The sequence below is a fragment of the Crassostrea angulata genome, chromosome 6 (genome assembly GCF_025612915.1).
Source record: "Crassostrea angulata isolate pt1a10 chromosome 6, ASM2561291v2, whole genome shotgun sequence".
NCBI lineage: Eukaryota > Metazoa > Mollusca > Bivalvia > Ostreida > Ostreidae > Magallana > Magallana angulata.
The window spans coordinates 20,401,410-20,665,314 of NC_069116.1; the positions used below are offsets into that span (position 1 = coordinate 20,401,410).

The 263,905-nt window shown below is 33.8% G+C and overlaps 24 protein-coding genes and 1 long non-coding RNA gene across 51 annotated transcripts; 8 read left to right on the top strand and 17 right to left on the bottom strand.

Moving 5' to 3' along the window:
* Positions 1-2,696: 2,696 nt before the first annotated feature.
* Positions 2,697-10,485, bottom strand: LOC128187333 (alkaline phosphatase-like). Its single transcript, XM_052857737.1, has 10 exons — positions 10,207-10,485; positions 9,693-9,913; positions 9,268-9,442; positions 8,847-9,022; positions 7,275-7,376; positions 7,077-7,179; positions 4,259-4,399; positions 3,853-4,041; positions 3,339-3,470; positions 2,697-3,133 (listed from the first exon to the last, which is right to left on the bottom strand). The coding sequence occupies exons 1-10, from the start codon at positions 10,271-10,273 to the stop codon at positions 2,850-2,852; spliced, it is 1,590 nt and encodes a 529-aa protein (XP_052713697.1). The 5' UTR covers positions 10,274-10,485; the 3' UTR covers positions 2,697-2,849.
* A 2,787-nt stretch (positions 10,486-13,272) lies between these two features.
* Positions 13,273-17,580, top strand: LOC128190494 (allantoinase, mitochondrial-like). The gene is made up of 10 exons (XM_052862567.1): positions 13,273-13,568; positions 13,708-13,859; positions 14,120-14,234; positions 14,328-14,474; positions 14,755-14,794; positions 14,875-14,971; positions 15,419-15,605; positions 15,844-15,982; positions 16,151-16,323; positions 16,754-17,580. Exons 1-10 carry the CDS (start codon positions 13,431-13,433, stop codon positions 16,937-16,939), a joined length of 1,374 nt encoding a protein of 457 aa, XP_052718527.1. The 5' UTR covers positions 13,273-13,430; the 3' UTR covers positions 16,940-17,580.
* A 3,196-nt stretch (positions 17,581-20,776) lies between these two features.
* On the top strand, positions 20,777-34,186 carry LOC128189453 (protein SSXT-like). Of its 2 annotated transcripts, XM_052861076.1 has the most exons (7): positions 20,777-20,947; positions 24,279-24,355; positions 25,432-25,516; positions 25,605-25,707; positions 26,114-26,293; positions 29,962-30,447; positions 31,444-34,186. In XM_052861076.1, exons 1-7 carry the CDS (start codon positions 20,879-20,881, stop codon positions 31,956-31,958), a joined length of 1,515 nt encoding a protein of 504 aa, XP_052717036.1. In that variant the 5' UTR covers positions 20,777-20,878; the 3' UTR covers positions 31,959-34,186. The 2 variants fall into 2 exon arrangements, with proteins under 2 accessions (XP_052717036.1, XP_052717037.1); XM_052861077.1 differs by lacking the exon at positions 26,114-26,293.
* Positions 34,187-34,244: 58 nt separating this feature from the next.
* On the bottom strand, positions 34,245-52,527 carry LOC128189451 (myosin-11-like). Of its 2 annotated transcripts, XM_052861066.1 has the most exons (21): positions 52,116-52,526; positions 51,371-51,498; positions 50,993-51,124; positions 50,440-50,586; positions 49,983-50,129; positions 49,633-49,779; positions 49,160-49,306; positions 48,314-48,460; positions 48,055-48,201; positions 45,981-46,127; positions 45,658-45,804; positions 42,750-42,896; positions 42,488-42,634; positions 40,006-40,122; positions 39,284-39,424; positions 39,029-39,169; positions 38,515-38,661; positions 37,135-37,275; positions 36,908-37,024; positions 36,477-36,623; positions 34,245-36,289 (listed from the first exon to the last, which is right to left on the bottom strand). In XM_052861066.1, the coding sequence occupies exons 1-21, from the start codon at positions 52,168-52,170 to the stop codon at positions 36,113-36,115; spliced, it is 2,913 nt and encodes a 970-aa protein (XP_052717026.1). In that variant the 5' UTR covers positions 52,171-52,526; the 3' UTR covers positions 34,245-36,112. The 2 variants fall into 2 exon arrangements, with proteins under 2 accessions (XP_052717026.1, XP_052717027.1); XM_052861067.1 differs by lacking the exon at positions 39,284-39,424 and having other exon boundaries at positions 52,116-52,527.
* Positions 52,528-58,831: 6,304 nt separating this feature from the next.
* LOC128189455 (uncharacterized) lies at positions 58,832-59,460 on the top strand. The gene is made up of 2 exons (XM_052861079.1): positions 58,832-59,050; positions 59,134-59,460. Exons 1-2 carry the CDS (start codon positions 58,996-58,998, stop codon positions 59,379-59,381), a joined length of 303 nt encoding a protein of 100 aa, XP_052717039.1. The 5' UTR covers positions 58,832-58,995; the 3' UTR covers positions 59,382-59,460.
* A 473-nt stretch (positions 59,461-59,933) lies between these two features.
* LOC128189456 (uncharacterized) lies at positions 59,934-60,833 on the bottom strand. Its single transcript, XR_008244239.1, has 2 exons — positions 60,567-60,833; positions 59,934-60,341 (listed from the first exon to the last, which is right to left on the bottom strand). It is a non-coding gene; the product is annotated as an uncharacterized LOC128189456 (long non-coding RNA).
* Positions 60,834-61,190: 357 nt separating this feature from the next.
* LOC128189454 (uncharacterized) lies at positions 61,191-65,320 on the top strand. Its single transcript, XM_052861078.1, has 2 exons — positions 61,191-61,429; positions 63,817-65,320. The coding sequence occupies exons 1-2, from the start codon at positions 61,367-61,369 to the stop codon at positions 65,227-65,229; spliced, it is 1,476 nt and encodes a 491-aa protein (XP_052717038.1). The 5' UTR covers positions 61,191-61,366; the 3' UTR covers positions 65,230-65,320.
* A 1,010-nt stretch (positions 65,321-66,330) lies between these two features.
* Positions 66,331-95,520, bottom strand: LOC128189452 (anoctamin-7-like). Of its 7 annotated transcripts, XM_052861071.1 has the most exons (25): positions 95,339-95,520; positions 95,120-95,208; positions 90,590-90,724; positions 88,763-88,859; positions 86,863-86,993; positions 83,615-83,722; positions 82,776-82,793; positions 79,975-80,111; positions 76,720-76,888; positions 76,199-76,364; positions 75,870-75,960; positions 75,321-75,487; positions 75,104-75,186; positions 74,653-74,790; positions 73,417-73,612; positions 72,842-72,953; positions 72,668-72,722; positions 72,349-72,446; positions 71,998-72,122; positions 70,651-70,856; positions 70,299-70,432; positions 70,081-70,171; positions 69,773-69,904; positions 69,461-69,481; positions 66,331-68,348 (listed from the first exon to the last, which is right to left on the bottom strand). In XM_052861071.1, exons 3-25 carry the CDS (start codon positions 90,698-90,700, stop codon positions 68,244-68,246), a joined length of 2,691 nt encoding a protein of 896 aa, XP_052717031.1. In that variant the 5' UTR covers positions 90,701-90,724; positions 95,120-95,208; positions 95,339-95,520; the 3' UTR covers positions 66,331-68,243. The 7 variants fall into 7 exon arrangements, with proteins under 7 accessions (XP_052717031.1, XP_052717029.1, XP_052717030.1 ...); XM_052861069.1 differs by lacking the exon at positions 95,120-95,208; XM_052861070.1 differs by lacking the exons at positions 95,120-95,208; positions 95,339-95,520 and adding an exon at positions 94,138-94,380.
* A 3,772-nt stretch (positions 95,521-99,292) lies between these two features.
* On the bottom strand, positions 99,293-101,398 carry LOC128188512 (leucine-rich repeat-containing protein 4C-like). The gene is made up of 3 exons (XM_052859609.1): positions 100,394-101,398; positions 100,226-100,297; positions 99,293-100,042 (listed from the first exon to the last, which is right to left on the bottom strand). Exons 1-3 carry the CDS (start codon positions 101,262-101,264, stop codon positions 99,810-99,812), a joined length of 1,176 nt encoding a protein of 391 aa, XP_052715569.1. The 5' UTR covers positions 101,265-101,398; the 3' UTR covers positions 99,293-99,809.
* A 2,382-nt stretch (positions 101,399-103,780) lies between these two features.
* On the bottom strand, positions 103,781-105,442 carry LOC128188752 (reticulon-4 receptor-like 2). Its single transcript, XM_052860000.1, has 3 exons — positions 104,479-105,442; positions 104,296-104,361; positions 103,781-104,166 (listed from the first exon to the last, which is right to left on the bottom strand). Exons 1-3 carry the CDS (start codon positions 105,344-105,346, stop codon positions 103,904-103,906), a joined length of 1,197 nt encoding a protein of 398 aa, XP_052715960.1. The 5' UTR covers positions 105,347-105,442; the 3' UTR covers positions 103,781-103,903.
* Positions 105,443-106,722: 1,280 nt separating this feature from the next.
* Positions 106,723-108,647, bottom strand: LOC128188819 (toll-like receptor 4). The gene is made up of 3 exons (XM_052860097.1): positions 107,724-108,647; positions 107,537-107,602; positions 106,723-107,199 (listed from the first exon to the last, which is right to left on the bottom strand). Exons 1-3 carry the CDS (start codon positions 108,586-108,588, stop codon positions 106,955-106,957), a joined length of 1,176 nt encoding a protein of 391 aa, XP_052716057.1. The 5' UTR covers positions 108,589-108,647; the 3' UTR covers positions 106,723-106,954.
* Positions 108,648-110,214: 1,567 nt separating this feature from the next.
* Positions 110,215-112,056, bottom strand: LOC128188762 (uncharacterized). The gene is made up of 3 exons (XM_052860012.1): positions 110,983-112,056; positions 110,819-110,884; positions 110,215-110,698 (listed from the first exon to the last, which is right to left on the bottom strand). The coding sequence occupies exons 1-3, from the start codon at positions 111,854-111,856 to the stop codon at positions 110,445-110,447; spliced, it is 1,194 nt and encodes a 397-aa protein (XP_052715972.1). The 5' UTR covers positions 111,857-112,056; the 3' UTR covers positions 110,215-110,444.
* Positions 112,057-114,303: 2,247 nt separating this feature from the next.
* Positions 114,304-116,808, bottom strand: LOC128189537 (uncharacterized). Its single transcript, XM_052861187.1, has 3 exons — positions 115,768-116,808; positions 115,447-115,512; positions 114,304-114,919 (listed from the first exon to the last, which is right to left on the bottom strand). Exons 1-3 carry the CDS (start codon positions 116,660-116,662, stop codon positions 114,669-114,671), a joined length of 1,212 nt encoding a protein of 403 aa, XP_052717147.1. The 5' UTR covers positions 116,663-116,808; the 3' UTR covers positions 114,304-114,668.
* Positions 116,809-117,836: 1,028 nt separating this feature from the next.
* On the bottom strand, positions 117,837-119,397 carry LOC128189535 (uncharacterized). Its single transcript, XM_052861184.1, has 2 exons — positions 118,358-119,397; positions 117,837-118,216 (listed from the first exon to the last, which is right to left on the bottom strand). The coding sequence occupies exons 1-2, from the start codon at positions 119,283-119,285 to the stop codon at positions 117,927-117,929; spliced, it is 1,218 nt and encodes a 405-aa protein (XP_052717144.1). The 5' UTR covers positions 119,286-119,397; the 3' UTR covers positions 117,837-117,926.
* Positions 119,398-120,018: 621 nt separating this feature from the next.
* On the top strand, positions 120,019-121,960 carry LOC128189536 (uncharacterized). The gene is made up of 3 exons (XM_052861185.1): positions 120,019-121,021; positions 121,170-121,235; positions 121,442-121,960. The coding sequence occupies exons 1-3, from the start codon at positions 120,148-120,150 to the stop codon at positions 121,717-121,719; spliced, it is 1,218 nt and encodes a 405-aa protein (XP_052717145.1). The 5' UTR covers positions 120,019-120,147; the 3' UTR covers positions 121,720-121,960.
* Positions 121,961-122,687: 727 nt separating this feature from the next.
* LOC128188672 (uncharacterized) lies at positions 122,688-130,953 on the bottom strand. Of its 4 annotated transcripts, none has more exons than XM_052859873.1 (6): positions 130,477-130,953; positions 130,312-130,384; positions 128,639-128,827; positions 128,378-128,481; positions 124,354-124,423; positions 122,688-124,153 (listed from the first exon to the last, which is right to left on the bottom strand). In XM_052859873.1, exons 3-6 carry the CDS (start codon positions 128,817-128,819, stop codon positions 124,005-124,007), a joined length of 504 nt encoding a protein of 167 aa, XP_052715833.1. In that variant the 5' UTR covers positions 128,820-128,827; positions 130,312-130,384; positions 130,477-130,953; the 3' UTR covers positions 122,688-124,004. The 4 variants fall into 4 exon arrangements, with proteins under 4 accessions (XP_052715833.1, XP_052715831.1, XP_052715832.1 ...); XM_052859871.1 differs by having other exon boundaries at positions 122,689-124,153; positions 130,312-130,332; XM_052859872.1 differs by lacking the exon at positions 130,312-130,384 and having other exon boundaries at positions 122,689-124,153; positions 130,463-130,953.
* A 4,879-nt stretch (positions 130,954-135,832) lies between these two features.
* LOC128190516 (acyl-coenzyme A thioesterase 8-like) lies at positions 135,833-143,258 on the bottom strand. Its single transcript, XM_052862595.1, has 6 exons — positions 142,952-143,258; positions 140,606-140,751; positions 140,039-140,264; positions 139,786-139,943; positions 139,032-139,223; positions 135,833-136,733 (listed from the first exon to the last, which is right to left on the bottom strand). The coding sequence occupies exons 1-6, from the start codon at positions 143,125-143,127 to the stop codon at positions 136,636-136,638; spliced, it is 996 nt and encodes a 331-aa protein (XP_052718555.1). The 5' UTR covers positions 143,128-143,258; the 3' UTR covers positions 135,833-136,635.
* Positions 143,259-143,297: 39 nt separating this feature from the next.
* LOC128190517 (serine protease inhibitor dipetalogastin-like) lies at positions 143,298-144,354 on the bottom strand. Its single transcript, XM_052862596.1, has 5 exons — positions 144,261-144,354; positions 143,982-144,132; positions 143,698-143,820; positions 143,538-143,577; positions 143,298-143,437 (listed from the first exon to the last, which is right to left on the bottom strand). Exons 1-5 carry the CDS (start codon positions 144,274-144,276, stop codon positions 143,426-143,428), a joined length of 342 nt encoding a protein of 113 aa, XP_052718556.1. The 5' UTR covers positions 144,277-144,354; the 3' UTR covers positions 143,298-143,425.
* A 1,275-nt stretch (positions 144,355-145,629) lies between these two features.
* LOC128187258 (voltage-gated potassium channel subunit beta-2-like) lies at positions 145,630-171,676 on the bottom strand. Of its 7 annotated transcripts, XM_052857561.1 has the most exons (17): positions 171,540-171,676; positions 169,469-169,558; positions 163,768-163,874; positions 163,101-163,144; positions 158,516-158,553; positions 153,832-153,911; positions 153,200-153,262; positions 152,380-152,469; positions 152,136-152,179; positions 151,700-151,786; positions 151,342-151,427; positions 150,743-150,863; positions 150,036-150,130; positions 149,087-149,207; positions 148,737-148,825; positions 148,464-148,552; positions 145,630-147,310 (listed from the first exon to the last, which is right to left on the bottom strand). In XM_052857561.1, exons 3-17 carry the CDS (start codon positions 163,818-163,820, stop codon positions 147,271-147,273), a joined length of 1,140 nt encoding a protein of 379 aa, XP_052713521.1. In that variant the 5' UTR covers positions 163,821-163,874; positions 169,469-169,558; positions 171,540-171,676; the 3' UTR covers positions 145,630-147,270. The 7 variants fall into 7 exon arrangements, with proteins under 7 accessions (XP_052713521.1, XP_052713520.1, XP_052713523.1 ...); XM_052857560.1 differs by lacking the exon at positions 171,540-171,676 and having other exon boundaries at positions 169,469-169,636; XM_052857563.1 differs by lacking the exons at positions 169,469-169,558; positions 171,540-171,676 and adding an exon at positions 168,832-169,363.
* Positions 171,677-172,143: 467 nt separating this feature from the next.
* On the bottom strand, positions 172,144-176,509 carry LOC128187260 (uncharacterized). 3 transcript variants are annotated; one of them, XM_052857566.1, is made up of 2 exons: positions 176,428-176,509; positions 172,144-173,497 (listed from the first exon to the last, which is right to left on the bottom strand). In XM_052857566.1, the coding sequence occupies exons 1-2, from the start codon at positions 176,469-176,471 to the stop codon at positions 172,651-172,653; spliced, it is 891 nt and encodes a 296-aa protein (XP_052713526.1). In that variant the 5' UTR covers positions 176,472-176,509; the 3' UTR covers positions 172,144-172,650. The 3 variants fall into 3 exon arrangements, with proteins under 3 accessions (XP_052713526.1, XP_052713527.1, XP_052713525.1); XM_052857567.1 differs by lacking the exon at positions 176,428-176,509 and adding an exon at positions 174,357-174,608; XM_052857565.1 differs by lacking the exon at positions 176,428-176,509 and adding an exon at positions 173,614-173,802.
* A 117-nt stretch (positions 176,510-176,626) lies between these two features.
* Positions 176,627-179,205, top strand: LOC128187257 (pantetheinase-like). The gene is made up of 2 exons (XM_052857556.1): positions 176,627-176,903; positions 177,691-179,205. The coding sequence occupies exons 1-2, from the start codon at positions 176,685-176,687 to the stop codon at positions 179,044-179,046; spliced, it is 1,575 nt and encodes a 524-aa protein (XP_052713516.1). The 5' UTR covers positions 176,627-176,684; the 3' UTR covers positions 179,047-179,205.
* Positions 179,206-184,621: 5,416 nt separating this feature from the next.
* Positions 184,622-206,213, bottom strand: LOC128186795 (eukaryotic translation initiation factor 4 gamma 1-like). 3 transcript variants are annotated; one of them, XM_052856688.1, is made up of 33 exons: positions 206,079-206,213; positions 203,917-204,095; positions 201,225-201,373; positions 199,551-199,591; positions 199,318-199,370; positions 199,070-199,231; positions 198,770-198,940; positions 198,304-198,648; positions 197,583-198,207; positions 195,247-195,332; positions 194,904-195,117; positions 194,683-194,816; positions 193,333-193,440; positions 192,965-193,147; positions 192,620-192,757; positions 192,394-192,453; positions 192,121-192,264; positions 191,929-192,011; positions 191,678-191,834; positions 191,219-191,266; positions 189,945-190,049; positions 189,674-189,827; positions 189,321-189,439; positions 188,386-188,522; positions 188,062-188,235; positions 187,762-187,957; positions 187,496-187,668; positions 187,179-187,383; positions 186,772-186,867; positions 186,500-186,640; positions 186,331-186,412; positions 186,078-186,224; positions 184,622-185,963 (listed from the first exon to the last, which is right to left on the bottom strand). In XM_052856688.1, exons 2-33 carry the CDS (start codon positions 203,941-203,943, stop codon positions 185,782-185,784), a joined length of 4,839 nt encoding a protein of 1,612 aa, XP_052712648.1. In that variant the 5' UTR covers positions 203,944-204,095; positions 206,079-206,213; the 3' UTR covers positions 184,622-185,781. The 3 variants fall into 3 exon arrangements, with proteins under 3 accessions (XP_052712648.1, XP_052712649.1, XP_052712650.1); XM_052856689.1 differs by lacking the exon at positions 191,219-191,266; XM_052856690.1 differs by lacking the exons at positions 191,219-191,266; positions 199,551-199,591; positions 201,225-201,373; positions 203,917-204,095; positions 206,079-206,213 and adding an exon at positions 200,594-201,176.
* On the top strand, positions 201,538-218,170 carry LOC128186796 (lysosomal amino acid transporter 1 homolog). Of its 6 annotated transcripts, XM_052856694.1 has the most exons (11): positions 201,554-201,654; positions 201,751-201,960; positions 203,384-203,479; positions 207,170-207,264; positions 207,377-207,591; positions 208,179-208,308; positions 208,930-209,020; positions 212,218-212,423; positions 215,453-215,539; positions 216,135-216,305; positions 217,452-218,170. In XM_052856694.1, the coding sequence occupies exons 5-11, from the start codon at positions 207,389-207,391 to the stop codon at positions 217,578-217,580; spliced, it is 1,017 nt and encodes a 338-aa protein (XP_052712654.1). In that variant the 5' UTR covers positions 201,554-201,654; positions 201,751-201,960; positions 203,384-203,479; positions 207,170-207,264; positions 207,377-207,388; the 3' UTR covers positions 217,581-218,170. The 6 variants fall into 6 exon arrangements, with proteins under 6 accessions (XP_052712653.1, XP_052712652.1, XP_052712655.1 ...); XM_052856693.1 differs by lacking the exon at positions 203,384-203,479 and having other exon boundaries at positions 201,538-201,697; positions 201,874-201,960; XM_052856692.1 differs by lacking the exon at positions 203,384-203,479 and having other exon boundaries at positions 201,541-201,697; positions 201,810-201,960.
* A 23,348-nt stretch (positions 218,171-241,518) lies between these two features.
* Positions 241,519-255,704, top strand: LOC128189962 (uncharacterized). The gene is made up of 10 exons (XM_052861801.1): positions 241,519-241,584; positions 247,760-247,910; positions 248,517-248,876; positions 250,128-250,236; positions 250,517-250,666; positions 251,123-251,284; positions 252,312-252,394; positions 253,522-253,642; positions 254,311-254,460; positions 255,531-255,704. The coding sequence occupies exons 3-10, from the start codon at positions 248,530-248,532 to the stop codon at positions 255,630-255,632; spliced, it is 1,224 nt and encodes a 407-aa protein (XP_052717761.1). The 5' UTR covers positions 241,519-241,584; positions 247,760-247,910; positions 248,517-248,529; the 3' UTR covers positions 255,633-255,704.
* A 616-nt stretch (positions 255,705-256,320) lies between these two features.
* Positions 256,321-262,367, bottom strand: LOC128190677 (D-2-hydroxyglutarate dehydrogenase, mitochondrial-like). The gene is made up of 7 exons (XM_052862809.1): positions 262,018-262,367; positions 261,575-261,772; positions 261,242-261,435; positions 260,022-260,190; positions 259,289-259,575; positions 257,294-257,465; positions 256,321-256,967 (listed from the first exon to the last, which is right to left on the bottom strand). Exons 1-7 carry the CDS (start codon positions 262,250-262,252, stop codon positions 256,717-256,719), a joined length of 1,506 nt encoding a protein of 501 aa, XP_052718769.1. The 5' UTR covers positions 262,253-262,367; the 3' UTR covers positions 256,321-256,716.
* Between the last annotated feature and the right edge of the window lie 1,538 nt (positions 262,368-263,905).

Here is a 263,905-nt window from a genome sequence, read left to right on the forward strand (position 1 = left end):
GTTTTGGGGAATATATACAGTACCATTGGATTTTAGAAACTTAAACCTATATTGTTGAACAAATTAATCGACAATTTTACTGCTTAAAGTATAAAAAAAAATATTATTTGTTATGAGATTTCAGTGAATTTATGTTGTCATTAAATTTTTCCAACGTCTTTACCCTACAATATCTTCAATAATATTGATGTTTTATTCCAAAAATCACCGTTAATTTTCAAAACAACATTCATATTTTAATTTCTGCTATGCTCCTTAACAAGTTCTCTTTTAAAAACAATGAATTTGATGAGATGTATGCTTGTACAAAAAATTTTTGTCATTGGTGTTACAAGGCAAATTATATAAAAATATCTTAAAATACATCAAGTAAATAATATTGTACTACAGTTGGAATCCCCCAGATCATAGTGATATCATTCCCTGCTACTAAAAAGATAAATGTATCAGTGATGACATCATTGTGATAGAAAATATGACAGAAAATGTTAGTATGCTCCGAAAAATACAATGTAAACTGTGTCAGTGGGATAACGTGCTATTTAAGGTTTTCTAATATGAAAGAACAAAAAAGTTTTTCACATAAATGATGAATGTTTATCACATTATAACATAGGCTATGTAGCTTTGTGTAGTATCTGTTCTCTTGGGTCATACTGCTACATTTACTATGGATACATCAGTGGTATAACGGTCAGTGGCGTAACCAAAAATTGTTGTTACACCACTGAAAAAACTGTTACACCACATGACATTATTTAATTATTTTACTTTTCCTTCCATTTCATTTATATTTTGAGCATTTTGAACAATTGTTATTTATCAATTTTACAAGTTAGACACTGTCACAATAAAGAAAGCTTGACTATTTAATTGCAATTGTGTTTTCTTAATCTGGAAAATGAGACCTGTTACACCATTGACATTATTTGAAACACCATTGACATTTTGTATGCTCTAATTATGTTTTACTCATTTAAATACTTGATTAAAAGATAAAAGTAAAAACAAATTTATTCTAATAAAGAATTGAAATTATCCACATTTTATTTTTATTAAAAAATCAAACTTTTTAATGACTTATAGTGTATTATAAGATATGTTATTCCACTGACATTTCACATTCCCTATTATGTTATACTAAAATCTTTCAAATTCTTAAAGGTAACAAATGCTAGCTGAGCTTCAAAAAACATATACAAACAAAGAGGAAGTTTATACGAGTTGTATGTATAGATTTTGGAGAAAATTGGAGAAAATTCAATTTTATTGTCCAAAATGTATGATTGATATGAGCTGGTATAGTATTGACGATGTTGTTTGTGAGATTGATGAGCCAAAGAAAGTTCGAACTCGATACAAGGTAGATAAAAGTGTGTGGATGCCAATAGTATATAAATAGTGCCTGTTTGGGAGGGTAACAGTTGAAATTGACACCCCGAGAAAACCATTGTCAACCGACGCGAAGCGGAGGTTGACAATGGTTTTCGAGGGGTGTCAATTTCAACTGTTATCCTCCCAAACAGGCACTATTTATTTTGTTATACTGAATGTCTTTTTTAAAATTTTTAAGAAAATTTCACTGCTTTTATATAGGAATAACGTGAATTCTACAGCGAACCGTACGCGCATAATTTTCGCGCATGTAACATTTTTTAATGTTACCCGTTGCCAAGTGCGTTGCTAACGCTGAGGGTAATAGTAAATATTATTAACTGCGTCTTAACCAATCAGATTTCAGTATTTAACATGAAAGTATAACAATATGAAATATAACATCAAAGAATGAGTGAATTCGTGTAAAAAACATCTACATGCCGTTTTTGTGTCAGTGGTGTAACACTGATTATAAGTGGTGTAACAGTGTATCTCTCTTCAGATTATGAAAGAATGAGGTACGAAAACTTTTATTTAAGATCAAATTTATCATGTTTTAAATGCAATCAAAAATAGAGATTAGTTTATTTTACAAAATTTAATGCGCTTATCTCTTATTTATTATCGCTAGGTCATTGGTGTAACTTTAAGTCAGTGGTAAAACATAATAATCAGTGGTGTAACATGTACATTTTTCTCCAAATAAATTTAACTGGCAATGATACATGTATATTTGAAAACACCAGTGCATTTATAGTAATGTCTTTTTTATGCTCCATAAAAAGAAAAATCCAGTTGTGTTCTTTTTAATGCTCAAATTAAAAATTTGTTGAGTAACATCAAGACTTTGTCTCAAATGTTATGTTGGTTAATATGTAAATGTGTCAAATATTTTCTGTTATCTAATTCTGATAACTTTAAATGAAGTTTGTTGATATAAACTTTATGTCCATCATTTTAAAAGAATTATTTTATTTTATTTAAGAATTTTTTCCTATACTATATGCCTGTTACACCACTGACCAAATTTTTACAGTTCATTACATTTTAGTCTAATTATCAGCTAAATGGTAGATTCCAATGTTTGCAAATTTTTAGATGTTATACTTCATTGTTTGTTAAATGTGTTTTTTGCAATCAAAGTAATTTTTTCAGCAATAATTTTCTCATGTTTTACATTTTTCAAAAGTCTGCATATTTTGATAATGACCCATTTATGTTCCTCAAAACATGCAGTTTTGTATCATGTTATAAATATGAAAGCTTTTGGTAAATACAAAATTTATTCTGCCAAACTGAAAGCATATAATTTTTTTAAATTAACGAATGAAAATTAAAGAACATGCAAACATAATTATTTTGGTGTATATTGACATAATTGAAAATGAAAATATATGCATACATGAACTTAACACCTACTGATGTCGATGCTAGTTGATTTATACTGGCGTTTTCGTTAGGCCATGCTCTTGCTATAAATAAACAGCCATCATCACTAAAATTGAAAAAGCAGCTATTTTTATATTGGAGTAATGAACGTTTATCTGTCCCTGTCCATTGTTTATGAGAACGGAACACTTATTCTTCTGGGTCCCAACACAGGAAGCTAAAGACATCACGTGATATATGTAGTGCTGTTCGTGCACGCCGTGTATTAGATGCGCCCAGGGGCCGCGTGCATAGATCGCCACATCCTCGCCTCCGTGGGTTTCCGATTTCAAGGGAATGGCGCTTGTTTGCTGATAGTCGTCAGCGGCTGCAAAAAGACATGCATTGGGTAGTTACTCGACATTGAATTAACTATAATTAAGTGTCTACTTTTCAATTGCGCCACTTCGATTCGGACATGTTTAGTGCTTTTGTAAGTTTAATAAAAAATAATTCATCTAAAGAAAAAGATATGATACAGAGTTTAAGTCCATATAAAAAATACAATTTAAAACAGCGCATGCTCTACTGACTTGTGTCCACTTCCCTTGGGTCTTGTCTCGGTTTATCGGGCGTTACCCCGCCTGGTCCATTGCCGTACAACAGGGTGGTATACGCTTTGTCATCCTCGGGGAACCAGTCTTTTGGGATAGGGTTCACTACTCCTACAAAACGTACGACCAATTCTAAGATGTCCTTATTGTTGTATTTTATGATATATAGTACATGTATAAGAAACATCTCTGATGCAAGTATATGTACTCGGCTTGGGATGTGACATCCTCACAATGTCAGGGGTCCTGAGTCCACTCGTGTCCGTGGGACCACGAGTGGACTCAGGACCCCTGACATTGTGAGGATGGGGATGTGATGGCAAACACCTTTAAATTTCTTTGAATTTCTCCTTTGCAAAAAAGCTATTTCGGAACTTTTTCATATTTTGTTGTACGAAGTGGTCCCTTTACCAATTTACTTGCAACTAACGCTAAAGGAAACTTAAATTCAGATTGGTACGTAGCAAAGCTCAGTAACTTAAAAAAAATTAACCTAATATATCGTTGCCTCGTTTTGGATACCCGGCGATGTTAAACACGTGTGAGTGGTCGGCCGTAACGATCATAAGCGTGTCGTCATCCGTCATCTCCGTGGCTACTCGGACCGCATCGTCCAGCATCAATGTCTCCGATAACGCAACTTTGGCTTTGCTGTCGTGATGACCATGATCAATCCTTGCACCTGTACACCAAATTAATCATAAAAACTTGAAATACTGTCTTTACAATTCGTGTTGGTTCAATTTTTGTGAATTTCGTGAGTACCTCTCGCTCACGAATTATTATTAAATGAAACAGTATATATATATCCTATCATGCCATACACTTAACTACGTTTCATTCATTAGACTTTTTTAAAAGATAACGTAAACGGTTATTAGAGAATGCCTAGAGGTTACCTTCTACCAACAAGAAGTACCCTTTGCTATTCTTCTGCAGGATTTGTATAGCTTTTTTCGTCATTTCTGAAAGAGAGGGTTCTCCCTTCGGCCCTTTGTCCCGCTGTAATTCGTATGCCATGTTACTACTGCCAAACAGTCCTAGAACATGAATGAAAAATATGTATACTTACTCAAATAAAACTTTTTTTGGACTAATGTCCTTCAAATATTTTATTAAATACGTATCTATATTAGATTTATATCCGCGATGTATAATTCCTTTATTTATAAAAAGCATCGTTTCATGAAATTCAGCTAGCAGATTTTAGTCTTGCCAGTTTAGAGCAGCTCTGTGAATTACAATCGATTTTCTTAAATAGAGGGGAAAACATCGTGGATTTATGTATACACTTTAAAAATTCTATTTTTTTTATCGTATGGATATGAATCACCTTCGTTTTTTTTTGTTTTTTTTTAGCTCATCTGAACCGAAGGTTCAAGTGAGCTTTTCTGATCACCCGTTGTCCGTCCGTCCGTCCGTCTGTCCGTCCGTCTGTAAACTTTTCACATTTTTTACTTCTTTTCAAAAACCTCTGGGCCAAATTTAACCAAACTTGGTACAATGCATCCTTATGAAAAGGGGATTCTAAATTAATAAAATAAAGGGTACAACCCTTTTCAAAGGGGAGATAATTACGAAACAGTGAAAATAGGGTGCATGTCTTTAAAAAACTTCTTCTCAAGAACCGCTGCACCAGATATGTCAACATTTACACAAAAGCTTGTATATATAGTGAAGATTCTAAATTGTAAAAATCGTGACCCCCGGACCAAAACTGGGGCCCCAGGCGGGGTTCAAAATTTAACATGGAAATACATTTGAAAAATGTTTAAAAATCTTCTTCTCAAGAACCACTGCACAAGAAATGCCAATATTTACACAAAAGCTTGTATCTTTAGTGAAGATTCTAAATTGTAAAAATTGTGACCCCCGGACCAAAACTGGGGCCACAGGCGGGGTTCAAAGTTTAACATTGAAATACATTGGAAAAATGTTTAAAAATCTTCTTCTCAAGAACCACTGCACCAGAAATGCCAACATTTACACAAAAGCTTGTATATATAGTGAAGATTCTAAATTGTAAAAATCGTGACCCCCGGACCAAAACTGGGGCCCCAGGCGGGGTTCAAAATTTAACATGGAAATACATTGGAAAAATCTTTAAAAATCATCTTCACAAGACCCACTGCACCAGGAATGCCAACATTTACACAAAAGCTTGTATATATAGTGAAGATTCTAAATTATAAAAATCGTGACTCCCGGACAAAAACTGGGGCCCCAGGCGGGGTTCAAAGTTTAACATAGAACTCCATAGGATAAATGTTTAAAAATCTTCATATCAAGAACCACTGCACCAGAAAGGCAAATATTCAAACAAAAGCTTTTATACATGTATATAGTGAAAATTCTAAATTGTAAAAATTGTGACCCCCGGACCAAAACTAGGGCCCCAGGCAGGGTTCAAAGTTTAACATAAAAATCCATAGGATAAACGTTTAAAAATTTCCTTCTCAAAAACCACTGCACCAGAAATGCCAACATTTACACAAAAACTTGTATAAATAGTGAAGATTCTAAATTATAAAAATCGTGACTCTCAGACCAAAACTGAGGCTCCAGGCGGGGTTCAAATTTTAACATAAAAATCCATAGGATAAATGTTTAAAAATCTTTATATCAAGAAAAAGCAAATGTTCAAACAAAAGCTTTTATATATAGTGAAAATTCTAAATTGTAAAAATTGTGACCCCCGGACCAAAACTAGGGCCCCAGGCGGGGTTCAAAGTTTTACATATATAAGAAAAATGTTTAAAAATCTTCTTCTCAAGAACTACAATGCAACAGTTTGGGATATCACTATGCATACATCCTTGGCAATTGTAGATTCTAAAATGTTAAAATCATGAAACATAAAAAAAATCTTTTCGAGAACTACAATGTCATACTTTGTGAGATTACTTTACTTCGATCCTCAAATAGTGAAAACTTTAAATCATAGAAGCGATCTAATACTGGAGCCCCAGGAGAAGGGGTTCAATGTTTCACATAGAAAGATAGGAGAGAACATGTTTAAAAATCTTATGGAGGAGAACTACAATGCTTCAATTTGTGAGATTACTATGCAAGCATTCTCAAATTGTAAAGTTTCTAAATTGTGGAAGCCGTGACCCCAAGACTAATATTGGGGCCCAAGAAGGGGATCAAAATTAACATAGATATATATAGGGAACATGTTTAAAAATCTTCTTCTTAAGAACTACAGTGCAACAGTTTGTGAGATTACTATGCAAACATCATTGGCTATTGTAGATTCTAAATTGGTAGAATCGTGACCCCCGGACTAATACTGGGGCCCCAAGACCCCCAGACCAATACTGAGGCCCCAAGAGGGGTTCAAAGTTTAACATAGAAATATATATGGAAAATGTTTAAAAATTTTCTTCTTGAGAACTACAATGCTACAGTTTGTGAGATTACAATGCAAGGATCCTCAAATAGTGTAGTTGTTAAAGCCAACCATAAGCCCAGAAAGGGGTTCAAAGTTTAAAATAGAAATAATATACATGTATGCTACGAAATAGAATGTTACAAGGAACTGTTGTTCAGGTGAGCGATGTGGCCCATGGGCCTCTTGTTTTTTTTTTGGGGGGGGGGGGGGGGGGGGGACACTCCCTAGATCAGTGCATGTTATGAGGTAAAATATACTTGGTAATATTCTTGGTAATATTGAATGATTAATAAATCGACAGCCAATCTAGTGGAGCTTCTGACCTAGAACTTTGTCGGTGGTGGCTGGATCCACAGAGCGCAGCTGCTCAGTGTTCTCCACGTACTTGTAGTTTTGTCCCGAATCCTCCATCATCACCTTCCATTCCTGTTAAAACATCACAGGTCTTGAGTGTTAGTTAGACAAGACATCGGACAAGAGCCTTCAGCTTTCAATGTCTGAATGATTATTATTTACGTCACCTGAATTAGATTTATCCCGTCTTGTCGTAAGTAGCTGGAGTTGGTTACTGGGTCTCGTGTGGTGTTCGGATAGAATCCTCGTCTGCCACCCCCCAAAATGACCTATAAAAGAAGAACTCCTATGCAGTTACTAGAAACTTATTATTACATTGCCTCTCATAATAAAACCTCTCTCATCACCCCGTTATATCCCGTAAAAGTTTTGTGAAGTATTGCAGTTTTTCATGTTTCATTTTACTTACTTTTCAGAGAAGAAACAAAGACCTGATTCTTTGACAATAACACTCAATTTGACAGACTTTCTTTACAACCAGTCTCATGTTAAAAGTAGTATATACACTAAAAAAAGAGAATTGGTTTTCACTCGCTGCTTACTTACATCAATGTCACTGGGGTTTTTTTTTTTGGGTAGAACAGTAATTATTGCCCCACCAACTATTAACTTTCGCCACTATCACTTGTAGGTCAGCGGTTATCACACATTGTTAACTTACATGAATGTCACTGTTAACTTACATCGTTGTCACTGTTGACTTACATCAATGTCGCTGTTAACTTACATCAATGTCTCTGTAAACCTACACTAATGTCACTGTTAACTTACACGAATATCACTGTTAACTTACATCGATGTCACTGTTAACTTACATCGATGTCACTGTTAACTTACATCAATGTCACTGTTAACTTACATCGATGTCACTGTTCACTTACTTCAATGTCACTGTTAACTTACATCGATGTCACTGTTAACTTACATCAATGTCGTTGTTAACCTACACTAATGTCATTATTAACTTACACTAATGCCACTGTTACCTTGCACGAATATCACTGTTAACTTACATCGATGTCACTGTTAACTTACATCGATGTCACTGTTCACTTACATCGATGTCACTGTTCACTTACATCAATGTCACTGTTAACTTACATCGATGTCACTGTTCACTTACTTCAATGTCACTGTTAACTTACATCGATGTCACTGTTAACTTACATCAATGTCGTTGTTAACCTACACTAATGTCATTATTAACTTACACTAATGCCACTGTTAACTTACACGAATATCACTGTTAACTTACATCGATGTCACTGTTAACTTACATCGATGTCACTGTTCACTAACATCAATGTCACTGTTAACTTACATCGATGTCACTGTTCACTTACTTCAATGTCACTGTTAACTTACATCGATGTCACTGTTCACTTACATCAATGTCGTTGTTAACCTACAATAATGTCATTGTTAACTTACACTAATGCCACTGCTAACTTACATGAATGTCACTGTTAACTTACATCAATGTCACTGTTCACTTACATCGATGTCACTTTTCACTTACATCAATGTCACTGTTAACTTATATCAATGTTACTGTTCACTTACTTCAATGTCACTGTTAACTTGCATCGATGTCACTGTTGACTTACATCAATGTTGCTGTTAACTTACACCGATGTCTCTGTAAACCTACACTAATGTCACTGTTAACTTACACGAATATCACTGATAACTTACATCAATGTCACTGTTCACTTACATCAATGTCACTGTTAACTTACATCGATGTCACTGTTTTTGTAGATTAACTGTTGGGCGATGTCCTGGCCACACCCAGCACCGCCGTACTTCTTTTGATCGGTGTCTGTTTCCCAGTAGCGGTGAGAAACCTTGGCGTAGGCAGTAGCGGGGGTGGCGTGGGTGATCCGGGAGGTCGTCACAATACCTGTAGATTTACCTAAAACGCCGAAGAAATGAGTTATGAATTAGAAGAACATGCAATCTATTAATTTTTTATCTGTCTATTGATTTGCAGTGATAATGACTTTTTTGCATTGGGTGTCCAAATTTTATTCATTTCTGAAGTAAAATTAAATTAAAATAACCATTTTTTTCAATAAGGGTAAAAATTCAGTATTTGGGGGGGGGGGTATAAAAATACATGTTAAATGACAATATACATTTTTGTTCGTATCAGCTTACCCTCCTTTTCCGATTGTTGGAGTATTGTGTCTATCTCGGAGTCTTTGGGAAATTGACACTCCCCCATTCGTGCCTTGCTTGTCAGTCCTACGTTATACCAGTTCGTTTTCACCCCCGTTAGCATCGCCGTGGCGGTGGCAGCTGAATCCGCCACTTGTCTGTCGCAGAGATACGTCTATAAATTATCAAAGAAATGAAAAGGTTTTATATTTGGCGTACATGCAGAGGTCAATTTTTTTTTTTATTTTACCAGGTACGGGGGATGAATTAAAGATAGGAATGGAAGTACAATCTCAACGAAATTATTTAACTTGATTTAAGAGCCTTAACTTATAAAAAATTAATGAGGGGGGGGGGGAATATATTATTTTTTCTGTATTTTTATAGCTTTTTTTCAATACTGACTTTTCTAATACTTGACCCACTTTTGATAGACCAACATTCGGGAACTTTTCAAACTCCAAAACGCTCTCCTCTCCGTGTCTCCCTTTGAGCTGGCCCCCGTAAATCCGGGCGGCCGTCACTGTGGACACGCCCATTCCATCCCCGATAAACAAGATCACATTTTTAGCTTTGTTGGTGTTTAAGGTTCGTTTAAGCGCAGTTTCTAATTCATTCTCGGCCAGTTGAAGCCAATGATCTGGTTCTATAATGTAATAGATATAACGGTTAATTGGTTGCAGAACAATTAATATGTATCGCAGAAATTATAGATGTAGTTCGAATAGGAGGGAGGGGGTTCAGACAAAATAATCCCTCATAATTTCAACTTCATATATTTTTATTTTGTTTATTGAAAAACTAATACTGCATGTGAAGGGCCTTTTAAATATATAATTTAGCTCGGCACAGGACTGAGGTCATCCGATAAAATCTGAAATGTTTCGTGGGAAAATTTAAAGCGAATGTGAAATGAAGTGTTGCAGAACCAGTACATACCTTCTTCCTGTGGTTTCCCAGCCTGAATAAAAGTAAATAACAACAACAGTTTAGTAACAAGTTCCATGTCGGAGATTAATTTCTGGGACGCCAAAGGTTGTTGTCCTTCTGAGATAGGAAATCTAAGCGACACTACTTTGTAGATAATGATGGCTTCTTTCGCAAAGTACTTCTTTTTAATCTTTTTATCAATGACTTAGGTAAACTTCCATTTTTTGTTTGATTTTTTAGTTTGCTTGCAGTTGTTCCACACTCCACTGATCGAAAGCGCTCTACTTTTAATCTAAATTTATACGACCCATTGGCTCTAATCCTATCCACGTGAGGTCTTTAGAAAAGAGAAAAAAATTGCTATTTTTTATTAAACAATTCTAAAGAAGGAATAATGACGGTTTTCAAAATTGGTGTTTAACACAAATATATCTGAATGGCTTATGTTAACAGCCTTTTCACTTAGTTACAGTGTCTGCAAGGTTGGGGGTAGTTACAAACGGCATATTCATGCCAGAAGAACCCGAAATAATGAAATAATAGTAAAATACTTTATACATTGTTTTTGCTTTATTATTGCTCATAAACATACTTGTTCTATCATTGATTATTTATAATAAAGTTTCCCACCAAAATATCTCAGTTTTTGCATTCTCTCCTTATCTTTTGAGATTCAATGCAAAAACATGAGAAACTCTCCTTTTATTATTTATAAATACTGTTCATATTTCTTTAAAGCAAAATCTAGTATATTTAGATTTTGTAACAGTTTTTCAAGTTACAAATAAAATCGTCTAATAATTAACTAGTTTGCGTAGTTGTCCTTCTTAGGAAACAAGTGCACTGAGGCTTACAACTGTCAACATAACACGCAGTTTTATAATATTTGCCCAGTCCTAGTTTGGCTATAAGACAACGAAACAAAATCAACCTTTAACCAACTAATTCTCGGCTTTGGATTTAAACAAACAATTCTGTTTGTTACCATAGTGCAATGACAGCCAACAATCAAAATGCCAATAAACGGTCAGTCTAGAGTCGACAAGACACAGTCGGAGGCACCAACACATAGCGTTTTGGTGGTGTATCCCACTTCCTTCAGGTTCCAACGAGGATTGTTATGTAACCTGTAATTCAGTTGATGCCAAAGCCAGAAACTACATGAAATGCGGAATTGAATTAGAACGAAGAAATTTCGTTCATCGAAGTAGTGAAGAAAACAGTGGTACCGTACTCACATCTTTGTCATTTATCAACATATCAACATATCAACAGGGTTCTGACAAAGAATATCAAAACAAGTTAACACATACAAGTTGTGTTAATTTAATGTTGCATTATGACGCCAGGCGTCAGTGTGTTCGCTCCCCTTTACGAAAAAATCCCGCGGCTAGCTTTGTCCGGGGGGGGGGGGTGCTTCGCACTGCTTCCACATAACTCTTGATGCGGCGGATTTACAGCTAAATAAAAGAAGTTTATTTTTTTTTTAAATTGTAAAACGTTTAGTCCATTGATACAAGCGGTGTACATGTACTTGTCTGATGGGAGCTACTTTACGAAACGCTTATCCCACAAGGTCAGTCAGATCCATGATGCGAATGACATTTTTTATGACAAATTGATTGATTAGTATTGATTTTAGCAAAATTTCACTTTCTCTAGTGACCTTTTAATTTTTTTTTTACAAATTGATATATCTTCCAATGTTATTTGGAAGAACATTCTAAAAGGACTATATATGGTATGGGCCTAAATTGGCCCCCTAAAGGGAATATCTTTATTTTACTGTAATTCTTTGTTTTCTTTGTACAGATATATATGTGATGTTTTTACTTAATATTCATTTTGATTCAAGTGCCCACAATTTAGAAATACGGCATTGTGAAGACAACCTTTTCCCGCCATTTTTGCATTTTAGCATAAAAAAACTTGTTTTCAAGCAGTTTTTCTTTCAGGAAACATAGAGCGCATGCTTGAAACAACAAAATATTTTAATCAGAGATGTATCTAGTTAAGTCTAGTAAGTGACAAAAAATTTGTCCTGGTTCAAGCATGCGCTCTATATTTCCCATTCGTAAAAAGATGCGAAAAATGTCAATTTCCGTCTGATTTTGATTGAATTATAGAAATAGCGTCACTTCTGACGTCATATACAGCAAGTGAGTGCAAATAAATCAAACAAATATGTGAAAAAAATATTTTATATCAACTCTTCTAAATTATAACATAACATTTTATTGTACCCGAAACACTTTTAAAAATAGTGAATTATGGGGGCCAAATTTAACTCTTATCATATATAGTTCTTTAAGTACGTACTACTGGCATACACTAAAGGAAGCGGAAATGAAAAGAAATAATGTTTCACCAAAAGAAAGAGCAAGTGTATGAAAACGCGCATCGTGATTCGAACACCATCTTTGTCGATATAAAAAGTCTCTGCGTGGTGGTTGGGAGGTTTAAGGAAGAAGCGTACGGATTTATATATTTTAAATACAATATTTTTATATATTCCGACCAGGGCGTTTTAGTATTATACTGTCAATGCGCGGCTCCAGGTTATTTTCAAAGGAGGTCCGAAGGATATTTAAGGTGATATGGCACACCTCAATGTTGTGATATTTTCTTTATCGAAAGAAATAAACAATAAAATTTAGTGTTAATTAATTAATTTATAAACAGTCTCTTACCCAAAGTCACCTAACAGCGTAGCGCGGTGGATTAGAGGATTTTCAACAAATCTATATAAGTCATGAGTTCGAAACCCGTGGGAATTTGAAATTGTTTACTTTTCCAAGTTTTTTTTTAAATGTATTTTTGATTAGATATTGTAAAATTTGAAAATTCTAAACCGGTGAAAGTATTTTAATTATAATGTCACTTATCTTTCATCCACATCAATATTGACAGATGTTCCATAACGTTACCACCTGTGGAGTGGGGGTCCGAGGTATATCCTATCGGTAATTTTAGTATGTAAATTTAAGAAATGTTAATTTTCCAGAGCCCGATCGGACCCCCCCCCCTTTCTAGATAACTGTCTCAAACGATTTATAATAAGAAACACGACATATCCGTGGTCGACTTGGAATTTACATTCACTTTGACCCAGTTTTATGCATAAGCCTAGTTTTGGTTTTACCTTGAGTTCATTCAACCTGGCAACTATCTGTAGGTGAGAAGTGTACTAAAAGTGCAAGATAGTTAATGTTCGCTTACTAGTACTGAGAGAAATGGCCACACACAAAAAAGCATTCATAAGCAAGAGAGTGTTGTTGGATGGAGAAATCAAACCTGCATGCATTGAGGTACAGAATGGCCAGGTGTGTCGAGTGCTGACAGACGGATTTAACGTGACAGATTACAACCAGGTTACCCCCCTCATTACTGACATTATATAGTACTTAAAATGATTATAGTATTATGTTCAACTGTTCAGCAATACAAAATGAAATTTAAAAAAAAAACTATAATTTTAAATATGCAACATTGTGCATTATATGATTATAGGTTCAGGATGTTGGAAATCTGCTGATTATGCCTGGGGTGGTGGATGCCCACGTTCACGTGAATGAGCCGGGGAGGACAAGCTGGGAGGGGTATACCACAGCCACTAGGGCAGCCGCCGCAGGAGGAATAACTACCATTGTGGATATGCCACTGTTAGCTTTTTGTTGATTTGTTAATTTTGAGTAAAATCAACATTCATTTCTGTGAAATAGAATTCATGCCTATACCAAATACAGGTAGGAATAGGAAATGCTTTGAGGCATATTCCATGGAAATTATGGTGACCAAATTTAGGCACAGTATGTTGCAAATGTTTTTCAAAGTTTCAAACAAATAATATTGGTAGAATTATTTTTTTTTACTTTGTGTAGTGAATTAAAGCAAGTAATTGTGGAGAAAATGGTTATTGTAGGAATTCCATTCCCTCAACAACAACTTTAGATGCCTTTAGAACTAAACTTGATGCTGCCAAAAATCAGTGCTTTGTTGATGTAGCCTTTTGGGGAGGGATTGTCCCGGGAAATGCGGTAAGTTCTTATTTTTTAGCTTGAATAATGATAATTTGACTCTATTGGTATATAAAGATAATTGTTGGGAAATGTTTTTCATTTTTTTTCCAGGAAGAGCTGAAACCAATGTTAAATGCAGGAGTTGTTGGTTTTAAGTGTTTCTTGATTCATAGTGGTGTGGACGATTTTCCCCACGTAGAGCAAGCTGACTTAGAAACTGCTCTCAAGACACTCCAAGGAACAGATGCCACTGTATTGGTGAGAGTTATTCAGAAAGGATAGAATCATGAGGATTTCAAACTCAAGTCTAACAAAAAGCTTAATAAATTTATCATTTACATGTAGTCTGTGAAGTTTACACGTTTTCTCTCAGTGCTGCTTTGTGCGTACTAAACATATCCAAATACTGGCACATTTTACAGTCCAATACATGTATCATAGATTTGTTTCATGATTGTAGTTTACATTAGTTTTTGATATTATAAATTTTTAAGATATTTGATTTATGTCTGAATAATGAGTCTATTTTTCTTTATAGTTTCATGCAGAGATGGACTGTGCCTGCAATGGATCAAAAGGTAACTTTTTTTCTCCAAAACGAGGGCTCTTCAAAAGTTATGTGTGACATGTCTTATGAGAGTAATGCTCTCAACTGTAGGTAATCCGGAGGAGTACCGGACTTTCCTGGAGTCCAGACCAGCAGTGATGGAGGAGAAGGCTATAGACCTGGTGTGTGAGATGTGCCTCAAATACAAGTAAGATTATTATTGATTCAGTGCATAACTGTTTTCCCGTCTTCAGTCTAAAGCTAATTGTAAAAAGAAAATGTTATAAAAGATTGATGCAGATGACAAAAAATGTTCAGTATTGCAAGTGACCTTTACTCATTGGTAAGTACATAGGGCAACACTGGACTTTTATTTGCAAGTGAAAATTTTTGCGAAGTAAGCTAGAGTCTCCTTGTCGGGAATATTCTTGCAGCAAATCAGTCTCTGCCATTCTGATGTAAATACAGACTGAAAATTAGTTGTCTCAAACCAATATATATCTGATAAATCGCGTAATAAAGTTGTCATAAATTGAAGTAGGTTTACATAAATTTATGGTATCATAGGTTTACATTTACAGTATCTCATTACCTCCAGTAAAACATTAACGGAATCGCATGTGCAGCAAAATTATCTTTTTACCCTCTATTGCAGAGTGAAATGTCACATAGTACATCTTTCTGCGGCCTCAGCTTTGCCAAGCATTGTGGCTGCCAAGGAGAAGGGGGCCCCCCTTACTGTGGAGACCTGCCATCATTACCTATCCCTCAATGCAGAGACTGTCCCCAATGGTAATACCCTGTACAAATGCTGCCCGCCTATCAGGGAAAAGAAAAACCAGGTACACCGTACACTGCTAATCATCTTTTATTGCGTGCAAGAAAGTTTTTATGAAGTTTGCAAGGTTTACTTTTACACCCAACTGCTTTAATTGTTCCACTGTATTGCACAAATATGTTCATGTATAATTTTTCCATTTTACTATGGAGAGTTAATGATTGAGCCCTATACTGAATATGTGTACCAATGCTTAATGGTATAACCTTTCAAAGATGGCTCAATGATATAGTGTTTAACAGGACCTGCTGTGGGACGGTCTTAAGAAGGGTTACATAGATATGGTGGTCTCTGACCACTCCCCCTGTACGCCTGACCTCAAACTTCTGGACAAGGGCGACTTCATGGCTGCCTGGGGAGGAGTAGCCTCGGTTCAGTTTGGTGGGTAATGTATATGGAACAATAATAATGAAAATCAAATTTGGTCAAAATGAATGTATTGATATTGATTTAATGACCCAAATTTAGTGCATAATTCTCACATTATCAATTCAAAAGATTTATATAAATTTATTTTTATTAAATTTGTTTTGTCCTCATGTCGTTTAGGGCTGTCTCTCTTTTGGACCAATTGTCGAAACTATGGGATGAATTTATTTGATATGGTGAAGTTGATGTGCGAGAACACTGCGAAATTGGCTAGCCTGAGTCACAGAAAAGGTGCCATTAGGGCGGGATATGATGCAGACTTTGTCATCTGGGATCCTGATGTTCCTTTTGAGGTAAGCAAATGTTTTATTACTCACAATGTACTATTATATATATACACCTGACAGTCTTGTATTCATGAGAGATGTGTCATAAAAAATTGGTGCAATTCATATGTACTGATTTCTATTGCCAGAACTGGCCAGTAAGCCTAGAATTGTAGTGATAATTTCGGTTTGAAAAATATATCTTGTGAAAACTATTGATTACTGTATTTATTGGATTGAAGATGTTATGAATTCATTTATGAAAATTTGCTGCAGTGATTTAAATATCATACATGTAAATTATATATTATTATGCTATTTGCATATTGAATTGCAATTTCATTAGAATTTAATGTAGATTGATAGAATGGTGCTTTGAAATGCAAGTCTTTAATCAATGAAACCTCAGTTATGTATAAACTAAATTTATGAACTACACCTTTTGCATTTTATTTAGGTGACAGAAGACAGAATATATTACAAGAACAAGGTGTCCCCATACATGGGCAGAACGCTTCAGGGACGAGTATACCAAACCGTTGTCCGGGGCAACACAGTGTATGCAGATGAGGCAGGCTTGACTAGTTCTCCTCAGGGTGGATTCCAACTAAAGAACCAGCAAGACGAAAAGTCTAAATTGTAGAGACCTAGCTGACATTCCAGTATTTTACTTTTTGCCTCTTTCAGCTTTATCCAATGATCTGTGATAAAAGGTTTTAAAATTACATATGTTAATAGAGTATACCTGTGATAAACAGACAGTTTATTAATCATTCCAAATGTATGTTACTGGTTAAATTTCAAAAGTAAATTGGTTACATGGTAGTGGGACATGTTGTAGATTGAATGCTAGTTGTTTTCTCATGTTAAGTATACTGTAAATGGATATATACTGTAGAAGCACATATTTTCGTTGGGTCAAATTTCTTTGATTTTAGACCAAATAAGATTTCGTTGGCATTTAATTTTGTCATATCCTGATCTCTTTGTATTCATTAATACTTGGATTAAAAAATTTGTCATAGATTTAATTTCTTTGATTTATACTGCCAACGAAAATAACGAAATTATATCCTCAACGAATATTTCTGCTTCTACAGTACCTAAATGATTATTTATGTATACAGACTACATATTAACAGTACATTCCTTTCTTGGCCCAGATCTGTTTTTATATTAATTTATGCAATCAGGTAATTAATTGGTTAATTGTGACATTTAATTTCATGTATGTACACATTGATATCAATATACATATATGTTATGAATTGTTATACTGGTATAGCTATAAAATAAGTACGAGGCTTATATCAATAATATTTGTTTTTATACTTGATGAACTTTAAATATGTATTACTATACATAAGTATTGTGTATTTTTTTTTTATAAAGATGTTCAAATAAATCAAAATTTGAATATAAGAAGATTTTTCTTAATGATAAAACAAATAAGGCCAGAACATATGGCATAATGGAAAACTTAATTCAACTCAAAACATTCATATTTGTATCCTGTCTACGGTAATAAAAAAGGATCTTTTATAAAACGAAATTAAAAAAAAAACTACTACAGTCGTTTACCAACAGGAATATTTTTCCTCATTTTACAGTAATGTGAAATAATCCAATAAGTTTAGTAAATGGGATTGGAAAATGACATGAAGTCTATCAATACGCAGGCAAATTGGGTTGATAAACCCTTGCTTTTTCATTCATTTATTTCAATCTTGATCAACACCATTGTACAATGGTAGACAGAGACTATAGTTACACTATTTATGATAATTACTAACAAATAAACCCCACATGCGTGAGACAAAAAGTATAAAAGATCAACTCTGGCTCGTTAATACAAATTTAGAATAAATACTGAAACGGGGAACATTTCTTATTTATGTTCCTAAGAAAAGATCATAATTTTCTTTAAAAAAAAAAAAAAAACAAGACTACAGTGTTTTGCACTAGACACTTTTAATTTTCTTTACTTAAAATGTACTTTGTGTAATTTAATTTAAACATATTTAATTAAAAATTTAAATAGAATGGGTAGCAGGAAAAGACTATGTAAAACCTCTCAAAAATATAAAGTCAAGTAGTGGTGTTATTAAATAATTTTATAGAATATTCATGTAGTATTACCTGTTTACTTTTGGCTGTGACTATTAATATTTCAGTTAAAATAGCCGATAATTATTTTGAAACCATTATATTTTGAGACTTTACCACCTGTATAAGGTATTAATTATATTTTTACTATTAACATAGATTTTTACTGGAGGATAAAAATAAACAGACAATCTTATAGTTAATTGTTTATTCAAATCGTAATGCATTACTGTGTAAAGAATGTATATATATTTACTTATCTGTTTATATATTTTTGGGTAAAAATCATCTTTTTATTAACCAAGAAAGAACCTCGCGCCTTTATATTACTCGGACACAATTTTAACAAATGATTTAAATAACTGACCTGTTCTCCATATTCAGGGAATCTTAAGTTAGATGGAATAGGACAATTGAGTTTTTCATGTTGCAAATTGGTAAGCGAAACATGCAACATAAAAATGTAATTATCAGATTTTTCATCCCTTGTATGAATATGCATTTTTTATAATGGGGAAGAGGTAAAGCCATATTGTGCACTATAATTATTATATTAACAATTATCCTTTACTGTCTGTAAATCTAGTTGAAAGCATGTATTATTAATGATATCTCCCCTTCTACCATCTTTATAATGTCAGGATTTGTTATTACGGAGCAAAGAGTCCCTTAATCTCAAACCCGTAATTAGTTAATATCGTGAAGATGCCCTTCTGCATAATATTGCACTACATCGATATTTGACAAAGATTAGCATGTAAGCTCAGTCTAAATATTTGATTAAAGAAGAAGTTATAAGTTGTGCACACGAGATATTAATTATGTAGTGTCCACGAACACAGGCACCCGACGTTATATAAATATTTTGCTTATTAATTAGGTATAGGGGCATATATACCGATCAATTTTATTCTGAAAATGAGAAAAATATAATTATACCGTCAGGTGCTTGCGACCAGGAGATGTTATCTCGTGCGCATGAGATATGCCGCATTTCGTAAACACAGCATAATGTCTCATGCACACGAGATATGTGGTGCACATCATATTATAAAGTTATGGTGCACACGAGATTTTATGTTGTGCGCACGACATAATTTTTGCCAAGTATCTTTGAAAACAAGTGTCATGAATGTAGTACTGAAAGTATTTGAACCTTTATATAAAAAATTCAGAGAAGTCTTACATACTAGTATTCCCTTTAATTCATATTGTATGAACCTCACTACCCCCCCCCCCCTCCCAACCCCCAACCCAACCCCACCACCATTGCCGCTGATCTCGGAAAACGCATATCTTCAATTTTAAATCATATTGTGCATGTAAAAAAAAAATGGATTCCTATATTTTTCATTCTCTTTTAGAATTTTATATTCGTGAACTTTTAGAGTATTCCAATATTTTTTATATTTATATATTGGGGGGGGGTACGAAAGACGAATAGGGCCACAAATAAAAATATTTTTATCTCGTAATTACGAGAAAAGATCTCGTCATGATGAAATACATAATAGAAAACTGTAGTGTATTGTACAACCCCACTCCAAAGTAAATATCAAGTTGCCATAGTCATAAAGAACTCAATTCCATTAGTTACTGATAACTATATATATAAATTGTTTCAATCATGATTTACCCCGGATTAAGTTTTAAATATTCATACACAACCTTTATTGAAAATACTTGTTTTTGTATATCAACATTTTGGAGTCTGAAAACAAATTATCCTTCATATAACTATAAGTTGGTCAATTACATGTAATTCATTAATCAATCTCCTCCTCCTTCAGATGAATTTTTTTTCACTAATTTAATGTATATGTATTTCGAAATATATCTTCGTCCATTTTACATAAAGAGACTCAGAGAAAACACGTAGAACAATGAAACGTACCATTTTATAAATATCTTTTTTTTTTTTTATAACGAGATCATTTCTTGTATTATCGATAAATAACGAAATAATAAACTTGTAAAAACGAGATCTTTTCTTGTAATTACGAGATCTTTTCTCGTAATAACGAGATAATTAGCTCGTAATTATGAGATAAAAATATTTTTTATGTGGCCCTAATCGTCTTTCGTAGGGAGGGGGTTAAATCCGGAAAATTGTTGATTCGATTTTGTTTGGGTAATAGACTCTATTAATGGTGTGTATAAAACACTTGTAAAAAAGATACGAACCGCGATTATAAATCAAAAATATGGGTATATTCAGTTCTGATATTTAATGTAGATAATTATTAATGTTTATATAATAGCTTATTTGAGCCGAATGAAAAGATTTGCATGAAGAAATTAGCAAATTCTAGTTTATAATTTGTGAAAACCCGGCTAGTTTATCATTACCCATTTTACCCAAAATTCATTTTCATTCGCTGCGGGGCAGTCGCATATTGACGCGGACTTTTGAGCCAAGCACCTGCCAAACGACATCGATATTTGGAATCATTTCCACCACGGCACCATAAAAGCAATGTCTTTAGCCTTCGTCCAACCACCACAGAAGAAGGGACCACCCCCAAATCAAGCATCAATCCAAAAGGTTTGACGAAATTTATCTTTTTCATTCTTTATCTAGGTCACCGCATTCACAACCACAAGAATCAACTAAGTCTAAGGTTTTAAAATATTGATTGCTAGGAAGAAAAAGAATTTGATTTAAAGACTTGTTCTGTATTGTCATTTTCATAGCAGTTTTTCAACACTGGTGAAAGATTAAATGCGCATGTAACGCGAGTCGTGACTGAATAATAGTGTGAAATAGTCACATACAGGTACATGTGTAGTACATGTCATGTGTTTTCATTATTCTGTACGAGATTTTCTCATCACATGGAAGAACTCGAGAGGTGTTAATTTAATATCTCCATCGCATATACGATTTTAGCTTTTCGAATCAATATAATGTAATAATGACGTCATTAACTTTCTTAGAAAACCCCCAATGGAAAGGTTATACATAGTAAGGCCTAAAAAAAATAATTGTGTGTTTAGGGTAACACTGATGAAAAAATTAGGTTAGGTAGGTAGGGATTTTTTTTTATTTTATCATATTTTTTTTTGCATGAATCCTAAGAATGTTTGTTTGTTTCATATTTAAAAACGTATTTTTTATTGGAAATTTTTGTAGGTTAGGTCGGGTTACCCAAAACACACAACTTTTTTTTTAGGCCTAATCAATATATATTCAGTCTGGAATTTGTCTTGAAAAGACATTTAAGATACATTGTTACAAATGAATGATTCACTATTCTTTGTTTCTGATGTCTATTTCGATCACTGTTTTATTATCTTACTATTCTCTTTTGAGAAGTGGACAGGCATAGCCTACATCCACTATGGATGTAGGCTATGCCTGTCCACTTCTCAAAAGAGAATATTATCTTACAAACACACTAAGGTTAGGACGATACTGTACTTCGCCGATTCAATTTGTATCGCTATGTAGATAAATTCTTTTCATGTGTAATTAATGTGTTTTATATTTGGAGGGTGGGGAAGGTTTCATAAGGGGCATTTTTTTCACCAATGTTACCAGTAACCATTGTAACCAGTCACAAATATGAAAAATAAATATTGTCACCAGTAACCGTCTGAAAAGCCCCTAGAAACTTTAACTTTTAGCATTGTAACCAATGTTACTTGTTACAAATGGAGTGGGGTAAAAGTCAGGACTAATTTCTGGCCATATATGTCACTATGCCTAAGAGTCTCAGTGATTCAATACAGATCACAATATTGCAACTCAATAAAAACATGAAAATGTGTTTAGAAGTTACTCCATTTGTTGATGAGTTTACACATGTCTAAAGTGATTTCATTTTTTTTAAAATGGGCATTGCACAATTTGAATTTACAAATAACTTAAGTGTAATCTGTGGTGTGTACACTTTTTTGGTCATAAACAGGTATTCAGAAAGTTTTCCTCATAGGTCCATTACAATCTCTTGAATAAGCTAAGTAGCTTTAGCTATTTAGAGAAGCTTTATTTAGCTATTTTCTTATACATTTTTCTTAAATGTGTAATTTTTTTCAGCTTATATATAAATCACACTTTATTGCAGTGATAGTTTTCTAACTTAAACTGTAAACCATTCTTATCTATGTCTCAATGCACACAGAGTGTTGAACTGTTACCCAAACAATGGAAATATATTTTTTGCTTTAAAATGTTCAAAAGCTGCAATTTTAAAAGTTTCTGTAATTAGTGTTACTTTTTTAATAGTACATGGTGAAAATATGAGTTATAAGAAAATTGCAATTTTTTTGTATATTTCTTGTAATAGCCTTAACATTTTCGTGAAAAACTGCATATAAATAGCTTTATCAAGCTTCTCTGAATAGCTTATTAAAGTTACAGATATATATAGCTTATTTCAAGATAAACCAAGAGTTTTTACTGGACCAGCTCCAGATAGCTTCATAACAGTTTTGACAACTTTACATAGTCTTTGGGCAAATTTTTACTTTCTTATGAGGTGCGCAAATTAAAATAACCAATAAATGAAGATTGGACTTTTTGGAAAATTAAAAAAAGACATTTGCTCAGATATCATTGTATTAAAGGTAAGTATATCGATCCATAGATCGTCAAAATTAATACTGCGAATGCACTGGTGCATAGGTGGATTGTCCCATCCCTAGAACACACATACCTATCAGGTAAAAAAACAACTGTATAAAAAATTTCTTACAGTGAATTGCAGAGATTTCGAAACTGATATCTTTTGGTACTTTGACTTTTTGATACCAGTAGAAATGTTTAGGCACGGGCAAAATTGTTGATTTTTGTATTAAAAATCTGAGAAAATAAGCACCACCTACAAATTTACATTGTTTCTGTTCCTCTGTCAATTATTTGAATTGAGGACCCAAATTGGATGTTCATTTATTCATTCTGTGTATACCATATATGATGCTCATGAGGTTTGTACAGTGGTGTCATGAGAAAATGTATCCAACCTGGCAAGAAAAAATGTACCCTGGAGAAAATGTACCGAAGACTAAGGGTATGTTTTCTCTTGGAGAAAATGTACCCAAGAGAAATTATAACCAGAAACTGAATAATTAAAAATTTGATAATTTAAAAACTATTTCACATTCTGTTAATGATTTCTCAAGGGTAATTTTTCTCCTGAGTACATTTTCTCCTGGGTACATTTTCTCCAGCATTCTGTGTAGTACCTTGGTCTGGCGCTCATGAAGATTGTGCAATTAACTTTGGTCCTTTGTAACATTCTGTAACTATGCAACATCTACTAGTTAATAAATGAAAGAAACTTCTGTTATTTTCCATTCTTATAATTATGAATTATTTACTAGTACAATTTGTACATTCAGTTGTTTGTATCTGCAAATCTGTAGCTCTACAGAAAAAATTTGGGTTTAAAAAGTGAAGCTGGTAAAATAAATATGTTTTATGGTGTAACCATTGGGGTAAGCACAGCAGGAAGTACACATATATCGCATCATTGTCAACTATATTCCATGGACTTGCCCCACCATAAAATAACATGGCTTTACTCCACTTGAAAACTTTTACCCCCACCCAGAAACTAAAGTTAGCAATTGTAATCTTTATTACAAATGAAAAGGTTATATACCGGGTATGTACCAACTTGCCCAAAATATATAAAAGAAACTGATAGAGATGTTTTTGATAAATAAAAAATCATTTGTTATGATGCATATTATATTCCCAGTCCTTTACTTATGGAGACACCTGTAGGTTTAGCTCATTTTTTATACGCATACTGTTAGTATAGCTCTTTTCCTTTTATGACAACTGTGTTTGCTATTAACTAGGAAACTTATCATCAATAATAATCAAGATCAATCTTTCCAAATAATATAATGAATAACATACATTTTAGATGCTTGATGAAAATAATCAGCTGATACAGACCATTGTGGATTATCAAACAAAGGGAAAGACATCAGAATGTGTGCAGTAAGTGACTGTTGAAAACTATTTGATCAGTGTTTACATAAAATAGAATTATTAAGATTGCTGAAAATATACAGTATCAATATTCAGGGTTGCAAATAACCAACCGCCCACTCGCAAATGCGAGTAATTTTTACAGTGGGCGACTATTTCTTAAAGATTTAGTTGCCCACATGGCGAGTATAAATTCTTTTGAAAATCAAGGACCAACTTAAACGAAATGGTGACCGGCAACTTCGTTGGAATTTCCTCCATAAGAGAAGATAAAGTCGCCCTGTATTATGAGTTTACAATCGTTTAAATTAACCCCAAAGACAATGAAATGATAATTATCTAATTCTGAAGACGTTTTCACAGCATAAGTTAACCCCTGTTGTAATCAATAACTGGAGATTGTCTTATCTTTAGGGGTTATAAATACCTGTGATGCAACCACATACTGTGCAACTGATGTTTATTACTTTTAGTGTTGAAATTATTATTAGTTGGTAATTTGTAATTAGTTAATAATTCTGCCAAATTAAAGCTAAAATAATCATAAAACCGTTTGTTAACAGTTATCTTTAAAAAAAATAAGATCCTTTATATAACGGTTGTAACTGGGTCAAAGGGTTGGACTAATACCTACAAAGTACACAGAAATACAGAGACTAATTTTATTTGTCATTTAAAATGTATGAATACACAGAGAATTAAATTTAATAAATTGGATCTAATTCAAATTAATAATGGCACTTTACAATTTTTATTCTACATGAATATATTTTAATATTATAAACTAACTTCATTGTGAATATCATTGGGCCCCTATAAATTATTGTGGGCTTGTATAACTTGAAAAGTTGGGAGTTCACATGGCCTCTGGGTTTGAAAATGTTATTTGCAACCCTGAATATTTCTTGAGATTTTCTTATTAGTATAACTACAATCAATTGATCATTGAATTAAGTATAAGTGATAAAAATAGATTCACAGTAATGTTTAAATCCGAAAAAAATCCTTTAAAACATTTGTTCTTTACATGACAACTGGTAGAAAGCTAACATAGTTTCTTAAATTGGGCTGGGTTTTTTTTCCAGATATCAGCATATGTTGCACAGGAATTTGGTTTACCTAGCTACCTTGGCAGACTCAAATCAGAATCTCTCAAATCAACTTTTGCCTGTAAGTAACATCGATTTCCTTGTTTAGAAAGAGGCGCTCATTAAAGAAAGATGACGCTCAATGGATAATTTAAAACTATTCGTTTTAGGCCTTAGGACAATCTGGGCAAGGAAACATGGCCCCTCAGCAGCCAAACCCTCAGATGAATCAGATGAGGCCTCCCGGGAATATGCCAAACCAGATGCCTCCAGGTAACTGTCAGTCTAGGCATTGCAGCATCCAGTTTATGTCTCAGCTGTTGGTGTTAATTTTTGTAATTTGTTGTGTACACAAGACATTCAGAAAGGAGGGTTTCAAAAAGGTTTTGTATACGGTATTTGGAGCAGAAATAGAAGGTAAACTCTGGTGACAAGTCATTAAACTTAGAGTATTTTATGGAGAAAATGTAATTAAACAGAGTAAAATACTTATAGTATTTTCAAAGTACAAGCTGTATTTCAAAGTACAAGCCTAATGTGTGTGGTACAGAAAAAAAAACTCCACAAGAAAATGGTTTTAAACTGAATGAAGTCTTGATTAAAGAATGTTTGATTATATTTTTGGTGTAATTATTTTAAGCTAATTATGAAAGGAACATTCCTGTTTATGTACACAAAGGTGGAGCTCAAGGATCTGTCAATCATTACATGGGCGGAAATGCCATGTCTCCGCCCAACAGTATGTACTCTCAGCAAGGTCCTGTGGGACCCCCAGGGCAGTCTAGCTCAGGGGGCTTCCCACAGGGGCCAATGCAGCCACAGATGAACCAGTCAAACATGGTGGCCCCCGGGAGCTTCAGTGAGTGGCCGTGGATCTGTGCTAGACTTGCGTTACTCTGCTTGTTTGTGTGTTGGTGTACTGAGTGACTTTATATCTGTATACTGGCAAAGATACTGATCATACTGTACTACTAGTTCACCTGTGTATCAACACTAGTTCCTATTTATCACTAAACAAGGAGTTGAAAGTCGCTTGATGAAAGGTGTTCTTCTGCTCAAGAACCATACATCTCTATGTATAGAAAAAAAAAAAATTCAGACAAGTTTGTTTGAACAATAAGTCCTTATTACTGAATTTTGAAAAACAGGCAAATACAGTTCCTTGTTTTCTGCCGAAATGGCTGTAAACTGGTATGGTAGTCGATTAAAATTAATACACCTATCACATTATAAAAGCTGAGATGGGTACTGTGTGATGCTTTATTTCAGAAATGCATTTATTAACATTGGCATCTATATTTTTAAAACATGTATTATAATATCTTAATATACCAATATCTTAGTTATGGTAGCATTTTATTTTATTTTTTATAGTTGAAAACATTTTAAAACTAACAGCTAAGCATAAATTTAGTACATGTATCAGAATATTTTTGAATATTGAAAACTAATATTTTGGTTATTTACTTTATATTTCACTTTTTATACACCTTACTTATAGACTCAGACTTATAGCTTGTATATGGGCACAAAGTTTACCCATAACTTAGCAAAAATAATTTCTATTCCTTTCTCTCATTCTGTAAACATCACAGAAATTAAGATAACATTTAATTAATTAGGCACAATTTTCAAATCACAGGTTCACATGCTAGTATTGTCAAATAAATAATTTATTATTGGCATATATGAAGAAATTTGGTGTGAATTTTGAGTGCAGATATGTAGTATATGTTCTGTTCCTTAGAATAAAACTTAACACTTAATGTTAAAAATTGTTCAAATTTGAATGGCTGTACATGCGGACCTCTGTTGCCGTATGTGAAAAATCATATTTCGTGTGAATATTCGAATTAGCTAGAACTCTTTCAATACTTTTGCATTTGCCTTCAGGAAAAGCATCAAGTATGTACACAATCCATTGTTGGCTTATCAAAATTTGTTATTCGTTGATTACTTTAATTCTTCTAACATCTTTCTGCCTTTTTGTTCGGATTTAAGATCTTTAACATTGCTGACATGGATTTCTGTCTCGCCATTGTCGTTGAATATGTCAATAGGTGTATTCAAATTGTTTAAAATTTTCAATCAGCTTGAAAATTCAAATAAGTACCGTATTTTTCGAAAATTAGGTCAATACGGTTTATTGGGCGAAGGAGGCTGTTTTTAGCCAAAAAATTTTTAAAAAAGTATCAATAGGTCGACTTCGAAGAATTGGTCGAAAAATTACCGCTAGTTCTAATGAATAAATGGTACAAACCAATAACGTTATCATATAGTAGCCTTTAATCTTATTTCACAGTTTTAAACAAAAGGGAAATAAAATGTATTTCTTGAAAACATCGTAAGAAAATGTCTGAAATTGCATCAAAATTAATTCAGTACGGCCGGTTTTAATTTAAGATCGTTTTTTATTACTTCCCTGCCGTGTGTACAAACTGGTGTTAACCGGGGGATAGTAACCTAGCCTTGAGGCATCGATGACTACGGTAGCACATGCCACCCTGTGTCTCTGTGTGACTTTTTACCGTGTATATACATACGAGTCAACCTCTGATCTTATTGAAGCCTGCGGGCATGAGTAGCACGTGCCGAGAGTTCAACTGTGTATAAACAAAGTAAGCGCTACCCAGACTGATTTCAGAGACACCTGGCTAAAATTTCATCGAAAGTTTTATGTTGAATATACAGGAAAAAAACTTGTTCATGTATTCTATTATGAAAACAATTTTTTTTAATTTCTACCCGACGATACCCCCCCCCCCCCCCCCCCCCCCCCCCCCCCCCCCCCCCGTAATTACCCTTTGTACGGTTCTCATTTTACTTTTACCACGCGAAATCGATTTCCTATTTATCGTGAGCACACGATCAAAATACATGGCAGCATATAATAATGATCGAAAGATGATTCGGTCAGTGATCTAAGTAAGAAATGTAAGATGAAATAAATCTATTTACATTTAATTTTGTTTAAATGATAAATTACTACAGTATATTGATTAAAATACATACGATTTTTACACAGAAATTCAAGCAGTATTATAGTAAACACTTATGATTTGATTGGAGGCTTGCATAAATTTTTGCAAAATTTCATATCAAATTTTCCAACCAAAAAAAAAACATAAATTGGGCGAAACGATGAATAGGGCGAGGTCCACGTGTCAGGGGAAAAAGTATCGACCTAATTCCCGAAAAATACAGTATTTGATACTTTCAGAATCTTGACTGCATTTTAATCAGAATTTATTTTTTGAAAGTTATGGAAAAAAACTACTCTTGTTTGTTTCATTGATTTCCTGAGCATGAATTGCAGCACTCTTTTCAATGTATTGGTGATAGGGGTGCTAAATATTGCTTCTCTGCAGGAGGATCAATTGTTTTATGCAAAGCACTGACAAGATTTTCATGTAACACATGTATAAGAATACTAATAGATGAGGTAATGGGCAAACTTGATTATCTAGGTCCCATCAGCTTACATGTTTATCATCTGTCATATAAGTATTCGACAAGACTATTGAAAAATTGCACCCTCAAATATGACAGCTGATCATAATTTATGGACATGACACACTTTATCATTGTGTGACGTTCAAATTATATAACATTTATTTAATATCTTCCAGTCCATTTAGAGCCATTTTAACAAGGCCTTGGACTTTCAGTACAATGGAACTACCATCTATTTTTTGCGTCAAAACAAGTTAAAATGACGCTGGTATCAAGCGAAATATACACCAATTGCATAGTCTTGCTCAAAAGCCAGACAGATCTTGTTGATTTCAAATTGCCATGACTGAGTGGCCAGCAATGAAATAGACAGGCCTACGTCACATTGCCAATTGACACAACTACCCAAAGTCCAAGCTCTTGTTAGAATGGTTCTAGTTTATATACACAAGTTCCTTTCCTTGATGAATTTTCCTATACATTGGTAGAAACTGCAGTGGCATTTCTCTTGTTCTTTGTTTTATATTATACAGTAGATGAAGTGTACTGATATGATAGTTTTATTTATTTTTTTTATCATTTTTTCATCCTCTGAGTGATCTTTTCTTTTTGAACTGATTAATATAAAGCTAATTTTGTTTTACTATATTTGAAGATAACTTCTAAGAAAAATTATTACAGAATAATGTTCATCAAAACACTTACTTATTCTATGTGGAAATAGGATGAATTCTTCAGCAGAGGCAAACAATTTAACCATTAATGTGTTACATTTTGAATGATTTGAATGTAGTACTCAATGAAATATGTATTGTACCCTAAAGTTGAAAAATATTTAACTATTCAATCATTTGATTGCATTAATTAAATGGACAGAGATGTCAGCTAAAAAGTCACTTTTGTAAAGAAATCAAAGGGTATCAGCTGAATTATATTTTTTTTTTGTTTTGGATATTTATGTATTTTAAGATCATATTAATTATGGTAGTTAATATTTCAAAAAGGTGATTTGATTTTTTTCATATACAAGTAAATTAATTACTTTCCTTCAGTTAATTATTTCATATTTCATAGGTCAAGGACAACAGAATTTCAACATGCAACATGGTAACTTTGGAAATCAGCAAAGCAGTCATCCAATGATGCCTCAACAACAGCCAGGAATGTCACAGCAACAGCCAATGATGTCACAAGGTCAACAGCCAATGATGTCGCAGAGCCAGCAACAACCGATGATGTCACAAAATCAACAACCAATGATGTCCCAGACCCAGCAACAGCCACCAATGGGTACCCAGAATCAACAACAGCCAATGGGATCCCAGAACCAGCAACAGCCAATGATGTCACAGAATCAGCAGCCAATGATGTCACAGAATCAGCAACCAGTTGGAACACAGAGCCAGCCACAAGCCATGATGTCACAAAATCAGCAACAGCCAATGATGCCTAATCAAGGGATGATGTCTACTGGGAACAGAATGGCTAACCAAGGAGGTCAAATGATGAATCAGCAAATGCCCATGCAGGGAGGATACAATCGCCAGCGCCCACAGCAAGGTAGGCCTGAACCTTAAAAAGCTTCAGTTGTGTTTCATATGTGGCTATAAAAAACCCTAATATTTCCATCATTTATTTAGAATGCAAAGAGCTCTGCTATCATTTAGCATTTTTAAAGACCAATATTGTACTTTAGGAAATCCAGCCCTTTGTAGTCAGATGCTGTATATTTAATTGTTTGTGTGATGATTTTTTTTCCCCACATTTGTTTTGCAAAAGAAATTTTGCTATTAGAAATTTTCTTTATCGCAAAACATGATTAATGCAAGTACAAAATGTTACAAACATCCAATTTTCACTAATTTTGTGACACATGAAAAATGCTTTATATACGGTTTGTAAAATGATAATCTGATTCATTAAGACATTAGTTACACACAATTTCTGTGCCTCTGTCATTGCAGAAATGGTCAAAACATGAAAAGTAAATAAAATTGATGGTGGGTGTGGGTGAAGAAAAAAAAATTGAGTTTGGAGATTGTTTCCATTTCCATGCAAGTTTTCAGAGGCTATAAAATTGACTATCACTTCGCTACATGAACATAAAATATAAGAAAGGATGATTCCACTAAGTATGAATTTGGGTCTTAGATTATTCATTTGTTGTCTTTTTGAGCTAAATTTCTGGAAATTTTTTAAAGTATTATTCATCCTATTCAGCACAGATGTCTTAATTTTGTCATAGATATCCAAACAGTTTCTAAAGTTTCAGTAAGACAGTAGTAATTAGACTAGTGGTCAATTATCCAGGTATAGCTGGTCAAACAGGTATCGGCAAATAAGTGGGGGTTTTTACGACTGTTGAGAAGTGAAAGGCTTTGTAGGCTTAGAATGCTGCAATTTTATTTAATTCGTACAATAAAAAAAAAATATGACTTTTCAGTAGAAAATTTTCATATTGATACAAGAGATACAACCTTTAGGTAGAATCATCCTTAATATGCTCTTGATGATTATGCATGTCGGAGGTCATTTGGATTGACTTCTCATTCACAGGCCAGTATCCCCAGAATTACCAAGGCCAGCCTCCATACAACAGTCAGTCACAGTACCAGCAAGGTCAAGGCCAACAGAACTTCCCCCAAGGCCATGGGTACAATCAAAACATGCAACAGAATCAGTATGGAGGGTACCAAGGTCAAAACACACCTCAAAGATATAGCCCATTCAGAGGTCAAATAAACCAAGGTCAAATGCCTAATCAAATGCCTGGTCAAGGACAGATGCCAAACCAAAGCCAAATGGGTGGGCCAGGTCCAATGCCACCTCAACAAAATGCCATTGGAAACCAGGGTCAAATGCCCAACCAGGGAGGTCAAACATCCATACCAGGGCCTGGGGGAATGCCAAATCAAGGTCAGGGTCCAATACAGTCCCAAGGGCCCCCTGGTCAGTCTCCAATGGCTAATCCTGGACAGCAGGGAGGCCCTATGCCCGGGCAAAGCCCAGGGGCTCCAATGCAGGGACAAGGACAGATGAACAACTACGGATATCAACAAAATCAATATTAACTTTAGTTAGAGAAAATGGATAACAAAATTATTTTTTCTTTTTGTTTTTCAATGATGTTTTCTATTTTGAATAGAGTTGTTTCTGTTGAGCAGCTATAAAAAAAATCAATACAACAAATATTAAGAATATATTTTACTCACTTTTTTAGGAACAAAGATCTCATTTACATTGTATATCTTGTTTGAATATTTGTCCACATGTGTACATTACCGGTATTCCACATATTTTGTGCTATTTGGCTTTCATGTGCGTATTGTATTTTCAAACAAGTGTACTACAAATAATTTTGTAGGTCAACATCCATTTTTCCATTATTAGCAACTTAGGTAGCTTTTGTACTTTCAAACATGAAATCCTTAGTATGCATTTCATTGTTTGAGGCCTGAAAATTAAGAAAGCTTATAGAATCGGTTTACTGTTAATCAATTGGTGCTATACAATTTTGTTCCTTTTTGCATACATGTACTATCAAAACATTACCAAAAAATTGTTACTTTTCATCAGTCAAGATTTTTCATAAATCTGTTGAATGCAACAGTTTTATTCATTTACATCCATGATAAAAACAATGCCTAAAATTTTGAAAAGCATGTTGTATGTTATATAAAAAGCTTTCACAAACATGCTTCAAGAATCTCTCCACTTGGTACACTTGCTTAATAATCAATATGCCATTAGAACAATGCTATAGCAGAGAAGTAAACTGAAGGTGTTTGTTTTGTATTTTTTTTTTTCATTTTGTGAAATTTAAATACTGTTTATGTTTTTAATGTAATCAGATTTTGCTTTGGTAGAGGTGCTTTTAGTTAACCTGAATCTTGGTGTAATCCCCAGAGAATCTCATTGTAACTTACTTTAAAATCCTTGCATCATATTGATGTAAAACTGAACAGGATTAATTATGATTCAAACTGAATCGATGTTTTCTTCATGTACATTGCTGAGGCGTTTTGAATGGATTCTTGTGTGACAAGTGTTAAATCTATTTAAAAGAAGTGGACAATTTAGAAATATGTAGTGTTAGTTCTATATAAATGAGAGAAAAGTATGGTACAAGATGATAGTGTTATATTAAAATAGACATATTCATTTATATATATATACATGTATGTAATTAGTCAGTAGGTTACGCAAGTTTTTCCTTTCATATGTGTGTGAGTGTGTGTAAAATATCAGTCGTCCAAATGTTTATTTTAAAGGATATAGTTTATACATGTACAGGTATGAAACTGAAAGCATGCTTCAACAAAGTTGCAAGACAGGCTCAGTGGATGTTCGATTTTGTTTCCATGGTTCTTAAACGGTTTCCTTTTTTGGACCAAAGCAGCTTTAATGTTGCATTGAAGAGTATTATACAGCACAAAAATTGATCATGATATATAGGTCTCCAGTCAAGTATTTTTCCAAAATGACTGAATACCATATCTTGAAATGATGAAGATATCTTGCTTGTAAATCAAGTGATCTGAATGCAGAGTGTAGCTCTGAACTTTGATTCTTTGAATTCTGATTTTGGATGAGTACTCAAGTTGTATAATACATTTGTTAGATCTATTGGTTCATGCTTTGATTTTTGCATTGGTGGTGGTCATTTTTAAAAAGATCCTTGAGAATGGCACACGTTTTCTCAATATTTTAATTTTCTAAGCATTTCAAAAGGATGACTTGCATCAATATATCTGGTATACAAGATTTGCAGTCCTGTACTACAAATAGAGAGGTTGTTCAGTGATCTATGATTAAATTTATTCACATGTACCTTCATAATAGGATTTTAATGAAGTTTGTTTTCATCCAGATTTGTCATTAAAAAATGATTCCATACAGGTTTAGAAATTTTATGTAGTATTTATCAATTTATTTACATATATATTTACTTTACAAGAAACCTAAGTTTTTAAAAATTGTTAAAACTTATTTGTGTAAATGATGTTGCTGTCAATATTTTTTATACATATGACATCGAAGTGTATTGATCAAAATTTACTGTATCAATGAGAACTTTAAGCTTTATGTAAACTGTGAAAAAAATATGTGCCAAGGCTGAAGGGAGAGTGGACGTGTTAATATTTTGTGTTGCAAAGTAGAGCTTTGCTGAAATAGCCTAGCACTGGCTGTGGTTGAGTGCAAGTACATGTAACTAGAATGTATATTATACTTATTACTGTGTTGTTACCAGAAGTTTGTACAGTATCGATAAAAAGAAAATAAATTTGTGGTAGACTTACACTGGCATAATGTTTTTATTTTTGTAATCCTAGACAAATCTGCCAAAAGATGAAATGATGAACTTGAAATCTACCTCTCCAATGCAAGAAGGGAAAATGGATGCAATTTTTCGATTTGGGATCTTCATCTCAATTGTGTGGCTCAACTGGGCTGCACATTAGATTTTGACAATTTATGGAAATTTCATACAATGTAATTTTAAAAATGAATATTTTGTTTCCAATTGGAAATGAATGGAAAAAAGAAAAGTATTTAGTAAAACTTGGTCAATAAAATAGGTGACATTGAAGACTAATAAATATAGATATCATATATGTATGCAATCACCATCTAGTCATCTACCCGAAAATCAAGGGTAATCCACTATTCATCACTATATATGAATGACATTAGGTATTTGTTTACTTTATACATTTTTTGTCAAGAGATTTTTTCTTTTAAAGAAAAAAACTTGATTGCAACAAACTGTGAATTGATATAAAGTGATAAACTGATGTGGAGATGATAAAAAGCCAATAAAAGCTTCAAAGAATTGTCTATAGAACTTATGTGCTGTAAAAAAAAATAATCATATTTTTTGGTAAAAGAAAAGGGTCAAGGTCAAATGTTGATGTCTGTTGAAGGTCAATGTCATTATCAAAGGTCAAAAATGTTTCAACTGAAGATTGTTGTTATCAAAGTCAGGGAAACTATTCTTCCTGTTTTAATGTTGTTTGTTGTTTGAACTTGTATAATTTCCTGACATAAATGGATGAACTTGATTTGGTTTCAATATTTATTCACAAATTTTCTGCAAACTTGTTACAAATAGTTCTGTCTTTTTTTTGGTGAAGAGATGGCAATACAAAAATTCTTAAAATTGGATCAAACTGAAATAGACATATCAAATGACATCTTTTTTCATATACCGGTAGTCTTTTCAAAGTGAAATGAATATTCAATGAAGATATATTTCAATAGTATGATTACATAACTTACAGGAAACAACATACTTTTCTAAAACACACTGTAGTAATCAACAAAACAATAATTATAATCAATTATATTGCATATCTTTGAACTAACAGGTATGCACAGTAGCATATGTATTGCACTAAATTTATTTGATGATAGATCTTATCACAATAGAATAAATATTATTCAACACAAACATGAGTCAAGTATCACAGACCAATATAAATATACTGGAATATATTTATACAAAACAATTCTATCACCAATTATGCAGATAACTGTTCAGCAACTGTTATGTTTATAAATGCATGATAATTCACAACTATAACCTACATATTTTCAGGAACATCAAAGCATTTATGGATCCCTGAAAACTTTAACATTGCTTACTAATAATCTAAGTTAATATTTTTACCTAAGTCAAACAGAAAATAAATGTGCATCAAGATGTCAGTTGCTTGGTGAGGGATATTCGGCATCCTATCCCAAAACATTTCAATATACCAAAATGGAGCAGAAAGTTATTATCCTCTTTAAAAAGTAACCCAATGTACTGCTTAAATGGAGTGGTGGTGGTGGGGGGGGGTAATAGGAGCCATAAGCTAGCTAGAATATGTGGTACATGTATGCTAGCTGAACGTTACATTTTCTGACAGGAAGTGATTACGAAGGTCATGAATTCCCATGATACACACATCGTATATCGTATGTCAGGTTAGTGATACTGGAAGATTTTCAAGGTTATTTACAATATTACTGTATCAGTCTTTGCAGGTTTTAACTTAATCCTTGTAATGTACAGTCTAAAAATAGCTCATATGGCCTTGGTGTCTTCCCAATAGCTGTCTTTTTTCGAATTGGCACCAACAACATTTTTTGCTTAACTGCAATCATTGTCCATTCTTACGCAGTCACTTGATTCACTTGTACAGGATGAGCTATTCCATGATGAATCTCCTTTGATTATGTGTCATGTACGGCATCCATAGGTAGCAAACAGATGGTCATATCTCTTTGAGAATTCTTCGTATATCTTCCTATTTGTGGTCTTCTGTATAGTTAGTTCTGTTACAACATCTCGGTATTTGGTTTTTATCACAATGATATCCCTTTTAAGAGTCTCTATTAATTCATTTTTTGATGCAATCTGCAATAATAAAACTGGGATGTACAGTAACATTACAAAGGCCTATAGACAACATTGCTAACCTGACTAACAGTAAGTTGATTTTTGATACCTAAAAAATTATAGCATATTAGATACATGATTAATTTAGGAAAATCCAAAGAAAATAATTTTTTTTGCAATGAAAGTAAAAACACATGGCTCTCACCTTCGCATTTAAAACAGTAATTTCCTTTCGCAACCTACAAACTGTCTCTTCTAGATTCTGAATCATTTTTACATCATCATCATTCCTAGCAATGGACTCCTGACACCCAGTGTGTATCTCTCTGATTGTTTCTTCCTTCTTTAACACCTGTAATTTGTTATGATGCCTGCTTTTTATGTACATCCCTGGATTTATTGCACTTTTTAATCAAAGATAACCCTTTTTGTATTTAAACATACAGTATATTCAGAGTAAACACCATTTATATAATATTAATCAATTTTATTCTTCATATATGTTATAAATACACATTTTAAGGGTATGTAGGTTATTATATACAACATAATTCAAAATTAAAACACTTTTGAATACTCTCATCAAAAATATGTGAATTCACCATACCCATAATTCATGAAAATAATAAAACCAACCTTAACATTAAGAACGTTGATCTCCTCATGTAACCTGCTGACAGTCTCTTCTAGATTGTGAATTGTTGTCACGTCATCTTCACTCTGTGCTGTGGGCTGTTTCTCTTCATTTTGCATCTGTAGAAATACAGTGGTCTGGATTTAGTGGAAGCTGCTTTTTGTGAAAAATGCTAAAAAGAATAGTCACAGCTAAATGTGATATGTTTCCAGTATGTTATAAAACTAACCTTCAGATTAAGAACTCTGATTTCCTCCTGTAACCTGCCCATAGTTTCTTTTATATTGTGAATCGTTTTGATATCATCTTCACTTCTTGTGGGCTGTTTTTCTTCATTTTGCATCTGTGGAAATGTTTCTTCTTTTCTTTTCTTCAATAAAGAAATAATTAACTTTATTTAAAGCGGATGCTTCTTTTAGTGAAAAATGCTAAATAATAAAACTGGGATGTACATTAACACTACAAAAGGCCTTTAGACAACACTGCTAACCTGACTAACAGTAAGTTGATTTTTGATACCTAAAAAATTATAGCATATTAGATACATGATGAATTTAGGAAAATCCAAAGAAAATAATTTTTTTTGCAATGAAAGTAAAAACACATGGCTCTCACCTTCGCATTTAAAACAGTAATTTCCTTTCGCAACCTACAAACTGTCTCTTCTAGATTCTGAATCATTTTTACATCATCTTCATTCCTAGCAATGGACTCCTGACACCCAGTGTGTATCTCTCTGATTGTTTCTTCCTTCTTTAACACCTGTAATTTGTTATGATGCCTGCTTTTTATGTACATCCCTGGATTTATTGCACTTTTTAATCAAAGATAACCCTTTTTGTATTTAAACATACAGTATATTCAGAGTAAACACCATTTATATAATATTAATCAATTTATTCTTCATATATGTTATAAATACACATTTAAAGGGTATGTAGGCTATTATATACAACATAATTCAAAATTAAAACTCTTCTGAATACTCTTATCAAAAATATGTGAATTCACCATACCCATAATTCATGAAAATAATAAAACCAACCTTAACATTAAGAACGTTGATCTCCTCATGTAACCTGCTGACAGTCTCTTCTAGATTGTGAATTGTTGTCACGTCATCTTCACTCTGTGCTGTGGGCTGTTTCTCTTCATTTTGCATCTGTAGAAATACAGTGGTCTGGATTTAGTGGAAGCTGCTTTTTGTGAAAAATGCTAAAAAGAATAGTCACAGCTAAATGTGATATATGTTTCCAGTATGTTACAAAAACTGACCTTCAGATTAAGAACTCTGATTTCCTCCTGTAACCTGCCGATAGTTTTTTTTATATTGTGAATCGTTTTGATATCATCTTCACTTCTTGTGGGCTGTTTTTCTTCATTTTGCATCTGTGGAAATGTTTAATTTTCTGTTGAAAAATGCTAAATAATAAAACTGGGATGTACATTAACACTACAAAAGGCCTATAGACAACACTGCTAACCTGACTAACAGTAAGTTGATTTTTGATACCAAAAAAATTATAGCATATTAGATACATGATTATTTTAGGAAAATCCAAAGAAAATAATTTTTTTTGCAATGAAAGTAAAAACACATGGCTCTCACCTTCGCATTTAAAACAGTAATTTCCTTTTGCAACCTACAAACTGTCTCTTCTAGATTCTGAATCATTTTTACATCATCATCATTCCTAGCAATGGACTCCTGACACCCAGTGTGCATCTCTCTGATTGTTTCTTCCTTCTTTAACACCTGTAATTTGTTATGATGCCTGCTTTTTATGTACATCCCTGGATTTATTGCACTTTTTAAACAAAGATAACCCTTTTTGTATTTAAACATACAGTATATTCAGAGTAAACACCATTTATAATCAATTTTAATCATATTAATCAATTTTATTCTTGATGTATGTTATAAATACACATTTAAAGGGTATGTAGGCTATTATATACAACATAATTCAAAATTAAAACTCTTCTGAATACTCTTATCAAAAATATGTGAATTCACCATACCCATAATTCATGCATTTAGTGGAAACTGCTTTTTGTGAAAAATGCTAAAAAGAATAGTCACAGCCAAATGTGATATGTTTCCAGTATGTTATAAAACTAACCTTCAGATTAAGAACTCTGATTTCCTCCTGTAACCTGTCGATAGTTTCTTCTAGATTGTGAATCGTTTTGATATCATCTTCACTTCTTGTGGGCTGTTTCTCTTCATTTTGCATCTGTTGAAATGTTTCTTCTTTTCTTTTCTTCAATAAAGAAATAATTAACTTTATTTAAAGCGGATGCTTCTTTTGGTGAAAAATTCTAAAAGAATCATCAAGGCTAACTGTGATAAGTTCACAGTATAAAATGTCAGTAACCTTCAGATTAAGAACTCTGATTTCCTCCTGTAACCTACTAACAGTTTCTTCTAGATCGTGAATTGTTTTGATATCATCTTCACTTCTTGTGGGCTGTTTCTCTTCATTTTGCATCTGTTTAAATGTTTCTTCTTTTCTTTTCTTTAATATTGATACAAGTTATGAATTTAACTATATCAACACTTTACTTATATGCAGTATAAAATGTTAATCCTTTTAAATTAATATTATTTGTGTTACATTTCAATTATCCTTTGACCTTGGGTTTATGATAACATAATACCCGCAACCAACAATGTTATAACTGTTAACATAATACTGTAAACATGTTACATATAGCTGTGTATTCTAATTAGAACTTTTTGACGGAATGTGGCTTTCATCAAATTTTATATTGACAAATTTAAAACTTATATATATTGATAAGTATGTTCAGGAATGCACTAAATCCAATCCACACTTACCTGTTGACAAACCAATTTCTCTGCCAAATATCGTACGCATTAAATATAATATGTTTATAATATGCAATACTAAGTGGATATGATTTTTTTTCTCTCTCGCAAAAGTCGGCATGGATTTGTTTTAGCATGTTCCTGATAATATCTATCAAAATTACATGTGAATGATATTTAACAGTGAGCTTGATTTAGCAGAACCTTCTCGTTATGAAAAATGTCACAGCCAACTGTAATTCATTTACAGTATAAAATGCCACTAACCTTCAGGTTAAGAACTCTGATCTCCTCCTGTAATCTGCTAACAGTTTCTTCTAGATCATGAATTGTTTTTACATCCTCTTCGTCCCTAGCTGTGGATTGTTGCTGTTCCTTTTGTAGCTGTGGAAATGTTTGATATAAGCATATCAGCACATATTAACTTGAACAGGAACTCAAATCCTCTGTTATTCATAACATGTAAAATTTCAGTGAACTGCAAGAATTATTTGTCTGTCATTCATTTAACTTCTATTCTGTACTAAACAAGAGATGTTTGTGAAACACTTATGCCCCCTCCCTTGAAAACATCCACGAAGAAAATGAAACTGCATATAATTGGAATTTTTCTAAGTCAAAGGGGCATAAATCTGTCAAAAATTGCTCAAACGTACCCAAAATCAAATTTAACCTAGACATTATTATAATAAATGTGTATACCAAATTTCAATTTAATACGTGCATCCTCTGCGAAGAAAATTAATGGAAACTGCAAATGAGTGGAATTTCACAAAGTCCATGGGGCATAACTCGGTCGAAAATTGCTTGATCATACCCAAAATCGAAGTTGACCTAGATATAGTTATAATAAATGTGCATACCAAATTTCATTTCAATACCTGCAACCTTTGCGATGAAAATGAGAGGAAACTATTGGTGGACCGACCGACAGACAGACAGAACAGCAGCAAAGCAATATGCCCTCCCTTCTTCAAAGGGAGGCATAAAAATTCTGTGAATGTATACAGGTATCAGAATGTTCTTCTTTGTCTTTTTAAGGTCTTCCGTTTCCAACGGAAGACCTTATAGTGATTGTAAGGTTTTTTATTATAATTATTTTTTTTTTTCCTTTTTTTGTCCACAAGATTTCTCGGAGATGGCTGGATAGATATTTTTGAAATTTTCTGGAATGAAAGACAATGATAATATCTCTAGGCGTTTTTTTCATTTTTTCAAAATTCATTTCCGGTCGTGCGTTTCCTGTCCCGCGTTGAAAAAGCTTGTCACCTCGAGATCTCAAAACGGTAAGTTTTGAACACCCAAACTTTGTGGGATGATAGACCTATAGCTGTAGATGTGTTTAAACTAATTTTTTTTGTTCGTCGTAACTTCCGGTCGTCACCGGAAGCACTTCAAAAATTATTATTTCTACGCATTAAATTTCTTTTCCATAGAATAAACATAAAACTATAATTCTACACATAAGTTACCTATGCGATGTTATTTCAACAAAAAAATTCTACTTCCGGTGAGATATCTCAATTATCTCAGGTAGCTTTTTAAAAACACAATTTGTACCCGCGAGATCTCGGAAACTATAAGCGATCAAGACACGAAACTTTCATGGATGATAGACATTTGATTGAAGATGTGTTTAACCGGTTTCATTTTGTCTTCCGTCACTTCCGGTCCATACCGGAAGAGTTAAAAAAATCGAGCTGTTTATCAGTTTAACTGTTTTCCTTTGATATTTTTTAGTTAGATAAATGAAAAATAATGTACAAATGGCAAGTATACAAGAAATATTGAATACAATTCAGATTGAACACTTCCGTTTGCCCGTTTCCTGTCCAGAAACCATAAACCTTATTTCGACGAGATCTCAAAAACAGTAACGACTTGAACAACCAAACTTTGTGGGATGATAGACCTATGTATGTACATGTGTTAACACTATTTTGTTTTATCCGGCGTAACTTCCGGTCGTCACAGGAAGTACACCCAATTTTGATTTTTTAAAAATATTTTGGTTATTTAGCATTGAAGTAACATTTAGCTATAGAAATACAAAAAGTCATCTACGCATGGTAAAAAAAAGTTCTACTTCCGGTGAGACATCTCAAATATCTCAGGTAGCCTTCTTTTTTAAAAACAAAGTACCCACAAGATCTCAGAAACTGTGATAGATCAAGACTTATATAGATAATGGACATTGATTAAACATGTGTTTAACGGGTTTCATTGGGTCCTACGTCACTTCCGGATAATACTTGAAACGTTCAAAAGCAATAGAACTTTTTTTAAAACTTTTAACTTTTTCAAAAACATTTTACTCAATGTGATGAACAGTAACGTACGTAGGTAAATGAACTAAAATATCTACTTTCTGTTTCTTAAATCACTTCCGTTTGTTCGTTTCCGGTCCCTTGATAAAAACCTTTTTTCAACGAGATATTATAACTACCGGTAACGAAAACTTGAACATCCAAACTTTGAGGAAAGACAAACTGTACATGTATCCATTTTCTGATTACAAGATAACTGGATTTTTTGTGCAGATTAATACATGAGGAACGGAAGACCTTTTTGTTGCTATAGCAACAAGAGTCTAGTTAAATTTTAGTATTGCTGAAGACAAAGCATGTAATTAAACTTGAAATTTAGATATTTGAGTAGTCACAAGTAAAAGGTCTGACAGCTGGTCTGTACATCGCTTTGGTCTTAACCTCGTCATAAGTACATGTATCTCTACTTTACATTCACATACCTTCTCATTCAGATCTGTAATTTTTTTCTTTAGCTCTTTAACTGTATCTTCAAGACACTGGATCACTTTTACTTTATCTTCCTGTTTAGCAGAAGACTCTCTTTGCTCTGTGAGCAATTTGTGAATTGTTTCGTCTTTCTTCAATACCTATTATTTTCAAAAGTAATTATCTGTACATTTTTTTTTAAATAGATTAATTCTTTAAAAATCCACAATTAGTCATGAATTTGTTTATTTTAAAAATATATGCTGTTTTATTAACCTGCTCATTTAGGCCCTTGATCTCCTTATTCAACTTTTGAATAGTGTTCTCTAGGGCTTGAATCACTTTGAAAGTCTCTTCGTGTTTAGCAAAGATCTCCTGACACTCAGCATGCATTTTCTGAATCATTTCCTCCTTCATCACTGCCTGAAATATAAAAAATAAATGACAGGGTTAGGAAACATAATTATGCCTTTAATGAACACTGTAAACAGGGAAATATTCACCCCCATTGTCAGTGGGGGAATTTAAAGACTGGGTGAATACAAATTTCTCAAATTATCTTTCTTTTATCACAATTGTGTCTGGGCAAATTTAAGACGGGCAAAACCAGAATCTAAATAACTTAATTAACTTGACAGCTACATTTCTTATTTTACCCCTAAATTTATGTCCTTAATCAATCAGTCGCTGCTTATACAAAACAAGAGGCCCAGGGGCCACATCGCTCACCTGAGCAACAATTGCCTTAATTCTGATCAAATTAGCATTACAGTATCAAAATATCTTGACAACTAAGTACAGTAGATCTTGCTAAAAAAAATAGAAAATCTGTCAATTTTTATCCACCTCTTTTTTTGGGTAAATACCAAGCCCCTTTTGTTGTTGTACCTGTAAGAAGATTTTTCTCTATTCCAATTTACCCCCCCCCCCCCTCCATTTCGTGGCCCCCCTTTTCTCTAGGGAATCATGGTTTCATCAAACTTAAATCTGCATAACCTGTGCTTTCACACTAAGTACTGAGTTTTGGACCGAAAACTTTCCCAGAATATTTTTAAAGATTTTTCTCTATATATTCCTATGTAAAAATTCAAACTGCCGTCACGGCCCAGCCCTATCACTAGGGACTGTGATTTTGCAAACTTGAATTTACACTATCCGAGGATGCCTCTACACAAGTTTAGGCTTTTCTGGCCAAATAGTCTTTAAAAAGAAGATAATAAAGATTTTTTCTATATATTCCTATGTAAAAATTCATCCCCCATTGTGGCCTCACCATACCCCATGACTATTATTTAAACAAACTTGAATCTTTACGATCTTGGGATGCTTCCACTTAAATTTGGGCTTTCCTGGCCTTATAGTTTTGAGAAGAAGATTTTTAAAGATTTTCTCTATATATAAAAATTTATCCCCCATTGTGGCCCCGCCCTACCCCCAGGGACCATGATTTGAACAAACTTGAATCTACATTATCTGAGGATGGTTACAATTTGAGCTTTCTTGGCCATAAAGTTTTGAAAAGAAATTTTTTTTTAAAGATTTTCTCTATATATTCCTATATAAAAATTCATCCCCTAATTGTGGCCCCACCCTACCCCTGGGGACCATGATTTGAACAAACTTGAATCTACACTATCTGAGGATGCTTCCACTGAAGTTTAAGCTTTTCTGGCCTTATAGTTTTTGAGAAGAAGATTTTTAAAAAAAATTTCGATATATTCCTATGTAAAACATGACCCCCCTCTTGTGGCCCCACCCTACCCCCGGGGGAGCATAATTTGAACAAACTTGAATCTACACTACCTGAGGATGCTTCCATTTTAATTTGAGCTTTTCTGGCCTGATAGTTTTTTAGAAGAAGATTTTTAAAGATTTTGTCTATATATTTCTATGTAAAACTTGATCCCCTAATTGTGGCCCCACCCTACCCCTGGGGACCATGATTTGAACAAACTTGAATCTACACTATCTGGGGATGCTTCCACTCAAATTTAAGCTTTTCTGACCTTATAGTTTTTGAGAAGAAGATTTTTAAAAAAAAATTCTGTATATTCCTATGTAAAACATGACCCCCCTCTTGTGGCCCCACCCTACCCCCGGGGACTATAATTTGAACAAACTTGAATCTACACTACCTGGGGATGCTTCCATTTTAATTTGAGCTTTTCTGGCCTGATAGTTTTTTAGAAGAAGATTTTTAAAGATTTTGTCTATATATTTCTATGTAAAACTTGATCCCCTAATTGTGGCCCCACCCTAGCCCCGGAGACCATGATTTGAACAAACTTGAATCTACACTACCTGAGGAAGCTTCCACTTTTATTTGAGCTTTTCTGGCCTAATAATTTTTTAGAAAAAGATTTTTAAAGATTTTCTCTATATATTCCTATGTAAAACTTGATCCCCCCATTGTGGCCCCACCCTACCCCTGGGGACCATGATTTGAACAAACTTGAATCTACACTACCTGAGGAAGCTTCCACTTTGATTTGAGCTTCTCTGGCCTAATAATGTTTTAGAAGAAGATTTTTAAAGATTTTCTCTATATATTCCTATGTAAAACTTGATCCCCCCCATTGAGGCCCCACCCTACCCCCGGGGACCATGATTTGAACAAACTTGAATCTACACTATCTGAGGAGGCTCCCATTTTAATTTGAGCTTTTCTGGCCTGATAGTTTTTTAGAAGAAGATTTTTAAGGATTTTGTCTATATATTTCTATGTAAAACTTGATCCCCCCATTGTGGCCCCTCCCTACCCCTGGGGACCATAATTTGAACAAACTTGAATCTACACTACCTGAGGATGCCGCCACACAAGTTTGAGCTTTTCAGGCCGAATAGTTTTTGAGAAGAAGATTTTTGAAAAATACCAACAAATTTTCAATAATTCTCAATTATCTCCCCTTTAAAGAGGGCGTGGCCCTTCATTTGAACAAACTTGAATCCCCTTCACCTAGTGGTGCTTTGTGCCAAATTTGGTTGAAATCTGCCCAGTGGTTCTTGAGAAGAAGATGAAAATGTGAAAAGTTTACAACGCCAACGCCGACGACGACGACAACGACGACAGACAACGGACAAATTGTGATCAGAAAAGCTCACTTGAGCCTTTGGCTCAGGTGAGCTAAAAAGGAGTCTTTCATTGTAGAGTCCTTACATTTGATAAATAAAATAAAGCACTTACCCGCTCATTAACGATTCTGATTTCTTTCTGCAACCTACCAACTGTCTCTTCTAGACTCTGAATCATTTTGACATCATCTTCATTCCTAGGAATAGGCTTACGACACTCAGCTTGCAACCTTTGGATTGTTTCTTCTTTCTTCATCACCTTTAATTACAAAAGAATTTATTCAAAGATCTCTAGACCATCCAACACCATATGCATGGATAGATTATTAATAAATGGTAAGAATACATGCAGCAATAATCCCTTATGTCAAATGTTAAATTTAATTCATTTTTACATTTGCCATACATCGATGTTTTTAACTTTCATTCACTAACCTTTCTATTTAAAACTGCATTGTCATTCTTTAAATCTTGTAAATTATCTTCCAGATTTTGAATCACTCTTAAATTCTCTTCATGTTTAGCAAAGAACTCCTGATGCTTGGCGTTCATCTCCTTGATTGTTTTTTCTTTCAATGACACCTTGATGTTAAATTGAAATAGTACAGAGGTATTTAAGGTACCATGTCTCTCTCATAAGTGATGAAGGAACATTTTCAATTGTTGAAAGGTATTAAGATTAAAGGGAATGTGATTTGCTCTTAATTTCTTACTTGGCAAGTATTGCTATAGGTCATTGCAAGTGATAGATTTATGCAAAGGTGCTCTTAAGATGAAGCATAAAGCAGATTTGACAAAAAGAGAGAAAAACTATGCTCATGACAATGATTTTGCACAGAGATCTGCTATGACCTTTTGTTAACCTGTCACTCTGTAGGTGAACAATAAGCAGGAATGGGTTAAGGAAATCTGAAGAGAAAATTTGCTCAGTACCATGATATTACACATGCAGAAATCTAAGATTAACGTACATCGCCCTTAAACCAAAAAACTTGGTCTGAAGTCACTATACAGTGGAGCCTCACTTATCCGGACACTTTTGTCCCCAGGCCAAATCGTCCGGATAGGTGAAGCGTCCGGATATCTGAATTGTGATATTTACCTTTAATATTTATGGAAACATAACTCATAAATTAATTATACAATTAAATATTTTATTTTGATAGCCATAAGCACTACAAAAAAAGTTTAGATTTTTTTTAAATTAACAAAACAAAATATTGTTAAAAATATTATTTAAGGTATGTTTTTTCCACAGAAAACTTAGCACTACATTCTTCAATGCAACACATGTACATGTACATGTACATAACAATCACTGTATTAAACCGATGATTTAATTACATTCGCATAACAAAGCGAAAAAGAAGAAAGTCGGTGTTCCACTTTACGCTGACAAATCTTTTTCTTCAAGCTAGCGGTGATCGCAACTCTCGCTCTCTTGGCCGGTGGTGTTCACATGTTTGAAGCTGCTCAACATTTGATGATTGAAAATGGGTGAAAATCTGTAGATATTCCCTTATTGATAATTGTCCAAGCTATTTTTTCATTGACAGAACTTACCCAAGCTAATTTTACGTATCCATCTTTCTATAGAGTTAATTGCACCCAAGCGATTTTTACAATAGCGTGAACACTCATCCACGCCATGTTTGGCATAAATTATTATTACACTGTTTATTGAACACACGCTATAAACTTAATGTCGATACCCTGAACATCCCAAGCGGTCTTGATAACTATCGTAAACAGAACTCAAATTATCAAATATTTCATTTCAATTACGTTTTAAAATGAATAGGCGTACGAACGATCTAATCACACTACGATTAATAGAATTTTAATTCAATTAATAGATGACTTTTTTAAACACAAATTAAACAATTTTCATGACATTTTAATCAAACAATAACAGTTCATAAGTTAAATGGCGACAATTAAACATGTCGCATCCATGGTTATCGTAATATCCTCGGGCGAGTACATAGCGTGACACAGGTGACCCGGATTACCGGACGAAGGCATTGTTTAAAACCAACAACCAGTGTCAGATGTTTTTACACCAATTTGCACTTGCGCATAAAAAACTTTTGTGCCCCCGAACACTTAAATGTGACCGTCCGGTTAAATGAGGTAAAATTTAAAGGAAAACTGTATTATGTGGTAAAATTTGACCGTCCGGATCCGGAACGCGGAATTCCGGATAAACGAGACAAATTATTGTGTAAAAATTCCGTTCCCAATAAAAATCGACCGGTAAGTGAAGCGTCCGGTTATCTGGCGTCCGGATATCTGAGGCTCCACTGTATATCATTCAGTAATCTCAGTGAAATTCATTGAAAAATTTTGTCTAACGTCAACTTCTCTTCTTTTCAGAAGAGACGTCCAGACAAAATTGTTCAGTCTCAACGAATCTCGCTGAGATTAATCATTTCAGGTGCTACATGACAACCTTAGATAATTAAGTGAATTGAAATGATACTTTAATTTACACATGTACAGAACTTACCTTCCCATTAATGACTTTGATCTCATTCTGCAACCTGCTAACATTATCTTCCAATATCTGGATTATTTTGACATCATCTTCATTTCTAGCATTGGGCTCTGGGCAGACAGTTTGCAACTTTCGTATTGATTCTTCTTTCTTCAGTATCTTTCATTTCCCAAAATACAAATTAATGTATCAATAAATATTTAATCATATAACTTTGTTAAAATTAACTTAGTTGTACATGTATAGCCATTATAAATCACTGTGTTCCAACCTCGTTACTTAAAACTGTGATCTCGTTCTTCATCTTTCTGGCCGCATCTTCTAGGCTTTGAATCATTTTTATGTTTTCTTCATTTTTAGCAAACAACTCCTGACGCTCTGCATATATTTTCTGAATTGTTTCTTCCTTTTTAATCACCTAAAATTTAAAAATGATTAGCTGATAATCGGGGTATATACCTGAAGATAAAAAAAATCATGTCCCTCATGAAAAATAGTTCTGTAAACCTAGTATTATGTACATCATATTTTATTTGGAAATTAATTTGAAGAATCTGAATGCAAGATGATCTGCATTAATTTATTTCCATAGCCTTTTTTAGACTAAAATACTGAACTGTGAAGATAAATATTGTGGAATCATTAGATTTCGTGGTGGCTCAATTTTCATGGAATTCATGTGTACCTCTCATCCACAAATTAACATCCTCGATGAATTAATAAATTTAGGATGAAGTCATACTTCCTTTGTAGGTTTAAGAGAATACACAAAATTATGTCCCCACAAACCTTTAAAATCAAGCAATCCAATTGACCTGATTTTTATTATAGCACTCATGACACTTACAATAGTAAAGTCCTATTTTACATGTAGCATTACTTTATTCTTCAACAAAAATATTCCTAAGATATTCTTCATTGCATGCTGTCTCTGTATAATTATACAGAAGTACTGACTCAATTTAAACTTTGATATAAAGCATTTTTGATATTGTATATTTGGCTTTACTATATAAAATATTGGCAGCTGAGAGAAGCCTTTCTGAATGCCACCTCACAAAGTTGTAAATATTTTTCATATAAAAAATTACCAGGTCTTACAAAGTGACTTACATACCCTTCCATTAGCCATTTTATTTTCGCGCTGTAGCCCGCTAACAGTCTCCTCTAGATTATGCACCAGTTTTACATTCTCTTCATTCTTAGACATGGACTTCTGGTGCTCTTGTTGCAAAGACTGAATAGCTTCTTCTTTTTTTGCCATCTAATTTGATTAAATTTAATTTGAATAAAACAAGTGATTACCAAGTTGATTTGAGATAATCTTCTCTTAGTGTTAACTCAACACATCAACTTTATCCTTCCATGGTATTTAAGCACCATAGTTGCCATCATGATGTTAACTTAGCATCTTTTCCCACTTAAATTTGAATTTCAAAACTAAACATATTTTCTAGGAAAACTCAAGGAAATTAAAAAATGTCCAAGAGTTATAATTTTGAGGCAATGCAAGTATAGATTATTTCAAGTCAAAAAATTCTTATTTAATTCATTTTATTTAAGATTTGTATATAAACTTTAGTACTTTACCTTTGTATTCAAAATTGCAATTCCATCCTTCAACTCTCGAATGGTGTCTTCCTGATCTTGAATTACTTTTACACTGGCCTCATGTTTAGCAAAGGATTCTTGATGTTCAGTATGCATCTTCTGAATTGTTTCTCCCTTCAACATTACCTGTATTTTTGAAAAGAAATAACACATTCATTGATCAATTTATACATCTAATAAGAGAGACAACTAAAAAATTAATCCTTATAAATGTTGATGATTAAGACTTCATTAAAATGCAATTAAAATATGAATATTTAAGACCTTTAGAAAATTTCTGATAAATAATAGTTAGATTTGAAGAACAGAAAAAGATGTAAATTTGTAACCTCTTTGTGTGCAATAGCTACACTGTCCTGCAACTTTCTGATAGTTTCCTCTAGACCCAGTGCTATTTCAATTTTTTCTTCAAATTTCGTAATAAATTCCTGATGCTCAGCTTCCATCATTTCCATTGTTTTTTCTTTGATTGACAACTGAGTGGAAAAAGTAGTAAAAATTTCGATTTTTTTTTTTATTAAAAATGATATAGACTATCATAGGTATTGCATTGGCATTGTCCCAGTTTTCCCCTTAAGTTTTCTTTAAGTCTAAGCAATTTGAACAAGTACAGTATATCAAAACTTGTCTATAATACAACTGAAGTTTCATCAAACAGATAATAATCTTTAGGAGTTTTTAGGATTTTGAAATGTATAGAGAGAGAGAGAGAGAGAGAGAGAGAGAGAGAGAGAGAGAGAGAGAGAGAGAGAGAGAGAGAGAGAGAGGGACAGAGGGAACACCTACCTTCTTGTGAACTGCTTGGTTTTCTTGCTCCAGTCTCCTTATCGTCTCCATCTGAGTTTCCACCTCTGTCTCCTCCTCTTTATGTCTGGCCACAGACTGGTGATATTCAGTGTGCAGCTTCTTTATAGTTCCATCTCTTATCACTATCTAGATGTCACAATGTCAGTATAATGTTTTCTGTACGATTTAAATGTTCATTTAAAGTGTTTGTTAATACTAAATAATTCTATATCTTCTTATCGAAACCATTTCAATACTAGTATTCAAACCAGCTTTCAAAGGGAACAAAAATAATTAGCTTACATTAATTTCATAACTCAAAAATTAACTTAAGTGCTTTTAGGATATTTTATTTTCAAAATGGCTCTCATTCATTTCAAAATACATGTACCTCACTAGTTATAAACATTACCATTCTTGTAGTTTTGAAGAGTGTCAAACTTACTTTCTTACCCAGTTATATACACATACATTTATGAAAAAACATGTAATTTAATTACTCAATTTTTATTACTGTTAGGTATATATTAATGATAATTTACATAAAATTTACCTCATTTTTAAGACAACCCATCATTTTCTTGGCCATGTTAACTTCCTTAAACTTGGCATCCAAGATATTGAACAAGTACTTATTCTGGTCGTTCAGATCCTCTCCATATTGGGATAAAATTTGAATTCGACTCTAAGAATGAAAATAATGTGAATAAAACATGACTACAAAAAGGACAGTGCCATTTTTTTGCATTTGGCTCAGATGAGCTAAAAACACCTCTAAGTTAATTAATACATCTTTACATAGTTAGACAAATGGGGTTTTGTCATCAATAATTTCAGTTTTCTGGTATTTTCATGCATGCTAGTAGAATTAATCACATAGTTAAAATCAGAAAAAAATTCTTTGATTTAATTAGTCAAAGAGTCGCCTAACCTGTAAAATCTTCACTTTATCCTGTGGTTTTTCACAACTCAGGTCCACTTCATTGATTTCTCTGGCTTTCCTCTCACAAGCAGCATTGAATGACCGACGCAGCGATCTTAATTCATTTAGGTCGGCCACTTAAAAAATAGAGAGTAATTGAGTTTAATGATACCATAGCATGAAAAGATATAATATATATATAATACGAAAACAAAGGACACATGAGATGTTTCTTTCCTTTAGTTCATTTTTTTGTTTTGTTATTTCATAAACTGAATTCAAACTGAATATACCTAAAATATTTACTGTTATTATACTTTCATGTTAAATACTGAGATCTGATTGGTTTAGACGCAGTTGTTAATCCGTTCTATTACCCTCAGCGTTAGCAACACACTTGGCAGTGGGTAACACAACGAATTGTTACATGCGCGTAAATTATGCGCGTACGGTTCGTTGTAGAATTCACTTCATTTCTATATAAAAGCAGAAAAATTCTCTTTAAAATTAAGACATTCAGTATAATAAAATAAATAGTGCCTGTTTGGGAGGGTAACTGTTGAAATTTACACCCCTCGAAAACCATTGTCAACCGACGCGAAGCGGAGGTTGACAATGGTTTTCGAGGGGTGTCAATTTCAAGTTACCCTTCCAAACAGGCACTATTTATATAATGTTATATTACAGGTCAAATTTTATCATTTGATGGATTAAATTTGATTTGAATGTTAAAGTAAATAAGAAATAATAATACTCTGTAAAGGTAATGGTCGCTGTTCCTCCCAACTGCACATGCTACAATTCTCCATGTTTTCACCATGATCAGATGTATCTAAAACTGTCAAGTACAGCAGTGAAAATTAATCATCTTATAAAAAAGTAATCGGCCTAAAGGTTTGTTCTCTGTTGAGAGGTGTCTGATTATTTTGATTGACTATATCCTATCGTTTTTTAAAAGATATTTATTTGGCGGAAACATGCTGTAAAAGGTATATTGGTACATTATGCTTAAATCTAACAAGGATAATGGAAACTTAGATTCAAGGTTTATTAATGAACTTAACATTTTGAAGTTAAAGTGAAATATCAGGTCCACAAACCATAAATTATATGATTTGTATATAATGAATAAAATTTATAGAATATGGTTGAGTTTCTTTTTGACCCTTTACTTGTTGTATGTTTACTCCAATTTCATCATACCAAGAAGATGATGTAAAAAAAAAAAATACAGAAAAATCTGTAGTTCAAGATACGTTATGCAAAAACCTTTGCGGAGTCAGAGGTAACGTTAGTCTTAACTTTTCTTCCTGTGCCACACACTTTTGCTACGATTACCTAGTTACCTAACAAGGCATGTAAATGAATTTTAACTTAAGGTTAATGACAAAGTTACAAATCCAAATCAATGTAACAGGTATGAGAGTCCTATGGATGGAGGCCATATTGGATGGCACCTGTCAAAGGACCTTGTGGAAATATACAATTACATATCAGCTTGATGCACTTGTTGCACATTAGAATCATCATAATGAACTCAAGGATCTCCAAAGAAATCTAATAATACAGATATTTCTCTAATTTAAGCAAATACAAAATATACTCACACATTTTGTACTCGGCATTGTAGGATATGACGTCATAATCATTCGTCATAAATTCGGTTACCAGTGCTCTCGTCCTTAGGCCATTCAGATTATTCATAATTTTTTAATGTTTAAATTCCACACAAAAACCAAAAAACCAGATAAAAAAAAAAAGTTTTTAACAACAGATAAACACACTTTAGTATTTCCTTAAATGAAATTTATAATCATTATTTTAGTAATTTCTTCACGCAGGATAAAAAATAATCTTTAAAATTCCAAATCTTCGGCAGATATGGTACTGTAAAACAAAGCAAATTTAAACTTCTAGTATATGTATTTCAAAAGATGAAGAGTACATGTACATTTTTGTGCAAATGTATGTTTTATTTGATATTCATGCTTAAAACAAAACTTTCCGTAGACAAAAAAACTTTAAAAAAAAAACAAAACAAAAAACTTGGGATGGCCTTACTATGCAAAAAAATTACAAAAAAACAACAAAACAAAACAAACAAACACAACATAGCTGGCTATGTATTTTTAATTTGTTTGCAATGATTACTACGTCAATTCCTCAAACCTTCATAGCTCAATGAATCTTGCACATATTTTATTGTTTATATTCACATCCTTTTTAAATCAGCATAGTAAACCTCCGAAAAGTCTTAACCCCCCCCCCCCCCCCCCCCGCTCAGGACTCCAGATCCAGAAAACATTTTTCCCTCATAATTCCAACCCCCCCCCCCCCCGGGAAAAAAAATTCTGGAAGCGCGTCCATACTTTCATAGCCCATATGAATCTTTAGAAAAATTACATAAACGGATTTGCATGTAAAAACATATTCAACTGTAAACGATCCTTTGCGATTGATTAAAGACTGATAAACCTACACCGATTTCGTATTAGTTTACATAGAAAGTTTGAAATAAACATCATTTACCAAAACCAATATTATTGTTTTTTTATGTTGACATAACTGTTCGCAACCAAATTCGTAAAACAATTTTTACACCCGAGTTTATTCTTCTTCTCCATCAACTCAACTCAGATGTCGTCGAACTATTCACAACTTTGCTTTGAATATTCCTTTCTGTCAGCATTGTACAATACATCATTGACCTAGAAATAATCAACGATTATCTGTCGACTTAAAACTTTAAAATACATAGTGTCGACAAAACTATTACTCACATCTTTATGAATTTCTAGCAAGTGTAGTAATGTTGATCTATTATGCTAGTCCGAATGCCCTTCATTGTTAGTAAAGTTGTCTACATCCCCCCCCCCCTCCCCCGTATTATTTAGATTTTTCCACTTTTTTCTACATATACAATTGATTTCAAACAGGTGGTAAAATTTCTCTTCTGGATGGAAAGTTTTACGCCTGTCATTGAACAATAGCATTGCAAAAGGTAACGCCCACCGATCCCGAAAAAAGCAAAAACGATTGACTGTGTTCACCCACCGGAACGTGTTCAATACACAAACTCATTATTTTTTCCCTCGTTTCACTCCTCCGAAAATAAATCTTTTCTTGTCCAATTCAAAAAACAACAACAAAATGAAATAGGTTAGGTGCGTTCGTTACAAGATCGCATTTAATAACAATTAGACACAAATAATATAAAATAATTGCATACCATATAAACAAACATGTAAATTGTGCAATACAGTGTACAGGGCGGGCAGGGAGGGATACTATCAACTCCTTACAATCTTGTAACGAACGTCGCAATGACCAAAATCACGCATGAAAAACTATTTATACTACGCGCCAAGTCACTCGTGCGTGACGAAACTACTAATAATAGAATAAAGATTTCCGTATTGTCGTAAAATCAAAAACGTTAAGGTGGATCTCTACATCAAATAAGTGTAGGAGATTTTTGTTGCATGCATTTGTTACTAATACTCGCCACAATATTCAACAATAATAGACCTCAAAATACAATACTCTATTTTCTAGAGAAATTTTAAAATATCAGTCTGGTTCCATATAACCCCTTATTTATCAAATTTTTAAACATTTCTGTTTTAAAATTCTTATGAAAGTGAAATGTCATTAAGTTTAGAAATAAAAGACAAAATCATCATGAATGAAGTTTGTATGATTTTTATTGGAATCCACATAAATATGAAACTTAAATATAAAAAAATTCTTTTAAGGCAAACTGCTGGACAAAATCCCTCAAAAATCTGAAAATATAAACATTATTCGTTGGTTAATAGGATGAAAAAAAGAAATTGAATGAAATTGAATGAAATTGAAAAATTAAAGAAAATACTGAATTATTATGAAAGATCCTGTTTAAGAGTTGTTTTTCTTTATTTTACATGGTCTCAAATATCTTGGGACCATTTTTTAATTATTAAAATTAACGAAGAAAAAAAAAGGGGGGGGGGCAAGTCTATGCTGAATATGTATATATAAGATTTGTAGTGCTTATGATAATATTTGAAGATGAAAAGTTATATTTTTGATGAACACCTTATATAATTATATTTAACTATTCAAAACAAAATATTAGTAGTGAAATTGCTTTTTACTTTTTTATATACAATAGCAATTATAAACAACAACCATACGCATATTAATACATACATTAGATGTCCATAATGATAAACATGTATGTGTGGAAATGAAAAACATGCTCCTGTTAAGAATTCTGTCCCTATCTCAATTGGCTTGCAAATACGGGCTTCCACTGCTATTGCTACATGTACCTAGCTTTTTCTATTTAAATAAAAATACATAAGTTTAATGTCTAAGTTTCAAAGCAAGTCGTTTACTGCAAATGTTTTACATTTGGGAAACTGGGATCAATTCAAGAGATCGTACTTACGGTACTTTCGTTTTATATTCATCATACATACATGTATATAGTTTAAGTGAAAATATGATATCTGCTTACCTATATCGATAATCCGTTACAAATGTATGATCGTCTGTTGCAGATGACATGACTAAAATGTATTGCCAATAGCGGTGAAACAGTAAATTATTTAAATTCCACGTTTTCCGTACAAAACAGCTGATAATCAATGTTAGTTGAAAGCTTTAAACAAGAAGAAAATTGACATACTTATAAGCGTTTTGGTGACTTTATTTCTATATCATCTCCCTCGTTAGAAGAGTTCAATTTAACGGTGTATAGCTATTTTGTACCACGACACAATATTAATAATCCGGAACAAAATGGCGTTTCGAACGGATGTCAGACATGTTGTGACGATGTAGCCTTCCACCTTAAGAAATTCATATACAAAATTCGATTTACGTCTCAATGTCATAATTGCACCCAAAATCCCGTCAGCCACGTGACCGATCTAGATGATCTCCCCCTGAAGAAAAGAAAACTTAATTTAAGACTTCGATATTTTCCGTTATTACTTTATGGTTGATTAAAAATAAAAAATGACGTGTGTGAATCATATAAGACACTTAGTGTAGATATTTAGTTTCAATAAACTAACAGGTAGTTACTTATTTATTATACGAATTTTGTTTTATTCAGTTTTCCTTTAAAATGTTAACTTATACAATATATGTAAAATGAATTGGATTAAAAGAAGAATCCGTTGATTCGAGTTATATTTCATTTCAAAATTCTCTCTCTCTCTTCTCTCTCTCTCTCTCTCTCTCTCTCTCTCTCTCTCTCTCTCTCTCTCTCGTAATGGCTACAAAAGATTGCTTTTAAAATTGCAAGTTGCAAGTTTTACGTTAATCACCTATTTTACTTAAATGTAAAATATTTGCTTTGTTCAAAATGCAATGTCTATAAATAAAATGTACGACTTTGAATTTTACTTTTGCCAAGATTTTTCATTATTTTAAGGGGATTCCGTTTTTTTCTTAATTTTATCAAATTGAATAATTTATCAGCAACAAATTAAGGAAGCGCAATTACATATTAATTTAAAAATGACTTATGGGAAAAGATATAATGTCCGGGTAGTGCTGTGGTAAGCGCATTCACATCTCACCGCTGCGATCCGAGTACGATCCCCGTGATCAGTAGTGGTTGTACGTGATAGGGTATGGTGGTCGCCCGCTCGGACACGTGGGTTTTCTCCGGGCACTCTGGCTTCCTCTCAATGTGGACTAGAAAACGTCTTCAGTTTCTTATACGTTCTAGTGGGTGAACACAGTCAATCGTTTTTGCTTTCTTCGGGATCGGTGGGCGTTACCTTTTGCAATGCTATTGTTCAATGACAGGCGTTAAACTTTTCATCCAGAATAGAAATTTTACCACCTGTTTGAAATCGATTGTATCTATTGTAGAATGTTCCAGCTCTTTCGTTAAAACAATATGCGCCGAATTTTTTTTTTTTTTTTTTGGAGAACTGTGATGAATGTGCATGTAACTTTATAGTAAATGATAAATAAGACTACTGCCTACAGCCAATTAGAGCATCTTGTTTTGGTCAAATATCTCTTTACTGTGTATTTTTTCCAAAACAACGAAATAAGTCTCAAAATTGTTTTTCCTTAAAAAAGGTACCTTTGTGTACAAGGGTACACAAAAATTGTTAATCATGAATAAATTAATATCATTTATTGGTCATTGATGTATTGATTGAAAATTTACAATAAAGGTTTAATTTTGTTTTTCTTCCACTGTGTAATAATATGTTACCTTAAATGTCAAGATATATTTTCAAATAATTTTGGAATTTAATGATGACCATGCGTTTAATGGTCTTCAAGTTGCCTTCCAAACACTCACCTGAGTTTCAATGTGTTTCCTATCATATTGCAAGTACTCTTCAAATAAGTTAGATACTGTTAGACTATCAAGATTTTTCAGAAGTATCGGTACTGTAAACGTATATCGCTTTAGCCACTTGTTTTAGCTACGATGATCTGGTCAAGATGTCTTTGCTTTAGCAGTCAAGTCATGGAAAAGATAATAAACCTCTGTAAATATATATAACTGTAAATCAATAGCATAATAATTACATAGAAGAATTTTCTAGCAATTTATATATTATGAAATTACTTGTCCTCATTTGTTTTGGGGTTTTTTTTTGTAGTTAAATGGATGCTTTTTGTTGCACGTTAAATTGAGCATTGTTGACCGACAAAACTAGGTACTGGAGTGAGGTTATTCAGAAGGCCAGGATGAGAGCAGGGACAGATGGAGTAGGTTTCGGGGGAAGAGCAACAGGTGTATACACGTGGTTACTTAATCAAATTTATGGCAGATTTCAGTGACTATTAGCATTTTTATTAATTATTGAACAGTCAACTGCCATAGTCTCTCTGTTTTTATGAAAATACATTTCATTAGTTTTGAAAATAGAGATGTATAATTGCGTTAACAATATGTTAAAGAACATCAATACTTTGCTTATAAATTATAAATGCAGCTTATGTTTTCTTTAGAGTATGCTTTCTAAATTATATTTATATGGACATGCATAAAATATTTAAAGAAAATACTCTGGCTTAAGAACAGTACCCTGTAGTCAAGTGGAATTAGCACGTAAATGGATTTCTCTGATTAAATAAGATGTCGAAAACGTATGCTCTTAGTGCCATGAATGTTTTATAGTGTCGCTAGGGTATCTGTTCATAAAAAGTGTAAATGTTAGAAATGGTTTTTGAAACCTGACATATATTTGTCATAAATCTCAAGTTAATAAAATGTCATTCGCCATGATTGATTTTAAATTGTTGAATAAAAACAAATCTTGCTAATTTCTGTCACCATTTGTTTTTCGATAATGAATTACAAATATCTACACTTGTAAGGATGATTTTGATGTGTGATTTTTTTCTATTTTTTTTTTTTACTAGTATGTGTTTAAACATTGTTGGACATTAAATTCTAGAATTTGCTATTATGTCAAGGTTACAACGTAATAACAAAACCCCCTGTTGCGTAGAAGTGATACGGTATACACGGAATACCTGAATGGCATGCTGTAGTCTTCAGTGTTACCGGAGCACGTACATATATATGGACATCCGGAAGGAACAGCTTGTGGCAAGTTTTACGTAACCACGTTAACTGCGACGTCTCTTTCAGGCATTTGATATAAATGGAGACAAGCATCCAAGGGAATTATCAAACCCTGGGACACCACAACTCAACAAGTAAGTAGTAAAGTTTGTATATTTTAGTGAATCACGTAACGATGAGTTGTTTCTAAATTGTTTGGGTATTCTCTAATTTGCAGACTTTATTTTGACAATCATGCATAACGGTACGAGTGTTCGATTGGTTTTTCTTGTACTGATTTTGGCGGTGATTGGAGAAGCCTACAATACCAGGAGAGGTCACTCCATTCAGAAGCGTTCCCCGGTATGTACGGACGAGAATGGGTATCTGTGGTTTGAAAACGAGTGCTATTGTGTGGACTTGGAGCACAAGTGTTGTTGTGGATCAGGAGAAATACACTGCATTGACAGCCGGTCATGTGATTGAGACGGCACCACTGAGACATTCAAATTAGACTGGACAGTGAAACTAGCCTTTGAGTCAAATAAACAAGTTTCCAAAGAAATATATCTATTGAGTTATTACTTGCTAGTTTTAGATGACTTCTAGGTGACTTTAACTAGATATGTACCCAAAAACCCAAAATTTATCTATTTAAGATTTTTCATATTTGATTATGTGATATTTTCAACGTTTTTTTAATTAAAAAAATACGTTTCTCAGAAAAAGAATAACATTAATATTTGTTGCCCAAAGCAGATTGTATATTCTTTGCGTCCGCATGTTTCTTTTTCAGCTGCAGAGACAAACAGCACATGCATCGGACCGTTTTTATTAAATATAAAAAGTTTAATTAAATTCGATAAAAATTAAAAACTTAACCAAAGCAGAACCAACACAGTACCGACTATTCGACGGGTGTTTTTTTTTTTTCGCTTATACTTCAAGTATAGCTTATCTATAGCCAAGGAAAAACGATCTTTTTTGTTGGCTTAAACAATATTACACATGTATATCGATACGCTTGAACCAACAAAATTCAAAATTTCTAAAATGGTTTTATTATATGATAAAAAGATAGTGTCATTTCCTATCTTTACTTTGTACGAGAGACAAAACAACTAATCGTTTATAAATGATTTCATGTTTCCGTGTTTGTTATTTAAACGTATACACGTGCACATCTGTCATAACAATGTCAATTCACTGATATATCACCAACACGAGATGAGCCGGGTACATCGTATTCCCTCGGATCCACAGCAACACTTGGTTCTTCCGTCCACGCAGACGCACTCGTTCTCGTACCACAAGTGTCCGTCCTCCTCTCTACAGACAGCAGCTCGCTTTATGATTGGATGATATCGCCCTGTATTGTAGGCGTGTCCAATTGTTGTCGTCACCAGCAGGAGAAAAACAAATCGAACGCGACCGAGCATTTTGAAGCTGTAAATAAATTTATGGATAAATAGATAAGTAATCTTAAGTTTACTGTTAGCACTTGGTATGATGTCCGCCATTTGTTCGGTGTATATGAAAAGTATCTACATGTTATATCAAATCTACAATATAAATTTTCGTAAATCTAGATAACCTAAACAGGGAAAGTAAAGTAAAGTAGCAAAGTAAAGAAATAAATAAAAGTGGAGTTTTCTGTGGTGATGTACTTACATGTACATATACACGAAGTCCTTCCAATGGATCCAATGGTCATCACTGGCAGCTGGGCACCTGCTGCTCTAGTACTCGTAAATATACATATACTAAGGATAGCCCAAGGGGTAATAGGACATTAGTAGCTGACCAGTATGGCTTTATGGACTAATAATTATAATTCGGTATTATACGATGGACAGTCAATAGAGCAAAATGACCCGTAATTGAATAAATATTCACATCGTTTAATACGGTCCAATTTCGAAACCTCGGATATTGGTATTAATCAACCATCGATCATTGGTCGTGATATTATGTAACAATTGAAATCTGGTTACATCGTTTTGTAATTGATTTTGTATCTCTCCTTCCAATGATATATTTACATTGTTGCTATACAAAACTATTATTGGTGTAGCTCTATGCAAAAAAATTACATTTAAAATTTCAGAAACGCAGAAAACGTGCGTTCCAATACTATATGAATGTTCTCAAACCAACTCTCGTCAACTGCTCTATCGCAAGAGACAAGTGAAGTATTTAAAAAAAATCAATTTTGTTGGGTATTTTAAGGTTCGTTGACATGCCGGTGATCGAGGATATACCTGTACATACGTAGATCAGATAAAGCGATCAATCGGCGGTGATCGGCGCAAGCACTGAACACTGAGGGCGTCCGACAGGTACCCACGTCCACAGAAATCCACAACACTTTTACGGGCACCGCAGTTTTATGTGTTAATATGTGTTACCCATTCTAATAAAATGGATTCATAGAGATTCATTCTATTGCTATGGAGACTTAGACTACAAGAATGATGGAAGGAGCAGATGGATTGAACAATAATTTTATCAACCAGTCCAAGGTTAACGTTAAGGTATGTTGATTTCGTTGTAATTTCTACTAATACATTTCTATTGAGAGAGAGAGAGAGAGAGAGAGAGAGAGAGAGAGAGAGAGAGAGAGAGAGAGAGAGAGAGAGAGAGACAGATACACAGAGAGAGAGACCGAGAGAGAAAGAGAGTGGGAGTTCGATGGTTGTAGTTAGAAAACCCAATGTTGTGTATACACCATATACAAGTTTCCTTATTAGAAACAAGATTATATGAATACAATTCGCATGCCAAATCGTTAGCTTCATCTAATTCAAAATTCAAATTCTCTTTACATAAATATTAATAAATGGAAACCTTGAAAAGCAGAAATTCAACGAACAAGAAGTAATTCAATACTGTATGTCATTGGACCCGTAAATTTATTTAAACCATACAGTAAACAAATTTTGTCATTAAGCTTTTAAATTTATTCAGGTTTTTAGAGTTTGCAAGATCGGGCAAATATTCTTAAATCATTAGCGCTGTGGACGAATTTAACGCCGTAATGAACAATCGTGCAAAAAACTCATATCTAATTGTAAGAAGAAATTAGGGTTTACCCAAGCAAAGGTTTGAATGATTTATGTGTTTGAATCTGATGAATTTCGGCGACATTAAACTTTAAATAAAAAGACGCAAAACAATTTAAAAGTCCTCGAGATTTTCAAGTAGTTTCAAATTTTGTTTAACAGGAATACTTAGGAGCCGGTATCTACGTAATGTCGGTTGATCAGCTTAGCTCGGTCATTTTAACATTGGCTATGTGATACCATAAAACACCATTGTCGGTAAATAGATTGGTAAACACCCAATTCTTCCATCAACAAGGTGCTAAAAGTCCCAGAGAGAGAGAGAGAGAGAGAGAGAGAGAGAGAGAGAGAGAGAGAGAGAGAGAGAGAGAGAGAGAGAGAGAGAGAGAGAGAGAGCATAAACTGTATATTGTGTTTATATTAAAAATCAATATATTGCATTCAGCCATATTTTAACGAAAAAGTATTTATTTGCTATCAGACTTGGCTATTAAATTCCATACAAAATACGGTAAATTACGTGATTTTATTGCGGTCCAGGGGACTTGAGCGATACCCACAATATCTCGGCATGTAAATGTTGGGTTTTCTTTGTAAATTTGACTTTCTTCCTCTAAGACGTTGTCTAAACTTCGAGATAAGAAGTGTGTAGGGTTTGATCAGGGATTTAACATACAGGTTCATAAACCTCTCGGGACATACAGAACCCGAGTTCACGGGCATGTTATGTGAATTAATGGTTCAATTTTATATCTAAAGTACTCGGTTCTTTATTCATTGACCAAATGATTAAATCAATTTCCACACCATTTTATATAATATATTGCCTTGTCGCCCACCACGACATTTTATTTTATCGATCGAGACTTCAGAAATCGCACAGTTAACCAATATTAGGCATCCCAACATAAAACAATTCTTTCCACACTTCAGAGTTATGTGTTAGCATTTATTTGTGGTACCTAATCTTACATGCTGACAGAATATCGATCGATAACCCAATTTCAACTGAATCTTCGATGAATGTCATGTTTTTGTTAAACTGAAAAGTATTTTTGCAAAATGATTAAAACTTTAGCTGTAGATTCGTTAAGAATCACATTATAAACCAATCAATCAATAAGATATTAACTCATTTGCAATCGCTTAATTGTAAATAACGGTTTTGACCGTCAATCAATTTTGATAAAAATCTGTTCGTTCAACAAGATGTCGTTCCAGATTTGAGCCGAGTCAAACAAACTGATCGAACAAGGATGTTTAATGGACTATTTAACACCAAGAATCTGTGGACAAGATTATGTGTATTGGAATCCTGAAGACAAGATTATAAGTGCTGGAATCCTCTCAACTATTTAGTCTATCACAGATCAATCACAGAGATGTACACCCCGACCTGTCAGCTCTCAATACCTGCATATCAACGCACTTATCTTCATTCTTAAATCTCAATCAATACACATATTTTGAGAACAAAGCCTTAATCATCAGTCACTTAATTAATGAGAAATCCTTTGTTGTTGAATTATTGGAGTGGAGATTCAATTGACCATACATAACACTTATGTAGCTAAATAAATAGGGAATCGTCTTCATACAAAACAAGAATGATATTTAGTTTAAAATATGAAGTCCTTGCATGTACGATACTGAATTAAAGGTACAAAAATCCACCTACATTCTACCCCAATTTTAGTGGGCGAAACTTGAGAATGAAAGGTAAATTTAACACATAATGGTAGATTTGCAGTTGATATGCAGGTATTTATGAAAAGCAAACTCTTTAATTGCGTCCCTTAAATCATTATTGTGTCAATAAAACACAAGTATTTTTTATTCATTTATTTATTTTTTGGTAGACATCCTTGCCGCCGACAAAGATTACAGATGTGTTTCTAGAGGAAGAAACCTTAACGCTATGGCGACCAGCTACAGACACTAAACAATACTACCTCATTCCAGAGACTCTCCGCGGAGATGAATGGCCCATGCTTCTTCAACTGTATTACACAAAATTCGATTGCGTCAGTTGTGTACTGCCTTTTGATGACGCAATTCCGGTCATTACCCACCAAGCCACGACCTTGCTGCCTACACAGGACTATTCCATCCTTCGGAATTATCCTAGAATTAAAGGACTTTGGTTCCGCCCGGATCGATCCGACTCCGTCGGACTTGACGATGAATCCATGGTCGGCAATATCAAATTCTCGTTCACGTTTCCGGAAGAGGAGAGAGAAAATCTTTTAAGCAGCATGAATATCTACTTATTGGAGGTTTTAGACTATGAATCGGATGATAAATCGGTCTCTCGATTTCTCATAACGAAGGAGGAATACAAAGAACTTCCTAAATATAACATTTTTAAACCAGGTGGACCGATTTTTATTCAAAAGGAGAAGAGCGAGGAAGGGGTGGAATCAGAGACGTATTATTTTCTGAAAATCTGCCAAAGTTACAAAGGCAAAGCAATGGAGCACGTCGTAGAACTGATTCTGGAAGAGGACCCCTGGCCAATGTGCAAAATATCGTCAGTGACACACAAGCCACTCTGCAGTCGATCGATGGTCCACGACCACACAGAAGACTTGACCAGAGAACACCACTTCAACATGCGATATTTTGGAGCCGCTTGGGACCAAGCATTGGCCGGCCTGTTTGCTTGGTCCCTTCGGACCAATATCCCATGGTTAGTGTACGAGAGACTTCATGACAATATCAAGGGGTCGGTTAATCTGGCAGCTCTGACTACACCCTTTCAGCAGGTTTTCACTGCAAACGTTCCTGCTATCTGCAGCAAGAAAATCGATCTACTCTTTCAGTTGGCACCGTTTGTTGACAAGTGTGAGAACCAGCAAGATCTGGTCCAACTCAAAGACCTCCACAACTCCCTCCATACCTGTAGCGCCTCTTGTACGTTTAAAAGTTTGAAAAATATAGAAATGAACAAAATTCTGACTCCCTATTTGTCTTTGTTGGAGAGAGTTATTGCCTGTGTCTCGGTCACCGTCAGGCGAGAGCTAATGAACGCACTTATTCCTTGGTCAGTGATGGCGTACCACTTTCACAATCACCAGATTGAAAGTTGTATGAAAATGGTTGGATTTATTTACCAACTAGAGGGAATTCGGGATACAAGTAGACCCCAGGAATCTTCGTTGAACAGTTCGTTTTTCTTCCCCTCCACATCCGGAGACTACACCACAGATGTCACATCCGGAATTCACTCGTTGTGTACGTCTCCGGTCACATGGGAGGACATGAGTCCATGAACTCAATGCTCGTCTTTGTTTTAGATAATTAATCAGTTTGATATTATTAAACGTTGTCTCCAAACTTTTGGAGACAGGGATTACAGCTTAATTCTTCTTCCTTATGACCAATATCTAGTTTGTTTGGTTGTGGGATTTTTTTTATGTTTGTTTGTTTGATTTTTGCCTTGATATGGTAACGTATAATGAATGTCTTACTGGAGACTGGTCTTTTGTAAACTATTCTAATGCCTTTGCATATACATGCATGCAGAAGTCTTGAAATCTAGTCATGCTTACAATCGTTTGGCTCTAATACGCCAAAAAAATGTGCAATTTTGGATGAAAAATTACATTTTCGAAAATTTAATTCAGTAAACATGAGCAAAAGCTCCAGTCGGATTCGAACTCATGATTTTTGGTTCCAGAAGCCCAATACTTTAACCACTTAGCTACGACGATATACAACCGAATCGAAAGATATAAACAATTTAAAAAAAAACATTTAAATCGCCATCTTGTGGCGTAGTGTCTTAAAAAGTAAGAGTCTGTGTGTAGTGAGGTACCTTAATACTAAAGAATGACTACAAAGAAACGAATACGCAAAAAGCACTCGCCATCCTCTCATTTTGTCGTTTATTCCAGGCGCAAGGATCGAGTTTTGCGTTTCCGAAAGTAAAGAGACGTCATTACGATGTTGATTTATCAAAAAATTGCACTTCAGCGACTCCTTTAAAATTGCTAATAAGGATTTGTTTCTGTTATATTGAATTTGATTTTAAAATTTGTAACAATATTCACATCTATGTACCCCGTGTACACCATACCTGCAATCCAGCAATCAATGCTACAGAGGGTGCCATTACAACAGTTATTGCCCTTCAGGGGAGGGGGAATAAAGGGTTAGTCTACGAGGGTATACAAATACAAGACAGATTACATCTTTTACTGTCTTTAACCTCCGCGTACATCTTCTATAACATACACATCGATTGATTATCTCCACTTAATACGTGGAGATAACTGTTTTTAAGACATTCGTCTGTTTTGGACAGGGATCAAACATGTACATTTTCATGGATTGAAACATTTTCTTTATAACTGAACAAAACAACTTTGAAATTGGCTACAGTGCGTTTAATTGGTTCAGAAGTATATAAAATAAAAATCTGAGATTCAATCATAGCATTATGCGTATTCCACGTCATAGAATAAGAGTATGAAAATAATAATAACAAAGAGTATAACAAAACATACAAATCGATTGCAGAGAAAAATTCTAACAAATATAAAAAATAAAAACTGGAAGATTTAACATGGAAACAATATGTTCCATAAACAGTTTCAAGTTGACAATGTTTATGACAAGCAACAGTCCCATTCTGAGTAAGTTCATTCTCCAAGACAAACAAAATAAGACAACAAAGCTTTCATTGAGTGAGTAATAGGGTGATTGTTAAGTCAACAGCCATCTATAAGAACTACAGGATTGTCCAGTGTGTATATCCCAGAAAAGTGTAGCATTCATCAATTCTGGTATGGAAGCTGTATACAAAGCTCATTGCACTTCTACATGTAGATAAAGTTTTTTTTCTTTGGGCAAACAATTGCACATTTTGGATCAATCTATGAGCATATTAATATTAAAAGCCATGAATCAAACCACTCATCCAACAAAGTGTTCAATGAAGGGAATAATGAAAAAAACTGTACTATAAACAACAGAGGATGGCCAGACTAAAAACAGTATCTCGGTAAACTACCATCAATTTATTTAACATCTTTTGCACAACACAAGAAAAGGTCAGTTTCTTTTAGATAAGAAAAATTATATTTCATTGCAGCTAGTCATCAAATTTACTTAAAGATACATTTTTGTCTATAATCTCTCTTTTCTTGATAAAAATTTAACTATTGTTCAAGATGAGGTCAAGCTGAAGATTGTATTATGCTTAATATTGTACATATTGATGAACAATAAATGAGACAGACTTAAAGAAAAAAATCACTGATACACTGTCACCTACAATGCACTGCTACAATTAGTACATATGTATTACATGTACTACAATTGCTGCATTAATCAAAGTCCTTTGCAACTATATACTGTAACCAAGGTAGAAAGCTTTAAGAAGAAAGTGTCTGCAACATTTCCTTTACAATTAATGCATAAAATCTAAATGCGTTTTTTACCTCAAACTTTTATGAAATATATAATATATAACCCTGGACTTAAAAAAATCCCCATTGGCCAACAACACATTCACAATAAATATTGGAAGAATGATGTATTAAACTGATTGTACGAAATCAAATCAACATAAAATAATGATGTAAAAGATCATCATGCATAACTTATTTATAATCCAAAGTACCTGTATACCTAAGTACTGTGAAAAATACTGGAAATGTTTATATGTGCTACATACATGTGTACAATAAAACTGTTAAAGGAAACTTGATTACTTTTAATATCAGTATATATGTACTTCTATAGGAAAAAACGCATTTCGTTTACTAGTAAAAACCTAAGGAAAAAAAATTAAAATCAACTAGACTATACCCATAGAATAAATATATTGAGTTATGATTAAATTTATGAACATTATCATAGAAGATAAAATCTAAAAAGTGACAAAACAATCATGTCAACATGATGTAACAATATCATTGGTATATATCATACATAAATACACCGAGCAGTCTCAATCAATCAACAAGTAACAAATCCTCCAAACAGATTAGAGTATAACTATATATAGTCATTACAGGAGTTACCATCCTTTACATTCCTCCCCCTCCCCCCTTTTCCTTTATTAAATTAGCACTATATATCTCTCCCAACATACAAAAGTCACGTTAAGTGAAGATGACAAAATTGACTGTAAAATTTCCAGTAAACCATAAGATACACAGTCACTTACATGCACATACAATATATTTTGAGAAAAGCTTTCATGTGTCAATCACTCCAATAAAATCTGCTCTCTCTTAATACAGTAAGTGCATGGGGGCGTGTGTGTGGGAGGGGGTGTCTAGACTCTGTCCTCCTCCGCTGTCTTGGTGCCTGAGCTGGCTTTCGGTGCAGTGGACACCATCACATCATCTTCATCACCCGATTCATCGTCCCCTCGGGCAATCTACACAAATAAGATTAAAGTCAATGCTTGTTTATGTTTAGCTGCTCCTAAAGGAAAATCAAATATTTGTTGCATGATTGATGATAAAAACCTGTTAATTTGAGAATTCTTGTTATAAATTTCCTTTAAGAAGTAAATTTTAACCCCTCTTTCAACTTTTTTTTCAAAAATTACACAAATCAAATACTTTTAGAAAGATGGTACAATGCCATTTGTTTTTTGGAAATGAGAGTAAGTTTCTTAAATTACAAGAGAAAAAATAACTACTGGTATGTACAAAATGTTGAATATAAAATAGATCAAGGAAATGAGAAAATCTTTATAGAATTTCAATGAAGATAATTCCAAGTCAATAACTGAACAGTAATAGCTTGATTTTTTCCCACAACAACAAATACAGAGGAAGACAAATCTATGTATGCATTACATCACAATTTAGGGCATGCACCCATTGATTTTTTTCAAATTATTTTGTATTATCATGACCAGAATTCTACAAAATGTTAATATCCAAATTTTTTCAATAATCTAGAATTAAGAAGACTCAATGGTCATGGCCATTTTCAGACTGTATTGATCTCTTTTAGAAGAAGAGCTCTATATAAAAGTATAGAAGAATACCCAATTTAAAAACTATAGGTGAAATACATGTTTTTTTTCTTTTTTAAACAACAGTTTATAGATAAACAAATCATAATTTAAAATGTTTGGCAAATCTAATGTCTAATTTGTTGACCATCCAGCCTCCTTAAAATCTTTTACATTAACAATATGTATACTAAATGACAAAACATGTATTACAAATAGGAGGGGTGGGGTGGGGTGAGTGGAACCATTAGCAGTTTCTTAATGTGAAATGGTAAAACAAAACACTTTATATATATGGTATATATTTCAAAATTCAAACTGCAGTGGAATGAAAGAACAAAGGTGACACTGACATCCTAAAATCTTTTATTGTCAAATTATTTCTGAGTTCAATGACTGTCACTTTACTGATAATCAAAACAAGACGCCTTAATAAACTTCATGCTTTGGTAGGGGAATTAATCACTTTTAATCTTAGAATTTTATACATTGACAAGTAGCTCTTCAGACAACACTGAACGTACCTCCTCTTCGGGTTGTATAGTCTAATACATAAATCATAGCAGTATATTTAATCAGAAAACAAAGATTGTAGTTCCTGAGGAAAAAGGACAGGACTTGCTTTATTTAGACAGATTTCAGCAATAGTTTTCACTCATTTAATTATATCATATCTAACATAATCACATCATATCTTTCTTTAAAGTTTTTGTTTATTTCATTTCATGCATAGCTGCCATGGACAGACTATGACATCAACTGAAATGTTAACAAATACTGGTACCAGTACATTTAATAGGAATGAGTTCTATATTTGATTTTATTCAGACACATACCTTCATAATAGCATCAGTGTCTGCCAGGGCCTGCTTGGCTAAGTATCTCTCCCTTTTGATTTTCAGTTCTAAAGCTTCAGGAACATCTGGTACCAGGAAGTCAATTAACTTGCATATCCCAAACACTACATGCTGAAATTTGTATGGAGCATGAAAATTGTTGCAATGTTATGTATTAATCAAAATGCAAAAAATTGCATGTATGAGTCTGAAAACTTGTATAGAAAATAATCAATGAATTAAGTTATTCTTTTAAAGTGAAATACTTACATATCCAGATATTGGTGAGATTTATTTATGTCACTTACCTCAAATAAGATAACAAATGCTAATCTGACTGCCAGCAAATGCCAGTAAAACAGAGTGTATTCTCCTTTTTCATCTCGAAATTCTTTGTACCTGCAGAAAGTTGGAACATTGCAAACATTATTTGTGGATATAAGCTACACAAATGAATTTGAACAATATGAATAAAAATTCTTATGGAGAGAGAGAGAGAGAGAGAGAGAGAGAGAGAGAGACTAACCTGCAGGTTTGGTTTAATGTGCCTGATGGAGATACAGCTAAAGTAAAATTGATGTATCCTTGAAGGTCCCAGTCATACTGGTATTGATAAAGTAATCGGGGCAAAAACTCTGATGTGAATGCTATCAGGAAAGCCTGAAAATATATAATATTGACATCAAATTATTATAATAATAATGAAAAATTCATAGATTGTTAAACCACATCAAAGTATTGTGACCTGCATCATTGACAAATTTCTTGTTTAACATGTCAATACATGTACAATGAAAGACACTTTATTCAGAAAATAAATACATAGCATTCCTGTTAAAATTCGAAAACTTTGTTTACACTAAGATGGAAAACATTACATTGCTTATGACAGCCAGTTGTGCAAGTGCATCTAGGATTTTGAACCAGACTCCTATATCCTGGGCCCTCTCTGCCACAGGGCGTCGAGTCTCACACACAAACTTGTGGGCATCCAGTCGAATTTCAACCCAGTTGTTCAGCAGAGCAAACAGAGGGGCTAGTGGAAAGGCGGCCACAAATATTGTGATAAAACCAAACTGTAGCACTGCAAGCAAATTCAGTAACTTTAAGTGAAGGAACAAAAAACTACCGTAACTTTATCTTTATACATGTAGCTATAAAGTGCATATCAAAATAATCTTAATTTATAACTGTAAATTCCTCATTAAAAGCGAGGAATTAATATCCGCGTAAAATTGCGAGAAGAACATCTCATGAATTTTGAAATCTCGCCTTTATTTTTCAGACATATGTAGAGAACATGCAATTATGATTAAAAATTTGGCATTTGCAATTTCATGTTTTCGCAATTTGATGGAAAACGGTTGAATCGTGGAATTAAGTACTCACGTAAAATAAGGAATCTACAGTACATGCGATTTCAATATCATTCTGATATCAAATATCATTCTGATAAGAAAAGCGCTTCATATGAGCAGCATTTGTGGCCAAGATGCCTATGTTCATATTGTAAGTATCAATAACATTTATATTATATGCTGATTTATATGATATTGTTTCACTTCATCAATACAGATTAAAAAGTATTTTTCATTGAAATATACCATCAAACCAAAGTATAACAAAAAATTATGCAACAGGAAGACATTTACTTTTTTAAGAGCATTGGTTGTTTCCCCTGTCCCCAGGCTTACACTCAACAAAAAGATCATTTTCTAGCAGATGGTAGACTTCCTCCCATTTACCAATTGCTTAATATTCCTCTAACAGGCCCCCATTTGCTACCAGCCAGTAGTCCTCTTTCCACTTTAGTCCCCATTTAACTAACCCATCTTGAAATACTACTAAAAGAGGCTCTCATCTCTCTCAGCTGGAAGTTCTCCTCCCACTTACCCACCTCTAAAATTACTCCTCAAAAAGGTTTTCATTCTCTATCAGCTGGTAGTTTCCTTACCATTTACCTATCTCTTAATACCCCGTAAACGTGCCTTCATTCTCAGTCAGCTGGTAGTCCTCTCACTCATCTCTAAATACTCCTCATATAATCCCTCATTCTCTATCAGTTTGAAGTCCTCCTCCCACTCACTCATCTTTAAATACTACTCAAAGAGGCTCTCATCTCTCTCAGCTGGCACCCCCACTTACCTATCTATATCTCTATCAGCTGTATTCTTCTTTTCACTTACTAAACCAAATATCTTTAGTTGCTCCAATAAATTACTTACCCATCTCTAAATACTCCTCGAATAGACCCTCGTTCTCTATCAGCTGGTAGTCCTCCTCCCACCTACTTCTCACTGCATTCTTATCTAGGCTCACCTTACACCTATGCATGAAGGCTTTCACCTTTCTGTTAGAAAAAGAACATTTTATTTATACTCAATATTCAGAAATGGCCTTAATTTTAGCTAGTATGAGTATCTGTTAGCTAAATTTTGGCAAGTAAAAATAAATCAACCCTTTAATAAAATTACAACAGTCGTAATTTAACATGCAATCAGAATACACATTGAAACTGTAATTTTATGATGGTTTCTTCACTCATTACTGTGCCAGAGTTCATCATCTAAACTTACGGGATCAGGATCTCTTGCGCGTTGTTTATCATCTGTTTCCCTATCATGATGACAGCTAGCTGCTGTGTCAACTCAATGAGGCAGCCTCCATTATTACACTGAAATATTGTATCTACATATGCATACATTTCTTTTAAATATCCTATGGTCATTTTCATAACTGTTAAACATTTCATATTATCTTTTTTGCTTCATTTCTACATTACTCATGCTACTGAATATAACCACCTTAATGCTTTATACTTTTTTATTAACAATCAAGTTTCATAATGATAAATTACATTATGTAGATGCATATACTAGTAGCAAAAAATTTTACCTCTTCATTTCTCAATCCAAATAATTTTGTGTAATGACCAGGGTATCCATTGAACCTGAAAAATTAACAGCAATTCATGTGAAAAATCAATAGCAATGTGTACTGAATCAGCAGTGTGATAATATGACTTGTTTAAAAATGCATTTAAAAAATCTTGGTTCTCAAAAGACTTACTTTCCCTTGAAAAATGCAACATATATAATTGAAGAGTAGAAGTTGACAAACTGGAAAATGAACACTTTAAAAGTCAACTGATCTTCAAATTCTGTTTGGGTTCGATGCATCTCTGAAAATAAAAAATCAATTATTGGTTTCTATACTTTTCATTAGTTCATATTTATACATTTTTTTTCAAATCTTCTGAGAAGCAGAATAGTTGTCACTTAATAAATTGATTTCTCAAAGAAAAGTTTTCAATTTATCTAAAAACCATTTCTAATATTGCTGCTTTAAATGATGATCAATATAGTTTTCCAAATTTTGTCAATGTTAATTTGGTATACTGTAGATTCCTTATTTCAGCGAGCATTCAATTCTGCGATTGAACCATTTTGCATCAAATCGCAAGAATATAAAATCGCGAATGCAATATTTCATCATATGGTAGTTACATTTAGGTTACATCTCTTCGAAAAATAAAAGCGAGATTTTAAAATCCACAAGATGTGCTTCTTGCGATTTTACACAGATACTGATTCCTCGAATTAAATTAGGAATCTACAGTATCATAATGGTTTGATGGAACATACCCCACTGTGTAAGTTTTAGTGCTAGCTTTTCATAAACTTTTCCAAGTGCCATAATCAGTATTAAGTTGACTACGGCTGAGCTGGTGCTGGCAATAAGGTTGGCCTGGCCTCGTAACGTTTTGTTTTGAAACAAAGGAATACTAACTAAAATTCTGTACATGATCACAGCAACGATGAAAATGAGGACCAGTGACATCTGAAAATGTGAAACATTCAATCAAAAACAATTACATGCTAGTAATCATGTGTCTATTAAGTGTTAAACAGTGAAATCAACACTTGTAGCAGAAGTTTTTTGATCAAATCATTATTTAATGATTCAAGATTTCAACACTGTGTGCCGCTTCACAAAAAAAGATGCAAATTAACTTTGTCAACTGCATTAACACTAATAAAAAAAAATTTGTGTATCATGTATAGATCAAGTGAAAATTAAAACTGTGCATATAATAAACTTAATTTCAATATTTTCCTAATTTGCATGGATTTTGCAATGCTTACAACTAATCACAACCTAACACATTTATATTAACAACAACAGAACAATGGACTGTCTTTAATTGTGCACTATCACATCCTTTATCCCCAAATAAAACACAGTGTATATTGTCAAACACCCAGTTAATGACAAGACTTGGCCATAATTTTCTCTCTCCTTTCTATCAACTTTGTAGGAGCTTTTTCTGCCTTCAATTATAAGCCCGTCACCCACAAATTATTGTGGAGATTGACTTGCTTCATATCCAAAGATTACTGGGCTTTCAATCAATAAGCTTCTTGAAAACATCAGCTTTTTTCTGGTATTTTAGGACAACAGATAATTTGCTTAAATCAATTGTGAGAATATTATTTTTCCTCATGAGATATTGGTTTCCTGTGAAAGAAAGTACATCTTGAATTCAGATAAATGTTTTTCTGGTAGTTCCCAGTTAGAGGAGTAAATTAAAATTCTGTATCTTTTGTTTGAGTTACATATATCAGTTAGCTTTTCTGAAATTGTCTTGTTCTTGTACACAATTGAGAAGTGTGCAGAAATGACAGGTTTTTATATAAAATATTTCATGAACAATTGTTCATAGGCACACCTATAATCAAAAAATTGTTACATGTATATGAATATGGTTTTAAAATCAAGATATCTAATCAAGCATACTTGTTTGATTTATATTTCATTAGAATCATGTTGTACACGGGATGCACAGAGCATCTACTTTTGTTAACTCTCGCACATGTTACCATAATAATGATGACTGCAAATCCAGACAAAATCCTGGGTATCCTATCTCTGGGAGGAAAGTGTGGCTCTTTGACTCCTGTGATGGGATTCTTCTCATAGGTTGGAGCCTTGGCGGCATACTCAGGCCTAGGTCTCTCCTAATACGGATATCGAGATAAGCATAGGACATAAGAGTCATTAAAATTTCACTTTCACTACTAAAAACCTTTGTAATAATTATTCCTCTATAAACTCTCACCAAATAAAGCATACACATTTTATATAGCAATCACATTATCTTTATCAATTAACAATTGCAAAATAAATGAATAATAAAAAAATTACACAGAAATTCTTTTCATGTGCACACTCTTATATAACTTTGTTCAATATGCAAGATGAAGTCGTTGTTTAACTTTTTTAGATGGCTATCTCTGCAAGTAGGAAATAAGGGCATAAAAAACAAGAGACCTCTTCATCTTCAAAGTCCAAGACATCCCAGTGATGAGCGAGACTGGCATTCTTTCTTTTCCAGTACTCCAAAAACGTCACAGCTTTTATGTAACAATAATGAGAATGACAATAAATCAAACTTTATTGATTTTAAAATCAATAATTATGATTTTTTAATGTCCATGTATCAAAATAAAATGCAAATTAAACTTTGCTGTCATAAATTTTACAATACCCCAAAAAGAGACAAATACGGCATAGGCGACTGTGGCTGGGTGATCGAACAGGTAGGCGATTTTGACGTAGGTACAGACATCAGACAGGTACCAGTAGGCACAACCAATCTTCTCATCACACAGCGGGCACATCTTGTAGTCCTTATCACTTGAGCACACATCATTACTGCAATAAGGTATTAATTAAAACCAATAAAAGATGAAGGATGCTCATTTACCCGGTAAAATCAGTGCAAACTGCGGATTACAGAAATCTACTATTCATATATGCCATTAAATGTATTAATGGAAAACAGTTGAACTTCGACATCTTGAACACTTGAATATGTTGAAGTGATTTTTAAGTCCCAACCCCTCGATATCTCGAATACTCCGATATCTTAAAGTTTTTAAACAGTCCCATCTAGTTCGAGATAACGAAGTTTGGCTGTACTCATTATATTTTTAACAGATATGACAAATTTAATTCAATTTAAGAACAATTTTTCTAAATCAATAGGTTTTGAACAGAAAGAGTTCTAATTTGTATTTGAATATGGTTTACTTACACTGCTACATTGTTAACCATAGAGACAATTCCATACACAAACACAATGATCCCAACCACTGCCGCCGGTAACAGCCAGGCTGTGTAGAACCCTGTAAAACAACACAACCACACTTGTACTCTTACTTCAGGACCACATTACACCATTCTAACATTTAATTCTGTGCTGGAAGTCTTAGTGATTTTAACTGGTTCAGTTTATTTACTTTATATATAAATAATTATCAAATTATTACAATGAATAACTATCTAAAATCACTGTATAAACTAAATTTAACAATTGCTGTTGTTTTTATCCATTTTAGATATCTTTCAAATAACTTAACTTACCCAGCCAGGCAAAATAGATGCCAATTTTCTCTCCGAAGTATTCTCTTATATGATCCAGAGGCTGATACTTGTACCACTTCCCCCATCTAGCCCAGTACTCATACAAAATCTGACGGAGGTTCATGTCTTCAGGACTAATGCCATGAACTGGCTTCTCATATTGACCCTACATCAGAATTCAAATGGAAAAAAAAATGCAGGACTTGACAGTCAAGAAGATCTCCACTGACTTTGAAGATATCGGACCTAGAACTTGTTTCTTATATGTATATGCACATCCTTTACCCAAAGGCTCTTTCTAGATGAATTATTGGGCCAGATTGGGCCCCGGGAAGAAAAAATATGCTTCTGTCAGATAAATGATATATGGTGAACAGATGGATGGATAGAAGGATAGAGGGACAAAATGATGGCACCAGCAGAGTAGAGACCTAATAATCAGATGAATCAGTTTTGAGAATTTGGAGAGAGAGAGAAAAATCCCTGGTTTAAGTTAAAGTAATAGGGATAAAATAACTTACATCATGAAGTGGAAATGCTGCTTTGAATACATCCTCCTCCAAGAGCCTTTCTATTCCTATTTCTGCTCTCTTCTTTTTGCCATAACCCGTGGTGGATAAGATTTCCCACACAACTCGATGTCTCTGGGTGTTGGTAAAGTATGTGTCCTTATTATCACTTCCCAAAAACCTACAGAGATTTGAAGAACAAAACCTTTTTGGACTGCTATGTTAGGCTATGTACATGTATTTAAATTATAGTACCTTCATATTTTTTTCTTTTTAAATTTTTGTGTGTCACAAAATTTGCATAAATGATGAAAATGTGCTACTTTTTCATATTTGTGTTGTTTTAAAAGTTTCTAATAACAAACAATACCAGATACGACTTCTGCATATTGTATTTTTGCACATTGAAAAAGATTGCAAAAACATAGGTAATCACAGATTACAAAGCTCACCGAGACGATACATCACCCTTATGAGACTTCACCTTTATGAGACCACCTTTATCATATTAAATGAAAATCATACTTTATGATCTTGGATATTCATGGATTCTGTTTTGACACAATATTGTATATCATCTGTTAAAAAATTGTATGATAATCATATGTTCAAACGTTAATCAATACAATAATATAAAATTAAGTATTGCATCCTATCATATTTACAACAAATATCATATAATACAATAACATACCATAATAAACAATGATGAGATATGATATTGTAACGTATGATATGACATTGTTTTGTTATACATTATTGTATTTGATCACATAATACAATATCATAATATATAAAACAATATAGTATTATATAACAATATCATATTACATAATACATCATAACATTGAAACATATGATATTATATTGTATAATATAGTATGATATTGTATGCCATACTGTATCATTTTTGATACATAATATGATATTGTATCATATGATACAATATAATTTGATACAACATTGTATCATATCAAATGATACAATATTATGTAATAAAGTAAAATATTATATCATACAATATTATATTATACATATTGTATCATATGATACAATAATATATTTTACAATATCATACAATACAATTTCATGTGATAATATATCATATTATAAACCAATATCATATTATACAATATCGTATGATACGATATTATATAATATTATAGTATCATATCATACAATTTCATGTGATATAATTCTATATAACAGAAACTTAATATCATATTATACAATATCGTATGATACAATATTATAGAATATACAATATTGTATCATAGAATACAATATTATATTTTGCAATATCTTATGTAATAGTATCATGTGATAAAATAATAAATTAATAATACAATATAATATTATACAATATTGTATCATAATATACAATATTATATATAACGATATCATGATACAATATCATAACATAAAATATCAAAAAATTAATACAATATCATATCGTATCATATAACTTTTTATAATATTACATATGATATTATATTGTATCATATTAAACAATATTGTTTCATACCATACAATACTATATCATAGGAATCATGTTATATCATTTATCAAAAAACACATCTATCTATTGGGCAAGTTTGAGTGAGGTAGGAGATTTCTTTAGCATCCTTGATAATTGAGATCAGGCTCTGCATCTGAAGCAACCTCTGCGTTTCATTTATAATATAGTTAAATCAACTATGCAAGCTATCATCTATAAAACATGTGACCTGTTCCAAAAAAACTAAACCTCATCCAGCATCCGAAACATATGGCTTAGATTCAGCATTCAAGCCTGTCAGGTGCATCAGTATACATAAGACGCATCTCCATGCAAGTTTGGTGAAGTTCAGACTAGTAATAACTAAGATATCATCATCAGAGGGCACTAGCAATTAAAACCTTAACCTGCTCCAGCATCCGCAACCTTTGGCTCAGATTCAACATCCATGCCTGTCAGGTGCATCTGTATCATAAGACACACCATCCATTCAAGTTTGGTGAAGTTAGGACCTGTAATAACTAAGATATATTTTTTAGCATCCTTGATAATGGAGATCAAGCTCTGCATCTGAAGCTTCCTCTGTGATTCATTCATATTACAGTTTAATCAACTATGCAAGTTTGAAAAAGTACTATTATCTATTAAACATGTGACCTATTCCAAAAAACTTAACCATATCCAGCATCTGAAACCTATGGCTCAGACTCAGCATTCAAGCCTGTCAGGTGCATCAATATCATAAGACGCACCATCCATGGAAGTCTGGTGAAGTTAGGACAAGTAATAACTAAGATATAAACATCAGAGGGCACCTGTTTCAAAAACTTTAACCAGCTCTAAAAACCTTAACCTCCTTCAGTATCTGCAGCTTATAGCTCAGATTCAGCACCCAAGCCTGCCTGGTGCATCAGTATCATAAGACACACCATCAATGCAAGTTTGGTGAAGTATGGACCAGCAGTAACTTAGATATTGCTATCAAAGGGCACCTGCAACAAAAACTTTAACCTGCTCCAAAAACCTTAACCTCCTCCAGCATCCAAAACCTGTAGCTCAGATTCAGCACTCAAGCATGTCTGGTGCATCAGTATCATAAGACACACCATCCATGCAAGTTTGGTAAAGTACGGACCTGCAGTAACTTAGATATTGCTATCAAAGGGCACCTGCAACAAAAACTTTAACCTGGTCCAACAACCTTAACCTCCTCCAGCATCTGAAATTTAGGACTCAGATTCAGCATCCAAGTCTTTCAAGTCCATAAGTAGGTCCAGATGCATCATTCATGCAAGTTTGGTGAAGATAGGACAAGTAATAGCTTAGATACAGGACCTGCAACAAAAACTTTAACCAGGTCCGGACGCCGACGCCGACGCCGACGCCGAGGGTATAGCATAAGCTCCCCCTGACTTCGTCTCGGTGAGCTAAAAAGGCAAAAATATTAATAGATCATTGCAACTCGATATACAGTAATTTTTTAATTTACAGCTTTTGTTGAATTAACTCTCTTTAATAAGATCAATTCATGCTATCACATAGTGATCGATAAGACACTGTAAAAAAAAAACGCTCCCACAAGGGAGATATATACCAGAATTACACCAGAATCTATGGAACAATTATGTGGAAGGTAGTGTACCAATATAACACAGTCTAGCAATTCTAGAAGTTGTCAGTAATTACAAAAAAAAAGTATGCTAGCTCTGACATTTTTAAGTTTACTGATTCCTTTGAAACAGCTTGTAATGAATGCACTTATGATTAACCTTTCTAGTTTGGAGGTTTTGAACTGGCAGGTATAGAAGTCCATTGGCTGTCGGGGGACATCATCAGACATCAAGTTAGGGATATGGAGGAATTTGAGCACATTTTCTGACCAGTTGTCTGCTGGATTTGGATGTGCCTAAACAAATACATAATTATATACATGTATATATTAAAAATACAAATGAAAAACAAATATAAAAGACCCTGATTTGATATACAACAGGATTGCAAAATAAAAACATTAAAATGAGCAAGTACTGAGAGTATAATGTTTGAAAAATGAATTGTTTTGTTTTGTTTCCACTATAGTCCTCATGCACTTATGCACATGTACTAGCTGTAACATGCATTCGTGCAGATGCAGTAATGTTATACAAATGTTTTTTCTTGTGGAATATATATCCTAACATTCAGTCCGTTTCCTTTCCATTTGATCCTCATAAATGTCATATTGCGATTTCAATATTATAAGGATATTTGACAGAACAAATCTAAGAGAATTATGTGATTTTCTAGAATTACAACCTGATTAAGTCCCTAGCCCTCACAGAGTTTGAACTGTAACCCTAGTCTTCAATATAACAGAATCCACGGGAAATCTCTGTTGTTACATTCAGCAACAAGTAACAATCATATCACAGAAGTCAAGGCATCAAGACAACAGTGTATAATGACTGTGCAGAGGGAAAATAAATGGCAGAAAGCCTGTTTTATTGTCCTTCCATCCACAGAATATGGGCAGCTCTTAGCATGCAATGCCATCATTTCTTCTGATAATTTGAGAAACAGTATAACCAGATTGTCACTGTAGATAAATTGATGTATTCCTCCTTTCTGGTGATATTGAGAATTTGAATTCTAACTAGCATGATAGCATCCAATAGACATTATCATGAAATTTTTTGTGAAATTATTTTTGGAATTAGAATTATTTTTTTAAGTTAATTATAATAGTAACAGTAAATAGCTGAGCAATTTCCTCAAATTCTTTTTTCTGAGCAAACAATTTTTTTCACACCCGGATAGACAAATTAATGCTCCCTCCTTGCAATGCACAATCAAATGACTTTCCCTTGAAAAAAAATAAACCCAACTATTACAATTTCATGCACCCAACCTTATTTCTACCATATAAGGAAAGTTTAAGCATGTTATGGAAATATTGCTCTACTCAAGATAAATGTAAAATCAAACCGCAATTTTGCAGCAACATAAAAAAGCTTATTTTATATGCAAAACATGGGAAGAGGTCCGTGGGCTATATCGCTCACCTGAGCAACAGTAGTCATAACTGAAAAGAAAATCTTTCGATAGTCTTTGGAGTATCAAATACAAAATACCTAGCCAACTTAGTAGAGTACATCTTTTTTTATAAAAATTCTTAAATTTTTTCTCCACATATTCTTTAGTTTATAAGCATTGATCTCCTTTTGATGTTTCAATTTTTTAGAATAAGATTTCTAGAAGTTTTTCTTCTTTCATTCTAATGTACAAATTCCATCATCACCCATTGTAGCCCCCACCCCTACCTCAGTAGATCATAATGTTCACAAATTTGAATCTACACTACCTGAGGATGCTTCAACACAAGTTTTGGCTTTTCTGCACAAAAGATTTTTTGGAGGACGATTTAAAAGAAATACCAACTATACCCTATAAAAAGAGACATGACCCTTCACTTAAACAAACTTGTATCCCCTTCACCCCATTATTCTTTGTGCCAAGTTTGGATGAAATTGGCCAGTGGTTTTGGAGAAGATAAAAATGTGAAAAGTTTACGACAGCAACAACAGCGTCACCGACACTGACAGACAATGGACAAATTTTGATTAGAACCTTTGGCTCAGGTGAGCTAATCATTAACACACCGTACAAATTTAATACATGTACACTAAAACTTTTATATGTAAGATGCACTTTGAAATTATAGTTATTACTTTATAAAAATAGAAACCTAAATGCTAAATGCTTCTATAGATAGGTGTATTTCTATACTGAAATGATATTTAGTTATCCCAAAATATTCCCCTTACTTAACAAATCTAGACTGATATTATTCCTCTTTATGTAGCTTACAATGTACTTAATTGTCAGAGCTTTCTTTGATCCACATACAATTTAGCTTCCTAAGCAATAAAGACACACAAATCCCTAATACTGTAGCAAAGTTATTTGATTTTTTTGAAATAATTCAATTAATATTGCCTAGTTCTGGTTCCTCAGCACCACTTTATGAGTCAATATGGAATATAAATGGATCATAGTCAGTGTTAATAATATCCCTCCTTCAGGTAACTACTAGCTAGTAATTATTATCACCAGACTTAGAACATTCTTTACAGAGTTATCCAATTATTTTTTTCACCTATGAATACTAAATGTATTTGGGTACAAAACTGAACAAAAAAAGACTTTAAATTTGATCTATCTTTAAGAAAATTATGGACAATTTATTATAATTAGAGGGTAAACAGTCCCATCACATTCATCAAAATCTGTCATTCAATATGGAATGCTTTGAAATAATGCCCCAGTCTAAAGATTAGTTGGTACACATACATAGTATTACTGATAATTACTCTTACAGACATTAGCATATATTGCCCCTGTGTAGTTGACATGTACAGATTTAGCAACCTCTCCATGGCAAGACATTACAAATAGACACAATTTCATAATACATGTATGCGTAACTATTCGCTTTTTCTGAAAATTGAGACATGCATTAGAAAATATATTTTACTGATTCACAGATGGGGAAAATTGCATCAGGCAAACATAAAACAAAAAATAAACCAACCTTACTGTGTATGATTTCCTAGAAAAAAATTAATAATACCAAAGAAAAGAAAAAAAAATAATTTGAAATTCATGCTTCATGTGAATAACTTAATTTGTAACAAACTAATACATGTACATGTATTGAAACAGATTACGTACATTAATAGAAGTGATAATGCATTTCTCTCGTAATAAAAGTGCTATAACATAAACACCAAGTGTGCAAATTGAGTAATCTAACTGTGTCAAAGAAGATTCCCTAATTATAGCTGGAAATTGAATTGATTTAATTACACCATTGGCTTGCTTATTTGAGTGAAGTACAAAATACCGTTAATTCTTCTTCTAAGCTATCCTAACATCATCTTTAGTTTTCTTCTTAAAATAGCTACCCTATAACTCCATCTTTAATTTTCTAACATGAATAAATGATGAGCATTGTACAGTACCGATCTGTTCTAGTCTTTGGCTGTGTTATTTATTTTTGATCCTCACATACACACACCAAGCCCTTTATCTCTGTTTTTAAATATGTTAACTGACTCAGTAAGTTTCTTTAATGTTCATGTCATCAAAAATGCATATAAAACACTTCCCATCATGTATTTTCTAGAAATAAATTGATACACAAACAGATAACTTTGTCTTTATATGCTAAAATTAAAATAACTATATTCAGTATATTGTTACATTGTTCAATTGATGTCACAATGATGTATATCAGATTTGTGTACAATTTATATTTAATGCCATAGAGGATTATTCTCCTTTTTGGCTTTTGATACTTAGATAAATGACACCTCCTCCAATATATAGGTAGAGCTTCAATGAAGCCCTTCAGAATGAACTGGTCCCTACCTGAAGTGGAGCCCTGAAGCATAGGTCTTCAGCATAGAAGCATAGCACATCCCATGGTGCGTGGATTTTAATAAAGAAGGTGATCTTCTTCTGACTCTGTATGCGTTCCTATTAAAGTAAGAATGAAAATTACAGTATGGACAGTTCAGCATGGGCTTCTATAGCTCTATTTAAAATTGAAAGGGTGTGGGCCGCAAAGACAGTGGATAGATATAGAAAGAAACTACAAATTATTTATTTGCCTTTCACTTCCATTTTGTTCTTTCAAAGCGCATCTCATTGACACCAGTACCAATTGCTAACATTCTACAGCTGGTACATCTTATAATTTCTGATTTAAGATTAAATAATTTTAAAGTATTCCAATGCAGTATGTCAGAACAACAAACATTTTTTTTTCACTGAAAACAGCTGTGACAGATGGGGCCTTATTCAGACAGGTTAAATTGATAAAGAGTGGACATGCATACATGATTATACTCCTACATCAGTTGTCAAGCACTTGTGACCATTCTAAACCTAACTGATTTTTCACCAGGCATGTACTAAACATCATATGTAAATATAATTTCATGGGTTGCATTTTCTAATGTAACAATTGATTCATATGCAAAAGCACAATCCATAAAATCTTGATGTTAACCCTAACTATAGAAAGACTATTCCATGGAGACAATTACTATTCATACCAATTTGATCAATTCCACTAACCAACAAATGCAAATAAAGCAATTAAGTCTCTAAAACATTAACCTGCATGCAAGCTATGCTCTTAGAATCAATTGTGGAGAATGACTTTGCCATATATAGCAACTAGACTTCTGCTAGTCACCACTGATAATAATACATGTATTTTGGTACACTGTATGCCCTACAATTCTCTCAAGGCAACAATTTGTTAAAAAGAATATATAAAACCCTGTTTGAGCCCTGAACAACACAATGGGGATTGATCGAGGAGTTCTGAACTATCACTATGGCATTAATTGGGATAAAGTGTAACCTGAATCATCCTTTGGTAGTAGTATATAAAAATATAAAACAGAGCCAAGTAAAAAAAAAATCCTCCAGATGACAACCTATTGAAATGTTAAGCAGACCCAAAGGGACTGTATTTATAATGCGGGGTAACAAGCTGTGATGGAGTTCTATTGACTGCTTGGCTGCTTACTGAATTCATTGATTGTGTTGGAGCCACTGGACAAATCTTCATCATACTCAACCAGGTGTGAGATATGTTTACCGTAACCTGGTTATATACAGACTGCATAATATGATATTTAACATGCTGAATCTGTAAAATCGGTATTTGTATATTAAGAGGATACTAGAACACTGTAAGGCATCTTTAATTCTTGTGCAAGAAAATTCTCAGAAATTGTGAGAAATTTTCACACAGAGTTGCACAGTTGCCACAAATATATGTCTCAATGGAACGAGTGCTTAATTTAAGTTTCTAGAATTTGATTGTCTTCTTTTTATGGTTTAGCAGCAAATATCAGTTGCCACAAACCAGCTTTCATCACTGGCAGAATGAAGTCATCACAAGAAAAGTAAAATACAGAGTTCATGTATATCAGCTAGTCCAAATCCGATGAAAGATCTTTTAATTGTAAGGATTTTGTGTGATCCTGTATGACCTTGAAACTTGACCTACAAACATTATTCAAGGTCACTGCATACCCTTTGATCAAAGGCACCATGTGGGTCAAGTAAGAGCCAGATTGGAGCAAATGGAGAGAATATATGCTACAGACATGGAATTTTCATATAATTCTGCTCAGCTATGACCTTTACATGTGATGTGACCTTGAAAATGGGTTCAAGGTCACAACATATTCCTTATTCAAAAGCCCTGTTTATGTAAAGTATATATTCTATGAAAAAAAGGATTTTTGCATGGTTTGATATGACCCTCAAGGGGAGAAACATATATCCTTCACAACGATTTTATATCTAATTCTGCAATGACCTTAACCTTAGACCTAAAAACATGGTTCAAGGTCACTGCACACCTTTTTGTCAAAGACACTCTTTGGGTGAAGTATGAGCCAGATTGGGTCAAGGGGAGATAAGAAATGCTCTGGACAAGTGATCTCAGATGGACAGATGGATGAAAGGACAGACAGATGGACAGATGGATGAAAGGACAGACAGATGGACAGACTGACTGATCACTATAAGGCACCCACAGAGCTTGTACTTAGTACTTATGATAATAAATGTTGACGTAATTTTTTTTCCTAAAACATCTATCAACATTTTCGCTTTTTTAAAGATGAAATGATTGAATAACAAAATGTGATCCTGAAAGTGAGGACAATTTAAGAGCTTTTACAAATTTAATCAATAAAACAAAAGTATGCACTTAACGATACAGCTAGAACTTCCTGATAACTGCTGGATATAAGAGAAATTTAGTCTGCGAAATGTTTCTTCCTCAAAATACCACTATATTTCTTTTTGATGTAAAGGTCAAATACAAAGAACCTTGTGTAACATTATGTAGTATGGGAATCAAATTACATGTATAAAAGATAAAAAGTCAATCTACATAAAAGGTTTGGTTTTCACTTGATGTATTATTTCAGTAATTACAAATATATGGCTGGAAAATTAACACAACATATAGAAGAAATTCCCTGCCTCCCGGGTCTTAGAGACAACCCTGATAAGTACAAGAAATTATACAAAGTGTTCAGTTACGGTAGAATCTACATGTAGGAGACAGCACTGTAATAATTGAGAAAACAATGTATATATGGTACCATGTCTAAAACATGTATATATCCATAACTTTGCAGTACATCTACATCACCCTCAACTGATAACCTATATACCAAGGAATATTTCAAATTTTACAATGACTACAATCTTTAACATACAGTAAGTTGAAAATAGTCTTTTAACATCAACTCAAATTATGAAAAATATTAAGACACTGAATGACACTAATAAATATGCTTGGAACATGAGTTTACTTAAAATGTCTTTGAAGAAAAACAAATTCACCTCGACCATTAAATTACCTAGCTGGTATATATGGTATGCTTAAGACTGTTAGACAATGACCACAAATACCAGTCTATTACATTCATGGAGAGTCAAACACAGCACGAATTATTACCATATTTAACTACCAGTAAAGTGCAAAACGTAGAGGATGAAATCAACTGTACTAATAAAACACTGTTCTCATCACTGATAGGAAAAATAATTACTTTTGGGGTAATGTGAATACACCTTACCTCTTCCAACTCCAAGCCATTTTTCCTTAAATTGACCATAAACTTTGCCCTCCATTTATCATAGATGGATGACTCCGCTGGGGATTTTTTCTTGGCATTGTCCAATTCCTCTTCATAGACTAGCACAAAATCTGTGGAATAGTCAGTAGATATGCATATACTGTATTTACTGTAAATATCTTATTGTAAATGCAAGGAATTAACTATCCACGTAAAATCACGAGAAGCATCCCTTACTGATTAAACAAGAGGCCCAGGGACCACATCATTTGCCTGAATTGGTCATAACTCTAATCAGCTAGCCACAGTGTTTAAAATCTAAGTCTAATACAAACAATGGAATCTCAGTGCACATTGTCAGTCTATTTGTTTCAGCTGATTACAAGCCATCAACAACTAATGGTCCTTCATTTAAACAAACTTGAAAGCCCTTCTCCCAATGATGCTTTGTCATAAATTTAGTTGAAGGAAGAAAATTTTTAAAACATCAAACCATACTTTCCCTCTTTAATAGTTATCTCCTCTTAAAAGCTGAACTAGACCTTCATTTGAACAAATTTGAAAGCCATTTCCCCATGTTTGGTTGAAATTAGCCCAGGAATTCTGGAGAGGAAGATTTTTCAAATACCCAACTATATTATCATTTTTTTTTTTATTATCTCCCATTTGAAGAGAAATTGGTCCTTCATTTGAACAAACTTGAAACCCCTTTCCTCAAGGATGCTTTGTGCCAAGTTTGGTTAAAATTGGTCCAATGGTTCTGGAGAAGAAGATGAAAATATCAAAAGTTTATGATGACAACAACAATGGGGACAATGACAACCAATAGACTAATTTTTATCAGAAAAGCTGAGCTGAGCCTTTGGCTCAGAAGAGCTAAAATCTTGCCTTCGTTATTCTGATATACATTTATATGAAGTTATAATTAAACTTGAGTACAATAAATTTGATTCATAGCAGCAGAAACGCTGAATTAAGTACTTGCATAAACTAAGGACTCTTCAGTATTTCTCATGGAAGAAGATAAAAATTATGGAGAGTATTGATATGAGGTGATACATATATAATTATAATATATATTCTTACATACACTGCAATATAAAAAACTTCAATTGTATCAATCAAACAACAATATGTGTATCTGCAAGCTGCAATCACTTTCATTTTGGTAGTTTATGTGGGATTATATAAGGGCTTTAGTTCTGACTTTTAAAAAATTTACCAATTATAATGATTACAATTTGCAGCAAATATACTAGTCTATTAGAAATTTAAAAATTGTTATAAAAGTATTATGAAAGTTCAACATAACAAAATGCTTTCAATACAAAAAACACTTATAATTGCAAACTGCATGCAAAAATTGTAAATTTTGAATACTTATTTAAACAACTCAAATATTAATGGTTCAATACTAAGAATATGGAATGCCTTACATTACAATACATATACCGGGGGACCGGTATATAGATAGATCTTCAAATGATAAATAGGATTTATTGGTTTGGAGTATGCACTTGAAACTTGTTTCCTTGTGAATTTTTTTTCTGAAAGAACAAACAAATTTGTCCAGCAAACCCTAGCATCCAAGTTCTTTTTATTTTGTACTAAAATGCTCATCATACATGGTTTCTTAACTAAGCTGACGTACTTATCCATGTTTTTATGATATGTTCAAGGGCTATGTAATAATTTCAATAAAGCAATGTCAAACAAAAATATGGGTTTTTTTACCCAGAAAGATTGGGATATTTATAATAATGAAATAATTTCAGATTGGCCTCTGACTTAAGTAAGCTGTAAAGAAAAATCTGAAAGAAAAACTTTTAAAAATAACTGATATTTATTCTAGAGTTATATTTGTAGAAAATGCTATATTTTATTACAATTTTAAGTATACCTGTTTGTCTTTTGCCATCACTGAAGAAACATGAGAAGTTGTACTGGTCACCCCTATCTCCATCTAATCCTTTTAAATGGATGCCTCTATCAGAGTTCTGGAAAAAAAATCAACATCTGGCATTTTATGCTTGGTTAATAAATTAAAAGTTAATCTTCAATAGAAAAATTAAAATATATCAGTTTCAACTTGCTTCAACATAAAGGGCAATATCATAAAAACCACATACAAATGTACATACATAAGAGTACTTCTCTTTACCATAAAACTCATAATTATGAGTTTAAACAATATTTAAATAATGATTTAACAAGAAAACTAACATACTCCGGCCATATACAAACTCCACAGCAAAAGTATCTAACAAAGTTTAGACCACGACAAAGCCATTTTAAGACACTTTCTATTGAATATTATTGAACTATTGACAGTTTCTTAATAATTTGCAACCACATAAAATTGAAAACAGCGTTCTTGTTCAATTTTGAATCGTAATAATTAACTCCATTGTATCACTCAAGTATGAAGTTCCTGCTATTACTGAGAGAACAGGAAATTTATGGCAGGGCATCATGCACATAAAAAGAAAACATACTTAAAAAACTAACATAAAGTATTCTGTGTACATGTATTCTGTGAACATTAAATTGATCTATTAAGCTTTGAAAAAGTAACAATGCTGTGAATGTAGCATTCACAGGGCAAACTTAAAATACATCATTCTGTAAAACATGCATATTTACATTATTTACCGAATATCTTATTCCTTATTTCGAAAGAAATCTGGATGTGTTCATATATATAGCCACTGATAAAACTTATAACTGATGATCTAACCAGTTAATTAATTAAATCAATTTGTTCATGTATGAATATATTCATTCTATTCATAAAAAGATATTGATGGTTCATACAGTTACACCTATGATAAATAACACTTACATTTTTAAATTCTGTCTTATTTTTTTAAGAAACTGATGACTACGGTTATCTTTTGCCTGATCAAAGCTACACTTCTCGGACTAAAGTCAGAATCTTCAATCATTCAGAAAATTTGTCCTCATCATAAGGATACATCTTAATGTGAATATGAAACATTTCAAGAAAAAATCAAAATCAGTTTTAATAATGAAGTAATGAAAATTAGTAATTATCACATGTAGAGTAAATGTTACATTGCTGAAACATAAATTGCAGGAGAATAGAGAAAAAAAAATGAAACAGATTTATTTCAGAAATTTACGGGGGAAAAAACCTGTAATGGATAAAATATCTATTTTTTGATAAAATATTGAAAGAAACTCCGTCTGGTTACTGGCCAAAAATGTTACTCTATTTCAGATTCAGAAAAACTTCCATACACTAGCACTCTGCATTGATTGAAGGCATAGTGTCTTTCCATACTGTTTGTGTCATCTGAACTGTCTGCTTGCATTAAGCTCTGCATGATTGATTGCCATCGGATAAGCTGGAGTTTTCATAGCATTATAATTCTCTAATGTCAAAACCATCTTTCATAGTCCTGACAAAGACTTTTTGGCGCAGGTATGATTGCATTCATACATGGTACATATGTAATTTACTTCAAATCATATACTGGTAAATGTAATCATATACCAGATGAATATTCAGTATAATGATCGAAGCAAAGCTGACTGCCTTCAGTGGCTTGAGAACAAGTGTTACAAGTGATTTCCTGAACTAAGAACAGTTACATGTAATATACAATTCTCTACTTGCTTCCAGACACCTTAATTGACACATTTATGTAATGGATATTCCTGAATTAAGAAGAACTCATTAAGTGTCAACTAATTTCTCTCTCACCTCCTCATCCTCCTCCTGCAAAATACGAATTTTATCCTCGGCATTTCGATTAACACTTCCGTAGCCATCAAAAGCCTTCACAGCTCCGTTCAGTCCTTTCCTCTCACTCATGCTGCATCAGGTCTAAGAATCATCCTACAATTGAAAGAAATCAATGTGTGGCTAATTCAGAAAAGAGGATTCACACAGAAAAACAATGGGCTGGCAATCACACGCTGCAGTCTTGAATTCTCCACATCCTTTCTCATTTGTGCAAATGAACCATTTAATTTCAAATGGTCCGGTCCTTCTACTTAACTCATGTACATATGACATTTGCAGATGAGATGAATTACAACTGTTTCCATGTGTGTGTTATATAGTAGTTGCTTGAACTAATCATGTAAAGGCTGAATGATATTGATAAACTGAATACAATTAACTTCTTTGTCATGCATACATTCCGGGGCTAAACAGTCAATACATTTTATTTACTTTTCAAACCATTTCAATCTCTAGCTACATGTAGGACACATCAAGATCAATTTCACAGTGACATATAACACAATGACATGTAAAATACATCATGATCCTTTCAAGTGTAATATATTGGGGTCATGCAATGAACAAACTACAATACATATGTGCTTCTTATTTTCATCTCTTATAAAACACAATCTATACCTGTTGCCTTTGGAGCTTCGTGTATATAATATAAAATATATATGTTACATGTATTTTGCAAACAACAGTATGAAAAGACTCCTGGATATAAACATTTCCTGGACATACAGTTGAAATTTTGCTGGTTTGGCTGTTTAGTGAAACCACTGCTTCTAACAGTATATATATGTATATAATACCGGTATGGTATATACCATTGATACTGGTGTCAATTCCTCCACTGTATTTTATATTTGTTACTTAAATTATGTAATTAACTGTAATGGTATTCCCACTTGATCCCTGATTTAGTAATTAATCTTTATTACAACATGTAGCAACTTAAATTATCTTTTATCTTATCGTATCATACATTTGAAAGTTCACTTATCAACAGACTTTAAATACTAGTTAATGTATATTTATATGTGCTATAATAAAAGTACTAATAACCTAAAATTTAAAAATGAACCACAATATAGTGATCAACAATTTAGTACATTTATAGCAACAATTTTAAAGAAACTATATTGATTATTCTGCTTTCAATATGTCTACCTCTCCATCTGACACCTGCTAATCAGGGAACGTTGAAGTTTAAAATGGGTTAAATATTGATAATCTTAAACAATAATGTACTGCAAAGATAGCAAGTATCAATATCATATGGATTGTTCAGACTATTCCTTTATTTGGAGTGGATTTTAAGACCTAAGAAATTGTGACTATAATGCTAACAACCCTTGGATTTACTGCTGAATTTTTTTTTTTGTATGCAAGAATAGCTTAATCAATATCCCACTAACCAATGTACTCGTCATCAATCCTCAGACCATCCATTACATTAACTTTGAACTCAGTACCTTAAATCTTACTATCGGCACCACTTGAAGTTAATAAATATAGTATTTAGAGTACAACTTGTCAATATAGTTTAAAATATACCTGTATTTCATATGACAAAGACCTATTAAATACCTGAAAAGTGCAAGTGATAAGATGCTTATATGCTCCAATTAATGTAATGTAAGTAGAGACACTTCAGGTCAGTGGGTTAAGATTTGGTTTTTTAAATTTGTATGGGGGTTTTCATTGTTAACTTCCCCTATATTGCATACTTTTTATATATGTGCATGGGCTTAAACTGAAATGATACCAACTATTAAGATTTAGGGTAAATCTTTATGTAGCTAGGCTATGTAAGTTCTCATGATCCCAGTAATAAGAGAATGTACTGTATCATGTTTAACCAACTAGTTTAGCTTAAATTAGCAAGTCAATTCACTTTCTAGAATATCTTTACAGAATCATCCCCCCCCTCCACCCAAAACATTTTGTTTTTCTTTGCAAATCTTATGGTTTGTCTGGGGACCAATGTGCATGTACATGTAAAAGACTGATATTTGGTTTCTGTTTGGGTCCTTACACAGCTACATTTAGTATAACAACTGGCCCTCTAGGTGCAAAGTCAACACTATTTTGACTAAGATCAAGAATTTCCCCACAAGTGTATAGGTTATTGTTACATGATGACATGAGACCATGCATGTATTGGATATATTGCATATACGGTACATTTGGCAAGAGTGGTATATACCTGTATGCAAAGCATTTCATAATGAGCAAAATGTTATTGTCATGCAACTGCTTTGTCCAAAGTTCTTTTAACATTTTCATGCACTGTATGCATCACGTTTTTGCATATGAATTGGCAGTTCAGTCAGCATTTTTTTTGTTCAGAAAAGATAAAATGACCACTGGCACCAAAACACTGGGCTTTCATCAAACCACTGTTTGAGGCATACTGTTATCAATTCTTACTTTGTGATGAATCATACATGAGGGCAAAATTAACCTAGTTTACAACCACTTTATTGTAATTTAACTGGTGTTTGACCCATGGTGTGTAACTCACTACAAAAGTCTTTTATTGACCTTTAGTGAACTATAATGGCCTAAGACCATTTCTTGCATTTCAGTACAATTTCTGGCTAGTGCATTGTTACATCATTTTATCAACGCATAAACTCTATATATGTACGAAAAATGTTGTATGGGTAACAATGCACTGGCCAAAAATGGTGCTTGGTGAGAATTGTTCTTAAACCAGTATAGAGGCATTACAAGTATGCTTAAAACAGCTAGGTAAATACCTATGGTGTTCAACTGTTTCTCAATGCAATATTGTCCACATCTACAGACTAAATCTTAGAGGAAATGAAACAAGTCTGCAGGACCAAAGCTTAGAACACAGTACAAGTAGAATGAACAAGCATTTGTTAACAACCTAACGATATCAAAATCCCTTAAATTGAAAAAAAAAATAATGTTCGTTCATTGTCTTGACATACTATACTGCTATCATTGTTTGTACTACAGTACACATGGTACAGTTCAGTCAGGTTATGTTATGAAGTATACTGTAAAGCTGCTTGCGCAATGCAGAATCCTACTGTACCTGATGGGCCAGGGAAACGCATAACATTTTAATTATTCAAAATATTTCATATGCAAATGGCCAGATTACTCAGTAATCGCATATTCTATCGATCAAGAGCATATATATCTATCAATAAACTCCATGAACCCAAACATAGTAACAGTGAAATAATGTCGAAATGGATAGTATGATAGTAAATTTTGAAAAATGCTCTTACCTTTTCATGCTCATTGAGTCCCCAAAGTAACTTTTGTAAGCTTTTGAAAGATAATTTACCGTGTTTTCATTATTGTTACCCACACAATGTCCAAGCATAACAAAGAATTTAAAGGTTTACACGTAGGCTCTCAATGCGAAGGACTCTATTTCTCGAACGACGTCTGCTTGAAGAAGATTCCGAATGTCAATCCATTCGGGTGTCACATGTACCCCTCAAAGTACAACAAAATGTATTAAAGAGCCCTACCTGAATATTTACGCCAGTGCAGATCAATCGATAAGCTCGCGACGGATGTATCAGAGATGGAAATCGATCGAGGTTTAGACAGGGATGAAATAATTCATTTCACCCAGCCTCACCGTGGATTTAGAACCATAGATAATCCGATTGTCGGAATGGGCGGATCCAGTAGATTTTTTCATTGCCCCTGGATTTATTTATTTATCACGAACAAAATCCGGACCCGTTTAAAATGGAATAGGTCCATTTTTAGTTTTAATTAATATCAATGACAGGTCAACCTCCAGAGAGAGAGAGAGAGAGAGAGAGAGAGAGAGAGAGAGAGAGAGAGAGAGAGAGAGAGAGAGAGATTTTCTCAATTTTCCAAAACTTATTTTTCCGATACGAATAGGGCCACATTAAAAAAATATATTTAATCTCAAGATAACGAGAAAAGATCTCGTTATTACGAGTTAATTATCTCATAATTACGAGAAAATATCTTGTGATAAAATGCATACAGTACATGTAGTACGTGGTTATTATTTGATTTTTTTATTGTGAAAAAATACATATATCATAAGCGTTCCTCAGTCATCAGATCCAGACCTCCAAGTCGGTTGGTTCACAATTTCATGAACCATAAGTTGTTAGAACTTGCTACCGATCGATTTGATAAATTTCGATTTTATAAAATATGTTCAAACCAACCAATTACTTAAAAAAAAAAATCAAGTCCACTTGTCGTGTATATTTGACCGACCTTTAACATTTGTTTTATGAGAAAGAAAATTGTACGATACGGATGATAGATATCACATAGATTTCTGCATCATTAACTCTATGTTAGCGTAAATGAATCTGTAAACCAAGGTATATTTATATATGAATTCAGCAAATAATTACAGATACATTTACATTTTACCCTCCATCCCCGTACTTTTATTCTATGATTGAAGATTAAGGGAGGGGGATCTCAAAATATTTCAGAAATAACTTCCTGCCTGACCTTTGAGGATTTCCATACTGTGCCACATTCGACCTAACGTACCAGACTATATCAATGCGACCGCCGTATACTATAGGGCATTGCTTGATCTAAAAACAAGGAGACGTATAATGATTTATAATATGTATTTGTAAATTGTATTTTGTGCATATCAGAGTTTATTTGCTTCAAGAAAATTATAGGGTGGACGGAAACTAAAATAATGATAAATACATGTACCTGCATAAATTCAAAGAAGTCTCCTGCACACAAGTATCTTTAGGCGATCCATGAACATAATGCTGACCATAAATTTGTATATCCCTCCAAGCATCCGGATTAATCCCTCAAACAAGATGATACATTCATTTGTTGATTGTGTGGATAAAATTCTATAAATCATGGAAACCAGTCCTCCATGAATTGCATACTTAATTATTTTTTTAATACGATATTTAAATCAAAATTTTATTATTCGATCAAAGTCTGAATCTATATAGGTGTGAATGTGACTATAGTGTAGACTCAACATGAATGTTTAGTCTAGATGAATGCTGCATTTGTTTAGTCATTCGTTTGTTTATCTGTGTATCGGTCCATTTCACGGAGTACAATGTATGTGTTATTCCAGTCCGGGAAATCTGGCCAAGTAAGGTTCAGTGTACATTACTGTCGTCTATTGAAAGTACTTCTATGTTATTTTATGTCTCATAAAAAAACCCTCTGTCTTTGTGTGTGTGTGTGTGGGGGGGGGGGGGGGTTATTGGTCAAAAGTATTTCATAGTAAATACATATAAGATATATCACGTCGTATTTTTGTTAATTGCCTGTGTGGGTATATGAATGCAAAATGTGTATGTAATTTTTTACAAAGAAATGTATTTACAGTTATCCACTATCCATAATAATTAGTTAATTAATAGCCACTGCCCAAACAAAACTATACCCCATTGTTCGTTTGTATGATTTATACAAAATTAAAGTAGAGTGTAGTTTTGTATGGGTAATAGATAACTCGGTAACATCTTTGAAACAGTCATCCGTCACATTATATTATAGTATACATGTACATCAAATTCGTTTGCATATCACATATTGGCAAGCAAAACGGTGCAGAAACACTGGTACACGTAGCAATTTCCTGCTTTAAAATACAAGTAAAGAATGCACTGCATGCCATTTCAATATTTATTTTTAAAAAATCTCTCGTCATTTCTGACACATCTCTTAAAGAAGAAGACGTTTCTCCAACGAAGATTTATCTATCAACTTGGAAAATTATTTCTTTTGAAAAGAAATGAGTTTTATTTTAAGAAAAATCTATTTGATTGTAGTAGGTATATCTATGCGATAAAGAGACACTTAATGTAATTAAATAAAGTTATTGTACATGTATGTAAGAAAGAGCGGACAAGAGAACTTTGTTGTTGTAGAACTTGTGTAGAATCATTTTGACTAGTTTCAATAAATAGTATTAAATAGAATTTAAATATATTTTTTTATGCAAACGTTAGAAATGCTTTAAAACACTTTAAAAAAAGAATAAGTGTACACTGTATCTTTTTTCCAAGTGACATATCTTATAAGAAAAGAAAAAAAATAATGTCTCTTAAATGTAAAAGTAATATTTCTTAAAACAAAATATCTAAAGGGATATCTTTTAACGATGGCTAATACACTTTTCGTAGTGAAAGATATTTCAATTTAAAAGCATTCTTAGCTTTAGGCATATTATTATATTTTTTAAAGTTAAAGAGGTTATCTGTTTTCGTTGTTTATGTAAGTAGTATTTCTCCTTGTACAGTTTGCGACATTTAAACTTTACAGGAGTTTTCTCGCTTATATCAGAGAATCAGAGAGAGAGAGAGAGAGAGAGAGAGAGAGAGAGAGAGAGAGAGAGAGAGAGAGAGAGAGAGAGAGAGAGAGAGAGAGTTTACATGAAATAGAGCCATACTGACTGTTGAGTTTACATAAAAAAAATTGAATGATCATGGAGTTGGTCCCCCCCCCCCCCTCATTTGGGAGTATGTAAAAAAATATAATGAAAATGAACAAAAAAAAAGAAATTAAGAGGGGGATTGAAAATTGATGTTCTAATTGGTTTTTTTTGGGGGGGGGGAGTTTAATTATTTTTCCTTTTTTGGGGGGGGCTTGTCAAGATTTTTTGGATGAGGTTGCCTCCCCCATTGTAAATAAAAGATGCTACGTGCCTGTAAATGCACTTTTTACTTAACTGAATTAAAATTCAAATAGCCATAACAAATAAAGTGACATCCGGTCCTCGTATTCAGAGAACACGTAAGATGACCCTTATTTGCATGACCTCCGGTCTGTCTATGGCTATAGTACCTCCGTTCCACTTTTTAAAGATTGTATAAGGCGACTTCCGGTCTGTGACTTTGATAGAATACATTAGATGCCATCCGGTTTCCGCATTGATAGAATACAGTAAATGACCTTGTATTGACAGTACACATAAATGCACATAAATGATCTTGAAATCAATTTTTCAAAAAATATTGCTATTCGTAAATTTTTTGACTGAACAAAATGAAAATAAAGCGGAGTTTGAAATGAATTTAATAAGCTTTTTCTCGCAGCAAACAATGTTTTTACATATAAAAAAAGTAAATTAACATAGAGTTGCCCCCCCCCCCCCAATTTAAAATGGAATTGAAAGGGGGGCAATTAACAGTGAAATTGATGTTATATGACGTTATAGGTAACAACCCCCCCCCCCCCCCCTCGGATTAATATTATAATGGATTTTAGAAGTTTCCTATTTTTATTCGCTTGTCAAGATTTTTTGGGTGAGTTTGGCCCTCCAATAATTTCAAAAACGATGCTACGTGCCTGCTGTATTCTTAGTTATCGTCGTGTATATATAATATAACCATCTAACACAACTACAAGCAACCACCAACAAAATGTACTTTTATTAAAATAGCATCTCTATTTCCTGTAGCAGAATTAAATGAAAAGCATGTACTTGGTTTTTTATTTTGATCAAATCAAATATATAAGGGTTGTGGGAGAAAGTACTATCGATGGCAAGAGAACAAGATTCCCAGCATTATCAATTTGATATATATTCATATTTGTCAAAATATAATGCATGGGCACATATTTTTTTTTTATTTAACAGATATACATAGCATGTACAATGTAAGTCAAAACTGGTAATTTATTAATCTTACAGTTAGTACGAAACACGTATATGCAAATAATACTCTATGTATCCACAAACTAGTGGGGTTGTTTCCCTTTCACGTGAAGGCAAGTTTTGGCGTAGTTTCATCCTATATACATGTAAAATACATGTATGGCAATATATTCAGCCTCCTAAAATCTGGAACAATGGCGTCTCTAGGACCTGGTTGGTTTCTTGAAGAAGAAGGTCAACCTAAAAACAAGTGATGTTTTTGAGTTTTCGTTTAAACTTTAAAAAATCAAAGTCAGTGTATATCTGATAATTTGAATACGTTAACAATTTCCTCTGCAGCGCTGTATTCATTATGCACATGACTTGGAACAGAGAACAGTAATGTCGAAAAATTAATCACAAGATTCGTAAATTGTATCGATTCCGAAACTGCAAATTTCTCTGTGTGGATATTCACATGACATAGCACAATTTTTCTTCTCGTAAATTCACAGGCTTTGTTTTGCCTCGAACTACAACGACGCAACGTGATTGCCGTCTATATTTCTATGGTCGACAAACAACAGATATTTGACGGACACATGACGGACATAACGTCTTTTTCTTTATTTTTTTCTTTTATTTATTAGCATACACAACATGTACAAAATGTTTGGTTAATTATGTTTTTAATTTTTATAAGTATATAATATAAAATAAAGACATAGTATTTTTATTTTTTATATCGCATTCTATATTCAATTTGGCTCTTAATGACAGTGACTGTATGTACCAGTCTCGAGCATAACGACCGTCGGTCTTATATACAGCGTCCTTGAAGTAATATACTAAAACATTTTACTATTTTCGTAATTTAAACTAAATCAAACTAAGTTTAAGTAATTTTACTTCAACATACGAACATGTTTTAAAGCTTTTGGAAAGATAAAAATTGTAAAAGCACCAGCGGGAATCGAACTCATGACTTTCAGATTTGTAGTCAACGCTCTAACCTATTGCGCTCAGTTTTGGGAAAGAAAAAAATTATAAAATTATACTTGATTTTATTGTTTATTTCAATAGGAAGTGCATCACAAAAAGAAGGCTCCATTATTACATTTAAATACCCATACAATATAGGTTTTATTACTCTCAACGGACCCCATACTACCAGAAATTGAGATGAAACAAAAACTGGGGTATTTCTTTGTAAAGTGCGACATGAAGATAAATTAAATCTTTTTTATGTACACTTAGAGACTTTGTACACGATTATACAGCTCTATTTGCTTGTTTGGCACCAGAGGAATGTGTTCTTTTGATACATTTTAAATATCAATCAAAATTTTTAAAAAAGTGCTTTCATGTAAAAAAAAATATCATTACTGTGAGTTTAAATTAAAATGCAGACTACACAAAGTTGTTAATCGTCGCCACGCACTGGAGGAAGAGGAAGTCACATTCTACATTGGACCAAAGACGCCAAACAGTATAACAAACCAGCGACATTAATGATAACGATATAATGGTAAAAATTCAAATATATTGTCAATTTTTCGTCTTTCGTGACTAGCCCTGGCTTTGGGCGTCGGTGACTTTGTTCCAGCTGGCACTGGAGCGCCGGATCGCGGAACCTTTGGCGGCGGGTTTGCCTTTCTGTTTGGAGTCCTTGGCGCTACCTACTTGTCTCTTGGTGTGGATGACCAGCCCAAGGGCCACGAGGGAGAGGACGAAGGTAGTGAACAGTAGGGCGTAGTTGACCACGTCCAGAATGGTCACACACACGCTTCCCACGACGAAACCTGGATGATAGACAGAGGACAATGTCATTTACTGTAAAAGGGACATCTGATGCTTACTAGTATTGGTCTATAGATAAAGAGGGTTTTATCGTCCCCGATGTCTGTATTCTTTTTGCTGTGAGCATGTTTATCAGGAATTTAGAAAATAAAAAAATTTGAAGATGATTTTGTATAGTTTATTACCTGTTTGTCCGGCTTTTGCGCAAACATCTTGTTGAGGACACTGTTCTTTTTCATAATAGGACATTTTTACATCTGAAGAAAAGATGGCGTTGTTTTTATACATATATTATATAAGAATAAATAACATTTTGAACCATTTCACGCTTTCAGTAGAAAACCTGAGCTTACTTTCATACGCTGTTGGGCTGCCGCATACAGCATCTCCGTTCATGGTGATGTTGTTGCTTCCCAACCACGTAGGTGGCCAGATGTTTGTACAAGTGCACGCCCAGGAAATGCCGTATAAGTCCACCGTGGTCAACGAGTTGATTCCCTTGAACAGATCTGTGGGTAGGTAAGTATAGGGATTGTTACTCAGAGACAGGTAGGTCATCTTCTGTAGGGCATAGAACATATCGGTCTGGATGGATTTCAGATTGGCATTTTCGATGATGACGCGGGTTGCGTTTGCCTGCGAGAAAAGGGCGCCAAAAGCAAAACCTCCTGATACAAGTCGGCTGTTCCGGATAATAAACTCCCCTCTAGGATCAGGCACCGTGGTCATTTTTTCGACATTCATCCCAGTAAAGCTATCTCCTACCATCGCATCAATGGACCCGCCAATGATGGCAAAACGGTTAATGTTTCCGAAATTTTGAAAGACTTGAACAGGAAGAGAGAGAATGTCGCAGTCTTCTATCGTCAACTCCTCTACCCATCCCATGTCGGTGAAAGCGGCCTGGGTGATGATTAACTGGCCATTAGAGGTACACCTAATGATCAGTTCTGGGGCATAGTTGGAATCAAACGTTCCCGTGTTGATGGAGGAGAATCCAGAAAAGGTTGGACCGCTTGGTGAGCCGTTTGGGAGTTCTCCATCTACTTCACGTAGAAGAATTCTTTGTGGTTGAGGAGAGAAGGTTCCAAAGGCCAGCGGTAAGGACCAGGCTCGAGCATTACACGTGTGGAGGAGTTCCGTGGAATCGTAAGAACAACCCTGAGGATTTCCATACACGCTGTAACACACAGCCAAAACTACGACCAAAAATCGTAGAGACATTTTTTCAATCTGATGTCACTGTTTTTCTAAAAAAAAGTTTTCATTTGGAGATACTTTTATCTCCTCCAAATAACGGTCGAACTACCTATGTAGTCCTGTAATGTTCGGGCGCTCAATGATCCGTAAAAACCTTAAATAATGCGACGGTAAAACACGTTTAAAAGTTTGAAACTCTTATTGATTTAATTTCTTAAAAATGGAACACGATTTGTGCGGATAAATGTAAGCGGATTGAAAATATAATGACGTTTCGTCCTCTTTGTTCGATGATTATGAGCCGACACACTGATGAATGTTAATTTTTTTTATCTTTAGTTGAATACACGTGTAGAAGAAAAATATGAAGCTTCGTTTAAAATGAAATGTCCTTGCTATACGTTTTTTCTTCAAATTGCGTTTCAAGATTTCTTTCAAAAAGTATTTTAATTTAACAAAAATCTTAAAGTTTTTGAAAACAGATTTCACAAAAATACTTATTCTGTTAATACGATTTCTACGATGGTGGTTATTTTTTTTTAACCATTCGTCCTTTAAAAATCTGAAGTGGATTACTAAACACGAACTTTACGTGTCGTATATATAAGTGGTCATTTACAATGTACATTCTTTTGGGATAAGTATCCATGCAAATAAGCAAAATATAAGCAAACGTCACCCCATTTTAGTTGACCTACTTTAGAGCTTTCATATCGCTTAATGACCTTAGATATTAAAAATAAAGTTAATCTGGGACCATATTATTTGTTGAGAAAAAATATATGCCATTTAAATGAACGAGAAATGACTCAAAGTATAAAGGTTTAGATAAAGAGAACAAATTCATTTCATCGTCTAATGGTAGGTTAATGTTTGGGGTTCATTCTTGTGTTAATTACTAGTATACATACATGTAGATTATCTCCCTTTTTATTACAATATGTAGATAAAGCGAGATGCACTATGCATGCATCAACAAAGAAGACCAGTATGGGACACCTGTCGATATAATTGTGGATAAAAATAGATTATAATCAAAATACTTTCACCAATTTGACCAAAACCTGCTTGTTTTTTAAGGATACAAATTATAAAAGCCCTTGGAATCGTAATTCGAACTCGTGACTCGCATACTCGTATGAGTTCGAAGTCCACTTCGCTATACTGTTACAAATCTTGAGAAAGAAAATAATTATGAGATTATACATATGATTTTATTTCTTATTTCGACAGGAAGTACGACACAATATGGAGGTGGCCCATACAACCTTTAAAAAATATTTCGGCTTTATATGCAGCACATTCTGCATCGGGCAAACGATAGGTCGTCTAATAAGCATTTTATTTATACTTTGCAACGGTTTAGTTGTCGAAAAGCCGAAAGAAGGCGTCCGAAATGCACCAGGCATACCGACTTTGCAAAGATTTTTATTTATTTATTTATTTTATTTAGATAAACGACCGATTCATGTCGAGATATAAACATTTTTTTTTCTAAGGCGGTTTATGCATTAAGAAGGTAGCTAAAATTGCAGAATAAACCGCCTCCTTCCGAGGCAGTTGTTTTTCTTGACCCCTTGAAATAAAGCATTTTACTTTGCAATTTTACGCCAATCTTTGATTGTTCGTTTAAAGTGAGTCAAAGTAGGTTTCATTGTTGTTTTTGTTGTTTAGTGCCTTGAATTAAAAAAAAAAGCCAATATTTTCATAAATGGACATTTTTATAATTTTTGGTAGTATGAAGTCCGTGCATTCTAAGCTATATCGAACACAAAATAATACATGCACAGTGAATCTAAAATAATGATTTTAAAGATATGACGCCATTCCATCTTTTAACATTGTCGGATACAAATAAATGCAACAAATACTGCAAAATTCATCATGATTAAAACAATTTTTAAAAGTTAATGGATGCGTACAATCATTTGCGGATAAACAACTTACAAGGGTTTTTGAAAATGAGAATCGGTTTTATCAGAAGTTGTTTAAACATTGTAAATTTTTCTTCGGAAATGGAGCAGAAATTACAATATACATGCACAGTGGTATAGATTGTCATGGCATGCTGGTCAAATTAACATTTAGCAAATACCGGTATTTTCTAACAATTAAGATAAAGACTTTATGAAATACAATGAAGATTTATTAGATACTAGTACATGTATTACACTCTGTTTATTAGGCATTGACGCAATGCAATGATACACAATGACCTCGACTGACATAAAGAACACAATAGTATTGTAATGCTTATTCAGAGTGCATCATAACAAACTGTCCAAAGTAAATGCTTTCTATCTACAACATAAAAGCACAAAAATGTTTCTTATTGCTGTGCTTTTTAACAAGCATTTGTTTTTTGTCTATAAATAGTTTTCTTGTCGAAGATGCAATTGGACTTTGATATTATATATGTTGCTGGCCATTTTCCTAGGTTCGTACGGTTTGCTTAGAAAACCAATGCCAATCTTTCACAATCAACATACCGGTGTCAGTAATACAATCGATCATCTTTTAAAACAAGTCAAACATTCAAAACAAGTACAAAGAGGAATATATTGTCGACACTGTAGAAAAAAAGAACATAAATCAGTTGATTTGTTTCAAACAAACAACTTACATGCATTAGAAAATAACATAAACACATAAATTCTGAAATGTCAATTTCCCCATCCCGTTTTGGTCGGGAACGGTGGCTTCTGGGATACCCCACTGCTGGCCTCTTTCTTCTTCATCATCTCCTGCACGCGGCCCCATGACGTAGCTCTCTTGTTTTTCAGACGGTCCTGTACGGCTTTCAGATCTCGGCGCACCTTGCAGATGATTCCAAGTGCTATACTTGAAATGATGACAACAATGACTACGAGGATGTAACTGATAAAATCAGCCAACAGAATGCACGTCGCTGGAGCTATAGCAACCCCTGAAAAGACAGTCATTGAAATCAAGTTTCCTTTCATGCCAGACCCATCAAAATATCATCCCCATTCATTTTTGTTTTAATGGCATCAACGTTATATGATCTCATTTCTTTTTATCCCTCATTACATACCTACATTGTGTCCACATGCGTTAAGCTTTGGACATACCTCGTCCCAGTATTTCGTTGCACGTTTATCTGAATAAGTAATGTATAAAGATACTTTTTGCTAAAAAAAAATCATAAACACATACTATTGTCAAAGGAACTTATGAAATTGAAGGACTAAAAGAAAGAACTGACGGTTTCCCTTACAGTTGTATTCTACAGGTGTTGAACATAGTGGTCCTCCACTGAGCTTGATGCCGTGGTAAAGGCTGTAGTCCAAGAACCACAGGGAATCGCAGTCGCACAACCACGGGTTCTCGTCCATATTGATTTCAGTGAGGGCTCTCAGTTCGCCGAAGATACCCTCAGTAATGTTCGTAAGTTTGTTATTGGCAAAGCTCAGATAACGAAGACTGGTCAAATTAGTAAAAGTGGTCGTTTCTAGTTGGTCGAGGTTCAGTCCCTCTAGTATAAGGTATTCCATAGTGGTTAGCGTTGAGAACAAGGCCTCCGGTAGCGTCCCTGTGATCGGACAGTCTTTGATGATAAGTCCGCTCTCCTCGGACGTAATGTTCATGTTGGTGATGGTTAGTCCCGTGAATGTTCCCGCGTCTATTGATGCGATGCTTCCGCCCTTGATAGTCAGTTTACTCAAAGTAAGTCCATTGAATACAGAAGCTGGGAAAGTGGTACTAGGGCAGTTAATAATGGTGACTTCTACCACGTTAGGGAAATCTGAAAACGCATTGGAACCAAAGGCAAAGGAGGAGATCCCTGACTTACAGGCTATCGTAATTGAGTTTGGATGCTTGGTGCTGAATCCAGTTGTGCTTGAAAACGCTGAGAACTGAGCGGACGTGAATGACGTCTGATACTCCACAAACTCCATTCTCTGCGTGGACAGAGTCGTAAAAGACGTCTGAGCTAAAGGCGTCGAGAATGACCCGTATGTACACTGTGTTGGAATAGTAGAATCGTAGTTTCCGGGCTTTGCAACACATCCTGTCGGATTTGCTTCCAGCCATGGGGCTAGGAGAAGACATAAGCAAACAACGAACACCAACTTGTCCGCCATTTTGACGGATGTAGTTTATACAAGTATCCGTTTGTTTTAGGGTTTGTCCTTCACATTGCTAGTCTGGAAGCACAGGGCCTCGACCAAACTTTGTATATTACTGGCTTAATTCTTGCTGTAATATAGGATTAGACGATTAGAGAGAATTATAATTACTTGGCCTTAGTAGGACAAACCTGATTTTTTCTTCAATACATACGGATTAACCATTTAATAATACTAAATCAATCCAGGTCAAATTCCGGCCTCACTTAAATCTGCCAAAAAATAAAATTATGCACGGATAATATAATCCAATCTGTGGAGTTTACAAGTACTAAAAGGCAATAATTGAACGACATTAAAGGTTTTGTCACATTTAAACAAAGTAGTTCATAATCCAGAAAACCTTATAAGATTATAACAACACATTTAAAGGTGTTTTGTACGGTCTATTAGATTTTATTTTAAAAAATTGTGATTGTTTCGCAATTAAATCGAGGATTTTAGTGATTGAAGTGTTTTGTCATGATTTGTTTTAAACAGCATTATTGTAACATTCTAAAACCAAACACAACAAAAAAATTTTTTAAAAAAATCGTAAATTTTCTCTTTAATGCTAAATTAAAATAAAATGTAAAACTGCAATTCCTTTTTCTTTAATGTCGTTACATCATATTCTCATCATTGAAGATGAAAAAAGTGAATCATTTGATGTAGGTAATTTTTCAAGTGTTCGTTATCTGGTAAATAACATGTTGTCGTACAAATTGAAATATGTGATATCATATCGATAAGCCGTTTAATAAGCAATTTCGATATAACCAGATCTAGAGCTGATTTGGTTAACCCGAATTATCTCTTTTAAAGATCACATGAATATTTCCTTAAAGATACAATAATATATTGTTTCATTTAAGAATATTCTTTACTTTGTCATAATAATTAATTGGAAGCTTTACGTTGTGTCTTAATAAATGTTAAAAACCCTACAAAATTATTTTGAAATGGAATTTGATATAAAAATGACAATAAATAAATAAGTTCAAAATAGATAACACACATCAGATGAACAGACCGAAGCCTATACAAACTAAACCTCTAAATTTTATTAATTTATTTGAAATATTTGTGATAGGGTCAGCAGATATTGAAAGCATGCATCTTCGTCCCATGCTTCTACTGAACTACTAATTCAATATCCATTGATTCGTACCTTTCATAGACTATACATTAAAAAAGGAGTATTGTTGTAAATGGTCATGTTGTATGTATACATGTAATTAATTATTTTTTTTAGATAAATCATACCAGAAGTTATAGGACAGTTGTATCAAATATTCTTTGAATGCTAATTATAATCATTTATTTAATTGCGAATCATAAAACGAACAAAGTTTAGCATGAAATGGTTTATTACAGAAAAAACAAAACAGGAAATAATAACAACCTTGTGGCTTAATAAAGAAACGAGCTTTATACAATCATACATGCACATTGTAGATATATATCCAGCGAGCTTGATTAACAATGTCACCATTGCCCCAAATAAACAGCCATGTTGTGCTTATAATGTTTTTCTGCATATTTATATTGAAACATTTTGTAAATGACCTTTGTTTTCAATTGTCACACCCATCCGTTTTTTCCGACTGGCGGTTTTTGTTTTGCTCCACTTCTCTGTTTCATGGCCTCCTGTACCCTATTCCAAGAACTAGCACGTTTGTTCTTCATTCTTCTCTGAATTCTCGTGAGATCTTTACGAGATTTACAGATGCATCCAAGAGCCACGCAGGACATGATCAAGATGATGATTAGCATTATAAAACTCATCATCTGGTACAGCGGTATGCAGTTGCCTGACATGGCAATTCCTTGAAAAACGATCAAATGAAGAATTTCAATATCAAAAAGATGCGATCAAGTCAATTACCGTTCTATCGAAAATGTATTTTTCAGTTGGATACAAAATTTGCTAAATTTGGTGGTTAATGAACTAGAAACCATTTTCTGCTTTAAGAAGTCCATGTTTACCAATAATAAAATTCAACATACCGGTATCCTTAATCAATTAAATTTTCAACCAAATAAAATGCTATCAACAATATTTGTTGATGTTCATCCAAAATTGCACATGTTTATTAAATTGTGGTCAAACATTAGTGTATTATATAACTCACGAAGTCTTTCCAATAACAACAATGCCCTTACCAACAGTATCCCCACAAACATCTTCCACCGCACAAATCTCTGAGTCGTAAACAGTCACTCTTTTATCTGAAATGTACAACAAAAAATCAGAAATATACTTTGTATGATTTGCTATATATTTTTCTCCATCCCGTCAAAACTTCAATATATACATTAGACAGATGTTATACTGGAATGTCCCACTTACTGTTATGGGAGGCCGGAGTATCACACACTGGTCCTCCAAGCATAGTGATGAAGTTGTCAGCAACATATTTGAGGAACCAAAGGTCTGTACAGGTACAGGTGAATTTGTTTTCCCTCAGATCAAGATAGGCCAGACTCTTTAGATTGGTAAATATACCACTGGTTAAATTAGTGATAAGATTCTCACTGAGACTTAGATGCCGGAGATTTGTGATATTCCCAACATGGCCGACTGTGATAGTGTTGACCGAGGCGGCTTCAATTGCAAGATATTCCATAGACTGCAAAGAATCGAACACTTTTTCTGGAAGGCCCGCGGTTAAAGCGCTGTTGATAGTTATACCTCCAACAGCACCCGGGATGGACAGCTTGCTGATGTTGAGACCACTGAATGCATTGGCATCTACAGAGTCAATTTTTCCACCAGTAAAAATCAGGTGGTCCAGATAGTGTCCGGGAAAGGCGTTCGCGGGAATTGACGTGATGGGGCATTTTACAAACTCTAACACTTGTAGGTTTGGAAACTGAGAGAAGGAATTGGCAGCCAAGGTGAAGGAAGAAATGCCGGCTTTACAGTTGATTGTCAGCGAGTGGGAGTAAGAGGAATCGAATGTAGCCGTGGAAGCTGACGAAAATCCTGAAAAATGGCTGGCCTGGATCCCAGTTTGGTAATCGATCATCTCCAGTCTTTGCCATGAGAAGGTAGTAAAGGTGTTAGACAGAGTCCCACCCCCGGGAAGGGTGCACCGCACTGGCCTGACGCTGTCATAGTTTCCCTCCTTTTCTGTACAAGTGGCGGGATTCCCAAGGGTGAAGACGAACAGGGAGAATGCTAGGGAGAAGCAGAACCACTTTCCCGCCGCCATTTTGCTGGCCAGTGTTTCTTCACGGTTTGTTTCTCTCTCGTAGGATATATTCCTTTAACCCCAATCTGGGATCACAAAGCAGTGCCATATTATTGATACATAATCCTTTTAGCTGGAGTTCAATAATCAGTGATCGAACATGGTATAAGGCGATTAAATTGGTCTCAATATTTTTCTTTAAAATTGAGGATTACCCCAAAGTGCTAAATTATTCACGTATCACGACCTGAGACTATTTTTAAATAATCCCTTGCGTTCTCATTTTTTCTAATACCAAAGCCTTAAGTAAGACACATGAAATTTGTATTAACTTCTTAAACAATTACATATAACGTTGCTCAAGTAATATTGTTGAGTTGCAAAATAAAAATTGAAACATTTTACCGGTATTTTCTTTCAAAATCAGTTTAGAAAACTAAATTGATTTGGTCTAATAAATTCAATCGTACGGTACTTATTCTTTATATAAGCATATCTACTTGTATATGTTGTAAAATATTTTAAAATTCAAATAAATCACACTTACATATAATTTCTCATTAGTCTTTTTTCAATACAAACAAGGTTTAAATTTTATCAAAAAATCTGTTTTTATAGGTAAAATTACAGTTATTCTACTGTCATTTTATAAATTTTTAATTATTGATTGGGTTTAAATACAAAATTTACAATATGTCAATTTGTAAATTTTGTATTTAAACCCACCCAGTAGATTCAAATTAATGCGTAATAATAAGTTAGCATTTCATTTTAAGGAGTTTGTATTGTGTTACAACGAATTAGTTACTCATATAACGAGTTAAGTATCTCGTAATACCGGGATAGTTATCTCATTATAACGATTTTAAGTTTTTCGTTATGACGAGTTAGGTTTCTCGTTATAACGAGATAATTTTCTCGTAATAACAAATTAGTATCTTCTTATAACGAGCAAGTATCTCATTTTAACGAATTAGACATTTTGTTATAACGAATTAGTGATCATGTTATTACGAATTATTATCTCGTGATTTTGAGTCGATTTTCTTTTTATTGTATGATACATTGTATGCTTTCATATTATCAGTCTTTCAACTGTTACATTATGATTTATTGTATTTTATTTAATTGCCTTGTCAGCATATACACATGTAATGTTATTTGATCACTTATTTCTGCATTTATATTGTGTGTTATATGATTTAAATATAACCAAAGAATAATAAAATTGTATACATTATAATCATGACGTTTTCAGTATGTTTCCATTTTTTTTGGGTGGGGGGGGAATACTAGCATATTGCAAAAGTCCTAATTTACAGGCGCTCTGATGGAACGCTACATCCGAATCTGACTCTACAGACAGCACATGTACACTGACAGCTATTGTGGAATAGTTAGAATTCGTGTAGGCTTAATTTTAAGGTATTAAGTGCCCCCCCCCCCCCCCCATCTATAACTATAAAATTAATCCTCAACGAATTATACTAGTACTGATTCATCATACAAATATATAATTCCACGAAATTTCGTCCCTATGAACCCGTGAACAATTAAATATCACGAAAACTAGCCCTACATAATCATTCCACAGTAAAATAAACACTATCGACAATTGTAAACGCGAAAAACTAATCAAACACATACTTTATTTGGCCATGGGTGAACAATTTTATTTTGTAATCGATAAAATAAAGATATAACATTTTTTAGTTGGTATGTTATACACAAAACAGGAAGGCATTCTTCATTTAACAACTAAGAATTGATAAATTACTTTACAAACATGTTGGTTTACTTAAACCCGGAATCATATTAAGTTTGAAATACATGTAGATGTATTTAATTCGATTAATGTACATGTAAAATGTTTTCAATCACACCCATCCACTTCCTCGTCTTTTCTTTTCGGCACCCCCTTTCTCCTTGCCTCCTCCTCCTCCCCCTCCCCTCTTGTTGGCCCCCGGGGCTGGGGGTCCTTTGCGGGTCTTTTTAACTGGACCAGCCAGAGCGGTTTTCTTCATATGACAGATACAGGCTAGTGATACAATGCAGAAGATGAGCATCACAAATATGAGGCCGAACCCGACCAAATACCCGATAGGTAGACACGTGGTACCTATAGCGACTCCTGAAAGAGAAATTATTTTAATTCATTGTTCGATTATTGTTTGATACAACTGAATATTAATTCATGATATGTTTTCGTTCGGAAAGAGTATTTTAGATTGAAAGACTTGAAAATCCTTACCCATAGTATCACCACAGACGGAGGTCTTGGCACAGCTAGTTTCGTAATACTTTGTGACAAGCATTCCTAAAAAATAATAAAAAAAAGTTAGATGTTAAACACAACATAACTGATATATTGTATAGTTAAACAGGTGGTTCTATCATTTGATCGACATTACATACCAGCCACATCAGCAGGAGAATTGCAGATGGCGGCTCCATGAATGGTAATGCCTTTTTTGACAGATTTTGGCCACCACCAGACATTATCACAAGTACAAGTCCAAAGGAAAGATGTCTGATCAAAATTGACTAGTCCATCTAGTCCATCAAAGAAGTCGGTCGGAATGGTATCAACAATCGCGTTTTCTTTCAGTGAGAGAGTGTGCAGACCAATGTTGGTTGAGAAGACTGAGCTATTGATGCTGGTCAGGCCGATATTTTCTAGGCGGATTGTTTTCGTCCCGTTGATGGGACTAAAGACACCCGTTGGAAAATCTCCACTGAGGGTCAGGTCCTTGATGATCAGTGCCCCCGCGGGGTCGGTGTATTTATCAATCGGCGCAATGGTCAGTCCAGAGAAAGAACCAGCATTCAGGGTAAGGGTGCCCCCGCTAATTGTCAACTTGTTCAGAGTCCCAAAAGGCGAGAAAACATTATCTGGTAAATTAACGTTACAGTTGGAAATTTCGACTTCTTGGATGTACCCCATGGTGTTGAAGCTTGTGGCCTGAAGATTTAAGGATCCACCAGTGGTACAGAACAGCTGAAGAGTTGGATTCTTGTCATGGCTGAGTTGGGTTGTATCATAGGAACCAAACCCAGTAAAGGATCCAGCGTTCATGTTTCCATTAATTTTTGTTATTTGGATCCATTGTGGCAGAGGGTTGTTGAAACCGCTGTAGGTTAGAGGTAGAGATACAGTGCCAAACGTGCATTTGTACAGATGTACCGACCCTACTAAATCGTGGTAGGAGCATCCCGAAGGAAAAGTAGCCGCATTTGAATACGTCACAACTGTGAAGAACAAAACCAGAGCGCAATTTCCAAAATACATTTTGAAAAATCTCACTCTTCTTCAGTCCTTATTTTTTTCTTTTGGTCACATACTATCAAAGGAATGGCGTTAACAATCCCAAAACGTGTTCCTATTTTCTGATCTTCTGTCAGTTAAAGCCAGCGTTCGCAATATAATCGTATTATACAAAACGTCCCGAGAGTAACAATATAGCACAGATTTCTGTATAATCTTCTGCGTTAAATATGGAATGATATTGCAATGTAAAACGTATAAGCCCATGATTTCTAATCTTTTGAAACCTGTTCAAGTTTGCTAATCCAGCTAATTTAAATTTTTATAAAGAATTGTTAAAATGAATGTTTTTGTTTTTAAGGCGGATTAGTTTGACAGACCGCTGGTAGCTGCTCTTTTCATATTACAATGACACACATTTTATTATCAACTACTTGTAGCAATATTGATATATTTCTATTCTCCATTTTATTGTATGGCCAATAAAGACCCCAAAGAAGATAACCCAATAAACTTCGTTTATTTAACAGAAGGTTAAATGTACGTACAGTAGAAAACAAATGGAGTGACCGTCTTATTTTGAACTACATAAAGCTGGGCTTACATGTATAATATAATGAATAGGTTGAATACAACCACTCCCTGAATTACAAGTTGGGACGGGGAGGGTGGTTGATATTGGTATTTACAAAATACGAAAAAGTTGAATGAGGACTTATACATTGATTAGTATTTACAAGTTCAGAAAAAAACTATTTGCTTAGTTTAATTATACCAAGAAAGTAAAATGCTTACACTAATATCATATTCTGAGATCTTCAGTGTTTTTTTTTTTTTTTTTATGATGAATTCTTTAAAAAAAAAAAAAAGCAGATATCTTCGTGAAAAGAATGTAACAATGAGGTAATTTTGAAATCAATGATTTGTGTTTTTAGATAATTTAAATCAAATGCAATCGTTAATGGGTGTATTAAAATTTTATTTTTGTGATATTTAATGACCTGCCTTCAGACATATACATACATGTAAATTTTAGATTGCTGAAATTTAAATTCTAAGATCCAATCGCCTGTTTAATTTAAATATTCATTTGCCTTAATCTTTTAAGCAGAGTTTGATATAGAAAAGACAAATATGATATAAAAAATATAATTTCAATTTACTTATTATCATAGAAAAAATAGATTAGTCGATGTCAAAAATTATATGTATTTGTTTGCTTTTGATATCAGAAAACAAATAATTGATAAAAAAAAAAATCCGAATTCGTTTCATCTGAAGGATACAACAACAATGCTGTGATTTCTAATAAGGATTTCCATTAAGGTACACTACGATAACTTCTTTTCAATAAAATTGCAGTTGTCTATATACAATGGCTTATCATATAAACAATGAAATAATTTCTATCAGCAAGCATTTGCAAAAAAAAAACCCACAAAACAAACAAAACAAACAAACAAACAAAAACAAAAAAACACGCACAACCTGCTTTGGATTACGGTATGTATAAATTTCCATCTGCAATAATCAATACCTTCATAATCCCTTTGAATTTTCAATTGAAAGGAAACATTTAATTGTTTGTATCAACGTTATTTGTCTTAATTAAACTATCCTTATAAAGTAAGTATAGATACGTAAAGTATAGTTATTTTCGATCAGTATACGTTGTACAAAAGGACCAACTTATTCTTCTTACAAATGTAATTATACATGTATCGATCTATCTCTGTTTTTTTTTTCACTTGTTTCTGTCTTCCGGTTGCTAATTTACTTTCTCGTTTTCAGACCATGTTTCATTTATGTCAGTTTCAGGCTTATGAACTAACTGAAGGTAATAAATTTTCCTATATTTCGTAACAATTCGTTTAGGTTTTTTTTAAATAATGGATCGATAGCGACCATTTGTATGACTCACGAGATTCGAATAGCGTAGGTTAAAAATGTGTCCGAATACTACAAAGATGCATATATGCATTGCAATGTAATATTTTGCGATTAATGTGTAAAATAACATTTGTGTAAGGATTGTTCCTACTGAAAAAATTGTATTATTCATTTTACTATGCGGTAATTCTTTTTGGAAAACACTTCGCATTTGTGTGGTGATGAACATGAATCATCGTTATAAAAATTAGCACATGAAACCTTACGTTGTTTAAATTTGAAAAACAAAGCCATATATATATATATATATATATATATATATATATATATATATATATATATATATATATATATATATATATATATATATATATATATATATATATATATATATATCATATGTTATCTAAACCCCTATTCGCTAGCTTAGGGGTTGTGTACTATTATGATATTAATAGACGGTGTGGACGTTATGCCTTTTGGGAAAACTCAAAATGTTGTTACTGCTATCTTGAAAACTTTGTAACGGAAAACAAACCTACATGTATTTCTTTCTGAAAGAAACAACAAAATCAAGCATGCTTAGTTTATACAAGATTTATTCAAATAATTAACATAACAATCCAGCACACATGCATTTCATTGGCAATGGTTAACACCCTTGATACTTTATGTCAAGTAAATAATCAAGATATTGTTGCTTCATACTTTTGAGGTACTATATCCCATTGAAAAGGGAATTACTCATACAAGGAGAAATTTATTACTGGTATTATTTCTTATTCTGATAGAACACAGTGATATTGTCCCGTAAATATTTAAGAAATTGAATTCATTTGATATCCAAATGTGTTCTCCTATGGAATATCATATTGCTAGTATCATCAGTACAAAGGGTGGTACACCATAAGTGGTGGTCACTGATGTAACACTGGAACGGTCAGCGCTACACGCCCTTGGGCGGTAGGGTGGCGGCGGGGGGCCTCTGCTTGCTGACCGTCTGGGTGTTCAGTATTTGCTGGATTTTGGACCACTTCTCCGTCTGCTTGGCTCGGAGTTTGTCGTGTTGTGACATCAGTTTCTTCCGGGTGTGGATGAGGAGAACAAGAGTTACAATGGTGAGGATTATAGCGAGGATAAGTAAGAAGACAAAGACGATCTTATACCATTGGGTACACCTGCCTTGGATTTTGATGCCTGCAAAGAGATTGTACGCTTCACATAGTAAATCATGATCCAGGTAATAGGTGTGTTACAATATGTACATACTCCATTCTTTGCTTATCAACTGACTTGCAATTACCAACATGCAAGTATGAGCCAATTGCCATTTCCACTCTTTGTCTGACCCCTCCACTGAGAAAAATGATGTTGTGTGCCTATCAGGCTAACCAAACAAAACTTACTTGTACATAAAAACTAATATAGAGATACCGTGACTTTACGATACGTTTTAAGGCAAAACAAGTCATTTTTGAGAGCGAATGAGTTAACGGGCCCAACTGCCCATTCCACTCTTTGTCTGACCCCTTCACTGACAGAAATGATGCTGTGTGCCTACCAGGCTAACCAAAAGAAAGCTTACAAAAAACTATGATAGAGATAACGTGAATGTACGAGCCGTTTTCATGCCAATATATTTATGGTAGTGGGGGAGTTAACGGACCCGTTATATAAAGGATACCCTGTTTATAAGGTTAGGATAGTGCTTTTCGCTGTCTTACCTGGGACACCATCGCAGATATCATAGGTCACACAATTTTCATAGTAGTACTTCTGGGCGTTTTTAACTGTAACAAATGGAAAGTCACTTTGAAGGTTATCACAAAAATGACATAAATTATATAAAACGCCCCTTATATTGCGATTACCTATCTTATATTGAGGAAAGTATTTTTAAAACTTTAATTGTATTCTTATGACAAAGCTTTTATACCTTGAATTTTCAGTTTATGATAAGACTGGTGTATATGGTTTCATTCTAAGCTATTCAATATGCAGTATATTTTTCCTAGACAGATTCTTTGGTTGTCGCCATTTCTTACCATTAGTACTCAAAGAACAGACCGCTCCCTCGCCAAGAGTGATGTTGTGGTCGACGAAATGTTTGACAAACCAGACGTTATCACAAGAACACGTCAGACTCAGGTCGTTCAGTTCCACGTACTCCAACGCGTCTAGTCCGGAAAACAGGTTGTTAAGAATGACGGTGATGGGGTTGTCCCGGATGATGAGTCTTCGAAGTTGGGTGTTCTGGGAAAATGTCGACAATTCCAGTGAGGTTAGCCCATTATTTTCGAGAATAATCGTGTTTACCGTGGTCAGAGGGTAGAAAAAGCCGGTCGTAAAGGTTCCTCCCGTTATGGCAACATTTGTAAAATTTAGGATTCCGCTAGACTCAGACAAAGTTGAAGAGATGCTAATGTTAAAATTAGCCATGCTGTCTGCAGCGGTTGCAGCAATGGACCCTCCCTCAATAACAAGGATGTGTAAGTTCTGAAGATCGGAAAAGACAAATTCCGGTAGGCCGTTTGTGAGCCTGCAATCTTTGATATACAGTTCCTCCAGGTAGGACATTTGGGAGAACGTCCCCAGGGATATAAGGGCCTGACCCGAGGGGTTGCCCGAGGAACATCTGAGCTCCAGGTACGACGTGAAGTCTTTGTCATGGCTTCCTGTGGCGTAACTCCCGAACCCGTTGAAAGTCTTCGTTGGGCTCGAGACTGGTAGATTTCCGTTGATGTTCCGTATTTTAAGACGCTGGGGGATCGGGCTGGTGAAGGTACTGTAGGTAGCAGGGAGGGTCATCACCGTGAAGTCACAGGTATACAAACCACGTGACCCAGTGTCTGTACTGTAGGTACATCCTGTGGGGGCCGCCGACTTGACTGGCCATAAATAGAGTGTCAACCAACAAATCAAATACACCAAACTCTTCATGATGGACGGAAATTACTGGAAGATTCACATCTTACATTTTCACACACTGGGTCGATTCCAGTTTTATTTCTTTCTTTAACAAAGCTGACCCCAGCAGGCGAATATCAACATTTAATTTCTTTCCTTTTTTCGATAATAATGTAATCCACTTCTAGCCAGATTAACCATTTCTCTAGAGTGTGTATGTATGTCGTAGAACTTTTCACTTTCAGGTTAATCGGAGATTAACAGCTTTTACTCTATGAAATCAAAGAACATTAACAGGTAGTTCATGGTATCATAATTAATATATTTATATGTTTTTCATGTCTCGAATTCTCAAATTAGTTCGTCGATATTTACTCTAGTACGAAACTAGAAAATGTACACTAGTGCCTGAGAATAAAAAAAATTGGCATTTTGTTTCTAATTTTGCTTTCTTCTACATTAACAAGCTTTAACATTTATAATGAAGTAAAACGACAACATTTGTATTAAGATACTCGGCGACCAATTTTAGGGAATTCTAGAAATGCTTACCATGGATTTGAACCAAGTATTTGAATAAAGTATAAGAAAGAAGTTTACTTAACGCAGTTTTGAGAAACCCGTCAACTATCGATGGACACATTCAATATGTACATACAAACAAACATACACAGTAGTTACTCATATAATATAATGCAAGAAAAAAAGGTTCAGAAATTCATTCGCAGTTGTTTAATTTCGTCATTGGAAAAAATTTAAGGGGCTTAATCCGGGCGGCCGGCCGCCGCTTTTATAACTAGTATTTTGGAAACTCACGCCAACACCATCCCCCACCCCTCTTCCTTTCAAATCATTTACCTACGAAAGACAACTCTCCATGAACAATTTTTTATAAATGTCTGCTTCGTACATACATTTTAGAAATACTTTAAAATTTTGAAAATAAGATATTAAAGGAGAAAAACGAATATCAACAACTCTAAAGAAACAGCGTTATAATAACAACTCAGAGGTTTGCATGCGATAAAGTTATTTTGATGAAAACAAGGAATTCTTAAATAATATATTAATTCTTTTGAATTTTACCTAAATATTCTAAACAAATCGGCCTTGTGCTTAGTTGTCTATCCCTGTCTTAAAAATTTACCCAAGTTTACAATACGAGTCGGTATATACTCTTATTACTTATTGAAAGAAAACCAGAAGATCTTTTTTCAATTTTTTATTAACCAAAATTTGCACAGACTTATTAGATAGTGTATAATTAAAAACGATGAGTATAATCAACAGCCAACTATCAAAGTGCTTTTTTGACCTCGGTGCCATCTCCGTCTTCCGTGATGGCCCAGGAGAAGTTGCCTTTGGGTGGCGCCTTCTGCCCTCCTCCTCCGCCTCGTTTTAGTGCCTCTAGAACTCGAATGGCCTTTTCTCTCTTTCTGATTTCGATCTCTTTCTCATTCTTGTACATGTCGCGACGATAAATAACAACCACAACGAAAGCTACCCAGGACAATGCAAAGGAAGCGGAAGTGAAGCAGTAATTCAGAATCTGGTACCATTCAAAGCAGTCAATTCCAATGGCAATGCCTAAAAAAACATCAACATAATAGAAATGAAAAGACATTATAGTTAAAAATAAAAACATGGAAAAAATATTACGATACAACATGTTTTTCTTACTATTATAAGGTGCAGGTAGAATTATAATGATGTGGGTCAAGATCTCACCTGGTATGCTATTGCAGTTATCTTTACCCCGGCATTTCTCTCCGAAGTATTGGTACACCCGCTCCCCACCACTGCAGAGAAATGTACCCTTGATGTGCATTGAGAAAGCAGAGAAATGATCCAGGAACCATAGGTTGTCACAGGTGGAGCAATCAAAAGAAATCCCATCCACGTTGACTTCCGTCAGAGACGTCATGTTCTTCAGAAATGAACTTGAAATCGTTGTGAAATTGTTGTTCGCCAAGTTGAGTCGTCTGATTTTATTGTTGTACAAGAACATATTGGGATCGATTGCATTAAGTCCGCACCCACTGATATCCACGGCGGACAGATCGGAAAGGGAGTCAAAAAACCCTACCGAGAAATTGGAGCCCACATTGGCGTTTTTGATTGTTAGTTTCCCCTGTGGAGTTGGTAATCCAGAGATCTTGGTGATGTTCAATCCAGAAAACGTATCCGATTGTGTGGATGCAATAATACCTCCCTCTATGGTCAAAGAATCCAGTTCCACGAACGTAGAAAACGCGCTGCTTGGGAGACCGCTCGTGAAATTGCAACCAGTCATCTTGAACTCGTTGACGTAGTTCATGTCTGTGAACATCGTGCTGGATATTTGTAGAGATCCTCCAGTTTTACAAGCAATTTCCAAGTAGTTGGTATAATCTGCATTTACTGCGGAGTAGTTGAAGGCGCTGAATCCGCTGACGAGCTGGGTTGCCGAAAGATCTCCAGTGACGTCATAAATAACCAAACGCTGCGGTTCGGGGTTGCTGAAATTAATATACGGAAGTGGAAGAGTGATGGAGGCGAAGTCGCACGTGTACAGTCCCATAGAAGAGGACGAGTCATAATTACATCCACTGGGATAAATAGCAGCCGAAACTATCCCAATGGAAAATCCCAGTAAACCAAATAACAGAGTAAACATTTTGATGATAATTTTTCAACTTTTTGTTTCCAAATGCAGAACGGTTGGCTCACATCTTCGTATGGTCTTTTTAACTTTTAGATTCTCTCATTGTCAGGTGTATAAATATGTTTTAAATTCTCTTTTAAATTAGGATATGAGCTGTACGTCGAATATTTATTCAAAGAATTAGAACTAGGTATGTTAAGAAAATGTGTAAATACAATAAGAAGTTAGGCTGAATGTGTCAATGTAGGTTATGTTTAACTTAACGATATGTCTCCTTGTGAACATTGTTATATTTATTGAGTTGTTTCTCAACATACATGGCATTTCTGGTCTACAGAATCATACAACTTTATTTAAAAAACCCTGAATCAATGTAAAAGTTAAAAAATTAATAAGGCAACTTTGAATATTTTAAGGGCCTAGCTGTTTCCAGAAATCTTAATAATAATCTTTTGTTTTTTGATTAAAATCTTCTGTCTAATAATAGAGATGTATTACGTAGGAAAATGTTTATTATGCACAAAATTATTGAATTAGTGACTACAAATATCTACAATAACCTATAATTTAAAGAAAATTAAAACAACGTGAGTGCAAAATGTCGCACCTACACAATTATAGTATTTTAAGCCTAATGTCAGGAAGGAGTATCTCTTATACAAACATCTCTCAATAAAGAGTTTTCGAACTAATACGTCGTGTAAATACTCATATAAAGAAACGTTTATTAAAATGTTAAAGATCGACCAACTTCTCAGAAAAACACTAGTTTAAACGGGAGTGTTAAGTCCGATGTCATAAGCTAAAATTAAAACCACGTTTGAAGTTATGTAGAACTGTAAATTCTTACCTTGCTACACTTCACCAAAAGACAATGGATTTCCGAGTGGTTTGTCTCCTGGCCTCCCTCGTGGTTTGTGATGGAGCTACTTTCCCATCTGGCTGTACCTATCAGGAATACACCAAACCAATCGGGGTCTACACCTGTGACTTTACCAACGCCTCATTTCCCGTGGCACTGTCATCTTTCTCCAGTCCTAACCCACAGAGATTGAAAATTACGTTTTTCAACGGTAATTTGGTCAGTTCCAGCGTGTTCTCTGGTTTCAATGCGTACGATGTATCAACGTTTGATACAAACTACCGGGCTTCTCTTGAAATCTCGTGCGCCACCTCCGGAACACTTGGTCTCTCCACAACCTCTTTCACCGACATGACCTATATCCAGGAATTAAGGATAACCGGTTGCAACTTGGACAGCGGAATTCCAGCTAACGTTTTCTCCGGAATGCAACTGGACTATCTGGAAATCGACAAAGGAATCATCGCCTCAACGGATTCTGCCAGTCTCACAGGTTTAACCATTGCGAAGATCTCCACCGTCCCGAACCCAATTGGAGGATTCACGATACGCAACGCCCAGCTGACGGCGGGGGAGCTGGCCGCTAACTTCTTCTCCCCGTTGACTTCCGCCGTCTCGATAACCGTGGATAATGCTAACTTGATCAACTTGACCAGTGGGATGTTTTCCTCCAACACAGCCTTACAGACCATCAACCTGTCCAGGAACAAATTCACCAAGGTCTCCTATAACCTCTTCAGTGGGTTGAAATCTCTGACCTCCATCAACATGTCGTACATTGACTGGGACTGCACATGTACGGATCTAGGATTCCAGCATTCTCTTTCTTCAAATTATATCAATTTGCATGGAAACATCCAGTGTATGACACCGACAAGCTATCAATGTAAGTAAATACATGGATATCGAAATAACTCATATATACATGTATGATACTATTTAAGAAAAGGCTTAGAGATATAAGACATTTGTTATTTTTGCGAATATTAAAAGTTGATTTGTATGTTAAAAATATGTATTAACATTTATTTTAGATATGAAATGGACCCAGTTTTATTTCAATGAGTGTGAAAATAAAGATTACTGCTTCGGAGTCCCAGGTAACATATGTAATCATTATCGTGACGTTAACATCAAAGTAATCATTGCGTGTAAGCTAAATTGGTCTATTTACTTGTTGATTTGATGTCTTGTAAAAAAAAAAAAGGTTATGGTAGTAGCTCATCATTATCAAACTATAATATCACGACTTCTTCGAATCATAAGAATCTTTATGGACGTTAAATAATGATCTGTTTTATTTCAGGTTCTGTATCCGGCGTCTTCTGTTACCAGTGGCACCAGATTTTATTCTACTTCCTGTTGATGATCGCATTCGTCGCGTCTGCAATATCAGTCTTCATTGTGATCAATGTCAGACGCAAAATGATGCAAATTATTCGTGAAATTGAAGCCAAGAAGAGAAAGGCCTTCATGAAGGTTAAGGAAGCGCTCGTTCGCGGGAGAGACGGACAGCATGCTCCGGCTGCGACGGCCATGATGGGCATGAAGGAGCGGAAGTGGATCGAGACTACAGTACCATAATAGAAGAGTCGATAAGGAGCCTATAGAGACGGATTTAAGAACTTACAGGCATAACATTCCTGCAACGGTGCCAAAGTATTTCAAATATCTTACAAAAGTAGCTGCTACGTTAAAAAATAGATGTTTTCTAATATTATGCTTGCTTATTTTTGTACATTTCTATGATAACTGCTTGAAAGTTTATTTATTAATTTTATTTGATGCTTTGTTACGAATAAACGTGAATAAAGTATCAAGGTTGTGTCATCTGTTTTAATCGTCAACGTTTGGCAATAGCAGCCACTTTTAGTATGACCACAGCAATTATGATGAGTGCCAAGAAAATGGCGGATTCCATCTAATATTTTATTTTTTACTGTAGTGTCCGTAGATTCGGGTGACTAACAAATCATAACAAGAATACACTAAAAAATTCTTTAAAAATATACAACCGAAATTCAATAATTCAATATTATACCATATATGATTTGATATGAATTTTTACATCTAATGTTTAAATTAATTATGATTACTAATGATTAAAATTATAATCATAAATCACCCTATTATCTAAATAAACTAGCTCCCCCTCACCAAAATGTTTAAACCTCAACTCAGTCCTCAACTCAAATACTCAACTACTCAAAAAGGAAAAGTGCACAAATTTAAGGGCAAAGCTCAGACTTAATGCCGAGTATGACGAGGTAAATTTGTGACATTGGGGCTCCAATCGCAACTTCTCGGACCATTCCGGCAAGCTCGGAAAAACACCTTGAATGTATTACCTAGGCGTCCATGACAACCCCACTTTTTGTAAAACTTGATATAAATAGAAAGCGACATACAAGACTCTCTAGCCGATACTTATTTTAATGGGAAGCGACTCCATTTTGTACAAAATTCTAACATCCGGTGATGTTTACACATTCGAGGGTTTTTTTCCGACCTTGCCGGAAAGGCCCGAGAAGTTGCGATTGATTGGGACTCGATATAACGCAATCGTACACGAACAGAACTAGACAGCTTATACTGCATGGAAACAACTACCAAGTCGTAACACAACAAATGCAACATTTGGCTTTAAGGAAGATAATGCTAAAAGGACATTGGTTCATACATTTCTTTATTAAAAAGTACTCTCTCCACGACTTTATTTTATTTGCGCCACCTTGCATATACAACATGCCTACTTTGGTAGCCAGTTTTACTAGCTGTCAGGTTATTGTTATTTTTGAGAAATAAACAATTGATGCACTTTAAATGAAAAACACTTTCAAAATAAACTAACGTTATTGTTCCTAGTGAAGCTCACAACGTAGTTGTTAAGACACTAATCTTTTCACCATAAGTTAATAGCTAAACTTGTTGACAGTAATGACACTAAATACCGGTATATATTTGTCGAAAACACTATGTATCATTACCTTATATAAAAGATTAAATCACGAAAAATTGATTAACAACTGTTTTATTTCATTTTTTTTTTTTTACAGTTTTCTAGATTACTAGGAGAAATATAGATTATAATTTGTTTTAAAAATTGCGATATGGTTGATTTGACACAAAAAAAAAATTAATTGCCAATACTTTTTTCATAGTTATTTATATATCAGAATCATAAATCATCCATCAAGAACCTACAAAAAGTACAAATATATGTAAAATGTCTTTAAGTTAAAAGACCAATTTTCGCTAGCCAAGTACGTTCCTGCATTTACGAAGAACATATTGTATCGGAAACTCTTGGCTGGCGAAGATGTAAAGGTTCATGTATCACATAAGCATAAGGAAATCATAGTTTGTACACAGTACTAAAATAAAATATTTTTTTTAAAATGTTATGAGAAAACAATAACCAAAAATCTAAAACTGATAAAACACGAAACTTTGAATTTCAGTTTATGTAGTACATATAGTTTGGTGCTTGGAAACACCAGTTGTAGAACCATTTTAACAAGGCCTTGGACTTTCCGTAGGACGTAGCTATCATTTCTTGCGTCAAAACATGTTAAAAATGACGCTGGATTCAAGTGAAATATGCACCGATTGCGTAGTCTTAGCTCAAAAGCCAGACAAATCGTGTTGATTTCAATGAGCTTTCACTGAGTGGGCAGCAATGAAATAGACAGGCATGCGTCACATTGCTGTTTGACACAACTACCCAAAGTCCAAGCTCCTGTGATAATGATTCTAATTTAAGAGTCTTTGGTTCTGTACTGATAAATATAACCAGCGATTGAATTATATATACATATAATTAAATATAGAATATTAACTGGTAAAAACATTGTCATAGATTGTCATGGTTAAGTGACGTCATTGCCATTCATGAAACACGTGCACTGGCAACACATTCTCATTAAATGTCTCTGTAAAAAACGTAGATACCTCCTTTTTGGCATATGGGCATGCTCTGCTAGCAGGGGATTTCCCTCGTTTAATTCGGAGGCCCGATCTAGAACACAGTTAAATTTAATGCAATATGAAGGCATGAAGTTGACTAATGGTAATATCAGTAAGGTATAGAATATGCAATACGAGATAAATACGAAGAACCTGAGAGAGAGAGAGAGAGGAGAGAGAGAGAGAGAGAGAGAGAGAGAGAGGTGACTAAAAAGAATGTTTTAAAAGGGTTTTGCTTTCCTTGCCACATACAATGCCTTGCGGGACAATTTTCATCTTGGTGCCTTTGCTCCATTTCAGATTGTGCTTGACGTGTCTTGCCCTGAAGAAAAGTTATGATTATTAAAAGTTTGATAAAAACGGTTGGTCATTCTTCAGTAGCCTTTCAATGACACGTGTAAAAGATATATAGACATCGAATATTTTACGTATATCTTTTTTTCATCAGTTCTGTTTGACATAATTATTTTTTACAAAACCATCGCCAGTGTGCATTGCAAAAATACATTTGACAGACAGAATCAGAAATGCATTTTCTGTGATACTATTAACTTGAGAAATTGCGTTGTACAAACAGCTTTAGAGTACAAGCAACATGAATTAGGCGCAGGTTTTAAACTGAAGCTCATTTTTTTTTACACATGTATCATTATTAGTCACGTGACTACCGTGTTGGACCAATGCCTCACTCCACAGGCAAACAAAATAATAGCAATTCGGGTTTTTTCCATTGTGGGATTATTTAATCAACGTTGACTTCGATGAATTTCACTTTTACAGTAAATTTGATAGTTTTATCAGCGACACAGATCCCTAGTGTCGCCAATTCTGCTCAAGCCGACTTTATCAACTTTATAAAAAAATTCAATGTTCAAAAAGAAATTTTTTCATGATTCATCGAGTCAATTATTGTATTTTTTTTATTCTTCTAAGATGAAAAAAAAAGACACAATGAATATCTAGTTACCAAGGCAACCGTCTCAGACATAAACTTGCAATAATAACCATAAGATAGAAGTAAAAGTGTTACGTGAAAATCTAAAATTGCCGCTTATGACATTTACAAAAGGACATTTATGGAATTTTCCCCTAATATGAAATTACATTACAATAGTAAATGAACAGAGAGATTGTCGATATTTCCCTCAAAATCAAAAGTTAATTGGATTTCCAGTATTTGATTAGGCTCTCTGTACGCTGTAGATCGACTGCTGTAACACAGGACTACAGCATTGTAGGTTTATAACAGCATCCGATTATGTTTCACCGAAAACTGTTACTGTCCTTATCATATACAAAAAATTATGTCTACAAATTATATATGTTCAGTGTCATCAAAGCTTTGGTCGAAATGATATATGTGGATTATTATATATTTTCCTATTAGTACAAATATTTCCCCTAGATTAAGACTCATTGAGGGTGATAGACATGTATTTCTGTAAAAAAAAAAAAAAAGAACGCGTTTCATGTAAAAACAAATCAATCGTTAGTTCAAACTGATTCTATAAACACTTGATAGGTTTGTTATGGTAGAAATATATCTTTGATTGTGACAAATAAACATCATAAAATTAAGCTCCTAATGGTAATGAAAGGAAGAGATAATGGAAACTTCATCCCCAACCTGTTTCATCCCATCTCACGTTACCGAGCTTGCTGTCTTAAAAAGTTCAATTCACCAACTTAATGAAAAATCGTTAAACTTCTCTGGTAATGTAATCGAAATTCTCAGCGAAGCATTCCAACGTTTTGACGTAATCATTGCAAAGTCTGTGTCGTTTAGTGCCATTTTAATTTCTTTAGTGTAATTTTCTTTCAAATTGCAATTGCAATTAAAAGTCGTAACCATGGATACAGTTGAAATATAGAAAACCATTTTTCTCCATAGTATTAATATCTCTCTATCTTCAGTTTGTAAAATCATATATTTCTTTCATTTATGGACAATCACAAGCTTAAAGGGGCATGGTCACGATTTTGGTCAAAAATTAATTTTCCGATTTTAATATTTACAATGCTTCAGAAAGGCATTTTTAATAGGCAACCGGAATTTGAGTTATAAACGAGTTAAAGAGCTTGAAATTCTTCGCTATGTAAACAAAGCGTTTGTTTACATTTTGAACGTTGAAGTAAAAACTTCAGGTTTAAACCTAAAACGAATGTGTTAAACGTTAGGAATTGTTTATCTATGCCTAAAATAGATAAAAAAGATAGTCAAATAAACTGCAAAAAGATTTTTTACTGGTAAATTGAACCTATGTAAACAAAAACATGACACGAGTCTTGTTTACATGACAACGAGTTGTGAGCCCTGTATCTTGCTTGTAACTCTACGAACGACTCACAAATTTTATTTGATCATTAGAAATGCAATTTTAAAGCATTGTAGATAATAAAAATAGAAAAATAGAATTTGACCAAAATCGTGACCATGCCCCTTTAATCTTGTCTTAACTTATCACGAAAAAGTTCTATGAATTGATTATATGGCTCAGTGGTCATTGTGTTTGCCCGGTAAGATCGAATCCATGCTCTGAATACGTGATGATTTTTTGTGTCCTTGGACAAAGCACTTTGTTGCATTGTCTCAGTCTATATGATGAAAACGGAACGGACACAATCTTTTGCTGGGGTTAGCCTGCAATGGATTGAATGCATGTCCAATCCAAGAAAGTTCAATGACTGTCAACGATTTTTACATCAGGTATATGCTTAAGCCGAATTTGCACCATGGCTTGGAATAGATTTGTTAAAAAAATAAATATCACAATTTGGTACGCATTTAAGTTACTGTATTGTATACTATAGTGGTCACTGAAAGCCTGATACATGTATTATACGATGACGTCAAGGGTGATTGAACAAAAAATGTAAACTTTCTTGCACAAATCAGCAAACGGGTTGGATTGCACACAATATATACCGGGTAAGTGGTAGTATGAGTTTTTGTGGACTGAGCATATTACACAAAGTAGATTACAAACTTTAACATTTATACAGTTTCTATGGATTATTAGAATTGTAAAACAAGTTAGATCGTTTATATTGTATCGGCCATAGGTTTGAATATCACCCATTTGTTGTGAAACCCATTGGGTTGATCACAGAATTTCAGCATGGCACATTTACAAGCAGCTTTAAATGAATACCCATTGGATATAGTGATCTAATATATTTTAGAATACTTTCATGTTAGATACTGAAATCTGATTGGTAATAATCCGTTTTATTACCCTCAGCGTTAGCAACACACTTTGCAACGAGAAACACAACGTGTATGTATTGTTGCATGCGCGTAAATTATGCGCATACGGTTCGCCGTAGAATTCAGGTTATTCCTAAAGAAATCAGTTGAGTTTTCTTTAAATTAAGACATTCAGTATAATAAAATATATAGTGCCTGTTTAGGAGGGTAGCAGTTGACAGGCACTATTTATATTGTGATCTACTTTTTGAGTTGAAAAAATGTAAGTGTATACACTTAAACATGTTTTGCATCATTAAACAGATTGTTAATTATGCGTCTTTATATGTACTTCGATAATTTATTGTTTTTTAATCTTTTCTCATTTTATCCTTCATTTGATGAGCAATTTCAAAATAAATTTTGAATCTCTGTGGGTATTCCATCCATTATACTGAACCAAAAGGTTGCTATAATGATTAATTGTGATGTTGGAAATTGTCCTACACTTTACTGTCAAGTTACTTAGATTAATGAAAATGGGGAGAGAGAAAAAAAGCACTGATCAGGAAAAAATGAAATCTATCCATCTGTTGTTTGCACTACGACATGCGATCAAATACGCAAGCTTTGTTTCAATGCATTACCATGTAATATAGCAGCAAAACAGCGAGGCATCCAACAGCCAAACAAGTATTGCCTTTTAATGTTGTCTCGGATTCTCTTTATACTACTGAATCTTGCTATCTATAAAAAAGATCCCTTTTCTCCGAGGCATTGGATTTAATAGCAAGCTAATATGAATGACTTAACTTGGACAGATGGTAGAATAACAAGTAGCCAAGATAAATCTGGCCATGGCAACGTTATCTATAGATTTTATTTTTTGGAACCTTACAACAACATACTGGATTAAGTCGTCTCTGGAGTAATAACTCAATAGCCATAGAAGTGCCTCATACTTCATCGGAAACCTTAGGCTTATGGTGAAATAGAAGTTCTCGTACTTACACAGTTCTTCATAGAAGTGTCTCATAGACTCCTACTTAACTGGAAACCTTATGCTGAAATAGAAGTTCTCGTACTTACGCAGTTCTCCATAGAATCATCATAGACGTGTTCCGCCGTCTCCATACTGTCCAGCTTTATCATTTCTTCTTTCAGTTCTTCATTTAGATATATCTCACATTCTCCTATGTTTATATACATAACAAAACACTACTTAGTGTTGCACTTAAACAAGTTTTAATATCAAGCAATTCAATAAATCAATAAATCTATTCAGTCTTTAATTCAAAATATCTATAATTTTTTTCGTTGACTGATTTTTCTTCCATTTTTGCTACTCACCATTAATGCTGCTCGAGTGCTCTTTTATCAGGTATTCCTGTTTAGCACTTTCGATGACGTCACTTATGAAATCATCAATCTGCTTCGCAATTCGTTCCTCTTTGGTAGGTTCATCCCAAGATAACTTTAATTTCGCCTTGTTCTTTCGACGTTTGGGTTTAGGGGATGCAACATTTGACATATTGAAACCTTAAGAAAGAAATTGATTTTAGAATTAATGTGCACTGCAATTTTAATATCCCAAGCAATCGATCATCTTAAAAAAAATATGAATGTTCAATATTCTGGCCTGATTATTCTTTATGATATCATAAGTTAACTGATAAGGTAATGATTGCTGAATACAGAAATATGAATTACTAGTAACATTTGAAGTGTAGCTTTGCACATCGCGTTGTTGCTTTAACACCTTCGTTGTTAAGAAAAATGATACACCAGCCTCAGATGTAAGCAAACAAAAGATCTTAGAAAAATGTCTTTTATTTGCTTTTTCTGTATTAGCTTTTGATCAGTGTACGGAATTTCGAAGGGCATTAACAGTCACGATATCAATTTACGGACAAGTTTCGCGTATGCGTCTGTCATTCGATCTACTAGTATAATATTATGGGTTTGCGTGCTTGCCTGTTATATACTTAATTAAATCAACAATTTCTTTTGTTTTTCTGACTTAAAAAAAATAACTTGACAAATTGTTGAATTTATTATTCATCAGACTCCAAATGCAAGAAGCGCAAACCATATCGATTACAAAAGGGAACGAAAGACATAAACTGAGCACAAAATAAGCTCGTCTAGGCAGGGCGTGAAATCGGGGAAAGACAAAACTCTGGCGTAACCATGATAACTTTCGCTCACTCTACATAAATATTGCATTCGATATAGATTTTCCATCCCAACAGCAAATGCGGCGTGAACAAGAGATCACAGAAAGTGACGTTATATTCCGGTTCGCGTTTTACGCCGATGTTGTTAATTATAAGCTTATTATTACGAGCTGTTTCTCACGCATAGACCTCGGTGCGTATTAAAATAAATGAATAGCCAGGGGACATGATATTTATCTTCAGAAAGTCAATCGGGTTAGCTTCGATTTTCTTCAATTTGAGGACTTTTTTCTCATTTTTTCATATTTTAAAATTTTGAAAGTACTTGGTAAGTATAAATAGAAATTACTTCAAAAGTTACAATACACGAATGACCTCTCCCCCCCCCCCCCCCCCCACTCGACTTCCTAGCCTGAGACGAAATTTACAATACGTTTGTCAGGGAAAGATAAGTGATCTTCAGCGATGTAATGGGTATGTGGTATATCCATCTATCTGTTTATACATCACTTTTAAAGATGTTAAATAATGTAATTTGATGAAAGATAAAACTCATTTAAAAGAAACGAAGTTGCAAAGTAAAACCCAATTACAACTAGAATTATAGATATTTCAGTCGTCACCCATTTTAATAAAAAAATAAAATAAAAAAAAATATAAACGACCCACGAGATAAGGGAAATAAAATAACACAGTAATGTACTTGTAAATGATCAATATAATGTTAATTATGACGATGTATTTTTACTTGTGTTACTCGCAACCTTTGGTAGCAAAATAACTGTTTCTCACGATAGTTCTGCAGTTGTATTTCAAATTTACAAATATTTAAAGCAATTTACTAACCTATGGTCAAGCATTCCCAGCCTATACAGCGCGAAAAGAAATGGAAACAGTAAGTTAAAGAGTCTCAGCGTTTCTATATCAAAGAGGTTTTTGTTATCAAATATCAGTCTCGTATAATTTAGAATTAGCTTTACGTAGACTCAAGTCTTACCTGAGAGGTCTTACCTTATTAAGTCTATCGGAAGTCCAGGAAAATTAATTTTCCTTCATTACACTGAAAATTTCTTGGACCCCAATAGGTATGTAAATAACCAATGTATAATTAATAACCAATCGATCTCTATACTGCAATATCGACACGAGCATTCAGACGACACAGAATTTTTATAATTGCGGCGTTACGTAGCGACCGTTGTCCGTCATTACGCCCTTCGTTCGCAGGATCAACTTTCATTTCCCGCTTCAAATCATCGATATAGGAAAAAAATATGTATTTCCGAAACTTCCATTTGCAATAAAGTCACGTAAATGGTTCTTAAAAAGCCGTCGAAGCGATTAGGTGGAAATCAGTGCATTGATTGGCCCTTTGTGGAGACATCTTTCGGACGGGATTTTTGGACAATCGCAGGCTCGTTGTTCCTAATCCTATTGGCCGCGGCGCTTAATGAAGATGTAGATCGGCCAGTGATCGGAAGTGGTTGGGTAAATGAAGGTCTCAATACTACAGTGATATCCTAATTACCTATGCGCATATCTTCTTTTGATTGGTAGATATTTGTAACAACGGCAACGAAAAGAGCAAGCGAATGAAAAGAAAACGGGGGCTGCTTCTTAGAAGTTTGATATAATATTAATAATTTGACTAAATAAAATATATTGATACAATGTATAATTTTCTTTGGTGTCGTAGGACAAACAAAGGCATTAAATATTCAAGACTACTACAACTGCGGGTTGGAAGACCTAGATCTAAAAATTGTGTTGCATCGATCTGCAGCCAGAATTATCAGTTTTTGTATACCCCCCCTCCCCCCTTTCTTTTTTTTTTTTTAACAAAATGAAGTACACGTTTGAGCAAAAAAGAATGTTTTTACAGACGCTAGGCCTCTTGGAAATAAAAGAATAATTAATAAAAACTGTTATCGATCATTTTGGTCCCACAATTTGGTTAAATTAAAAAAACAACAACAACATTGCATTGGAATAAATATATACATAACACCTTACAGAGAACCAAAGGTTGCTTCAAGGCTATCTGCTCTCTAGTCAGTACGGTGTAGCTGATCTGAACACCTTACAGAGAACCAAAGGCTGCTTCAAGGCCATCTGCTCTCTAGTCAGTACGGTGTAGCTGATCTTAACACCTTACAGAGAACCAAAGGCTGCTTCAAGGCCATCTGCTCTCTAGTCAGTACGGTGTAGCTGATCTTAACACCTTACAGAGAACCAAATGTTGCTTCAAAGCCATCTGATTTTAAAGCTTTATTGGTATGGATCACAGTTTACAGGAATATCTGATCTTTGAGTTTTTATTTAGGAAAACGCTATGTCACGTTGTGAGAAACGCTCTCGTCACAGGCACCTGATGTTATATTTTTCTCATAATAAAAAGATATCCCTTCCTTATAATACATTATTAGGTAGGGTATAATATATATATATATATATATATATATATATATATATATATATATATATATATATATATATATTTGCGTGTAAGGAATTATTCGTAATATCAAGATGTAGCTTTTGTCATAATCAAAGGCCTGAGCGGCAACAATGGCGTCGAGTTGAAGTTAATTTGAAGAGTAAAAACCTGGACAATTTATAACCAATGTTACCTGTAACCACTGTTACCTGTCATAAGTACAAAGTTTGTAAGTCATTCATAATAAGCATTGTAACCAATGTAACCAATGTTTCTGGTACAAATAACAAGAGGCCCATGGGCCACATCGCTCACCTGAGAAACAATAGGTATGATAAAGTCAGCTAAATGGAGTCATAATACAAACGATCTGGACAATGTACAATAAAACATGTAGATCCTGTATAAATAAAATCCATTTTTCCCCCTTGGAACTCGGATAGCCCTGATTGCTGCCAATATTTACAAGAGCAGACTTAAATCACCGCTCCTGCACACGTTACGCAGGCAGGGATGACCGCACACCTACACAACTCAACAGGTACCAACGTTTAAGCAAGCAGGCAGGGATGACCGCACACTTACGCCAACAGCTCAACCTAACGAAAACAGGGAGTTCCACACACTTGCGCTAGAAAGGCCTGAACACCAGCAGGGATGACCATTCACTAGTGCTCCGCCGCAACCACCACCAATGACCGCACACTTTGTATCGAAGATTAGAAAACACGTAGATTAGATAGAGCAGGGATGTTCACACACTCAATCTATCCATACCTGTTTAAGTTTAACCCCAAACGGTCGCTAATCATAGTCCAATAGACACTGTCGTTATATATGTGCCGTCCTTAAATAATTCATAGTATCTAAAAATTGGAAATCAAAAATAAACAAACTAATCTGGCCTAACCCAAAACTTCTTATGCAGAACAACTTATATACATTGAATATTTGTTATTGTATAAAAATAATCATCACAATAATTGGTTAACAGTGGATGCATTAATTAAAATAATCAAGAATCAATAAATCAAGGGCAATAACTCAATACAGTAATACAAAAAGCTGCCTGCTTCAATTTTATAGTCATATCACATGTTGAGTATTGCAGTTCTCAAAAAGATCCTTTACAATTGTTTATATATGGGATATTTAGCTACATCAAACTCTGAACCTTCTTGTGAGGCTGAAGAATTGTCCTGGAGCCAGGGTTTTTACAATTATAAAGAATCATCTTGCTGATTAGTTTCTGAGAAGAAGATTTTTAAAGATTAACTCTATATATTCCTATGTAAAATTTCGACCCCCCCCCCCATTGTGGCCCCACCCTACCACCAGGGATCATGATTTTCACAACTTTGAATCTACACTACCTGAAGATACTTCCACAAAAGTTTCAGCTTTCCTGGCTGATAAGTTTCTGAGAAGAAGATTTTTAAAGATTTACTCTATATATTCCTATGTAAAACTTCGACCCCCCATTGTGGCCCCACCCTACCCCCGGGGATCATGTTTTTCACAACTTTGAATCTACACTGATTGAGGATGCTTCCACACAAGTGTCAGCTTTCCTGGCTGTTTAGTTTCTGAGAAGAAGATTTTTAAAGATTTACTCTATATATTCCTATGTAAAATTTCGACCCCCCATTGTGGCCCCACCCTACCCCCGGGGATCATGAATTTCACAACTTTGAATCTACACTACCTGAAGATACTTCCACACAAGTTTCAGCTTTCTTGGCTGTTTAGTTTCTGAGAAGAAGATTTTTAAAGATTTACTCTATATATTCCTATGTAAACCTTCGACCCCCCATTGTGGCCCCACCCTACCCCCGGGGGTCATGAATTTCACAACTTTGAATCTACACTACCTGAGGATGCTTCCACACAAGTTTAAGCTTTCCTGGCTTTCTGGTTCTTGAGAAGAAGATTTTTGAAAATTTCTCTAAATTTTTCATTAATTTCTAATTATCTCCCCTTGAAAACGGGTGTGGCCCTTAATTTTCACAACTTTGAATCCCCTTTGCCTAAGGATGATTTGTGCCAACTTTGGTTGAAATTGGCCTAATAGTTCTTGAGAAGATGTTGAAAATGTGAATAGTTTACGGACAGACGGATGACAGACAAAATGTGATCAGAATAGCTCACTTGAGCTTTCAGCTCAGGTGAGCTAAAAAGGGGTAAAAGTCAGGACTAATTGTTTCAAAATAACTTCTGGTTGAAGATATGAAGGAAGTTTTGTTTCTAAAAGATCAAACATTTGTGCATTGTCAACAATCGATATGGATACAAAATAATCTGTTTAGTAGACATGTATATTTCATTACAAATTGAGTGTGTAGGCCTATTAAGTTACAAATAGAAAGGGGAAAAGTCAGGATTTATTTCAGGCCATATATGGATCTAAAAGATCAGGGGTAGATATACATGCAAGAAAGCACCCATTCACGTTGTTTACATTCACAAATTAAAAGTGAAAGTAGTTGTTTCAAAATTACTTCTGGTTGTAGATATGATAGAACTTTTGTTTCTAAAAGATCAAACATTTGTGCATTGTCAACATTCGATATAGATACAAAATAATCTGTTTAGTAGACAGGTATATTTCATAAACAAATTGAGTATGTAGGCCTAACTATCGCATGTTTATGGTCCGGAGAGTCTCATTGCAAGTATATTCATCCAACATATTGTTTATAAGACCAATAGGCCTTAACGGTCAACTGAGTAGCATATAACCCATACACAAACTTGTCGAGGAGTCACATATATGCATTTAATTAGGTTTCATTGTAGAGTAGAAAAATGACGACCACCTCCCTGCCTGAAATCTTTCAAAAAGAACTATGAAACCTATAATTTTGGCAAAAGATCTGGTCTACAAAATCATGAATTCAGTTTTCCTTTCAGGTGTGTTGGAGTAAAGAAGATAATTTTTAAACATTATATGCATTAACACCTATACATCCATTTTGGCCCTGTCCTAGAGTCAAAACCCATACTCCAGGGACATGAAATTTAAAATTTAGTAGAGGACTTCCTGGTAAACATAATTATGAAGTCAGTTTTTCATACAGATGTGTGAGAATAGAGAAGATTTTTAAACATTTTATGCCTAAACACTATATTGAACCCCCCCCCCCCCTCCCCCCTCATGTCCTGAACTCCTGACCCAGGGTCCATGAATTTCACAATTTAGGTAGAGGAGTTAGTGGGCATCATAACCATGTATTCAGTTTTTTGCCCACATGTGTGGGAGTAAAGAGGAAGATTTTTTAAGTACTATATGGTCATATTGGCCCGACCCTAGAGCCTTAACCCCTGACCCAGGGGCCATGAATTTCACAATTTTGGTAGAGGGCTTCATGGATATCATAATTATGCATTTAGTTTTTAACAAATATGTATGGAAGTAGAGAAGATGATTTTCTAGGATTTAATACATTTTTACTTTATGGCCATATTGGCCCCACCCTAGAGCCAGAACTGAATGACCCATGGGCCATGAATTTCACAATTTTGGTAAAGGGCTTCATGGACATCATAACCATGCAACCAGTTTTTTCCTCACATGAATGGGAGTGGAGAAGAAGATATTTGAAAAATTGGCTTTTTTTGCACATTTGGCCCTGCCCGGGGGTGGTAGAGCCATGAATTTCACAATTTAAATTCCTCTTACCATAGAGATGCTTCACACCAAAAATGGTAATAATTAGCCTTGTAGTTTTTAAGAAGAAGTTAAAAATGTAAGATTGTTAACGCACGACGAGGGACGAAAACAGATAGCAATAGGTCACCTGAGTTTACTTAGGTGACCTAAAAATATGAACATTATCAAAAACATCAACTATTTTTATTTGCCAATTTGTGATATCTATTTTAGTTCTGCTTTTAATGGAAGTATGTCATCTTTTATTCTTCAAACACATAAGAAAACTTTGCACTCATTTTTGCAGATTTATTGATAGCATGGGTTGTTCGGCTCCTTAAAATTTTGCAACTTCCGGTCTTACCATCCTTAGATGGCTTTCGATCTTCGTTCGACGCCATAAAACTTAACTCAAGCAGTGGTTAATTCAATGCATCTCTGACAAAACCAAAACCCGGAACATGTATAATTTTTAATAATTTAACCAATGAATGCTTTAAACATTTGTAAAAGTATATACGGTATCTATCACAGTTGAATCAACAGGTACATGTACATGTACATTGGAACTTTTTAAAGGCAAGATAATACTGCAATTCCAAAAGGGTTGTGTAAATTTAAACAATGAATGCGTCAATCAAAATAATTACATGAAAACTTATCAGCAGCATGAAAAGTTATGTATATTATAACAAATAATAATGGTTTTATTTACATTCTTAGTGTAGTCTTGTGTTCTGTGAATCAGGATAAAAGACAGTGAAGTAAAATTTTAAAACCTATACATATATTCAAAAGAAATTGATTTGATATGTCTGTTGTCCTCCAAGGAATAGGCTTGCATAAAGCTCTTGCACTTTCTTACCCGTAAAACACATCAATAACAACAATGATTGTCAAATCATACAAATGATAAACAACATCACATCTACCCACTGTCAAACTATCACACTATACAACATGGTCAACACTGACCACCATGGTCAGCACTGAACACAAGGCATCATTTTACTTCTCAGGACATCCAGAGTCTGCCTGAGACAGCTTCACCTTCACAAAATAGATAAATGATTGAGGAGACTGGTCAAATTTTTGATCGAAGTACCCCTTCCTGGGCCATGGACACAGCCAGCACCCCATCTCTCCTCCACATCCTGCCTAGGGCAAGGGCTTTACCTTTACCTGAACAACAAAAATAAAATCCTATAAATATTTGTAACATAAAATGTGACATTTAACAAATATAAGGGATATAACTCTTGATTCAACAGATTAATTTCAAGGTATTAGGCCAAAAAAAATTAATCATTAGTTTCTCAGGCCAAAATTTAGAAATTTTGATGAGGCAGGCAGGTTTTTTTTTTTTTTTTTTGTTTTTTTTTTAGACAAAATTTACAATGACGTTAGCCCATATTTTATGATTTATTTGTGTACTTATCAGCAGATATTCATCAAACTGATACATTGGTAAAGTTTAAATATTTGTTCAAATTGTTCTTTTTAGCTGTTTCTGTTTCCTTTTCAAAGGTTGAGATTTGCAATTGAACAAACATGACAAATGGTTTGTGCCCCTGCTTCATTTTGCGGCCCATCTTTCCCCTCCACAATAACAACACAAGTCTGAACTGAAATAGGGGAATTTCTATGGCATTTCACTAGTTGAATTTGCCATATAAAAATTTATCAAATAAAGCATTCATTTGGGGTGTTTTCTAATTATCAATCTCCAGTGCCTTGAGGACAGAAATCAAGAAAAATTAAAGTAGTCATCATAAAATTCTCAAACAATACAATTGTCCTTTATTCCTGCTTCTAGGCAATATCACAGAGGCTTCAATTTCTTAAGATAACAGAGAAATTTCAGTGGTAGTGTTAACAGGGACCAACCTAGAGCAAACTTAGTTTAGGAAGACTTCATTTCTGAAATTCTCCCTCACAGAAAAATATGAGAAATTTGAGAAATCAGGTAGACTTCCATTCTTTGAAAATGGCATAATGCTAATGATAATACATGTATAGAATATACAGATTGAATTGGATTAAAAGCAAGTCAATTAAAAATAAAACAACTCCTAAAAAATTTAAAATCTTATCCATTTTTTTTCAAATTTAATTTATTAGGTGTATTCATACATTTTGTAGATGAAATGTTTCGTAATTGTGTAGGCTAAATGACAAATGAAATCAGTCTATGTGATTCAGTGTATTTTGGAGGTATTAGTCCAACCCTTTGACACAATTACAACCGTCATATAGTTGGATCTGTTTATTTTAAAGATAACTGTAGACAAACGGTTTTAAGATTATTTTAGCACGAACTTGGCAGAGTTATTAACTAATTACAAGTTACCAACTAATTGTAATATCAGCACCTAAAGTTATAAACATCGGTTGTAATTTTCAGTGCACGTCAGTATGAGAATGTGTAATCTCTAAAATAAGACAGTCGCTAGTTATTAATCACAACAGGATTTAATTTAGGCTATGATAATGTCTTTTGAATTACATGATTATCATTTTAATGCTTTTGGGGTTAACTTTCATGATCGTAAACTCAGAATACAGGGCAACTTCAACCTCTCTTTCTGAGGAAATTCTGGCAAAGTTACCGACCACAAAGCGAGTACTTATATTTACATAAACTTGTATTTAGCCCAAGTAGCCCCCTAGGTTGGTCACTGGGTAGATGTGTCAGATAAAATAACGTTTTTACTGCAAGACAAGCCTTTATTCTGAGCATTTGTTTACATTGATTTTATAATAGAGAAAACTGATATTGATAAGATATGAAAAATCCGGAAAAATAACGATAAAAAAGTTTGATGTGGCGATGATTTTACTGATGCGGCGGTGCCTGAGAAACAAATCATTAATTTGTTTTGGCCTTAACAAATTGATTTTACAAATCTGCAAAGAGCAAGATATATGGTTAAGTGTTAGCATGTCCAAAGAAATCTTGCAAATACCTATACTTGATTTTATTCACCTACATTATAAAGCTATTTGAATAAAGGTGTTATGGGACACTTCCATGTTGTGACATATTGTTTATCGAAATAAACAACAAAACCAAATGTAATTACATGTATATAAGTAGTCTCTTTCCCGTTTTTGTCACCGAACAGCATAGCGCAGTGGGTTAGAGGGTTTACTACTAATCTGTAAGTCATGAGTTCGAATCCTGCTGGGGGTTTTACAATTTTTTACTCTCCAAATATTTTTAAAAGCTATTTTTGGATAAATATTGTAAAATTGAAAATTCTTAACCAATGAAAGAATTTTAATTATAATGTACTTTAATCCACGTTAATATCAACTGATGTCCCATACCACCTTAATTACTACTTGTTAGAATATAGGTATACATAAAAATTAAGTAAAAGGTTAAAACTTTGGCAGATGTACAACTCTCTCATAACAAAAGAGAATTGAATCTATTGCTGTCCATACTTAGACATTACTCCTAAGAGTCTAACCTACCACACTGAGGGCTCTCAATTTCACACAGCATCCATTCCTCAGCTCTGAACGTGTTGTGAAACCACATGCTGTGGTCCAGAGATGTGATGAACCCGATCTGGTGACCCACCGGGGCTGGTTGCTTGGCGGCCCCTAACAGGGCCAAGTCCGAGATAAACCCAGCCACACACTGCTGGAGCTGCATGTTATCACCTGCAACAAGTTATTGTTGGCAATTAAGTTGAATCAACTCTCCTCAATATGTTTATATAGAGGTCCAAAATCCCTGTAATTCATCACTGAGTGGTTGGTGTTTACTCACTGCAAACTTTACACATATTGTAATAGTTTTCCACTCTTTTTTATAACATTTACCAGTAGATCAAAAGTTTAAATGTATTTCAACTTTCCACTTTGTATTTATATGATTATATCATTTTTCAGTATTCAAGTTATTGATAAAACAAGCTTAATGATTCTTGAGACTGAAAATCTGCACAGTATTAACAATAGTAAACTGAAAAAAGTAACTGTTGATCAGTAAATAAATTGTTGAAGCATTTTAATATTATGCATACATTTTTGTTCTACATGTACTATACATGTATCTATATTTCTATTTTTCAAGATAATTCTTATTACCTCAAACATTGAAATAATTTCAAATACCATATAAATTAATCTCTTTCCAAAAAGCTTAGAACAATAGGCAGCATATTCATACGAACGAGATTCATACACTGATAATCAAGTTAACAGACATCTACGGTTTTACCTATATTTTCCATGGCCCTGACCCAGACATAGCGTCGGGGTTCCCCTTGTTTCTGGCCGTGATACAGCTGTGGATCCACCGGGCGGGACTCTATGTGTATTGTCTGTGTAAGGTACTCACTAATCCTTATTCTCTCGGAATCGGACATAGTCTCTGTTCTTGAAAAATGAAATTATAATCATAAAACAAATATCATAAATGTGCATGAAATATAAAAAAAAATGAACATTATTAGAATCTATGCAATACCTACTCAAGTCTGTTTCTAATATATTGCACTGAACTGATCAATTCTTCGGGGTCTGGGACCACAGGCATTGTGAATTGATGTTCTAAGGGATCTACCTCATCAACTTTGAAGGATGCTTGCATGGTAAATATAGGGATTCCCTCTTGAGTGGCCTTAATATTGCGACTTGTGTATGTCTGGCCATCCCTCGTCCTATCAACGTGGTATATTATTGGTTTTTCATTATTTCCTGAAATTACATTTTTGAACAGTATATTATTAAATATATACAGTATGAATATATACCATAAACAAAAGATACATGTAATTTGGGTTTACGGCATAATTCAACTTTTGGGGAAGAAAAAGATACTTTTTCCATAACTTTCTTAGAAATATACCTTGTCTGAACATTGCTAATTGACATGACATTCTGTACTTATGAAAATTTCATATGTAAATTCATAGAGTTCTTAATTGATACTATATAATTGGTCATAATCATAAAGTTTCACAGGAAATTATGCTGGGATTCACCCAATCCTTTCACGTCCCAAGCAGACAATAACAGATCATCAGATACATCCTTACCTCCCTTTAGAAAGTAGCAATGCAGACTGTGCAACAACAAGGGCTCTCTAACAGTATTGAAGGCAGCTGTTAACGCCTGCCCTACAACCTGTCCCCCAAACACAAATCTTGACCCTACTGGCCGCCAAAGGCATTTTGCAGAAGCCCTGAAATATGAAAATCATTAAGCTAGACATATTTAGTATCCAATCTAGAATGTTGTCATCTTTATTTCTGGATTTATAAGAAATATTAACTTGTTCACAGTGACTAATTTTCATGACCAAGATGCAGATTATTCTAATTTAATTTACAAGAAACATTTGAGAAAGGGTTCGTGCAACAAATAATCATGACAACAAGACTCTCATGAACCTAGGGAATATTTCTGTGTCTATGTGTGTTTGTATGCATGAATACTCAACAAAGTCTTTTGTTGCAAAATTACATAAATGAGCTATTAAAGGAGATAATGATTAGGGAGTCTATAGTCTGTCCCAAGATGCTTTATGCAGCACATTTGGACAATATTTAATAAAAATACACATACCTGTGAAAGAAGTGCAGTTGAAATAGATGAAAGGAAAAATATGTATCCAAGATAATTTCATTCACACATTATCATTTTTCACAAAAAATTCACAGGAACCAAAACTGATTTCAAATGAGATTTATAATGAAAAATGTTGACATTTTTTCTCCATCCAGAAGTCATTCTAAATACCTCGCAGAATTTTTCAATGCTATCATCTGGGTCAGTTGCAATACAAAATCCACATAGACTTCACACTTTTTAGCCGTGTATTGAAACCTGATATGCTAGAGGGGGCATTTCAAAGGAGATATCTTTTCATACTGTTGAATGAGCATTGTTTGAACCCTGAGGTATTTACAAATACTGAGTAATTAAGCAAAATGTGAATCGAGGATATCTTGGGAGAGAGTATAGAGTACATGAAATGTAAAAACCTTTGGTAAACAACTTTTTCTGTAAACATACTATTAGGAAGAGAGATCCCTCAGTATATCCAAAACTTCTTGGGAATCAATCTTCCTGGGTGCCAACATCATCATACTAATCTCAGAAACAGCAATCAGTGATATTGAAGTCATTTACCATGTTGATACCCCCCCCCCCCCAAAACGAAACTAAATTCTATATACATCAATAAGGATTAAGGTGAAAACAGTAGCGTGGATTAAGAGAGGAAGGGTGATCGTGCTGGACACCCCCTCCCCCCCCCCAAAAAAAGAGTTAAATTTTTTTGAATTTACATAGGCCTGGGTAACTAGAATTACCGAAATACCCGTGATTTACCGAAATGCCCTTCAAAAACACCGAAATGCCTCATTTGAGCACAAATATTTAACATCATAGTTTAAATCTAAGTGTTTATTTGTATTTCCCCAATTTTCAGTTTGATAATGTAATTATTTTGACATAAATAGCTATTTTTAACATGTGTAGAGATTGGGTTAAGAACGATAACTCTTGCATGAATTGCTTTTCACTCGAATAGAGGTGTGAAATTTTATTCCCAGAGTAAAATAACTAAGAATTAAAAATAACAGTTTGTCAGCTTATATTTACATTCTACTGTGTTTTTCCATTAAATTCTGTGATCTTCAAATGCCTCTAAATGCAATAAGTAGTCAAAGGTCAAATTGACGAGTTTTTGTTATGACGTCACAAACGTTAAACGCTGTAAACAAGCGAAAATCAAAGTTCACGCTTGTGGCTGTTACTGTGGCTCTTTCATTAATATTAACTTACCCTTAGGATAAGATAGGAATTTTAAGGTATGAATTGCATTTGCAGACAAGGCAAGAAGTTAAAAAATGTAAATATAAGCATTAAATCATGATTTTTTGAAGTATACACTCTCATAACTGCAGCGGTGTGTGCTGCAGTTATGAGAGTGTATACTTCAAAAAATCATGATTCAATCAAATGATTCAATCAAAAATCCATATACAGTGGAAGCAACTATAACAATAGCAACTATTTCAAAGAATTGCTCCTTTCTCTTGCACACGTATATGTATATAACACAAGTTCAAGTATTATAGTAAATACTGATGCCAGTATACATTTATTCAAAAAATTAACTTTATATACAATAACTATCTATATAAAATACTAGACATACACTCTTTATGGCGTAATAATGAGCATTTTGGTGTTTTTGAAGGGTATTTCAGTTTTCACCGGGTATTTCGGTAAATCGCGGGTATTTCGGTAATTCTATGTACCGCATAGGCCTATATGCCTAGTAAAAAATATGCCTATCCACATGTTCGTTAAAATATGATTAATCAATAATGAATAATTTACCGGTCCAAGAAAAATCAGTTTGAGATAAATACCTAAATATGTTGACGTCAATTTTTTCAAGAGTTAAAAACGACCGTGACAGATCCTCAGATTCCTCATTACTCTTGGACATCGCCATCGTACCACCGGATGCCATCGTTCCAGAAAGTGACCTCGGAAGCTGTCTGCAAACGTGCTGCGCAAGTGAAAGCTGACTTCTCCGGAACATGATGTTCTAATCAGTGTGATGATTACTGGTTACTTACTAACTGATTAACTTAATTTTACATGTTACATCACAAAGTAAAAGTTACATACATGTCACAATTTTTGCACGTCTAATCGTCTACTAACAAAGCGTACCCCGAGTCCGATTGATATTAATCTCTCTCTCTCTCTCTCTCTCTCAATTCTGTTTTAGTTTAAAAGTGTTTTATTCACATTTTATATTTTATTAATAATGGGCGCATTGAATACAACTTTGTAGCAACTATTCAGCGACTTTGTAGGAGGAAAACTTCCATTTATTACTGTCTTTCCTGCATGGAAAAATATTATAGAATAAAAACAGTAAGAATAGCAGCTTTGTATTTTATATAATTTCAGTTAAACTTATCAGAGAGATACAACATAGCTTACTGCGTTGTCACATTTTCCCATCGTGAATTGAGTTACTCCACTGTAAATTAAGAGAAAAAAATACATTTGAATTGCAATATGTCTACTTGTGTATGGAGAGAGAGAGAGAGAGAGAGAGAGAGAGAGAGAGAGAGAGAGAGAGAGAGAGAGAGAGACTTACTGACATCTGGCCACACAAGGGTTACTGTACTCCATCCCATTAGAGCCACAGACATCAATCATAAGTCTATTGCAGCGGCATTTCGTTGGTGGACATGGGCCATTCCATTTAATTTTCTTTTTACTGTATCAATACATACGAAATATATATTACCTTTTAGTATTCACAATTTCATAAAAAAATTATCTTTCGATTTTCCAAAAAAGGAGTATGAATATATTTCAACTCTTAGAAATGTTAATTTCAAAGAACATACACTATTTCAAAGCATTATTTCCACTCACGCCTTATTGGCATAACATTCGTTGATGTAAGTTATCCAATCCTCACCACAGACCAAAGATTCAGCTCTTGAACACGGCGACTCCGAGAAAACCTCTCCAAATGACCAACAGATGAACAGGACCCCCACAAGAAAGGTGAGCATATTCACGCCTAACATTATTGAATACATACAAATATATATGTGTTCTACATGTGTCAGAGAGAGAGAGAGAGAGAGAGAGAGAGAGAGAGAGAGAGAGAGAGAGAGAGAGAGAGAGAGAGAGAGAGAGAGAACTTACTGCTATTGAATAACATATATTGTGAAGATCAACAAGATATGCAAGAACTTTTCTAGAAATTTAGTCGATGTAAAATTATGATGATTTACGTATAAATCTCCAATATTATTTAACAATTTGCCTTCATTACAATTATTCTTTCATAAAATGCTATATTTCACATCTGTACACTATTTAAATGAACGAACTCATCATTTTCCGAATTACATGTAAAACTTCGCTGCAATTAGCACATCATGACCCCCCCCCCCCCCACCCTCCTTTCCCAGACGGGTAAATAGGGCGCAGTCTCTACTAAAAATATCAATCGGTTTTATCCTGACATTTTAGAATTAGTCATAAAAGTTGTTTTGACCTTCAGCACCATTTTATACTCCAATAAAATACGGAATGAAACAATATGCGCAGTAATTCTTCATACAGCTGCTCCTCTTTACTATAGTGATCAATGGCAGGTGCCCCTACAGTTTCTAACGGCAATTAATTCAGCAGATCGTCGGCATGATAAATGACAGATAACAACACCATCATCACCAATACTAAAGGTACAAAAAAAAACTTATCACTATGAAGTAATTAATATTTTTAAAAGATTTGTTTTAAGACAAAAGGCCTTTGGGACACATTGCTTGCCTGGCCAGTAAAGCCAAACATTGATCCAAACAATCTATTGTTTGTCCCAGCAAAACTCACATGAAAACATAAATATTAATTACGTAAAGATAAGTTTTCATGATTCAGCTTCCTAACATTTCTACAAGTTTTACCCACATTTCTTTGTAAAAATTTGAGTCCATAGTGTTCCCTTTCCCATTTTCAGGACATGTTCAGTTGAATCACTAATAGATCACACTGTGTCTCTTATTGAAATTATTTAGTTTTTTTTAATTATTTAACCTAAAGATATAATTTTCTTTAAAATGCCCCTCTCTCATAACATTACCCATACACATTATTTTTACAGCCACCTTCCCCTTCATCATCAGATTTACATTACTGGTATTATTTCTAAGCTAAACTTGGAACCTGCATTTTGACTGTTTGGTGACTGATTGGAATTATTGCTTTATCAAACTTGAATATACAATGTAAAACAAAGTATCTACAAAAGCAAAAGGGAGCCCCATGTCCCTTTCCAATGAGTGTGGTTTTTTATTTTTACAACTTGTAAACCCTTTTACATAGATTCCTAGAGGTTTTCTTTTGCAGAGAATACATAGCTGTCTGCTTGGCTCATTCCTCATGAGAGATGCTCCATACATATCAGGTATTATACTACTGTTATGTTTACCACATAAATGGATAAAATGTCTTCCAATAACAAAAAGTCATGCTTTAGAGTTGATTAAATCACAAGAGAACACTGAGGTAATAAGGATAACTTTATTAAAATCTTAAAGATTCAACCAATAGAAAAATGAAAAACTGACTACATTTGTACAATAAAAGTGAAGGCTAAAATAAATTAACTGATATGTTGTAATACCATCTACTTGTAAAGTGCATTGATGAAGGGACTGAATCATGTGTTGGTTAATAAACTTAATCACACAATATTCATGAAATACCTTTACCCATTATCAAATAAACATATTGTCTATTGGTTAACAAAAATTGCAAATAGTCTATCAGGTAACTGCTTTTTCAAATTTAATATACCAGTAACAGTGTTTTTACAAATATCTTTAAAGCACATGCTAAAAATGATAAAATAATTATTTTTTTCCTTTTAATTCACATGAGAAATGAAATGCTTCTGTATTTTGGGCATCAAGTATCTCTAAATACTACTAGTATATCACAGTCATTCATAATAAAAACCAGTGACTAGATAAAAGTTTATCCCACTCCACAATATAAATATAATCTACACAATAGTGAGAAATAGCTAGGTAATAAAAAGTTTGATAGAGGTCACATTGTCTAATGCTGCATCCACAGCTCAATGTCAATCTATCAATATGACTTGTACAGTGTATACCATTTGCATTGTCTAATTTGCTGAAATGCATATCTGCATGCTACTGGCCTCAATCAATTTCTGACCACAGTAATACATACGTTACAACTCTGTAAGAGTTTCACCACTGAGCATACCATACATCAAGTCTAAACAGGGTCTGATCTATACAAAAAATCAGGACATCTATAACATATAATTATGACAGAAATGGGAATGTTTTGGAGGAAAGATATGGTAGTCTGTGATGAAATGGATCATTGTAACAAAGATTTAATTTACTGTTGTATCAGCCAGTACGTGCCTCCATTACACACTTTCAGGAGCATTGCCAGCCATAATGCATATATTATTAATACAAAAAAGTTTGAAATTTTCACAAGGTTTGTGCAATATGAAAATAAACACACACATCATACCTAGTTTGTCTGTTTGATTTCATTTGTTTGCTGTTTAAAAACAATAAAACAGTTTTCTAAAATTCATGTAAACAGTATTTTGGCACTTGAATTTCAGAGTTGATATAACCCTGAGGTAATAAACAAACTGCAGATGAAAAGTAATTATTTCAAGCAGATTAATCTTAGAAATATGATTAACAAACACAATGTGTGTTGGATCACTAAGCTGCTCCACTAGTGCATAAATCAGATGGATAAAAAGGAGAAAATATTTATACATGAAACTTTTTACAATACTTTTTGGTTTGATATTTCTTAACATTAAAAGAAAATTGAGATGAATGTTGTCTTAACACAGGTAAACATACTAGCAAATACATTAGACCTAAGGATACTCCAGGTAGTGAGGTTGATTCAACCATTTTTTTCTCATAAAAAAATCATGTCATATACAATTCAATATCACATTTTTGGATAACAAAGTTTTTAAGACATGAAAACAGAAAACATGTATACAAAATGGAATATCATTTCCATCTCACTATGACTTGGCTGTGCAAGTAAACAGTACCCAGAATGTTTTGGGGAGGAGTGAGAATTTTAACCTAATGACTACACAGGCTTGACAGAGCAATGTAACTACCCGGTATTATGTTTTAGGCTGAGTCTGAATGGAACGTCTAGATGACCTTTAAAGAAAAAGCAAAGAAATTTCTTTACACACAAATAAAATTCATATAATGGTAATTACTGGATAATTTGTAACTTCAGTATGTCAATTGCTGGATAATTTGTAACTTTAGTACGTCAATTATTGGATAATTTGTAACGTTAGTATGTCGATAAAAACTTGATGGGTCACTGACTGCTCCAATAAATGCATGAGTCTTGAAGATAACCAATATCAAATTTATTTCATTGAGTAAGGTTATACACATAGTTAACAAGATCATGATCATTCTTCAAATCAAGAAACTTGAACTGTTTTGAAAGAAATGCTTTCCTTAATTGTTTTACTTTACCTTACCCAGAAATTTAAAGCTAATTCTTTTTTGTTTACTATAACTGAAACATGAATTGATTCCAATTACCGGTATGTTAAATAAGCAAAATAAAATATTACTGCTTTATAAATTCTTTTTATTCTGCTTTAATATTTTACTTTCATTTATATTTGGGCGTTCATATTTAGTTGAGATGAGTATTGCTAATATTTAAGAAATTCATGAATAAAAGGGGGATTAAATTTATCTCTAAATTCTGTCAGACAAAATGAATGTTATAGAGTAATTTTTAATTTAATTAATTGTATAAAACTGAATATCTATCTCTCATGCCATACATGACTGTTATATTGGTAGTGCTTGTTAATATAGATAAAGTACTATATTGGTGCAAATATCTAACATCTATACATCCAATAGTACAACAATATCATGCTTTTAAGAAGGTTACACATGATTAATGTTAATTAAGTAATAATACATGTATTTTCTTATATATCAATAGTTATCAAAATCTTTCTTTTCCAATTCAGTAAAAAAATAAGTTCATGATATCAATAAATGTGCCCCCAAAAAATAATGATACCCACAGGTTAGATGGAAAAAAGAAAATGATATAAATAAGATATAAAGTTAATACCCAACATCCCAAATAAACAAAATAGAGAAAACTAGAAATACCATCTTATAACATATATTGTTCTAAAAACAACCATGCAATTTGCTCTGTGTTGCCAAGTATGTGTCAAGGTATGGAAAGGGAGATAACTGTCATTGGAGATATATCCAAGAGCAACAAGTCAACTAGCGGGAACAGTTGTACGAGAGTGATTATCACCTGTTAAACCCATCTCTCCTTCCACCAGGACGATTTCCCAGTATCTTGTCAAGTTCTGCCATAACTGCTGGGGTCAGCTTTGGAATCCACTACAAAATTTCTTGTCAATTAAAATACCCGGTATCTTAATTCCAAAAGCAAAAGAAATACCGGTACATGTAAGGTACAAGAATAGAATAAGATAAAATCACAATAAAGGTCCAATGATTTGGTAAGAATTTTTGCATTGAGAAATAAATTTACCCACTGAATTAATTGTCTACATCACCATACCTGTAATGCCTGAATGTTGGTGTACAGCTGATCTACCGTTGAAGCTCCTAGTAATACACTATTTACATTGTCATTTTTCAAGCACCAGGCTGTAAAAAAGAAACATACTTTTATTTTTTTCAATGTTTTTTTAATTCAAACAAAACAACATCAGTTCAATAACTGCTAATGAAAAGGAAATGTAATATTTTGGTTTCCTAGGCTACTCTTAAAACTTATGTCGGACAGGTTTAACTGTGATTTATTTCTTAAGAATTCAATGAAAAAATAATTGCATCGATTTTTACTGATTTTATGATACCATCCTTTAATGAAAGGAAACATGATCACAAATAGTTTCTTTTCCTTACCAATGGCCAGCTGAGTAATGGAACAGCCAATTCTGTCAGCTATGACTGCAGCCTCTCGGAGCTTGGCCTGCTGGCGTCGACCGTCCTCGCTCAAGATTTTGTCTTTTAACCAGACATAACCCTGAAATATTTCATCATATAACTATAATGTGTGTGGATTTTGAAATATGCAGATGGAGCTCGAGTTATCTCTCTTTGAACACCACTTCATGAAAACAAAGCCTTGATGAATCTTGTTTGCAAGAGACAAAAAAAAATTACAAAATTTTGACACATTTCTAGAGCAATTTACTTTGAAAAAGAGGATAATTCAGGATAACAAACTCTACTGGCACCTTTCATGTTAATCCAATACAGAATATTTAAATCTGCAAATATCTTTTCTTACACAAACCTACAGAATAGCAAAAACCTTCATTTCTGTGTGAACTTTTTAATGATGTAACAATGATAATCGCACGCATTTATCATTTAACGAATGCATTATTGAAAACAAAAACACAGTTATGTTAATAATTCTGAATGATTTGCCTTTCTTCAAAATAAATTTAAGTAACAAACAGAATGTTAAAAAGTTCACCGGGATATAAACCTGGGTTTACTTAGTACATGATCATGTCTTCTGAGAAGCCCTTTGGGTATCACAAGATATGATCAAGTGACCAACCAATTTCATATCTCGGTAAACTTATTACAGTAAAACACGCTTATAACGAAGTGCCAGGGACGGGCGATTTTACTTCATTATAAGCGTAATTTGTTATATACCATCAAGTTTACAACATGAAATAGGGACTTGGGGAATGAAATTCACTTTGCTGTAAGCATCAATTCATTATAAGCGTGTTCGCTATAACCATGTTTTACTGTAACATGCTGTTTGTTTCTTAAATAACATTTTTAATATACTTTTCTGTAAGTCTTATCATTACATCATGCGCTTTGCTACCTTGAGAGCTGCCCTGGAATATATAGGAACACCATCATCATATTTCCCTGTCAGTACTCCTCCTGCTAGAGGGGACCAGGTTATTGTACCAACACCTACAGAAGAGCGAGATATCAATCATATGCAGGGAAATGGTAGCTATATATACAGCTCAATATTCTATTGAAATAAATATGCATGTACAGCATTCAAATAAATAAATACACCTCAAGAGAAAAGCAATATTCATTTACTGTAATAACCTGGTAAATATTAAATATACCTGGTAATTCACAATGTACTGTAAATGTTTTCATTTTGGAGGAGTATCATAATCTTTATATAAAAAGGTCATGAGTTGGTCAATTAGTATATGACTATTGCTTTTATGAAGAAATGACAATAACAAAGGAAGAGTGCTATATAATCAGATTAGAGGGCTACATTGTCATTAACATCAATCAATCTTTAGTCTTTGGAGGAAATGGCGCAACCCCCCAAAATACTCCATTTCCCTAGATTTAGCCATCTACATGAATAAAGGTTAATTTCTGTCCTTCAGGAAAATTTCCATGTTCCTAAATCAACTGCTTGCCTCATTTACGTTTCCAGTTACTCCAGCACTCCACAATACAATTTGTTTCAATGTATTGATCACACAAATTTTTGGAGAGAAAAAAAACAGCAATTATTTTTATGTCTGTGCTGTGAAATAGAAATACTGGTACCTATTTTGTGGTATAATTCTGGCATGGCTACTTCTACTTTGTCTCGTTGAAATAAGTGATATTCTGCTTGCTCAGCAACAGCAGGGATAAGATTGAACTGTCTGGCCACTGAATAGGCCTCCTGGGTAAAACAAGAGAATGTGTCTTAAAATTATCTCTGAATGTTATTGATGTATCATGTTTGTCTTTATCAATTGTCTTTATGCACACAAAATCACAAAGCCATTTACAAGCATCACATCTCACCATCAATAGTAATGGTGTGAAAATCAATGGTCTCTTGTATGCCTTATTATCAAGTAAATGAGTTTGAAAGCAAGTTATAATTGTTCACTGTTTCTTTCAACGAACAAGTTTGATACTTTGGTTTCTAACTGAACAAATATTATTAATAACCATCACAAGAAAAAACTGTATTGAATTTTGATGAGAATAATGTCTGTATTTTATACCCGGTAATACATCTAGTGCTTTCTATTTCAGTAAAATTCCTGAGAACTACATCTCAGTGCTTATTTGTACATTGTATAACAATTATCTGCCTGTTCTGTGTACTCTTGAGAGCCTAGAATTAGCCATTTGTTGCCTGTGTCACTCACCATGATCTCTGTAGGCGACCATCGAGAAGTCCCCCAATACATGGCCCAACCTTGATTGATTACAAATGTAAAAGCTCTTACTATCTCTGCAAAAGATAAAAGACAAATGCTGAGGCGTTTAATTAAATCCAGAAGTGTAAATCAATGACAAATCATTTACTTGGGAGCTATTTCCAAGTAAAAAGCTTCCTGCGAGATAGCAGTATTGACGTAACTCCTATGTGGCATGCAATAAAGATAATTAAGGAGACTAAGAAAAACTCTATATTCAAAACATGTTTATACAATTTCCACTTTTTACTATTTTCACCACTGTTTTTTTCCTTTAAAAGATATATTGGACATTTTTGTTACTTACCTTCCATTGGAGTATGAGGATCAGGTTTATTTGCAAAGACAATATCCACATAGTCTAGCTGAAGCCTCTCTAAAGAAGCTTTTAATCCTACAAATACATAAAATAACTCATGATTAACATGAGTTGATAGTTTAAACAAACAAGTCTTTAAATTAAAACGAGGAATAAATCTATCTCAAACAATTTTTAACATTCTTTACCGTAGATTCCTTAATTATTTAACACAAGTATTTAAATTATTTCCACAATTCCACCATGTACGGTAATATAAAATTGTGAACATCCATTTTGTATCTATATTTCATCTAATTCAAAACTGTCAGATAAATAATAGCAAGATTTTAAAATACTTGCTAAGTGAGAAAATGCCTCTTGTAATTTTATGCAGATATTTTTAATTAGGAATCTACATTAACTGTTATTGCCAATGAACTACCTTCAATGATATGCTTTCTTGATAATCCTCTCTCTGTTTCTGCTCTGAAGAAAGAATTTTGTAATAAGTAAATTTTTGCCCTATAAATCAAAGTACTGCAAATACTTGTAGGCAATATAATATATCATGCAAAACCACAGATTGCAATTTGCGAAACAACAAAAAAAAAAAAACCAACCCAAAAAACCTTTGTTGTGTTTTAATGAAAATAAAAACCTTATATCCTGTATTGTTAATATCTTACTTTCCTCCCCAATAAAGTTTAGTGGATATGATGTAACTGGATCGTCTCCATGCTTTTTTCTTCAGAATATTCCCCAAGGTAATTTCAGCTCTGTAAAGTACAAGAATTTCAATATCACATACACATCGTTAGAAAAATTAAACGCATCGGAACATTGGAACGTGGAAGCACTCTTTCCTTTCAAAAACCTGAAATAAGCTTATAATAAGGGTTTCTAAAATATCTATTAAACCCATCCTCCAATAAGTTTACCAATTTTAACAAATTCTATCCTTAACTTGCTTTTGATTTAAATTAATTCATTTACATTATTGATGCTGGTTATTGGACCTTTTAATAAACGGCAGCTCATGAAGGATATACAGGTCCTGTACAGCATATAAGTTATCATGTCAGTATTTTAAAATAGAACATGTAACAGCATGCTTTAATTGACTGTTATCTAAAATATGTGTGTATTCAAAGTTAGGCATGGATAATGGATCACTAATAAAGTAACATGCCTTCTGAAGGCCATTAGTCTCTACGGAAAATTGATGGATTCCTGTGCATTGGTAAAAATAAAAGTAATTAAACAAACAGCATTAATTCTCTCTGAAATATTAAGTGTAATAAGTACTAGTCTCTATCTAACGCATTCAATTTTACCCTTTTTACAGGTCTAAACTTCATGCAAATCAATGAAAGATTCCAATATCATGCATACATGGAGCCATGCATTGCTTCGTGGTTGTGCGAAGTTTTACATCTTTTTTTTGAGTGATGACAGTATAGGCGACATGATCTGGAGGTGTGGAGCAGTGATTTCTGACTGTCTTACCCTTCACACGTTTCCTGAATAGCCTCATAAGCAGAGGAAGGTAAATCAGGGTTGTCTTTTTTGCTATATACAGACGACAAAGGAATGAAATGTTGTATATGATTTACACACAAATAAAACTTTAGGTGCAGGATGGATATTAACATCCCCCCAACTTTTCCTCACAATGGCCTTAATACCAGAAACTTGATCCTTTGTTGGAGTGAGAGCTAAATTGAGGTATTACAAGCTTATAAGATAAGAGATAATTTCAAAAATTATATCAACATGCCTATACACTAAAATTACTCCAAACAGTCATTTTTCATTGTACTGTTTGAAATTACAACTTTGCAGTCTAGCTACTACAGTTGTAACACAAGTCTTTGTTTTTCAACAAAAACTTTTTCTATTCACTAGAAAGATATCTGTCATAATTTTACTTTAAATTCTCACTATAGAAGAAAAAAAAATAATGCATTCAACGTCACATTTGCTTTTCAACATTCAATACAAATGGTTAAGAACTAAAGTAGATCAATGCAGGTCTAGGGAAAAATCATTTAACAAAATTTAATAATAGGGAGAATATGTGATTATGAGGCTGACCCACTACATTGGATTAGGATTAAAATCTATATCTGTTAACTCACTTTCCAGCTGCATAAACCTCAGCAGTGTCAAAAAAGTTGATTCCACTTTCATATGCTAATGTTAGTATTTCTTCTGCTACCTAAAAATACAGCAAATCAAGTTTTCAAATTCATTTGTCTTAATGATATAATAGTGAAAAAATCCAAATGCTTTTTTATTTCCAATAATACAACACTTTAAGGGGGAAGTATCAAACACATAAAATAAGAAAAAGTCATTTGAACTTGAACATGGAAAATGCATCATCTAGTGCCATGGAAAAGACTGATGATTCAATGAAGAAAACTTGTTTGCAACGGAACTCATAATCAATAAGAATAATGCTGCAACTATACATTTAATGTGAATGTATGAACAATGTTTGTTGATCATCCATGTCCTCGCTTCAAGCAATTTGATTATTCTCTTCGTTTATTTATAACTAGCATGGCAGTATTGAGAGTCTAATTAGTTGGTTGTAAACCTGTAACTGAACTGACATGTTCATGATTTTCAAACTCAACTTCAAACCATATCTCCATCAAGAATTTACTCACCTTTAGTTCAAGCATACATGATTATACCAAGAAAACTTTTACAATGACCTTTAAGTCCTATCAAAATATCTAAAACTGATCTACCAACTTTTAAACCTTTATCCCTTCCCAAATATCCATCTTTAAAACCCCCCATCCCCCTCCCACCAAAAACTCAGAATCTGTAACCAGCACTTAGCACATTGGCACCTTGGGTTACTATGATATATTAAAGATTGCCAGTGATCCTATCCATCAGGATCTACAGTAGCTAGGTGTTGGGCTGCTGCTGTACCACCTCACAGTATACATCAGATGCTGGGGATCTATACAACCATCAGATCCCCCATCAGCAACTTGAGTGGGGTAATCAAATGTTTTCAATCAATAGACACTACTGCCAAGATTCCAGCACTGTCTTGTCTGCTTTCTTATTGATTTGCTGCATCCTGTGGACTTTCTGATCAGCATCCTTTCGTGTTTGTGATTGTTAAGCATTCCAACCATTTTTTTTTTTTACAAGACATTTACATTACAAAAATTGGTCTATTGATTGAGTATTCAATCGCACAACATTTGACAGGAAATTATTATTAACACCTAATGCTAAAAAGTAAGAATTTAAAATGAAATTTACATGCAAATGTCTGATTGAAAGAATGGGCGCCCTCATAAATTTTATTCACTTTGCATAGTACAAAGCAACCATATATGATTTAAATTAACAAGCAAAAGTCCATCTTTAAGGATTACGTTTACTCAGGGTTTGAGATTTTAAAAAATATTTTTACAAAGTTCAATATCTGAAGTCCAAAGTTGTTTTAAACACAAAATAACAACGTTATTAACAAATATCGATATTGATATCCATGATTTGTTTATTTGAGGAAGATATGCTCCGACAAAGGTAGATTAAAATTGAAACAGAGGAAATTCGGACTAAATTTTTCATTTTCTTTTTTTCTCTTAAAAACTTTCTGTTGCAGTGTAATTGCAAAAGTTAAGTTTTTATGTGTTTTTTCATATCATTTTACATATTTTATGCTTGTATTTACTTGTCTATATATTTATATCACTGGCTGGCACGCAATTGGAAAAATCTTTAAAATACATAAAATCGATTCAAGATAAAATATCTCAAAATTTTGATCATTGACCTTATATAATGTTAATGACAAAATAATACAGACAATTAAAACAGTTTTAGGCAATCAATGGTTTGGAACTCCTATAAGTCAATTTTTGTAAAACTCGATTTAAAATAGGTACAATTTTGAAAATTGATAGAGGAAATTCGGACTTAATTAAACTTTAAATATGAGCTTAAAATGATTCATTCAAATATAAAATTAGTAAAGCTATTCATATTTTATCATTTCCCATCCTACAAATTGTTTTATTATTTTTAATAATTAAAAAATAAAGAAAACCTTGAAAATGGTGGAAAATTTTGACAAATTTTGACAATTATTTCAAAAAACATTTAGAGGTCACTAGCAGAAAAAGTAGGTCATTGACCTTGTTATTTGAAAGTGAAAAATAGCACCACAATAGTGGGGCTACAATGAACAATAAATAGTTTTTCGTTCCTATTAGTGGATTTTTTTTCGCCCCTGAGTAAACGTAATCCTTAAAAAATTATAAGCAATTTGTGTACTAGCTGTTTTACAGCCAAATCTAGCATTTTTCTTTTTGTTTTTAGACAGAAACCTATCATGTGGAATAACTGAATGTGCAAACCATGTTGCAAAAATCTACAAAATATAAATCATACCCGTTTTTTATGTTACACATGGTACATGTATCTATAGATTCACATACCGTATATACTCGCCTATAAGTATTGTTCGCCTATAAGTCGGTTGCCATTTTTCAAGTTTATTTTCAAGATTTTGCCATTGACCCTCTTATAAGTCGGGTAATTTTTTCTGGATAATCAGTCTACAGATTGCCAATCAAATAAGCACATTTTATCAAGCATGACTATATTCTAGATAAAAAATATTGGTGTTTGACCCCTCTGTTATCATTTCTAGATGCAATGAATTTTTAAAAGTGTTGTGTTCAGTTAAGACATCTATCCTGGATGAGTAACTTTCGATTTTGGACGCCATTTTCTTTTATTGATACACTGATGAAAACTTGGTGTAAGCTATAAAAATATTTAAAATACTATTGAAAATAAAATGATAGTGATTTAATCCCCTGTTGACTGATTAAGATGGTATAGCCCCTTTTAAAAGTGGTGTGTTAGCTTGTGTTGTTTTAGGTGACATGCCATCTATAGCCACCAATAGAGCTATTATCACCTCATGTGTAATTTATTATGAATAAATATAAAACGATGTTTATTTTTTTTTAACAGACCAGCAATTATTCTTGTGTTTAATTCTTTAAGTATAAAACAGAAATTGCTGTTTTGTAATTCCACTAGATCGCTTTTAGACGCCATGTTTTTTAATAGTTTTCTGTAATCAGAGTTATCTTTCTTGAAGTTTGTATCTTACGATTTTAAACGCCATTATATTTTTTAATCACTCATAACAACTAGATTATAGCTCAACAACTATTTTAAATGCTACTGGAAATAAAATGACAGTGATTTTATCCCCTATTGACTGATTAGGGTTGGTAATTAGCCTCCTAAACTCAGTGTTGGCTTGTGTTGTTTTAAGTACAGTTATACCTACAGCCATTATCACCTCAGGCGTAAATAATTGCCTGTTTAAATAAAAAATACTATTAAATACACCTTGTTCATATTTTAAGAAATACAGTTGAAACTTTCAATGTATTTATTAAGTGTTTATCTTTTTAGCAATTAAAAAATAAAAATGTCAAGTATAGGGATCGCAAGTCAAAAGTTGGAAGCAAAATGGCACCCAAAAACGAAGTTTTACTCAGTGGAAAAATTATCTGATTGTATGTCATGCCTATAAGTCGGACTCCTACTTTCAAATCAAATTTCTACTCCCAAAATACCGACTAATAAGCGAGTATATACGGTACTCTTTGTCTCATACTTCTGGAGCTATGGTAGCCTACCTATATCACACTCTTTGCTTTATTTCAAAACATTTCACACTAAAAATAAATTATCTAGTTGTATTTCATGAAATAGAAGTTAACAAATGCTGTGCAGAGCTTCATTCAGCTATACATGCTGTGTTTTGATGAATCTTCATTTATATTGCATGTGGATTTTACACTTGGGCTTCATAAGTTTGCAGCATTAATTAATTGATGGCTTAACCGGAAAGTCTGACGTACTTCTAATTTCCGATCAATAGAGTATAAGCTTGAGAACTGGCTAATAGGAAAAATGGCTTGATAATTTTCTTTAGCGAGATACAGTAAAACTCATTTAGTACGAACACATATATAGTAAAATCTCGGATTTAATGAAGTTTTGGGGGTCCCCTGCAAAATTCTTATTGAATCCTTGCAAAATGTAATGGTTATAAACGGACTTGCTGACATATCAAACTGTTTTCGAGTCCCATAGAGGTATTAATAATGAAATTTACATCTTTTATAATGAAATGTTGTATAGTTTTAAAACTTAGAAGTAGCAATAGACATAATTCTTTGCATGAATTTAATTTCACAAAAATTCCTGCACTTACCATCCAATTATTTGAGGTTTTTAAAAAAGTTATTCTATTTCGTAAATTCCCTAAACTTATTAAAACATTAAAACAAATTCGGTATATGGATATAACAAATTATGGATATAACGAAATAAATAGACAGGTCCCTAGAACTTCGATATATGCAAGTTTTACTGCATTATAAAAATAAGTTTTTTTATATTAATTCACACTGGAAGATAAAATTTTCCCTGGAGGAGAAACATTATGGCTAAATTTCAGTAATTGCAGATAAGAATTAAGAAAAAAACCTTAATACCCATTTCTTTAAATATAATGATATTTGAATCATTTTCAAAATTACACACATAAACCCTATGTTAAACCCAACATCGCCATAGAAATAATGATTTCAGGTAAAAGCTGTATATAAGATACCCATAAAACCAGAATGGCATAGAAGTTACAGGGACATCCCTTTAGATTTCATTTGTTACATACATTGATTTTTGAGGATTAGGATGAAATAACACAATGTCTCTGACCTACAATAGAAGTAGTGAATAGTGGTCTCTCACCTCATCTGTCACCTGGCCGCCAAATGTCACCCAGGTTCCTGTAAAAGAGGGAAAACACATAGCATATCTGATATTGATAGTTTTAATATTTATTTTTATGATAACTGATTCAATTCAATGCTATTTATACACATATTGAGTGGCAAAGTACCTGGTACCTATAACCATACAAAAAATATGAAATAAAAGGCGCATTATTCTTAGAAAAAATTATCCAATCAAAGAGAAGTTGTGGTAAAACTTATTTGTTTCAGTAGTATATTCATGAATGGCAAAAAATTTTAAAATGCTAAACTCCCAGCAAAATAATGGAACCAAAGTTTCTGACAAATATGTACATACACGTAATATTACACCTCATACCCTAAAAAGTTTCTTGAAATCTGTTGGGCGGTTTACAAGAAATGCACTACAAAATAAAAAGGCTGTAGGACTGGCTGACAGACAGATCAAATACATTATACTCCAGCAAATCCTTGTGTGGTGTATAATAATTTTAATTTTGCCATACATAATTCATATCAATAATCATTAATTAATGATGATCACATAGGATACACATCTCTTTTACTACTCTGACTTTGCAAGTTTTAATGTTTGATATCCAAACAGAATCATCATACAAACTTTAATTGTTTTTTTTTATGTAGCAATATAAATCTGTCGAACAATTCTGTAATTGCACAGTTTTCCTTATGCATGCTAACAATTATGCAATAAAATACTTCACTAGGGAGGATATTAGAAGATATCATTCCTATCAGATTGTCGGGAAGCCCTCTTTTACCATAAAGTTGCTGTTATTATTTATCCTATCTCTCTCATCTGAATATATCTCTTCACTTAATGACCATGGCAAAATAAAGAGTTGATAGTTTTTGAGACATTTTGTGATATAAATATACCACTCAATTCCTCAAGACAGACAGGGAGTAGCTGGAGATTGGACTTCGTGATATATTTTGTTGTGATGTTTTACAGAAAAGATTGAGGCAGTAAGTGCAACATCATTGTTTGAAAAAAGATGAACCATATACATGTTTATAATTATAAAAAAAAAATATCAGGCATTCTGATAATTTATCATAGGAATGTCAATGTTGAATATCCTTGGGGAATATAGCTCTGAGGTGTATGATTTGTAGCAACATTCATTGGATGAAACAATACAACATTTGATGAACTGAAATTGACCGTTAGAACTCATTTATCACAAATATTTAAGTGAAATGACAATCAAAAAATACTTGGTGTTGATGTTGCTACAGAACAATCAAGCTTTACACAAAAAAGAAACTGACACCAACATCAACTCCCATTACCCATCAGGCAGTAGAGATTGAAGGAGTTCACCAATGATCATAAAAAAAGGTTGACATTGTTTAAGAAATAAACTGACATTTTGCAATATGCATACCTTTCCTTCCATCATGACTGATGGGGGAGGAGTGGAAATTGAGCAGAGACATGTAAACTATTTTGATATTCTCCAGGAAAGAGTTAAGGCATGGAACAATATTGTTTGTAGGAAAAAAATGAAGCATATATATAACAATTTAAAGAGACTTTGCCAAGCATTCCTAGAATTCATCCTTTCTACATCTTGAGATTTAATAGAGCTCTTCAGAAAGAGATTTGTAACTATTTGAGTCTAAAAATTGACAGTCCCTATTTTTCCAAGACAAGATAATAGAGGATTGTTTGACTTTGATAAACTGAAATGAACTGTAAGAGCTCAGCTAAATGACAGTCAAATAATCCACTTGATGTAGTGAGAAACACACGACTCAACAAGCCAAAAACAAAACATAATTATAACTACATGTATTTCCACAGAGTTTGTGTGTAAAAGGGGTGTTCAAAGGTTATTTATTTTACAATGATTGATAAACAAGTTCTACAACTTATATTAATTTCTTTCGTTGGCACGGATGTTAGCGCGAGGGGATCATTGATGTGGGAGGAAGCCGGAGTGCCCGTAGAAAACCCACAGTTCCAAGGAAAATGTAGGTACCCAATACTTACATTGCAACAGAACACTGAAGGTTACCTGAAGCAATTTACCACTGTTTACTGCAGATGCAAACATTTGCTCACAATGCTCCTATCAGCCAAAATTGAATCCATAGACATGCATCCATACATTTCAGCACCATTATCATGTTATACCAGTGCCAGTTTGGATCTAATCTTCTTTTTTGTCATCTACCATAGTGTAACATCAAAGCATTGCTTTATCACTAAAGCCAATATTCAGTCAATTTAGAGACAATAGATGCACTTTGCAGTGATGCAATCTGTTTGATGTTGTAATAGTTCCCATTTTTACTGGCACCTAGTTGGAAATAGTCCATGCCTTGTTATTTCCGCATGTCAAGTACATGTGGCCAACGATATCAAAAATGGGTCTCAAGATCACACTATTAATAACAATATTCAGCACTGTTGTTCTTGAACAGTTTGAAAGTCAGTTAATGCTATTCAAATTGTTTCATCACTATGCAATGAATGGTTTTTATAAAACAGGCAGTCATCCAATGTGTTGCGAATAACTTTATTTTATGAATCATATTTTAAGTCATAAAACTGTAGGTTTGCACGACAATTTCCTTTACGGCATATTAATTTGATGGAGTACACAGTGGCTGGGAGCACAATATGGATTTTTTATTCAAGTTATCACTGGAAAAAATTGATATGTAATTTAATGTTATTGATCTTATCAATCCAGTTAGTTACAGTATTTCTGACTTCTCTCTAGGACTGAATTTCAATATGCAGCATCGTGTTGTTAAACATACGTACATGTTATTCTATTATTTTAAAAGTTTAATCCAATGAAATATTTGTTCCACTAAATAGAGAGATGATCATGAAGAATTCAATTGTTCTCCAAACATAAACTATATTATAAATATGCAGGGATACCCAATCTTAACTCTTGATAAAATTATTTACAGTTTTGAAAGTCTGCATACTTTCTCCCATTAACAGCTAATGCCATGCCAATTCCCTTGATGAAAAAGATGCTGTGTGATAAGTAGAAAATTCTAGTCCCATCAGAGTCAATTTTCATGATGATTATTTTCAACAACAATCTTATACCCTTGAAATATGCTTTGGTATACATGTATTGACATTAAGGGTTTCTAGTTTAATGGTCTAAATATGGTATGCTTTTTTCCCCTTTCTCCCATTAAATACTGACATATTTTCTGACATAAAATATTCCTCACATACATCCTTAAATAATGATTTATTAGTAAGATATTTGTGATTTTCTATAACATCAAAAATAATAACCTTATCTTTTTAAAACTGGGTCTATGGTAACCTTGTCCATAATGACCAATGCAAACTAAACACTTAGGCACAGCTAACTTAAAATTACATACATGTATTATCCTAATTCTTACAAACCAAAAAAAAATTTATGGACCACCCCTGAGAAACATTTGAAGTGTTTGAATTAGAATGATAGAGGTTTAATCTTTCACCAATCAAACAGCATTACTGAGATTCTAGTAATTCTTCCATAAAATCTAGAGTAAATTGCTTTTCAAGTGGATTTGTGCTTTCTCTGAAACAAATAAATGGTTCAAATTCCACAATCTCAAATATAACCCCCCCCCCCCTTTTTACATTTCCATTTAAGGATCAGGCATCCTAGAACAATTTTGCTAAAGCTCATGCAAACATCAAAGATTGTTTCTAATTGAAATACATATAAAAGCAAATGCATGCAGTCAAACTTTATAGCTGTTAAGATTGCAATAGCTGAAATGGAACATTAACAATTTGTACAAAGCTCTATAGTTTAGACATATCTATCAAAAACATGTCATCTGAGAAACCATTTTCATGTTCAGAAAGGATTTTATCTACAAAACAGAACTAGAAAAAGCAATAAAAGTAATTATTTCTCTTGCATGTAGATGACCACCAAAGAAATCTTTGTGTTTACCCCCTCAACATCAAAGCATGCTGAGCAAAAAGCCTTATGGAAGATGTTCTTTAACTAGACAGTTCAGAGACACACTGAATTAAAGGAGTATAAACAAAGCATCAGGAAGATGTAAAACAGACATTCTGACCTACAACTATAGACCCCACTGAGGTAATTTTTCACTATAAGCACTATCAAGTTCTTACTCAATCTCTCAATATATATCTAAATTACCTAATTCAAATTTCATTGGCAACCAATTGGATATGTTGTCTGTTATACATGTACCGGTATATGAAAATTGCATATATATGTATATAAATAATACTTGTAATTAGTGCAATCTGTAATTTAAATTATTACATTTTTTTTAACAAAAAATATGAAAAAATTCTTCTTGCCTGATGCCATTCTTAATGAAACATTAAATAGCACATACATATTAGAAACTGAGTACTAGTGACTTAATTAATCCAAATTATGGTATAGGAACATTTGACGTAGTAACAAAATTTGCATTTATAGGTATTCTCTCAATTAGTACCTAAATGCTGCTGGAGTTAGAACACTTGCAAATACATAAAGCCACTCTCTATATATATTTAATCATTATTATACTCCATCATTACTAATTCATACCTAGTCCAATGGACGACACTCGCAGACCCGATTTCCCCAGGTTTCTGAAAATAAAAACCATAATAATTACCATACTGAGAGCTTCAAAAATCTCCTCTTTCTTTGAAATGCTGCTACAGAACTAACATAAAAGAACTTTCCATTTTTACATTAAAGCTGTTTGAGTTTTTTAAGATTATGGAGGATTAATTAGGATGCAGATCTGAAAACTATATCACTTTGAATCTTTTTATGTAATAGTTTTCATCTGCTGCTTCAATTTTGTTGATATTATTTTATCCTTTTAACATTGTTTCAAGGAATACAAAGTCTTCTTTCAAAATGTTAAAAACAATCAGTCTTTTGTATACTAAAGCAGCATTTGAGTAAAAGAGTTAGCAGTAATCATTTCTGACTTTAAGATTTATTTTACCATTATCATGACTACAATCTATCATCATATTAATTAATTCCATATTCAATGATCATTTAAAATTTTTAAAAATGGTACTGGTGCTAAATGATAGAGCATGAAATTTTGTTCCACAGACTTCTCCTAAATAATAAGTGAATTTCTAATAAATGACAATAATGGTAAAATAAAAGAGATGACAGGAGGGGGTGTTGAGGATGATTCTAGATATGTTAAATCACACCTTAATAAGGTACTGAGATACAATTAACATACCTGTAGGTGACCAGTGAGCTGGAGCTGGAACTACTCATTTTGCGACTGCTCATGTTTAGAATGGGGGCCTCCAGGGCATGGAATGGCGCGGCTAGCGTCCTACTGCACTGAAACACAACATTGAATAGTTATTACTTCACTAATTGAAAAGTATAGGTTATGATTTGAAAAAAAATATATAATTCAAACAAGGCATGGCATGCATCCTCAACCATTTAACTTCAAATTATCAGCAACTGAAAATATTAATTAATGGTTAGTTGAGGTTTTTCTTAAATTCCATTTAATAAAACACCTTTTTGAGACCAAAATAAACAGTGTGAAAAAATTTAATTTTTAAACCCATTTATATACAGTCAAAATTACAATAATTTTTTTGCATTGTCAGTTATCTTATGAGTATCTATAGGCTGTAAACCAAATTTTATTGAAAGCGAGTAAATGCCAAGAGGTTTGCAAGAACTTAATTTGTCAGCGCAACATCATATTTCACACTGCGAACAAGTCAATGAATGCCTCTATTTTCACTTAAAAAATGCTCACTTATAAAAATAAGCTTCTGTGAAATGAACATAATCAACAATTAATAATGTGAATAAAAGTTGGTTTACAAAATACAAGTATATATTTGATAATCAGCTGCACTTTACATTTAACATTTGAGATTTAATACTTGCACTTACCATTTGGAATTTATGGTGAATGCCAATATCACAGGTATCAAACAGAATGTTATCACTTACAAAAAATTATATCAATAACTTGTTTCAAATTCATCTTTATTGATAATGAAATCCAATCCATGTTCAATTTAACACCTAAAACCCCATGGCAAAAAATAAATCAGCAGCAGCGAATCAATAGGGATCGACACTGTATTCTCAGAAATAAAATTCCATCAGTCTCCACGAATCTAAAGCCAGAGCAATATGAGAAAGAGGAGGAAAAAATCCTTTGATTAACACATATTGAAGTTGCTGCCAAAGCGATGCCAATATTTGTCTGTGTTGTGATTGGGATAAATCAGGCCATTGATAGATTGCAAGCAGCTGAGTCCTTCAGAAATAAACACTCAGTCTAAATCCAGCTCTCCCATGTGAAAGTAACAAACAGTTGAGGCCACTATTCTTAGAAGTGCTTTTTGTGTTTACCCCTACAGATGTTTAGCGGTAGACAGAAATCAGTGCTGCACTGGTTCACTCTGTGAAAGTAGTCTTAAATTAGCAACAGACAATACTGCTAAGCAATAATAGACAGGATTAACAAGCTGTTGGGTAATCAGTGTGCCTGATTTTCGAGATTAACTGCTTCCAAACTAAACATCCAGGCTGTCCAAAATGCAGATCAATACTGTTCTAATAACGAGAGGAAATCAAAGAGATGAAACAATATTTACTCAAAGACATCATTCTTTGTCTCAAGAGAAAATGCAAACCCAAAGCTGTATTTCACTTTACACATTAAACAGTCCACAGTCTGTAATCCAGATAATTTACAAATCAATGTGTGAACTGTAAATAAAAGTGTGGAGTTCCTTGTGGTTATATTGGTGCTGACCATCGCAACTAGAGGCTAAGTAAGCTAATAAAGTTCTGTATATGAACCAATGTGGATTAAATAATTGGAAATGAAAATATATCTATTGGTGGTCACTTTTTTCAAAGAAGTGGAATCACCTGTATAAATAGATGAACTTACATATAGGCCTGCCAGTAACCTATATCTAGACTTGCATCTAAAGTAATGGAAAACAGAATGGAATCCTGAAAATATGTCAAAATTCTAGATACAAATCGATCTAGCTTTTACATTTCTTAGTATAAATAAAAAATTCTTTTTAAAAAAATGAACGAGAAATGTAATGAACTGTTATAATTGAATAATCCTTCAATGGATACAGATCATGATTTTGTGCTTTATGATTACTGGGTCCAGTAAAACACAACTTATAATGCAGCAATGCACCACGACGAGCTATACTTTGATTCACTATAAAAGTATTTTGCTATATCTAAAAAGTTTCCAATACACTGGGATAAAAATGACTTCACTGTAATCCTGATTTCATTATAATCATGTTCACTGTAAATTTGTTACACTGTATGCGCCATTTGTGCAATAACTAAATGTTGCAACTGTCAGTCACAGTACTTTTTTTTTTAGAGGAAGAAAAGAAGAAACCAGTTAGCAAGAAGTTTGCGTTGGTTATCACTGGTAAATATAAACTACACTCGAACAATGTAATCATGCTGACTATGGTAGTAAATTCTCTGAACTTTTTAATAAATATTTCATAGTAAAACTAAGAGATCTCATTTATCATTCCCGAGAGCAAATCTAATTGATTTAATCTGAAAGCAAATTCTGATTTCAATCTTTAGTCATTACAGCACATCAGCCCTCAATATTGCAATTGCCTCCTTACTCTATACATTATAGTAATAAACCATAATGCAAATGTTCCAAATATTTGTTTCCCGTTATAGCAGATCCTTCAGTAGGAATACTTGAGCTACTGTCAGGAAAATGGGTCTGTAATAACCTGTAATTGTGCAAGATATGCCTCCACTAAAAATTAATACTTCTATCTGTTTCTGATTCTAAAAGAGCAGCATGGTGGTACATTACATAAATCTTCCAATTACAGCAGCAGGCTTTAAGTAGCAGTACGTCATGGAGGCCACAGGCTTTTTGGCAGCTCTCAACAATACCTGACATATAATAAGGGATTACAGACTTCTTCTCAGAAACATATTAACAGAGACAGCATAAAATATGGATTTCTACCCAAAAGCACTGGAGAATAAAAAATTGTCTAGCAACAAAATTCACAAAGACTCCTCTTAGTATCCATTTTGAATGATTGATCATCAAATCCAATTCTTGGCGGGAGGAGAAAGAAGGGAGATCGAGGATGCGGGGAGTTGTAACATTATTCCTCCAATAACATGAAGACCAAAGTCAGAGGCGCAGGTCACAATATTGTTCCTCATCACTCTGTGGTTAGGATCACAGACCTCATTATTGTAAAGAGATAATTACAACACAAAATCTGCCAATATTGTTTAGTATACTTCATCCTACTTGCGTCAAAGATGACCTTGACATGAACGAGAATGTATACTTATGTGACTTTCTATTCATCAAAGGCTCAAAATGCACCCTTATCTGTTCTTTTGCAGTGCTTTTAATTAAGTATGAAATGAAAATATGCAGCAAGAAGATTATAATATTTATGTGGGTTTATCTAGAGAATTCAATAAATATCTTTCATATCAAGTCCTTGACAGAATCCAAAGAACATTAATATATGAGGAATCAACGTCATCCCTCTCTGAAGAGCTTATAATCAGCTTTATATCAATCTATTTCAATCCTTGTCGGCAAATTTAGGTTCAATAAATCTTTACAGTGTTTAATATAGTGCATGCACCTGCAATGTTGCATCTGAGATACAACTTCCTCTGTACAAAGAACATGTCACACCCTGATAAACTGTTAAGACATATAAATTTAACCCTCAAAAAACACTCAAACCTTTTCTCTCCTTTTTTTGACTGACGAATGACATATTTCAATAGGAAAATCAATATTTGCTTATGTTTAAGGAATATCAACAAACAATAAGCACTTAAATCATTTTGGACAGCTGTCATTTGCCATCTGTGTACTGTAGTATATAGCTACCATCAGCTAGATGTAGCTATTAATTTCTGATCTTTAGCCTTCTACAAAGCCCGGTAACGACATCTGATGCCAGCTAATGCATCATGTTTGGCCCACAGTGGTCATGGCTAATCCAATATTTCAGTCATATTTACCAGGATATAGTCTACACTCTACAGATTGCCAAGAGCCCCATAAATCTCTTATATAAAGGTTTGTTTTGTTTTATTGATATAGTCTTGAAGGAAACTGCTGTAGCTCCAAATACTTTTTTATAATGATTGTGTCCCTTTTGACTTAGAAATTAGCTTTAATTTTATTTGTATTTACTAGTACATGTAATGACCGTATATGATTTGAATACATATGTCATCTCTGGGTAGGTAGTGTCGTACCCAGTAAATAGAAGCAGGCTAATAAGATTCCCATGCATGTACTTACACTTGGAGCAGCTTTAACCAAACTGGCCATGCAATATGTGACAATCAGAGAATTTTTGTTAACGTGAATTTTCATCAAAGAGGTGAGTGGTTCAACTGCTATCAGTTATATATGTCTTATTTCAGGACATTATATCCAGTTAGTTTGTGGGTATAAGTACTTTCTATAAAACAGGATCTGGACAAGCTTAATTTATACATGTTTAAGGGAGTTGTTATTAATATCCTGTACATTTATGTAAGTGGGAGTGTAAATTAATCAAAAATTAAATTCATAAACAAGTCTGATCTAGTTTACAATATATGCAAGAATTCAATTATTTTTTGTAGAAATAACTGTTTTGCACACAGTGTACAAATCCATTGTACAAAAATCACCATTTCTTACCTATTCTAGTTCACCTTTATAATATACAAGTATTAATCAATCTACATACAGATCTGTACAAAAATTTATCACAATGTAAATGCCCATCAAACAGAATCACAAGCTGAGTCACTGAATAAAGAAAAATGGTCATGCCGACCTACCTTATTTTCAATAATCCCCTGAGTCTAGACTCCAACTTTGCACTGATAGGTGAATAACAGTATCAAAGTGACATCAATAACCACTCCGTACACCTAAAACTATCTATCACAGGTAGGGAGTCTGTATAGATGAACTTGGCTGCTGCTTCATACAGGGGGCACTGGGCACCAGACTTTATCTATTTGTTCCACATTTGTTATTTATTACATTCCCACATAAGTTCATCATTAACTTAATTACTGGCTGGAAATAGCCCATTGCTGCAATAAAAACATAACATCTCTCCCCGCTGTCAACAACAATATACATACTCATTGTTATATTGATTTCAGTCCATTGTTGAAAATATACCCCAACCTTCCATTAATATTTAAAGCTAGTTTTCCATGCATGTGGACATTTACAAGCAAACTTACATTGTATTACCTTTATTCAGCCCCGAGTTTAAAAACACATCTGATTAGTTGGCAGTTATCGAGAATACTGACATGAAAGAAAACATACCCCAGCCTTGTGAAGTGAAAGGTTTAGACTTTTGGTTCTTGTTAAAAGGAATATATTGCAATCACTAATCAGCCTTTAAAAGTGTGTATTATTTGCTTTGTATGTTTTATGATTATCTTTGTAGGTGTTCGACCAAAACGCAACCTTCAACCTTTAAAAAGTTCCTAAATATGAAATTACCAATAGGTGTCATTTTTACTCAAGTTGCCCACAAATTACTCATGCATTCCTTTTATAAATGCTGACTGCATGGCTTGAATACATTAGTTCAATCAAAATGCACTTAATTCAGTTAAAATGAAATGAATTATCTTCTGTATCATATATATGCTGTCCTTCCTCCCATTAATTAACCTTTTTTTAACTAATGCTGTGATTTCTCTTCACATTCTCCTTTAATTTTTACTAAAATATGAAGATACATTTTACTTGGAAGAAATACGGCACTTAATATTTGTGATGAAAGAGTAATTTATTAAGCAAAAACATGGTTTTCAATAAAAATCAATACCGCAGTACCTGGACACTTTTGTCAAAGCATTTGAAGTAAAACACTTACCTAAGATTATCCACCCATTGTATATTTATCAGCCCAGTGCATTTCTCTGATATGGCACTGACATCATAAAAAGCCTTGAAATCCCTTTATCTATTGTGAAAAGAAAGGAAACATATTCAGAGTTTGAAAAATCAATGAGTCTGTTTAGGTTTGCTCATTTACTATTAATTATATACATGTCAAGCTATGAGAAACAGCTTTATTGCTGCATTGATTTTTCCTGAGCTAGAGCAGATTTCTGATATTTTCACACTACTCGGAGGTGCTTAATTGTTAAATTAAACATAAAACCAGCTTATTCACAGCACTGAATCATGGTTGGCTGATGATGATGTTGATTTACCAGATAAAGAGCAACAACTCACATATTTAAATGAAGAGTTTGAGGGGAAAAAAATCCATGATATTCTGAAAATCATGAATTGAATCCATAAATCATAAGTAAAACAAAAGGCCTTTATACACTATATGATTAAATTAGGACACCCCCCCCCCCCCCAAAAAAAAAAATCAATAGCAAACACCCAGATATTAGTAAAAGCCTCTTCGTTATTGGGCACAAAAAAGAAAATAAGATTTTCATTTTTTTTCCTCTACGTGATTCAAAGAACCATGTAACTATAACCATAATATCAGAAACCAGGGGCCATGAACTTCATTCCTTTCATAACTATGTACAAAGATTTTACAAATTTTACAAAAATTTGTACAGAAAGGCCAAAGGGTGTGAGGGGGTGGACATGTGAACTCGTAAACATATGATGGACAAAAGTTTATAATAATATTATGTCACCTGTGTGTAATCCCACCTACACTAGTCACTAGTAGTGACCATCAGATAGAGAAGAAAAACTCAACCAAAAAGAGAAAGAGTGGAGTTCCAATTGCCAGCTAGCATCTAGATTATAGCCAGTCATACTACTCCACATTAATGGTTGAATATTTTGCACCACCCAACATGACATTCCAACTGATCTAGCTTAAGAAAGTTTAATCTTTTGCCTACACAGGCTGTTATTTGAAAGGTGAAGAGACTTCATATGAGCAAACAAATAAAAAGGTTAATATGCATTCATTTTTGTTCTACACCAATATAACTCCATTTGTGCTCTTTGATCAATTTAAACTTCAACATTTATTTCTAAACAATGTTCAATATCAAGACCAAATATTCTTGTTGTTAAGTTCTTCATTATCTCAAAGGACATCATTTGAATTCTTTTTTATCTAATCAATTTAATGAATGCTTTTGATGATATTTTTCTACAAGTACAATCAACAGGAATCACGATGCCCTGAAGATAAATCGTGCATATATTCAAGAACTGTTTTAAAAATTTGAGACATTATTTGATAAATGTCAGCCAGTTTACACAATTTTCAACAAGCGTTCACTTGAATAAAGTTTATTGTAAATAATCTTTTTAATGTACAAGTCAACTTCTGGACAAAATTACTTGTCATGAATGAAACATATTTTTCTACAAGTACAATCAACAGGAATCACGATGCCCTGAAGATAAATCGTGCATATATTCAAGAACTGTTTTAAAAATTTGAGACATTATTTGATAAATGTCAGCCAGTTTACACAATTTTCAACAAGCGTTCACTTGAATAAAGTTTATTGTAAATAATCTTTTTAATGTACAAGTCAACTTCTGGACAAAATTACTTGTCGTGAATGAATACTTACAATTTTACAGTAAAATTAATTCAAAGCTCGTGAAATTCAATTATGATACATGAACTAGTAAATAAACTTTTGATTTATTGTCTTTTATTACCAACTGTCAAGTATTCTCTAAAATTGTGTTCAACTTTATATTTTATTTTGTATTTCTTCCTAATAGCTAATTATTGTGTTTTGCTTTTTTGTTTGATTGTTTTTGTTGTTTTTTTTTTTGTAATGTAACATCAACATGGCTGATAACAACAATGTAAATATAAAAGCCTTAAAAGTAATAGATTTAGTTTGTATATTTTCCTTCAGAATTTATAACAACTTTATTTCGATGGAGAGAGAGAGAGGGAGAGAGAGAACTAACTTTAAAATTATATTCGTCTTTACCCATATATGGCCAGATAGTGTCTTTACGTTGGTCTGCACAAAATGGGACAGTCATAAACATAGGGCACTTTAACATCTTATTAGCAATGGCTGTATATCTATCATGAATGCAATATACTTATGAAGGACATTTCTTCTGCAACTTGGTAAGGTTACGTCATCGCTAATTTACAGGATAGCGAGCCCGAACCATGTTCAGCATTGGGATGAGAGAAAAGGTGTGTGTTTGTTTGGACAGAATCAAACTTCGATAATTAAATAGAAGACTCGAAATTAGACTTACAGCACAGAGGACTTCAAAAGAAATGTTGTGATTATTTGAAATGAATATATATTTAATCAAATCAAATTGACTATATAAAAATGTATAATGTGAAATCTCTAACGCCGTTAACGTTAGTCTTGCAATCTAATTGTGCATAAGAAGTATAATGTAGTATCCCCAAATGATTTCAGATGTAAAACCAAAATATAGCATTCATTCCTAATACATGAATTACAAGTATAATGCAACACCAAGCAACATTCAATACCATTTGTTTGAACCACGTCAAAGTTTGAAATCTGAAACTTTAATGACAAATTAAATAAAAAGTCTTATAAGTCAATTGCCGAATTTAAAGAGTCATTTTTATTTGGTTTTTACAAAGAAGAACGGTCATAAATTAAATGTCCCTGCAATTCATTTCGATATCTCTCGATTAGCTTAGAATAAGTCCATAAACACAGAAATGTCGGCCTAAAAGCCATCAAATTGTGAACTAAGGTCAAAATTCCGAGCGGACGACCATAAAATCACATTTTAAAAAAAAGAACGTATAAAAGTAATCTAGGCTCCATCTCGATGACAAAAAAATTCCTTTGTAAAATAAATCTAATGTACAATGCCAACAATGTTGTAACTAAAAATAGGTTTTTCGTCGAACACTCCTAAACACTTTGACGTCCATGACACATTTTCCAACGTCGTTGGAAATAATCCCTTAATAATGTAAACGGTTACAGGTCCCACGGCATTAGTTCATCCGTGGCTCAAAAATAATTTAGCACAAAACACTTATTTTGACGGATAACTCAATAAAATGTTGTATTGCAGCCAATCAATTGGATGTTATCCCTCGTTTAGATAATTGAAGATGCAGACTTTTCCCGAGGCCTGTCCCACCCATAGCTTACCCTCGCTATCTACACAGATTCCAAGAGGACGAGATATACCGTCTAGTTTTGTCACAAGGTACATCAAGAAAGACCCATCCCTAGACAGTACATCAACAGTGTTAGGCTTAGTATTCGATATGATAATTTCTTCTTTTGAATTGGTGTCCAGGTCCCAAGGATCGAATTCAATCCCATTTTTCCGACTTTCTAAAGATCCTTTGTAAACCCAGCGCAAATTCCCATCTTTGTCGACACATATAACAGACTTGAACATAATGTCTACCACAATGAGGTCCTCGTTCATATTATTTACGACTCTCCTTGGGAATTTGAAGAGTGGATGTCCGCGTTCATCCTTCTGGTAAGTCTTTGTTCGCGATTTCCCATCATGAGTATAGCGAACGATTTTTCCGCCACTTGTTCCAACCATGCATACAACAAACCCAAGATCATTTGGAAATACTCGAATACCGTTAGGACTAAACGGAGAAGTACTGATAAGTTTTGTTAGTTCTCCTTCGCAGGACAATTTATAGATACATTTCGCGCTATAATCACTCAGAATGAAGTTTTTCCTATCGAACACTCCGAAACACTGGATTTTGAAATCAACTGTGATTTCCCTGACCCATTCGCCGCTGTCGTTATACAGAGTAACCTTCTGGGCGGCGACCGGTGCTACCCACGATTCAAACGGGTTGACGGGGACGATCTCAGAGACAGACTCCTCCGCTTTGAACTCGGACAGCAGTTTGGCATGTTTCGAAACTCCCTCTTCATCATTCTTCGCCATTTTTAACCTAACAAGAAAAAATGTAATAGAAAAATGAATGTTGCATGTAGCCAGGACCTTTGCAACATTAACTCTGTCGTTTTTAAAATCTTCGCGTTGATTTTTTTTAACTTGAGATGTTACCTTCTTGTCTTTATAACATGACTGAGACTGGTTGCGATTTTCAGATTGTATTTAATATGCTGAACTGACGGAATGCGTTGAGTACGTCTGAAGTGAGAATGTGCCATAAACCGGAATGGTTCAGCGCGATTTGTTTGCATTTGTGATTGTCAATCCAAAAGCAACTGCTTGATGGTGGAATTTGAGATTTGCAATCTATCAAATTTTGTTTGACAATCTCGTTAAAGCAGCTAATTGAACAGATTATTAGCAAGATGGCATGTCTATCTCTAAATACACAATGGCGTGAAATTATAAATCCCTTCGTGTAGATAACTAATGCCTGGTTTCTAATTCAGGATAAAAAAAAAATGAACTTGCGTCCTCGCCCCCGTGGCATTTCCACGACCTCCTTTTGGTTATCTACACCGAGTATGTATATTTTTTTAATTTTAATTTCATTGTGGACCAACTACCTTTTATCATTATTATGACATATTGGACATCTATTTTGATAAACCAAGCAACGGGGGAAAATGCATGATAACGCATTGCGTACAGCAACTTAATATTATACCATAAAATATTCTTAAGGATTTGGATCAGACTAAACCCAACGTCTTCATCTAAGGCATAATTGTATGCATATAATGAACAAATAGATCAAACCTACTTTACTTATCATTGTCTGATATAAACTATTAAAATCAACATTACAAAAAAAGTTACAAGTACAGTTTTTGATAACATTGTTATTTTGTTACCTGTTGATGCACTGCTATTCCTTGATGCGGACTCGATGATACAACCTCAAGTCATTTTATCGTGAAGAATTTAAACAGTTCCGACCAAAAGTTAAAGGGAAGTGAGGACATTTATTGCAATTTGTCAATAGGAATGGATATTTAAATAACCGTCAGGGCATTTTTTGTTTTAAAACACTTTTAAATTTACATTCCGCTACGGATTCACGCACGGCCAATAAAAAGAACGCTAGGTATTCTAGTCCAGGTGTCCTAGTATATATATACTCGGTTACTCATTAATTGCTTACATTTTAGTATACACAGTAGTTGAGCGGAACGGATCGGGTGGACAGTACGGACCAGCTGTCACTTGAGGAATTAACCTCTCGGATTACGTACTCTCGAAGACTGCCACGTACTTCTAAAGTATATTTGTTCAGGCACAACACCATTGTTGTTTCTTTTTGGTATAAGTGTGTGACATTCCTTATTCTTGTTATCATATTAAGTCTTGTGTCCCTGACTTTTAAAACAATTTGTAAAATACACACAAAGTACAATTTGCCAGGAAGGTGTTTGTAAAACAATGATATAAGTGGAATCAACATTGACCCATACGCATGAAGCGAAAACTTATATAGGAGCATTCAGGACCATATGAACATATAAGAATATTTGATTGCGCTTAAGTTGATCATTTTAAACTAAATTTATTAAGTTCATTTTTATCAGAGAGTACTTGTTATAACGAGTATTCAAAAGAACAAAACTCTGATGAATTGAAACTTCTTTTGCCTTTTCAAATGGAGAAAATACAAGCATACAATGCGTTAATTTACTAACTTATGGTCTAAATGCAATGTTCAGAGTCTTTGATTTGATTAGGTATTGCATGCCGGTGCGTCATACAACGGACAATGCGTCTCATGCTGTTAGTATACAACGATATAAATAAATTGCAATGTTTCGGAAACCAATTTGTATTGCGTACACCAGAAGTTTGTGTTGTTCTGGATAAGGGTTGACTAATCGGAAATGAAATAGGCAAAACCCGTTCCCTCATTAGACTATGAATATGAACTATTCATGATCTCAATGTAGGACACCTGCTTTCACTAAAAAAATCGGTGTAATGATATAGAAAAGAGAAAAAAAATTAAAATCGCATTTTTGAAAATGCTCTTTGTTTCAGAGAATCTTTTTTCTATAGAGGAATTTCTATGCAGTAAGAGTTGTCTCTCTTAGTAGAGGGAAACGTACCTTAATTTATCATGACAGATTGATTTTAGCTTTTGGTACCACCTGTAGCTCGTGTGCGATAACGAGAGTTAATAAATTTTGACCGGGTATCTTGAGTTTTGTAATATTTGTGTACCTAACTCTTCACGTTCCTGATAATTCTCATTAAATATCAATTTCAATCTTCTGATAAACATACGGCCAAACACTTATCTCCCTGATGCCAAACAAATTGGAAGAACTGTGAACTTCCACCTGAACCTTTATAAGGCATCGGTCTTAGTTAACGGACCATAAATCATCAAAGGTTGGGTCAAAACATATCAACAAGATTATGAATTTATTATAATCGTAAACATTTTCCAATATGCAAAAACAGAAATAACAAATATTAGAATCGTACTTGTTTCTTTCAAAATTAATTTTGTTCAAAAACATAAAATTGTCACACTGAGTGAATATGAAGGTACATATATTACTAGTACCATCATAATCCAGTGTTTATCAATGGTTCTTAATGCATACCAAACAAGAGAAAAGTTGTCAATGGTACAGCAAGCCAGGTTTTTCTTTTGAGTGAACAATATCTATAATCCATTTGTCAACCATGAATTGATGAACACTACCTATCCAGAGAAATAGGGTACTCTTTGTGCAATATTTTTGCCAGCTGGTATTTTTTTTTCAGAAATCATCAGAAATCAACATCCTAGCTCTTGAAAACTGTAAGAGGAGGTATCCGTACAATAGGGATACCCTTTAACCAATATTTTGTTAAAAATAACTAAGTTCAACAGCTGGTATTTTTTTCATAAATAATCAGAAATCAACAACCTAGGAATATGCATACCTCTGATATATGTACAACTGCTTTACAAAAGAACAACTTCCCATGCATCTTGAAAACTATAGGAGGATTTATCCTACAATATCCGTTATCCGTTAAAAATTGTCTTAGAATTGCGAAAATTTTTAGATAAGAATAGGGTACTGGAGATTAAGTAAACAAACAGCATCGGTAAACAGTTCCATATTATCACCTTACTCTTCTTATCTCAGAGTCAGTCAAGGCAATTCGCTCACAGAACAAAGAATAAATACATTACAATGGTGCCCAGACGGCAAACATCAATGATGCTGGGTTGGGTCCTGTTATTCTCTGCTGGGGTAAGAGGATATAGCGACCAAACGTTTCGAGCGGCCGTTTACGAACACGCCCCGCTACCACCAAATAGAACAATCGTGGTAACGCGACAAGAAGCTTTGGATTACATGCGGAAGAATCTTGAAGTGTACAAAACGGCAACAGAGGAGGCACATGGACAGGTTAGTATAAGTACCACCTCACCAATCTGTCCTCTATATCCATAAACCATTTAAACAAGAATCAAAGCGTGATGCAATAGCTTTTTGTTATTGCCAATAGTTTTTGGTTTTGTGCTTTCAAAACAACACTTGCAAATCTTGATTGCAATCGTTTGTTCTTTTATACCATAGAATCAGAAAAGTGTTATATTTATTTAATAGAGGATATAAAGAAATATAGACATGTTTTCGAATGGAAAAGACGATTTCTTATTTTTTTCGTATGCAAGAATTACGGTTATGCGATTTGCAACAAAAGAATAAACATCAATAACATGCTTCATTGTTATATCATATAATCTCACAAAATATGTCGTTTATTTAGACATGAAAACGACGTCAAAACTTTCAATATTTATTTCATAATGAATTTTTGCTTCAACATTATTTTATAACTAAAGTCGCAATGACGTCATTGTGCCGGCTGAATTTTATCCCTTAGCTTTTTGCAATATGTTTCATTGTTCAAGAAAAAACATTAAATTAAAAATGTAAATATGAATATTTGTTCGCTCTACTTAGATTTGCTCTGACAGCAGTCCTTGATGTAACGATATGAAAAAAAATAAACAAACCATTTATATTGTACTTTTAAACGGTTTGATAAGTTGCTTGTAGTTGCCGATAATAATACATTTTTAACTAAAATTGATACTTGTACATCAGTACTAGTAAAATAGTTAAGAAAAAACAATAAAAAGTATATATATTTTGCACTTTATTAAAACTTTTGCAAAAATAATTACAGAATGTTGACATAATAGTGTTTCCTGAGGACGGGATAACTTATAATGGGCACACAAGAAAATCCGTTCGTCCATACCTTGAATACATACCAGACCCAAAACAGGAGCAATGGAACCCGTGCGAAGTCCCCGACAGGTACTCCGATACTGAGGTACAGTACACTCTAAGCTGTCTGGCCAAAAACAACTCTCTTTGGATCGTCGCCAACATGGGAGACTATCAGCCATGTCAAGCAGACGACACTGTCTGTCCAGCAGACGGTCATTACCAATTCAACACTGACGTTGTGTACGACAGCAACGGGACACTTATTGCAAAGTATCACAAAATCAACTTATTCTTCGAGTTTATGTTTGATCCGTCAACATCGAAAGGAGCCGTTTCTTTTGAAACACCTTTCGGAACGTTCGGTGTGTTTACTTGTTTTGATATTCTTTTTCGTAACCCTGTTGTGGTCTTAATGAAAGAAAAAGGTGTGAGTAATATCGTTTTTCCTACTGCTTGGATGGACACCCCTCCGTTTTTCGCTGCAATTCAGTTCCACTCCGCAGTAGCTGCTGGCTTCGGCATCAACTTTCTGGCAGCTAATATGCATAACCCTCGATATCGTTTCCAAGGAAGTGGCATATATTCACCAGATGGAGCTGTGGCCTATTACTACAACAACAGTGTCAAAGGTCAAGAAGAAGGAGGAAAACTTTTGGTGTCTGATCTAAAAATCCTACGAAATAATGCTTTGTCACACAACTCACCCATGTATAGTTCTAAAAAGTATAATGGGACGCAAGCAATGGGTGATGGCGTCTTTCACGCGGATACATTTGGGGACAACTTTAATTATATCCTTCTCACAGAATCTAGCGGGAAGGCGCGGGTTTGTCACAACGAGCTTTGTTGTATAGCCACTTACACTTCTCATGATAATTTCACCGAGATGTTTGCACTTGGTGCTTTTGACGGTTTACATACCAAAGAAGGGACCTATTACATTCAAGTCTGTACAGTTTTAAGGTGTAAAACGTTGGAGAAATCTTCTTGCGGTCAAGGTTCTCGGGTTTCCAACACTTATTTCACTCAGCTTGCTCTATCTGGAACTTTTAAGACACCTTACACATTCCCAGAAATTCTGCTACATGGCGAAAACGTTCTCGATCTTGCTCCATCAACCACCTGGTCGTATAACGCAGGTAGAATGGAAGCAAAGAATGGCTTTGAACAGCCATTGCTGTCCTTTTCTCTGTTTTCGCGTGATTATGACAATGATTTACGGTTGACAAGTTCGTGCGGTAATCCAAAACTCGCCATTTTTACTCAGTGTCTTTTGTTACTGTTACTACTTTTCTCAGTTTTGAGCTGACTATTTTGTTAAAATGTGATGTAAAATACAGAAATAAGATTCTTACACATGTTTATAGTCATCTGTGATGTTTTTACCTTTAGCTGTAGAACATTCTCAATATTCTTTCAAAAGTGTCTATGCAATTATTGACCATCATTAAATGCATGCAGGGTTAAACCATGTATTGGTCTTCTTTTTGTGTGTGTGTAAAACTTTTCCATTACTTTTTGCACATAGGAGATACAAAAGTTAAAAATATACTTTCCATCGCCATGGGATCAGGGGTTCGAATGCTAGAGAGAGAGAGAAGGGAGGGGGTGGGTTCTTCTTGATATCTAGCAAGCAGATAAACTACATACCGGTATAAGTAACGTCGAGCAAGGGAGTCTTTAAAATAATTGGGCCACTTTGGCAAGATATCCTGTGCTGGTTTTTCCTCAGCTCCACATTTACAGCTTGTCGAAATTCTCGAAATGACAATGCAAAGTTTCCCATCCCTAAACAATATCTATTCCATTTGTTAACATACTTTTCTTAAAAACCAACACTAGTAATGAAAATTATATCGTGTTTTATTAAAACAATAAAATTCTTTCTTTGGCGACTCATGCGAGAAATGAAGGTAGCGACATTGCAGACACATTTATTTAACTCGCTATAAACGCAGATTATGTTTTTTTCTTCAATGATCGCTACCAAGGCCGTAACTACCATTGAGGCAAGTGAGGCAAGTGCCTCACTAAAAATATTGAGATTTATTTCTTTTTATTATGTTAAAAAGCCTTTGAAGTTTCATTTTTTTAAAATTTGTACTTTAATGAATTATTTCAAGCAATAGTTCCCATTTCCGGAAATCGAACACTCCAGTGTAGGTGTGTTTGATCATTTCGTCATTTATGCATAGTGTATAATGACGTAATGAAAATATGGATCTGTGGTTGAAAACTGAATCTTGTAGAAAGTCAAGTCATTCTGTTCCAGAAAAAGGTTGGTGTTGATATTTATGATACCAATGAGTCAACGGAAACCTAGATAGATCAACATGTTATACTTAATACATATGTCCTTGTGTCCATTAGGTCTCACATATGAAACTGGACATAGAAAAATTGGTCAGCTACAGTTCGATAACCAGTAATAAAAATTATACATCATGTAAAATTTTGATAACTGGTTATCGAACATCACGTAAAAAACGATACAATTTGAAAAATAAACACAGAAAAACATTAAAGTGTAATCTTTATTTTTGCAAAAACCCAGGACCTTCCGGGGGGGGGGGGGGCTTAGCCCCTTGGTCCCCTCACCAGGGCGCTGCCCTGGACCCGCTGGGGTCCGGACCTAGGCGGTCCCCAGACCCCTCGCCTCACTAAAAATATAGGTCTAGTTACGGCCTTGGCTACCTTCATGCATGCATAACGCGGGTTAATATTAAGTAATAGTAGTAAAAATTGAACCAGTAATAACTTAGTTTAGGTCCTCACGGGGCACCAGTTTTAAAAACATTATCACTCAGCAACAATTGTCGCAGACTTAGTATCCAACCTAGAATAGTGTATCAATGTAACAAAATACATCAACGGTGAAAATATGAAGATAGGACAAGTGAGATCTGGTGATCAGAGGGATTCTGCTTTCAACATTCACAGAGCTCCCCCAGACGAGGTATCCCCTTTCCGAGACCATAACAATCACATAATATGAAAATCATGGTTTAGAATCTTTATCATGATATATTTAAATCTACCGAGTATTATTTCCTCTATTTCTTACGGAAAATTATAGTTAATTCATAGCTCTACTGTATAGAAACAGCCAGACAGAAATCTACACGCCCCGTTTATCGATTGGTCGAAATCTACAGCGGCTGAAAATGAGAAGAAACTGGGAGGAGTGAAATTGACACGCCCTGTTTATCGATTGGTCGAAGCCTACAGCGACCTAAGAAAAATCACGGACTGCACGAAATAATCATGATGCTGTCAGACTCAGTCTCACAGGAGACGATTTGGCTGTTTCTTTTAGCTAACGTACTTACGTACATTAGCAGTATTATTTAGTGAATTTTACTTACTTTTGATAATAAATTTTTTAATAAGTCAAAAGAAAGATGTAAATATAAATAATAAAATGCTGTCTTTGACGATTCATGCGGGTTATGAAGGTAGCGTTCATTGCAGAAAAAAATTACATAACCCGCGTTAGCGGGTTATGTATTTTTTCTGCAATGTCGATACCCGAATAAATCACCAAAGAAAGCATTTTATTGTTTTAATAAACAAGAAAAAAGAAAATTCTCATTTCATGTTATCTTATACAATATGATACAATTGATGTTTTCATCCATGACTATAAACATAGGTAATCACAGATTACAAAGCTCACCGAGACGAGACATCACCCTTATGAGACTTCACCTTTATGAGACCACCTTTATCATATTAAATGAAAATCATACTTTATGATCTTGGATATTCATGGATTCTGTTTTGACACAATATTGTAAATCATCTGTTAAAAAATTGTATGATAATCATATGTTCATATGTTAATCAATACAATAATATAAAATTAAATATTGCATACTATCATATTTACAACATATATAATACAATAAAATATCATAATAAATAATGATGAGATTTATATTGTAACATATGATATGACATTGTATTTTGTTAATATACGTTATTGTATTTGATCACATAATACAATATCATAATATATAAAACAATATAGTATTATATCACAATATCATATTACATAATACATCATAGCATTAAAACATATGATATCATATTGTATAATATAGTATGATATTGTATGATACTGTATCATTTTTGAAACATAATATTGTATCATACGATACAATATAATTTGATACAAAATTGTATCATATCAAATGATACAATATTATGTGATAAAGTAAAATATAAAATACAACATTATATAATACATATTGTATCATATGATACAATAATATATTTTACAATATCATACAATACAATTTCATGTGATGTGATAATATATCATATTATAAACCAATGTCATACTATACAATATCGTATGAATCGATATTATATAATATTACAGTATCATATTATACAATTTAATGTGATAAAATTCTATATTATAGAAACTAATATCATATAAAACAATATCGTATGATACAATATTATAGAATATACAATATTGTAGCATAGGATACAATATTATATTTTGCAATAATATCATGGGATAAAATAATAAATTAATAATAATACAATATAATATTATACAATATTGTATCATAATATACAATACTATACATAACGATATCATGTTACAATATCATAACATAAAATATAAAAAAATTGATACAATATTATATCGTATCATATAACTTTTTATAATATTACATGATATTGTATTGTATCATATTAAACAATATTGTTTCATACCATACAATACTATATCATAGGAATCATGTTATATCATTTATTAACAAACACATCTATCTATCGAGCAGGTTTGAGCGAGGTAGGAGATTTCCTTAGCATCCTTGATAATGGAGATCAGGCTCTGCATCTGAAGCGACCTCTGCGTTTCATTTATAATATAGTTAAATCAACTATGCAAGCTATCATCTATAAAACATGTGACCTGTTCCAAAAAACTAAACCTCATCCAGCATCTGAAACCTATGGCTCAGATTCAGCAGTCAAGCCTGTCAGGTGCAACAGTATACATAAGACGCATCTCCATGCAAGTTTGGTGAAGTTCAGACCATTAAAACCTAAGATATCATTATCAGAGGGCACTAGCAATTAAAACCTTAACCTGCTCCAGCATCCGCAACCTATGGCTCAGATTCAACATCCATGCCTGTCAGGTGCATCTGTATCATAAGACACACCATCCATTCAAGTTTGGTGAAGTTAGGAATTGTAATAACTAAGATATATTTTTCAGCATCCTTGATAATGGAGATCAAGCTTTGCATCTGAAGCTTCCTCTGTGATTCGTTCATATTACAGTTTAATCAACTATGCAAGTTTGAAATAGTACTATTAAACATGTGACCTGTTCCAAAAAACTTAACCATATCCAGCATCTGAAAGACTGAAACCTATGGCTCAGACTCAGCATTCAAGCCCGTCAGGTGCATCAGTATCATAAGACGCACCATCCATGGAAGTCTGGTGTAGTTAGGACAAGTAATAACTAAGATATAATCATCAGAGGGCACCTGCAACAAAAACTTTAACCAGCTCTAAAAACCTTAACCTCCTCCAGCATCCGAAACTCATAGCTCAGATTCAGCATTCAAGCCTGTCTGGTGCATCAGTATCATAAGACGCACCATCCATGTAAGTCTGGTGAAGTTAGGACAAGTAGTAACTAAGATATAATCATCAGAGGGCACCTGCAACAAAAACTTTAACCAGATCTGAAAACCTTAACCTCCTTCAGCATCTGTAACCTATAGCTCTGATTCAGCATCCAAGCCTGCCTGGTGCATCAGTATCATAAGACACACCATCAATGCAAGTTTGGTGAAGGACGGACCAGCAGTAACTTAGATATTGCTATCAAAGGGCACCTGCAACAAAAACTTTAACCTGCTCCAAAAACCTTAACCTTCTCCAGCATCCGAAACTAGCTCAGATTCAGCACTCCAGCCTTTCTGGTGCATCAGTATCTAAAGACACACCATCCATGCAAGTTTGGTGAAGTACGGACCTGCAGTAACTTTGATATTGCTATCAAAGGGCACCTGCAACAAAAACTATAACCTGGTCCAACAACCTTAGCCTCCTCCAGCATCTGAAATTTAGGACTCAGATTCAGCATCCAAGTCTTTCAAGTCCATAAGTAGGTCCAGATGCATCATCCATGCAAGTTTGGCGAAGATAGGACAAGAAATAGCTTAGATACAGGACCTGCAACAAAAACTTTAACCAGGTCCGGACGCTGACGCCGACACCGACGGTATAGCATAAGCTCCCCCTGACTTCGTCTCGGTGTGCTAAAAATGTAATAATATTCTATCATTGGTTACATAAATCATGCTTCAAGAACTTTAATAAACAGGTCATGCCTAGACATAGCATGGGTTTATGAACACCCCCCCCCCCCCCCTTAAATTTGCTTCACTCGAGAATCTTGAAAAAGTTCTTTTTTCTTTGTTGATGGTTTGTACATTGGCAAGTTCGTTTCAAGTCGGCATAAAGCTATAAATCACGGATAAGTCTGAAACAACCTTGTTCACATTTTTAAATTCAAGAGATCCAACTTAAGCCTCAAGTGACATGTCTTAAATTCTAGTGTTGCATAAAAGCAAATGTCAGCTGTTTGCAAACTTAGTGTCACACGATAAAAGCATGATGAGATTAACCAATACCTAAACATTGCACAATACATGCAAGTGATTATCTATTGGATTCCTCAAATAAGGCTTGTGAGTTGTGAAATCAATAGATGGCATTTTCTATACGTTTCACACTGACATCCAAGTACATGTAACTCTTTAACATCTCCTTTTTTCCAGTCAAGACAACAACAATCAACTACTCATAGTCATTTGATAGTGTAATTAACAAAGAAGACATCATGCTTTTCAATTGCAATTTAATGTTTCTTCTTTTCATTTACAACCCCTTTAGTTTGAAAAATCAGTAGCATATAAATCAAGACATTTGACAATGTGAAAAGAAAGCTTTTGGAATCAGACGTCCGTCTGATTATTGACTATTTACAGAGGTCTAACAGCAAAATAATGACAAACCAAGACGGGGGCACTTGAAATCAATGACATAATGCAAGTTTATCAGAGACATTCACGGTAACAGAAAATAACCAGAGTTTTCTATAATACTATATTTAAACTTTGTAAAATTTACATATACCAACAGAGAAGTTTCCTACTAAATCATTTAACAATGTATTGTGCTTATAAATCACATTGTTAAAGACAGATTAATAGATTCATATAATTTTTTTCTGAAGATTCTATTATCACATCAGAAATAATAGTCATGAAATATACAAAAATATTAATAAGAAACAATTTACACTTGCATATCATATAGTAGGCAGTATGTCTCCAAAATAAAATAAATAAATAGTAGCAATGAATTGCACCAAAAACTGCAATATCCAACATACATACACAACATACATTCTATGGTTTGTTGTTTGCTAATTACCAAGTGGTTTTTCAACTTGTTCATTCTGGTTATGAAAGAGTCCAGCAAGGTTTAATAGCACCAGAGGTTTTTCATCAATCAGTAATTAGAAACATCATCAATCATTTCATGATACATTCTTTCTGACAACAACTAACCATGCAGACAAATAATGAGCAATTAATGCAGTCTTTTTCTGCAATAAAAAATGCACAGTTTGCACAGCCTTCGTACATGTACATGTGGTTTTTAACCATGGTTTATTGTTTATAAATCTGGTTGGCAGTCACACCAAACAGTAACCCAAAATGCTCACAGAAAGCATGGAAACTTATAACATTCACTTGAAAACAATCTGTAACAACATGATTTCCAACAATTAAGGGCACATGAAAACGGTGAAAATGGCTAGATCACCACAAATGAAATCTTGACTGAGAAAATAAATCATCATCAGTTCCAAGAAAATGACATGCATGTTTCCACAAGAAGCACTCGTTTTCACTGAAAATTCACATGGATAAATAGATATTTATATAAATTCCCCTCCTCCCAATTTCTTCCAAGATCTATAATTAAATTATCCTCAGCTGTCACTGACATCATCCTCAGCTTCACGAAGCCAGGTGAAGAACTGTACAACTTGTTTCATTGCTACACCTTTTCCTTCTTGTTCATTAGGGTCTTTGCTTTTCTCCCACTGATTAAATCCATCCTCAGAAATAATGTCTTCATCATACAGTGTATCAAACAGTGTGCGCAATACTCCTGCAAAGGATAAAACAACCATAAACCTTTTCAAAGCAAACATATCTTTAAAATTTGGAATTTTTTGTATTTAATAAATAAACCAAAACAAGTGTAGCCAGGCAAAAATAATACCTTGTGGATGCTCCAACTTGTGCACCAGGGCTTGTAATGCATAAAGTGCCTGCAATTCTGATTCTGCTCGGTGGTCCAAGTATTTCTGCAGCAAATCTCCTCTGTTCTTGATAACTTCAGGCAACACACGTGCACTGCTTCCAGAGCCTATGTAAAATGCAATCAATAATATCAGTTAGTAGATATATAAGTAAGCAGAAACTCTAAGGTACTTGTAGTGCTGCAGTTAAGATAGGGCGAATTGATCACATACCAGTTATTGCACTTTCACAAACCGATGTCATCAAAGCACGGATAAACTTGTTGCTCTTCATAGTTGGATCATCAACACTCTCCTTTAAACAGAATAAAAATAGCTTGAAATGTATTCAAGTCATTAAGGCACAAAATATAAAACACTCACTTTAGACATGCTGCTTTACCTCAATCCAGTCAAAGATCACTTCATTATCAGTTTTTTCCTTGATGAGGAGGTGGTGCAGTTTGTCCTGAATAGCTTCCATAGATATGGAGACTGTGGGGGTGCTTGGTTGACTGTCATCTCCAGCAGTAAACTCAACTTTCTGTAATTTAGGAACAATACAAACATGACACAAATGAACTTTTCTTGAATCATCAAAATGTTTTTCAAAAGTTTATTATCACAAGTTTTTATTGTCTTTCTTTTCCAAAGCAGCTGAACTGTTCCACTTACTTTGTCAACAATGAATTTCTTCACATCACCAGCAGGCATAAAGTCTTCCCATTGTAGACTAGATTGTCTCCACAGAGATCCAACTTTTTTGTGGCCCTGAATCGATAAAGAATTCTTATCAATAACAAGAGATGTTTGTGAAACTTATACTCCCCTTCCTTGAAAACATCTGCGAAGAAAATGAACAGAAACTGCAAATAATTGGAATATTTCTACGTCTAAGGAGCATAACTCTGTCAAAAATTGCTCAATGCAATGACTTATGTAAAATACAACTTCAGGAACGAGGAAAATGGTCCTCATCTGCATCAGAGTAAATAATGACTCATCACTAGTTGCATATGTAGTATGATGTTATTGAACAAGAATGCAGAACACTTTAATAGTAAAAATGTCACAAAGCATACCTCTCTATGACTAGCAGCATGCAAAACCTCAGCAACTAAAAGTCCAGCTTTGTTGTTTTCTTTCAGAGGTTCGGCGGCCTTGCGAAGGAAGTTTAGAGGAACACTTCCATCTTGAACCATTGGACCGATCAGCTCACCGAAGTACTGCCAGATTTTTGGAATGTCAATTTCCATGTCTTCAGCATACTGAATAACTTCAGTAAGACTACAAAACAGAACAGAGTAGGATAAACATTTCCCCAATATTAGACATACAATTCTTTTTTCCTAGAATCAATGTTTTGAGTTTTCTCCCATGAGAAGTTAGTCAATCTTACCCTTGAATATACACTGGGACAGATAAAACATTCTTTATGACTAGATCATGCAATAAAAGGCCAGTCTGGTTCCTTGCTATGTTGGATCTCTCCAAGACATAGTTCACTGCTGAACTAACAAAGGTGTGCATCACAGATGGGGATTTCAGCTCCTCAACACAGAGAATGGCCTCCTGAATACAGAGAGATGATATTTAGAGATCAGACAAGAAATTCATTTGATATTCAAAAAGTCTTATGAAGTTTTCTATATTATTAAGTGTTACCTTGATATCTTGTAAATGTAGATATTCATCCAAAATAGTTTTGGTTTTCTTTTCCATCTCTTCATCAGTAAGCTCTTTGGCAGTGGGTGGAGCTGTTTTGCTACTCTTTTCAATCTCCACTCTGTGAGGTTCTCGCCCTCTACTGCTCTCTCTGCTCTGGCCTTGACGTGGTGTGGTTTGACCACCAACAACATCCCTATAACAAGTCAATATTACTTTTAGTTAAATATTTTTTTCAATAAAAAAATACCTTAGCTACATCAAACTTCTGTGAAAAGACTTGCAAGTATGGCATCATACCTGACAGCTGCAAGGGCTCGTTCCTTCTCTTGCTCCATGGAAGACCTGGGAGTGATACCTCGACTTTGTGGGCGACCAAATCCACCAGAGCCTCGGCCACGGCTATCACCACGTGCTGGACTAGTGCCAAATCTACCCCTACTGTCATCCTCTGGTTTACTAAGTGCAGAGAACCTGAAGAGAACATCCGTATTTTTAACATTCATAGCACATAATTTCAATAGTGCATAAGGGATCAAGATAGTTATTTTTTTTTTATTTAAAGCTATTGGAAAGCAAACAGTAAATGACAAAACACATCAAAATAATATCAACAATATTAACCTGTTGCTTGGTGCGTTGGATTTTTCTTGTTCCACGGAGTTTCGTGCTCCTCCTCCAGTGCTTCCTCTTTGCCAGCCAGAGAATCGGTTTGTGCCCCCACCAGGACCTAGCTGAATATTGGACTCATCCAAGTTTTGCTGAAAAATATTTCAATGAATTTGTGTATATTTTATCTCCATAATTTTATTTAACAAGAACACAGCCAAGTGGAACCCTCCCTCGTGACATGGTACAAGCTCAACGTGAGCAACAAAATGTCTATTCACTGGGGAGGGGTCTTGCATTAATGTGGTTGTACAATTTTCCATATTCTATACAAAATCACACCACATACATATAAACACTTTATTAAAGTTCTGTATTTTATTAAAATTATATAGAGTAGCTTAAATTAAGTATTAAATCTGATGTTTCTTGTAAGTTAATTAATGTCTTATAATAAAATGTACATGTAGCTGCAGATCTGTAGGATAATTTGGGTCAGCATATCATATGTAAACCCAATTTTTGAGTAGTTAGAGATATACAGTTAATAATACAAAACATCGCTGATAAATGTTGGCAAGATTCATTAAAGTAACTTCTAAATCTTGGGGCAATTTCACAATTGGTAATTTGGGAATTTTTGCCTGAAATAGAACCTGCCCACTTCAACTTTTCACTTTGAACATTCTTCTTATTCTTCATTATCAAGTAGTACATAAAATTCCTGTTTTAAATGTAGTTATTAAATGATATTTATATATTTTATCAACTGACTTGAATGGGTTTTGTCCTTTTACCATGCCACAGAAGTGTACAAAGCTTGATAATTCTTAGTGTGGTGGCTTTCTTTAAGTTTTGCCCATCAGTTGTAATACACACTGGACTTAAAAACATTAGCGAAGCTGTATCCCCTTTGCAACAAGTAGTGCAAATGGATAATAATCTAGTACCTTAGTGATTTTAAGCCTTGAAGGGTCAATGGACTGTCTCTCCACTCGTATATTAGGTTTGCCAACAGTGTTCCATCCATCACTAGCACCCATTCCAGATCCAGGTGGCCCCCTTGATCCTAATAAAATAAATCATATGTTAAGATATCTCATAACATGCTGCATGTGCTTGAGAATGTAGGCCATTTGATGCAACTTCAGTAACGAGGAAAATGGTCTTCATGTGTATCCGAATAGATAAATGTCATCATTAGTTGCATATCAAATTCTAGAGTTCCTTTTTGATATTCACATGTTCCAAACAGCCAACAATACTTTGTCTACACAATGTTCTATGACAAGATCAAACAAACCTCTAGCTCCACCCCCTCTTCCTCCTTGGGCTTTTTGCTGAGCGGTTGCTTGTTGTAAGAATATCTGCCTTTCTTGCTCTTCTTTCTGGGCTTCTTTGTGGATCTGATCAATTGTCTTGGGATTGCTTTCATCTCTCCTTGGAATCCATTTACACTGTGAAGAACAAATCAACTGTATGAGAAACAAATTCTACAGAGTTTATTCATATGTCAAAAATTTAACAAGATTTCAGCTACAAAGAACAATTCTTAAAAATTAACTCATTCTTACCTTTCTGAGATCAATGACATCTTGTAACATGAATCTCACTCTCGAAGACGTCTTCTTCTCTTGTACTACCTTATCCATCTGATTAAAATACTGGTCCATTCTCGGCTAAAAGGAAACAAAAAAACATGCATGATACATCTTCAATAACCCTCAATCAACAAATCCAATTTTAAAGTGAAAAAGAAAAAATAAGTTATGACTAAAATCCTGTAGAAGACAAAAATCAAAATCTCTTAAACCAGGGAAAAAATAACTTAAATCATGTGGTAAAAAGAATTTGTACACTGTAGAAGCACATATTTTCATTGGGTCAAAATTTTGTTGTTTTTAAAGCAAATAAAATTTCGTTAACATCTAATTACGTCATATAGTAATCTATTTGTGATCATTGATATTTGGCTTGAAAATTTATCATTGATTTAATTTCGTTGATTTATTCTGCCAACAAAAATAAGGAAATTAAATCCTCAACGAATATTTCTGCTTCTACAGTATACATGTATACACTTTGTTACAAGGCGTTTTAATCTATCATTAATAGTGTTGTCAACAAGTAATCGGTTAACAGCCAAATGATGCGAGTATCAGATAGTAAAACTGACATTTAGTTACTTGGATAAAAAAACATTTTACATAGTAATTTGTTTTGATAAGGTTTCAAAGTTTATATATAATTGATAGGCTGCCGCAGACTTCAAAAGAGTGGAAATATTCTTAAAGAACAGCAGATTCATTATCCGGGAAATGTTAATTACTAAAATCAGAATTTTTTGTAGAATTGTGTGTTTGTAATTGGGAATAAAGTTAATTAACATTAATGTTATATTTCTACTGATCAGTGAAAGAGATGGGCTTAATAGTAGGTGGGAAAACTGTAATGAAAAAACTTATCAGCGTAACCGAGTACTTGATCGGAAAAGTAAGGAAGTAACTGGTTAATAAAAATCTTCATAGTTGACAACACTAATCATTAGACATATCATATAATCATTTATCTCTAATAAAATGTGCCAAGAAACAAACTATTTGTTTTTAAAGATTTGCCCGTGTCATTTACAATTAGAGAGCACATACAAATAAAAATAATTGATGCTAGTATTGAAGGGAAAAGGAGGATATCACACAAATACATTCAAATGTCAATACAATTACCACTATTTGTAAAAGAAGAACAAGGAATAAAAATCACAATAGTGTTTACTTTTTACTATCACTTGATGAAGGATAAAAAGCAAACACGTGTTCAAAAGGTCTCAAAATATAATTCGTATTACCTGATAATGAAACTGTTCTTGCACATTGGAGTTTTTCTCAGTACTTTTCTTTAATGTAAAATTCAAGAGTACATAAAAATAGCTGAAAAACTTGATACCACCTTTTCCCCTTTTATGTAAACACATGCAGGTGAAGATGTGTTTTGTTTAGATCTTCATAAACTACTCCCAATACCACTTTTTAGTATGAAAAAGACTTGGAAACCCAGCGCACCAATTACATTCATTTTTCCTTAAAATTTGTCTTTATACTTATGACAATGTCAATAAGTACTTAACAATTCTGAACTTCTATTAAATATTTGGTATCATAAAACAAAAAGATATACACCCAATCCTAATTACATGTAGCTTTAATCTCGATTATGTACTCTGAATTTATGACACAAGGCACTGAACAACATCACTTTGCATTTCTGCTTTCCTTTTGTTAAATACTAATTTACAAAACAATGTTACCCTGGCTTTATCTGTGTCCAATTCTTTTCCAATGGTTGAGAGAAGCCTGCACAAACATTCTAAGCTTTCTTCATCCTTAGCTCTCAGAAGTTTGAACAAGCAGTCATGCATGATATTTTCCGTCAACATCTTCAGGTTGAATAACTCTCCAATAAACCTATTTTAAATCCAAAATAAAATCATATCACAAATGATTTTAAGAGAAGAGATGCTATTTAAAGAAACAAAATACTTAACAAATATCTTTATACCTGATATTTCCCAATGACCGCCTTCTTGCCTTTGTCTCAGAGAATTCCAATTCCTCACATAATTCTTCACGTTTCTTAGGATCCTTTAAAAAAAAAAAATGCAAATAAAGATCAAAGCCTATCATACATATCCAATATAGACAAGAAAATAAATTCCTTGTTTTTGACGCCAAATTTGTAAATGTAATTTACCGTGGTTTCGGCAATGACTTTCCTCCTTTCCTCCATCTCTTTCTCAGAATCCTTGTCTTTTTCAAACTCTTTCTGACATCTTGTCAACAATATTGCACGAAAATTTACATACTCTCCTTGTTTGGAAGTGGAAGCTACTTTAATCTATAACAATAATCAGATTGCAGTAAGATTTCAATACTAATATTGACATAGCAGAATACATTCAAATTTGAATACAAAGTACATTTTATACCACCACCATTCAACGAGTAATGTATTTTATGTACTCACCATAGCTAAATAACGGCACATACTGGCATATGCAACACTGAAACCAGGTTCACTAATAGCCTACAAATGAAACAATAGGTTTAATACAAGGTTCACAGAGAATTTTCCATATTTCCATCAAGAAATAATCAGAGTATATTTATCACCAGTATCTTTCTGACAGGGATAACTATAAATCATCATATCTGCTTAAAATTCTCTAGACTTTTTAAAGTAAAACACTTACCTTCTCAAATATCAGATCAGTAACACCTTTTAGTCTTTCTTCAGTGGTAATATCCATTTCAGAAACCTGCTTCACCAGAGTTTGGAATTTCTGTGGCGTAAGTTTGTTGAGAACACTGCGCACTCTCTTGTACAACTCCTGTTAATGAAAAATTCAATAGGGTTAACACATTTGCAGTGAAACAAAAAAAAAACTTTTTAGAAATAACACATTACAGAAAGAAACTAAGGTCAGTCTTTTGGTTTCCACAAGGTTTAATCAGACCTGGATAACTTTTTATAGAATGCATCATATTTCTTAGTTTCTTTTCACTTTCTATGTAACTGACACTTGAAAGTAAATCACCTCTGTTTTTTTGGTATCATCATCAACCTCTGCCTGCTCCTGCTTTCTTCCAGGCTTCCATGCAGACTCTGCTTTGTGGAGGGTAACATCCTGTGTGATGGAACCAATAGAGATGACCTTTCTTGGGGTGGCTCCACCTCCTCTGTTTCTCTGACTGCTATCTCTTTTAGTCATGGATGGACCCTGCAAAAGTAATAACAATGCTTTTAAGATTGTATGTTTCACAAAAACATGAGTCCATGTATTATGATAAACCAATTTTCAGATAACGTTTTCAGCAGGGTTTTTCTGACAGGGATAACTTTGAATCATCATCATTGGCTCACTATGTATATGCATTCAGTGATGGCTATCTATCCAGTACTTACTCTAGAGGGTCCTCCTCGCACAAATCCTGGGGTAAAATCAAATGACGACCGTCCAGGATCTGGGTTGAAACTTGAAAAGGATGACCTATTTGATTGTGAGCTGTGGGGCTAAAAAATAAAACCAAACTAGAAAACTGACCAGTCAGGAAGGGCCCCGCTATGACAATTAATATAGAGAAGTGAAAAAAACTTTGAATTCCATCCTCTTTATATTAACAATGATGAGGAATAAATGCCCGGCACAAGATGTAAAGAACTGCAATACATATATAAGGTGGTAAAAAAAAAATGAAAATTATAAGTAACAACTGTATTTTTAAAATTTCAAGATAATTTTTGAATGTCCAAAAATTCTAAATAGTATCCTTGTATCTGCATAAAACAGGGATAACCTCATGTCTTATAAAAAACTAAATTAAATGTGTATTTAAAAAAGATTTAAACAGGTGTTTTATAAAATGCAAGCCTTCAGTGAATGCAAATACATTGTATCACCCAGGGTTGACCTCTTCAAAACAAACTTCAATTGCAGACAAAGGTGTTCACTAATTGGGATTAATTGTTCTGCTCTCTCATCCTTTTCTTCTAAATTTACAATAAAATTTTTTTTCAGAAATGACAGAATGGGGTTATTATCTGATTACCTGTTAAATTAACAGCATTAAGGCAGGAAAAAATCAAATAAATAATTAAAATATAAAATAGTGAAAAAGGATATCTTAATATATATCTTGATTTTAGAATTCAATAAAATTATCATAAATCAGTGTGTACGGTATTTTAACCAAAATAAAGTATGAATATTATATTAATCCATATTTCAAAGAATGTACACAATACTACAAATGTGACAGATAAAGATAAAGCTTAGGATTTTCTTCCTGTGGATGGTTAATTAATTCCAAAGTACAAATATTGCACAGCCTTCCAAGTACACAATGGTAACATTGTCAGCAGTTATCTCTCTTTGCCCATTCATTTTTATGCATAGTTAAGGAATCTACCCCACCACCCCAGCTCCAAACCAGAAGACATAGAGAACCAAACTTAGCATCAAAATATGTATTTCTGCCTACTAAACTACCATACCAAATTTGAACTTGATTGGGCAACCATAAAAAAAGTTATTAGAAAAAAACAGAAAATTTGTGGACGGAAGAGTGACAGACGGACGGACAGAAGGACGGACGGACAGTGATTACTATAGGGCACCCGCAAATCCTTGCGGGGCCCTAATTACATTTATCTCAAGTAAATCACTATTAATAATTCATGTACTATTAAAACAAAGTGTACACGATTCATCCCAAACAAATGAATTATGAATGAAGTTTTGAGAATTTTTTTTACCTTATCAAGAATGATTTCTGGAAGGTCAGGTAGGCCTGCAGGTTTTTGGGTGGATTCTGAGGAATACTGAACACTAAGAAGAAAATCCCTGTCATAAAGGCGCTTGCCCTCTGGATTTAGAGGACTCCACTGGTCTAAAGAGAGATATCATATTAGTAATTACTCTTTGATAGCAAAGAAAACAAAAATATACTGAGAAGAGTTTCACACAAATGCTGTACCTTCTTTGTATTTGTATTTGAGTTCTGGGGTTGACTTATCAGCTTCAGAGGATTCATTTGCCTCTTTGTTTTTCTCCTGGTTTTTCTCATTTTCTTCCTGGACCACTTTATTTTCATCCTCTATCTTAATTTCTACTTTTGGCACTTCTGCTTGAACAGGTACTGCTGTCTCTTTTGGTTCTTCCACACTAGTTCTTGATTCAGATTCTGAAGGCTACAATTGTTCAGAAAACATAGAAGTCTTGTCTACCAAAATGGTTAATGTTTCAACTTCTGTAGAAACCACTGACACACTTAATTGGCTTCAAGTGGCCTCTGTTATTCTATATTATTACAAACTTACCGAGCTATCCACAAAAGCATCCATATCAGTTCCTGACATGTCTTTCTTGTTAAAATCTTTGGCCTTCTTCTTGTTTTTCTTCACATCTAAACACAAACGATTTATAATTGTACAATACATGGACACCAAGCCACTTTATTACTCATATATTAAGCATTTAATAAATTGGTACACAGAGAGCATAAATTCATCTCCTGACCAAAAAAAATAAATAGTGCACTTTTTAAAATTGAACCCTTTAGCATAAATAGTCCTCCATGTTTTTTTTTAAGACTAGTGCACGATAATACACACATTGTCAGAGTGAAAAGGGCAGTATTCCACTTTTAAGAAGACAAACACATACGCCCAACTTATAAATTTATTTCTGATTGTAATTCCATACGTAACAAACATTTCCTAATGCAGGAAAAAGGAAATACTGGTATAACAATATGTGACTTTTACTTTAAAGGTATATGTGGCATATTTGGAGCAAAATTTACCACATGAGTTTGAGTAAAAATAAACCTCACGCTTCATATAATTAGCGTTTCACCAACTCTGGACCCATAAAACTTATTCTGTCTTTTGCTATTTGTCTCTAAACTTTGCTACACATCTGATGAATATTAATATGATCTGCCCATTCATACACCACTGCATATGAAAGCGTGAAAACCCAGCATTGAAAACGCAATAGCAGAACAGTTTGTATACAATTTAGAATCACGTTTTTCATGTCTTAAATTAGATGATTTTTATATCAGATGATACTCGAAGCACTTTTATTCCAATAATCATTAATGAAGAACAATATAAATTGTTAACTGTGTGTAATAAAGGCAAAACCCAATTTTGGTGTCATCGACATGGTAAACGAGTAAATACCCCCTCCATGAGGTATGCATGTACAAGAGACATAATTTCTTCTTTATTCAAAAATTTTTCTTAATGAAAATCTACTTGTGGTTTATAACTTACAGAGTAAAGACACAGAACACATGGAACTCCAACACATGGAACACGAACCTGACTATTTTTCTTATATTAAAACCCCTACAACTTCATGATGGAAACTTATGGTCTAGACCCCCTTTTTTTGTTCTTGCCATTGTTGTTGATGGACCAAGATGGATGTCAAGTGACCCGTTTAAGGTGGGTTATTCAAATCTTTTGATTTTTTTTAAACAGTACATAAAAAATAAAATATATTTTTTTCCTTTCTTGTATCTTTGTTAAGCAATTTACTTAGACAGCGTAATTAAATTGAAAGTTTATATTAAAAAAAAGTAATAAAGCAAATAATAAGATCTTACAAATGTTATTCATGAAAAATACACCAAAGATATCTTTAACATGTTTTTTTGAACAATTATTGCTACTGTTACTACGGATAACCACATTTACAGTTTCTAATGACACAAGCAAATTTCTAAAATTTGTTCAAAGATTTAATAAATCTTAGTCACCCTTAAAAATCTAATGATAACTTTACTCAGGTTTTATTATCTTCTTTTTTTATCTGTAAGTAAGCCAATAATTTTTTTTGATTAAAAGTTTGCTAATAAAGTTTCATTTACACCAGAGTGAAAAAAAAAATTGATTCAATTGATATTAGCATTATACCTAATGTGCAAATCAGAAACTAATATTAATTCTCATGGCCCATCATCTCATGAATATGACAACATCACTATAAATAGACTTTTTAGGACCTAGGACACTGTCAAGTTGGCCACTGAGATATGCATATGTCTTTGATACTGGCCCACTTCATGGAGAAATGTGCAGAAAAGTCAAATCTCTATCTGTATGGTAGCCACCATTCCAAAATGCAAATTCAGGGTCGCTCTAAGACCAAGGGGGTGGGGAATTCCCCTGCATATAATGCCTTACTTACCTAACTGTTATTACATTTCAAACACAATCTAGCTGTAAGCTAGACCCCCAGACCCCCTTCTACTTGTTTATTTCTTCCTTCTACTTTAATTTTTAGTGACAGCCCTGACTTGAAATTAAAAAACCATTGTGTTTTTACAAATAATAAGCATTTACTTGATCCAGCTTTGAAGTTTATGTTGGCCCAATGACCAAAGTCAATTGTCTTAAATTTGTTTCTACCTTTTCACAGTAAAGACAATCCAAATATAGAGCACCAAGTCCTTTAAATGACCAAATAATCTGTCATTTTGGTGACTTTTTCTCCCTTATGATGTAGCTAAGTCTTGACCAAGATGTTACATTTTGTAAATCTTAAATGAATGTAAGACGACCAACACCAGATTGCAAAGCATCAACAGTAATCTACGCATCAACAATAAGCTTTACTAGTTCATCGATGACTTGGAACCTACCAGCTGTTTCTTTATGTGGAACATCAGTGGCTGGTTCTGGTTTGACATCTCTTGAGACATCTTCTGAGCTGGCTTTCTCTTTTTGCTGAACCACCTCCTTTTTCTCCTCTCGCTCTGGAGCTGACTGAGAGACACTTTCCTTCTTTAATTCCTCAGATGATGAGGCCTGCACTTCACTACTTGGGGTTGCCTCTGTAGATGGCTCTGCTGTAGAGGTAGATAATAACGGAGGCTCATTTCCTGTGATGGGAACGGATGCCTCACTTTTCTCTACAGACAAGTCCTTGGGCTCTTTAGAGCTCTCTTCTTCATTAGAGTCCGACACACTGTTTGAAAGACTTAGGGAACTACTTTTAGCTTCAGCTAAATGTTCATTTGAAGCATCTTTTAATGATGCACTGTCCACATGTTCAGAAACAGAAGCTGTCAGATCATTCTCAGTAGGGATATCCGACACTTCACTAGCTAAGGTTGACGAGTCCACTTGTGGCTCCTCTGAATTTTCTGGGTGACCAGCAGCAGCTAGCTCTGCTGATCTTGCTTCTGATCGCAATGTGGCAGCAACTTGAGCAGCAAACTGAGCTGCAATGTTACTATTTTGAGTCACTTGAGGAGGAGCAGCAGTCTGAAAATTAATCTAATAATTAACTATAAAGTTATATATAAAGGAGGCATTCAATGGAAATTGTCATTACTACATAGTCAGAATTTTCTTTTATACCGTATCTGGAGTTCCTCTTGACCCTGAGCCCTGACCACTTGGTGGAGTGGATGTATGCGATGCTCCTTCTTTTGACTCTCTTGTATGAAGAATTTCATTTGTGAGGTCTTTGCCTGTGTTAGGATCTTGAATCATTATTGTTTTCTTCACTCTCTTCTCAGGCTGTAAAGGTGGATTGGATGGTGGGCGATTTGCCTGGGGATTATACATCATTTGTGGATTGTTGTAGTATGTCTGAGAAGTGGGGGGCTGTGCCATTTGGTAATGCACATTTTGTTGATTACTGTTACCCATATTTGGGTACTGGGAATTAGGCATTCTAGGTGGCTGCATGTTCTGCATATTCTGCACAGAAAAAAAATTTATACAAATGTACATTTATAAAATGTTTTTTAAATCAAAATAAATAGAATTTTAATAAAAATGTTCATTTTTTTTTAAGACGAATGAATTTTTTTTTTTTTACCAGTGATGGTTGCAACATAATTGGGAAATTTTGCCCAGGAGCCGCCATCAGCTGATAGGTGGCTGCCATGCCAGGCTGTGTATATTGTGAATTTGGTGCCTGAGCCATCTGCTGTTGATATTGGTTGCTAGTTATCACACTCCCTGCTGGAGCGGGTTGTCTGAAAAAAGGCTACAAAAAAATCCCCAAAACATGATACATTATTTGATGTAAAAAACATTATGAACTCTGCATAAATCATGCTGGTAGATTAAATCTATATGACAAATATTTTTTTCATTTAATGTTAACTGTACATACCATGGAACCCTGAGGTCTCATGTTCTGTTGCTGATACATTGTTGGTTGTACCAGCCCAGCACTTTGTGCTGAGAGTCTAGGGGGCACTTGGGACTGTTTGTTTAGATCATGAGGGTACCCTGTGCTCTGCCCTTGAGCCTGTGGTGGTGGTATATTAAACGGCTGCAAAATTGGAAAATCATGTTCAACAGACAGTAAATTCAACAACTCCAGGAAGATACTCTTGGAAATTGTTTCTTCGGCTTTACCTGTTTAATCAAAGGCTGTTGGTAGTATTGCTGTGGGACGTCTTCTGGACCTCCTAATCAAATGAAAATTATCATGTTGAATACAATTGCAAGAATTGCTTAGCCTTATAAGAAAAACTAACCATTTAGACATACATGTACATGTATTTAAAATAAAAACTATTATAGTCACGAGTACTCAAATTTTTAAACGCAAATTTCATTAAAACTTTTTTTAAAAATTGGACACTTACTACCAGTATATTGAGGGGGAGTCTGTCCTCTTTGATGAGGTCTAGTGTGGTGTTAAGGAACATACATCATATCAAAGGTGGCACATTAGAAGTCATAAGACATATAATAGAAATATCTTCAAAACTGCCTCATAAGGAGGGAATAGCCTGGGATACAAAACTAGAACTTGACAAACCTGCAGTGCATGCACATTGTCCCATTCCAGTAAATGTTTTACATATTTGTCAGTAAAACAAACCATTAATCATGGCAGACCCAACATGTGGCAATGTTCACAACACTTCTCAAGATTATGAATATGTATAGTAGTTTATCTCTACCTACTTAATACCAGTTGAAGGTAAGTTACTGTTCACTACATTTTCAGACTGATAAATACAAGTTTAGAAACTTTTCTTTTTCAAAATGAAAATCAATACTTAATAGTAATTGTAACTTGATATTTATCCTTCGAGGATGAGTAAATAATTCACCAGCAATCACTGCATGAGGGTTGACAAGAACACATGTACTTTGCAGCAGCTGAACTCCTGCAGAGCTGAGACAAGACTAACATAGCCACTGCTATGCTCAGTAAATCTGCATTCCCAGCATGTTATCAGGCCATACAGTTCATGCAGATGTTGCTTTGTTTACGATACTTCATAGGTATTTGTTACATAACAAATGATTTACAAAAGATTTGAGGTGTCCCCAAGATTTATGTTATCCAAACAATTAGAGAATCAACTATTAGAAATATTTCTAGAATATGTAAAACCTTCAAATTTACATAAAGGCATGTAAAACCAACATTTCTATTTCATATCACATTTACATACTGGTATAGTTTGTGATCAGTTACTCCAATTATACCTTACTTCTTGGGGGAAAATCAATCATATAATAATAATTCTTTTGTTTCAGTAAGTTATTTTGCTTATACACAGCTACTAAGAGGTTGAGGGTTGATCAACAACAGTATTTAGCATAAATTTAATGGTACACAAAACAACTTCGCCATTTAAAAAGAGACGCATCTTCAATACTTCATGCTACATACCTTCATTTAATTTCTTCCATTGATAACTGTTGAACATCATTCAATATAGAAATAGTAACCCATCAATCAAATAAAACACTAAATTCCTTCATTAACCACATACCATGACAATGGCCATTGTATCATATGGCCATGACAGGCTTTATTACGCATGCACGAAAATTCCGTTTTCCTGTAAAATTTGGTCCACGTGTTCTAAATTTTACTACGGACTTTCCATTATATAAGAACAGCAATGCCCATAAACTGTGAAGTTATATCAGATCAAAACAACAAGTGGTCATCGACACTTTACATAACTGTGTAAATGGTAACAAATTCCAAGCAAGCGAGAAAACACGTTTGAGAAATGTGATCGCGGCATGCCATGACCCCGCCTACAATAACTTGCTTCGGTAGACCAAGCGAAGCTATGAAATTGCAACGAAGACAGATAAATTGAACTCTTCTAGACGTAGCAAAACGAATTAAGAAATGAATGTTTGCATCTGGAGACCTTGCTCTGGGGAACTTTTAGCTAAAATGGTTGAAAAGTTGTTTTTCTACCCGGCATCTGGTCCCCTTTTGAGGACGTTTCTACGGAATAAGTATGCACTTTAACAGGAAAACAAACAAACAACTATAAGGATACGTGATAGATCTCTGCTGGGAATGTCCTTGATGATGCCCGGTTGCTGAATTTGGTGACTTTACCTTCCGTTCATTCATTTCAACGTAACTTCGCGATGATGGAGTCCTTGGGAAAGGACTGATTTGTTGCTTGTTTCCAAGCTCTATCTCCTATAGGGGTGAAATAAAACATAAGACTTAGAATGTTTCATCTTTCAAAAGCATACTCACAAAATGATTTTGAAAATTAATCCATATTATCAGCAGGATGGGCTGAGATTGTATCTTAATGTCAAAAAATGGCTACCTTACTTAGTCTGCAAGGAGACGGCCTGTTCGGTTGTTTCCGTGACCCGAACAATTGCCGAACGTCACAGTCAAAGGTCACATAACGACACAAACATTCAGTAGATCACCTGACGTTATATTTGGACTTTATATATTTTGTATATGTAAGCCTTATACTTGAAAAGGAATACCCTTGGATAACTAAAGGTATTTTAATTAATTTCATTTTAAATTGTTAATTATATTTTGTTTATATTCAGATTCAAGAGTTGTCGGTCTTTGTAAGAACGATAACTCCCGATTTGTTTTTTCATGGGAGGAGAAGGACTTACTTTTTGACAACACTTCAGACGGTTTTAAAAAAGTGTTACATATCTTGCCAGATGCGCCGCAGATGAGTGATGGATTGACCAAAAACCCTTTTTTCTCACACTGATATAGGCCCTACTAGGTTCGAAACAAGTGAAAATGTAAGTTATAAAAAAATAAACTTTGGTTTTGAATTTATAGCCTAGTTCAAATAATTTTCAGTTTATTTTCAGTTTATTTTTAGTTTATATGTACTTTTGAAGTGATAATGGTTCATCGAACAAAGAGTATTTGCTAGTTTTTTTTTCTTGCCATATATGTGCCAATCGGGACTTGTTCTTTTTCACGTTTTGAAAAATGGTATCAAAGTTCGAAGAACTGTTAATACTATACTGACTGGAGAAAACGTACCCAGGAGAAAACGTACCCAATTTATAGGGTACGTTTTCTCCTGGAGAAAACGTACCCAGGTACGTTTTCTCTTGAGGAAAACGTACCCTATGAAAATAATAAATAATGGTTTTCATGGATATTCTTAAATGAAACAAAATAAAATATACAATGAACATTGTAGCATTTGTTGCTGTTGTTTTTAAATGCGTAGTCACGTACTTAAATTATTAAGACAATAATTTGTAACATACACATACTCGAACATGGCCTGAGCAGTTTAGTTAGTTGACAGTTAATACACCATAAACGAGACCGTTAAATAATTAGTTTTTATTGAAATCTCATTTGGAGAACTAAATGATGAGTATCTCAAGAAGTCGATATTGCGTTATTTTTTTTATTTTTTTTTTTTTTTACATTTTTTTTAAAATTTATCTATAAAACAAAGTTGCTTAATAAAACCAAGTCCACGTGGAAACTACTACGAAATGTAACATTGAACAGTCAATTTGCTTCTGACGCCAATGACATGCTGCTCAGGTATTTAATTGATTATCAATATAATTAAAATCAGGGGATCTCGCATGGAGAAACTCAAATCGGTAAGGCTACCGATAAATGGATAAATAGAAGTAGTCAGATAACACTTTATGACAGGTCATTACATTTCGTACTAAATTAAAAGTTGCTACAATTATTATAAAGATATTATTCATAAAATGAATATATTTCTATTCATCTATGCATTGAAATATGCATTAAAGTAGCATTTGAAAATTATTTAATATGTCCAACCCCTTTAAAATTATAAAGTATTAAATTCATATATCTATAAAACTCTTACATTTCTGTTTATTTATATTGTAAAATAGTATTTAAAAGTATTAAAAACTATTAAGTAGTATATTATGATTTTCATAGGGTACGTTTTCTCTTGGAGAAAACGTACCCGGGTACGTTTTCTCCTGGAGAAAACGTACCCTAGATATTGGGTACGTTTTCTCCTGGGTACGTTTTCTCTTGGGTACGTTTTCTCCTGATACCATTTTTCGTACATAATTTTATGTGTTGATAAAATGATGTCACAATGTACTGGCGAGAAATGGTACTTGGCGAGAACTGGTCGCACGCCAGTAGAGAAATTTCAAACTTTTATCATATTTATCATCAATTACATGAATTTTTTAAAAGGAAAAGATGGAATCATTCCTTAAGTATCAACTATGAGGTGATTATTATGATCAGGGTATGATCAAATTAATCTAATTCATCCAGAAAGGCTTTATGGTAGGTTTGATTATCATGCCCCGTCTGATCTTGCCTATTATTGCTCCTGCACCTTACAATATTTGAACAATGATTTCTATTTACGTATATTTATACTTATATTGATATAAATTACTCAGAAATAGTATGATTAAATATTTTATATTAATTAACATTTTTTAGAATATTACATGTATTTCCATTTCATACAAATGTATGTAAACCCTGCTTCGGCTTGTGCCCCAACAGTTTGATCTTCATAGATCTGCTGATATCATTTATAAAATGTATAGTATAATGTCATCGAATCACACAAAACAATGTACTAAGAACATAGTCTCCTGATATAGGCCTAGTTGTAGTTTGTTAAATAAAATGTCAAGGGGGATATATAGGTACTGGTAGCAAACAGACTGAGTATCATTATACACATGACATACTTGAATAAAGACTCTTACGCGTGTAAGAAAACCTCTATGATGCATGGTTAGTCCATTGGTGGTATCTGAGACTACTAATATCGATGATCTTAGGTATTGATGACCATTTCATGGCCATTGATGATCTGCATGTTTGAACTTTCTTAAGTACAAATGCCACTGATACCCATACCAACCATTAAACTAGGATTATACATCTACATGGAATGAAAACAAAAATAATTATAATTCAAATATAAAAATTGATGCTTAATAGATGTAATTTTTTTTTCATTTTTACAAATTCATATATGAAATTGTCATCATTATGAATACATGTAATAAATAAACATACAAAATAGTGCTATTCATGATGAGTTATAATATTACATCTAATAAACAAATAGATGTAATATCATAATTCACCATTAGTTTGTTAATTTGTATATGTCAATTTATACAGCAAAAACTGTTTACAAAAGTTACCATAGCTACCTTGGAAAACCTTACTGATAGTAAAATATACATCATAACCCTTGTAGATTAGTGTGCACCCACAATGGGTCCAAAAATAGGCTTGGCAAATTGAAGCTTAATTTCTGTTATTATAATCTGCAATATTTTAAATGCGAGCTAGTTTGAAATTGTTATTGTAAGCTGGGTTGCATCCCTCATTTTGTTTAAAGATTTTTTTCAGTGCTGTCTGTGTGAATGAATCAATCTAAGGAATACTCTGTCACAAGATTTTTTTGAGTCATATTTTTTCTTCAATAATTTGATGTTAATAAATAGTAATACTTCAGGGTTCTTAACAGTATTCATTTGCTTCATAAAATGAAAATATTCCAAGATATCTATTTTGAAAAGCCACCTTTCTTCATTCTGTTGAAGGACACCAATGTCTGTGAAGAACTCTTTGACATTTTGCTTAAATACATATTAATTTCAATTGTTTTGCTGATAGGTGTGTGTGTTAATCAATAAAACAATTGGAAGGGACAGAGTTTACACAACTCCTGATGCCTCAGGTTGATAATGCATGTATCTTTTTGTCTTATAGACAGGAAAGTAAGATCCATCCAGGTTTCACCGGAGACGCAGGATGTTCTCTGTTCTCTTTAAGTGCACTAAGTCCGTTAAGTACTACATCACTACATCAAGTATCATTTATTTGACCATTATTTTATGATATAGATGCTGATCTTATGTGTGTGTGAGAGAGAGAGAGAGAGAGAGAGAGAGAGAGAGAGAGAGAGAGAGAGAGAGAGAGAGATGCAATATTGCTGGGTACAAATGTTAGTCTGACATTTTAGGATTTTTTTTTCCAATAGGTATTTACATGTATGCTATTGATTTAGAAAACACCACCTCTACGGTCATGATGATTGATTTCAAATACCAGTAATGAATATAATAATGGCTCTTTAAGTTTCATTCTAAATTTGTAACTACCGGTACAAACCTCTTGTTATTTAGCTTGCAATAAAGAATGTTATATTACACATCTAAAAACTTAATTTCATGCAATTCTCGATTCAGTAATTTATGACACATACTCATTAAAATCATTTGATTCTGTGTCATCCTGAGTCATCCATCTGAATAGATAAAATTTTATTATAGAACGGTACATCAATTTTGAACACTTCCACGCAAAATATCGAAAACTTGGAAGTGAATGGAAGTTCTAATTTTTGTAAAATATACATTTTGGATGCTACTCTGCAAAAAAATTCTATATAGTGGCTCTGAGCATGTCTTGAAAAATATTTAAGTTATAAAAATATTGGCATGTTAATAAATTGATAATTAATTTGTAATTATTTAAGAAAAAAAATGAATATGTTTGCAATTTGCTGACTTATAGTCAAATATTAATTATATAATAATAGAAATAATGTCAGTATCAAATGATTTTAGTTTTTTGATCTTTTTATTCTGTGACGTCTGCATGGATTATCTTTCATGTTTTGTTACTTTTACTATTAATCAATTTTGATTAAACTGATAGATTAATTGAAAAAATATTGAACTTCCTGGATGCAAGAAAATAATTTTAATTATGTTGATTTATATATGAATAAAAAGGAAGTCATTACAGTTTATTCTTTGCACATAAAAAGCACAAGTTGATTTTGACTCAATCAGGAAATCATGGACTTTTTTAAATGGGGAAAGAAATGGTGATATCATAATCTTACCTTTCACTATTATCAAGAATCCATTCAGAATATAGAACAATTTACCAGGTAGGGCCAGTACCTCCCGGTATCAATCAGGAAGTAATCTGGGTTAAGATCACTTTGTTGTTTTTCTACGAACGTGGTGAACTTTCGGATTTACATGTGAAACAGGTAATTCCAGATCTAAAGTGAAACAAGTCTCTCATGTTATTCAGATTGAATAAGCTTAATCTTTAGTTATGATTGCTGGTGATTTTGCAATCCAGCTCTGTAGAAAGATAAAACACTATTTGCTAGCTTGCACGACCTGTTTAGATATCTAAAACTGACTTCACATGTAAAGTTGTTATTTTATTACCTATGGTTAAATTAACAAATATTATATAGGAATAAATGCCCTACAGTCACATGTCAAACTGGCCACCTTCAGATGCCATTATCTTCCAGGTTATAATTGGATAATAAATCAACATATTGCCACTTAGAACAACAGCCCATAAATGTTATCTTTGAAAATTAGCAATTATGGGTTCATAATCCAGTAGTTTGTTTTTCTTGTTTTTGAAAAACAACATAAGAAGAGGAATGCTAACCCAGTATTACCCTTTACACTACTAGCTTCTCTGTATTCTTGCTTAAATATTGACACATACAGCAGACAAAAAAAATAGAACAAAGCTGTGATAAACACTGGTACTTAAAGAATTTAAATACTGTAATAATTATTGATTCAGTTTAAACTCATGTTTTTTAAAGCCCTTTTGATGATATTTATTGCACGAAATATAAAATGAATGCATGTTTATTTTAATACATGTATCATGTTGTTGTATTAGGGGTGAAAAGGGTTGTATACATACAAAAATGACACTTTTAATTATACATCACTCTTATCAAACTTCAAGATGTACATGATACTTTTAAGGTTTTCTATTTTGTGAATTGGACATGATGATAGTCTTTGACTGCTATGCTTGTCCATATTTCTTGATAAGAGAAAACATCTATGGCATTATGGCATTATAGAAATGAAACACTTTTTGGAGGTTTATTCATCTTTTAGATTTTCATTTGAATTACATTGTTAAAAGTGTTCCTTTCATTTCTAGGTTCATGACATGTAGAGCAGAATTCGCTGTCCTATTCATACTTTTTACAAGCAGTGCCCTACACTGAAATTCTTTCCAAATAGCTCTAATTACAGGTAATGACTGTAAAATCCACTCAATTTTATAATGTTGTCTTGCTTAATGCTTGATTCTATTTTTCATGAGATTTAAGCCTTGTTATGTAAAAGAAGTTCAATTTTTTATTAGGTAGCCTGCGTAATGCCTGGAGGGCCACTACCCATAGGGGATGCCTACTTCCATATACTGACTAGTGATGCGAGTAACGTAACCGATGCAAACTGTACCCATGGAATCCAGTGGATCTACAAAGCCCTGGGAGACTGTGTGTGGGAGCCAAAGGGGATCTCCTCTGTAGCCCTAGGGCTGGCCTCTATTGTATTCTGGATGGTAGTCAGCATTCCGTAAGTACATGTACATGATCGAAAATAAATCGATACTCAGATAATCAGGTTGTCTGTTCATGTGTATATGGCTTTGACTATCATTTGACATTCAACATTATTAGAATGTCGGCTGATTTTGTCAAATAAAAAAAAATTAATTCACTCTCTCCTAATTAATCAGATCCACTAATCAAATGCATCTTCTTTGTATTTAAGCACTGTAAAACCTGGGTACAGTACTGTACTCTTGCGGTCCCAAATTCCCTCTCCATCACAAAACTAATAAATACATGTACTTTTGTCCAAGATATATTATGTGAGTTTGTTTATTCACTTGAATGGAAAAAAAACAGGATTTCTTTTTTAAATTGCCCCCTCCATTGTGTAAGGATGATGTACCTAGCTTAAAGTGAAAATTATACAGGTATTTTGCATTGCAAAAAGTACCCTACTGGTGATGATGGTGTTGAAAAATTATGCAAGGTGTAACAAAATGTTCATTTTATCAAATGAATCAAACCATTCGACATTGAAGTCTAATTTGCACCTTAGAGTACCTCACACATATTTTAAGTATGATTTGCTGAAGATATTTTCATCAACAGTCAGATGGTGAAGAACTGCAGGAACATTGCAGGTGTGGAGGGGATCTCTATCCTGCTGATCCTACAGTGGACGCTGGGTGACGCCACAAACCTAGTGGGAGCTATCCTGACCAATCAGCTACCTCTGCAGGTAACAAAGAATACCGCTTGATAGATTTCAAAATTTACCCCCCAAAATGTCTGTTTTTTTATACTTTGTATATAAATCAAAATGATATAAAAGTTACAATTGAACTCCAACAGTTTTGGTTGTTACCGGATCGATGAAATTTTAGTATTGTAGACTTGATGGTCAAAATCAAGAACATTAAACATAAAGAATTGGCTAACTTCATTTTACAACTTGGCCCATGTCAATTATGATGACCTTCATGTAATAGAAATGCTTAATTAATTTAAAAAAAAAAAAATCACTCCTTGATTAAGAGTTCTCAAGCTTGCTAATTGGAGAATTATGCACCACTTTCAAAGTAAGAAAAAAATTAAGCTAGATTGAACAAAAAAGTGGTTAATAATGTTTGAAATATTCAAAGTAACTAAATTATAGGATAAGGGAAATCTTTATGTTTGTTAGAAGCTTTAATTCAGAATCTTTTATTTGACATGTATTAACTGCTATTAAATTTGGTGTGAAATTTTCTGATTTATGCCAGGAAATGATTTCCTTTACACACTTGAAACACAAAGCAAATAATGCACTCTAATAAATGTATTAATGGTAATTTTATTCTCAAAAAATATTTTTTTCCAGATATACCTTGCCATATACTTTGTGTTTGCTGATCTAGTCCTTTTCTCCCAATATATTTATTACCAAATATGGAAGCGAAAACAGGCAAAAGGCAAGTTCAAATTTGATATTTCACTTTCCACTTCCTTACATTGTAATTAGGCATTGTCTCCATTTATATAGCAGGGGTATGTTGTTTACATCGATTTATCATAGATTTGAGGCCACATCCACATTTTGAAAGCTTGTTTTCTATATGAAAAGGTGTCAAAAATGCGGTCTATGGAAACAGCTAAATTAATCATTTGCATCCTTGAAAGAACTTGGAACATATGTTTGCTCATATTTTTTTATTAAAAAAGTGCGAAGTCTTGTGTGCTTGTCTCTGTGGTAATTTATGAATTTCAACCAATCTTGACCTCATGAATATCAAAGCCCTGAACAATGTGACTCAGATCTAGTCACATTCACACTCAGGCTCAAAAAGAGTTTTTAGATTGCTTTCTTTGGTATCAATTAAAAAACTTAATAAACAATTCAAACACACTTTAATCTAGGTACTCATGCATTCTATTCGCACGTTTGATTGATGCTCCACCTTCTTTTTCAAATGATACAATGCCATATACATACATCGTCAGATACCCATGTGTGATCGTGTCTTTTACTTATCATGATAAGTAAAAGACGTGATCACCCGTGGGTATCCGACAATGTACCGTATACATAGCACTAACAGTGAAATCAAGATTTGACACTGAAGTATACAATTTTTTATCATTGATATTATGTGTATAATGAAAGTTTTCTTTACAAAAATATTTTCAAACAGACCATACTTGGAATTTTTTTATTAAAATTTTACAATATATTTGTTTTAAAGTATCAATTTAGTGTTTAAAAAGGGGCGAGATCGTAGTAGAAGATTCAATCTGAAGTGAATTAGTTCTTCATTAGCTTAGAGGATTCAATCTGAAGTGAATTAGTTCTTCATTAGCTTTTAGATATGCCTAAGAATTAATTGTAGAATATTATCATGGTGTGAAATGGACCATTTGTTTTCAGAGTGGTCTCTGGTGGCACCAGTCTTTTAGCTTACCTTTAAGTAGGGCTTAAAGGTCATATGAAACGATTTTTAACACTATAATTTTCTTTCATAAATATAAAGCTTGGTATAAACAAATGTTAAAATACGTGATGTAAGATTTTTTTGCCTTTGCATTACTGAGAAATAACCGTGAAAACTGAGCACCTCAAAAAATTCTTCCCCGCTTATCGTTCTTGATTTTGTGGATTTATGACGTCACACAGACCCACCGATGTAAACAATGCATTAAAACTAGTGTAATTTTAAAGAAGTTTATCGATTAAATTTTAGTAATTTTTGCATATATGAACGTGTCTTTCTTTTCAAATGAGATAATTTGATTTCGTAGTAGCCTACAGATGACTTAGTTTTAATTGGTCGTTAATGAATAAGCTTTCATGATGAAGATCCCATACTGCAGTGGAAATTTAACGAAAGAAATGCTCCAACATTAACAGCTGATTAATGAATTATGCTTATCCTTTTGAAATAGAAACATCATTTTCTTCTTCGGTACGTATAATGATTGAACTACTTTAAAGGGAATAAAAGCATTTTAATTGATTTGATTTATTTTGTCACATAAAAAAGTTTAAGATAGGCCAATGAAAATGTTTGAGGCATTGTGTACATAGTTTGTATTTAAGAGCTGCTGTTAAATGCCGCAAAATTATTCTTAAATTTTATTTTGAAATAATATTAATTTCTGACTTATTGATATATACATGTATATCTTTAGAAAATACTTTGTGTACACGTGTATTAACGTTTTATTAAGATCGCGGAAATATGGCATTTAAGGATTTAGAAATGTATCGGTAAAATAATTAAATCGGTTGTTTGATAAAAATAGTTGTGAACGAATGTAAAGATAATCAACAGATTTTATTAAGAACAAGCATCAATAATGATAAAAAACGAAAGAAAAGATTGCGGAAGGAAGTGAGATAGAAGGAACACCGCACATTTATACACATTGTAAAATCAAAACACCGCACATATCAATATAAGTACACGTTTCAAAATCTAAATATTTGAAGAAATTTCTCCTAGACTAAAAATAATTAAATGGTAACATATTTGTGAATTTGTAAGCGAAACAAACAGTATAATCGTGAAGCGAATGAGGCACCACGAGGCTTATAAGTTTAGAAAAAAAATCTTAATGAATCGCATGAACGTGCAAATGGGAAAAACGATCAGTTATTTTTGAATTTGTCAATTTCATAAAAAAAGGTCGAAATAAAACATATATACATGCATATAGTAAAATTATAATAAACTTGCATGTGGATCTATGAAGAAAATCATTCATTTTCCGTGCAGTCTCGAAACTGAATATGTACACGCTATTAAATATAAACGCACACAATTTCATTTCTTGAGAGAAAAAATACTGACGTGGTTGATTATTTTATAATAATACAAGTTTTTATATAGAATAGTATTTTTTTTTCTTTTAAAATGCTGCAAAATGACATGGACATTTGTATTCACAACATAGCTTTATAAGGCTATTGGGGCTTACTGACGTCATAAGCAAGGGAGGTAAGCCGCGTACGTCAATGTTCCTTTTCGCGAATAAGTGATTTTGATCGACTGGCGCTCACATTTTGCATAAAATATTCTAAAAACAATGCCAGTCTTATTAAATAGGCACTTATGAACTTATTCCCGTATATAACTCAATATGGTCAGGATATCGTTTCATATGACCTTTAAGTGAGCTGCTCCAATCAAGGTCTGTCCAAAATGTCATCGGCCTCTTTAACAATAGCACCTGTGGTAAAGGGCTGTCAAATTTGTTTACCATTTCCAAGGGGAGATAGTTAGAAATATGAAATTGGGTTGAGTGTTTTGAACATATTTATTTCTATAAAACCAGATAGCCAGAAATTTCAAAACATTTGCTTCCTTACATGTACCGGTATACTGGTGGTAGATGCAAGAGTGATCAAACCAAGAAGTCCAGGGGGTAGGATTACTGGGTGTGTCCCAATTAGCTTATAAATCATAAATTGGGTCAAGAAAAGACCATTTATTTTTTAGAATGGGGGAGGGGCTTTTTGCTAGTGAGGTTGGTTATCTACTATGAGAAGAGTTTAAAATTGTTTAGGTAAGCAATGTAGCCCACTGGCTTTTTGTTTCATGTTTTTGTTTGATTGTAACAAGAAATAGTTTGCCCTTTCTTATGTTAGACCCATTTTCACCGTCTATTTTAGAACAAAGAGAATACAGACCAGGGACTTTGCCAAAAATTGTTCTATGTTTTACGGGTGCATTTCTTGGAACCAATTTTATGGGACCCGCTGTCTACCAAGCAGTTTCACCATTTCAAAACCAGGGTTCAAACATGCATATAATGCAGCACCCAGCTGGCAGAAGTTTGCTGGCTACCAACTTACAACATAATGCTGTGATATTTCATGTAAGTGTTTACTGTAAATGCACTATATTTAGCATGTACGATATTTGGCGGAATATGATTTTTCAACAAGTTAATGTGGATTTGATTTAGCTAATTTCTGAATGTACCTATTTATCTACTTTCATATTTTACATTTGGCGATATACTTGATTTAGCGGACGTTTTCCGCCAGTAACACTATATAAATAGAATACACAGCCAAATGTAATACGTTTAAAGTAATTTCTGCAGTTACTGTAAAGTTTTAAAGATATTGTGGTTAACTTGACTTCACCGACCTTTGTTTTATCAGAGATTTTAACTTCATCCATGCCCTAACTAAATGAGTTTAAACATGACACCTTTAAGTTTTTAGGGGAAGTGCATATAACTATGTATTAAAAATATCACTCGATCAGTGAGGATAATTGGAAACATTTGTCAAAGTCTCTCTTTAACCATTAATATCTCTCTAAGTACTTCAAGATTTAGATATGTATAAGGAAGTGAAATTCCTTTGGCTATGCCCATTATAATACGCTGATATCATAGAAAACAATTTTCATAAACATGAATTGCATTTTTAGGTCACCTGAGTCACTCAGATGACCTATTGCTATTGGTCCTTGTTCGTCGTCGTTCATCATGTGTTGTCCGTCGTTCATTAAAATTTTTACTTTTCATGCTTCTTCTTAAAAACTACAAGGCCGTTTTTAAAACCCCCGCTCCGAAGGAGAGGGGGTATACTGTTTTACCCTTGTGTGTCTGTCTGTCTGTCTGTCCGTCCGTCTGTCTGTCTGTCTGTCCTTCTGTCCATCCGTCCATCTGTCTGTCTGTCTGTCCGTCCGTAACAAAAATTTCTGTCGCATTTATCTCAGCAACTATTTATCGCAGATGCTTGAAATTTTAACACAGTGTTTGTTAAGGCATGCCATATATATTTTTGTCAATCCGATGCCAACTTCCTGTTAAATGACGACTTTGCTTATTTTTTAACCAAAATTTTCAAACAAATTTTCGTCAAAGAATTCTCAGCAACTGTTTATCGCAGATGCTTGAAATTTTAACACAGTATTTGTATAGGCATGCCATATCGTGGGATATATTTTTTTACCAATCGGACGTCAACTTCCTGTTAAATGACGACTTTGTTTATTTTCAGCAAAAATTTTCAAACAAATTTTTGTCAAAGATTTCTCAGCAACTGTTTATCGCAGATGCTTGAAATTTTTACATAGTATTTGTATAGGTATGCTATATAGTGGGATGTATTTTTGTACAAATCGGGCGTCAACTTCCTGTTTAATGAGAACTTTGTTTATTTTTAGCCAAAATTTTCAAACAAATTTCCGTCAAAGATTTCTCAGCAACTATTTATCGCAGATGCTAGAAATTTTAACACACTGTTTGTATAGCTTGTCATATTGTGGGATATATTTTTGTATCAATCGGACGTCAACTTCCTGTGAAATAATGACTTTGTTTATTTTTAGCCAAAATTTTCAAACAAATTTTCGTCAAAGATTTCTCAGCAGCTATTTATCGCAGATGCTTGAAATTTTTACACAGTGTTTGTTAAGGCATGCCATATTGTGGGATATATTTTTTTACCAATCGGATGTCAACTTCCTGTTAAATGAGTACTTTGTTTTTTTTAGCCAAAATTTTCAAACAAATTTTCCTCAAAGATTTCTCAGCAACTGTTTATCGCAGATGCTTGAAATTTTAACACACTATTTGTTTAGGCATGCCATATTGTGGGATATATTTCTGTACCAATCAGATGCCACCTTTCTGTTAAATGTCGACTTTACTTATTTTGCATATTCACATCAGTGCGGGGGTATCACTAGTGAGCATTGGCTCACAGATATCTTGTTTACCATTTTTTGTGTGAAGCATCTCAATAGTAAGAGAAATGCAAGTTGTGAAATGCATGACTCTACCACCCCCTGGGCCTCATAGGCAGAGCCAAATATGCCCCCAAAAAAGCCCAATTAGTACATGTATATTAAATCTTAGAGAATCTTCTTCTCTACTCCCATCCATATTTGAAAAGAATTACTGTAAATGCAGAATTCTAATTTCCACTAAGTCTTCCACCTAAATTGTGAAATTCATGGTCCCTGGGACAGGGGTTCAGGCCCTAAGGCAGGGCTAGTATGACCATATGTGAGTAAAAATATATCAAATTTTTTAAAAAATCTTCTCCTCTACTCCCATATATATTTTAGAAAAATTAAATGCATGATTATGATGTCCATAAAGCCTTCTACTTAAATAATGAAATTCATTGTCCCTGGGTTCAGGTTCAGGTTTAGTGGGGGCCAATATGACCACACAGTAAAAATGTATTGATTTAATTTTTTTCCTGTACTATCAAGTCATGGGTGATAAACTAATGCATCGTTATTATACTCATAATGTCCTGATGATGTTAAATTGTGAAATTCACTGTTTGTCATCCTTAACAATTTTAACTTCATCTTGAAAACAACAAAGCAATTTTTCACTCAGGAATATTGAATTAAATATGTGTTCCATTTTAGAAAATCTACTTTAATATCCTGTGTATTGCATACTTGTAGAAAAAAGCTGTAATAGTATGCATTTGTGTGCATAATTAATGAAACTGTGAATATCATTAAAGATTGATTTAAAAAAATAATAAAAGTGGGACAACAGTCAGAGGAGTCACAGGGTTTAGACTTCAAAATGGAAATATGAGACTCTGACATGTCAGACTAAGGGCTGTTAATAGTACATTTGTACTAAGGTGACCACCAAGGCCTGTGGGCCTCTTGTTTATCAAAGCATCAGCATTATGAAGAATCTGTCTACTCTGTATTTTGTAGCGCAAAAGCATTGATCAGTCATTGCACATTGTCTGTGCATCTGAAAATTTTCACAAGATTATTAAAGACCTGTCACATTTGATATATGGCGTGTATACCTGCACAATTTTAACAGAAATGATAAGTGACCAGTTTTGCTTGTGAACCACATTTTGATTCAGATTTGATGAAATTTCAAATGAAATGAAATTTCAGGGATTTAAAGATGAGATTGGCTATGCAATAGGAATAGTCTCCAGTATATTTTACATAGGATCAAGGACAGCACAATTGTACAAAAATGTGAGTATTCTTATGATATGCTCTGGTTCTATCAATAGAAGCTACTTTCCTGGCCCACCCTACTCATCTCCATAAAAAATTCAAACAAAACTAGAATGTTGTTCATTTAGTCTTAAATTAAACCTTGATAACACTAGCGTACCAATGTCATCTTAGTTGGCATTTGTGGCCACCAGTTTTGACAAGGTAAATATTCAACATAATATCCATTTCAGTGACAAATTATTGGTCAATGAGTGTACTGACCATGAAAAAGATGCTTAGTTAAGCTTTGTGTTTTGTATGAACTGGATGCATAAACACTTGATTTTTTTTTAACAATTTTTTTCAAGGACAGACTACACGCTAGAACTTTTTTTGATATCAAGATTTATTGAATAGTTCTTTTACCCTGAATGAATCACTGAAATAAAATGAATAACAATAAATTACTTGAAGAGAATCATATTAACAAATTTTGATGATATACAAAGCATTATGTTTTCCTATGGGCACCTTTTGGATGATTGCTGATATCTATTTGCATTTATTGGGATGAATATTATTGAACAACTTAATTGTATGCTTTATTAAAGTGTGAATTTTTTTGTTTTAGTACAAAAGGCAATCAACAGATGGCTTGTCCATTCTGATGTTTTGGCTGGCTATTTTCGGTAACCTGACATATGGACTAGCAATACTAGTGAGAGAGTTGGACAGTGTGTATGTTATACGACACGTTCCCTGGCTTGTAGGGAGTCTGGGAGTTATCCTTCTTGATGCCTCTGTATCCTTTTAAACATTTCAGCCATGCATTGTTGTTGTACATGTACTGTGAAATCATTAAATTTCATAGGGGCCAATTATAAAAAAGCCTAAATTGCTCCAATCCAGGTGATACGAGTATAACTTGGGTAGATATTGAGTTCATTCCTTATAATTTAATTTTCTGTAATTTGCTGTACAAATTGAGTCCGTTTTACTTTTAAAAATGATATTAATCTGTTCAAAATTCAAACGTAACGTCAAGCGGATTAGTACGTTTTTGACGTTGGAGCATTGTGACGTGTCTTGTGACGTGCAAACCAGGTTATACAAATTTAACTAAATTTTTCTATCCAATCAAATGCTGCATTACAACCAGAATTAAATTATAAATGATTTTCTACATCTTTTAGTGGTTGAACAAATACTGGAAAATATGACATAATACATATGTTATATTACAATTATAATAATTGAAGGGAAAATGGAAAAAAAGAATGAATGATCATGCAGATATCAGAGGAGTATAAATAAATCGAAATGCTGTATTATAAGTTTTCAACATTTTCACCTTTTGTAAGTATATTTCACCATGTTTGACAGGATCAAAATCAGACTGCAATGAAATTATGACTTACCGGGTATTCACTTTATATTATCACCTTATCACAATAATTCCGGTATAAATGGTATCATGTTTCCAATTTGTTTGACTATGGTTTCAACCTAAATTCTTTGCTTAATAACACTCAATTTGATATGTTTGTATCGGATCAATTCATAACTAAATCATATAATAAAACAATAATTGCTGTTTTTTCCAATCAATACAATGATTAAGCTATCCTCGAAGTACAATATTCACCTCGCCTTTAGCTTGATGTTTTATACATATATATATCTATCTTAATTCTTTGGTAGCTAAATCATCATATTGTCCTAAAAAACAGCAATAATTGTACAAAAGTACTGGTTCTAATCTACAGATTTGGCCAAGCACAACAGAGGCCTGTTCAACAGAGCAAGCTCTTGTGAGCCTTCGCTTCCCTATACCCGCAACACAAATTTTGGTGAGCGATCGCGAGCGCTTGCTCTGTTGAACTCGTCTCAGCTGGTCATCCAAGACTGGGTGTAAAACATGACATCATTGTACCTTAACCATGTCCAGCTGGTGCTGCAATTTAAGTATTATGGAGGTGAGGACTTTGACACACTTTCTAACGAACCTCTTCTTCAAGATCAGGAAATAGTGGTGGAAGTGGAACCAAGTAGTCGTCAATATGGCACCATCAACTAGTCCCTCCTTGTTTCTTCATATGTTGTGGAAAACATTCCTCCATTGTGACACAGCATATTTTCTACAGGATGTCAATTTTTGAAACTAAATGTTGGACTGTGATTTTTTTTTTTTACATAATCAATCCGTAGGCCTTCCAATTTAGTTTCATCAAAAAAATCAAATGATGTATGATTTTAGTGGTGCATCCCTCTCTGATATGAAATCAGTGATAATCCGATATCAGGGAGGTTTCAAAGAAATGATATTATACCGGAAATAATTCAAAGATTTACATGAGATTAAATGGGGAGTGCCAATATTCTAATAATTATTATGGATCTAACAGTATTTGTACAAAGAGTTGTGTCATGACTTTTATGCCATGGAATGGTAGTGACATGTTAGTGCTGTCTGTCCATGGATCATTCCTACATTCCATCATTCAATCAATTTGATTGCTAGCCTTCTCGGGAATTCTGTACTCCACAGTAGTTTAAAATACTGTAACTTTTTTAATGTCAGAAACAAAAAATATTATAGAACAACTGTTTTCATGAAATTTAAAAATGTTTTATAAAAAGTATGAATAAACTTTCAAACTGACAAATCTTAGAACTCATATATCTGCAGTGAAATGTTTGCTACATACATGTAAGAATTAGCTGGTTCATGAAATTTCTCCTGCAGGGATTTGAAAATTGAAAATTCTCCATGTTCATTATGTATGTTGTTTTCCAAACGGTATTAATTTTGATAGATATGAATTTTGTTTGGGCACAATGAATGCTGCTTTAATATACGTTAGCCATAAAATCCTTGTCTATGTTTGTTATTACATAATCTATAGAGTTTTAGGATTTCAATAAGACAAATGGGTTTTGTTTTTCAGTCAAACTTACAGACACGGGTATATATTTCAGTCCCTAGTCAGATTAAGTTATTGTGTTCTTAGTTTTCTTTCTGCTGATTCTAACTAGTGTACACATGTTGAAGATAATGCTATGCCTTCAAAGATTGTCAAACAGTTATTATGTCCATAATAATATATGTAAAAAGAATGAAAGGGTAAGCATTTTACCAGCACTGTTGCCTTTCTAATTTATGCACTGGTATTTTGTATACATACGGTAAGTTAATTGATGGAAAATAAAAAACAAAACAAAACAAGAAATTGTCAAGCTACACATCCTTTTGTTTTTATTTTCATTTTTAAATTGAATTTACATTTTTATATGTGTACTAGTATGTGGGTAACAAGTCTCTTATCAGAATTGCACAAAAATACCTATCAGGTCTCAGTATGTATCTTTGGGAAATGTGATATAAGTATGTGTGATCAAATCATACTCCTCCTGGCAAATAAAATGATTGAACAATTTGTAAGCCTTGATTATCAACTTTTTGAAAACTCAAGGGATTTCTCTACATTAGACTGATTTCAATGGTGTAATATGAAGAAAATCAGTGGATTCAATGGAAAAACCTGTTTAAGTCATGCCATGACTCACTCTCCCCTGGGTTCAAATGTGACCAATCAACCACCTTTGAGTAATATGATATTACTAGCTAGTGTTTTTAAGGACTCTTCCATGTTTGATATTGTACAAGCTGGCATTATTATTTTATTTTAGAACTTCATTGACATAATCCCATTGAACTCAGTATTTTTAAAACTGATTAATTTACAGCAATTCCTAAGAAAATGAAAAGGAAATGTTTCTTATTAGCTCACTTCGATTGAAAGCTCTCCAAGTGAGCAATTTGTTTAATTTTTACATTTTTGATTTTTTCCCCAGAACCACTTGGCAGATTAATTGGCACAAAGCATCTTTAGGTCAAGGGGATTTAAGTTTCTTAAATTTAAAATGAAGGTCCACACCCTCTTTCAAAGGGAGATAATTAAGAATATAGAAAAAATTGTTGACATCTTTCAAAAATCCTCTTCTTAAAAACCAATTGATATTTTACATAAGAATAACTGGAGAAAAAGATTAAAATCTTTTTATACAGATTCTATTCCACTTTGTATACATGTATATATATTTTGTATATGACTCCATAAATCTGATTTTATTATGGCTATTGTTGCTCAGGTGAGCGATATGACCCATGGGTCTCTCGTATGAGAGAACCTTAAATCTACATTTTTATTACTTTTTGGGTATAATCAGAAGATGAAATATCATCACTATAGTTTAATTTTGAAAACTTGATTTTTTTACCTTTCAAAATCTTCAAATCGTGGTTTTCATCTACAAACCATACCAGCTGCTTGAGGTCGTGCGTTATCACCCAAACCCACCATACACAGACTGCGATGGGTCAAGCTAATTAAACAAAAAAGATAATGGTTCTTGGTGCTATGAAGGATGTGAGCTTTGCAGAAAAAATACATAACCCACGCCAGCGTATCTGATATTCTGTAATTTTAAAAATATGTATCTTCGCTAGCCAAGTGTCCCCAAGGGGGAGGTGAGAAAAACGAATCGGACACTTGGCTAGCGAAGATGGCGCGTCTGATGTTTTGTTATTTTAAAAATGTTTTATTATGCATTGTTACATCGCACTTTGAAAAATTACGACCAGCTCAACACACTTTGAATATTTTTTTTCAAAGTGCGTTGATATAGTTGATATTAAGGCACTTTGAAAAAAAAAATGAGCAGGGTCTAGTCGAAGTTGTTAAAGGGACTTTGACACGATTTTATATCAAAATTTTATTTTCCATTGTTTATGTATAAAATGGTTTACTTGCACATTTTGAATGATTAACCAAAATTTGAATGTTAGTAGTTATAAGAGAGATACAGAGGTAAGAAATCATTGTTCTGTAAACAAAGCTCGAGTCTTATAATGTAAAGTATAGAATTATTTGACAAAATAACTTGGTGGCAAACAAGGTAAACTGATTCAGTTTGTTCATAAATAATATTATTAACAGAAAAAAGTTACATTTAATTGAAACTTAGATTATACCAATAAACACGTCTAAACAATCAAAAGACTCGAGCTTTGTTTACAAAACAAAGAATGTCAAACGCTGTATCTTGCTTATAACTCAATATTTGACTTTCAAATTTTGACAAAGCATTAAAAATACCCATATTAACCATTCTATTAACTCATATAAACATTAATCAAAGTACTGGGAGTACTGAAAGACGGGGGTCTTGAAAGTTTGAATTTGTAATTGTCCTTGATTTCCTCGAATATGCTTCCAAAAATTATGAGTTTGAATTAGTTGTTACAATCTATGTTAATTCGGCTATTTTGCAATTGTCTGACACTTTGTCTAAATTTTACTCAATCCCGGCCTTCATAATTGTAGAAAATTGACTTAACGGTATTTAATGTAAAAAAAAGACCCCAAGGAAAATTTTTAAAAATTACTACTAACCGGGAAAATCAAACAATTATATCAAAGTAGATAATTTTAATCATTATATTTTTTCAATTTTGTGATCCAAGGGAAAATCCACAAGTCGGACGATATCCGTATTAAAAGTTTTATGAAAACCCCGAAAACTCTAAAACTGCTGAATTAACAAAGTGAACATTTGTATACCAATAACAAACACAGGCACCTGACGTTAGAAATATTTTTTACAATAAGATTCCAAGAACTTTAACAATAAAAAGATTTGTCACGGTCGCCATTTGGAGATTTTTAAGACCGACTTATCTGACACGATTTTCTTCATCTGCGATTCATGCAAAATTAATAGGTAAAAATACATGTAAATCCGTTCGCCACTTACTACTTTTTTGTGTAAACTCGTGCATCACCTTCACGAATTACGATACAACCGTTCCTTTCATTAAAAATCATACTTCGGAAATCAGAGACATAAATAACAGAGATTGGCAACTCCGCCATTAGCATGTAAATGTTACGGGACCAACCTTACTTTGAGAACTACAAGTGCAACAGCAATTTTGTATAAGTCATTAAATTTGAACCTGATAGTGAACATTAACATGAACCTGTAAATATGTTTAAGCATGTTTTATTTTAGCTGCAGGACTGTAGCTCCCGGTCTGAAAAAATTCGGATGGACGACCTGGGAGCTACAGTGCGTACCATAGGAAAAATCTGCAATTTACGGCGCACAAAAAATTGTAGCTCCCAGGTCGTCCATCCGAATTTTTTCAGACCGGGAACTACACTCCTGCAGCTAGTTTTATTTATGAAATATTTACAAAAACTCTTTATTTAGTTTTTAAATTACTTTTTTTTAACTTATTGACTTTTCACAAAGTAATGATAATGCATTACTTTACTCATGTAATGGTAATGTAATGCATTACTTCAAGAAAATTAAGAAATGGTAATGAAGGCAACTTGTTAGCATTGGATTTGAGTATAGATAATATTAGAATCACTTTAGTCAATATCTATGGGCCTAACTCAGATTGTCCAGATTTTTATGATAAAGTACGAGAATGTTTTTTGGAACTTGATAATGATTTTTTTATTTTATGTGGTGATTTTAACATAGCCCTCAATCAAACTCTTGACACCCATAATTACTCTCATGTAAATAATCCCAAAGCCAGAGAAAAGCTACTAGAGATTATGAGTGACTTGGGTTTGATTGACTATTATAGAATCCTTAATCCCGATAAAAAAATCTTTACATGGAGAAGAAAAACCCCATTTAAACAAGGGCGTCTTGATTACATCCTTATTTCAGAAAATCTTTCAAATATTACTGAAACTGTTTCAATCAAATCAGGCTATAGATCAGATCACTCTGTTGTTGTTTATAAACTTAAATTTAATTCTTTTGTGCGAGGAAAAGGCTTATGGAAATTTAATAATAATTTACTTCATGATAAAATATATGTTGAAAAAGTTAAAAAACTTATTGTGTCTGTTAAAGATCAATATAATAACTCTATTGATGAGTCTGCCTTTTTAGACATCCTTCTCATGGAAATCAGAGGAATAACTATTTCCTATTCATCATACAGAAAGAGAGAAAATGATAAAATTGAAAAACAATTAATTTCTGATATTAATGAATTAGAAAATAGCACTGATTTTGACTTTTCATTGTTAGAAGAAAAACAAGCAACTCTAGAAACTTTAAGAAAAGAAAAATTGCGAGGGCATTTCATACGTTCTCGGGCGAAGTGGATTGACGAGGGTGAAAAACCTACAAAATATTTTTGTCATTTAGAATCCCGGAATTTTCTCAATAAAATTATTAAAAAAGTTTTTTTTTCAGAAGAAAAGATTTTATATAAACAATCAGAAATTATGGAAGAGGTTAAGTCCTTCTATGAGAAGTTGTTTAAAAATTCAGACTCAGAGCTTGTAGATATAGATATACAGTCTGTTGTCCAGCCTTTAGACATACCAAAATTAGACAATATAACAGCTGACTTTCTAGATAGAGATATTAGTGAGAGAGAAATTTTCAATGTTTTAAAGGGTATGAAAAATAACAAGTCTCCAGGGAGTGATGGTTTTTCAGCTGAATTTTATAAATTTTTCTGGAATGATCTAAAAATATACATTACAAGCGCTATTAATCATATCTTTGTGCATGGTCAGTTGCCAGTGTCCCAGAGACTAGGAATCATATCATGTCTGCCAAAAGGGGATAAACCCAGGCAATTTTTAAAAAAACTGGAGACCTATTACTTTACTTAATGTTTTATACAAGCTAATATCTGGATGCATCAGTTATAGAATAAAATCCACCTTAGACCTACTTATTTCAAATACACAAACAGGTTTCATACAGGGCAGATATATTGGAGAAAACACTAGATTTATATATGATCTAATGTCTTACACAGAAATTAATAATTTGCCTGGTTTACTTATGCTTATTGATTTTGAAAAGGCTTTTGACTCAGTATCATGGTCTTTTCTTTAAAAGGTGCTGCACTTTTTTGGATTTGGAAACAATATTATAAAATGGGTAAAAATTTTAAATACAAATTTTAAAGCTTCAATCCTTCAAAGTGGCTTTCTATCGCAGCAGTTTGAAATACAGAGAGGTTGTCGTCAGGGTGATCCCGTAGCCCCATATCTTTTTATTCTCTGTGCAGAAATCTTAGCTATACTTATTGTGACAGCTCTGCTGCGAGTTAGATCAGTACATTGACCTGATTAAAATATCTATTTACCGTATTGATTTAAATAGAATCTGGATTATTAATCTTTGTTTACATATTACGATGACTGTCGGTGATACAACGCATAATATCCGTTATAAAGCCCATATATAAATATGAGCACATGGCACTGTCATTACATGCGATCGGGATCGTATTCCATACGTATTCCGCCATGTTGGTTTATATTTAGAATGCACATGTGACTGCATCGGTTGATCGATTATAGCAGCAATACGTATTATTTATAGACATCACCTACCTACGTATATTATTAGCGTTCTTTAATAACATCTTACCTATTTTTCTAGCACTGGCACCTGATATATTTCCTTTTTAAACGTATTTCTTTACTTCCCTATATAATCATGTTGGGGCTGCAGCATTTCCGGTTTGTGAATGTTACCAATCGTGACGTCAGTAATATACAACGTCATCAGTATACATTGGTAACTTGGTATTTCCGGTAGAAAACCTTTATATATGCACCCCCTTTTTGGGACTGGGGTACCAGAGCATCAGCATCGCTCGCACTAATCAGACCACCTTCATTAACGGTGAGATTCATAGTACGATTAGCAAATTATAGCACGTACAGGGACCTACCATATACTCTGTTCAGGAATTATTTCATTACTAGGATTTTAAGATAATATTTGGGTGCCAGTCTGCTATATAAATTTATCACCTCCCCCCCTTTTTTCCCCATTGGATTTTATACATTTAGGGTGGATATTTTGTGTTACTGTTTGCGAGGCAGTATATCTCCCCTGTTTATGTTGTCTTAAATTATAGTATTGTTATTGATTAAAATCTATTATAAATGTTACCAAGTCTTATGTTTCTCTCTCTCGGATTGTCACACATTATTATATTTGGAAATATGAATTGACGGCGGTGTTGAAATACCGGTCTTTATTAAAAACTAAATACAGTCCAAGACTGTGTTACCCGATATACCTCGGGCACGTTACAGAATTTGGTGGCAGCGGTAAAGGATATTTTTGTCTATAATTTCGATGATGTCGAGTAGACCAAGCAGTTCAGCTTCTGACTCGCTAACTGGGCGAGATATGTGTGACGATACGGAGAGAGAAATGGTTACTTTGGGTCCCGCAAATACTAATACTTGTAAATCAGATTTACTTGAACAAGAGACTCTAGGTTCCCCCAGTGGTGAAGTTATTTTAAACTTTAGAGGCCCCCGCCACTGTGATGAAACTCCCGGTTTAGATTGCGGAGATGTGGGTGAATCAAACCCTAGAGAAATCTTAAACATAGTTAAGGACCAAATAAATCACGTACTGAAAGACCAATTAGGACAAATGATGGAAGAACAGTTTTCTAAATTAATGCGGGATCAGTTCTGCAATACGCTGCAGAATCAAATGGCTGCAGCCAGTGGAAATTACTGTAATATGGAAAGCAGCAACGTAGCTTCTCAAGGCGAGAATGTGCGTTTGTCTGGCTCATATATGAGGGAACATAGCATTCCCAGTTCATGTAACGAGGGTGTCAGTAGGGTATATTCCTCAGAAAGGAATTGGCATACTGGCGGCTCGTCGAGTGTTTCAAACAAGAACACTCAGGTAGATACATGTAGTCTAAACAGAGAGACGGGTGACAGAGGTTTCTACTCATATGAAGACCGTCTTGTCGGCGACTCTCAAGGTTATCCCTGTACGAATTACAGGATGAATAGTCCTACAGTAACAGACTCCGAGAATAAATATACGCATAGAACTCGTGTTCATTTTGAAGATCAAGGTCCCTTAGAGTTCAATGAACCAGGTGGTATGTTTAATGAATTTTCAAGAACCCCACACCAATCCCCGCAGTCTAATTCATTAGAAGGAAGAAACAAAAAGCCCGCGAATTATGACGGCAAAACTTCATGGTCTGACTATTTGATTCAGTTTGAGATGATAGCTGAGTTAAACAAATGGAATAACACAATGAAAGCTTACGAGCTTGCTACTAGCTTGCGTGGAGATGCTCAAACTGTTTTGAGTGATATCAGTCCCGAAATGCGGCGGGACTACACACAGCTTGTAAATGTTCTTAGCTCCCGGTTCGAGCCCCGGAACCAGAGCGAGTTATACCGCGCAAAGATGAAAAATAAAATGAGAAAACGAAATGAAAAATTAGAGGATTTAGCCCAAGATATTAAGTCCTTAGCTAGGTATGCTTACCTCAATGTTACTTCAGAAACTAGAGAACAATTAGCTAAGGATTGTTTTATAGATTCCCTAGGTGATGCCGAACTTGAATGGGCTGTATATCAGGGCAAACCCATTTCACTTCAACAAGCCGTTACATTAGCGCTCGAATGCGAGGCATTTCAGAACGGACGCAAACAGCGGTCCAATTTAAAAGTTAACAGAGCTATGAACGTTGTTCAAAACACTGAAAATTTCGGACTTCAATCCCAGAAGTCAGTAGTAGACCCTTTATGTCGGGAGATACAGTCTTCCCAAAATAGTAGGCGCACGTATAATAATAGTGATAGGCAGCCTAAGAAGAAAGGCGCTTGTCATTACTGTGGTTTAAACGGACACTGGAAGTCGGAGTGTAGAAAGAGACAGAGAGATCAGAATGCCCTAGCCCAAAAACAGACAAACCAATCCAGAAACGACAATCATAATTTAAACGCCCAGTAGCTGACACTACGGGTCAAGTGCCAGCTAGGATTACCCCTCAAATTAACCCCCAAATGACCCCAAACGTTCCCCATTGCCCCCCTTGTAAGAAATCAGATGCATTGTTTATCAAAGCCACGATTTTAGGAGTGGAATTAGAATGCCTTGTAGACACAGGTTCTACATCTACGATTATGCATTCTGGGAAATATTTTGACATACCAGATGCTTTACGTCCTAAGCTTGAACCTTCTTCTAGTACCCTACGTATGGCTGATGGCAGCCTTGTTAAACCATTGGGATGTGCAATCTTTCCCCTTATTATTGAAGAGCATGAATATGAGCAACCCATTATTGTTGCTAGTATTGATGAACCATTAGTGCTTGGATTTGATTTTCTGGCTCAGTACAAGTGTACAATAGATGCAGCCAGTAACAGTTTACATATTGGTCAAATACCTGTGGCCAGGAATCAAAGGTCAATAAGTATGTCCTCTTGTAGAATCAGAGTAAGTGAGGACACAGTACTACCCCCTTCTAGTGAAACAGTAATTAAGGGACGGGTGGAAGGAAACAGTTATTTAACAGAGGGAATACTTGAGCCCTATAGCGAAAAGCTGACTCAGAGCGGTGTTGTTGTAGCTCGAGCACTTGTAAACCTTACAGATGGTTTTGTACCTATGCGAATTGGAAATTTTACAAGTGAAACCATTACTGTTTTCAAAGATACTGTCGCTGCAGTGTGCGATGAAGCTTTACAAATTGAGACAGATAACCCCATAGAGTTGCAAAAAGTTTATCAAATAAACCCCGTTGAGTCACAAGCAATTCCTGAGCATTTAGCCATCTTGTATGAAACCTCCTGCAACTTGTTGAATGAAGAACAAAAATTATCTTTCAAGAATTTGCTACTGAAGCATCAGAATATATTTGCAAAATCTAAAGGTGACCTAGGCGTCACAGATATTATTAAGCATCAAATCAACACTAGCGATGCAGTTCCTATAAAACAAGCAGCTCGCAGGCTCCCAATTACAAAACGTCAAGTTGTTAAGGACGAAGTAGACAAAATGATTAAGAGTGGTGTTATTGAGCCATCTACCAGTCCTTGGGCATCCCCTGTAGTACTCTGTACCAAGAAAGACGGTTCTGTAAGATTTTGTATAGACTATCGACGTCTCAATTCAGTTACTCATAAGGACTCTTACCCCTTGCCCCGTATTGATGATTCTCTTGACGCCCTTCGAGGTTCTAAGTGGTTTTCTACACTTGATCTACAAAGTGGATTTTGGCAGGTTCAAATGAATAATAGTGATGCTGAGAAAACTGCTTTTGTTACAAATGGTGGCCTTTATCAGTTCCGTGTAATGCCTTTTGGACTTTGTAACGCCCCTGCGACCTTTCAACGACTAATGGAATGTGTCCTAAGTGGCCTAAATTTTGAAATTTGTTTGTTGTACATAGACGATATTATTGTCTATTCAGATAGTTTTGAACAACACTTGGAGCGATTATCGACTGTTTTAGAGAAGCTGCATGGAGCAAACCTCAAAGTGTCCCCTAAGAAATGTAAAATGTTTCAACAACAAGTATCCTTCCTTGGCCATATCGTCAGTGCTGATGGCATAGCAACTGACCCTGACAAAACACAAGCCATTAAGGCCTGGCCAAAACCAGAGACTGTTACAGAGGTACGTAGTTTTCTCGGCACCTGTGCATATTACAGGCGATTTATTAAATCATTCAGTGACATAGCAAAACCTCTTTACAAACTGACAGAAAAAGATTCCCAGTTTAACTGGCCAAACAGTTGTCAAGTCTCTTTCAATACGTTGAAAGATTGCCTCACTAATGCCCCCATTTTGGGATACCCTGATTTGACCCAAGAGTTCATCTTAGATACTGATGCCAGTGCATTTTGTATCGGTGCTGTCCTCTCACAGGTAAAAGATAACAAAGAGCAGGTGGTTGCATATTTCAGTAAGTCACTGTCAAAGCCCGAGCGCAACTACTGCGTGACTCGTCGAGAACTTCTGGCGGTTGTCGAGGGAATTAAACATTTTCACCATTACTTGTACGGCCAACACTTTTCTGTCAGAACTGATCATGGTGCTCTAAACTGGTTGATGCAGTTCAAAAATCCTGAGGGACAAATGGCCCGCTGGCTTGAAGTACTTTCTGTATACGATTTTTCTATTTCCCATCGCCCTGGTAAGTCCCACGGAAATGCTGATGGTCTTTCTCGGCGACCTTGTGGCGAGTGTCAATACTGTAAAAGAAAAGAAAATCGTGAAGTTGAGGAAGAAGAAAAAGAGTGTACTCATGATATTTGTGTTGTAAGAAGTCAAAAGCAAATTGCTCCGTCTGTGACTCAAGTTATTGATCAATATAACGAAATTAGTGATCAATTACCAGAAAATAATGATCATTCTATAGCTGAGCAATGGCAAGCTACTAGGAAAATTGAGTTAAAGGCCGCTCAAACTAGTGACCCCATTATTTCAATAGTATATAAGTGGAAAGAGTTATCCACTCGTCCCTCATGGCAAGAGATTTCCCATTTAGGTGTAGAACTTAAAATCTTTTGGTCACAATGGGATCGACTAATTATAGATGACGGTGTTTTGTACAGACAGTGGACAGACAAAAGTCATGATAAGCAGGTGCTACAGGTTGTCCTACCTACTTCTTTACGTATAGAGGTTCTCACCATGCTTCACTGTGACCCATCTGCTGGTCATTTTGGCATTTTAAGGACATTACATCGGGTTCGCTTGAGATTTTATTGGCCCTATGTCAAGAGAGATGTTATACAATGGTGCCATGAATGCCCAACTTGTCAGATACATAATCCAGTTACTAAACAACCAAAAGCTTGCTTGAAACAATACCATGTTGGAGCCCCATTGGAGAGAGTTGCCCTGGATATTTTTGGTCCCTTGCCCCGAACAAAGTCAGGAAAAACATATATTTTGGTCATAAGTGATTACTTTACTCGCTGGACAGAGAGTTACCCATTAGCAAATATAGAAGCTTCTACCGTAGCTCATACCTTTGTATGCCAGTTCATCTGTAAATTTGGTGTTCCACGTCAGGTCCATACTGACCAAGGCACCCAGTTTGAATCCGACCTGTTTAAGGAGATATGTAGAATATTAGATATAGATAAAACTAGGACGACTCCTTACCACCCCCAGAGTGATGGTCTTGTAGAGCGATTCAACCGAACTTTAAAGTGTATGTTAAATAAATACGTAGGCAAGCACCCTAAAGATTGGGATACTTATTTGCCCCTGCTCATGCTAGCCTACAGATCATCTGTACACGATAGTACTGGTGAGACACCAAGTTTGCTGATGTTGGGTAGAGAGGTGGAACTCCCCATAGATATGTTATTTGGACGGAACGATAGCCCAAAACTCTCTAGTGACTCTTACAATGAGTATGTCAAAAACTTACAAGCTACATTATACGATGTTCACGAGCTTGCAAGAGCCCAAATGCTAAAAGCTGGAGCCAGGCAGAAGAAGAAATATGACCATAATGCAAAACAAAACCAATACAAAATAGGAGATTTAGTTTTGCTTAACGCCAAACGTATTAGCAAATTGAACCCCAAGTTTTGTAGAAATTGGGAGGGTCCATATACCATTACTAAAAAAATTTCAGATCTTACTTATGAAATTCAGCGAGGTTCCTCTGGGGTCCTGAAAATTGTCCACCATAACCTTTTAAGGCCTTACTTTGGAAAGACTGGCACTCATTAAGCTATAATATGAGTAAAAACAGAATGATTCAGTATACTTCTACATAAAGTATATAGCATTTGTCTGAAAAAAAAAAGAAGTGTATTTGAAATCTTTGTCCTTACCTGTATTTATTTTAATTACTCAGATGATACTGGACTGCAGAGCCTGCACTCGGTCTTTCCAAACAAGGAGGCAACTCTACAGGCATTTCGCAGAAGTGCATGGCGATTACCTAGAATGTAACTTCTGCAGATTCACATTACCGGGTACCAGGAAATATCTAATGGTCCGCCATCTCAACAACAAGCACCCGGATAAACCTGTATTGTATTCTGTGAAGCGGAGAGAGGCTTTCCACAATGACGCTTCAGCATCCTCTGGTTATGTGCCGAGGCCATTCCACAGGTCTCCACGACGCCAGTCCCCTCGGAGATCGTCCTCCAAGAGATCCCCATCTAGAACTGCGTCAGCCACTTCGTCTCATCCTCGACGAAAGTATCCAGAGGATTCTCCAGCCACCTCAACCGTCCCTCCACCTATCACACCACTGAGGTCTCCCTCGATCTCCATTTCCTTGGGAAGCCCCATGGAGGTGGATCTCTATGGACTGGATGGGCCAGCAGAGACTCCACCTCGGAGGGTTTTGCTGAACAAAAGGCCTTCGGTAGCATCCAGACCAGCTAGAGCTCCATCACCCCTCCAACCTTCAAGAGCCGTTTCATTGCTGACCAGGCCCGTTCCGGCTTTGGCTTCCACTGCACCAGATCCTGAACCCGCCTTTTCAGAGCCAGTTTGGTCTGAGTCCCTGTTGTCCACGTCATCCATTCCCATGTCAGCACCTGAGCTACCATCTTCTTCCACTGTACCAGCTGTTTCTTCTGCTGAATCTTCGTTGGAACCCACTTTGCCTCCATTTGCACCTCCAGTTGTGTCTTTGGCCAATGAGACGACGTCCGGAACTCCTTTTTCGGCATCAACGGAATCGTTGCTCCAGGAACTGTTTCCTGATTTGTATCCCTCTTCCTCATCTCCTGAGAAGAGCTCCCTTGATGTCAATACTGTCAGTACAGTCGACCTAACAACAGCTAGTTGTCAACCAATCAACACCCCTAGTTATGTTCTTCATCGATGTGAGAGGTCGGATCCAGCCCTGGCATCGTCTCATCTGGCCAATGACCCCAGGCTTTTCTTTGCTGGAGCTCCCAGTGCCCAGGAAGATGATTTCGTGGCCCGAATAATGCAGAAAGCCAATCGTGAGGCAAAGAGTTTAGGTAATTCTCACCGTAAGGTATCTTTCATCCCTCGAGGATTCAGCAGTGTCACTCGTGTGGAAGAACTGTCGTTTCCAGATGGTCGTGTCTACAAAATGAAATCAACACTGGTTAGAGACACTGAATATTCCATCATGGATTCGAAATGTACTCAAACAGACAATGTCCCCGCCTGTGTCGTCCCTACCCCTGTTTCCAGATGTGACGCTTTCACACAAGTTTCCACTGTCCAGACCTTCACCCTGGGAGATTAGCTGATCCATCCTTGTGCGTGTTCCTCCTTTGTCCCATCCCTGTATCTGATTGGAACTCTAGTATTTATAAGTGAGAACATTTAATCTCTGAGGTGCTATATACATGTATAGTACTCATATATAGTACTGTCATATAGTATCGAATTTGTTTTATTATATCATTACAATTATTTTATGTATATTGTTTATGTATGCCATAAGATATCTATTATTATCCATGGTGTATGTACATAAAGTACATTGCCATGTTTCAGATGTGAGTACTTATGCCTGTACATGCATGTATAATGATATCTCATGTATTAATTATCATTTCTCATTGTTGTTGTTACAATATTTATTGATGATATTTCCTTGAAAACATGTGGTAAGTTTGTTTGCTATTTATTGTTCACTGTATGTTTAATAGTTTACTTACCGTTCGAGGACGAACGCTTTTTCAACGTCGGGGGTGATGTGACAGCTCTGCTGCGAGTTAGATCAGTACATTGACCTGATTAAAATATCTATTTACCGTATTGATTTAAATAGAATCTGGATTATTAATCTTTGTTTACATATTACGATGACTGTCGGTGATACAACGCATAATATCCGTTATAAAGCCCATATATAAATATGAGCACATGGCACTGTCATTACATGCGATCGGGATCGTATTCCATACGTATTCCGCCATGTTGGTTTATATTTAGAATGCACATGTGACTGCATCGGTTGATCGATTATAGCAGCAATACGTATTATTTATAGACATCACCTACCTACGTATATTATTAGCGTTCTTTAATAACATCTTACCTATTTTTCTAGCACTGGCACCTGATATATTTCCTTTTTAAACGTATTTCTTTACTTCCCTATATAATCATGTTGGGGCTGCAGCATTTCCGGTTTGTGAATGTTACCAATCGTGACGTCAGTAATATACAACGTCATCAGTATACATTGGTAACTTGGTATTTCCGGTAGAAAACCTTTATATATGCACCCCCTTTTTGGGACTGGGGTACCAGAGCATCAGCATCGCTCGCACTAATCAGACCACCTTCATTAACGGTGAGATTCATAGTACGATTAGCAAATTATAGCACGTACAGGGACCTACCATATACTCTGTTCAGGAATTATTTCATTACTAGGATTTTAAGATAATATTTGGGTGCCAGTCTGCTATATAAATTTATCACCTCCCCCCCTTTTTTCCCCATTGGATTTTATACATTTAGGGTGGATATTTTGTGTTACTGTTTGCGAGGCAGTATATCTCCCCTGTTTATGTTGTCTTAAATTATAGTATTGTTATTGATTAAAATCTATTATAAATGTTACCAAGTCTTATGTTTCTCTCTCTCGGATTGTCACACATTATTATATTTGGAAATATGAATTGACGGCGGTGTTGAAATACCGGTCTTTATTAAAAACTAAATACAGTCCAAGACTGTGTTACCCGATATACCTCGGGCACGTTACACTTATAAAACAAAATAAGGATATAAGAGGTATTTTTGTCCATGATAGGGAACACAAAATTTCCCAATATGCTGATGATACGTCACTTATCCTTGATGGTTCAGCTTCATCCTTGTTTAATGCTCTTGAAACTTTAGAATTATTCTCAAAAATTTCTGGTCTGCAAGTTAATACATGTAGTTCAAAAACTAAAATTGTATGGTTTGGATCAAAAAAATTCCCTTCTGAAGTTTTCCATCATTCTAGATGGAAACTAGATTGGGGGGCCACTGAATTTGTACTATTAGGTATTCATTTTTCAGTGGACTTGGAAAAAATTCCAGATTTAAATTATGACATTCAAATTCCCAAAATTATTGCTTTGATTCAACAATTGGAAAGAAGAATTCTTACTCCCATTGGAAGAATTACAGTACTTAAGAGTCTTATTGTACCTAAATTAAACCATTTACTCATTTCCCTACAGAAATATCCTTAGAAAGATACAATAACATTTTTGAATAATGAGTTTTTTTAGATTTGTTTGGAAATCCAAGTGTGACAAAGTCAAACGTTCAATTGTGACCCAAAACTTTTGCACTGGAGGTTTGAAAATGTTAAATTTTAAAAATTTTATAATTTCGCTTAAATGTTCTTGGATCAAAAGAGTGGTGCAAGGGGGACAATCATGGATGAGTATTTTTAAAGCTATCTTTGGTGACATAGGGGTTGGTTTTTTAGAGTTTGGTGATATTTTTATTAATAAACTTATAGAACAATGCAATAATGTATTTTGGAGAGATGTCTTTGATGCTTGGCTTAATGTTATGAACGTACACTCTAACCAAATTTCTAATTCTAACAATAATATAATATTTTCTCCAATATGGCATAACTCAAACATCAAAGTAGAGAAGAAGTCTATGTTTTATAAAGAATGGTACAAAAAAGGTGTAAAAATTGTTAAAGACTTTTTACATGATGATGGGTCATTTTTATCAAAATCTGAATTTGAAAAAAGATTTCATTTGAACAAAGTATGTTTTATGCAATATAACGGCATAATTCGTGCTGTTCGAAAGTTTGTTAAAGACTCAAATTTTTCAAAGGAGAACTATGTCAATTTTGTTGGTCCTTTTCTACCCTTTTACTGTGTTGAATTACTTTTGTACAAGAAATGCACTAAACCTATTTATAATTTAATCAATACAAATGTCCAATGTATTATTCCAAACTCAATCATTCGATGGAATTCAAAAATTGTCATGAGAGGCTACTCCGAACTAATTTTACAGGATATTTTCAAAGTATGTTTCAAAGTTACAACAGATACTACTGTACAGTGGCTACAATATAGAACTCTACATAGAATTCTTCCTGTAAAATCGTATCTAAAAAAGATAAAAATTGTTGATAATGATATATGTTCTTTTTGTAATAATGAAGTTGAAACTATTGAACATGTATTCACATCCTGTTCCTTTGCTTTAGATTTATGGAGTAGTTTAAGTATGCACATATATCATGCTGTTTCAAAAAGAGTTGGCTTTAATGAGTATAACATATTATTTGGAGAGACTCCTCCTTCTAATTCTAACTTAGTCATCAACTTTTTGATCCTGTATACTAAACAATATATTTTTCAATGTCTGTACAACAAAAAAGTTCCAATATTGCAGGTCTACTATGTCACTTAAACTTTAGATATGAAATTGAAAAATGTGTTGCTATAAGAAACTCTTTTTTTATGATAAACATAATGATAGATGGTTTGAATGGAAAAATCTTTTTCTTAATATTTAACTTCATGAGCTTTATTCATTTCAGTTTATGCAAAATTGTATCAACTTGGATAGTTTTCAAAATTTTTGAGATCATGACTTGTATGTATGTGTGTATGAATGTGTTATATGTACAGTGTGTTATAAAATGAAAAACTGCAAATAAAAAAAGAAAAAAAAAAAGAAATGGTAATGGTAATTTAATGTATTCATGAAGTAATGGTAATGTAACGCATTACTTTACTATGCAATTCACCCCAAGCCTGATTTCAACTAAGCCGGAAAACATGAACATTAACATTTAACTTGCATGGTTCTTCAATCGACAAGATATTATATATTATATGATATATAAGTCTTCCAAAATGTATAATCTATTATAGATTTTGCTTACAATGCATTGTTTAAAATTTAAATTCAGTTTAATTAACTAAAGAGGCAACGAACGAGAAGGCAAATTCTGACTTGTTTTTATTTTCTTTGTACAAAATTTCTTTAGAGACGAACAGCAGTCATCATGGTCATACCGCAAGTAGACTGGAAGCCAATGAAACATCTATTGACTTCGTAAAACATCTGTGTATAACCCGTTCCGATTTTAACTTCGGCTTTTCAAAATGGCACATTGCATTTAGGAACTTTAATTTTGATTCCACCATTAACCTCTTCTATTGATTAATGAACTCGTACACCAACTGAATCTTCTACGGCGTTGTGCATTCAGTTACGTAACTCATTCCACATTTGAACACGAGCAAGAATATTTTAATCAATAAAACTATTTGTTTATTTTCTAAATAGAATTTTGTTTATACACCGAGGACGTAAAAAGATTTAATGCGTGTTTTTATAATACATATTTACTAAAATGCATGAAAACTTTCTGCACTATTTTCTTACGCGTAGACTCAATTCATGTGTTCTACGCGTGCCTTCCGGTTTGAGACTTCAGCTGACAGTAACCAATCTCTCACCAGAGGGCGTATTACGCTGTGCTTCAACACAGTTAGTGAAGCTTGCGGAACGCGCCCTCTGGTGAGAGATTGGACAGTAACTATAGACGGGGTCACGTGACCCCGTCTAAAAATGGAAAAATAACATTTAAAATTTTGAGCTCAAATTGTGTCTCAGTCCCTTTAAGGGCAAGGCCCTCAAGTACTGCACTAGCTACATGTTACGAAACTTTAATGTCAGCCACAAAGACACCTACACACGAGACTCAGGATTCTATTGACTCGTCTGTCGACCTATTTACAACACAGATTACAAAAGCCATGATGCCTTTATTTGAAGTCGAACACTCTTTGAAACCACCTTACCGTAAAAATACTTACTCAAGCAGAACGCCAATTGATAAACCATGGGTTACTCCACAGTTAAAAGAAAAATACAACAAATACAGATATTATCTTAACTTGTTCAACCGGGATAAAGGGAGCGGTAATCACAGCAATCTGATGCAGTCAAAGAAAGAATATAAAACCCTTGCTGCTAAACTGAAGCGACAGTACATGCGTGCCGAGGGAAACATACTTAATCAAATTCGTAGACAAAATCCCAAGTTATTTTATAAATATTTCCAAAATAAGAAATCTCATAAATTGGATGTCGACTCAAGTACATTTTTTAACCATTTTAAAGAGTTATCGTTAAATCGAAACGTGATGACGACGGCAACGGAAAACGTAAGGAGTGATAATTCGGCTGTGTTTGATGAACTTGACCAGGAAATAACAGAGAAGGAAATAGAGACGGCAATATCAAACCTTAAAAGAGACAAAAGCCATGGAACAGACTTGCTAATTAATGAATATTTCATTGAATTTAAACACAACCTCCTCCCTATTGTACACAATTTATTAAATAGAATTTTACAATCTGGTATTTTTCCTAAAATGTGGGCAAAATCAGTAATTGTTTAAATTATTACAAAGTAAAAATTGCATTTTGAGGTCATGTTATGATAAAATGTTAGAAGAGTGTGAACACAAATTGAAAAATGTATCAAACTGGGTGTCAAATATCAAAGACAAATTGTTTGAAATTGGTTTAGGCTACATCTGGGCTGACCAACACAAAATATGTTATAAAAGCCATTTTTTAATTATTAAGCAAAGAATAATTGATACTTTTGTACAAACTCTTTTTGCAGATATGAATAGTTCATCTAGATGTATGTTATATAAAAATATTATTGACCATTTTTCATTGCAATATTATTTGGTGAAACCCATTCCTTGTATTTACAAAAAACAACTCAGTAAAATCAGAATGTCTTCACATAATTTATCCATAGAGAGTGGACGCCACAGAAATATTGTGCGAAATAACAGAATATGTGAATTTTGTAAATCCGACATTGAAGATGAATATCACTTTGTCTTAATATGTCCACGATACCAGCAATTAAGAGCCAAATACATAAAAAATTACTATTGGAAAAAACCATCAATGTATAAATTTATACAGCTATTATGTGTAAACAATGTTAGAGAACTCTGTAACTTAGGTAAATTCTTGCATCATGCCTTCAAACTACATGTTGACTAATATACTATTTTTAAAACAATTGTAATTAAATTGATGTGTTGAATTGACATTCTCCAATGTTATCATCACTGTATTACATATTCATTGCTATTACCATTTGTTAGTAAATCCATGCAATGTGCTGCACATATTATTTATAAAAATTTCATATGCAATAAGATGTATGTCTTACGCAATAAAGAAAGTTGAAGTTGAAGTATGATAGTTAAATGTTTTGTAGTTTTGTTCGATAAGACAATGAAAGGGAGAACCCATTAGATTTTAAGATTTCCTAGATAACAATTCAAAATGAAAAAGGCTTGTCGATAAGATCATTTAATGTAATAATTTATATATGATGAAAATTAGTTCATAAGTTAATCAGATATGTATATAAAAATATCTCATGAACTGCACCAATTACTAGTAGTCGTCCGCCGTCCTTCCAAATAATTTATCTTTTTACTTTGTGAAGATTTACTTTCTAAAGGAAAAGAGAAAATGGTCAATTTTGAGGGACACAATACCTTACCTATACACGACGTTTATAGGATTATGAACAAATATAATGACAAAGTATATATTGAAAACGATACTTGTATATGTTTTGAAAATAAAATGCAAAAAAGTGCATGCTCAAATGCTTGTTTTTGAGTTTATATGTTTTAACGGCTGTACATGTAATTATCTTACTTTATATATCGAAATAATTTGTTTAGATTGAATTTGAGAAAGGGATACTTAGAAACCTGCAGATATATTTTATGGAATTAATATGATGTTTGGGGAGGAAAGATGATGCAGATACATTCTTTACATAATGAATATATAAATATTTTATTGGAAATCGTACTGTATCTTTGGCTGTCCCCTCCCTATTCTTAGTGATCCTAGGCCGTATTAAATAGTGTTTACATAACAAAGAAATATAAACATTTAGTCTAAATAAAACGAAATAAGTTAGAGCGAAGCCCATATTTTGTGATTTATACATTTGTTTTTCAAAGTTCGTTAATTAAGTCCATTGATAGAAAAAAATGTTGATGTACACTCTTAACGCACTTTGAAAAATATTTGCAAAGTGCGTTGACTTGGTCCCAAATTTAACACACTTTGATAAATTTCAAAGTGCATTTATTTTTTCCCGAATTTCACGCACTTCGAATGTTTTTTTTTTTTCAAAGCTAGTATTGTTTTCAAAGTGCATTGCTACAAGTGCGTTGCATGTATATATTAAATTCTTTTTATCCAATTTGATAATTCTTTATACATCCAATTAAAAAAATATTTTTATAGGCCTAAATGGTTTCTGTCATACGACCGATATAACAAGTTTATATGTGAACCGGTTCAAGCTTTCAACCCCCCCTCCCCCCCCCCCCCCCCCCCCCCCAAAAAAAAAAACCCCAAAAAAACAAAACAAAACAAAACAAAAACAAACCTAAAACGAACAAAGAAACAAAAAGAAAAAGTTCAACATAATAAAAATTCGTTCCCGGGAAATAAAATTTATGGCTGTGAAATAGGTCAATGCCGTTTCTCAACTCTATAAAATGTTAAGAATTCACAAGTAATAGCTTTCCAAAAAGCTTGCCTGACTAAACAAAATTATTCAATGGAAGCATGCATGTATCAATTAGGCTATCTTATCAGAAATGAATTTTAATTTTCGCTGCTGATCATAAATCTATAAATGGAACATGCAAATTTAAGACGAAATGCAGGCACGTAGCATCGTTTTTGAAAGTGGGGGGCCAGACTCATCCAAAAAATCTTGACAAGCAAAAAAAAAAAAAAAATAAAAAGGAAAATGTTACGTTTCCCAAAATCTTCAAAATCCTAATCCGTGGGGGGGGGGGGGGGGGGGGGGGGGGGGCTCTCTATATAACTTCAATTTCACTACTCATTTCCTTATTTTCATATCAAATTTTTACACACTCCCAAAAAAGTGGGGGGGCCAACTCAATGATAATTCCATTTTTTATATTTTTAAATTTTTAATTTTTAAAAAATTTGTTACTGCGAGAAAAAGTGGGGGGGGGGGGGGGAGCAGGCCCCCCCCCCCTCTGCCCCCCCCCCTGATGCTACGTGCCTGAAATGTTAGTCTTTTCTTCGATCTAGAACATGTACATATATATCACTGGAATTCATTTATTTTATTAATTCATTTTTTAGGAATGCACACATATCATATAAGTACATGTAAGTTTGAAAGCTGGAGAGTAAATTGTCGTTTTTTTCAAATTGTATTTGTTATATTAATTGCAAAATCAACTGAAAGGCATTTTTTAAAACTTCCAACCTTATGAAATATGAGAGGGTATACAAACACGTATTGTTTTTGAATGTGTGTGGGCCGCTTCATTAAAATCATCTTGACAAGCAATTAAAAAAGGGTGAATTCTCAAATTCATGAAAGAAACCCTAACTGTAACTTAAATTCAATTAGAATTCCTTATTTGCAGAACTTTTCAATATTGCATGCTGCTCCTACAAAAGTGGGGGGGGGGGGGGCAAATCCATGATATTTCCATTTATCTTGTAAAGTTAAGAACATGCGCGGATCTAGAGGGGGGGTCGGGGGGGTCCCGACCCCTCCTGGAAAATGAAAATTTAATAAATTTACATAGTAAAATTATCGCGAAAATATGACTCGGACCCCCCCTGGCAAACACAATTATCCTTCGGACCCCCCCCCCCTTGAAAAATTTTCTTGATCCGCGCATGAAGAAAGTGCCAGCTGTCAAAAAAGAGGGGAGGGGGAAGCAGCCTCCCTCACCCCAACCCCCGATGCTACGTGCCTGTGATGTAAACACATGGTGTGTTCTGGGGTATTTGCATGATCCCAACAGACTCGTCAACTAATCGACGCACAAAAACTATGAATGAGACATTTTGGCGCGAAATCCTGCTTTACCGTTCACGCAACGAATGAACTCATCCATTGGCAGAGATCCATTGGGGTTTTTTTTTGACATTTGTTTTGTAACAGCTACATATACATGTATATTATACTCTGGATCGGATGTTTTGGAAGAAATCTATCGAATTAAGAAACACACTTGATTAGTAATTTTTAAATGTGGTAATGTACATTTAGTAAGACACGCGAGTTATGTTCCCTTTTCAAGATTAATGAAATCGCCCAACTAAACGAAAATGTGGTCAAATCTCGCTTTGGCGATTTAGTTCCTCCAGTAAACATTCCAGCTGTATAAATATTTATTTGTATTAATCCAAACTGATGACTCTCTTGTAATAATGATAATACAACACCAATTATTTCTTACATTGTACCGTAATAGACAATAGGTTACAACTTGTTGCGATGACCCCATCCCCCTTTTTCACCGTTCAAATATATGGTGGAATGCTGTTCTATTTTTAAAGCAGGATTACACACGTGCTCTGCATGGTGACCGTCCCTTTTACTTGAAAACTCTTGCTCGCTGAACATTGTTATTACATGCCATATAACATTTTCATCAATTATGAACATAAATGCTGACATTTTAAACATGCATCGGTTAATCTTTTTTGTGAAATATCATGATATTGCTTGTCTGCACTGTTTCGGAGATTGCAACTTTTAAACCTTAGATATGCCTGACGTCATGACGTCAGGCAATAACTAAAGACAGAACATATTTTATGGGCCTAGAGTCTGATCACCACAAAATTAACTTAATTGCAAAACAAGTGTTTCTAAATAACAAAATGAGAACTGAAGTGATTTTGGAGAGTATTTCGTGCTATGTACTATAATATTTTCAAGAGATGATTTCATGGTTATCTATATTCACGTTAATTATTATATTTTTTACATAGAGTCCTTTGTTCAATTACTTAAAGGTTTTTATTTCGTGGGAACGAATCTTATTTTTTTAACGAAATGTAGGCCCTAACAACCTAATGCCCCTATTATTTTCGTGACCAAGAAAATCATCATTTCGTGGGGCAGTACCCGCCTCCTCTACGAAGTGCCTGTGTATTAATCAAGCACAACAGGCTGAGTTTGTGGCTTACCATAAATTCTTTAAACTATTAACAGCATATTTTTACGCTTATTATTTTTTTTCAATAGTGATAGGAGGGGGCGCTATCATGAACTATAATTCGGATTTCTTTGTATTAACCATACTTACTCTGCGTTTATTTAGATATCAATAATTCCTGTTGCATTTCTGCAAGCAAAAAAGGAATAAGGAACAATTTGTAAGTTTTGAGCCGAAAGAACTTAAAAGTTCTGATGTTTAGTATTTGAAATTTATATTTTAATATGTTTTACGGTGGGACCTTTAAGGTGATCGCAGCGTGAACTACATATACCAATAGACTTGCAAAAACAGGTTGGGAACAATTCCCCTATACTATAGGCTATAGAAAGATTGTCTCGCTAAAGCGAGATTATTTCGGCCCTCTCTACGGTATTAATAAAAAAATATCCCGTAACTGCAAGATTTTCATGATGTATTTCTAATGAATGAAAAATCCCGCTAAAATAAAAAAAATTCGGGTAAGAAAAGCAATGTGAAGCAATTTCACTTCCAAGACCTACCTTTGTGGCCTTAAATATCAGTGCTCCATTGCTGCAAATGAAAATAGAATGAATAATTCAATATCATCTTGGGGAAATCGTGAATATTCTATATTGCATTGAATGCGAATGTACAAAGAGAAAATTATCAGAGTTTGAGTTCATTTTAATGACATTGTTCAATCATGCAAAAGAAATTAAATAACATGCAACAATTTTTGGTTGTTTTTGCTTTTATATTTTGATCTCGGCAAGACCATGCAAACTACGGTAGGTTGTACCAGTAACAGTTTTTACACCTATGGTAAGGAAATATTTTTTAAAAAATTAAATAGATTTTTGTTTTTGGAAAAAAAAATTCAATGCATAATCAAAAAATGATGATAGAAAAACAATTCACAATATTTTAATATAAAATGAATCAAATAGTGAACAAAATTCTAGGTACAACTTAAAATGTGAACAAAATAATCACATTTATTATCTCCAGAGGCTTCTGTAAGAAATCTGCTGAATAGATTCAGTTTGTTACAGAATTTCAGTGAAACACAGTGGTAAATATCAAAATTTGAAACAAACATGTAGTAAATGAGCCCTTATCATCAATAAAATGTGAGCACATTCTTCTGGATATTCTCATTTTTAAAATAATCAATGTAAAAATGAAAAAATGTGTCAAAATCTCACATTTACGGGAATGTTTTTGTTACCGTAAAGAGGGATCATGATCTTGCTTTAGCGAGACAGCTTTTCTGTAGTGGATTGTTCCCAGGGTTGGCAAAAAAGCTTGAAATACTCATATTTCCCAGGACGGGGGGAAATACTGGTAATTCCCGGGAATTACTGGCATTTCCCGGGAAATACTGGGAAATAAAGTACAACTTCATATTATAGTACTTCATACTTAAGACATTAAATCTGTAGGGATGTAGACAATAGTACACCTTGTCAGCAATGACGTTTTATAATCATAAATGTTCTTTGATTTTAACAAGTTTTGACTGGTCAGTAATGCATTGGTTATCTCTTATGAATACTCAAAACATGGTTCATTCATATACCATTGTAATTTGTTTTTAAGGCTTTAATCAGGTATAGGTGCATCTACACAGTTATCATAAACATGATATCAAAGGTTCCATTTTCTGGTTATTTGGTGAATATGAAAATGGGGCAAGAAAATTGTGAAAAATAAAGTGTGACTGTGTCACTACCTCAGTATGCAACACACCTAAGAAGAAGCCAATTAGCCCCACTCATAGTATATATCTCCCCAAAACTGGAACACAAAACTGTCAAGTGTATAATTATTTATTAAAACAACATGTGTGAGTATTGAATTTTTACTTGCAACACCTACACTAATTATAACAGTTTATTTTGTGCTTTAAATTATAAATCTGTAAAACACAAAACTTGAAGTTAATAAAACTGGACTAAAATTTGTACATTATAGCAGCTATAGAAATCTTTTGGAATAGGTGATCTGGTGAATTTAAGATTAATAAACTGACAGTGAAATGGGGAAGTATAATAAATTGGTTTTTGATGCTTACTGTTAATATCTTTTATCATAAACATAAGTTTTACATTGAACAAACTAAAGAAATAAAGATTATAAATTTGTATTTCCCAGTTTAGTGGAAAACAGTAGTATTTACCGGGACGGGAAATACCAGTATTTACCACCGGTAATTCCCAGCACTGGTATTTCCCGGCCAACCCTGATTGTTCCCAACCTGACAAATGAAAACAGTCTTTTTTATCTTGGAGAAAATTTGATCATGTGGTATCAATTTTTTATCTGTTTTTTTTAATTCATTTATTTTTTATGCTAATTCTGCCTTTTATGCATGTGGCCTCCTTTTACTGTTTACCCATTCCAATTTGAATAGGATGGGACCCATCTCCCAAATGGGATATACCGTAATTGCCTATTTGGGATGTAATAACCCAAAGTGGATATAAAACTGAAAATTGTTAATCTGTTAATTTAATTATTTTCTTTATAAATCTGCATAAATGTATATTAAATGCAACAACCTTTGGTTAGCAAGTTTTCCTTTAAGCCTATTGTTTGTAAGATTGGTCCCCAAGAAGTTTTGGATATACTGGGAGATCAATCTCCATAATAGTACGGTTACAGAAAAAGTTGTTTGAAAATCCCCAAAAGTTGTTATATTTCCTCTTTTCTAATGTGGATTTACCATATTTTTAACAAAATTTTAAAAAATCTATTTTTTGCAATTCAAATTTATGTCTCAAACAGGCTGTTATATCCCACTTGGGCATTTGGTCCCAACCTGTTAAAGGTTTTTAAGCCCTTTGCATAATATAACATATACTTTTTAAGTATTTAATTTTCCTCTTTATTTATTACATAATATGTCTGTAATTAAAAAAAATTAATATTTTTTAAAAATTTCCCTGTATTTTATCAGTAAATTGTAATATTTTAAAGCATATTGAACTAGCATGATTGTATATCATCCCCTTATCTAAGCCTTAAAAGAAACAAAAAAAAAAAAAACAAACAGGCCAAGGATTGCAGTTTATGCTAAGATAGTGAGTACTCATTGCAGGTAACACTCAGTACAGATGCTTGATCCACCTCTCATTTATCGCAAGAAATCTTAGCACAAGTTCACTGTGATGTCACACATAAACTTTCTTTTGCTTTGTTTACATTTTTTGAAAGAGTGAGAAGGAATGGAGGCATGTAGTAGCTCTCTTGGTTTTCATGACAGCAAATGCTATACTCAAAACGAGTTAACAAACCTCATGAAACTGTAAATTCTGGGTTAAAGATTAGCAATTTTTGGCACAGCACTACTGAACCTAAAAGGCATGCTTGGAAGCGCCAAATTTTTTTTTCTTGGGTAGGAATGCATTTAAAAAACCAGTGTACGCCCAATGCGCCACTTGACCTTTGGTAACCTTTGTTAGACGAAAATTTTCATATAGCTAATGGGGGGTCTTCCTGGATTTAGGGAGTTGAATAGGGAGGAATCGGGGTCCGAAAGCAGTTGATGAGGGAGTAAACCAGAGAACACTTGACTTGCCTGCATCAAACCTGAATCTTCAGTTTACAGAGATTTAAATGATGTTTTCATTGTTGTGATAATATTTTGAATGGCTGCAGGAGATAAAGCAATGCATTATATATCTCCCGCAAGGGTAGCATTAGAACTAGTGATACTGTGAATAGGTACTCATATTTGGACACTGGTTTTGAACTTTTTGAAGCAGGTTGTTAATGAAAACTAGGTAGAGAAGTGTTGACAAGGTTCCATCTTGACAAACTCCTTGAAAAACAGGAAACCAGGTGGAGCTTGTTTGGTTTACTACAACAGAACATGAGGTATTGGTATGACAGTCGTCAATAAGAGCTAGTCCACAGATGTCCTGAAACTCCAAGGAGATTTAACTTGTATATTAGGTCATGCCTCCAGACTGTATCATATGCTTTCTGTGTATCTAGGAAAACACATAAACGGATCTATCAACCCTTCTATATTGTAACAAAAGGTTTCTTGTAAGTTAAAGGATGCCTTAAGGCAGCCTAGCTTTGGCTGAAACACCTGCTACTTTGGGTTTTGGAAATCAGTAGTTAATAATACAATAGTTTTAATTCTTGTAAGTAACAGTTTTTGAAAACCTTTAGAAAACATGGGAATAAAGCTATTGATATGTAACTGTATTTTGTTGTACTATTAATGAAGATATAATTTTGAATTGCAACAGCTGTTACCATGGTTACATAACATTTGTGAAAAAAGAGTTCCTATTTTTGTTTTTGAGCTGGTCATATGACCGGCATATTGCAGTTATGTCGATATGGGACAAATGAAGTCTGCCCATTATGATTCTATAGGTTTAATTAGCTCCTTTTTACCCCTGTGCAATGGTTCTTAGAGCTTGATTTGCTTGCCAGCGCTGCCTGCTGGTGATCGAGCTGTGCTCATTAAAAATTGTTATAAACAAAATACTGGAGTTACAAAACTGCAAGTTGAGCAATACAATGAATTGTTATGAGCTTCATAAACCAATAAGAAGTTTACAAGGTTAGCTTTTTTGTTTACAAAGCTTTTTTATTTTCCAGGTATACATGTAATAAGGTATATAACATGTCACAAATGAGAATAGCAAAATGGAAATAGATATCATTTTCAAAATGTTAAATTCTGTGATTTTATGAGCATTTCATAGGAAAATCCATGGTTGCTGTTCAATGCTTCACCTAACGTATTGAAAGGATACCCCATATTTTGTTTACAGCAGAACATTATATAATCTGTTCTGCTTTCACAAAATCAATAACTGTTTGGCTGTTATTTTCAAACTTTGGAATATCAGAGGCTCTTAGTCCATATCATTTTAATCCCATTTTACCTGGCCAATTCAAAGTCACATCTGATTATTATCAACATGGCATTTTAAAATAAAATAAAAATAATATGATTTTTGTTCGTAATGCCCAATTTTATTGGCAAACCAAATGTTTTATACATGCATTGACTTTTCCCCTATATCACAATGACATGTGGCTGTTTCTATACTGTCATTCGTTTATCTTGATTTTTGTTTATTTATTCATAGAAGATTAAGTTATTAGGAATAGATTTTATTGCTAGAAAAAAAATGAACATAAACTGGTTTGAAGCAGTTAACACATTTTTATAAACAGCTTCAAGGTTTTTAACATGTAAATGATATTCCAATCTATTTCAAATTTGAATGAATGTGGTGAATTCAGTTCTAGTGCCTGCAAAACAAAATAATCTTTCCTGAACTATTTTATTAACTCTATATACAATGCCATGGAAATAGGATTCAATGTTTTGATTTTTTTTATTAAGTGGAGCTTCTGTACAGCTGAAATACAAATGAGATTTGAAACTATATACATGAAAGATGATATCATACTGTCCATGCAGATATCATCATTTAGATAATGGGTTCATCCTCTTTATCTGTCATTTTGCCCCAAGAAAATTTTTTTGTATCATTACATCTGCCAAAAATTTAACCCAAGTTAAATCACAACTATGTATCATCATTTTTATTTCTATTGAAGCAATTTAGATTTTTTTTATTTAACTTGTAATATGTTTGTGACTTTGTATACCTTTGAGAAGTAATAAGCCTGTAATATGAATCATTTATCTATACACTGGATATAAGGCATTTAGAATTATGGAAAAATTTTGAAGTTATCTACATTGTGTAAGCATTTGATTATTACCATAATAAGTACTATATTTAAAGTGCAACCAGATATGATAAAAATGCTAGCATACAGTTGTATAAAATATTACAATACTTCGCAAAGAAAAAGAAATGAGATGAACAGGTTGACTAGTATTAACATGGGTAATACAGACTGAGCAAAATAAATCCCTTTTATTAACTCACATTAATAAAAGCAAACTCTCTCTCTCTCTCTCTCTCTCTCTCTCTCAATGCTTTCTGAAATGTAATATTTATATATATCTTTTTCTTAAATTTTATGATATATACAGTGATGATGCAATTGTTTGATCGAACTGTTTAAGATAAGCCAAGCGTATTATAATCTTGCTAACAGTTAATAAAACATGGGCTGATTTTAGTCCAGAAAGGAATTGGAAAACAAAAGATAGCATTGACCTTATCACTTTCAGTGTTGATTCTAAATAACAACTTTTGACATTGAACTATTTTCAGTTCCTTCAGTATGTAGTGATGGTGTGCATGCAATATTTATGACTCAAAATTTTCATACTTTGCACTTAATTTGTTCTGATTAAGAGGAGATGTGGTTATGGGAGCGACTTATTGATTGGAATTGTAAAGTCAATTTATAATTTACAGGTGCCAAATCATCAGGAGCTTGATCTATAATGGTGATTGACTATTGATGCCACCGTGTAGTTATGCATCAAGACTGCTTTATGGTGGAGGGATGAGAAAAAACATAAATGAAGCTTTAGCTCTTAATTGTCTGACTACTGTTGCAGCAGGAGTAAGTACGGTATTCTTTCTTCTACATTTATTTCAATAGGATGATATAGCCTTGGTGTTGTTAAAACTGTTTTGTGGATGTGGATTACTAAGCAATAGCAAAATTAATTGTCCATTTCAAATTATAAAATCTTAATATGCATCTCTCTCTCTCCTCTCTCTCTCTCTCTCATAGACAAATATTTGCTGACATATTGATTGGTTACTGTAAATAAAACTATGAGTATTAACAAATATTAACTTAAAATTTCTTTTTACATCTAAAATTTAAATTGGAATAATGTTTGCTTTGCAAAAGGTTGCATACTATTATTGGACAGCTTTAAACCTGCATAACGCCCATATTTAAGTGATACAGGGTAGGAATATGTACTAGCTTGCAGTGTTTGTTAATATTTAAATCCATGTTCTTTCATATTTTGTCAACAAATTCAAAGGGGAATTGAATACATAAATTTGCATTAACTAGCAAGGTAGATATTGATTTACCATTAAAGAGCTAAATTGTTTATGTGCTGAAAAATATTTGTGTGTCTGAGGGAATGACATAAGTACCTAAAGTGTAATTGCCTGCAGTTTGAAAAGTTTCTCTTGATTTCATTTGCAGAAGGCAACCAGTCATGAAAAAGTACTATTCCAGACCTCCTAGTGTAAAGGCCAAAAAAATAGCAGATACTTATACTTCTGGAGAATTGGTGACGCCATGTCGCCTTCTTTTGGTGTTGATCATTTCTTGCCTCTTGATTGTTGGGATTTCTGTCAGTGTTAGTCAGACTAAGGTACCGAAAACACTGACCAAAAGTGGAGAAACTCTGGTGGACGTTCCATATCAGTTTGACTTTGGTGCAGCTTTAAGAGTCAGAGAAGAAAATCTAGAATTGTATCAGAGACCTCAGCATTTGTGGACTGTTGAAAAAAGGTCAGGTCTGACACTCGAAGAATTCTGGGATATATATGATGGAAAGTGGTAAGTACATGTATTTTCATTTGTTGCATTATCTCCTTGTGAATATTAGTTTATTATCCATCATTCTTTTTAGTTTGTCAGTAATTTACTGATTAATATGCTGGTCATTTATTCACATTACAAAATTGGATATCTAAAATTTGAGGATCAAAATTTTATCTTGGGGAAAGGGGTGGGGGGTAGGTCTAATATTTGTTTTCTGAGGGGGTGGGGGGTGCTTAGGCCTCTTTATGGTAATTTTAATGCGTGAATTGAATAACAATGAATTTTGGTGGAGGGGTGGGGGGTGGGGAGGTTGAGCTATTTATCTGTATTAAATGCTTCTAGATATTGTTATGTGGATTATTTTGGCAGAGTGAACATTTTGGCTTCATCTAAATATCTAAAATTACAGACTTGCTACAGACTTGCATTTTTCTTAATAGCCTGATCTAAATGATAAATTTGAAATGATTTGATTAACTTCTGTTCTGATGGTGGTATTGAAAATTCATGTTCATGGGGCATAAAGCTTTTTCAGATTCATGTAGAAAAAAATGGATTGCATGTTTTCAATTTGTAATTAGGGGGATTGTTCACATCACTTTCTCAGAGATGTATACAATTAAAACACAAGTTTCATATTTTATGTACCAGGTACATGTGCAGTGGTTTGCAAAAAACTCTACTATTTATTATGTAAAAAAGGAATAAAGTAGTACAATGTAGTTAGGGCTATATGGACTTTGGATATCGGCTTGGGTAGCTCAGTGACTCAGAGCTCTTGACTGGAGTTGCAATAGTTCCTGGTTCAATTCCTGGTCCAGCGATATGTTTTTAAATGGGTTTTCTGAAGGAAGGAAAAATCCGGTTATTGAAATGGTGAAAATGGCGGACAGGTGGGGGTGGGAAGGGGGGATGGGGTGGGCTGTCCTTATTGTACAGATAACCTTCTCCTACAGTTTTCAAGATAGGAAGTTGTTGTTTTCAGTGGTGTGCATATTGCTAGGATTCTTATTTCTGAAAATATTTGAAAAAAATACCAGCTGTTGAACTTAGTAATTTTTTGGCAGTATTGCATATAGAGTACCGCATTTCTCTGGATAGGTAGAGTTCATCATTTCAGGGTTGACAAATGGATTATGGATACTGTTCACACAAAAGAAAACCTGGTTTGCTGTCACATTGAAAGCTTTTCTCTTGCTACTCTATTTATATGCTCATTCCTCCTTTCCTATTACATTACGTATAATATAATCTTCTAAATCACAGGCCAGTCATAATAACTGATGTTGTACGACACTGGCCAGCATTCAACTGGACAAAGGAGTTCTTCATACAGAAATATGGGAAACAGAGAGTTACTTTCAAAGCCATTGTTGTAAGTCAAAACTCTCATTGAAAAGACATATTTCAGTTTGTCCAATGTTTAAATGGTAGAAAAATCAAGCCTTTGTCTACATTTGATAATTTCAACAAAAGCAGGATGTAGGCATTGTGTTGGTGCATTTACCAACTGGGTACAAGCTGATACATCCATTTGGGTAACTGGCATTTCAAAACCCAAACCTAACTAGTATGCTGTATTCTTGAAAACAAATGAATGGTGTTGAATTATTTTAATTGATTTCAACTGTAATGTTTTGTAATTCTTTTTTCAGGACGGGATTCAGCATGTGACAGGCTACGTCCAACCCCTGGAAAATTTCATCAGCACTCTCCACCAATCAAACATCAACACGTGGAATTACCTGGAGGACGAAATATTTCTGCTGCAGAGACCGGAGCTTCGGAAGGATATCGGAGATCATGTAATCCTACTTTATTCCTAAATATTACAATATCCCTGTTTAAACACAAAACAAATAGGATAGGAGAGATGTATTAAAGGGCAAATAAGCTCATAAATAATTGAGTTATTTAATGTATAAAAAAAGGTATATGCCATTCATTTTGTAAAATAAATCAATACTGAAACATCAAGTCTGTTTGTTATTATATTGAGCTTGTTTGAGGAAGCTAATAGTACGTGTTATACCCCATGAAAGACTGTTGATTCAACTAATTTTTAGAATAAAAAATTAAATTGACATATTGATATATTGACTCGCGTTTGATTTCCATGCTTTATTGTTAATATTTATTGCTAATTTTGGAATGGTTTCTGGTTTCAATTGCGTTGTATTAGATTATATTCTTCATCAGAAAATGTTGCATTTATTGATATCGAACCTGTGATATAAAACTGAATATATTTTCCATTTCAGATATATGCATCAGAAAACTTTTTTTCCTTCTTCCCGTTTGAGATCCGCCCCTGGGATGCTGCTTTTCTTTGGGGGGCCAAACATTCAAGATCTACCCTCCACATGGACCCCTACAACTGGACGGCTATCAGTGCAGTCCTCAGTGGGGTAAAAAAGTGGAAGGTTAGTCTAGAGGGTTGAAATATCCAAAAGTTAACCAAAAATATGTAGAGAAATGCAGGAATCGGTACATGCATGCACATGTACTTGTATCATTATAAAGCTATGATTTGAACTACCAAAAAAATATTCTTTGTATAATGGCAATCTATAGAAAACAAATCAGTAAATAATTAGATCTTCATAGTCAGCATTAGGAAACAGAGTTTGACTCGTTATATCAAGATTCTTATTACAGGAGATAAAGCAATACAGCATCTTAATTTTTGTTATTATCGACATATATTTCAATAAATTCTTTTCTGGTATTAATTCAAAACTTTGAATTGTCTACAATTATAGTAGGTAAAAGAAATTGAATATGTATAAAATATATGTAATATCACTAATATAAAAAATATCATTGGACTTAACTTTTTAAAACATGATTCCCAGTATTATGCATATTTCTTACAGATGAAAAATAATTTATTCTGTTAGTTATCTGATCAAATCTTAATAAAATAAGTTCTTTTTATTAAAACTGGAACAACTACAACAAAAAATTCTGATCCCATTCTCACAAACACTTTAAAATTACAGGAGCATATAATTAACTCATCATTAAACTTAATCCTCCAAAGACAATAGCAAACATTTTGAAACTTAGATGTGAGGCTGAAAATTAAGGCTAGAAAAGTTAGTGATTTTGTGTCTCTGCTTTGTAAAAATGTAGGTAAGTATTGCATGAAAATGAGATATAGTTGACATACAGTTTAAGATCCTATGTAGCAGTAAATCTGTGACATGAACTGAAATTATAAAAAAAAAAAGCCTAATGACCAAAGAACTTCATTGTATGATAAATATTATAGTCCTTTACTTGTTCTCTTACCTCTCTTTGTTATTATGCATAAAAAATCGAGAAAAGGGACATAAATATACATCTTAGGTTATTGAGCAAAAAATCTCAGTTTTTTAAAGGTACTTTCAATTCATATAATGTACATGAATATTCATTCAGAAGTCAAACTGTCCTTTTCTTTACAAGCTGTTCCTTCCAGGACAGGATCATTTGTTGTATGTTCAAAAAACTTCTTGTGGCTTTCCACTGGAATGTGTAAAATACAATAGGTACAGACTCTATGAAGCTCTCTGTGTAGTCGCACAGATCTAATTGTTGTTTGTTTGTTTTTTTTATTTCTCAACTTTTACTGAAAAGCACTGTTAGTTTTTGTTTTATTGATGTCTTGCATGTGCAACACAACTTAGAAATTGAAGTTATATAATAATTTGCTTACGTGCATCAGGATTTCGGAATCTCTCTATAGTTTTGCAAATACACACTTGCTTTTTTTTTTCATTTTAATATCAGGAATAGTTTATGAAATTATAGTTCTTGAAAATTTCATCTACTAAGTAGTCTCATTTCCAAAATGACATACAAATATGAAGCCCTAAAATTAAATGTTCAACATGTATTAATAAGAATACATGTATTAAATTTAAGTTAAAAGATTCATCTTTTTCTCCTTTCTTTTAAACAAAGTTTCTGTTGACATTTGTGATGTGTACTTGTTGTAACTGTAGAAGTTGTAATTGACTGTTTTGTATGTATGATGTACGTAGTTGAAAAAACCAAATCTATTGATGCCAGCATAACCAAAGGACACAATGTTCCCTGATATGCAAAAATTACTGGTAGATATTTTGCAGCTTTGTAAAACAAATTGTTGGTATTCACTTTGTATTAGCACTTCTAAGCATTTGATAAAAAATTCTGTCTGTCAGTTAATTAATTTAATTTATAATTTATTGAATTTCTAATTTTGTGCTGTACTTAAAGGAATGATAATTGAGAAAAAAAACCCAGCAGCTACATACTAGTATTTATTTGTGTAACATAAACCCATAGCCAGACTTGTATACAGGGTTATTTTCACTCCATATTTTTTTGTTGCCCTTTTACACTTGCAAACAGTTTCATCGGCCCATCTTGAGTTCACCCAGACACAGTTGTTTGATAGATGCTCTTTCTAATGAACACAGTAATTAACAAATTGTTTTGAATTTGCCCAGTCTTAAATTTGCTCACTGACAATGAGGGCGAATAAAAAAAAGGGGGTGAATATTTCCTGGTATAAAGTATATACTACCAGTCCAAATTGTATTCAAGTGTATATCATATGGTAAATGTGTAGATGGTATAATAACAAAACCAAAAAAAAAAGATTAATGCATTCTTTATGTATTTTATGTAGCCCATTGGATGCCTTTGATCCAGATTTGAAACATTATCCAAAGTTTGGCCGAGCTCAGTACTTGGAGACAGAGCTTTTACCTGGAGAGATGCTGATAATTCCAGCTGGATGGTTTCATCAGGTTAGGGCACTTTTACGAAATCTGATTTGTTCATGAATTATTTGACTTAACATGGAGTTTTATCCCGTTGTCTTTCAAGTGTTATTGAACTTTATATTGATAAATAATCCCTATTCCGTAATAGACAGTAAACAAACTTTTTAAAATTATAATAATAGCAGATCCCATTGAAATACAATTTAAGTACTGTACAACTCTATTTTAAATTGAGTGCATTACGAAGACCTATTGAAATGTCAGCGATTAAAGTACATATGTACTGCTCTATAACTTTCAATATCAAAACAAACTTTCCAAGTTGAATTTTACTAGTTTAGCTCTATGTGTGTTCTCTAAGAACACTGATTGTAAGAAATTGCTATAAATCAATTTTCTCCATGCACTCGCAAATGTAATGTCAATATTAGTTTGTCCTTGGTGTGTTCTTAGTTCATATGTACTAGTTTAGAGTGTGATGACATCGTTGATCTACTTTCAAATTGATTTTTAAGAACATTTAATATTTTTTTGTGACCAAAAATGTTTCATTTGATTTGTTATGCATTGAAAGTTATGCTGAAATCAATACATAGACATCGTCGTTGTTTCTTTGTAACAATAAAATAAAACTTTTTCATTTAGCTTCATCATGCATAACTCTGTAATGTGCATATTTCATTTGTGATCAGGCTTATAATGCAGACGAAACAATGGCTATATCCAGTCAACTGATGAACAGAAATAACTATCTCATAATTCTTGAGGAAATCATTAAGGGAGGCAGTGTCAAGAGAAAGAAATTGCCAGCTCATTTTAATACCCTTATGCCACCTGATCAGGTACCAAGTATTTACATTCTTAAGGCAAAAAATAATTTGATGACCAGCAAGTTTATTGTTGGCATCCTATAGAGATAAGTCTGTCTATCTGTATACCCCCCCCCCCCCCTTTATCCCAATCTTGCTCATACTTCACCCACAGGCCTGAGTGTCTTTTAATTGATAAAGGAAGATACTGTGGAATCATCATTGTTAGTGGGAGACTGATGTTCGCGGCTTCCAGGGGAAACCCTCACACATGAATTTACATCTCCATGAACATGTATACAAGCATTTGTTTAGTATTTATTTACAAAATAGAGCTTTCTATCAACAAAATTACGTCCCCACGAACCAGGAAAATTTTGGCTACTCATGAACATTGACCCCCTACGAATAAAAATGATTTCACAGTAAGTGACTTTGAATCAAGTTTCTAGATCAAAGGTCAAGTCCTAGCAGACTAATTTTTAAAACAATTGTTTGGACCATATACCGCTATTCTCTCACATTGTCCCAATCTTGCCTTTGCTACAAAATAACAGGGGCAGTGACCCTGAACAGAGGTTTTACAGGTAGATCAAAGGTCAATGTAAACAGACCTTTGTTTTAAAAAAAAAACTTTCTGCAACTCATATTCCTTTTCCTTAACCCTATTTGGTTATTAACACTTGATGTAAGAAATACTTTGTGGGATAGGCTGTGCAGTTACCTTGAGCCATTTTTTGGGGGTCAGATTTGAAATCCAGTTTGATCCCATAATATTTTTCTCTCTTTGGTGCAATATTTATTGAACTTTTCAAAACATGGCCTCTTTGTTTTGAGTTTGCAGTGACATTTAATCAAGTTTCTCTGTTAAATATCAAAGTCTGATCAGACTTTGAGTGCAAAATTCTTATCTGAACCCTATTTTTAGTGTCTTGATATACATGTAATCTGCAATCTATAGAGCCATTGTCATGTTATTAAGGGTGTGAAACCTACAAAATACTGGCTCTCAAACTGTTTCTTTAATGTTCATACTAAGTAAATGAATTCAAAATAATTATGTATTTCTCAGAAATCAAAAGAAGCTGATTTTAATATTACAGGTGAAGCTTTTCCTATCCTGTATTTCAAAAAAGATCTTGAAGAAAGGGAAAGAGCTGACAGATGTGGTACTTAAAATGGTGTCCGAAACCCAAGTCTCATAGACTATGCAGAACTATTTTTATGAACTAAATATATGCACAATGTGCAAATGACAATAAAAGTTAAACATGTAATTTTGTTCTTTTCTTTTGTATTTGTTTCCTAGATATATAGGATATATATTTCATAGATATGTAGGGTACATCATCACTGTCAGTCTTTTGATTGGCCATATTATATAGTGTGGTTTTTCCCATTCATTCATATATTTTGCCAAATCAAGTTTTTCCCTTTGTGAGCCCTCATTAGCTGGGGCATCTTAGGGGAAAGGTATGTCATGCCGCAAAAACATTCTTTTTTTCTGGCCTGATGATAATATCCATTTTAAGATACATAGTATGTATGTTACTGTAGATTCCTAATTAAATGAAGAATAATTATCAGTGTACAATTGCTGGAAGTACATTGTACCACTCAAAGATTTCAAAATCTGTTGTTCAAACTTTTTATACTAATAGTTACCATAAAACCAAAGATTTGCATTTGTATAATACATCTTTGATGCATCATCTATGAAACCGATCCAAACAGTTGCTTACTTGTATAGCTTGAAAAACTCTTAGCTCTTGACACACTGCCAGTTAAAGGGTATAGCATAATTTTCCTCCATTTTATGGAGCCAAGCTAATGAAATCAACAACCAGTAATACCTTAGTTGGGAAAAATGACATTTTCATATAAATGGAACAATTAGCATGAAAATATAGCCTTCTATTTTATCATGAATTTAACATAGCGACAGATGGGTGGATTGCAGACAACAGATGATCAGAAAAGCTCGATCGTTAGGTGAGCTAAAAATAACAACCAAGAACTAGATTGTAAAATTGCCGTAAGACAGTTTTTAATTGAATTGTCTTAAAAATCGTCTCCAGGCTCCAAGGCAAAAAGTCTTTCAGTCTTGATAACATTTCAGATATTGAGAGACATTTGTTTCCGCCTCTTTGTTTCAGATATATTAATTTTTGCACTAATAACAATAGATATAGTAAATTTAATCTTCCAACACAAAACACAAAATCACCGACATTCTAGAAAAATGACCCCAAATTCAGGTACATGAAACTTTTAACTAGTATATATTCATCAAAAGTCTGGTAAAACTTTGTAAGGATTCAGAATCATATTGGGATCAAAAGTGTGTTTGATATCCTTCATCAGGCGAACGGCTGATTTTGATTTACTGTGGTAGATAAAATTCTTCTTCTTGAATCCTAAGCCATGCTCAGCACTAATGCTCCCCTTGTGGTTCGCTACCCAGTCATAGATGAATGGCTCTATCTTATCCATTACTTCTGTGCTGTATTCTGGGGAAGTTAAATTCAAATGCAGGTTTCCTAAAATTGTAAAATATTTCAACAATATCAGAGTAAAGAAACTACATTTTGGAACAAACATTGCAGAATTTTAAAGTTCTGCACAATTTATACAAATGTGCTTTATTTTCTATGTGAGAGATGCAATTACATATTGCATCTGAAAGGTCACACTTGAAATTTTTACTCAGTTTAGTTAACACATGTATGAGGAATATACATGTGTCTAGATATACCATAGTTATATGTACATATGTGTTATATACGAGTTGCTGCCTTTAGCCCTTCACTAACCGAATATCCAAGATGACTCTATTTGTTTGATGAATAGTTCAATGAAAACTTACCATCACCAACATGTCCATAACCTACGACCCTGGTTACCATGGTGCCCATCCTTTCTCTCATTGCTTCAACAAGACCGTAAAAAGACTGGAGGGGTAGGGACACATCATATTTGTAACAGTAGCCATCGTGCATGAGCCCCTCTGCAATTCTTTCTCTCATGGACCATATGTTCTTTAAACAAAAATATGTCTTTATGAGTCTTCATGTTAGAATTGCACGGCATACATGACTTGGCAAAAAATGGTGTGTTGGGTGTAAAAATGTTATCCTTAGATCCACGCAAAACTTGGGAATTTCTCCATTCGGGTAATAATGAGGAAAAGGTACCTTATTGTTGTCAAATATTAAATTGATAAACGTTCAAACACATTCTGGAGAAACATATCAATACTGTACACAGTGTTATTTTTACCCTGTGTTATTTTTATCCTTGTACACTTGCAAAGGGTTTTTGCCCTGTCTGGAATTTGCCCAAATAAAGTTGTGTTAAGGAGTCTCGGGGGGGGGGGGGGGGGGGGGGGGGGGGGAGATTCAAACAGAAGATTTTCTTTAATTTTTTATATTGAAAGGTCAGCTTATGAGTAAACTATCTGCGAAATATGAAGTAAATTGAGCGGATAGTTTATCTGTTTACCGCTCTCAAATTTTGGTTGTATGTCCGAATCATCCATGACATTTTATATAGGATTATATAGGAAAAAGGGGGTTTTCATTTTCAATTTCATATGTACCGGTAAACAAGTGCAAGCATACGATTTTCTTTTAATTTTCAGTGATGGAAGGTTCACGTATAAGTAAACTTTCAGCTTAATTAAAAAGATATTGACCGGATATTTTTTATGCTATCCGCCCTCATATTTTGGTCTTATAAATGTGTCATGCCAGTTATTTTACAAATAGAATTGTATAGAATAAAGGGATATTTACAAATCAAATTTAATTTTATTTGTAATCAATAAAAAACCCTTTCCATTCACACAGAACATGAAAGGACCGCACATGTTTTTTTTTTTTGAAAATTACGAGGGTCAATCAAAAAATACGAAGACAATGTGGCTGTCTATCATATGTTTTTCATGAAAGTCATGCTTAACAGATTAATCTTTGCATCGACACTTATGTTATTGATATGCAAAGTTTTAGTCCATTTGATGAAACAGTATTTTTGTTACCCCTTTTTAAAAACAACATGTTTTGTCACCACGGCGCATGGTAACGTTCAAAACATGACGTCAAGATTAAACATGCACAGTTTATTGATATACCCCATCTTTATATCATGCTTAGTCTCTTGTGCCTTTCTCCTTCCAATTTAAAATGGCACTGAACCACTTAACATCTTTTTTGCACACATTTTTTCGAGAATCATGAGTTAGTTCATTAAAGTTTTCATTTTCTTACCGTGTATTTCTTAGTTTACAGTAAGGATAACCCTGAACATCGATTTACATTACTTATTTTTTTACCAAATATTTACAGATATTCTACTCTCTTTCGGACTGTTTATATTCAAAATACAATGACCACCACCCTCACAAAATTTATTACAGTTAAATACAAACTTGCAAATAATTGTTGACTTATTTTTTGCACCATTGAGCATTTTCACAGCTTCTATCGGCTTTTTCCTGAGTTAGATCCATTTTATTTGTACTTCTTGTTGCGCTGTGACGTCCGGCGACGTCGATGTTTTTAGTCAACTCTAAGAGGACTATCTGTCTTTAGTTACTATGTCTGTTCGACAAAACAATATATCCCGTCATTATTTGGTACATAGAATACCATGACTATACTAAATTTGAAGTTTCAATTTTAATTGTGTAATATTAATATGACAAATGGAAGTACATGTATCCCAAATTTTCATTAAGCAGCTGTGTTTAAGTGTTATACATGTGTAACTACCGGCCAGTGAGTCACTTTTTTGCTGAACATCAAGCAGTTGGATACTTGACCAATATGGTGGTCAATATGGTATAGAGCTAAGAACCAACCTGTATTTTGGTGGGCTCTGTGGCTACAGTTCCATCCTGCACAATCCCTGTACCCATCACATGCTCCAAGAACTGACTCAGTTTCTCCTCATCATGGCTACCATTAGATCCAGACGTTTCAATTAACACATAAAATGGATGGTCTTCAATAGGGCTCCGTAGTTTCAGATTTTCTTTGGCTACAGTCATTGTTTGGGAATCCATGAATTCAAATGCAGACAAAACCTCACCAAGTTTTTGTCTGCTCTCTTTAAATATGTCCAACACACTTTGAAATGATTCACATCCTGTGACAAAGATGTTTTGCCGTCATGTGCCAATGTACAAGTAAATGAATATAGATAACTATTGATATTACAAAATAGCACATTTTCTTTTCAGCTTAATTGAAAAATTTAATCTATGGTGGCAGAGATACATGTACACACAAATTATGCAATATAGATGACCAAAACCAAGATGCAAGCAAATTACTTCCCTTTAATAGAAAAGGGGGGGGGGGGGGGCGGTTAATTCCTGGGAAGATTTAAACTGCACACTAAACTGAAGATGGTTTTGGATTTCACACTATGCAGATCATACACATAATAACAGATGCCATGTCATACACATCCCCTGTTGTAATCAATAACTGGAGATTGTCTTATCTTTAGGGGTTATAAATACCTGTGATGCAACCACATACTGTGCATACTGTCCTTTGTTGAAAAATTTACTAGTATTGAAGAAATACCTAAAAATGCCACAGAGACAGCTTCTGGTTTCTGAGGACAGTTGAGAGAAACAGCTGTTATTATTCCCAGAGTTCCCTCTGATCCAATGAAAAGTTGCTTGAGGTCGTAACCTGTATTATCTTTCCTCAGAGTTGAGAGGCAATCCACAACCTCACCGTTTGCCAAAACCTATACACATATAGTGATAAAGCATATTGATTAAGGTCCAAAATGTAGTGCGTAAATGAAATACATGTAATCCTTTCTAAAGGCAAAAAGGTCATTAATGTATGCTATTTGATCAAAATAGTTATTCATAAAGTACAAAAATAATTACATACATGATGCATGCTTTTTACCTGAATATGCTTTCAATTAAAAAAAAAGAAGGGATTGGTACATAAATTGTTTGACTTCAGGGACATATACCGGTATATACTAATGCCAAGGTCACATTTAAGCCGACGGTTGGGCAAAAAAGTTTTTCCTGTAATGACGGCTGGAGAAACATGATCGCCTGACACTGGTATCGCACATCGCGGAGCAGTCACATTAATTTCTAGGAACACAGGATATCATAAACAGTTGAATTATTTATTAGTCGGTAATTCGTTGCTCCATTATTAAACGTTAAGCGACAGTTCGATTTTTACAATTGACCAATTACATAAAAAATTGTGCAATTGCTGAATATTCACCTGTAACCATGAAGGCATTCCTTTAATTTGTTGAGGAAAAAAGCCTGAAGTATGGGGTTGTTGGCCTGGCCGCCGCTTACTGACCAGTAGACGGTAAATGTTTTTACGTAATCCGTATACAGTCGTCCAGCAGCCTATTTGTCATAATGGCCCAATAGACCAGTTAACCCTTTGTCTATTTTCAGTCATCAATCAGTGTCTGCCAGCCAACATTTCAGAAAATTTCAAATGCCTAAATGTCAGCCTACGACAGACAGACATAACAAACTGTCTGCCAATGGTCGGACGATGATGGAGGGTTGCTCCACGGACTATTCAACAACTGTTTCAACAGAAGAAACCGGCCGCCGACGCAGAAAAAAGTATAACTTGGTCCCACAGACACAAAATAGGTCGGCTGACAAAAAAAAAGATCGATATCGGCCAAGACAAAGCTGGCGACTGTTACCGAATAATCCAATTTTTGCCTCAAAAACCATCAGTCGATTTAGTATTGTTTACAACACAGCATTGATATAAAATGTCAGTACTTGTGAACTTACTGCCTCTAGTCCTAGAACATTCCCATGGAGGGAGCCATATCTCAGCAGTCTGACACCACCTGCATTGGTAGCCACATTGCCCCCAATGTGGCAGCTTCCTTTGGCTCCAAGATCAACAGGGATAGTCAGTTTGTGGTTGGATAGATAATCTTCAAGACTAGCTAGCACACATCCAGCCTGGCAAACCAGAGTCCCTGTCAGAAAAAATAATCCAAACACCACCTTATACCAAAATTCCAATAATTACCATGTCTTACCCAAACATTAATATCTAAGATAAAGACATATTTCAATTTTGATTATGTGTAAGTGAATTTCTATGTGTGCCAATACCTGATATTTCATCCAAGCTAATAATACTGTTCATAAGTTGTGTAGATATCACAATTTCGTCGAATACTGAGACACTGCCCCCTACCAGGCCTGTGTTTCCTCCCTGAGGTACTACTGCTAATTTCTTCTCATTGCAGTATTTCAATATGGCTGAAACTTCCTCTGTAGACTTAGGTCTTAAAACAACTTGACTAGCACCTAAAAATGGACATTTGTACATATATTGAAAAAATACTCCTGTTTGTACTCAATAGAATTAAGACGGATTTTCTTTATTTGAAGAGTTCTTTTTACAAATTAGAAGAAATTATGTTGTACAATTAACCCTTTTCATGATAGTTGAAAACATTACCGGTTGATGTATATCCCTTTTGGCAATATGCCTCAAAAAATGCTTAAAAAAAGAAGAATGATTTGCCTGTATATAACAATGATTATAAAACCTCTGCATGTTTTCAGCCAATCTGTGTTGTATCCGTCTAGTGAATCTGTTAAAACTCTTCCAGGTAGAAGCCGTTCAAATGTTGCAAGATCACTGTCACGAACACTACCATAGTTTCCCCTCTTAACGTCCGGATAGCGTACACTTGTGAGCTCGACATGGCGTGTAGAAGATGTCTGAATGCATCTTCTCAATACAGTGCCACTACAGGTTTGGCATAATTTGAAAATATTCATTTTACAAATGAATCACGTACTGACAACGTGTTACATTATATAGGTAACTGATAAAAGAGTCCCGTAACTGATGCCGACTCGATCGTCCTATTTTTTTAACCGGAAATTTTGTGCATTATGCTAAAATAAAAAGTACTCATAAGCAACAAATCTGATCCGAAAAAAGGAAGGGGGGGGGGTGGGTTAGGTTGACGAATATATTCCTATAAAAATGAATATTAAAAGCATCGTTTTTCACTTTGAAAACTCATTTTTTAATCAAAAGCATACGCAATAATATACCCTATTTCGTTAAATAGTATTGAAAATACCGATTATTCACACATATCTTGTCTTACATGTATCGTGTACATAAATATTATAAATGCATTGTGTAATGCTATGTTCTCTAAAAATAACGTTGAAGATACATATAGTTGAAATCATGTTGAAATGGAGTGTATTTAAGAAATAAGGTATCATTTTTGGATGTAAACATATCGGGATATAAATACGGTTTGGTCACGTGATCAAATCCTATAAAGCCCAATTTTGCCATTCGAGGAACTGTTTTTTGTTCATATTTATTTTCTTAATCTTTGAATTTTACATAAAACTGTGTCCTTTACAACAATCTAGATTATTATGAATCAAAATTTGCACATGACAATAATCTAGTTTTTTGTAAAGGACAACTGTATTATTTCAGGGCGGCGCTATTTAAATGGCAGGTTAAAACTCACGATCTTGGCATCATTTTTGGTCAAAGAAGTGGTTCTGGTACAAACCAGTTGACCTTCAAAAGGAAGTGGGATACTCGAGTCTTTTCATCTTCTGATTAAATATCGTCAGCATTCACATAGGACCAATCTTGCAGACAACTTGCTTATCCAAAAGAATGTTCCAAGAATATGTACTGTGCGTGGTCTACTAATGAAAAGAGCAGGGAATATTTATAAATATTTACATTTTCCAGTGTCTTTGTCTGTGATAACACCACGAATCGATTTTGTACTATACTGTCCAATAAATTCAAATGATGTATTGTTTGGGCGCAAGCAGGTTTTGCACACTTAATAATATAATTTTAATTGTACAACTGCTGAAAATTATATAAATATAAGTAATAATAAGGAACCATTCTTGAGGTGATAATTTTGGTCGGGACGTGATCAAAGTATACCTTAATACCCATTTTTTTCCCCGAATCACGAAATTCCAACTTCTCAATATTTTAATCTTTCAAGGTAAATTTAGGCACAATTATATTTCCGGTGAGAAAAAGTGGGGGAGGGGGGGGGCTGAACCCTCTATGATGCTATGTGCCTAATGGTTAGGCCTAACTTTGCAAAAAAAGTGGGGGGTGGGGGGCTAAGCCCCCCGGTTCCGACGCCTATGACACATACTGTAATATCAATGCGAAAATAGAAATTAAATAAAAATGTTCTATTCACATTTTTTAAAATCTTATTTCCGAATACTCCACTCTTTGGTATTTTATGACTGCATAAAACATCAAATTTTAAAAAAAAGGATCTGCATCAATTTGCGGATCCTATAGATCGAACAACTACTAAGGTAGTGCGATAAATAATAACTGAATTTTAATTGAAAAATAAAATGAATTTATTTCTTAGCAACACAGAAAAAGAAAATGTTGAATCTTATAGATGC

Coding starts and splice junctions, on each gene's coding strand:
- LOC128187333 (XM_052857737.1), bottom strand. CDS start 10,273: ATGGAACTTGTTACTAAACTGTTGTTGTTATTTACTTTTATTCAGGCT. Junction 9,443..9,692: donor CGAATGTTGGTCTATCAAAA/GTGGGTCAAGTA, acceptor GATAATTTATAG/ACGTATCTCTGCGACAGACA. Junction 7,180..7,274: donor ACGGGATAAATCTAATTCAG/GTGACGTAAATA, acceptor ATGTTTTAACAG/GAATGGAAGGTGATGATGGA.
- LOC128190494 (XM_052862567.1), top strand. CDS start 13,431: ATGGCCACACACAAAAAAGCATTCATAAGCAAGAGAGTGTTGTTGGAT. Junction 14,795..14,874: donor TGCCTGCAATGGATCAAAAG/GTAACTTTTTTT, acceptor TCTCAACTGTAG/GTAATCCGGAGGAGTACCGG. Junction 15,983..16,150: donor AGTAGCCTCGGTTCAGTTTG/GTGGGTAATGTA, acceptor CATGTCGTTTAG/GGCTGTCTCTCTTTTGGACC.
- LOC128189453 (XM_052861076.1), top strand. CDS start 20,879: ATGTCTTTAGCCTTCGTCCAACCACCACAGAAGAAGGGACCACCCCCA. Junction 25,517..25,604: donor TCTCAAATCAACTTTTGCCT/GTAAGTAACATC, acceptor TATTCGTTTTAG/GCCTTAGGACAATCTGGGCA. Junction 26,294..29,961: donor GGTGGCCCCCGGGAGCTTCA/GTGAGTGGCCGT, acceptor CATATTTCATAG/GTCAAGGACAACAGAATTTC.
- LOC128189451 (XM_052861066.1), bottom strand. CDS start 52,170: ATGGAGAATTGTAGCATGTGCAGTTGGGAGGAACAGCGACCATTACCT. Junction 48,202..48,313: donor TCACAGTTTTAAGTAACGAG/GTTGGAACACAG, acceptor GGGAAATGAAAG/ATACTGAAGAAAGAAGAATC. Junction 39,170..39,283: donor TCAGAGTTCTTAATCTGAAG/GTTACTGACATT, acceptor TCTTTATTGAAG/AAAAGAAAAGAAGAAACATT.
- LOC128189455 (XM_052861079.1), top strand. CDS start 58,996: ATGGAGACAAGCATCCAAGGGAATTATCAAACCCTGGGACACCACAAC. Junction 59,051..59,133: donor GGGACACCACAACTCAACAA/GTAAGTAGTAAA, acceptor TCTAATTTGCAG/ACTTTATTTTGACAATCATG.
- LOC128189454 (XM_052861078.1), top strand. CDS start 61,367: ATGATGGAAGGAGCAGATGGATTGAACAATAATTTTATCAACCAGTCC. Junction 61,430..63,816: donor AGTCCAAGGTTAACGTTAAG/GTATGTTGATTT, acceptor ATTTTTTGGTAG/ACATCCTTGCCGCCGACAAA.
- LOC128189452 (XM_052861069.1), bottom strand. CDS start 90,700: ATGAGTGAGAGGAAAGGACTGAACGGAGCTGTGAAGGCTTTTGATGGC. Junction 74,791..75,103: donor TGGACTTTGAAGATGAAGAG/GTCTCTTGTTTT, acceptor TATCCGTATTAG/GAGAGACCTAGGCCTGAGTA. Junction 73,613..74,652: donor TTGCAGTCATCATTATTATG/GTAACATGTGCG, acceptor TCACATTTTCAG/ATGTCACTGGTCCTCATTTT.
- LOC128188512 (XM_052859609.1), bottom strand. CDS start 101,264: ATGTCTCTACGATTTTTGGTCGTAGTTTTGGCTGTGTGTTACAGCGTG. Junction 100,298..100,393: donor CAGCCCAACAGCGTATGAAA/GTAAGCTCAGGT, acceptor TCTTTTCTTCAG/ATGTAAAAATGTCCTATTAT. Junction 100,043..100,225: donor CGCAAAAGCCGGACAAACAG/GTAATAAACTAT, acceptor TCTATCATCCAG/GTTTCGTCGTGGGAAGCGTG.
- LOC128188752 (XM_052860000.1), bottom strand. CDS start 105,346: ATGGCGGACAAGTTGGTGTTCGTTGTTTGCTTATGTCTTCTCCTAGCC. Junction 104,362..104,478: donor AACACCTGTAGAATACAACT/GTAAGGGAAACC, acceptor TTACTTATTCAG/ATAAACGTGCAACGAAATAC. Junction 104,167..104,295: donor CGCATGTGGACACAATGTAG/GTATGTAATGAG, acceptor CTGTCTTTTCAG/GGGTTGCTATAGCTCCAGCG.
- LOC128188819 (XM_052860097.1), bottom strand. CDS start 108,588: ATGGCGGCGGGAAAGTGGTTCTGCTTCTCCCTAGCATTCTCCCTGTTC. Junction 107,603..107,723: donor TACTCCGGCCTCCCATAACA/GTAAGTGGGACA, acceptor TGTACATTTCAG/ATAAAAGAGTGACTGTTTAC. Junction 107,200..107,536: donor TGTTTGTGGGGATACTGTTG/GTAAGGGCATTG, acceptor TCGTTTTTCAAG/GAATTGCCATGTCAGGCAAC.
- LOC128188762 (XM_052860012.1), bottom strand. CDS start 111,856: ATGTATTTTGGAAATTGCGCTCTGGTTTTGTTCTTCACAGTTGTGACG. Junction 110,885..110,982: donor TTCTCCTGCTGATGTGGCTG/GTATGTAATGTC, acceptor ATTATTTTTTAG/GAATGCTTGTCACAAAGTAT. Junction 110,699..110,818: donor CGTCTGTGGTGATACTATGG/GTAAGGATTTTC, acceptor TTTCTCTTTCAG/GAGTCGCTATAGGTACCACG.
- LOC128189537 (XM_052861187.1), bottom strand. CDS start 116,662: ATGAAGAGTTTGGTGTATTTGATTTGTTGGTTGACACTCTATTTATGG. Junction 115,513..115,767: donor CTGTTCTTTGAGTACTAATG/GTAAGAAATGGC, acceptor CATTTGTTACAG/TTAAAAACGCCCAGAAGTAC. Junction 114,920..115,446: donor TATCTGCGATGGTGTCCCAG/GTAAGACAGCGA, acceptor ATCTCTTTGCAG/GCATCAAAATCCAAGGCAGG.
- LOC128189535 (XM_052861184.1), bottom strand. CDS start 119,285: ATGTTTACTCTGTTATTTGGTTTACTGGGATTTTCCATTGGGATAGTT. Junction 118,217..118,357: donor TAACTGCAATAGCATACCAG/GTGAGATCTTGA, acceptor ATGTTTTTTTAG/GCATTGCCATTGGAATTGAC.
- LOC128189536 (XM_052861185.1), top strand. CDS start 120,148: ATGGATTTCCGAGTGGTTTGTCTCCTGGCCTCCCTCGTGGTTTGTGAT. Junction 121,022..121,169: donor GACACCGACAAGCTATCAAT/GTAAGTAAATAC, acceptor CATTTATTTTAG/ATATGAAATGGACCCAGTTT. Junction 121,236..121,441: donor TTACTGCTTCGGAGTCCCAG/GTAACATATGTA, acceptor GTTTTATTTCAG/GTTCTGTATCCGGCGTCTTC.
- LOC128188672 (XM_052859873.1), bottom strand. CDS start 128,819: ATGTCAAATGTTGCATCCCCTAAACCCAAACGTCGAAAGAACAAGGCG. Junction 128,482..128,638: donor GCACTCGAGCAGCATTAATG/GTGAGTAGCAAA, acceptor ATATAAACATAG/GAGAATGTGAGATATATCTA. Junction 124,154..124,353: donor AAATTGTCCCGCAAGGCATT/GTATGTGGCAAG, acceptor ACTGTGTTCTAG/ATCGGGCCTCCGAATTAAAC.
- LOC128190516 (XM_052862595.1), bottom strand. CDS start 143,127: ATGTTCCGGAGAAGTCAGCTTTCACTTGCGCAGCACGTTTGCAGACAG. Junction 140,752..142,951: donor ATTGACGTCAACATATTTAG/GTATTTATCTCA, acceptor TTCATATTTCAG/GGCTTCTGCAAAATGCCTTT. Junction 139,944..140,038: donor TATATTAGAAACAGACTTGA/GTAGGTATTGCA, acceptor TCATTTTTCAAG/AACAGAGACTATGTCCGATT.
- LOC128190517 (XM_052862596.1), bottom strand. Junction 143,821..143,981: donor GAATGTTATGCCAATAAGGC/GTGAGTGGAAAT, acceptor GTATTGATACAG/TAAAAAGAAAATTAAATGGA. Junction 143,578..143,697: donor CCTTGTGTGGCCAGATGTCA/GTAAGTCTCTCT, acceptor CTTAATTTACAG/TGGAGTAACTCAATTCACGA.
- LOC128187258 (XM_052857557.1), bottom strand. Junction 151,428..151,699: donor TCCTCATACTCCAATGGAAG/GTAAGTAACAAA, acceptor TATCTTTTGCAG/AGATAGTAAGAGCTTTTACA. Junction 150,131..150,742: donor AGAATTATACCACAAAATAG/GTACCAGTATTT, acceptor GCTCTTCTGTAG/GTGTTGGTACAATAACCTGG.
- LOC128187260 (XM_052857565.1), bottom strand. CDS start 173,753: ATGCAAACAAATCGCGCTGAACCATTCCGGTTTATGGCACATTCTCAC. Junction 173,498..173,613: donor CATGTTATAAAGACAAGAAG/GTAACATCTCAA, acceptor TTTTCTTGTTAG/GTTAAAAATGGCGAAGAATG.
- LOC128187257 (XM_052857556.1), top strand. CDS start 176,685: ATGGTGCCCAGACGGCAAACATCAATGATGCTGGGTTGGGTCCTGTTA. Junction 176,904..177,690: donor CAGAGGAGGCACATGGACAG/GTTAGTATAAGT, acceptor AAATAATTACAG/AATGTTGACATAATAGTGTT.
- LOC128186795 (XM_052856688.1), bottom strand. CDS start 203,943: ATGCATCATAGAGGTTTTCTTACACGC. Junction 195,118..195,246: donor ATGCTTTTGTGGATAGCTCG/GTAAGTTTGTAA, acceptor GAACAATTGTAG/CCTTCAGAATCTGAATCAAG. Junction 186,413..186,499: donor TGATCTTTGACTGGATTGAG/GTAAAGCAGCAT, acceptor TTCTGTTTAAAG/GAGAGTGTTGATGATCCAAC.
- LOC128186796 (XM_052856693.1), top strand. CDS start 207,389: ATGCCTGGAGGGCCACTACCCATAGGGGATGCCTACTTCCATATACTG. Junction 207,592..208,178: donor TGGATGGTAGTCAGCATTCC/GTAAGTACATGT, acceptor TTTCATCAACAG/TCAGATGGTGAAGAACTGCA. Junction 215,540..216,134: donor CAGCACAATTGTACAAAAAT/GTGAGTATTCTT, acceptor TTTTTGTTTTAG/TACAAAAGGCAATCAACAGA.
- LOC128189962 (XM_052861801.1), top strand. CDS start 248,530: ATGAAAAAGTACTATTCCAGACCTCCTAGTGTAAAGGCCAAAAAAATA. Junction 252,395..253,521: donor GAATGTGTAAAATACAATAG/GTACAGACTCTA, acceptor TATTTTATGTAG/CCCATTGGATGCCTTTGATC. Junction 253,643..254,310: donor CAGCTGGATGGTTTCATCAG/GTTAGGGCACTT, acceptor ATTTGTGATCAG/GCTTATAATGCAGACGAAAC.
- LOC128190677 (XM_052862809.1), bottom strand. CDS start 262,252: ATGAATATTTTCAAATTATGCCAAACCTGTAGTGGCACTGTATTGAGA. Junction 261,773..262,017: donor TTGGCTGAAAACATGCAGAG/GTTTTATAATCA, acceptor GTCCATTTTTAG/GTGCTAGTCAAGTTGTTTTA. Junction 261,436..261,574: donor TAGCTTGGATGAAATATCAG/GTATTGGCACAC, acceptor TTTTTCTGACAG/GGACTCTGGTTTGCCAGGCT.